At 34.6% G+C, this 288,358-nt stretch overlaps 2 protein-coding genes, 1 long non-coding RNA gene and 2 other non-coding genes across 5 annotated transcripts in view; 2 read left to right on the forward strand and 3 right to left on the reverse strand.

Moving 5' to 3' along the window:
- Nucleotides 1-60,779: 60,779 nt before the first annotated feature.
- On the forward strand, nt 60,780-211,345 carry LOC129943471 (mucin-5AC). The gene is made up of 8 exons (XM_056052953.1): nt 60,780-61,942; nt 179,320-179,552; nt 197,913-198,125; nt 206,400-209,591; nt 209,653-209,983; nt 210,045-210,175; nt 210,236-210,403; nt 210,469-211,345. The coding sequence occupies exons 1-8, from the start codon at nt 61,870-61,872 to the stop codon at nt 210,682-210,684; spliced, it is 4,557 nt and encodes a 1,518-aa protein (XP_055908928.1). The 5' UTR covers nt 60,780-61,869; the 3' UTR covers nt 210,685-211,345.
- Trnaf-gaa (transfer RNA phenylalanine (anticodon GAA)) lies at nt 157,847-157,919 on the reverse strand. The gene has a single exon. It is a non-coding gene; the product is annotated as a tRNA-Phe (tRNA).
- Nucleotides 211,346-226,332: 14,987 nt separating the features above from the next.
- On the forward strand, nt 226,333-226,726 carry LOC129943518 (uncharacterized). The gene is made up of 3 exons (XR_008781261.1): nt 226,333-226,402; nt 226,486-226,573; nt 226,678-226,726. It is a non-coding gene; the product is annotated as an uncharacterized LOC129943518 (long non-coding RNA).
- Nucleotides 226,727-240,630: 13,904 nt separating this feature from the next.
- Trnaf-gaa (transfer RNA phenylalanine (anticodon GAA)) lies at nt 240,631-240,703 on the reverse strand. Its single transcript has one exon. It is a non-coding gene; the product is annotated as a tRNA-Phe (tRNA).
- Nucleotides 240,704-259,760: 19,057 nt separating this feature from the next.
- LOC129954264 (trace amine-associated receptor 1) overlaps nt 259,761-288,358 on the reverse strand; it is a 58,400-nt gene continuing 29,802 nt past the window's right edge. Inside the window, 6 exon segments of the mRNA XM_056068071.1 lie at nt 259,761-260,950; nt 269,093-269,218; nt 269,431-269,549; nt 275,994-276,013; nt 285,990-286,197; nt 286,351-286,423. Of these exon segments, the coding sequence (XP_055924046.1) occupies nt 260,276-260,950; nt 269,093-269,218; nt 269,431-269,549; nt 275,994-276,013; nt 285,990-286,197; nt 286,351-286,423 (1,221 nt within the window). The 3' untranslated portion in view covers nt 259,761-260,275.

Below are 288,358 nucleotides of genomic sequence, written 5' to 3' on the forward strand. Positions count from 1 at the left end.
ATTTCTTGCACAAGCCCTGGAAGAATCAACTTAATTTCACAGGAGACGCAAACAATAATGACAAAATATGAACTCTTCAAATAGAAACTTCAAAGTGGCATTTAATTAAATGACGTAAATTTATTGATTCCTATAAACGCTCATCAGTAAAACATTTCAAGTTCCTGCTGCTTTAAATTTTACTGATACCTATAAACCGCGCCTTAAACTTCAACTAAGCATTGTTTTTTAAAAACTAAAGGGTTTTTCATTAACATAATTATTTTTTTATTTGAAAGGCGCATTTATGCCGTTAAGTGTAGAATATGACATTATTCAAATTTCGGCCTCTGAGTGGTGATCCGAGTGGTCCAATTTTCAATCACTCTTCCACATCGATCCGGCAGGATTTGAGCGATGGTATATGTGTTATGTTCACTTTTAGGGCATCGGTCGATTGTGGACCGGATACTTTAAGAAACCCCATAGGAAACAGTTTAGCAGGGTCAAATCGCATGACCTTGGTGGCTTTCGATCGTGTAACTTGCCATCTTGATTTGGCGTAAACAATCTAAAACTAAGCAAATGATTTGACAGATATCACCAAAACAACATGGCCGCCACCGTTCGCCAAAATCTACCAGCGCCAGTTGAAAAACTCTTTCGATTTGTTAATTTACTAATGAAATAAAAAGGGAGAAAGGCGGAGTGCATCATCTCACCTTTTAAAAGTAACCTGTAATAAAACTAACAAAATTTGCCTCTTTACGAAATAAAATTGTGCCTACCAACATTCCAAAGCTACAAAAAAGGTGTGCATACATAATGCATCTTATTAACAATTTTGTAATATGATTCAGTTTGAAATAATTCATGTAACAAACTACAGAAATATATTTTCAAACTAAATCGATTAAAAGGCAATTTATTTCTATTCATGTTACTTTTTCCCTACACCGTTTGCATAATTCTTTAAAAAAAGAAAACACAAAACAAAATAATTTCAATAAAAAATGGTCTAATTTCCTTTTACCGCTATATCGACATAATAAATCAATTAATATATCCAATAGCAACACCTCCACGCATTCTCTTATTACTAATAGCAACCTACATAGGTCTACGATCTACATACGCATTTCTTAATTAAAAACTTTTAAATCTAAGTTAGATATAAGTTTTTGTATTTTATGGAAGCCCAAGGTAAGGCTTGATATGCTTTACTTTACCTTTCTTATTTTTTTGAAAAACTGTTACTTTTTGCTTTTTTGGTGCGAAGTTAGCTGATGGAGCTGCCTACTTTGCATTTAATTTGCGTTTCCTTATGGGTTCTCGTTGCAGTGAGTAAGCGCAGAGCTCTTATCTTAACTCCTATAAAAATGTGTACATTCGAGTTGAGTATAGCCCGAAGAAGAGCAATTCAGTCTTTTTTAGATTTCAGGCGATGAATGTAATTTATTAAGAAGTCAAGATGTGCTGCGCAAGCAAAACAACCAAGCACGCACATTCTGTGTACCTAAGTGTAGCTGCTTATGTGCAAAAAGCAAAAGGAACTTATCATCAAAATCAGCATCTTTTGCAAACGGTTGTAGTTATTCCAGATACAGTTGTGGCCAAACTAATAGGAACAAAACATAATTTTTTCGACTTATGCCTTTAGTTATGGTGTAAGGCAGTGTTTTTCAACCTTTTACATGAAACGGACCCTTAAGCACGAAGAAATATTTCGCGACCTCTCAATCCATTGCTTTTTTTCCGTACCGAACTTCGATAACTTGTTTAATTAAAATAATGTGGCAACAGTCTTAATTCTTGTCTTTCATACATTTTAACTTTAACATCTCGAGCTTTTTTGCTTGCATATCTTGATGAAAATGTCATCAAAGCTAAAGACAAAATCCATGACTTTACAAACAAAATTGGTCATCGACTCTTAGTCAAAATCACTTAGATTCATTTTCTTCGACACAATCTTTTGTTGAAGAAGTCAGATGTGAGATAAATATTAAGAAATTTATACCTGGTATGAAAATGGTGTTAGAAAAGTTGAAAAAGAAATGTGTTGCAGTAAATAATGGTGACAAAATGGTTTTAATAAAAGCATATAGTTGCGACAGTTCGAAGGAAGTTTAAACAATCTCTTGAGAAAAAATCTAACCCCAAACTTGAGCAGCGTAAAACATGACTTATTTAGAAGTCGCATCAAAAAGTTTTTACTTTGCACTTAAACTGAGTGTATTCGAATTAATGCAGGATTTCCATATAGAGTTCAGTGCTGTTTTAGCTATCTGAAACTTGTTGGCAAGATGACTTTTCAGAGATAAATTTGATGATACTTTCATGCCAAGATATTCGTACTCCTTGACGATTTCAATATCTTCAACAGCAAATTTCCACTTTTCATTTTTGGCATACCGTCCACGGCCTTTCGAAATATCATTATTTTTGACTTACTCAGATTCCATTTTGCGCAGTATTCTTTAAGGTCCAAAATCATGCGACTAAGTCCTTGAGTCGTGTCCGATAAGAGAACAATATCATATTTGATAATGCAGTTCCAATCCTTTATTCCATTTAATCTATTATAGTGTTAATATCCAGCGAACCACTTCCTAATGTCTCTAGGCGAATTAAAATTGGGCAAGTTCCCACAAAATGTGCCAAAAAAAAACAAATAAACATCCCCCCATTGCTCGTCCCTTTCTATGAATTTTCACAGCTGGTATGCTTTTCAATACATAATTGCTTAACCACTTATATAATAGTATACATAATTATCTACCTCAACTCATGTTTCGAAAAAAAAAAAATAACTCAAACATATCTTTATGCTTAAAAAAATCATTAGGTAAATATAATTTTATTTGTAAATCCATGAATATTAACACTCAGAAGCTTTACATGTATTTTGTGGACATTAAAGCTGCATTCGATACGGTTAATACGCAGGCATTGATTTATAAGTTGGCATTGATCGGAGTTTTAAGAAAGTTTTTAGTGTTGTACATGATATTTCTTCCGTCATAAAGTGCAGCTTTATGGTTAAGAAATTGTCAGAATGGTTTGATACGTGTGCAGATGTACCACAGGGATGTAATTTGAACCTTTTCTGTTCACCTTGTACATTGATGATGTGGAGCTCATAATTAATAGGAGTGCGGCAAGTTTGCAGATGACTGGGTGCTGTTATTAGATAATTTTATTCGTTGCTTCAAATTCAAATAAATCGATAACAAAAGTACTGCAATACATCGAATCTTTAGGTTAACATATTCATACCAAAAATCATGATCTTCGAAAATCGGCGGAGACTAAGACTACTGAAAGAAACTTGGCGACTCAATGATAAGTGAATAGATGTGGTGGTGACGGAATTTGAGAACCTCCATGTATTGTTATTATTAGAATTGTACTTTGATTAACATACAACGGAAAAACGCAATTGATGTGGTCAACATTTTAGGTAAATCCAAATATTGATCTTGCCAGTAGGTATCAAGTCTTTAACACTACTGTCAAAATGTGCACGTGTTATAGAATGCAGGCGTTTGGGGTCAGTCCTATTGAAGAATGTAATGCTTGTTCAAAGATAGCGACTATTACTACTCTCTACTCCAACCTTTGCCATACATGTAGAATCTTGTTTAACTTAAATTTATCTGCAAAACCTGAAAGCGTAATTAGATGAAAAAGGTGATAAGCACTATTTTTAAAGCCACTGTCGAGTTTTAAGTCGGAATTTTATATATTATATTTTTTGACTCGTGACAAGAAAGTGAAATTAGTTCAGTCTTAAAATTTCTTTTTACACTGAAATTGAATGTTTAAAACCTCTGCTCAATGATAACGTCAAAATTCTGAGTAAGTTTTAGAGAATAAGGCACTAAACTAGCAAAATAAAACAACTGCATCAAAGCCTAAACTCTAACCTCAACAAATGAACAAGAGGGAACTGTCAGACACTTCTCCAGAAAAAATAGTAACAGAAAAACGAGGATCGAGCTATTACCACAACATGGCTAATGACAATATTGTTTTTAATAGGTATTTACTAAAAGAAATCCTCCGTGAAAATAACGTTGAGCTTGTCAGGGAACTTCCCGCCAAAAACGACTTCCAGCATCTTTTCACAGAAATAACAGCAATGAAAACAAAACATGCAGAAATATCAGCTAAAATTTCGCAACTTGAAGATAGAAACAAAAAATTAGAATCCTAAATTGATAAGCTCATGCAAAAAAACGTACGTCTACCTGTTGAGAACAATGTTGACATGACAAGAAAAGCTAAATCTGTTTGCTCGAGTCTAATTAACCTTAACACAAACAGCGAAGTTGAAAGTGCCTTCAAAATACAAGGTTTAAACCTAGGAAAATCAAAATAATTGTAAAAATGAAGACCCGTGAAGTAGCTTCTAGTATACTGCGTATCTCTGGCAAACTTAAGTCTACAGGTATCACAATAAGTAAAAACCTTTCATGTAACGTGCGCCAAAGAAGGTCAAAATTGTATGCCCTGTTGAAACCACTGCGAATGAAAAATCCGGAGAAAAAGATTGTCTTGAGGGACTATAGGCTGCATGTTCAGGATAAAATATTCACATGGGATACGTCAGAAGGTTTTAAATGTGGAAATCTAGACGGAACAAAACTTTTGCAACAAACATTAGAGAAATTATTAATAGGTGTGAAAAATGTAATAATTGAATTAATGAATGGCGACGTAAACAATGTGCAACCACAAGAATTGTCACTGTCAGGTTCGGGACAGGCTTCAATTTCAGAGTTGACAGGAGGCAAATTTGCAAAAACCAAAACACCCGCTGTACCCAGTATCCACTACGCAGAACCCCAAATTATCGATGAGTATCTAGATGTACCATTTGAACTAGCTGAAGTAATTCAAGTCATCAAGAACGCGAAATATAATAAAGCACCAGGAGAAGATGGAGTGCCTTTCAAATGTTATAAAAATCGTTGTACTGAATTCGCCCAAGCCCTTACAAATGAGTTTAACCGACTTTTCGAGAGTGCAGACACAGAGATTTAAAAAAACTATCATATACCCGCTTCATAAAAAATGAGATTTTACAAAATCCAGCTAATTATTATAGGGGGATATCCTTCCTTAACTCTGTATCCAAATTGTTTACCGCTCTAATCTTCAGCAGAATTCCAAGCTGGCTTTAGAAAGCATCATTACACAGTGGATCAAATTTTCACGCTGCTTAACATTGCCCAAAAATATATATAAGCAAAAACATAAGAAACTTTATGGTTTGTTCGTAGATTTCAAATCAGCTTTTGATTCTATTCCACGGGAGGGACTCTTTTTTAAACTCTACAGGATGGGGGTAAGCAGCAGATTGGTTAATATAATAAGAGCTCTGTACGAGAACAATGAAGCAGCGTTATGGGATGGGTTCTTCTTGTCTGATGAATTTCCAACGTCGATGGGTGTGAAACAAAGTTGTATTTTAAGCACGCTACTTTTGATACTGTTCATCAACGATATAACGGATAAAATTGGGGGTGGAGTGGAAGTTAGCACTATAACAATACCAGGCCTTATGTATGCTGACGATATTGTCTTTCTAGCCGATACAGTTAATAGTATGCAACTGAAGATCAACAAACTTGAAAAGTACTTCAAAGCCTGGAATCTAATGATAAGTTTAGAAAAAAACTAAATTGTAGTGTTTAGAAACGGTTGAGGGCGATTATCGAGAAACGAAACCTGGGCTTCACAAGGGGACCCTTTAGAAGTTGGTAGAGAGTACAAGTATCTCGGTATTTTAATAACATCCAATCTAAATATGGAAAAACATCTAAAAAAACAAATTATCGGAAGTAAAAAAAGTATGTATTCCACAGCTCAAAGCAAAAAATCATACAATCAACTGCCCAGTCCATACTTTTGTATGCCGCGCAAGTTTGGGGATATGCCAACTTTGACCAAGTCGAAAAGTCCAATGTTACTGTATAAAGCGTATATTTAGACTTCCCATTAAAACGCCAAATTATATGATCCATATAGAAACAGGATGTTCACCCCCTATTTTGGTAACGCTAAAGCTGCACTTTGACTATATAGTAAAAGTTATGGAAATGGAAGAAAGGCGTTTACCAAAAATTGTAATGAAGCATCTGCTAGCAAACAACGCAAACTGTGTCAAGGAATGGCATGAACTTCCAAATTGTTACGGATACGACCTCAATTTGTATGCTGAAGGAGCAATTACTCTGAGGAGAAAATTCCAGAGCATTATGGAAAAATCTGGCCCGTACCTATACAACAGATACGTTAATGAAGCTCAGTCTTTATTACACAGGCTTCACTACGGCAGCTTTAAATATAATTTACAAGGAAACACATACTTTTTAGATAGGAATAATAACGATATGATAAGAACTATATTTATGGTAAGAGGTGAACTTATAAATCTTAACTACATGCCACACCGTCCTGAGCTGCCTATATTGTGCGATCTATGCAACCGTGAGGAGAGGAAGGACGTTTACCATTTTATTGATGTTTGCTCAGTTTTAAATGAAATTCGTATATCGTACTTTGGAGAAAGGACGCTTGAATGGCGACCGTGGTTGGGATGTTCTATACAGATACACAAAAAGTGCAGTAGGTTATAGAAGGAAAATTAGACGGTCAGGTAGACGGCTTATAGCCAAAACTAAAAGCTTAAGAAAAAAAAAACAAAATATTGTATTTTTGCATTTATCTCTGAATCAAAAGTCATTAAAAGTAACTAACTATCTATGGAACAGAAAAAAAAACCTGCAAAAATATTTTTCATTTTATGGCAGATTGTCTTATTTTACAAGAAATCCAAAGGTTATGACGTTAAATATTCTCTACGATAGATTGAATGGCTATCGGGGCTGGTTCACTGTGTAAAATAGTTTGTAATCACGTAATAAATTCTAAGTTAGCAGGTATTATTCGGTAATTTAAAATTGATAGCCTTTAAATCATCTAAATTGCAAGATTTTATTCTATTATTTATAAGATTACCTAAATCATCTTTCAAGCTTAGGAAATTTGGCTTTAAATCTTTTAAAATTTTGCACTGTCATAACTTCTTATCAAAGTTGGTCTGTCTTTAAAAGTTATTTTATCCAATACTTCTGGTTCTTTTGAAATTGTTTACATTTTTATGTCATTAATTTAAATTCTTGCTAAACTTAAGTCTGCTCTTGCAAATCTCTTCTATGGATATGTCTTTACTATGCAGTGATAAAATGACTTCGAGGTATTTTCAAGTGCAGTGATTCACTGCACCTATATTGCTAGTTAGCATATTTAAGGGCAACTTAGACATACTGTCAAAATCAATCCTAGATTACAAATTATACCGAAAAATTCGATTTTTTATTAAGTGTTCCTATAGCAATGGCCATAGCTGTATAAGAAACAGAAAAAGGACCACCTATAGCCTATGCTCTAACCTTGGGAAATAAATGTGACATTATAAATAATGTTGCAGCAGTTGGCTTTCCATATTTTGTCATTAATCAGATAAAGATGGCGCGCAAGTAGAGAATGATTTATTTTAAAATTATCAAGCCATTTTTATGGCCATAGACAAGATCTTAAAGAAAATAAGATGGAAATTTGAACCTTGTCTCATTATCACAATATTCACACTTTTTATACAAAACGAGTTGTTACTCAATTTTTTTTTTAATTTAGTCGTAACTAAAAATTTCATACGAAATTTGCCATCATAGCAATTCTTTAAATTTCTATTGGAAAAAGGGATATGTTTAAAATTGTTCGATAGTGACGCTTTCACTTAATCTTCATGTTTATTACGACTCTTTAAAACGTTCCTTGAATGCATTTTTGAAAAAAAAAACTTGGAGTAACCTCTGAAAGCGTCTTATCAACCTTAATTACCACATAACCTTTACCAAAAAGTTTGGGAGCATTTTAACTTATCGCAACTTCAATTCAGTTTTTAAGAATATAATTGTAGCACTTTTATTTCGAAGTGTGAGTCGCTTAAGGGAAACAACATAAATTATATGTAGTTTTTCTGTGATATTTTAAATTTACTTAGAACCAATAAATTAAATCTCTAAATGTCTTTTTATCGGGGATAACTTTTCACAAACTTTTCGCAAACAAATCAATGTACCTACTAAAATACGTTCAGTGAAATATATTTAAGTAAAATTTAGTGTTTTTTCATCATAAGTAAGTAACGAATATAAGGAATTTGACTTAAAATTTGTATGTAAAATGTTAATTATTTGGGTTTTGGGCTTGTTTTTGAAATTGGAAACCGTTGGAACAATATTCGCTAATATGCCAGCAAATATGAATGACTGCTTAAATGACTGGGTGCGACATAATTTTCAATGGCATATGCACAAAACTGTTGGTTGTTTAAAATAAAATTAATATTCCTTGTTTAATCAAAAGTAGTTTATTAAAATCGATCAAAGATGCAGTGCCTATCTGCATCCCACCCGCAGCGCACGCGTCGTGAGAGTCTTGTCCCTATTGTACCTAGTTATCTACCTTTGTTCATATTTGTTTGTCCAAAGCCATACAACAAAAAAATCAAAACCTAAAATAGTGTTATAATAAAAATTCATAAGCAATTAACGAAATGGCAAAAATTATAATGATAACACAGTGCAATGGGTAATCCCTTCTCTCCCTTCCCTCCATCCCTCACAGTCATATTATCTCAATCGATGTAGACATTGCGTACGGTTCTTTTATAGCTACGGTGTATACATCGATTGAGTTGATGTGTTTTCGGATAGATACGTATATGTGATATCTAGTTAACCAGGGGCGGATCAGTATGCAGATTTTCACTTAGGCATAACACTAGTGGAAATCTGTAACTGAAAAGTTCAAATTGGATTTAAAATAAAACATATACTATAGGTAATTGTCCGAATTGTGTTTAATTAGTTTTGAACATTAGAATGTTGGGTGAATTCAGGGTGGATTTTAGGAACATTCGTGGTCTAAGAAAGAACTTCTATGTCACATATGTCCACACTGCATCAAACAGGCCAGCTGTTTTGGCATTGTGTGAAACTCAAATTCCGATCATTCGGAATTTAATCTAAATGGGTATAACAGTGTCATTATTTTTTCCTCATCATGGATGAGCCGTGTATATAAGAAATGATGTTGCGTATCAACTCCAGCCACAATATGGTTTGTGCTCTAACACAAACTTCAATTTCATGTGGTTAAAATTTACGGTAAATAAGCTCATCATCCACGCATTTTTTTTATATCGAAGTCCAAATCTGGACATAAATTCAACTTTTAACGAATTTGATGCTCTGTCTGACTCCATTCAAAGAATTGTATCCCATTATCCTCACACTGAAATCGTCATTGCGGGCGATTTCAATGTACACAATTCTTCTTGGTTCTGTTATTCTGTCCAGTCAACACCGGAAGAAAGGTATGTTGAGATCTTTGGTGAGGTAAATCAATTTACTCAGCTTGTTGATGAGCCAACTCGAATCCCTGAGGTTGCAGGTCTATCAGCCAACACCCAGACTTGTTTCTTACATCTGACCCTGATAAATACACAATCAGTGTATTACAACCTCTAGGCACATCAGACCATTGTATCGTATCTGCAAAATTATCTCGATAAAAACCCAGTTAAAGAAAAAACTCCTATGAGAACCGTTTGGCAATATGAGAAAACCAACTGGGACGGTCTCAATAAATTCTTCAGGAACTTTAACTTTTCACTATGCTTCCTCGATAGTGACGTGTATTCCAGCACAGAAATGGTTACAAATTTAATTCTTTGTGGAATGAGAAATTTTATCCCGAATAGGGTGAAATCTATCAAACCCAAAGAGAACTCATGGTTTGATTCGAGCTGTAAAGAGGTTATTAGGTTCAGAGATGTAAGTTTCCGTTGTTATAAAGTCAACCCGACTGAGGAAAACCGGAATAAGTTTAAACAAGCTAGAAAGACCTGTAATGGTCATATTCGACGAACCAAATTTTTGCGTGATCAGAAATTAAGGCAAAAAATACTACAATGTCACAAAGGTAGTCAAAATGTCTGGTAATCTGTAAAAAACGTACGAAACACCACGTCATCCTCGGTTCCAACGCTCGTCCACAATGACACCCCCTATGTAAGCTCGATTGATAAATCCAATTTGCTTGCAGCACAGTTTGCTGTTAGTTCGACGCTACCGAAAAGTGTCATGAGTCCTCTTGTTCTTGAGAGCGTAAATGATTCTATGGGACGAATTTTCTTTTGCACTCGTGCAGTCGAAAGAGTACTGAAAGACCTTGATATACACAAATCCGCTGGCCCAGATAGTATTTCCCCTATTGTTCTGAAGATTTGTTCTTCAACGCTGGCAAAACCACTGAGTAAGCTTTTCCATCTGTCTTTTTCTACAGGTCTCTTCCCGAGTGGATGGAAAACTGCATTTGTCCAGCCTGTCCCTAAAAAAGGCGAATCATCCTCCCCTTCTAACTATCGTCCAATAGCACTTACTTCCCTTTTTTCTAAGGTCATGGAAACGCTGATTAATTATCAGCTTAAGAAATATCTTGAGGAACCGAATCTTCTTAATGACCGGCAATAGGACAATAGCAATAGGTCCACTGGTGATCTCATGGTTTATCTCACCAAACAGTGGAACAAATCTTTACATCGTTTTGGAGAAAGTAAGATTATTGCACTTGATATTTCAAAAGCATTTGATAGAGTTTGGCACCAAGTTTTCTTATCGAAAATGAGTGTTTTGGTCTAGAAGAATCCCTTCTTCGTTGGGTTAGAAATTACCTTTCGAACCGTTCAATTCAAGTAGTGTTGGACGGGTTCAAATCTGATATTCACAAAATAAACGCTGGTGTGCCCCAGGGCTCCGTTTTGTCTCCGACACTCTTCCTTATTTTTATAAATGATCTTTTGTCTGAAACTTCTAACCCACTAAATTGTTTCGCTGATGACAGTACCCTCAGCTTTTCATATTCGTTTTTAGATTCTCGTCCTTGTCCTTCGGATGTGGAACTTCAGCGGCAGCGTATGATAAGCTCATTTAATTCTGATCTCGACAGCATTGTACAATGGGGAAATGCAAAGCCGTGTAGAATTTAATGCTTCGAAAACTAAATGCTGTCCGATGCCGCTATCCATGAGCGACACTTGCATCCAGGAAACTAATCAACTTTCAGTACTCGGTATGAATATCACAGATCACCTTTTATGGAATGATCACATATTCAATATCGCCAAAAATGCTGCCAGGTGCTTAGGATTTCTCCGACGATGCAAGAAATTTGTCACCCCTTCTGATCTGACTATAATCTACAAAGCTTTTATCCGTCCAAAGCTTGAATATAATTCGCATATCTGGGCAGGTGCCCCCAAAACAAGTTTAAATCTCTTGGATAGAATTCAAAAAAGGGCTTTAAAAATGATAGGCGACAGAACTATGATCGAAACATTTACATCGCTAGAACACCGTCACAATGTTTCATGCCTTTCGTTTTAATAGATATTTTTACAAACAATGTTCTGTCGAATTAGCCAGTTGCATTCCACCCCTTAAACAATTCAGCCGTAATACTCGCACTTTTAGGAATGCTCATCAGTTTACCCTTGAGCTCAATTTCGGGCGTACTGTCAAGTACAGAGATTCTTTCTTAAATCGCACATCGAGAATGTGGAATGCTTTGGCCAACTCTGTTTTTCCCCTTTCATTTTTATGTTCAGAACTTTAAGACCAATGTGCACCGGTATCTCCTTTTAAATCCTTCCCTATTTTCCTAACGCTCGCACTGTGTTTAAATATAAAGCTTACACCTTTATCATATATAAGTACATAGCGTATTTACTATAAAGAAAGAAGATAGTATGTATATAATTAGAAAATGTAAAACAGTACATAGTGTGTATATACTGTACTGTTACACTTTCTTACATATCTCTCTCATAAAAAATAAACATATTTTTAAATATATCCACATGTAATATATTTTTAATAATCTAAGCTAATGCATATAATTCATTCAGTAACAAATAATAGATATTAATTCGGATGTTTACTAACATATGTATTTACAGATACTTAAAGGTCTACTTACACATTTATGTACATAATACCTGCATATAACTTAATTAATTCATACAATATCCCTTAAACGTGAATCTGTGGTTGATGGGCTTCAACAATAAAAACTAAATAACTCATATTATTTATTTCTTTATTCTCTGATTTTCTGTTTCTAAGATAAGACAAGATAATATTTAGTTTTAACATCATCTAATTAAACCACATCATCGGGAGAGTCAATATTTGAAAGTTCTAAACAATTAATCGAATTATTTACTGAAGACTCAGTAATGTTATTTGTGGTTATATTGTCTAAATAATTTTTTAGAAAAAATGTTTTGCAAGTGCGTTTCCTTTTTCAAAATTGGACAAAGCAATTGTATATCCTATTTTCATAGCAGGAACATATACATTTTTCTTTTTTATTATTAAATTCCCATAGGAATTTATTGTAATGGGTCCCTAGAGTCGAAATAAAAGATTTTTAGAAAGATGTATGTGCGTGCGTGTGTACGTACGTTCGTACGTCCGTGCGTCCGTACGTCCGTGCGTCCGTACGTTCGCGACGTTTTTTTCGTCGTCCATAGCTCGAGAACCAGAAGAGATATCGATTTCAAATAAATTTTGTTATACAGATACATATACAAGAAATCTCAAGAAAATTGCGTGGGTGGTTTTTTTTACCATAACATTTTGGGTGGTTTTTTTACCAGAACATTTTGGTTAACCCTAAATATCTTACGAACCAAAAACGCTAGAGACTTGAATTAGATTTTATATAATATATTGTAACGTGATACCAAAGAAATATATTTTTTTGAAAAAAATCCATTTAACGTTTTTTTTTATAAATCAAAAAAAACTGAAAAAAAAACTTGTCACCTCTAAAATTTTAAGACTTAAATATGATTTCATCCCCAAAACAATTTCATGCAACGAAGAATAATGTTTTTGACATCTGATAAAATTTTGAGAAAAATCGAATTGACAGTTTTTTTTATAAAAAATAAAAATCCAAAAAAAAACATTACTCAAAGTTGGTAAAAATTTAATATCGATTCGAATATCTTATTTTATCTTATAAGAAATATTGTTTTCAACATTCTGAAAAATTTTGAGAAAAATCGAATTGACAGTTTTTTTACAAAAAATAAAAACCTAAAAAAAAATTAATAAAAGTTGGTAAAAATTGATTTTCGACTCAAATATCTTTTCAAAACTTTGAGATATTGGCTTCAATTTACTTTTATCTTTCAAAAAATATTATTGTCAACATTCAGTAACTTTTTTGAAAAAAATCGAATTGACAGAATTTTTACAAAAAATTAAAAACCGGAAATAAATTAACAAAAGTTGGTAAAAAATGATTTTCGACTCAAATATCTTTTCAAAAACTTGAGATAAAAGCTTCTTATTAATTTTTACTTATAAGAAATATTGTTTTCAACATTAGAACTAAGTTTGAGAAAAATCAAATGGACAGTTTCTTACCAAAAATAAAAACCTAAAAAAGAAATGTATAAAAGTTGGTAAAAATTGATTTTCGACTCAAATATCTTTTCAAAAATTAAAAATATTGGCTTCAAACTTATTTTATTTCACAGAAAGTATTGTTTTCGATATTCAGTAATTTTTATATAAAAATCCAACAGTGCGTTTTTTCATAAAAAATAAAATCTAGAAAAAAAAGTACGCAAATTTGGTATAAATTGTTACGAGTACATATAGACAACATTTTAAGCAAGACAAATCAACAGACGGAATGGGAAGTTATCAGTGTGGGTCGCATCCCAGCCTCTTTTTTTTTATAAAGTTCCAAAATGGCTTACTTCCAGTTTTTAAACTTTGAAGTTTTTTATTCCAAGTTTTGTTTCCGAAAGCGAGGATCTTTTATCAAAGTGTTGAGAAACTTAACTTGCGAGATAAAATACGGATCTCTAGTTCTCATCCATTTTCTACGATATATGTAAGTTGCGAATCTTGATAATTTCGATAATGTTTAAATAAAGGTTATTACCCGTTATCACAGCGTACTTGTTTTTTGGGAATTCTTTATCGGTGCTTTCGAGAATAGCAATTGTAAAGTTTGAAGCATTTATATCTATCTGTTGAACATTAAGCTCATCCACATGAATGTTATTCATACTTCTTATATTTGATCACATTTCTCTTTTATATATAGACCAATTTGCATTTTGTAGGTCTAAATAATAATTTCTTTGTTGTAAGGATGAAACCAGAGTACTGATTAGAACTGGTAAATGGTTTGAGCATAATTATTTTATAACGATGGGTTGAGTAAATAGACTTGGAATGTTTGTTAGGAAAATATCCAAAGGCTTGCTCTACTGTTACTAGGATAATATGTTGGTCCAGGAGGATAAAGTACATTGAAAGAATACCTTGAGTTTATATTTTCAAGTATATTACCCCACGCATTGGCTCTCGTACAGCCTCATTTCTGATTTGTGCAGTTGAAATCACCACCAACTTAAAATAAATCATTTAAGCTAATAACCTTTTTTAGATCATTGTTAAAATTGAAACTTTTTCGACTAGAAATTGCACCACCCGATAAACAGAAATTATATGTAAGGCTGAACTATTTGAAAAAGGTATTTTTATACCAATATTTTCATCAACATTATAGTATTTAAAATAGGAATAACTCCATTACGAATTGTTTTGTTGACAAACGCGGCAAGATCGCCTTTCATACGCTCTTCTCTATCTAAACGATAAAAAATATATTCCTGATTACCTAATCCCTCATTAGGAAGCATCCAAGTTTCGGAAACTAGGCCTACATAGACGAGTACATTATGCCTTCTTTGCCACTGTTTTGATAAACTGTTCTGTTTCACATAACGTGAAACGAAAAAAAATTTGACAGACCTGTATCCATTGGCCACCAACTTTCAGAAAAAATGTGTTCACATACGTCCTAGTCCGCAAATGCGTTTTCGTATTATCAGCCCATTATAGTTGCCTAGCTTCCAATACTGTTCAAATATATTTCTTTGAACTTCTGGTGAAATATTTTCATTTCACTTCATGCGACAATTCTTTAATTTCTTAACTTCTTTCTTTACTATAAATTTACCTGAATTATGGAAGTATCCTTGTCCAGTATTTCGTTTTGATTTTTTTATCCCTCGATTGACATTTTGATCCCTTAGATTTTCTTCAAAAAATTGTACTGCACGTTCTGTTTCTTCGCTCGATTCACTATCACTATTCAAATGAAAGTAGGGATCACCTAAGGCATCGTAAGAACCAAAATCATTTCCTTGATCGGCCTCACTCTCGATGGAGTCAACATTTAATAGATTCTTCAATTTATTTTGAAATTCTCTGCTTGTACCTGGTAGACTGTTGGCATTATCAAAATCAGATTCCTAGATTTCAACCAAGGAGTTCGCATCAAAAAAACTATTTGGATCATCTAGAAACAATAAAATGAAATTACATACATATATTGAATAAATACAATATGTTATTAATAAAAGAAGTCATTTATTTCTTATTAGAGCAATAATGTTACATCAAACTAACCTTTTTCAGCAGAACTCGATCCAAAAATCCTTTTTTTTCAGGGCCCATGCGCTCATCACAACTTTCATTACATTTTTCCATGGCCGTTTTATCTCATTTTTTTTATTTTGTGATGTTAAAGCTAGCATCAAAATATGATATGCGCGTTTCATAAGAAAATTAGTTTCACTCATCAATTTTTTAATTAGATTGATCACTTCTTCAATTTATAATTATTATTACTTTTAGCTTTCTTTCACTTTTAAAATTCTGTTAGGAACCAAACTTTGCAATTTATCATAAGTATTTAAGCACTAACGTTCCAATATGAACTTCACTTTCTCACTGTAAAACACTTTATGTCTACCTAAGGCCGTTACTTTGGCACCTACGATTCAGTAAAATCGCTTAAGTTCCATAAGCTGTTTATGATTTGCAAAATTAGTTCGCTATTTGAATACAAAATTTGGTAAAACAACCTAAGTCGACCTAAGAACTACAAAATCGTCATTTTTATGGAGGTAAAGAATCTTACGTGCACGAAGGATTTTTTGCTCTAACGTCAATCAGCGAATTAACGTAGACATAAGATGTTTTACCGTAATATTTTCTACAAGATTTTCAAAAATAAAATAAATAAAAGAACTTAAGTCCCAATAATTTGGCACATAAGCTTCAAAATCATCTACCGCTATTAGTAAATGTGCTATCACAACATAGACATGTTCACACCAAGTATTTTGAAGATATCTTTTTGGTTTTGATTTGAACGGGGTGGCTACGAAATCCCGCATAACGAAATCCCGCAAAACGAGATCCCGCAAAACGAAATCCTGCAGAACAGAATCCCGCATAACAAAATCCCGCGTAATGAAATCCCGCCGATTCGCTCCCTTTTTAAATTATTTCGACACCGCTGTTTTCATATGAAAGGAGACACTCTTCGATTATGGCTGAAACACAAACACGCTTCAGCTTCGGCTTCGCCTGACGTTTACGAGTTCAGCCATAGGAATTCAATGCATGCTATCACAATGGAGCTTCGACCTCACGTTTCGTTTGACAATCGTAAGGAAAAGAACGTAATGCAACGTAATGTGACTCCAAACGGAAGCTCTAGTTCAATCATCTGAACATTTGCTTTGTCTGACAGCTCATCAGCTGTAAAAAAATGTCAACAAACAAAATATTTGCTCTTTGGAGGGATGAAATAATAGACATGTCATTCAAAGCAACTTCGAAGCAGGCCTAACGTAACGCAGACGAAGCCGAAGCTGAAGCGTGTATGTGTTTCAGCCATTAGAATCATGGATACTTTTTAGATTGTTTGAAAAACAGCACTGTATTGGTTTTGGTGTATCAAATCGTGAGAATCTGTGGAACGAAGGAAAACAATGTGTCGTTTCAAAATTGTACTTAAGCAAGAATATTTTTGTAAATTCTTCAGTAGAAGGCGGAATTCAGGCAAAGGTGGTTGGAAATGAATGATCCTGAACAGGTAGGTATGGAGTGAAGGGTTTATGGTAAGTAAAGCATTGCTGGAATGTTCTTAGCATTCAGGAATAGCAAGATTCCTTGGATGCGTAAAGGACATTGTTAGCATGCTTAGGGGATGGGTCAAGGACGCTTAAAATGGTGTTTTAGAGTTTCGTGGGATGGACTTCTCTTTTTCGCTTCGATATCATTTTAATCGTTTTGAAAACGCTTAAAATTTCGTTTAAGCTTTTCAGAAATGGAGTTAGAATATACAAATTTTTTGTTGCAAAAGCGTTATTTTAATTAATATAAAACTGAATTATTCACAAAATTTCACAAATATACAAATTGTCTAGTTTTTATCTTTAACTTTTAAAAAAACTTTTGTTAAAGTCATTATTTTCTTTTATTTTTAGGTTGTGCACTCCAATAAAGGAGGGAGAAAGATTGAAAAAGATGGTTACATCTTCCACTTGGAGAGAAAAAAACTTCTGTTACTGTGCTGAAAGAAAGTCTTTGCGATGCACTGCAAGACTTCACACAGTAGATGTTGGTGACGTGGTGGTGGTTTCCAACAAGGTGAACGACCATACCCACGCTCCTAGGGCTTTCCTTAGGGAAGTCCATAAAGCCAACCACCAAATTAAGCCAAAGAGGCACTGCCCCAAGCATTATAATTAGCGATACGATGACAATGGTCGAGCCTGCTTGTAGACCAAGCCATCTACAACCAAAGCCATGAAGAGGAATGAGAAGCTCCAGCGGGTTCTAAGCAGGAGAACATCTGGTGAAAAAGTGCAGTTTCTAAAAAATGTTGCACACAACCTGATCCTCGCTTAGAAGGTACGCTGGCCTTCAAAAATGACGATACCCAATCCGTCCTTTTCAGGACGACCGAATAGTAATGAAGAGATAAATTAACATTGAAATTTTCTGCACTAGCATTATTAAACAAAAAAAACTTTTTTAATCCAGCTTAAAGTGTGTAACAGGTTTTATTGAACCAAAGCATATGTGGGTGGCTCGCTTCGCGAGATCTCAGGATTTAAACTCCACTTTTCGGGGTTCACACCCGCTCACACAACTCCGTTGCTCCGCTTAGGGTATGTTAAGTCGCCAGGCAGGCGCCTATGTCAACAACTTTTTTAGACAAAAGTAATTGACTGTAATCCTGTATGATTGCTTTCGCAAAATTTCCTACCTCACTCTCAATTATGAGAATCAACAAGTACGAAGGAGGCGTATCCAAATCCAATTGAAAAAACTGCCATGCATCCTTTGAAAAGAGTATAAAAGTAGTGCTCATTTCGCATTATTTTCAGTTCTTCTTAGAACTCCGTGAGGTGAACACCTCACACAGAGATATGAACTTGTAGTTCAACCAATCGAAAAAGCATTTTAATCGTGTTGAGTTCGCATTTAAAGGCGATTTTAAGCGTTTTAAAACGTTCATTCTGGGAATGTTCTTAAGCGCTTAAAAATTGATTAGCTTAAAACGCTGTTTAAGTTTAATACCCTGAAGAGACTAACTTAGCCGGAATAAGTTTCGAAATCAAATTTTACATACGAATATAGCCTAACAATCCATCAAAATAAATTTTCAAAGAAAATAACAAGCGATAAGCCGTAAAAATATTTTTTTCAGACAAAATATTTTTCACTACTTTTCCAGAAAATATTTTTTCCAGAGTACTTTTTTATGCCGTACTAAAAATCCTGCCAAAAAAGAGTAGAAAAATCCCGCAGTGATCGGCGGGATTTCGTTACTCCGACCATTTGCTGTGCGTGTGTCACACAAAAAACATCAAATTTAATAAGCGGGATTTCGTTAGGCGGGATTTTGTTTTGCGGAATTTCGTTACGATCCCTTTTGGACCATTAGAAATAAAACGGGCTAATTGGGTTTGTGTTGATAAAATCGAATTGTAAATTCCCCAATTGTTTGCTCTGTGGCAACCCCAACAATTTTGCATACCGTCAAAGTCACCTCCAATTAGGAATTTTGAATCATATACCGTTTACTTATTATGTACGTATGTATGTAAATGTCATTTTTCTTAAAAAATAATCTTTAAGTTAAAAAAATATCACACAACAATTTAAAGTGAATATTTTAATACTGTTTCCAACTGAATTGTAAAGGAATTGATTTAGTTTTCACTGATAGACCAATACTTCCTTATGGTGTGATTTTGTTTCTTGTTTTGTTTTCAAGTACCTTTTACTAAAAGGTCCAATTTAAACATATCTGGGACCTAAAAAAGTATAAAAAAGCTGGAGGCAAAGTTTAAGCAAGACAACTTTGAAGTACATACTCATGTAATATCACTCGAAGTTCGATTTCAAGAAGTCATTATACAAGTATTACGCTACACACTATATTCCCATGTACCTGCGAGCTATACAGCACACTCAGCCAAACCGCCACACCCTGCGCTGCGAGTTGCGAGACTTCTTAAGAAACAAAACAAAAAATCTCATTACGTATCTTGAGTTTATAATCGAATGTGCGAATATAGCTCGTTAAAAGCATTCAAAAGAATGTGCAGTGCAGATTGAAAAAAAAAAATTATAAACAATTTATTAAACTTTATGTTATATAAAACTTGATTTACCAATTAGTCCACATATATGTACGTTTCGATATTGAATTTGTTGTTTCTTTATTTTTCGATTAATCTAAAGGTACGCAACGAAAGAACTTAAGACTCAAAATGGGTTCGACGACTTATGTTATGATGATGGAGTTGTTTTGCTGAAAATGTTTCTAAAGGCCTTGTTTAGAAGATAAAATAATTAGAATTTGATGGATTGCAAAATGTGTTGATGTGAAGTTTGAATTAAAGTAACAAAAACAGAAGCTGTCAATTCTTAATCTATACGCTACTGTTTTATATGAACCAAGCCAACAACATCGTTTACAGCTTTTTTATGCCTTTGGCTAAGGCTCGATTAACATTGGGCGTAATAAGATTAGTGCTGGTAAATTTGTTGTTTAATAAATTTTATGTTTTAAGAACAAAATTTTGCTATGTGAGTTGTTAATCGCCATTGACACACCCCATTCTGGCTTTTAGCCGAACTTTTAAATTGGTTCTTAAGTTTGTTCAATATAAAACAGTGCCTACCCACAAACTAAATTGAAGTGTCAAAATTTAGGTATAAAATATTAAACTAGAGATTTTGATCAAATGTGATGAATACTTCGTAAAAAGCACTCATACAAAATAAGTATTGTGTGAGCCTGGATTCGAAGACTTTCTGGGCTATACGTGACCCAGGCGTCTCAATCGCTGGACTTTTACCCTTCTGGCTAAGTCCGCCTCTCTTTACAGCTCGTCGTTCCATCTTTTCTTCCGCTCACCTTCTATGCGCACGGGATCGTAGATAGCGTGAAGAACTTTTCTCTCGAAACGATCCAAAGGGCTTTCATCAGGTTTTGCACAGTATAGCAGGACGTGGATGATGAGGTTCTTAAATAGTGACATGTGGTTGCTCGAGAGAAGGCTTTCCTACTCAATTGCCTTCTTAGCCCAAAGAAAAAGTGGTTAACAAGAGTTTCTATAGCGTTCATAGCGTTGTTTACAGTGGAGCCTAGCGAGACAAAGTCTTTAACTACGTCAAAGAGACGTAGTCGGTGTTGTAGATCTTCTTGATCTTTGTTTTGCCGCCATTAACTGCTTAACCCATTTTGCCCCCTCTGCCTCAATACTCAATACTCACAAAAGCCCCATGGACATTACGCAGAGTACTTACGATTACGTCAATGTCATCGGCATATGCCAGTAATTGGACATACTTTTGAAAGATGGTGTTGAAGAGGGAGCTCTGGAATATTCTTTCAAGGACGATGTTAAAAAAATCACATGACGGCGGATCACCTAGTCTAAGGCCTTTTTTGACATTGAAGGGATCTGTTAAGTTGTTTCCAACCTAAATGGAGCAGTCAGATGCTTTTAAGCCATTGGCTCGGATTTGTTAGACCTTAGCTTGGATATTGCACTCTTTACTTTCTCTAAGTCGGGAAGACGGGATTGTTGGCTTTCGTCTTCTATATTAAATGGATCGTTCTTACAGCGTACATCGGTTCGTCGTTGTCGTTATACATTCTGCAGAATAGAGCCTTCCATATCCTCCATTAATGATGTTTCAAGTTTCGTCTTTGTAGCTCTCTGTTCGAGGTTTATGTACCTACTTGTGATTTTCGTTTCACCTGTTCATAAAACTTTCGAACTTCATTCCTGCTTTAAAACCCCTCAACATCTTCGACCGATCGCTTCTCGTGCTCTCTCTTTTTCCTTCTGAAAAGTCAATGCTCCTCTCTCCTCTTCTAGAGGTTACTTGTGACTTGGTCGGAGAAGGATGTAGTGATTTTTTGCGATTGTAGCCGTTGGACGTTATATCTTTTCCTAGCATCTGCCTGCTTTGCCCTTGGCCTCGAAACCCAAAGTGCTACCTTGACTACAACGAGGTAGTCGTCCGAGTCGTTGTTAGATCCTCGGAAATTTCGGATGCTGGAAGCGTGTCTAACGTCGATCACAATATTATTGATCTGATTGAAAGTAGATTGATCTAGAGATCTCCAAGTTCCTTTGTGTATGTTAAAAAGTGGAAAACGCAAGCTGGCTACCATGACGTTTAATCCTTGAAATTTGAATCAATTGTCTTAAAGGCATTTAAACCTACTTTTTTGTGTAATAACATTGCCAGAAACTTTATTGTCCACCAGTGTCCTCTCACAAGATTCGTTGTTTTAAACATCTGAAAATTCCTTAAATTCGTTTGAAAAATAATCAGAAAATCATCTTACTTACTTACATAAGGTGGCGCTTCAGTCCGGGGCGGACCTAAGCCTCAACCAACAAGCGTCTCCCGCCAGCTCGGTCCCTAGCTAGCTGTCTCCAGTTTCGCACGCCAAGTTGGTTGAGGTCCTCTCCCACCTGCGTGCGCCACCTGAGTCGAGGTCTTCCTCTACTGCGCCGTCCCTCGGGATTGGATTCGAAGACCATCCGGGCTGGAGCGTTGATGTCCATCCGCTCTACATGACCTAGCCATCTAAGCCGTTGGACTTTAATTCTGCTAACTAGGTCAGTGTCGCTGTACAGCCCGTACAGTTCGTCGTTATATCTTCTCCTCCATTCTCCATCTATGCGTACGGGACCAAAAATCACCCGAAGAATTTTTCTCTCGAAGCATCCTAAGACGCTCTCATCTTTCTTTGACAGGGTCCAGGCCTCAGCGCCATAAATGAGAACCGGGATGATGAGTGTCTTATAGATGGTGATTTTACATGCTCGAGAGAGGACTTTACTTCTCAATTGCCTTCTAAGTCCAAAGAAGCAGCGATTTGCAAGAGTTATTCTTCGTTTGATTTCAGCGCTGATGTCGTTGTCTGCATTAATAGCGGTGCCTAGGTAGACAAAGTCCTTAACTACCTCAAAGTTATAGCTGTCCATGGTGACGTTTTGTCCAATACGTCGTCGTTCAGTGTCCTTTTTTGATGACAGCATATACTTGGTCTTGCCCTCATTGACCACTAAACCCATCTTCTTCGCTTCCGTCGCAATGCTCAAAAAGGCTCCACTGACATCACGCTTTGATCTTCCAATTATGTCAATATCATCTGCGTATCCGAGTAATTGGATGGATTTTTGAAAGATTGTGCTTCTGGTGTTGACGGTTGAGTTTTGCACAATTCTTTCCAGAACGATGTTGAAGAAGTCGCATGACAGTGCATCGCCTTGTCTAAAACCTTTTTTGACATCAAATGCATCGGTAAGATCTTTTCCGACCTTGATAGAGCAGCGTGCATTCTCCATCGTCATTCTGCACAAACGGATAAGTTTGACAGGGATGTCAAAACTAGACATTGCTCGGTAGAGCTCTTCCCTATAGATGCTGTCATACGCGGCTTTAAAATCGATAAAGAGATGGTGGGTATCGATTTGAAGCTCCTGGGTTTTTTCCAAGATCTGCCGTAGTGTGAATATTTGGTCGATAGTGGACTTTCCTGGTCTGAAGCCACACTGATAAGGACCAATCAGGTTGTTGACGAATGGCTTCAGACGTTCACATAATACGGCAGAGAGGATCTTATACGCAATGTTAAGGAGACTGATGCCTCTGTAGTTGGCGCAGTTTAGAGGGTCTCCTTTCTTATGTATCGGGCAAACTATGCTGAGATTCCACTCATCGGGCATGCTTTCTTCCGACCATATTTTGCAAGTCAGTTGGTGCATGTTCCCTACCAAGTCATCGCCTGCTGTTTTGAATAGTTCGGCAGCGATGCCGTCGGCTCCAGCAGCTTTGTTTGACTTAAGATAAGATATAGCTATCTTCACTTCGTCATGGTCGGGTAGGCGGAATTGTTGATCTGCGTCGCCGAGGTTGAGTGGTTCTATCTCCCTTACAACGGAATTCGGTTCTTCATCGCCGTTATATAATTTGGAGAAGTGATCTTTCCATATTCTCAGCATTGACTGTGGTTCTACTACGATGTTCCCTTGATCGTCTTTACAGGCTTCGGTTCGTGGCTGGTACCCTTGGGAGGTTTTTTTACCTTTTGGTAAAATTTACGAACCTCATTCCTGTTGTGGCATCCCTCTATCTCCTCGATCGCGCGCTTCTCATGCTCTCTTTTTTTCCGTCTAAGAAGCCGGTGTTCCTCTCACTCTTCTGCTCGTAGAGCTCGCGAGCAGCTCTAGTCCTTTTGTGCAGCGCCGTTTTGTATGCCTCTTGTTTCGCTGCGTGTGCTTGCCGGCATTCGTCGTCAAACCAGGGGTTTCGCTGTGGTGGCCGTGTAAAACCTAGCACTTCAGAGGCGGCATCTCTGATGGCTGCAAGGCAATGTTGCCACTGGTTTTCAATGCTTAATGCAGGAAGCATAGGACTCCTTTAGAGGTTATTAGAGACTCGATCGGAAAAGGACATGGCAGTCTCTTGCGATTGTAATCGTCTAACGTCGAATCTTCTCACAGTACTTCCTTGTTTTGGCTTGGATCGGGATATCTGCAGCCGTACCTTGGCTACAACGAGTTAGTGGTCCGAGTCAATGTTGGCCTCTCGGAATGTTCGGATATCCTGGATACTGGAGAAGTGTCGTGCGTCGATCGCAATGTGGTCAATCTGGTTGACGGTTGATTGATCAGGAGATTTACATGTCCCCTTGTGGATATTGAGATGCGTGAACTGCGTACTAGCTACCAGAACGTCTCGCCCCGCAGCGAAATCGACCAGCCTGAATCCGTTGTCGAAGGTAGTGTCGTGCAGGCTGTATCTCCCGATTATCCCACCAAAGATGTCTTCTCTTCCTAGCTTGGCATTCAAATCTCCTAAGACAATTTTAATGTCATAGCCAGGGCACTGCTCATATTCCTTAACTTAACGACACATAAAATAACTTCATATCTATTTTTTATAAATTTTACTTTCAAGTCAGTTAAATATTAGAAAGAGACAAAGAAAAACTGATAAGACGTCAACATAACTTTCATCAAAAATCAAAAGTATTCAGTGTGAACAAGGTATAATGTACATCTTAACTAGACAACATCTAAAATTGTGATGATTTGACGTTTTATCTGAGCGAACTAATGATTACATGTGTGGAATTTGTAGTGCTTTTTGACAGATCAAACCTGTATTTCTTCAATAAAAAACAAAAAAAAAACATTACATTGACCAAGCCTTTTATTTTATGAAATTTTATGTTTGATTGCGTATTGTGCTTCCATTAAAGCCTTCTTCCGTGTTCGACATGACTTTTTGAGCTCTCTGTCTTGTGTTGTCATAGCTGTCACATAAAACAAACAGTGCTAAAATGATGTTTAGCTTGCAACTATTGCAGCGACGTCGCTCGGCGGTGACTAGTTGTATTATTGTTGAACTGTCATTATTTGTTCTGCAATGGTGTTAAATTTCTGTTAAGTCAGTAAATATGTACTAGCCATTTTTCTTTTAATTTAAAATGACATATCCGGATATGGAATTGTCCTCGAGTTATGCTTTTGCGATGCAACTCATTTTTATAGTTATGTGCAGTAATTAAACAATTCATCATCATCCAGCAAAACCTCTTCTATATTATACTCATTGTACTTTACGTGCATAGAAATATAAGACAAGGTACGCGTTTTAAGCCGGTTATGGATAATGAACAGTGAAAGGCCAGTTACCTCTTAAATTATTGCAAATTCAATTGCAGCATCCACATACCACATACTTCGTATATACATTTATGATGTGGATCTTTGTTTACAAACACTGCACCACCAGAATAACCTTCTAACAAATAAAAACCACCATAAAAATGAAAGTGAATCTTCTTTAATTTTATGTCAGTCAAAGCCTCAGTAACGGGAGATAAATCTTTGATGAAAAAAGAAGACACAAAAACAAACATCACGATCGTCAAGTCAAGTATAGTAGGTAAGGTACCTTATGTTATACGCGTTCTACGTGAATGAATGTCAAAACGGAACGGAATGATTTTAAATGCTTTTTGCGGTTTTAATGAGGTCAAAATATGCCAAAAGAAGAACGAAAGATGATGTAGAGATGATTTGCAGCTTATGATTAGAAAATCATAAATTTGGAATTCTAATTGAAGAGTGAATTCAATAGAGTTGTTAAGTTTTTCAATTAAAACTTATAATGTAAGCTGACAGCTTAACAGCCGGATGATTGGTACACTTTTGATGGAAATGAAGATTTAATTTTGTGGTGTGCCAGTAATAAATGAAAATAAAGCCAAACCATAGGCGTTTAGTCTTATTTGCATTGCAAGAGCAATTTAGAAAAAGAGTTGGTAAGTACAAATCCAAATAAATAAGTTAACGTTTTAGGAACTTTAAAGAAGGGATGTTTAAAATTTTAGGGTTTTGCAATAAAATGTTTTATTTTGACATTAATAATAAACCCTATCTTTCACTCAATGGTCAATCGTGAACTTTTGCGAAATAACACGCCCAGGAAAATTTTGTTGTTTTCCTTTTTTTAAGTAATTTTTTACTAGTCAATAATCAAAGATGCCAGCTTTAAAATGCCAGCTAAAAATTGACATTTGCCCAAAACGCATACATTCATCAGATGTTTCCTTTTTTAGTTCACAATGGAGCCTGAACTGTCAAACAAAAAGTTGTGTTTCTTTTTACCTCTGAACGTTCAGACCTTCAAAAGTGTGTTTCTTTTTTCGTTCTAAACGTGAGTTTAGAAAAATATAACTGAGCAGAAGAAGTTGAAAAGCATTTGAAAATGACAAGTAAATTGACAATTATCAAAAAATGGCAGCTGGTGTGTTTAAAAGCTCTGAACACACTTCATTCGGAGCATGCTCAATATGCTCGGAATCTGTTTATAACTCTTCTTAGCCCTAAAAAAGAAAAGCGACTTATATTGTGTATATTTTTGAAAGGCACACAAATGACGTATGCCGCTTGGTGTCATGCCTGAGATTATATATCATATTGACGCTTCCACTCTTTGTATTCTGTTCGACTTTTAAAATCCTGCATAATCTGAATTCAAATCGGTTTAAGCTAGGTTGGTTTCTATTTTTAATTTAATTAAATATTTTAGTACGAAAGGATTATAAATCCAAGCCAGTTTAAAAATGATTTGACTCGGCTTAATCAAAATCACGAAACCTAGGTGATGGAAGAACTGTCAATGAAATTATACATGATGTCACAAATGTCATTTCAACTTGACTTCAATTCGAACTTTCAACTAAAATATCGAACAACTTAATGAATGTAAGGCCATAGTCAAATCGATACCTAAAAACCTGTCACTTGAAAAATTTGATAGTCATTTGCCTTCAAATATGTCGTTTCTGAATAAATAGTCTTTTCACACCAAACTCAAAACCGAGTTTTGGGCAAAAAGTTTTCGAAAACCCGAAAATCGTTCACACAAAACATTTATGTACATGTTTTCATTTGCCATTTAAATTTGTTAAATACCGACTGTCAAATCTTGTATTGAACAAATTTTTAAGTTTTATTCTTCTCAAATTATTTGTAAAAATAAAATGAATTCTAACCAATTCAAATTGATCTTAATGCATAAAAAGAAAGTGGAACAAAATATGAAGATTTTGTTAACCTTTATTTTTATTATCTCAAGTCTCTATCATTTCGATATACTCTGCAATGTACTAAAGTATCTGGAAATGCAAGACTTTAGCCTTGTGTACTCGTAGGTACTTATGAAGTTGATTTTCAGGAAGACAAAGATCTATACGAGCTCCAAAAGAACGAATGGAATCCAGTCGTTAATGGCTGAATCATAAACACACTTCAGATTCGGCTTCACCTGACGTTTATGAGTTCAGCCATAGGAATTCAATGCATGCTATCACAATGGAGCTTCGACCTCACGTTTCGTGTATGTGTTTCAGCCATCAATTATCTGAACATTTGCTTTGTCTGACAGTTAAAAAAATGTCAACAAACAAAATATTTGCTCTTTGGAGGGATGAAATAATAGAAATGTCATTCAAACCAACCTCGAAGCAGGCCTACCGTAACGCAGACGAAGCTGAAGCGTGTTTGTGATTCAGCCATGAGTGGTTTAACAAACGTACATACAAAACACTCCCAGTATATCAACACCCGCCGGCCTTCTCAGATTTGTCTTTGCCGTCGACACCATTAAGTCCATAGTCCTTTCCTGTGCTGTGATAGAGCATCATATCAGCGCAGAAGATGCCGTAACACTAGCTCGTCTCGAAGAAGAGTTTTAACTGAAGTTCTGGGGACGGGTTGAATGGGCTCACGATATGAACCTACAAGAACTACAACTTTGCTTGGCTGCAGCAATCCTCTTTGTTCACTTTAACCGGTCCAAACAATTCACTAAGCTAATTGTCTGAAAAAAAGGAGACCCTCTAAACTGCACCAACTATAGAGGAATCAGTCTACTTAACATCGCCTATAAAATCTTCTCTGCCGCAATATGTGAACGTCTAAAGCCCTTCGTCAACAACCTGATAGGTCCTTATCAGTGTGGTTTTAGACCAGGAAAGTCCACAGTTGATCAAATATTCACATTACGGCAGATCCTGGAAAAAACCCAAGAACACCAAATCGACACCAACCATCTTTTCATCGATTTCAAGGACGCCAGGATGAGCTGTATAGAGCCATGTCTAGTTTTGGCATCCCTGCCAAACTAGTCCGTTTGTGCAGGATGACCATGGAGAATTCACGCTGCTTCATAATGGTTGGAAACAACTTAACAAAACTTTTCGCTATCATGTGATTTTTTTAACATCGTGCAGAGCTCACACGTCAACACTAAAGGCACTATCTTCCAAAAGTCTGTCCAATTACTGGCATTATGCTGATGACATTGACATAATTGGAAGAACTCAGCGTGATGTCAATGGGGCTTTTGTGAATATTGAGCAGAGGCGGCAAATATGGGTTCAACGGTTAATGAGGTCAAAACAAAGTACATGCTGTCTTCAAGAAAAGACATTTAGCTCCGACATCTTGGTCAAAATGTCACCATCGACAGACGTAACTTTGAGGTAGTCAAGGACTTCGTCTACCTAGGCTCCGCTGTAAACGCAGAAAACAACACCAGCCTTGAGATGAAATAGCAGAATAACTCTTGCTAACCGCTGTTTCTTTGAACTAAGAAAGCAATTGAGTGGTAAAGTCCTCTCTCGAAGGACCAAAGTGTTATGTAAGACCCTTATCATTCCCGGCCTGCTATACGGTGCAGAAGCATGGACTATGACAAAGCGGATGAGAGCACCTTGGGTCGGTTCGAGAGAAAAGTTCTTTGTGTGTTCCCGTAAGCATCGAAGGGGAGTGGAGGAGAAGATGGAACGAAGAGCTCTACGGGCTGTACAGTGACGTAGACTTAGCCAGAAGGGTAAAAGTCCAACGACTAAGATGGTTGGGTCACGTAGAGCGCATGGAAATTAATGTTCCGGCCCGGAAGGTCTTCGAATCCACACCCACCGGGCAGCGCAGTAGAGCAATACCGCGGATCAGGTGGCGTGCACAAGTGCAAAGTGACCTCACCCAACTTGGAGTGCGAAACTGGAGACATCTAGCTAGGGACCGAGCTAGATGTAGAAGTTTGTTGGTTGAAGCCCTAGTTCACACACAACTGTAGCGCTACCTTAAGTAAGTAAGCAAGTTTTACACTGCACGCAGATGGGTTTTTTCCATACGGACGATTTAAATCAGCCGTCTCAATGACTGAAATACATATACGGCGACCGTGCCGTCCCCGTCTTATCATAGGCTTACGTGACTACGCGAACGCATTCACAAAAGACGATTTTTATTCGTCTGCCGTTTGTTTTTGTAGCCACTTGTACTATAGAATTTTAATATCTAAATATCTAAAATATAACCAAACGTAGACGATTCACGGGGAAAAAACGTTATGTGTGAAAACAAAGTCCGTACGAATTTTAACCGTACGGAGAAACAGTCTTGTGTGAAAGAGGCCATAGGCGGGGTTGAGAAGATTCTGAACGATTTCGTGTAGGTCCTTATGGCCGGGCAGAAAAGGTCAATTCCAAGCTCCAGATTCGTACCAAAATCACACTCATCCAGAGCGATCACTGAAGCTTTTATGATGGGCTGCAATTTCTCCATGACTATCTCTTTGGCTTCTTCCTTTGAGGACTCGCCTGACTTGTCCTGTCCTAAGCACTGAGGATCTTCTTGATGTTGGCATTGCTATCCATTTTTTCTGTCATACTTATTCTCCTCCACAAATGAACTTGTCGCCTTTCTCGTATCTCCCAAACCCTCGTGATTGAACGGAGTTACCGAAAAGTCTTTCTCTAGGTAGTAAGCGAAAGCGTCGAACATGTTGCGCTGAGTTCGAAGACGCATCCCTTGAAAACTCGTCCTTGGGGTCGTCACGCCAGTAGCCATAGTGAATTCCGGTCCCTCGCTTAACAAACATAGTTTGAAACTCTGGAGCATTATAAACGAACCGCCATTGCCGCAAATAGTCACTGGGGCTTTTATTTTCGACGTTGGCAAGTTTAAGCGCAATTTTTTCTGCTGCCACGAAGCTCACCCAAAGTTTTCTTATTTTGTTAGGAATTTGAATAAATAATATAACTTACCACGACCAAATTTATTTCAAAATAAAATATTTGTTTTGACAGCAGCCATCAGCTGTTTTGATAACATTAATTTGAGCGCTGAATATTTCTAAAGGTTTGTTTGTTTAGTTCAACTTTAAATTGCTACTAGTTTTCGAGAACTTGAGTTTTTGATGTAGGTTTTTGGCCGAAACCGATAATTTCGCGAAAACCGCGGTTTGAACTTGGTGTGAACAGCTTTAAAATATGTCTTTAAATAAAACTGATGAAGTCGAACTTGCCGTAGATATTCTTTTCAGACCCGTTCTTCAATCATAAATTCCTTAAATGACAAAACCCCATAAAGTGTAAAATAAAGTATCTATTATGACCTACGTAGAGCCAGAACAACAAAAAACCCTGTATCAAGTTCTAAGACAAGAAAATGTAATTTAGAACTAATTCCATCCCACTTACCCTGGGCTGTCAAGTAGGTTTACTGATGGCAGAAGTACATAAACCTACTCTAACTAGTTTTCTAAACAAAGAAAACTAAACCATAACTTTTATACGTTTTTTTTTTTAATTGTATACTCTATACTGCATCCCATGGGATCTACTTAAGTTCCAAAAGGCAGAGATAGAATTGAACTTACTCACAATGATTATGGTCATTGAAAACTATTTGTGGCTATGATCATTTGTAATAGTCTTCTTACAAGAAGGAGGCGAATAGTATATCTGATGATGTAGCCAAGGAAAGTGATGTCAGAAGATGTAGGTTGTATCTTCACTTGACTTCGCATGGTCCGCAAGTCCGCATAGTCCGTATAGTAGAAGGTAAGTTTTTTAATCCTAAAATGGTTTCATGCTCTGGTATATTATATCCGTTGAGATGGACTTTTTGTACCCCTTAATGTGTAGGCCATGTTCCATGCGTACACATCATTTGTAAATGTCATTATGGGTTTTTTTGTTATTTCTTTAATCTTTGTGGCATAAGAAGTTGGATTTTAAATATTGTACGCACATCAAGTGCGTATACGCATTACACGCATTATTGTTATACTTGTTTTGCGTTGAAAGCATAATGCTGTTTCTCAATATTGTTGATTTTTGAAATTCATTTGTAAGTTGTCTTTGTGTGTAGGAAGCTAAAAAAGTCCTTTTAAAACATCGCTTAGTCAAAATAGGATTATAACCTTTGTGATTGCTCTAGACCTCTAGATATGGTGTTAAACAAATTTACTCCAAAGAGTGTTTCAACAAAAGTTTTTAGTAAAATAACGATTATTTTTTTAATTGTTGTGCTTTCTCATAAAAATGTCTGGAAAACAGTTATTTTGGTGTAGGTACCTTGCCTCAAGATTTTGAATTGCGTATTTCATTTTGCTTTCAAAAACAAACAAGTGAAATCATGGTACTTTATTCCAGCACAACTGGCCATGTTTTTATCTAAATGTTTATTTTTGTATTTATTTAAATATCATAATAAAACCAACCGGATCAGCAAAAGACAAACAAAAATCGACTTCTCTTAACCAGGTTTATAAAAATATCAGAAACTGGTTGGTGGCATTGCTGTATACACATAATTTTACTTTGCTTTATAATAATAAAATGATAATTAATGACATTTGGCATTATTCATGGCTTTAACTGTCAAAACTGTCGACTATGGGCTTGACCGTCATTGTGTCGCTTTGGTCGTTTGGAAGAATATGATCAAAATGTGACTCATTTTTGAATTCATTGAAACAAAATATAACTGCGATGCAATAATTGGCATCAGAAATTCAAAATATTCCAACGGTATTTTATACAGGAAAAGAATACTTCATAGTTCATTTTCAAACCTTGACTGGAAAAAATAAATTAAGCATGAGTTTGTTTTGAATAAAGTCATAAATAAATTTCGAAGCTTGCATATTATATAAAACATTTTTGGTTCATTTTTCGAAATTGGCTTTTGTTAGGAAGCAAAGTGCTATTATGATTTCGCCACTGTTTCGCTTTCACACGAGGAACCAAAATTCAAAATATATTCTTTTATGATTGAAAGTGAAAGCAGTTTATTTTAAAAATTTATAATTCTATTTAAAAATTATTTTTTCGTAGCGAACATTACACAATTAAGAATTTGTTTCTTTTATCTTTGTTTTTGTTTGATGCCCTTCTGAACAGGAATTAAACTAAAAACTCGAAATAGAGTTTCGTAAATTTGATTTTTAACGGTGTTCACATAGAATCATTCGAAGGCGAATCTTTTTGACGTCACATACATAATTGCAGACTTGTAAACTTTCAAGCACTGGTAACAGTAGAAGTACGGAGTCCTGGTACTTAAAAAATTCAAGTAACTGGTACTTGGTACCACCAATACCAATATATTTTTAAGTACTTGCTTCAAGTGGATACTGCAATACTTTTAAGTACTTGTCAAGTATTTTACTGGGCACTTTGATACTGTCAAGTACATATTCAATGTTTTCCCAAGTACCAAGTAGTTGATTTATTGAAATTTCTAGAACTTTTAAGTTTCCTAAACACATAATTATTGCTTCTTGCCGTCTGTTGATTTGTCTTGCTTAAAAGTTTGTCCATATGTATATGTAGTATGTACTTACTTACTTACTTACTTAAGGTGGCGCTACAGTCCGGGGCGGACCTGGGCCTCAACCAACAAGCGTTTCCAGCCTGCTCGGTCCCTAGCTAGCTGTCTCCAGTTTCGCACGCCAAGTTGGTTGAGGTCCTCTGCCACCTGAGTGCGCCACCTGAGTCGCGGTCTTCCTCTACTGCGCCGTCCCTCGGGATTGGATTCGAAAACCTTCCGGGCTGGAGCGTTGATGTCCATCCGCTCTACATGACCTAGCCATCTAAGTCGTTGGACTTTAATTCTGCTAACCAGGTCAGTGTCGCTGTACAGGCCGTACAGTTCGTCGTTATATCTTCTCCTCCATTCTCCATCTATGCGTACGGGACCAAAAATCACCCGAAGAATTTTTCTCTCGAAGCATCCTAAGACGCTCTCATCTTTCTTTGCAAGCGTCAAGGCCTCAGCGCCATAAATGAGAACCGGGATGATGATTGTCTTATAGATGGTGATTTTACATGCTCGAGAGAGGACTTTACTTCTCAATTGTCTTCTAAGTCCAAAGAACAGCGATTTGCAAGAGTTATTCTTCGTTTGATTTCAGCGCTGGTGTCGTTGTCTGCATTAATAGCGGTGCCTAGGTAGACAAAGTCCTTAACTACCTCAAAGTTATAGCTGTCCATGGTGACGTTTTGTCCAAGGCGTCGTCGTTCAGTGTCCTTTTTTGATGACAGCATATACTTGGTCTTGCCCTCATTGACCACTAAACCCATCTTCTTCGCTTCCGTCGCAATGCCCCAAAAGGCTCCATTGACATCACGCTTTGATCTTCCAATTATGTCAATATCATCTGCGTATCCAAGTAAATATAATTGGATGGACCTTTGCAAGATTGTTCCTCTAGTGTTGACGGTTGACTTTCCAGAACGATGTTGAAGAAGTCGCATGACAGTGCATTGACTTGTCTAAAACCTTTTTTGACATCAAATGAATCGGTAAGATATTTTCCAACCTTGTTAGAGCAGCGTGCATTCTCCATCGTCATTCTGCACAAACGGACAAGTTTGACAGGGATGCCAAAACTAGACATTGCTCGGTAGAGCTCTTCCCTATAGATGCTGTCATACGCGGCTTTAAAATCGATAAAGAGATGGTGGGTATCGATTTGAAGCTCCTGGGTTTTTTCCAAGATCTGCCGTAGTGTGAATATTTGGGCGATAGTGGACTTTCCTGGTCTGAAGCCACACTGATAACCTGACCTATCAGGTTGTTGATGAACGGCTTCAGACGTTCACATAATACGGCAGAGAGGATCTTATAAGCAATGTTAAGGAGGCTGATGCCCTTTGTAGTTGGCGCAGTTTAGAGGGTCTCCTTTCTTATGTATCGGGCACACTATGCTGAGATTCCACTCATCGGGCATGCTTTCTTCCGACCATATTTTGCAGATGAGTTGGTGCATGCTCCCTACAAAGCCATCGCCTGCTGCTTTGAATAGTTCGGCAGCGATGCCGTCAGCTCCAGCAGCTTTGTTTGACTTAAGTTTAGATATAGCTATCTTCACTTCGTCAAGGTTGGGTAGGCGGAATTGTTGATCTGCGTCGCCAAGGTTGAGTGGTTATGTCTCCCTACAGCGGAATTCGGTTCGTCATCGCCGTTATATAATTTGGAGAAGTGATCCTTCCATATTCTCAGCATCGACTGCGGTTCTACTACGATGTTCCCCTGATCGTCTTTACAGGCTTCGGTTCGTTTCTGGTAACCTTGGGAGGTTTTTTTTACCTTTTGGTAAAATTTACGAACCTCATTCCTGTTAAGACATCCCTCTATCTCCTCGATTGCGCGCTTCTCATGCTCTCTTTTTTTCCATCTAAGAAGCCGGTGTTCCTCTCTCCTCTTCTGCTCGTAGACCTCGCGAGCAGCTCTTGTCCTTTTGTGCAGCGCCGTTTTGTATGCCTCTTGTTTCGCTGCGTGAGCTTGCCGGCATTCGTCGTCAAGCCAGGGGTTTCGCTGTGGTGGCCGTGTGAAACCTAGCACTTCAGAGGCGGCATCTTTGATGGCTGCAAGACAATGTTGCCACTGGTTTTCAAAGCTTAATGCAGGAAGCATAGGACTCCTTAGGAGGTTATTAGAGACTCGATCGGAAAAGGACATGGCAGTCTCTTGCGATTGTAGCCGTCTAACGTCGAATCTTCTCACAGTACTTCCTTGTTTTGGCTTGGATCGGAATATCCGTAGCCGTACCTTGGCTACAACGAGGTAGTGGTCCGAGTCAATGTTGGCCTCTCGGAATGTTCGGATATCCTGGATACTGGAGAAGTGTCGTGCGTTGATCGCAATGTGGTCAATCTGGTTGACGGTTGATTGATCAGGAGATTTCCATGTCCCCTTGTGGATGTTGAGATGCGTGAACTGCGTACTAGATACCAGAACGTCTCGCCCTGCAGCGAAATCGACCAGCCTGAGGTTGTCCGAGGTAGTGTCGTGTATCTCCCGATTATCCCACCAAAGATGTCTTCTCTTCCTTGCTTGGCATTAAGACAATTTTAATGTCATAGCCAGGGCACTGCTCATATGTCTTGTCCAAGAGCTCGAAGAATATGTCTTTGGTGTCTTCATCTTTCTCCTCTGTTGGGGCATGCGCGCATATTAGGCTTATGTTGGCGAATTTAGCCTTGATGCGGATTGTCGTGATGCGCTCACTCACACTGTTGAAACTCAAGACTTTTTGCCTGAGCCTAGTTCTAAAATTAAATACACACCCAAATGGACGCTGTCTTTGTTCTCGGTAGCAGTCGCCGTAGTATACATCACAGTCTTTTAGTTTGCGTTTGCCCGGTCCATCCCATCGCACTTCTTGGATGGCTGTAATATCTACTTTGCAGCAGTTTAGGGCTTCCGCTAATTGTTCGGCTGCACGTGATCTGTTAAGGACCATTCCACGTACATATCCGAAGTTCGTTGTCCTTATTTCGTTTGCGTGGGTTGTCAACAGTGAATCCGTCCGTATCCGAGGCTTGTTGGTGTTTCGAAACTATGATGTTTTTGCGTGGCCAGGAAGTCACCCCGACGGCACTACCCCCAACTTGGAGGGCCAGATCCTTAGTATAACTCCAAGGAAGGGGAACCGGATAAACCGCTCTTTACAGGCCTGGGCTCCGAATATGTCGAAGAAGCCCTATAAGGTGTTCACTAAGTAGTTCAACCTTACTGGAACTGTAGACGCCATCGTTGTGTCCATCTCGAGGATTCGTCCGCTGCCGCCTGGATAAGGAGAGGTGCCTAAGTGGAAACATCTCTTCCCCCCTCTCTCGTTTGCTGCCCCCAACAACTTTCCACTGGGGTTGGAACCCAATCTCCAGTTGAGGTACTAGGCACCCGATGTTCATGTAGTATGTACTCGTATCAATTTTTACCAAATTTGTGTACTATTTTTTGTAGATTTTATTTTTTATGAAAAAGCGGACTGTTGGATCTTTATATAAAAATTACTGAATATCGAAAACAATATTTTTTGTAAAATAAAATAAGTTTCAAGCCAATATTTTTAATTTTTGAAAAGATATTAGAGTCGAAAATCTTTTTTTACCAACTTTTGTTAATTTTTTTCGGTTTTTAATTTTTTGTACAAATACTGCCAATTCATTTTTTCAAAATGTTACTGAATGTTGACAACAATATTTTTTAAAAGATAAAAATAAATTAAAGCTAATATCTCAAAGGTTTGAAAAGATATTTAAGTCGAAAATCAATTTTTACCAACTTTTATTAATTTTTTTTAGGTTTTTATTTTTTTCAAGAAAACTGTCAATACGATTTTTCAGAATGCTGAAAACAATATTTCTTATAAGATAAAATAAGTTTGGAACCTAAATTTAATTTTTTTGAAAAGATATTTGAATCGATATTAAATTTTTACCAACTTTGAGTAATGTTTTTTTTAGATTTTTATTTTTTATAAAAAAAACTGTCAATTCGATTTTTCTCAAAATTTTATCAGATGTCAAAAACATTAGTCTTCGTTGCACAAAATTGTTATGGAGATGAAATCATATTTTAGTCGTAAAATTTTGGAGGTGACAAATTTGTTTTTCAGTTTTTTTGATTTATAGAAAAAGCCGTTAAAAACATTATAATATATTATATAAAATTTAATTCAAGTCTCTAGCGTTTTTGGTTCGTAAGATATTAAGGGTTAACCAAAATGTTCACCTTTTTTTCAAACTAATGTGGAAAAAAAACACCCACGGAATTTTCTTGAGAGCCGTTTCTGCATCTTTCTGCCTTATTATCTGTATAACAAAATTTATTGGAAGTCGATATCTCTTCTGGTTCTTGAGCTGTGGACGACGGAAAAAACGTTGCGAACGTACGGACGTACAAACGTACGTACACACCCACTCACAGACATCTTTCTAAAAATATTTTTTTTTCGACTCTAGGGACCTTGAAACGTCGAGAAATGTCAAAATTTTCAATTTGACAAATCGGACCCATTACAATAACTTCATATGGGAAGTTTATAATGTAATTGAACCATCTGACTTTAGGCCAATAAGTTTACTTCCATTTGTCAGCAAAATTGCAGAAAAAATATTGGCTGACCAAACCATAACTTTCTTAGAACTTCATAACCCTTTCACTAAATGGCACTCAGGCTTTCGTGCTAAACATAGCTGAGAATCTGCTGTTTTGAAGGTCACAACAGATTTTCATGAATTTCTGGATCGTGGACAAATTGGTATAATGGTTCTGGTTGACTTTTCAAATGCGTTTGATAGCATAGACCACTATATAACTTTGTCCAAGTTAAGCGATAAATTCAATTTTTCAAGGACGGCCATTCAATTCTTTTAGAGCTATTTATAAAGAAGAAATCAATAAAAAAAAAACTGACATCGGAACCAGTCCCTATAATATGAACAGCGGAGTTCCTCAGGGTTCAGTTCTTGGACCTCTGTTGTTCTCTCTGTTCATCAATGACTTCTTTTGTACAGATGTATGCAGATGATGTTATTATCTACAATTTTTGTGACCAGATCAACTTGAATTGCTGTATTAAACAACTTAGCTAATATTCAGAAATGGGCCGTTGGAAATAAATTGCTTCTTAATACTTCAAAAACAGTGACCACGCCTTGTTCTCGAAGACAAATTAATAATGAAAATCTACCTATGACATTTTTAAATAAACAAAGTGTTGAGTATGTGACTATAGTAAAGTACTTGGGCTGTCAAATAAATAATCGTTTAACATGTTGTGATGCAATCTCAGATGCCATACGAAAAATATATGGCACACTTAGATCCTTAAGACCATCATCTCACTTCCTTGATTCAGAAATAAAAAACATTTAGTTAAGACTTCAATACTACCATTTTTCACTTAACTCGTCTGTTTATCATTTGTATTTAGATTCTCAATGTAAGCAAAAATTAAACGTTTTTTTCAATGATTGCATTCGTTTCATTTCTGGCATATCGTCGTCAGTGTTTCTCATCTTCAAACTTATCTTTGAGGTTTAAGCCTGTAAAACTATTTTTTACATAAGTACGTGATACAATTTTAAAAGATAATTCATACAAAATGTCCGAGTTACTTGGAAGAATCACTTCGGTTTGCCCACTCACAGAGAGGGTTGTGAATAATATCGAGCCCTTCCTGCAAATTTATCGTAAATAAATTTTATCGTAAACGACAAATCGAAAGCTTACTGCTCTGTTGGTCCTTGAAACAACTTGAACCCATTGTCGGTATGGGAAATTATTAATTATGCTTAAGTTAAGACACGACAATAGACTTCAAGGCTCTATGTGTTATTAGCAAATTTTAATAATTAAGTTTTCTTTTTTATGGAAAATGTCGCTTTCGATAAAATGGCGGGAAGGGCTCGATATTGCCGCGCTTCTCACATACTATTGCAGAAAGATCATTCTTCCTGTCTATAGTTCGTTTGTAAAATACTTTACCATTTGAGAATAACCTCATCAATTTTGTTGAGAGAAAGGATACCTTTGTTTTTCTCAGCTTCTAACTTTATGTTTGTATAAAAATTTAATTTTTGTGTATGATTCAAACATGTAAACCTGGTAACTATAAATTTGCATGTATCTAAAAGATTCATTATCTTGTTGCATTTAGTAAATTTAATAAATAAATACAAATAAAAATACAAATACAAAAATACAAATTAAACAACATACAATTGCTACAAGCAGACAATGTTGGAACTGTGAATTAATACCACAGCTAATAACTTGATTTTAACTAATGCCAGTTTTTAAAACAAGAACCAAGATTACAATAAAAAAAAATTGTAAGTGCAAACGGTTTTAAGACATTTCGACATTTGTAAATCTAAAAATCTGAAAACATTTTGTTAGTATCAAGATCATGATATTGAAATTACGCCATTTATCGTGGTTTCATATATTTGTTAACATTTTTCTCAATTTTTTGTTTTGACAATTTAAAAAAAAAATAAATTAGGTGGCTCAACAGTCCGTGAAGAACCAGGGCCTCGTGACTTACAACTCTCAACCATTTCTGTGAGCGAGTAATGTTGTCAGAGATAGAAGGGACCTACAGTTTATATGCCGAATCCGAACTGCTAATTTGAGAAAGCACTTTTTCACTACATGATCTCTTGGAGGTTAGGTTAAAGTTAGGTGCCACAGGCAGGGATTGAGCCCAAGACCCCCTGCATGATAGTCCAACGCACTAACCATCACGCTACGGGTACTACGTTTTGACAATTTGAAATATATTTTAATTGATAAGCTTTAATGGAAGCAAACCCGATCTTTCAACTTAAATCTGCAAAGGTTTCTTATCAAAGCCCTTATGTTACAGTATTCAGCACTTCTCTATATCGAAGCGGGCAAACTTTACAACTAAAGTGATTAAAGCAATTTTCATTCCTGTATCTATCCAATCCATGCCATGTTTATAGTCACACAAAAGTCCTTTTAAAATCCTCCATGGACTATGGCTTTATATTTGCGATGGCAATCATTATAGAATGCTTAAATTTATTGACACCTATGACGCTTTCCAGGTATAACTATAAAGCCCTAGACAACTAAGTTCTGCAGTGCACTGTATAAATTGAAGAAGACACGAGAACGTAGTGTCATAAACAATTCGTTACACTTTGTCGAAACAAAAACACAGAAGGTGTATCTTTATGTACATTTTTACCACTGGCCAAGAGGATATTGCAACATCTACTGAGCAACTAAAGGAGTTAAGGCTAAACTTACTCCGGCTCCTTTGCTTGTGGAAGCTGCAAGGTCATTTTATTTTCTGGTGGTGTCTTCTGCTGCAAACCCTTGTTTTTTTCCTTTTGCTATTCGAATAGATTCTCGTTCCTTGACATTGTAGATAAAATGGATGGGTACATGTCTCGCAGTTGGGTGTCGAATTGAGTGAGTTTGACACGGGACATCGTACTACCGAGCGACGACGACGACGGACAGTCACCGCTTCAAGCCACCACTAAAGAGGGTGTGCAGTGCACCGTACAATTGTGCATTGTCGGCGCGGCTCTGCTCGGCGGCAGCGTTTAAATTGAGTGGTTCTGTTGGCAGTCAACATCACTTGATATTTGAAATCGAAACAATGACAGGGAGTACTTGTCAACTTGTACAGGTAGTGCAAATAAAATAATACCATGGAGTCAAGAGTTCGACTTAAGGTCTAAAAAGAATCTCCGTGCGTTTATTAAATTGTTTTATAGACACCGCTCTTTACAAAGGCGGGGGCTAGAAGTGAGCCTGTACTGATGGTCTGCTTTTGTCAAATGTACTTCTCACTTCAGTCCTCACACTTCCACTAAATGGACACAGAATAGAGAACGCACGGAGCTTGGATCTCGGACGTAATTCGTGGTGCATTTTAATTCCACACACAAATTCAGAATAACAAATGCGGTGATTTTATTTTACACACGCTGAAGCTTTGCACTCGAGTGCCCTGAGAGTGAAGTGGGGCTAAAGTGGGCAAAAGAGTTCTACCTAGCTATGTTCATTTTTGTATAGATAGGTAAGGTACGCACTTATAAGATACGTGTTAAGTTTAAGATTTATGGGCGAGTGGTTGGGATTGGGACACGTTGTCAAGGCAAACAATTGGCAGACAATGCGTAAATCAAAAGTTTTGTGTTTTTGCCATTTCGATTGTAACAAGTCATGATATTACAACAGGAGTGAAGTGGCAGAGGGCAGTATGAGGCAGAATGGACTGGACATTGCGGAAAGTCAATAGCTTACAAGTTGAATAGGCGTGTGAATTTATTATTTATTGTTTTGAAGATATTTTACATTTGCATCTTATTGTTAGTTGCACTTGTCACCGGGAGGGCTGCGTGGGGGCACGAAATATGCAATAAAATGCGGAAAGGATTCTAACATACGACTACGCCATGAAAATAAATAGATAATAAAATAGTTGAGGAAAACATTAGGCAAGCGAAAGGTCTAATGGGAAAACAAGACTAATGGTTTGTAGGTTATAGTAGTACATCATCAAATGTCGGTAACCTTTAAACCTAAGTGCATACAAAGAAGTTTTTGGTTAAAAGTTGAATTTAAAAGCGCAAAAGTTTAGAGTGTTCGAGGTTAAATTAAATTAAATGAAAATTAGTTGAACACACATTTTTAAGCTTTTAAAAATATATTTATTGGGGTAAAAGGACGAACATAATTGGTAATTGGGAAGAGTAACATATTGATCATTAAACTCCGAGCAATTGACAACAAAATTATTGTAATATGTAAATTCTAAGGTAGAACAGAAATGAACAATTAAATCTTTAAAATTGAGGACGCGAGACGAGTTGATTTGTCTTGCTTAAAAGTTTGTAGTTTTTCTTGTTGGGTTAAAAAAGTTGTAAGTTTAATTATTCTTCAAAATTTAAAATTACCAACAAAATTTTTTGTATAAAGAAATAGTTTAGTTTGAAAATATAGTTTTGTTTGTCGAAAACTAATTTTTACTAATTTAGTAGTATTTCTTAAATTTTTCCAAATTGGATGAATATAATTAATTTGAGAGATATCAAGAACCGATCATCAATTTGTACCAAATTTGCTTTCTATTTTTTGTAGATGTTATTTTTTTATGAAAAAACTGACTGTTGGATTTTTGTAAATTGGTTAAAATTTGTTTCGACTAAAAATCTATTTGACAAAACTAGATTTTCAAAGCAAACTAAAGTTAGAAGAAGTTTTCCATAGCTCCTAGAGTCATTTGTACTGTAATGGCTGACACTTCCCGAGTGATTGCCTCCTTAAGTGCTTCCAAAGATGTTGCGCGATGAGCTTAGACTTGGGCCTTTAAATGTCTCCAAAGAAAAAAATCACATTGTGATAAATCGGAAGACCTTGGTGGACAGGTAATGTCTCCTCGTAAAGAAAGAAGATGCCCTGGAAACATCTCTCTCAAAATGGTTACTGAACGCCCTGAAGTGTATGCTGTGGCTCCATTTAGTTGGAACCAGACTTCTTTGTTTTTTCTAGTAAACTGATTTGAGTTTGGTTGGAGGAAGGTCTCAATCATGTGACAAATTTACAGTTAATGTGGATCGCTACCCACATTAACTGTAACTTTTTCCCATTTTCTTCGAAAAAATACGGACCTAACACACCAAATTAGGAAACAGCACACCAAAACTGTCACATAAGGGCTGTGAAGTGGTCGTTGATGAATTTCTCGTGGGTTTTCTGTTGCCCAGTATCGGAAATGTTGGGCCTCGTCAGAAGGAATTAAAGCAGCAACAACGGGAATGTTTTGAAGAATGTCTTCACAAACAGCTCTGCGAGTTTCAAGATCTCTCTCACTTAATTCTTGTGCGATCATTATTTTGTAGGGATACCAATGAAGATGTGTATGCAAAATTCGTCTTACACTCCTATCAGACGATCCAAGGGCAACTGCATGTTTAAGTGCTGAACGCCTCGGAGATTGCTGGATAGACGCACTTACACGCGCCACATTATCCGGCGTTGTTGCGGTTAAAGGTCAGCCAGACGATTTTCTCTTTAGTGCAGAACCCGTTACTCTAAAGTTTGATAACCAAACTTGAATTGTCTTTCTATCCGGAACAGGATCATGACAACCAAGTTAAAATCGAATGCGAAATGTTCGCTGTGTAGAAATGGCAGAACCACCATTACGGATATATTCCTCTACGACAAATGCTCACCGTACCATGCCATTGATTACTAAAAACGGCACGTAAACCTCTATATATCTATACCCGGAATACCATTCAATCCATAAATAGCTTTAAATATAAACGTCTAAAAATATGGGAGGTTTTTTTGCCGGATCCTGTATTTCTTCATATGAAAAATATTGTTGGTAATTTTAAAATTTGTAAGAATACTTCAACTAACAACTTTTTTAACTCAACCAAGCAAGACAAGACGGAATGAGAAGTTATCAGTGTGGGTCACATCCCAGTCTCTTTTTTTTTTAAATAAAATTTCTTTAAAATTTATCTTACTGCATTTATCTTTTGTTAAAAATAAAGCTTATACAACGGACCTAAATAACTATTTATCCTTTCTTAACGCTGGTAGGAAGATATTAACAGAAGTGTTATTGGAACGACTCACTAATTGTATAGTTGAAAATAATCTACTCATTGAATACCAAGCCTGATTCCGTAAGTGCTACTCCATAGTAGACAATATCTTCATTCTAACAACTATTGTCCGATCCCATCTAGAAAACGAAAAAAAACTATATGCCTTCTTTGTTGACTTCAAAGCAACTATCGAATCTAGGCATGCCTATGAAGATGCTCCAAATACTGCAACAACTTAACCACGAAAATAGCTGAGCTGTATGTACAGGAGTAAAACAAGGCTGCCTCCTTAGTCCATACCTTTTCTCTTTCTTTTTAGATGCTCTCAGTATTCACCTTTACCGAAAGTATATCTTATGCGGAAACTAAAGTCAAAATTCTAATCTACGCTTGTGACTTATGGAACTTAAAGCTAAGCTAAGTGCTAAATACAGAATATTTGAAGCTGTGGTTCGTGCAATTATATGTCATATCCAAAGATATTTTATTAAACAAATGTTCAGGCTTCCAAATAACATGCCAAACGTTAATCACACCGGATTACCACCAAAAAAGGCAGTACTTCGGCTTATATTTAAAATTGCTTCGCATCTAAAAAACTGCAACAAACAATGTTTCAATGGATGGGTTTGGTTCTGCAGGGGCTACAATGTTAGTGAACTAAGTAATGGCAATGGCCAACACATGAACTCCTTAAAAAGTTAAGTCCACTCAATTTCCAAGCTTTCGAGAACAAATCCAAGATATAGGACAACATGACCTGATTATTAAAAATAAAAATTATGATCTAAGTGTTGATATGATATCGAAAATTTGTAATACCACAGACGAACTCTTGTCTTGAAACTACAAACCAGACGAAACAAAATCAGAATCAACATACACACTATGGAACCTCAAGCAGATAGAAGACACGCAACATTCCGGACATATCCGGATACTAAACGGAGAAAACTGGAACCTTCTCTACCATTATTTCAAAAATGCACTCCAGTACAGAGAACAAATTATAAAAGAAGTCTTTTAATACCAAACATAACGTAAAATAATTAAAATTGAATACTCACTTTTTCTCCTGACGGTATAACTCCAATTGTATCTTTGTGATATAAAGTTTAAATTCTACTACTACTAAAGCCTTAACGTTGTTCAAGCAAATATTTTACTGATAGCTATAGCCGGCCCTTAGTAAACCTACCGAACAAAAGATCGGTAACTACAACTGTAGCTTTTGAAGTCGGAAAGAATAATTGTTGAAAAGATTCTTCAACTTCAACGTGTCACTATTTGGAACCGTACTTAGGCTGGATGGCGGGCGTGACTAAACCTTGATTATATGAAAATTTGGACCACCTTTATTTTCAAAAAGACGGTAAGCAAGAAAACAGTTGCAATTATACGTAATAAGTTTTCTAACATTGATATTTCTCAAAGAAGTGATCACAACCACCGAAATTTTGGATTAAACACCTTAAAGCTTTTTTTTTGGGGCCACATAAGGGATAAGGTCTATGTCTATGTAGCAACTAATTGGAAACCCCTGTATAATAAAAAGAAGTTTTGATGAAATGTGCCAATTAATTGCCTTATAAGAACCAGAGGCTGCTATTTTAAACTGTTTTCTGTTGAGATGTTCGAGGCATCTAATTAGATACATTTTTCAGGGAATACAAAACAAGGAAGTTTTTATCCCTTTTTGATGTACAGTGCAATGTCAATTTTCCTATACCAATTCAAGATATATAAAAAAACATTCATCAAGATCCCCAAAAAATCCACAACTTCCTCTTTTACAAAATGAAATCTAATTTTTATTCAATCAAAACACGAATTTTCATATTCGCTAAACAAAAAACTCAAAAGACTGCAAATACTCACGTTGACATGTTATGCTTCCTTTTGTTCATATTTACGAGTATATGTACTTATTCCATCGAATCTGTTTTGTAGTAAGTTGCAGTTGCAGTTGCAGCACATCCACATTATGTTGCGCAAGTGATATCAATAACAATCACATTTCCTCCCCACAAACATCAGACTCAGTACTCATTGCTTCAAAAAGATATGTTGTAACATTGCAAATAATATAATAAAAAGGAAAGCATCAATGATGCCTCAGCCACAGTCAACTTTAGCATATCTATATACGAGTGAAGTGCATATTTACTACGACTATTTTTTGCATTAAAGATGCACCACTCCGATAGAAGTTCTTCTTTTTTCAGTCGGCGCAGCGCGCGGGACTCGCGGTGGTTCAACAGCGCATCTTATATGACGAACATTGAATACCAGATCAATTTTCTGGTGGATGTACATAGTAGTATATGCGGTATCTTATCGATGCCTTAAATCAAAGTCAGGACAGAAGGTGGCATCTTTTCGACTCCTTCAGCTTCTTTACACTGAAATAAAAAGTCATAACAAATCGTACCAGTGAAATAACTCGTCACTAAAACAAAATTCAAAAAAGAGGCTGGGATGCGACCCACACTGATAACTTCCCATCCCGTCTGTCGATTTGTCTTGCTTAAAAGTTTGTCTATATGTACTCGTATCAATTTTTACCAAATTTGCGTACTATTTTTTGTAGATTTTATTTTTTATGAAAAATCGGACTGTTGATTTTTATATAAAAATTGCTGAATATCGAAAACAATATTTTCTGTGAAATAAAATAAGTTTCAAGCCAATATTTTTAATTTTTGAAAAGATATTTGAGTCGAAAATCAATTTTTACCAACTTTTATACATTTTTTTGTAGGTTTTTATTTTTTGTAAAAAAAACTGTCAATTCGATTTTTTTTAAAACTTTAACTGAATGTTGAAAACAAGATTTTTTTAAAGATAAAAGTAAATCAAAGCCAATATCTCAAAGTTATGAAAAGATATTCGAGTCGAAAGTCAATTTTTACCAACTTTTATAATTTTTTTTAGGTTTTTATTTTTTTGTAAACAAAACTGTCAATTCGATTTTTCTCAAAATTTTATCAGATGTCAAAAACATTATTCTTCGTTGCACAAAATTGTTTTAGCGATGAAATCATATTTCAGTCGTAAAATTTTTAGGGTGACAATTTTTTTTTCAGTTTTATTGATTTAAAAAAAAAACCGTTATATTAATTTTTTTCAAAAAATATACCTGTTTGGTATCATGTTACAATATATTATATAAAATTTAATTCATGTCTCTAGGGTTTTTGGTTCGTAAGACATTTAGGGTTAACCAAAATTTTCACCTTTTTTTCAAACTGCAGTGGTAAAAAAACCACCTACGCAATTTTCAAAAAACGTCGCGAACGTACGGACGTACGCAGGACGGACGTACCGACGTACAAACGTACGTACACACGCACGCACAGACATCTTTCTAAAAATCTTTTATTTCGACTCTAGGGACCTTGAAACGTCGAGAAATGTCAAAATTTTCAATTTGACAAATCGGACCCATTCAACCTTGGCGAAGCAGAACAACAATTCTGCCTTCCCGACCTCGATGAAGGAAAGATAGCTATCGAAAGTGAAGTCCAACAAAGCTGCTGGAGCTGTTGGCATCTCTGACGAATTATTCAAAGCAGCTGGCGATGACTTGGTAGATAGCATGTACCACCATGGAGATAGTCCTCAATTCGAAGAGACGCATTTTCGATAAGAGAGTCTGATATCAAACTCTATCAAATGCTTTTTAAAACATTAAGTGCAATAATCCTACAATATCCAAAATGATGTACAGATTTATTCCACTATTCGGTGAGATAAATAATCTGATCACCAGTTGACCTATTTTTTCAATTATGGCTGTTTAGCCTAATTTGGACTAACAAACATCATAAAAACATGTCATAACTTAAGGGAGTTAATTCGGGGAGCTGAAAAACTTGAAAAACTAAAAATTCATACGGAGTGAGTAAAAGTAAAGCACATGATTCCCCAAAAAAAGATGTAATTTTTTAACGGCTTACTATTTTGACAAGTTTTGATTTTGATAATCAGCCTTATTGTGAGTTTTGCCCGGAATATCATTCACCGAAATATTTGTGTTCGCTCGGAATTTTAGAACCTATTGCGAGTTTCACCCGAATAGAATTTCATTTCGAATCAGAACTGACAGTTCGTATAATTGTCGTGTTCAGCAGACTGAGGTCGCAATAAATTTCCCCGTCTCTAATTAAAACAGAGAATGAAATCTGAACCTAAAATTCTTGTTGATCATAAAAACGCAATGAAATGTATGTAGTGCCACAATTTCCTGTTAAACTTATGAACTCTGCATACAACAAGACACTTTTAAAACCACCCCAATCAATTTATCACCATTAAAAAAATGTATTTGCGGAAGTGGATATAATTTTTTGACACCCTCAACGATTTGATAATTTACAATAAAAAGAAAATATAAAAGGAAATAAATAATGATAAGAGATCATTCAAATCCCTTAGAGTTGCGAGAACCATTGTGAGACTGAAGTAAATACTTTTCTAATTTGGTGTGTGTTAAAGGTGCATTATTTCAAAAGGCTCAACCAACCAGCTTTCAGGTTTCTGCTAAATGTCCTTAAAAATGTCTTGTCTCCAACGAAACAAAACTATACTATACATTCCATTATTAGGCTTGCCGCTTGTTTGTAATTTTTTGAGGAAGGTGGAAGGTGGCTATCAAAAAGGACTAGGAAATGGAGTTATCGCAAGTCACTTTTAGTCTGGTATTCTGATAGTACCTCGACATATTTGAAGAGACGCTTTGCCCTCGGTGGATTACTTGGCCAACTCCAGATGAAGATCGTGAAATTGCTCAAACATTTTATGAAAATCACAACCTACCAGGTGTTATCGGATGTATTGATGGGAACCATGTTAACATCATTTCACCGGCAGGCAATAGACATCTTACAACAGGAAGGGATCATTTAGTTTAAATGTTTTGCTCCTAAGTCTTATTTATGTAATGATGTTCTTAAATAATAATTTAAAAAAAATGTATATATAGGTATGTGCCAATACTCTCAGAATACGTTTCGTTGATGATACCCACCCAGGTTGAGTTAATAAATAAATTAAAAGTATTAAAAAAACACGTACATAATTCATAAAGACACAACAAAAACTTAAAGTTATCAATTTTTTCTTTCTTGTCCCATCATTTCAATTTTTAACTCTTCCACCTCAATCCTCTCAAACCTCTAAAAAATAAGTGGAAATTTAAGCGTTAAATGACATTTCATTCAAGCAAGTGAAGGAGAACTATTACCATACCGTAAAAACCTTGGAGGAGTAAAATTGGAATTTGAAGAAAAGAACGATTCATATATTGTAAAACTAGTAATAAAAATGCAAACTTTTTATATAATGCCTATCTTTCTCAACTGCAACTACTGGCAAAGTGACTTTGATACACTTATCGACCTTCTAAATAATATTTATTCCACCAACTTGATGCTTATTGGTGACTTCAACGGCCGAATAGGGATTTCTCAGAATAATTTTGTGTCGGGTATGAATACAGAGCTTTTAAATCCTCAACGCCAGTCGAAAGATGAATTGTGCGACAGTAAAGGAATTAAAATACTGGAATTAACAGATTCTTTCGATTGCTCAGTTCTAAATGGAAGTTGTTATGGAGATCTTAGAGGCGAATATACTTCTTTGAGATGGACATCATGTTCAGTTATAGACTACTGCTTCGTCGCTGGAAACTGGCAAGACATTATTTCCGACTTTCGAATAGGGCAGCAGACGTTCTCGGACCATATGCCGTTCGAAGTTCAATTTGAAGTGGGATTTAATGAAAATTCAAATAATTATAATGAGCTTAGTCTAATACCGAAACTTTTCTGGAACCAAAAAATGGCAAATTCTTACCGCACCAATTTAAACATTGAGCTTCATAATCTTTACCGAACCGAAGCTTCCCCGAATATCGATCAACTTTCAGATGTCATCAAGAAATCTTCACAAAACTTATACTGCACAAACAAACAAGAAACGAAGAAACAAAAGTGGTTCGATAAAGATTGCATGATGGCAAGACGAACCACAAAATATCTCAAAGATAAACAATTGCAGATCTTCAATCGACTTTTGGAAAGCAGCCAAACTTCTGAATGGAAGAAAAAACAGTATCGCAACTGGTCTTCAAGCACAAGAGCTAAAACACACACTTTTAAACACTGCTCAGACGTCACTTGATATTCAGTATGCAGAGCCTCAAATAATTGATGTGTTTCTAGATGAACCCTTCGAACAATCAGAAATATTTCAAGTATTGTACAATGCCAAGAACAAAAAAGCCCCATGACAAGAGTATAATCGACTTTTCGAAAGCACGGACTTCCCACAAAGCTTTAAAAAATCAATAATATTCCCGCTCCATAAAAAAGGAAACCATACAAATCCGGCCAACTACAGAGGAATTTCATTTCTCAATACAACCTGCAAACTATTTACCGCTCTAATTTACAAGAGACTTAAAGACTGGATCAGAAATAATAACATTTTACACGAGTTCCAAGCTGGATTTAGAGAAGATTACTCTACAGTTGATCAAGTTTTGACTTTGATAAATATTGCTCAAATGTACAAACAAAAACAAACAAAAACATAAGAAACTTTATGCCATATTTGTGGACTTCAAATCAGCTTTTGACTCTGTCCCACGCGAGGCACTCTTTTACAAGCTATATAAGATTGGTATAAGTAGCAAAATTGTGAACATCATAAGAGCTTTATACGCAAATAATAAAGTTGCGCTATGGGATGGAGAAGGTTTATCTGATGATTTTGAAACTACGATGGGTGTGAAGAAAGGCTGCATCTTAAGCGCACTTATTCATTTCATATTGTTTATAAATGATATAACAGATGATATTGGTGGTGGAGTTGAGGTTAACGGCACTATGATTCCAGGACTTATGTATGCTGACGATATTTTTTTTCTTGCTAGTTCAGTTACAAGTTTGCAACTCATGATCAACAGACTTGAAAAGTATTGTATGGCCTGGAATTTATCTGTGAATCTTGAAAAGACAAAAATTCTCGTATTTAGAAACGGTGGAGGCAGATTCTCGAGAAACGAATCATGGACCTTCCAAGGGCAATCTATCGAAGTTATAAGAGAATATAAGTATCTTGGAGTTCTGATAGCAGCTAACCTGAATATGGAAAAACACCTTAAAGTTAAATTATTAGAAGCTAAACGGGCTACTAGTTCAGTCTGGCGTCCCTGCATCCAAAACAAATTTGTATCCCTTAGCTCTAAGCAAAAAGTCATTCAATCAGCATCAAAAGAATCAGTCGATTCTTTTGTATGCTGCACAAATTTGGGGACATAGCTATTTTGAGCCAGTAGAAAAATTCCAACGTTACTGCATTAAACGAATTTTTGGATTACCTAATAGCACCCCTAACTAAATGATTCATCTAGAGACAGGTTGCCCACCCCTTATCTTAGTAACGTTGAGGTTACACTTCAAATATGTACTTAAAGTGATGGAAATGGAAGAGCACCGCTTACCAAAGATCATTCTAAATGACATGATAACAAATAACTCACACTGCATTCAGGAGTGGCAAGAACTTGCTGATTGCTATGGATGTGACATAATTTTTGACCGTTGTGAGGGAGCTTCTTCACTGAGGGTGAAATTTGAACACATTTTGGAAAAAACTGGAAAATATCTATACAACAAATACAAGAATGAGGCACAGTCTTCCCAACACAGAATGTACTACAGTAATGTGAAATATGATCTTCAAGAAAACACTTACTTTCTGGATAAGAATAAAACTGAGATGGTAAGAACAATCTCTATGTTAAGAGGTGAACTAATCCCACTAAATTACGTACCACATCGACCCGAACTACCAATCTTATGTGATATCTGCAACCGCGCTGAGAGAGCGGATATTTTTCATTTCATTTCTGTGTGTCCGATGCTTAATGAAATTCGAAGGATCTATTTCGGAGTAAATACTATACCGATATAATGAGTATTTTGAATGGTGAGAGAGGATGGGAACCAGTTTATAGATATACTAGAAGTGCTTTGGAATATAGAAATCGAATAAGAGAAGGAGATTTTTAGTTATAAAATAAATGTTAACTTAAAGTTTATTTTTATTGCATTAATTTTGATTCAAATTACTTATTTGTTTAATTAATAATGTTTATGTTTACTGTCATAACCTTAAGACTTTCTGCTAAAAAACATAATAATATTATATTACATTGTATTAATCAAGTTAAATAAAAAGTTATGTAAACTGAACTGACATTTCATTCCGCCCAAAATTAAGTGCTCCCAATAAGGGAAACCTTTCGAACATTGAAAATGAAATGGGGTGGCGCAACAGTCCGTTGTGAACCAGGGCCTAGTGACTTACAACTCTCAACCATTCCTGTGTGCGAGTACTGTTGTCAGGAATGGAAGGGACCTACAATTTAAGGCCGAATCCGAACGGCTAATTTGAGAAAGCACTTTTTCATGACAAGAATTACTCTTGAAGGAATTGTCAATTCGTCGCAAGAGGCAGTACCCGCGAAAATTATTTTTTTTTTTTTTTAATTAAGGTGGCACATTCAGGGATTGAACCCAGACCCCTTGCATGACAGTCCAACGCACTAACCATCATGCCACGGGTACTACCCTTTCGAACATTAGGCGAATTAAAAAAAGAGATTTTTTCGGTTCGAATTTTGTTCACGTGGAACTCACAATAGGGCTCTCTTTTCAAGATTTTAAAGTTGATATTCGTGAAGTTATTCAGGATATAATTTTTATATCGTGATAAGGATTTGGCTGATCTTGTTTTTCAATTTTATTTACTTAACATCCATTGATTTTCCATTAAAAACACTGAATTCAATTCTAAATATTAAAATAGAACTTCTGATTGAAAAACTTTATACTCAACAATTTTTAAGAATAGTATTCTGTTTCGGTGAGTATTTTTGTATCAGTGTATTTGAATAGTTATTTGTTTATTAAAATTTATCGAGGGAAAGTAAAGGTTGCCTCATCTTCGGTACACCGCACTTTTTAGCTCAAGACCTAGTCTCAAACCCAACAAAATAAAACAACTTATTGTTGTATATTTAAGAAGCTATAACAATATTGTACGATGAACGCGAAGAGCGACAATGATGACGACAACGTAGTCTATATGCGGTATCTTATCGGGTAGATCACTTAGAGAGTGAAGTGATGGTGTCGTCAGAATCGTGTCGGGACAAATTCATGTCAACACTACACTAACCATCACTAGCTTGAGCTACAGCTCCAGCTTCACTTCCACCAGCTTATTGGTATCTTTTGTTTTGGCTTATAGTTCACAAAGATGTAGGAACTCGCGTATCTAACCTCCCTCTGTTTGTTTCAATATTATCTATACTGTTATATGTATATATTTGTTTCATAAACATGAACTAAACAAACTGTGCCACTAGAGAGCGCTTTATTCATGTTTATTTATTTAACATCGTGCAAATTTGTTTTGTTTATTTGCTACTTTAAGAAAATATTTAAAGTGTGATTTAGTAACTGTACAAATTTATAAATACCTGTGAGCTTGTGTCTTTGAGAAGTTTGTGACGTCCTTAACTATGTCAGTGCATATTTTTGTGTGTCATATTTTTGTGCTTAGTTAGTTCCACATTAATTTAATTTTTTAGTCCATTTTGAAAAAGATATTTTGATTAATGATACATATAAAATAATGTAAAAAGTTATGACTAACTTCCTAGCCAAAGGTGACATTTTCTGTGCATTCGTTGAGAAGCAATTATATTAATTTATTTTACAATTTTATTTTATAAAATTATTTCAATACGAACAAAAATTAAGTAACTTTAGACCATTTCACATTTAAGAAGATAAAAAAACAACTCTTTTATGAAAAGTAGGAGTATCCAACTGAAATTGAAAGTAAAACATTTTGTATTCCAAAAAACATAACTACTATTCATCAATGGAATAAAAGATATCCGTAATACAGTTGCTGTAATTTGATTGTTCGGTACTTGCAAAATAATGTTAGACATTCATAATTGAAAATGTATGCCCCTTAAGCTAAATAAAAACTAGATCGTTATTTTGTTTTTTTTTTTTTATAAAAAATATACTATGGCAGGTTAATGTTTTTTTGTTTTTGTATGAAAGGTAAGCCAAAATTTAATGATTTTAAGAAAAATATGTAAATTATTTTTAACCTACTTTATAAAATGTCTAGAGCTAGAATAGGCGTTCTTATGAAAATGAAATGAATTTTGTGTAGGCTTATTCAATTTTGTAAAAATTACTTTTATACTCGTGAAAGTAAGCAATAATATGTTTTGAAAATAAGAGCTTAGAAAGGTAAACTAATTATTTATTTAAAAAAAGGCTCTCCATATGTATTAAATGATAATACAAAATTAATTCCAGCTTTATTTTTATATCGCAGTAATAGGAACAATTAGTTTATACAAATAAGACCAAATTTCAATTCGAATGACCAGCTTAGCTTCCAAGTACTGAAAAGGAGTTGAACCTAATAAAGTATAACTCTCACCAATAGAAGTAGTAGTTGTAGTAAGTAGTAAAATGTTTTTTTATTTCCAACTTAATATCTAGAAGTAAACATTTTCAAATAAGATTTTAAGTTTCTTTTGAAGTTAAAAATGCAATACTTACGACATTGACAAATGTCGTTTGTGGGGTAGTTAAATGTACGTACATATTATTACAGTTATTAGTTTCAAATTTGTACCGGTTATATTCTCTCACTAGCTCATTTCGGTATGGTAAGGTTACAGTGATAAAATTCGTAAGTCCTTCAAAACTGGTGCTGTTTTCTCCATTGAGCACCTGGATTATTTTCGCTTCTGTTAACAAAACTTTCCCAAAGAAGGCCACCCTTAATTCCTTTAAACCTTGTCATCTGCCCAAGAAGTGCATGATGCATGTTTTCTTTCTCCCTTAAGTTGCACACAGTACATAATGATGATTCGTTCTGGCCGAATCCGTTTCCATTAAGCTTGAATAAATCACATCTTGCCATAAAATTCCAGGTTATCTTGTTTAGTTCGAAACCATCGTTAATGTAAATCTGTCCTCTCAAACGATCCATATTTTTGTAGATGCGCGCACTGGTCTCAGATGCCCTTCGTTGTTTTTCTTGTTGACGCTCTGATTTCAACAGCCGCAATAGATTCTTCGTTTTTGGATCCAATCAATTTGAGGATCTTTCAGAACAGAACAATTTTTCCCTCAAAAGTATGCTGATGCGGTAGTCTTGTTGCACTATAATCGAAGATTGTTTTTGATATATATCTGAGGTGAAGATCAAGAGTATAGTAATGTCCGTCCTCTGCCCCAGTTTTCATTGTCAACGATAAGTTTGGAGTAAATGTAGGCAATTTTAAAATTCTTCTTCGAACATTTCAAAGCCCCAGATCTGAGCACCGTATGATTGAACAGCTCTACAACCCACCTAAAATAGTTTCCATTCGGTTTTTAAGTTGATATTTCTTTTTGCTAGAAAACATTGCCACGTCGAGTTTATAGTGTTCTTGGCTGCAGTGTTTCTCTTTGTTAAAGTGTTTTTCTTTGTTAAAAGTAAAACTTCTAAGTAAGTATAGTTGGAGACAATTGAATTATTTCTTCATTTAATGTCCAATTTTCTTGACTAGATAACCTTCCACCATTTCTGAACATAGAGATTTAGATATAGATTTACTTCTAGTATCCATGATTATTCAAATTTCGTTAACATCTGCTGCAAGACCGTGACATCATCCGCTAGTATAAAAAGTCCTCCTCCTAAAGATTCATGCAAATCGTTTATATACAGTGCGAAAGGCAATGGTGATAGCAAGCATCCCTATTTGACTCTAAAAAGTGTCTCAAAATATTCGGAGAGCTCTCCTCCCGTCCAAACAGCTGATTGTGTGTTGGAGTATATGGCTTCTATCAAGTTTACAAATTTTTTCCAAACTCCTATTGCTTGTAGTTTGTAGATAAGCAATTTTCTTGAGATTTTATCAAATGCAGCTTTCAGATAGACAAAAACTCCCTATATTTTTTCCCAAAAGCCCTCCTGAAATTTCTGTTAGTATGTCATTTGCCTCCACCCATGAGAACAGCCTCTCGTTGAGAATTCAAATCATAATCTTGGCCACACAATTCATAAATAAGATTCCCCTGTAAATACTCGGCTGATTAGTATTCCCTTTTTTAAATATGGGAAAGATAATTGTTTTCACAAAGGTTTCTTCTACTTTGAAGTCGTTCAACATCCTATTAAATCCTGCTGCCAGTTGCTCCAAGAAGTCATCTGTTGCACTTATGAAGAATTCATAGGTAATCCTGTCCTCTCCTGGTGTTTTGTTTAGTTTAACTTTTTTAAGAATACTTATAATTTCATCTACAGTTATAGGCATATCCAAACCCTGATCCTGAATTAAGTTAGGTGCATACAAAATCTGATTTGCCGTTTGATTTGGGTTAAGAAGTGAACTATAATATGTTCTTAACTCAGGAGCAGAAGTTTGAGGGAAAATTTGACTTCCACCACTCTTTACTGTCTTTTACACTGCTTATTTTAAGGTCAAGCTGATTGTTGTATGTGGATTTACTCCTTTTGTAAATAGTCTTATATTCTTTTTGAGCTCGTAAATAGTTCTCTTTCGCTTCGTGGTTTTCCGTTTTCCGAAAATATTGAGCAATTTATAGCAATTTCCTGGCTGTTTCGCACTCATAATTGTACCATTTATTCTTCGGCTTAAATTTTGAGCTTCTGCTCCGATCTCACCAATAATGAAATTTATTTCTTATGAACCTACTATTTCATCACTATCCAATAGCTCAGTCCTTTAACCAAAACGAATTAACAACTTACAGAGTTTCTTATGAATGAACTCAGAATGGGGCTTTCTAATAAGAAGTCTTACTTCAAAAAGACCACCATTGAGACAGCTCTATTTAAACTTACATTTGACAAGCCACTTATTTAAAATGGAAATATACAAGCTTCAGAAAGCATTGAAATGGTGCAAAATAGTCAAAGTTTTCAAAACTAAATCTTGCGAAAAGAGACGGGACCAAAAATCATCTTTCTTTGACATGTCTAGGCCTCATCGACACAATTAAAAACTGGGATGATGAGTGTCTTATAGATGGTGATTTTAGATGCCCGAGAGAGGACTTAATTACTCAATTGCCTTCTTAGTCGAAAGAAGCAGCGATTTCCAACAATTATTCTTCGTTTGATTTCAGCGCTGGTGTCGTTGTCTGCATTAATAGCGGTGCCTAGGTAGACAAAGTCCTTAACTACCTCAAAGTTATAGCTGTCCATGGTGACGTTTTGTCCAAGACGTCGTTGTTCAGTGTCGTTTTTTGATGACAGCAGATACTTAGTCTTGCCCTCATTGACCACTTAAACCATCTTCTCCGCTTCAGTTGAATTGCTCAAAATCGCTACACTGACATCACGCTTTAACTTTCCAATGTCAATATCATCGGCGTATCCGTGGGTGGACCCTCGGAAGATCGTGACTTTAGTATTGACGGTTGAGTTGTGTACTTCCAAAACGATTTTGAAGAAGTCCCATGACAGTGCATTTTTGACATCAAATTTATCGGTGAGATTTTTTTCGATCTTGATAGAGCAGCGTGCTGTCATACGAGTCCTTAAAATTGATAAAGAGATGGTGGGTATCGATTTGAAGTTCTTGAGTTTTTTTCCAAGATCTGTAGTAATGTGAATATTTGGGCAATGGCGGACTTTCATGGTTTGATGACACACTGATAAGGACCTATGAGGTTATTATGACGAACGGCTTCAGACGTTTACATAATACGATATTGATGCTTCTGTAGTTAGCGCAATTTGGAGGGTATCCTTTCTTAAATATTGGGCAATCTATGCCGAGATTCCACTTCTTGGTCATGCTTGTTTTCGTCCATATTTTGTGGATGAGTTTGAACATACTGCTGCTTTGAATAATTCCTTTTAGTAAAATATACGAACATGATTCCTGTTGTGACATCGCTCTATCTCCTTAATAACGCGTTTTCTCATTGTGTTCTAATGGTAAAATGGGAATCCAAGAGCACACAAGCGTCCATAGTTTTTCTCAAAATCCACCTCCGTCTATCACCTCCTACTCTCACCTACTTGCGGTATACATTGGGTGCCCAGTACCTCAACCAAAGGTTGCGTTCTCACCCCATTGGAAAGTTGTTAGGGTTAGTAAACGAGAAAGAAACTGGGGGGAGAGTAGTGTTTCCACTAAGTCATTTCTCCTTATCCAGATGAAAGATGAGGAATTCCCGAGATTGAAACAACGGCGGTTTATCCAGCTTCCCGTAATTGGAGTTATACTAAGGGTCTGGCCCTCGTGGTTGAGGGTTGCGCCACTTTTATACCACGAAGCACCAACAAGCCTCGGATACTCACGGATATACTGATGAAGAACCAAGCAAACATTTAGTGCTTAGCTTAGTAAATATTAATAATTATAGTTATTATTCATATTTAATTTGTTTTCATGTTTTCTATTTTGTAAGTTGAAGCTGCATGAAATACGAACAAACATTTATTTATTATTGAATTTTACAATGAGACGCTCGGAGAAGTCAAAGATCGATTTTATACTAAGAAACGTTGAAAACCAGAATGAGAAGTATAATTTCAATATTCTTCTTTTTTGCATTCTTGTCGAACAATTTTTTAAGTAATATTTTGAAAGGTAGTCGAATAAAGTTGACACAAAATTTTGTAGGACTATACAAAACTTAAAAACAATCACTTACGAAAAGATCAAATAAAAGTCTAGCCGTCAATTTATGGGAAAGTGCACAAGTAATTAAATTAGAAAACATAAGTTTGAAATAAATTAAAAAGAAGTTTTTTCAAATTATCAGAGTTCATCTTAGTTATTAAAATGACGAGTCTCAAAAAGATATCAAAGATAACAATATCTAACTATTAAACAAATATCTAAATATTAAAATTGATTTCAATACTGTATAAAAATCAATTCTCTATCCACAACAAGATTTTACTTTACTTTTCATATTAGAAAAACACTACTATAGTTTCAAAAATTTAGTTAAATTTTTTAGAAAATCGATAAGTAAACAACTTAAACTTAAAGTTTTGATTAAATACTTCTTGAAGTCTTTAAAATAATAATCTCTAAATTATGTGCATACATAGTTTTACATTTAACTAGAGTTTATTAGTAAGTTTGTCTAACTGTCAAAAATGTCATTTATCACTCCACAAACGTCAAATTTTGTTCAGTTTATTAATTTCGTAGATTATCTTAAAAAAAACGCAGTAGGTACATTAAAACCATCAAATTGTAAAATAAACATTTCTTTTAGAAGAAAAATAGATTTAAGTTTACTCTTTCCTATTTGTATCTTAAATTAAGAGTATCTTTCAATTTTTAAGAGAACACACACTTCACATCAATTTATTATGGCTTACATTACGTTACGTTAACATTCTGATTGCATATGAATATACCGCAAAAATTAAAGAAATATTCCAAGGCAAGTCAGATAGATATACTCGTACTCGCACTCGTACTCGAACCCAAATACTTGTTTGACTTGCAACAGGTCTGCGTCTCTCTGCATTAAAATGGTAAGCACCAAACCAACCACCAGCTCAAGCACCAGCCAGCAGTTGTAGAAGAGCTAAAGCAGAACAGCAGCAGCGGTGGTTTTAGCACCTGAACTGAGTCTGAGCACTGGCCTAGCTACAAAGCAGCTACAACCATGGTTGCCACTCGATAATATATTTTTTTTTTCAAAATTGATATCTTCAAAAGTGACAGCTGAATTTGTATCGTTCTTTATAAACATGTCCACTTATTTTTTTGATATCATTTTTTTGACCTATCTATTTTGTATGTTTTGTTTTCAAAGAAACAGCAGCATCGAGGTATACGTTCGACATTATTTAAAAACACAATTTTTAGATCTTTTAGCCATTTGGCTAGAGATAAGCAAAGTTTTGTTTTTGAAAATCAAATTGCACATTTTCTGATGAGCTTAAATGACCTTTATTTAAATCCGATACCAAAATTACACTATCACGTCAGATTTTTGAGATATCACTTTTTTAAATTGGACAAAAATAAATATTCGAATGAAAGTCTTCAATCTTGTAATACTTTGTTCGGAGTTGGTATTTTTGACAGCTGTCATTTAATTTATGCTCAGATTTGTTTGTCACTTTCTATTAAAAACATTTGCGATCGTACAAATTTATTACCAAAATAGTGATCCGGTAAGCGTGACGTAATGAAACAATGAATTTATTGAAAGAAACTTTTGATGAGTGCATTATCGTGCTTCGAGGGTCTGTGGGCGTGACATCCAAAATCATGCAAAAACTGCTGGACTTTTTTTTGTGGGGTTATCTGAAATCGTTTGTCTACGCAGAGAAGCCATCCTTGGAAGAGAATATTCGGCGCGTTGTTGCTACAAAAAGTGATTGGAAATGGAGATTCTAGGCTCGGATTTATTTGAGCCAGATGCGGCGGCCACGTGCCTCATCAAATAATCATTTTAAACAAAATGGCATACCTTAAACTTTAAAATGAAGCTAAATTCTTGTCCAAACATTACACGTGCGTCTTCTTGAAAATCAACCTTTATAATCAGTGGAAATATGAATAGTATTTCATTAAATGTTCGAAAAGTTTTCATAAATTGTTAGATTTCAACACATTACACGTGCGTCTTCTTGAAAATCAACCTTTATAATCAGTGGAAATATGAATAGTATTTCATTAAATGTTCGAAAAGTTTTCATAAATTGTTTGATTTCAACAAATATAAAAATTCATATGTATATTCTAAAGATGGCTTTAACGCCACATTTTTAAATACATTGCAAAAGTGTTGAAAACGGTTGACAACGCGTATTTTTAAAGTTTGAGCGCTTAGTTACAATCGAAGTTCGGATTCGAAATCAGCATTGTAAATTATTTCCGAACCGTATATTTTTTCTCAGAACAACATCAAACGTCAAATCAAAACTCATAACTAATGAATTTTCCAGAAACTAAGTAAGACTTAAAATGTATCTTGAAGCCAATGATTTTTATTTTGCAAAATCTTCACGCTAATTTCTTAATATAACCTTCTGGCTGTCTTAAATATTTTAAAGAGGCCTGATGTGATAGCAAAACTATAAGGCGAGGTTCAAATTCAGGATAAGTCAATCCTTTAAATAACATCATTTTTCCGAACAGTCTTATCATAGAAGAAGTCGACTTGATTGATCCTGTGTGTCAATTAAGTAAACTCAATCATCGTCTGAAAGCTGCGATCGAAATACTGTTTTCAGAATTCTATATAAAGTGGCAACCAGGGCTTCAACAGCTTGGAACACTATAAGCTATAATATCTTCGGCTGGTTTCGTTGGCTCATTGAAACTTAAGCCATGGTACCTTGATTCAGTTTGGTTCCAACCGCGATTATGGCCAGAGATACTTTCTCAATTATTCGAATGTGTTTCTTCGTTGTTTGAAGTGAAAGAAAAAATAAGAAAAATTATTTAATTTTGATTTTGTTTTTGTTTCGCGAGACGTACAACTTTAAAAAGTATCTACATACGATAGCTCCTTATAGTGAGCCCGGCAAGTTCTGTTATCTTGTTTATTGGTCTTTTGCATGACCCCCATTGCATTATAGCCTCTTCTTTGGCTTTTATCGTCGTCGTCGTTGTCGGCTTTGACGTCGCGTTTGGTCGTCGTTACCTTCTGTCTTCGTGGGTTTTATAATAATTTATTTCATTTTGTCATAACGTTGGAAGGTTTGCGTGATTAAAATATTCAATTCGATTTAAAAACTACATATACGATTGGAGTAGATACTATTAACTTCCACAGACGCAGAGAAATCATAAAATATCAATTCAAACCCCCTGAATCCCCAACCCAATCTAACCCATAGTAATCTCGTCTCTAACGAAAAACGAGAACAAACAAAAAGATTGAATAACGAAGAGCGACTTAAGCACACTTCTTCGCTTTTGGCATCGCATTCAAGTGACCTTTTCGAAAATAGCTCAAAGTGGCTCGGCCCCATCATAACATTTACCGCCGCTGCCGCGCCGATACCACCACCGCTACGCCATCAATACCGCCCGCATTCTTGTTTGTTTGCCCTTCCTGTCGTGCCCGACCCCTCTCCGCAAGCGTGACGTCTTCGGCTTCATCTCAATCTGTGAATTTTTGTATTTATTCAAACTCAAGGTGCATGATTGTACCTCGGTGATTTGTTTGATATAAAGTTTTTGACGAATATTGAAATTTTTGTTTATGAATTGTTTTTGCTTATTGTGAATTGACAAAATCTTAAGAATTCACAATTCTATAATTTTTTATTTTTTTTAAATTCTGTGTTTTTGCATAAATCAAATGCAAGACAATTATTTAATAATAATTTGTCACTGCGTTATTATGAAGTGATATCGAAAACTTCGCTCAAAAACTTCTTTTTTTTTTGGATTATAAGTATTCAAAAATACGACGGCGTGCAATTTGGAACATTATGGGATTACCGGCGATGATTGTCTCGAGGAGTATTATACTCTGGATTTTATTGGGATTTATTAAATGTCAAGGTAAGCTTAAGTTTTATTTCATCTGAAAATTGTTTTTGGAGGTATTTTTTCTTCTTGTGGTTGATGATGAATAACTATTTTTTTGCTGGATCTTTCTAAATTGTTTGTAGAGTCACCTTTTGAATTCTTCGGATTTGTTGCGGTTTATTTGGATATGACTCAAGGTTTTATATGTGTCAGACGAAAAATATTTCGCAGAAAAGGTCAATCAACTTCATAATGGGAATAAACTAAAGGTTATGCTAAAAGTTTCGGAAAATTACCGATAAGCGATTATTTATTCGATTTTGAGAAATATTTTGTAAAATGTGGATTTAAGGGCACGTAGAGCTTGTGTTGGACAACAAAATAGACTGATTGATCCAAGCGGCCCCAAAAAGAAAATGTTGGTGTTTTATTTGAGATTAAAGTTTTTTTTTCAATTTTTAATCTAATTTTTAATTTAAAATATTCAATTAATAATTCATATTAGTGTTTACATGTTTGTCTACATCAAAAATATTTAAAACCCAAAGTGGTTTAGGTATTTATTTGTTGTGGTAGACCACCCCTTCGTTTATTAGCTTGGTTGATTTTCAAATAATACCGTGTTCTTAACCTAGTGGAGTCTAGACAAATTTTAACTACGGGGATTTGAAAATGTCATTAAGTTAGGATTTTGTGCTTATTTATATCTTTGAGTTACCTGATTATTTGTTTTTTTGTTCAGTTTTTAGATTTTTCTTAACAAATTTTGTATTGTATCAGGATTTTAATTGTCCATCACAAATTCATAGACAAAACAGGGAGTTTTTACAAACCTATAGAGTTTTCTTTTAAGTGTGTTTTACTGTGTAATCGAATGCTAAATTGTCAAAAGTTAGAAATAGACAAAAATTTGTTGGCAAATGATAATTTTTGATTTTAATGCTTCATTATTTTTAACGACAAGACTTAATACCGACTTAGAAGCAAAATTTTAAAATATATTTAAAAATAAATGATTTATGGTGTCTGTCGAAAACCATTTCTTATCAGTTTTTTGTTGTTTTGGTAGGTTTTCGAGTTTTGTAAGAAAAATTGTTCATTGAATTTTTGTAAGAAATTAACTAAAAGTAAGCAATAATATTTTGCATATAATAAAATAAGTTTGATTTAAATATCTGTTCTCTGTCACCACACTTTTAGTAGAGAACATTTTTTGAAAGATTTTATTTCATATAATACAAATGTCGACTGGATTTTTCTAAGTACATTATTTTATTATTAATTTATGCATAGAATGAAATAACTTTTAAGTCAATAACTTCATTTATTCTCGAGATATTTGAATCGAAAATCAGTTTTTAAAAAATTGGCTCAATATTTTTTGTAGAGTCTTGTTTTGTATTAAAAGAAAGATGTTAAAAACAATATTTTTTATTAACATAAAATTAGTTTGAAGAAAAAATCTGTAATTGTTACAAAAGATATTATAATAGAAAATCAATTTTCAAATTTTAACAGATGCTAAAAACGTTATTTTTTGATGCATTTAATTTTTGGATGCAATGTCATTTGACAAAGATTTTGTTTCAGTCATGTTGATTTATGATTATTGGTTTCCGAATTTTCACTATGCATAATATAAAATTTAATCAAAGTCACTAGCTTTGTAGAGATATTTGCGGCAACCAAACGGATTTCTTTAAGAGCCCCTTCAACGCGCCTTGATATTATTAACTGTAAGAAAAAATTGTATTTTATGTCGATGTCATCACGAGTTTTTTTAAAAAGAAAAGAAAGGAATTCCAATCGTAAGAACGTACAAACATACAGACTTGTGAACAGACGAACATACAACAAACAAACAAATATCTCTCTAAAAACCTTTGGTAGACAAGGTGTTCTCTCTGGTAATGAAATCACACTTTTCTAATTGGTTTTGGTGGCCGTCTTAATTCAAATCTGACATTAAAATTAATGGTTTTTGGAATATTACTTTTTTAAATTCAAAAAAATCATATATAAAGCTTTTTGAGGGTAGCTATCAGTAGCTATTATCCCTTTCTTCAATATTCCATTGAAGTATTCATATATTTCATACAATATTCGAAAAATCTCCATAAGCTGAAGAAACGCTTAACCGTTTATCCTTGAACGGTTTTCAACAGAAAAAGGCAAATTGGTTTGAAAGTAAGTTTTGTTCTTGTTACAAATCTGCTGCATAACAATTCTATTTTATCAAGTTTTTGAAAGATATTGAAAAATTAAAAAAGAAGTTGGGATGCGACCCACACTGATAACTTCCTATCCCGTCTGTCTATTTGTCTTTCTTAAAAGTTTTTAGGTTTTCATGTTGGATCATGTCAGTTGAATTATTCTTAAAATTATAAATTACCAACAATATTTTTCCTATAAAGAAATAGTTAAATTTTTAAAATGAAGTTTTGTTAAAAAGATTTTTAGCCGAAAACAAATGTTTACCTATTTTAGTAGCATTTCCTAAATTTTTACAAATTGGATGAATGAAATTAATTTGAGAGATATCAAGAACCGAACATCAATTTTTACAAAATTTTGTGTACTATTTTTTCTAGATTTATTAAAAAACGGACTGTTGGATTTTTATAAAATAAAATACTGAATATCAAAAAAAAAAGTGTCGATTAGATTTTCTTCAAAATTTTACTGAGTGTTGAAGACAATATTTCTTATAAGTAAAAATTAGTTGGAAGCCATAATATCAAATTTTTGAAAAGATATTTGAATCGGAAATCAATTTTTACCAACATTTATTAATTTTTTTGTTTAGGTTTTTATTAACATTATTTTTTTAAGATAAAATTAGTTGGAAGCCATAATCTCAAATATTTGAGTCGAAATTCAATTTTTACCAACTTTGTGTAATGTTTTTTCAGGTTCTTATTTTTTATAAAAAAAACGTCAGTTCGTTTTTCTCAAAATTTTACCAGATGTTCAAGGCGTTATTTTTCGTAAAATTTTTGAGGTGAACATTTTTTTTTCAGTTTTATTGATTTATAAAAAAAAAGTGGATTGGATTTTTTTCAAAAAATATGCTCGTTTTTAATTCAAGTCTCTAGCGTCTTTGTTCCGTAAGATATTTACGGTTAACCAAAATGTTCACCTTTTTTTCAAACTGCTAAGGTAAAAAAAACCGCCCACGCAATTTTCCTCAGAGCCCTTTCTGCCTTTTTATCTGTATAACAAAATGTATTTCGAGTCGATATCTCTTCTGTTTCTTAAGCTACGGGCAAGGAAAAAAACGTCGCGAACGTACACACGCACGCCCAGACAGCTTTCTAAAAATCCGACTCTAGGGACCTTGAAACGTCGAGAAATGTCAAAATTTTCAATTTGACAAATCAGACCCATTACAATAAATTCCTATTTGAAGTTAAAAATAATATTGAAAAAAGGCACTTTAAAGTTTTAAGCAAATAGTTAAGTTTAAATTTTGAATTCAAAATCATTAATAGAAATTTTTCAAAATTATGAAAGAATTAAATTGAAGGTTTGCTTCTTGATTAGAAGTCAAGTAAGGACTCATATCTGTTCCAGAATTTCTATAAGCTAAGCAGGATGCTAAAATCATTTAAATTATATCGAGACGAAAAAGACTTGTACTTTACAAAATCATCATCAATATTGTTGAGAGATTTTCTGAATTATAACTTGTGCTTTTTAAACTGGCATATTTTAAGAACCAGATGTGATAAAAAATTAAATGCGAGATTCGAATTAAGAGAATTTTAATCCTTAATAAAAGTATTTTTTTGTAAACGTAATTTTGTCAATCAGTAGATTTGTCAAAATTTTCAATTCGACAAATCTGACCGATTAAAATAACTTTTCATCCATTTTCAAATCATTTATAATTATATTCATATTTTCTATTTTCTTTCCAATGTTAAAAATTTGTATGAAGATCAAAATTATGTAAAGTAATTTCTTGTAGTTTTATTGATTTTTGAAAATATTATACGTTACAAAATACGATTTTGTACTAGGCCCGAAAAGATTACAATCGAATTTAGAAATTTTAATGATTCAAAAATGTAGGTCTCTGTTTGTGCTATTTCAGTGCTCAAATTCCGAATTGGTTCAAAAAAAACCTTTTCCCCCTAAACTTTTAGTGATGAGCCTGGTTTTTCCAGCACTTAATGCAGAAATTATTTAAAAAATAAAAAATGGCTATTTGTGGCTGCTTAGTTAGCGTTACTCTTAAAAAAAGTCATACAGTAAATTACTCGAGACTTTTCAAGTTGAACAACATTTGCAAAAACTAATGCTGGTTAATTAAGGGCGATTTTGGAGTTAATAGTTTCGAGGAACTCCAAATCGGTATCCTGAAAATTAGTTGCAAACCTCAAAAACTTTAAGATTTGTTTTGAATCTCCTCATTATTGATTTTTAACAAATTTGTGTAGATTAGAAAGTTTCCAAAGATTCCAGGTTTACGAATTAATTTTGAGAGAAAAAAGGAAACCAAAAATAGCCCTAAATTTCTTGACAGAGAAATATATTACAAAAATGATTATTTTGTTTATTTTGATCTTCACGTCTCAATGATGATATTCTTTGGGATATAGATTATACCTTTATTTTCTCTTAACTTCAATACTTTCAAGTCATAATAATTAGGGAGTAGAACAATAAAAGATTTTTATTTGGCTTTGAACGCTGTTTTCTTAATTTCTGAGATAATTTTATCCTCATTTCTCTGAGTTTGCCAAGTTCCAGGTCAAGAAGTACAGGATCTCCCATGTTGAATTTTTGTGGGAATGTAATAAATCTTTGAACACGTAAAAGTTTGAAATGTGATACATGTAGGTCCATATTTCAAAATGTTAAAAAAGCTTAAAAACGCCACTTGAATAAATACTTTATCATATGCTTCATATTATATGTTCGCTTATGTACAAATGTTATTTTTAGTCATAATTTTAAAGTTTTCGATAGTTCACCACCGACCGCCTCCACATCTTACTACATAATGATATATGTACATGCACATGTATAGTTACAAATTAAGATTGATAGTCATCAATCTTTATTATTTTTGCGTGTAGAAAAAAAATTTAATATTTGTATGTAAATATAAACAAACATCAATTAACCTTAAGTTAAAAAATCTATGCGTTTATATGACATCAGGTTTACCACCTACTAATTTTTCAAAACTAAACTATGACTAACATGAGTCAAAAATCATTAATTCAGATTTTAAACTTTGTTGTCCAATTACGTAATCCATATACAAGAGTTTTATAATTTTATTTTTAGAGAAGTGGTGTTATAATCTTTTGAGTGTTTTTATTTTTTAAACCATCTCATCAGGGTGGAGCATCTCAGTTTTGACGACTTTGAAACTTTTTATAAAACAAAAAACATCATATGTTTGCTTGGCGTTTATTTAAGGCCCACAAAAAAAAAGGCTTTTAAATAAAATTAATTGATTTATTATTTTAAAGACGATCTCAGTCCTGTCATCAGACCTGACGACGACGCGCCGTGATGGCGAAATCCTTAAGGAGTTTGCCAAAATATTAAAATCAATTTATCACAATTTGACAAATTTAAAGTTTGTACCATATTCATTCATGATTAATTTATTGTTTTTCTATTGCTTTGGTACAATCTGCTTATGATATTTTTATTCATTTTTAATTGATTGCTTGGAGGTGTCAAGTTTCGCGATCCAATGGTAATCTTGCGATCCAACGGTAATCGCATAAAAATTGGCATTTTATACTCTGAACTGAACATTACTATATTTAGTATAATCAACATAATGTATTATTTAACAATAATTTTCTGGCAAATGTCAAAAAGATTCGAACCGACCTAACGATGCGGAACGATGACACCCACGACGACGACAACGACAACGACGACGGACTTGGATTTGATTTTCTTTGGTTTTTGAGATGGATGCAAGAAAGAAATTATTTATCAACCTCACTCTCTGCAATGTTCGGAATTCGTGATCAATAAATTTTATTTAAAATAGGGAAAATAAATTATTTTATTTTATTTTTCACTTCCGCATATTGAAATAAGATGCGATGATGAAATTATTATTTTTCCACCAAATAAAAAATGGCAGTCACATAAATCATCTTTCTTGTCGTTTTGGACATAACAATATCAAAATATATTACTTTTGGGAACGTTTTGATTGAAGTTTTGTCGTCGTTTGTGAAATTAATTTTTGGCAATACATTTTATAAATTTTAAGAATTATAATTTATTGTAGCATTTACATAATTTTCTTCCTTAAGACCAAATTCAGAGATATTACGACAGGAGATAAAGTTGGTTATTTGGGATTGAACAACACAGAAACAGTTACAAGTTTATTTAGTATTTTCAAATATGAGCCAAATTTCCCCCGGTTTTTCATCTTATTTCAAGTTTTTTTTTGAAAAATACTAAACCATGTAGTCTTAGACTTCAGGTTGTCCTGGACATTACAAATTTGTTTAATCTTTTTTTCGCAATGTAAAAAAGTTATGAACAAAATTAGAAATATTTTAGTCCACCGTTTTTAGAACTTCTCAATATCTGTATTTTTTAAATGTCTTGTATTTTATTATTGTTATTTGAAATCTTACTTACTTGCTTTACTTTAGTTAGCGCTACAGCGCATTGTGCTCATGGGCCTCAAGTAATTACTTTCTCAAACTTACTCGATCTCTAGCTTGCTGCCTCCAGTTTCGAATACCATGTTGACGTGTGTCGGCCTCAACTTGATCTACCCCGGAGATGAGGCTTGCCTCTGCTTGTTCCCTTAGGCTTGGCGTTGAATACCTTATAGCCCATAAGCTTCGATGTTCATTCGCTCGACATGCCCTATCCATCTTAAACGTTGTACACCCAATTTTTTGACCAGTGGCAAGCCACTGTACAGCTCGTATAACTCCTGATTAAATCTTCTCCGCCAGATATTAGTTTGCCTGTTAACACAAACTGGACCATAGATCGTACGCAAAACCTTCCTCCCGAAGATACTAAAAGATCCTTCATTCGCTTGGGTACTTCGCAATAATGCCTTATTCCTCAACTGCTTAGTTAGGCCAAAGAAACAGCTATTAGCAAGGATAGTTCTGAGTTTGATCTACGCGCTGATGTCATTTGCAGAATTAACAGCAGTGCCCAGACAAACAAATTCCTTTACCACCCCGAAGTTGTTCCTGTCTATTGTCACATTTTGACTAAGTCTACGGTGTGAATCGACTCTATTTGACGACAGTAAATACTTCGGTTTGTCCTCGTTAATGTCACGTGCCATTTTCTTCGCCTCAGACTCGATATTAGAGAAGGCACCCGTCACTGCTCGTTTGGTTCTTTCCATAATGCCGATGTCATCTGCATATCCAAGATATTGTGTGAATTTTTGAAAGATGGTGCCACTTGTATTGGTGTTGGTGTTGCGCACCACTTTTTCAAGAACAATATTGAAGCAAAGCAGCTACATGACAGCGCATCTCCTTGTCGAAGTCCTCTGGTGGTTTCGAAGGTTTCGGGCGAGTCTCTTCCAATTTTGACGCAGCAAATAGCACTTTCCAGCGTTATCCTGATAAGTCGTGTCAGTTTGGTAGGGATATCAAAATTTAACATGGCACGTGGCTGCTCTCTGGCGGAATCGTTGACTTCATCACCATTGAGCAGCTGGTTGAAATGACCTCTTCATATTTTTAGTATTGACTGCGTCTCGACTACGGCTTATCTTTGCGGGCTCCAGGGTGGGTAGTGAATCCCGTTGTTTTCTTTTTGACTCATCTATAAAAGATCAGAACCTGCTTCCTGTTAAAACATACCTGGATCGCCTCGACTTCACGCTGCTCATGGGCTTTTTTCTTTCTTCTGAGGAAGCGGTTCTCATCTCTTCGATTGTCGACGTAGAGCTGGCAGGAAAATCGTATCCTTCTTAGCTGCCACAATCTGTTTGCCTCCGTTTTGGCTTTGTTTCCCTGAGCACATTCACAGTCAAACCAGGGGTTCCTTGGTGGCGGCTGTGAGAAACCTAGCCCCTCTTCTGCAGCATTCCTGATGGATTGTTTGTAAAGCTACCAGTGGGTTTCTGGGCACATCTTGTCCGTTGTAGGGTTTCTCTCAAGCTCTAGGGATACTCAGTCGGCAAAGTCATTGGTGGTATCCTCCTGCTGCAGTCTTCCAACGTTGAATCTTGTCCTCGAGGTTGTTGTTCGCCTAAGAGCTTCCATGAATATTCTCACACAGAGTTTAGCACCACCTAGGTAGTGGTCTGCATCTATGTTAGCTGATCTGTACGTACTAACGCCAAGTATGGTAGAGGAGTGTCTTCCGTCAATAGCAACTTGATCGATGTTGTTACATGTTCCAAGTACCTTTTTGGATATCCGAGCGAGGAAATTTGGTGCTACTCAACACCATGTCTCTCTCGGCTAAAAAGGCGATAACCCTGAGTTCGTTTCCAGATGTGATGTCGTGTAGGCTATGTCTTCCGATTGACCTACCAAAGATGACTGCTTTACCAATTTTGGCGTTAAAATCTCCCAGGAGAATTTTAACATCGTTTTTGGGACAGTGCTCATATGTTTTAAAGAGGAGCTTATAGAATTATTCTTTGGTATTGTCATCCTTCTCTTCCGTCGGGGCATGCGCGCTGATAAGGCTCAGGTGGTGAAATTTGGCCTTAATGCGGATTGTCGTCACTTTTTCGCTTACTTCCCGAAAGCTTAAAACTCTTTGCCTTAGTTTCCATTTGACAGCAAAACCACATCCAAATAAGCGCTTCCTCCCATCGAGTCGACACTTCCCATAGTAGAAATCACAGCCTTCAATCTTCCTACTGCCTGGCCCATTCCATCGCATCTCCTGGAGGGCTGTCACATCAGATTTGATTTCGGCGAGGGCATCGGCATCGGGGTGGCTTGTGAGACCTACGCATGACCGAGATCGTTAAAACTAGTTCTTCAACTCAGGTGACACAGCTCTGAAATCATAGTCGTTAAATAAAACCATTTAAGTAAAACAAATGAGGAGTATATCTCTTTTAGGTGGTAATCGGTCATGAAAAAAAAAATATCTTTGAGAACTCTTTTCAAAATATGTAAAAAAAAAAACAACCTCAACCAACTTCTCTTTACTTACTTACTTAAGTTGGTGATACAGTCCAGGACGGACCTTGGCCTCTACCAACATGCGTCTCCAGGCAGCTCTTTCCTTTGCTAGTAGAGGTCCTCTCCTACTTGCGTGCGCCACCTGAGTCGCGATCTTAATACATTGCACCCTTCCTCAGGACTGGATTCGAAGACCTTCCGGGCTGGAAAGTTGATGTTTATTCGCTCTTTACGATCCGAGCTTCTAAGTGGTAGAACTTTTATTCTTTTAACCAGGTCGTTGTATCTTTTCCTAAACTTTCCATCTTTGCAGACGCGACCTTAAATCGCTCGAAGCATCCTAAGACGCTCTCATCTTTCTTTGACAGGTTACACGTCTCAGAACCATATATGACAACCTGGATGTTGAGTTTCTTATAGATGGTGATTTAAGATGCTCGAGAGAGGACTTTAGTACTCAATTTGATTTCAGCGCTGCTGTCGTTGTCTGAATTTGTAGCGGTGCCTAGGTAACCAAAGTCCTTACCTACTTTAAAGTTTAAGCTATCTATGGTGATGTTTTTCCCAAGACGCCGTCGGTTAATGTCCTTTTTGGATGACAACAATTTCTTGGTCTTGCATTCATTGATACAACGAAGTAGTAGTCCTAGTCAATGTTGGCCCCTCGGAATGTTCGGACATTCTGTATACTGGAGAAGTGTTGTGCGTCGATCGCAATGGTGTCAATTTGGTTGAGAGTTGCTTGATCAGGAGATTTCCATGTTCCCTTGTAGATATCAAGATGTGTGAACTGCGTTCTAACTACCATAAAGTGTCGCCCCGCAGCGAAATTGATCAGCCTGAATCCGAAGATGTGTTCTCTTATGTCTTGTACAGAGCTCAAAGAATAAGACTTTGGTGTCAAGATTTTTTCCTCTGCTGAGGTATGCGCGCATATGCGACTCATGTTGGAAAATTTGGCCTTAATGCGGATTGTCTTGACGTGCTCGCTCACACTGTTGAAATTCAAGACTTCTTACTTGAGTCTAGTTACATTCCCAAATAGTTTAACAAAATTTGTAGCTGTATTAATTTAAGCATTGAAGACAAAAAAAGACCAACATCTTTTTCAATAAATGCATTTCACGACCTTAAGGCTTCTAAAAAAAGTATAAAAAGTGAGAATTTTGAAAAAGTTGTTTCGAAATGTTTTTAGTTTTGCCAGTATTTTTGGAAATTTGGATCAAAGAATTCAAAAAATTTGAATTTGAAGTCTTAAATCTCTATTTTTGGGTATTGAAAAAAAAAAAAAACAAGAAACAAACTGGGACAACTTTCAAAAATAGGAAATAAAACTCATTTTTCTTTGAAAGTAAAGGAACATAAACAGTTACTAACAAACAAATACCAACATAACTAATTAATCCATTTAAAACCAATAGCCAGAAGCCAGATTAAGTTTACCTTTGCAAATATGACTTTTTGAAAGGCAGACCAAATTTGCATTTACAAGAAAGTTTAAGAAAAAGCTTCAAATGGCATTAAGATTGAAATGTTAACTGCTCCGTTATTTTTGTCTTTTGTTATTTTGTATAAATTTCATAGCGATAGAATTGTCTTGATATTAAATATCCAAGACCCAACATCAGAAAAACGAACAACGATGACAAAAGATATTACAATACTCAACTCAGTTTTATATGAGTTTTATATATGTACATAATATTTATATCATAATTTTTGAATGCCTGGATGATTTTGAACTGAAAAATGTACGTCTTTTGTTATCAAAACAATTAAATCTTATATTCGTTCCTATAAAAAAGGGATTTGAATTTTTGCATAAATAATAGCCGCATTGCCGCGCCGAGTCGCGTCGCATAACTATAAGGTTACCTGCCGCGTACTGCCCTACCACTGCCACTGCTACTGCCACTGTGTCTTACGGTATGTAGTGTGTATGGCATTCAACTTTGCAGATCTCTCACATTATCATTGTTTTGGTTTTGGTTTTTATTTTCTTCTTTTTGCTTCTTTTTAATTTTTGCCAGTGAAATGCTTAAAAGAAAATATCAAAATCGAAAGTAGATGAAAGCATTGTAAAGACGTGTATCTTAACATTTTGTATAATATATCTTCCTTGGAAGTTTGGAAGTGCGGACTTATACTAGAAGCCAGTATAATAAAGGCAACAAGTCGAATTATATATATACATATATTTATCTGCCAACAGTCTTTGTTGGAGAAATCTATCAGCTAGCTACAAGCTATAGGCTATAACCAAGGTGAAAAATACATCTTTTACCGACTCCAATTATCGCATTTTATTTTTTTTGTTGTTGGCTGATGGATGATGATTTTCATTGTAATGTTGAAATGAAGATACAGGTTGCATTTTATAAATGATGACTATGATGAGGATGATTAGCGGTTGCGGCCGGTTGAGTACAAGTTCAAAATCTCTCGATTAGCAAGAGCTTTGATATGTACAATGAGTGTTTACAAAAGTGCTTACAGGTACAAAATATAATATTTTATACAAAATATAAAATGACGAATGAAATTTAGCTTCCAATTGGTACAAACCAATGGCTTCAACTTGTTTTATAAGCTATTTAAAAAATGTAAGATTTATCCTCTATGTTTACGGTCTAATTGAAATACATTGAATTTCCTATCAGAAGATATTAAAATTTTAACATTATTCGAAGTTTCAAGGTCTCTAGAACCTTGATATTAGTTTTTACTGAGACTGTGGTTGTTCTCAAAATATCTAGTGAACGAAAAATGCTTTCGACATACATTTTAATTTATTCTGCACATTATACTATTATTAAGAATTTTTGTTGCATTTAAAGCAATTTGAATTAATGTACCTATACAAAATATAAAAAAAATAAATGTAAACAAATATTTCTCGAGAATTTTTAAGACGAAAAATAATGTTACCTTCAAAATAATTTCTTACTTGACGATATTTAGGTTGCTATTTTTCCTAGAAAAATTAAATTGACAGCTGTCCTTAATTTTTTGGTTTCGAGGTGATAGTGTTGGTATCGGACACCTATCATATTAAGATGTCATTTGACTGCCCTAAAAGTCAAAAAATCGTCAAAATCGATTGACTTAAAAACAATGAGTAAAATTTGGAAGTATTTTGAAGAAAGATGGCAAGAGGCTTGTTTCTTTGTAATACACGTTTAGTCGAAAAAATGTCAGCTGAAACTGCAAGTGTCACTTATAGAGTACTTCCGAAGAAACTTTGTTTTCAAAAATTTAAACGCCATTTGATTTCTCAAAATTAATTTAATTTATCAAAATTTGCATTTGAAAATCGTTAGAGCAGAGTTTTTCGAAATGAATTTTCTATGTGTACAACTTTTCTACTTTAGTTTAAAAATATTTGTATTTCAAGTTAAAGCTTATTAATACAAATTTGGAAAAAAATGTTTGATATTTTTTTAAAACCACTAATGATATCTTTGATCGTTTTATATTGTTACACATTAATGTGCCAACTTGTTTAAATGGGACTGAACACAACCTTTGCCGATATGTCAAGAACATGATGACAGATGGAAAATGACATGCATTATTTCGGGAAACGTAATTACAAAATGTGTGAACGATTTAACCTCGAATAGACAATTAATACAAAATTAAAATATATCAAAAAAATATTTTATTTAAAATCGATTTACATTACTGGCGAAGAGATAAAAAAATAAAATGAACGATAGCACAATGGAAAACGTTAATGCAGAATTTAGGAACACCGGTTTTTGGCAAATTGAAACAATTAGAACCCTCTATGTCTTGGAACAATTATAAAGAGAGGAAGGAGTTCTATTGGAGGCAAATGGACTATAAATCAAAAAGCAATATTTCTAGCTTGTGTAATAATTCGCTGATTGCTCACATCACTGGGCCCTAAAGATGTCACATTTCAAGAAATTCTGGATAAATTGGATGGGCTCTTCTATCCAAAGCCTAACGAAATAGTCCAAAGATTTGCGTTTCACAAAGAATGCCAAAAACCAGCAGAATCAATACCCGACTTCGTCAAAGATTTAAGCAAATTATCCGAACATTGCAATTTTGTAGAGTTGAATAATATGTTGCGTGATCAAATCGTATGTGGAGTAACAGATGAGGCCTTGCAAACCAAAATGTCACACAATTTAGTAAATGTTTTCGATGTGAGGGACATCATCAACAAGAGACCTGTTTTTTTTAAGACAATACCTGTGATTTTTGCCATAGAAAAGTTTATTCGAGCAGGGCTTGCTTTAAGAAAAAAGAACACGGGCTACGAAGTTCACGTATTACCAGAAGAGGCAGCTGAGCCATATAATTCACAAAACGATGGCTATTTCTACGAGATAAACAATGTCGACGAAGCACAAACGCACAAGTTTATCACCAAATTAATTATAAATGGAGCTAGCGAAGAGTTTGAAGTTGACTCTGTAGCATTTTATATAATTATATCAGATGTCACTTGGAACCGTATTTTAAAACACCAATTCAAGAAGAAACAAATCCCTGGTCAATTCTACATCTGGATTTTGCAGAACCTTATAAAGGCCACACTTTTTTAATTGTCGTTGATGCGATGTCCAAATGGCTTGAGGTAAACATAGTTGGAAATCAGTCAAGTGTAGAAGTTATGAGGAAGGTGCGAGAAATGTTTGCAATCCACGGGCTTCCCAAGAAAGTCATAACGTATAACGGTTCTGCATTTGTCTCTGAAGCGTTGAAAGCGTTTTATACAAACAATGGAATAAAAATCAATACAACATCCCCTTATCACCCTTCGAGTAATGGCAATCACTTGCAACCTTATCAGAAGGAGGCATTCATCTTTTTTGTTCAAACAGCATATTACCCCGCACACAACAATGGGAGAAAATTAAGAACAATGTTGGATATGTTACATCCAGACAACATCAATTTAAAGAACGAGACAAGAGTGTTTCGTAAAAGAAAAAGGACGAACTTTTTACATAGGAGATGCAGTATTTTTCAGAAATTATTTTGGAAATTAAAGGACCAGTGTCATATATTGTAAGATCTTTGGATGATCGGATAGCCAGGTGGCATGTAGATAAAATTCGACAAAGAGTCGAATCTCGAACTGAAAGTGAACTACCAATATTAGTTGAAAATTAACTTCCAGTCACTGATTAAACCCAGGGTACCAATCATCCCGAACCTATTTCATCTGTTACACCTGAAGCAACAACAAGATTACCACACATACCATGAAGACTCACAAATTCCAACCAATTTCACTAACGACTCAACATCAGAAGCATCTTCGAAACCACCTTCCCCAACCCACTCGGAATCCTCACAATCTGTTTCCAGTAATCGACGAGCAACGAAATATGGTAGAGTTATAAGTATGGGGACTTTTGTTATTTTTATTCTTAAAATACGAAAAATAGGATTAACACGAAACGGCTAAAAACTTTATTTACAAATTTAAAATCAATCGACCTAATGCCTTAATGTAGTGTTTGATAAAAAATTCGAGTTCGAAATTTTTTAAGGATGCAAAACGTTCCTTTCTATCACAAGTAAAAATGTTTCTAAATTGATTCAACATCTCGCAAACCTCGACAGAACATTGTTTAGACTTGATTTACACAGCGAACGTTAAGTTAATAGTTGTATATTACTTTTGAAGTTACCTATCAATGGTTGTAGCTGCGACTGTGTAGATCATTTAATTGTTTAATGGGTAATGGAAAAAGAACATTGTTTCGCTGATAATTGTACCATGAGCTTTTCATATTCGTTTTAAGATTCTCATAAGCTCATTAAATTCCGATCTTGACAGCATTGTCCGTCCAATGGGGAATCAAAAACTGTGTAGAATTTATTGCTTGGAATACTTAAACCTCCCCTTATCCCACTATCAATGGGTGGTACTTGCATCGAGAAGGCTGAAAAGCTTTCATTTCTAGATATGTCCTATGTTCATCACAAACCACTTGTTGTGAAGTAATCACATAGTCGACATCGCCAAAAATGCTGCTAAGTGTTAAGATTTTCTCCCTAGATTCAAGTAGTGTTTTGCCCCTTCTCGAGTGTGATTCGCATATTTAGGCTAATGCCTCAATAACGTACTTGAGTTTTTTCGATATTATTCAAAAACGACCTTTGAAAATTATAGGCTATCGTTATAATTGAGACTTATTCTTTTAAACATTCCAGCAATGTTTAATGTTTATAATTATTTTACCCGTTATATTCCTCCCCTCTAACAATTTAACCGTAATATCCATACTTCTAGGAATATACATTAATTTAACCTTGAACTCAACTTAGGACGTATTGCTTAATATAGGGATTCTTTCTTTAGCTGCACAACACGAATGTGGAACGCTTTACAAGGCTAAATATTTCCCACCAACTTTAATGTGCAGACATTCAAAAGTAATGCGCATCGGCATACAAACTTAAAATTGTCTACGTGCGAAAGGTTCGTAATTTCCAGGAAATGGTCTACACTTTCAAAGCTACAGCCTCCATTAGGTAACTAAAAAGTAATCTGTTTTCTTATTTTTGTAGCACAGTGTTCATCATTGATTACATACTTTTAAAGGTTTCTAAAATTATAATTTGATTCATTTAACAATTAATATATATCTTCATGTTAATTAACGATAAGGCCAGTTAATTTGTTTTTCCAAATAAGGACTTTTTAACAGCCTGAGTCAAAAATGGATTGTTTTGATAGCTTCCCAAAATTAGTTATTTTCCGAACAAAAGTGAAACAATAAAACGGATGATTAGTTTCTTAGAACAAAAAAAAAGTCGATTGCATTTTGGGAATATTTTATTAAAGTCAGCACAAAATAAAATAAGTTCTTTAACTGACTCAAAATTTAGATCTTATGGCACTGTGAGAATTCTTCCTCTCGATCTTTTTTATTCGTAAGATATTTTATTGAGATTAGAAAAACAAAATACAGGCTTTGAATTTCAATCGGTTAGGCATCAAGGCAGTCTCAAAAAAGGCCAACTGGTGATTGCATCATAATGATATAGAGCTCAATTCAGTAACCTAGGTATATACTTACTACACCTCTATTTCTTATACTTTCTGCTCTTAATGTATCTGAATCTGGGTGTTATGTTTGAATTGTTACAGTTTCCATGAGTATCTGTCTTTTGCACTGTGTCTGTGCGAGAGCCTTCAACAAGTCGCTCCCTATAATGTTGCTGCTGTTGCTGGTGGATTCAGTGACGAAAGAGTGACAAACTTTTATTTTGCAGCAATAGATGTAAATAAAAATAAATAGGTATAAAACTGGGTGTAGGCTGCCAGCCATCACTCCGCTTTCGGTTTCATTTTTACACACCATAATTTTCTTCTTTTTTTGAAAAGTCGAATAACCGGTGTGCAGATTTGATTTCAAAATGCATACAAAATTCCCACCTTATAAAGCGAAATTGGCCAGGCGCAGCGCAAGCTATATTACTACTAGGCCACTCCACTATGATAGTGATTCTGGTGGTAGAGGATCGGGCCGGGCAGTGACGCGCACGTTGCACGCGCGTTCTCTGCCAACGTTTTATAGATGAATTTTACGACTTAACCGCGCCAAGCTACAGTGCAACAGTTCGTCATAGCCTGCTGCAACCACAGCGCCAGCGCAGCACCACCACTATCACCAGGAGCACCACAAGTTACAGTTTAAAGTGATCTTATTTTTAACTGTTTAAATGTAAGCTGCAGGGGCTCAGCGGTGGTGCTATGACTTGAGTAGCTATAAAAGTGCAATTTTTGTTCAGCCATATTTGTTTGTTAGTTTGTTGTTGTTGTTGTGTCATTTTTATTTTCTCGTAGTGTGATTATGAAACGGTTTGGTGTTTACTTTTTGTTTGTTGTTTTTCTGAAAATGTATTAAGTTCTATGACATAAGTCGAACAACCATTAGGGAGTTGGACTCGATTCAGCTCATTATTATTATTTTTCATTATTTGAAAAGCTATGAGTAAAAGTAAAAGTTAATATGAGTAGGTTTACATTTTAAAGCGCAGTTCTATGAATTTAAGATCACTTTTATGGCAAATTGAATCAAAACTGTCAGCTGCCACTTTTTGACAGGATTTTATTTTCTGTGAGCTTTTCCAATTGGCATGTTTATATTTTTAAGATTTCTGAGAATTTTTGTCAGACGAATTGGCAGATCAATCAAATTAGCTGACCATTTCATTCTTTCGAAAGCGATACTGAATTATTGAGAAGCTAAATCCAAAAAAATCGGATCTCAAATTTCTGACAGTTAAAGTGAGAAATTTGAGTGAGACATGTCTGTCCAATAAGAGGTTTCATTTTGAATATCCCCCTTTTTTGGCAACTGCTACTTTTGTAGCTGTCACCTTTCAATATTTGACAAGCTCAACGGAAATTTTAAACACTTTTCTTAATAAAATTTTCCTTTTTAAGCGAAAAGAAGTACAGGGATACTATTTTGCGGTTTCAAAAGTAAACGCAAATAAAATACATATAGAATATTTTTGTTCGTGACATTTCTTTCTTATTATAATGTTTGAACGTTGTTTATATGTGAAACATTCCATTATTATTGAAATGACCACCAGGTAATCTTCAACAACTTTTTGATTGATATTGGGCGGTATCTCAGCCATAACTTGACGAATGTTGGTTTTAAGTGCTCAAAAGTTAAAGGTTTATCTGCATAGGCACGGTCTTTTGCGAAGCCTCACAAACAAAAGTCCAGCGGTGTCAAATCGCATGATCTTGGTGGCCAGGAAATGTGTCTTGCAATAAAGCTATATTCACTCGAGTCGTGTGGCATCTGGCTTCGTCTTGTTGAAACTTCATATTCTAATTACTGAAAACGACGAGCTATACTTACAGCAGCGATATTTTCAGTGATACAAGCAAAACAATAATGCACCGATCCTACAATATTTGTAACCAGTCTCTTCAAATTTCTTCACAACTTTCTCTATTGCTTGCGTAGTTGGACGATTATGTAAACCATAATCTCCTCTTAAAGCACGATATGTGGTTTTGGTAGAATCATCATTTTTGTATTAGGATTTAGCAATTTGTATGCGTTTTGCGATCCATTTTCATAAATGTAGGACTTTTAACTGAACTACAAAAAATTGGTTTAAGAACTTAGTTTAACAATTGTCGAATTCCAGTCTTATACTTTTGAAACCACAAATAGGATAATTGGTTATTTTTTAGAGAATTTATTTTGCTACACGGTTTTCGAGCCTATAACATCGTTCTTCTCTAATATTTGGGAGTAAGTATTTTGTCTTTACGTATTTGTACTTAAAATGATTGGAGAGCTGCTTTGGCCGAGTAATATTTTTGGAAAGTTTTTCCGTTTCCGATTTGAAAAAAATCATTTTTGTACAGAATTTCTGCGAAAAACTCGCACAATTCTTGTTTATTTGGTTGCTTCCATATATTTTTTAAAATTATGTTTTAAAATTGAAATGAATGTGATGAATGAAAGAATATTAGACATCGGTTTAGATAGTTTTGAATTTTTTCCTAAAAAAAATTCAAAATCAAACCATATTATTTTTGCGAAAAGAAATTATTTGAACATTAAACATCGATATATTGTGCGTACCGCAAAAACCAGTTACGAAAAAAAAAAACAATATTTTGCAACTAATTGAAAACACCAACATAAGTGAAACTCTTCCTATATTAATTAATTTCCCATAAAAATTAAATAACACATAATACCTATGTCGGAAATTAAATATAAATCGAAAAACACTAATAAAATAAACGAAACGAAAGAGCTGATAAGCAAACTTGCAAATTGAATTCAAATTGAAATAAAAATAAAATTAAATTAAAAGCGAAAGTCTTTCTTTCTTCCTTTTACCATGCGTCTTCTTCTTGTACCTATGTGTTCCATCACGCATACATATAGATGTGGGTCATGCAATATGGTATTCACATAACATACATATAACAGAAAACCAGTCTTGGATCAATTTTATCACCTGTTCGATTGATCAAGTTACTTTGTTTGGTTCACTATACACCATACGTCGACTATTTCAAATTTTAATCTATTTCTAAATTTCAATGGAACAGCTTCCTGGCAAATATAGTGTGTTGCCCTAAGTTACACTAAAGTTTTCGTGATTTTTATTTCCGGTTTGTATTAAATTTTTTGTTTCTATATCAACATCTGTTTTGGTTTGAAAGATATGTGTACAATGCAAAACCATCAACATCAACATCGTGGCAACTACCATCAACATCAATTCACCTGTTGCTGTTTATGCTGCTGCTGCTGATGTTATGTTTATTGCATCGTTAAACTAGAGTTTGTCAAAGTAAATGCACCAGCCTACTAAACTGCATTTCGTATGGCATGTCTTTTCCGCATTTCCCTGATTTCTTATATTTTTGCACTAAAAACGTTTCTCGTAGTACGTTTGAGAGAAAATAAAAAATAGAGCATTCCTTTGGTGAATTCCTCATTTACTTCAGTTTTATAGTATAACTGTTTGTGTTGCCTTTGCTGTGGTCTTGTGTTTTTTTATTTCAAAAAAAAATTATAAACGAATCAAACAATATATAAGTTAATTAGAGACAATTCTAAACTCTAAACAAATATTTTGTGTTCTTAAGATGCATTTTAAATTTACCTCATAAACTGCTGGACAGATTATATTTAATTATAATTTTTACAAACATTGTAAATCTAACCTGCACGAACGAAAATATTAAAAATAAAATGAATACGAATAAAACTCCTGAGTAAGGAAGCAAAACAATAACCTTAAAGAAACGAAAAAATGATGATCTTGACAAAGTAAATTCTTATATAATGCCATTTACCAAAGAAAGCTGCAACTTCCATGTTAAAGGACTTAACACTATCCTGTCCAATTGACAATTTTGTGTCAAACAACAATTTACCAGCTTCGTTATTTATGTTGTCATTATCATTACCACTGATTTCAGCACCTAATGTTGTTAATCTGTGACAATCTCCTCCAATAACCCAACTGAATGTGGATTCTTCCACTTCTGCTTTGAGAATAATTCACTTACAACTCCAATTGCATCCCGGTTAAAGGCTATTGAAAGACAAAATATATTGTTTTTGCCTAAAGTTGCACCGTCTACGAATGGACTTGACATAAAAACCACTTGTCCGAAAAGCCGGATTCCCCATTTATGTTTAACGTTGACAACATTTTACATCGAAACCATACCAAGTATTCGTCCTTTATAATACGTGCCCCTGACTCAGTTTTCCTTGTTTTAAACTCATCATCATTTTGGCATAAGGGAGTTATAATTCATGAGTTTATGAATAAGTCGAACAACCATTTTCGTCAGTATCGGACCATGCTAAACCACCTTCAAAGCAGCTTTAAAAGGTTTTAATCTTTTACCAAAACTTAAATGGACTTTGAACAATGACCAACATAGTTTACAAAAATATTAAAAATCTTCCTTACGATGTCATAATATCGACGGAAACATGGAACAACAACTTTATTCCGGACTCGGAGGTTTTTGACCCCTCTTATCAAATCTTCCGCTGATCGTCGAAACTTAGACGATTTAAACGCCACCGTTGGTTGGTGGCAGAATTCTTGTCGCTATCAGCAATACTTTCACTTGTAACCCGATAAAGGACTTTCGATCAACGGACATTGAAATACTTTGCTTGAAAATTAAAATGGAAATATTACATCTATTTATTGTATCAGTAAATAAACCTCCAAGCTACAAGAACGAGGTTTACGAAAAAAAAAACAACTGCATAGAAAGTATTTATATCCTTTTGTAACCTGAAGACGAAGTATTGGTTGTTGGTGACTTTAATTTACCCATCATCATTAACTGATGAGGGTTATAGGACTTTTATTATAATAAAACAACTTTTCACTGACTACTCTAACATCTTTTGTTATGACTACATTCTAAAAATTGAATTAAACCTTAAATCTGAACCTATGACGTGTATGGCGCCATTCAGAAAACATTTTTGCGTTTCTGTGTACGATTCCTTCCGTGGTTTAATGATATTCATATATTATCGCCGTATTCACAAAGAATTTATCTCATAAACCTTTCTTCATAGGAAGTACTTGCTATTCTGTTTTATTGTTGGAATAATAAATGGACAAATTTCATCATCATCAGTTCTTTGGAGTTTAAACTTAGGTTTTAATCGTTCGTATAAGACTGCAGAAACCATTGAATACTAAGGTGTACTGTACATAGCCCGTTAAATCAATTAATTGAAATCCATACTTCCATACTAATATTATAAATGCAAAAGTAACTATGTCTGTCTGTTACTCAATCACACCTAAACTACTGAACCAAATTGCATGAAATTTGGTATGGAGATATTTTGATACCCAAGAAAGGACAAAGGCTACTTTTTACCCCGGGAAAATGACACAATCCCACGGGAAAATTCAGGTGGGCCGATCGCTTTTACGCCTAAATTTCCAAAGATTTGAACAATATTTGGATAAAATTGGTATAACGGGAAAACAACGACAATGTTTCACTTTATATTCAGAATAAAAAATAGTTTTCGACACAGTTATACACCAAATTCCCAGCGGAGGAGGTGGTTTGCCATTTTTAGATGCTTCAAATTTTTTCTTTTAAATCTATTGTTAGCTCGAATTCGGAAAACCAATGGAGTTGCTTTAACAGTAGCTTCCTCAGGAATAATAGGTACGCTGCTAAGTGATGAACTTAGCTCATGAGGAAACGCCAGTATGTAATATCAGCGAAAGTAGTGAGCGTGGAAGAATGTTGCAGCAGTGTAAATTGTTGGTTTGGGATCAATGTACGATATCCCACAAAAAAGCATTTGAAGTACTAGATCGTACACTGAAAGAACAACTGGGCCATCATCGGAAGGATGGTGGTTCTCTTAGCTGACGACTTTAGGCGGACCTTGCCGGTAATTACTAGAACGCATGTTTGCAAGCATTTGTGTTATGGTTACATGTAAAATATTTTTGTCTGACTACGAATATGCGAGTTCAGCTACACAATGATTCTCAAGCAGGACAATATGCCTCTACTCTTCTTAAAATCGGAGAAGATTGTATGCCAACAGACTGTAACGGCTCGATTACGTTGAGTCATGAATTCTGTCAAATCGTCTGTAGCATCACAGATGAATTAAAAGTAATGTCTATCCAAACTTGCATACAAATATGGGCAGTCGGGAGTAGTTGTGTGAGAGGGCAATTTCAGCTCCAACTAATGAGATAGTTAGCCAGATAAACGAACAAATTATGTCGGACGTGGAGAGAGATATCATCGAGTACCTCTCAATAGACAATGCTATGGACACGGAGCAAGTAACATCATACCCAATAGAGTTTCTTAATTCTTTGCAATTATCAGGGGTGTCTGCTCATAAGTTTAGATTAAAGGTTGGTGTTCCAGTCCTGTTAATGAGAAATCTTGACGCACCAAAGTTGTGTAATGTTACACGACAAGTGTACACATTATTCACCTAGGGTGAAATAATTTAAAGCTTTAATCATGACTGGAACAGCAAAACGAACAAATGTTTTAACTCCCCGCATTCTGATAATTCCAACTGATTTGCCGTTTAAATTTAAAAGAGTGCATTTTCCTCTGAAATCAGCATTTGCATCAACAATAAATAAAGCTCAGGGGCAAACGCTGAAAGTTGCAGGTGTACATTTGGAAAAAAAATGTTTTTCGATTAACAATTATGTGTAGCGTGCTCACGAGTCTCAAACCTACAAAATCTTTACGTCGTATATAAAAATGCAATGCAGTAACCTATCTTCTTCTTAAAATGTATTAACTTAACCTAACCTATGACAATCACATTTAGTATGGCCTCGTCCCATCTAGACACAATTCAAACATACATACAAAAAACAGGTTTTTTTATACTACTATTCAAAAAAAAAAACTATCTAATCCGGACTAAGTCGCGGGTTAAGGCTAGTGTATAATAAATTTGACTCTTGAATTAATTCACAAAATGATAATATAAAAACTATAAGATCCAAATCGATGTTTTTCAACCAGCCTTGTTTAAGTTTTAGATTTTAAGTAAACATTGTAATTATAAGAATTTTTAACATTGGTAATTACTTACTTACTTACTTACTTAAGGTGGCGCTACAGTCCGGGGCGGACCTGGGCCTCAACCAACAAGCGTCTCCAGCCAGCTCGGTCCCTAGCTAGTTGTCTCCAGTTTCGCACGCCAAGTTGGTTGAGGTCCTCTCCCACCTGGGTGCGCCACCTGAGTCGCGGTCTTCCTCTACTGCGCCGTCCCTCGGGATTGGATTCGAAGACCTTCCGGGCTGGAGCGTTGATGTCCATCCGCTCTACATGACCTAGCCATTTAAGCCGTTGGACTTTGATTCTGCTAACTAGGTCAGTGTCGCTGTACAGCCCGTACAGCTCGTCGTTATATCTTCTCCTCCATTCTCCATCTATACGTACGGGACCAAAAATCGCCCGAAGAATTTTTCTCTCGAAGCATCCTAAGACGCTCTCATCTTTCTTTGACAGGGTCCAGGCCTCAGCGCCATAAATGAGAACCGGGATGATGAGTGTCTTATAGATGGTGATTTTACATGCTCGAGAGAGGACTTTACTTCTCAATTGCCTTCTAAGTCCAAAGAAGTAGCGATTTGCAAGAGTTATTCTTCGTTTGATTTCAGCGCTGGTGTCGTTGTCTGTGTTTATAGCGGTGCCTAGGTAGACAAAGTCCTTAACTACCTCAAAGTTATAGCTGTCCATGGTGACGTTTTGTCCAAGACGTCGTCGTTCAGTGTCCTTTTTTGATGACAGCATATACTTGGTCTTGCCCTCATTGACCACTAAACCCATCTTCTTCGCTTCGGTCGCAATGCTCAAAAACGCTCCACTGACATCACGCTTTGATCTTCCAATTATGTCAATATCATCTGCGTATCCGAGTAATTGGATGGATCTTTGGAAGATTGTGCCTCTAGTGTTGACGGTTGAGTTTTGCACAATTCTTTCCAGAACGATGTTGAAGAAGTCGCATGACAGTGCATCGCCTTGTCTAAAACCTTTTTTGACATCAAATGCATCGGTAAGATCTTTTCCGACCTTGATAGAGCAGCGTGCATTCTCCATCGTCATTCTGCACAAACGGATAAGTTTGACAGGGATGCCAAAACTAGACATTGCTAGGTAGAGCTCTTCCCTATAGATGCTGTCATACGCGGCTTTAAAATCGATAAAGAGATGGTGGGTATCGATTTGAAGCTCCTGGGTTTTTTCCAAGATCTGCCGTAGTGTGAATATTTGGTCGATAGTGGACTTTCCTGGTCTGAAGCCACACTGATAAGGACCAATCAGGTTATTGACGAATGGCTTCAGACGTTCACATAATACGGCAGAGAGGATCTTATACGCAATGTTAAGGAGACTGATGCCTCTGTAGTTGGCGCAGTTTAGAGGGTCTCCTTTCTTATGTATCGGGCACACTATGCTGAGATTCCACTCATCGGGCATGCTTTCTTCCGACCAAATTTTGCAGATGAGTTGGTGCATGCTCCCTACCAAGTCATCGCCTGCTGCTTTGAATAGTTCGGCGGTGATGCCGTCAGCTCCAGCAGCTTTGTTTGACTTAAGTTTAGATATAGCTATCTTCACTTCGTCAAGGTCGGGTGGGCGGAATTGTTGATCTGCGTCGCCGAGGTTGAGTGGTTCTATCTCCCTTACAGCGGAATTCGGTTCGTCATCGCCGTTATATAATTTGGAGAAGTGATCTTTCCATATTCTCAGCATCGACTGTGGTTCTACTACGATGTTCCCTTGATCGTCTTTACAGGCTTCGGTTCGTGGCTGGTACCCTTGGGAGGTTTTTTTTACCTTTTGGTAAAATTTACGAACCTCATTTCTGTTGTGACATCCCTCTATCTCCTCGATCGCGCGCTTCTCATGCTCTCTTTTTTTCCGTCTAAGAAGCCGGTGTTCCTCTCTCCTCTTCTGCTCGTAGAGCTCGCGAGCAGCTCTCGTCCTTTTGTGCAGCGCCGTTTTGTATGCCTCTTGTTTCGCTGCGTGAGCTTGCCGGCATTCGTCGTCAAACCAGGGGTTTCGCTGTGGTGGCCGTGTGAAACCTAGCACTTCAGAGGCGGCATCTCTGATGGCTGCAAGGCAATGTTGCCACTGGTTTTCAATGCTTAATGCAGGAAGCATAGGACTCCTTAGGAGGTTATTAGAGACTCGATCGGAAAAGGACATGGCAGTCTCTTGCGATTGTAGCCGTCTAACGTCGAATCTTCTCACAGTACTTCCTTGTTTTGGCTTGGATCGGGATATCCGTAGCCGTACCTTGGCTACAACGAGGTAGTGGTCCGAGTCAATGTTGGCCTCTCGGAATGTTCGGATATCCTGGATACTGGAGAAGTGTCGTGCGTCGATCGCAATGTGGTCAATCTGGTTGACGGTTGATTGATCAGGAGATTTTCATGTCCCCTTGTGGATATTAAGATGCGTGAACTGCGTACTAACTACCAGAACGTCTCGCCCCGCAGCGAAATCGACCAGCCTGAATCCGTTGTCGGAGGTGGTGTCGTGTAGGCTGTATCTCCCGATTATCCCACCAAAGATGTCTTCTCTTCCTAGCTTGGCATTAAAATCTCCTAAGACAATTTTAATGTCATAGCCAGGGCACTGCTCATATGTCTTGTCCAAGAGCTCGAAGAACATATCTTTGGTGTCTTCATCTTTCTCCTCTGTTGGGGCATGCGCGCATATTAGGCTTATGTTGGCGAATTTAGCCTTGATGCGGATTGTCGTGATGCGCTCGCTCACACTGTTGAAACTCAAGACTTTTTGCCTGAGCCTAGTTCCAACAACAAATCCACACCCAAATAGACGCTGTCTTTGTTCTCGGTAGCAGTCGCCGTAGTAGATATCGCAGTCTTTTAGTTTGCGTTTGCCCGGTCCATCCCATCGCACTTCTTGGATGGCTGTAATATCTGCCTTGCAGCAGTTTAGGGCTTCCGCTAATTGTTCGGCTGCACGTGGTCTGTTAAGGGACCTAACATTCCACGTACATATCCGAAGTTCGTTGTCCTTATTTCGTTTGCGTGGGTTGTCAACAGTGAATCCGTCCGTATCCGAGGCTTGTTGTTGCTTCGAAACTATGATGTTTTTACGTGGCCAGGAAGTCACCCCGACGGCACAACCGCCAACCTGGAGGGCCAGATCCTTAGTATAACTCCAAGGAAGGGGAGCCGGATGAACCGCTCCTTATAGGCCTGGGCTCCGAATATGTCGAAGAAGCCCTATAAGGTGTTCACTAAGTAGTTCGACCTTACTGGAACTGTAGACGCCACCGTTGATTCTATCTCGAGAATTCGTCCGCTGCCACCTGGATAAGGAGAGGTGCCTTAGTGGAAACACCTCTCCCCCCCTCTCTCGTTTGCTGCCCCCAACAACTTTCCACTGGGGTTTTAACCCAATCTCCAGTTGAGGTACTATAGGCACCCGATGTTCACCGCGGGGAGGTGAGAGTAGGAGTTGATAGACAGAGGTGGGTTTTGAGAAAAACCTGTGGACGCTTGTGTCCTCTTGAATGCACATGTCTACCATTTGAACATTGGTAATTAACGAATTAACGAATTATAATCCAGTTCAATTAAAAGATCATTAGTTTCAAAAATGTATGCAAATTTTAAAGTTAACTAACTCAAGACTAATTAAACTATGGGACACCACAAGAAAGTGCCCTAGGACCAGATATCTTTATTCATTATTTATGTTAGTTGTCCAAGATAAACGTACATCAACGTTTTATTATTTTTTTTAAATATTTTGTTCTTTGTTATTTGAATTTGTACCTCCAAGACTATACGAGTATTACCTCGCTCATCTCATTCGAATGAATTTCACTTTTTTCCACGTTTCGCTGATACAGTTGATTACCTCATAGTCAGGTAGCAATCACATCGAATTTCCCATATGTTTAGTTTTTATGCGTTTTCTTTTCTTTTTTTCTCTTATTTATATTAAGTTTTAATATTTATTTAAATCTATAACGCAAAATTAGAAATTCTACTTTAATTTAGCTTTCCAAAAAGAAATTTCATAAGAAAAACAAAATAATTGTTTATTTAAGTCTTTAATCAAAATGTTAATCTGTGGTTTTTGTTTTGTTTATTTTTTAACAGTTTGACAAATAAATTTTGTTCGGGATTAAATTTTTGTTTCCATAAATAATTTAATCATATTTCCAGATTAAAAGTAAGAGTTGATTTAATACCGTTATATTATGATTTCTTTTACATCTGTAGATCGAACTATTTCAATAGGTTAAAACAACTCCAGTTCGATACCTGCTTTCTTAATACATCAAAATTCATCTATTCATATTATTTTTCTTCAACATTAAAGATATCATAATAATATTATTAAAACAAAAAAATAAAAATATTCCCATCATAAAATTTGCCATAAACTACTCAATCATTTCTCAAAGGCAAAATTATTGCATTTTAACTCATTAGTTTGCAATCGAAGTCATCAACTGGCTTGCAGACATTTCTATAAGAAGCATTTAAACCAAACGATGCAAAATTACAAAATCCCTTAATGGCTTTTAAATGTTGTGAATAATCCCAAAGGGCATCTATTGATGGCGCGACTTATTGAAAGTTGGAAAAGTTAAGAAATTTTACTTTAGTGCAAAAGTGTGTTAAAATGTATATTTAAACCAATAACTATAAAGAAAAAAAAACATAAACAACATTAAGTTTAAGATTAATTTGTTAAGTGGGTGGATTAACTTAAATAATAATGATTCCGTGGGTAAGCCAAGTTAATTTTATGATCACAAACAAGGTCATGTGGTACCAACCAACAGCAGCAGCAGCTACTAAATAATAAATGAATTAAGCTTTAATCAGATAGATGTGTTTTTATTTTTTAATAAATTGACCTTGTTGATGCTGTGGACTTATGTATAGATGTGAATGTGAACAAGAAAAATGTAAGTTAGATTGCAATTATTTTAAATAACTTATTCAAGGTCTTAAAAAATTAATATACTCGTTTGAGATGGTACAAAGAGGAAAAAAGAGCTCATGAAAACTGAGAAACTAAGAGGTATAATTTTTGTTAATAAAGTATTTACAATAAAATGCTTATTTAATTATCTAGAATTATGTGAAAGACATAACTTAACAACTATGCTAAGTTTGATATTATTACTATTTTTGTTTTACTTTAACTTGAGTACAAGTACGAGTGTTATCCAATTTTAATTTGATTTGTCAAGAACGCAAATCGGAACTACACTTGGTTATTTAATTAAATTTGGATTTGACTGCTTTGACCTGTCACTGTGAACATACCCTTAAATAAATTTCCAAAATATCAATGTCACAATATGTTCTGAAGTGTTTGACTCTAAGAATTTAATAGCAAGAGCGTAGTTAGAGAAGGTAGGCAGGGGGTGAACATTGATAGTTATATACTTACCAAGTGAAAGATATTTCAACCATATGGAATATGATTCTACGTAATTTTTATAGGAACAAGATGTGTTAGGTTAGGTCAACAAGATGTGTTGATTTATAAAAATTCTTTTTGTGCATTTTTCTGATAGCCGATGAAAAATATACAGATTTTGCTTGGTCTCAAATATTGTATCATGCTCTCAACTTATAAAATGAAATCTTATTCTATACCAAGGTATGTAATTGACAAAAAAGTCGCCTAATCTACGATTTCAGAAGCGTTTTAAAGACCCACATAATGGCTTTCGTAGCAATTAGTACATTGATGATCTCATGGTTTATTTCACCAAACAGTGGAATAAATCTTTACATCGTTTTATCGTTTTGGAGAGAGTAAGATTATTGCACTTGATACTTCAAAGGCATTTGATAGATTTTTGCACCATGCTCTCTTACAGAAAATGCATGCTTTTGGTATTGATGAATCTCTTCTTCCTTGTATTAGACACTACCTTTAATACCGTCCAATACAAGTTGTATTGGATGGTTTTAAATCTGAAATTCATAATAAATCTGGTGTCCCCCAGAGCTCCGTATTGTCTTCAACTCTCTTCCTTGTATTCATAAACAATCTCTTCCAATTCTAATCCATTAAACTGTCTCGGTGACGACAGTACTCTCAGCTTTTCATATTTGTTTCTAGATTCACAACCTTGTCCTTCGGATGTGGAACACCAACGACAGCCTATGAAAAGCTCATTAAATTCTGATCAGCAATGGGAAATCAATGCTGTCGCTTGTCGCACAGACACTCGATGCTGCTATCTATTAGTGGCACTTGGATCCAGCTAACTAATCAACTTTCAGTACTCTGTATGTGTATAACAGATAACCCCGTATGGAATGATCACATATTCGATATTGCAAAAAATGCAATGAAGTGCTTAGGATTTCTATGACCTTGAAGGACATTTTTCACCTCTTCACCCGTCCAAACTGAAACATTTACATTGCTACAACACAGCAGCAATGTCTGATGCCTTTTATTGTTTTATCGATATTTTTACTAACAATGTTCTATCGAATTAGAAAGTTGCATTCAACGCCTTAAACGATTCAGCCGTAATACTCGCACTTCCAGGAATGCTCATCAGTTAACCCTTAAGCTCAATTTCGGGAGTACTGTCAAGTATAGAGATTCTTTCCTAAATCGCACATCGAGAATGTGCTCACTTTGTAACAAAGCTCGAAAAAGTCTTCAGTGATTGCAATTGAACTCAAAAGAGAATTTTTATCTCAAGGCCAGTAATTTGACTGGATTGTCCAGTACAATGCCAAGAATATATAGAATAACCTGTACGTTGCTGATAGACCATCGTTTCCAAGGAGCGGTGCCTATCTGGATACTTTTGTTAAAGAACTCAAGACTGACAATAACTGACACTGTGGGTCAAGGACCAAGAAACTGTTTACGGACAATCGAACACGATAGTGATCAATACGGACTCGCCGCCGTAATATAGCTTTCAAATGAGTTTCTAAAGTTGGAGGAGAATGTGCCGGTGAATACTTACAATTATAGTAAGACGCTCGGGTCAATCTTTACCAATACCTTTGGTTGAAGATAATTATAGATTAATTTGTATTGGGACACACAAATTCGGGCCGTTAATTCAAGCGACCCGAGTGTGTTTCCGCTGATTAATAAGATCTTAAGGAGGAATGATCAGAACGGCCTTCCTTGTCTAGGGCTTCAGAGGATGACAGAGAAATATATCTGACAGCTGGAATAGATCCAGAAGACGGTGAAATCTTGGGCGATGAAATCTTTGTTGTTGAAAATCTGCAGGAGAAGGTAAAGGCAGTGGGGGCCCAATCACGACCTGGATAATAGAGCCTGCCTGCACTACTTCTAAAGACATACCGATATGACGATAGCTTGGCAAAAGCTATAATCACCGAGCAAATGTGAAAAATTTTCTGTTGGTAGCCTCTTGCACTCGATTCACTAAAGAAAAAGAATTCAGCAGGTGTCGATGGTATAACCAACATTGTATTACACATATTTACCTTAGGATGCAGTGGATATTAAATGCCGCTTTGTTTACCAACGCGCTGAATAATGCATATTAATTGGTGAGTTGGAAGACAACTTTGGTACATCCTCTCCCGAAAAAGGGAAAGGATTCGACGAATCTCCGGTCGATAAGTCTTCTCACGAGTATTAGTACGTTATTCCAAAGATGTATAAATAGATCTCTGTCCAAATAGGCTGAAGACAACAAAATCATCCCAAATAATCAGTTCGGTTATGAGGCGGGACATGACACTATTTATGCCGCGTCTAAGCTTGTTTCTGATATCAATTGGAACAAATCGAAAAGGAAATGTACGGATTCTTGTCTGGTTAAGTTGGAGAAAGCATTCGAACCGTATGGTAGAAGGCCCGCTGACCAGACTTGACATAAGTAAACCACTGTTACATATGTTTTATGACATGCTTAATGGGAGGTGATTTGTTGTCAAAAGTGAAATTGTAACTTCAACCAAAATCTTTGATATTAAAAATGTTCTTCAACAGAGAGTGGCTAACTCGCTGGTCTTCTTCAGCATTTAAACCAACGATCTGATAATTTGTCTAACTCAGGCAATTGCGTACGCTACGACCTAACTGCGTACAGAATGGCCCAAAAATTGAGATTATCAGAACACTTTTACAGCGTTACTTCGACAAGATTTAGCAAAATTGCGATGACTGGAAGTTGAATATTATTTTAAAAAAAAATCAAAACTATTCTCTTCAGGACTCCGTTGTATGGAGCCCAAGGGATATGAGAAAAAATCTCTTGGTAGCGAGATTAAATCGACAGCCACTTGCGAATAAGAGTGTAGTAAATTACTTTGTAGTACCCGTGAAATGATGCTCAGTGCATTGAACTGTCATGCCATAGGTCTTGGGTTCAATTTCTGCCTGACCCATCTAAAGTTTTTTCACCGGTACTGCCTCTTGCGAGGAATTGATAAATTCTCCAAGCTTAATTCTTGTCAAGAAAAGTGCTTTCTAAAATTAGCCGTTCGGGTTCGGTATAAGACTGTAGATTCGCTCCATTCCTCAAAACATTACTAGCACCCAGAAATGGTTGAGAGTTGTAAGTCAAAAGACGCAGTTCTGAACGGACTAACGCGCCACCTAATCTATTTATTTATAAATTACTTTGGCATCTGGTTGGATCTGAATTTGTATTACGACAGACAAATGACAGCTGCTCTGGCTAGGACTAGGGGAGCGTTCACCCTAACAAAAAAGCTTTTTTAGCAGCTGTCTTAACAGCGTGGTTTAGATGATTTGCAACATGGCCCCTATTGGCCGATAATTGCCTATGAGTGCCCGGTAAGATTCAAATTTGCCATCTCTCAAATTGTGGTGTTTGAGCAGCGATGCCTTCGACGGCTGATACAATCGACAATCGAGGGTTAATACAGGATAGAGAGGCGATTCCGCTAATCTACCACGTGAGCCCTAAAGCTGTAGATTCAGTAGGACTGTGTCTGATAGGGACTAGAGATATAATGTGAAGCGGGAGAACCAGTTTTGGTGGCGGCAAAATGAAAACGTTAATTAAAGTTGTATGAGGATTAGTATCTTGGCCGACTAACATAGGTGTTAGATTTAATTTATGGACAGCCAGGGTGGCGAATTTTTAATAATTATTGAAGTTATTGAAGTGGATCGCATTTCTTAAGAAATTACCATCTTTTTATTTTTAATTAGACTAATTTATGAGATTTTTGAGTTTGGACTTAAAGAATATATATAATACGTCTTTGAGCCCGATTTTGTTTTCTTGATCCCTATGCAAAACGTCTTTCTTTCACAATGGTGCAAAGTGCTAACAAAACACGTATCACTTTGAAAACATAGACAATTGAAAGAAAAATCAGATTGACTGCATGTTGATATTGTACGTAAAATCTATGCCACCAAATTGTGTTTTTAATTTCTATAATTCCTACGTGTTTCGTGTTAATATTATAATAACCCATTAATTTCACTTCCTCACATTAATTTCATCCATAAACGAATGAAAATACCATATAACCGAACCTGACCTTAACTAACTTTAAGCTATAAACAAATTCTTGCGTGTACATACGTTCCACAAACCTAAAACAGTTTCCGTTCTTTTAACGTGTATACGGCAAAGGCAATCGAGTACATAACATAAAGTGAAAACAATTATTGTAAACTATGAACACCTCTTCACGTTTTCAACCATAACTCACGTGTTCGAAATATAGGCAACAGATATATAAAAACCTTCAACACACGATACAGAACTCTAAAGTCTATTAGCAACACAGATAAGTGGCAGAACCTTACAGAAGTACTTATGGTGCTGGATATGGTCAAGCTTTGTGCGCCGTGCCGCGCACCGACACCACCGCCGCCGCACCTCCACCTGAAATAAATAAACACACGATTAAAAAACAAATTAATAAATTTAATTTTTCGGAAGACCTCTTTTCGTCCGGTTTTGGTTTTAAGTATGCGCTAAAAACAATGCTTCTCTTTAGGTCGAACAACGGTGTTGATGGCTCTTGAAAATATTTTTGTTGAAATGTCGTGGGTTGAATTATGCACAAAGTTTGAATTAAGTCACCCAAAACGGAACTTTGGATTTTTGCCAAAGTCACGCAAATGAACTTAACATGTCATTGATACAATGCCAATTATTATGACACACAAATAGTGCCTATATAAAACGCGTCAAGTGCGTCATCCATAACCTAGCCTAGATTTCAATATTCTTTGTTATATAATCAGTGTTAAAAAGAAACTAGTTCATGGTACATTTCCATAAAATTAATGTAAAAGCCTTTTATAGCTACAAAATGGCTGCTTTGTTTGGCTAAAATTTCCGGATCCGATTAAAAGGCAAAAATAATTACACACTGAGTATCGACTTCTGCATTTACCGTCAAAGTCTTAACATAAAAGTGAAAGGTTTGCTGCTGTCATATTTGGTCAGTTTGTAAGTACGATACCGCACCCTGAAATATGTGTACAAAGTAGAATTTCAATGCCATATTCTTTGGGTATGGTTTGTGGAGCGTTGTAGATACATGAAATACTTGAAGTAGGTGGTTCCTGCTGTATAACTAAGCTCTGAGTCTGTATACCAACGGCATTGGGTGCAAGAATCCAAATCGCTCCAATTATAACTATGCCCGTATATTCATCGACTTGAAAACAGATAGGAAAAATATCAGGTATCGACAAATCTGAATAGAAAGAATCCACCTCCAAAGGCGTGTCTTGTGCCATTTGCTTCTATTCAGCAAGAGCTCGTGCTCCAACACCAGCTGCACTTGTTGACCTTCGTTCCACTAAGTGACCAATATATCTATTTACATTTTATTTATTATTTTGTTCTTATAGTTTGATTGGCGTTAGTTTGGAGTATGATTTTATACTTTTCAAACGAGTCCAATTGACATGACGTGAGTCGTAACACCGCGACGGCCGTCCACTTCGTCGTCACTCGTCTGGTTGGAGAAAAAGAATATAACGAAATTGGTGCTGCGTACTTTGTTCAGAACTTGTTATAATTTATTTAACATAAACTTTATGTTGAATAGCTTTAATACTTGGATATAGGTACAAAGTAGAAGAAACAAAAATCAAGTTGTTTTTCTTGTTAAGTGTAGGCTTGACCGTATATATTTAGCAAGCCGTCATTTTATATAAGTACGGTACAAAAAATAAATTTCGAAATTATTCTAAAATGAATTTAAGATTTTGATCAGTCAATGAAACCAAAAATCCATAATTTACATGAATAATTTACTGAAATTCGACAAAAACTTCCACATTTCTATACCTTCAACATCTTTCTGGGAAGATAGGCCATTCCTGGAATACGATTCAATTCACTTTTAAGCAAATAGATAAAAAACAAATGAAGGGGTTTGTGGAGTTGTGTACTCTGAACCACTGAAATTAAGTATCTCATTCTACCTTTCCAATCATTGTAGTGTGTTCCATGGGGAGCTTTTGGTGCTAAAAAAAAGTCTTGTCCAGGATTAAGGAATTTGTGACAACAACATCTGATATCCGATTTTTTCAGATAGTCAGGCCGCTTCAAATCTCTGGACTCTATCTCTACAAACTGTGTATCAGTCCATAACTGTCAATCATCTCTAATGGACAACAGTTAATATTCATTTTTGCTGGGACCTCCAGGAAATTGTAACGCAGGTCACGGAAAACATCTGCGGCCTACACTAGATTTAAAGCGGGTTATGTCTAATAAAAAAGCACGCCACGTGGCTAGGCGTATTCTCAAATGACTTTTGCAGAAGCTGTGTAGATGAAGAAGATAAGGAAACAGTTATTCACCCCTTCTTTACATGCCCTGTTCTAGCTAAAAAACGCAAATAGTCATTCTTTTCTAAAAATCTACACGTACAAATGTTGCCCCAAAACTTACCTTAGGAAACTCTTCTTATCAAAACGATCTTAATCATATTACATAATCAGTCTTTCACGTTTAGAATCAGTCTTTCCTACTGCATCAAAATAGCCATTTAAACCTAATCTAATACAACCTATATCCTCTATAGCTTCATGAATTCCATTTTTTAGGTCTGAGTGAACTAAGCATGACAGTGACTTCAAAAGTTAAAAATCTTAGGGTTTCTAGTTACAAAATAAAGATGATCCATTGTGAAAACCTCTTCGAGTAAACTCTTAATGAAAAATTGCGAGTTATGACTGAAAAATTTCAATATGGAATTCTCTCATATGTAGAAAGCCGTTCAAATTAAATAGTTAGGTACTTTTTTGATGAAAAACAGTGTTCTTAAATAATCTAATAACTAAAACAGTTCTTTAAGCCCTTGCAAAATATATTAACGTAAAGTTATTATATTCATTATTATATTTAAAACTTCTATTATAAAACATTTAAAGTCGTGTCCAAAACCTCGTCTTTATGTGAAGGGTATGACCCCTCCCCCCACAGATTCATCCTTGTGATGCACAGGTGTCTGGAGGTTCAAGTGTTGTTTTCTTTTCTTTTATCTTAGGATTTCATAATTTCATTTTTAAATATTTTGTTGTTAAAGAAAATTCACGCTTATTTTTCTTTTGAGCCTACCTATACCCCCCCCCCTCCCCGTTAGTTTCTTATAGAGTTAATCGAACGTCTATGATCTGATGTATGCTTTGAAAATGATTAAAAACAAATAAACGAATTAAATATAATTTTCTTTAATAGTCATTCTTTTCTAAAAATCTACACGTACAACTGTTGCCCCAAAGAAATTAATTTTAATACTGCCTTTAATTAAAAGAAATCATTAACCTTTAGTTTGTCTTAGAAACCTATCTAATGAACACATAATACGTAAACTCGAATAGTTCATCACTGAGTGAACAAAAATAGGGAAATTAAATTTTAAAGTTCGTGTGTCAACTCTTTCGTTTACCTATGTGAAAATAATATGCAAATCTATACAAAACAAAATTACAAGCATCTTGTCTCAAATAGGGTTATGAATATTTTAATGAATGTTGAATACTTGTTTCACATGATTTCAATTACTTTAAATTCATTACATTCTCCGTTATTTTGCTGAAAGGAGAAGAAGAAGAGAACGTTAAAAGTCAAAAGTCAATCACGACTCATCGATGAGTGATTGAAAAAAACGCATGAAATAAACGTGTATCATTATATCTTTCACAACAACAAAACACAACTCCTTTTAAAATGATTTGAACCAAGTACAAAATTGAAATTAATCTATACGCAAAGGTTCATATTTCGTTAGCTATTTAAACCAATTTCATTGAAGTCTTTATCTTTAACCACAAAATTATGCCCAAAACACTTAAATGCATTTAATTCTGACATATTATTCCATCAGAGTTAACAATAAGGCACGATGTTATAATTTTCAACTTCCCATACAAAAATCCATAAATCATACCTATTTTTTCATTTTGTTGCAACTATTAGAGGCAAACAAATTCATTTTCTTATTGTTTGAGTTACGTTTTTAAGTTGCAGCTGAAAGGGAAAAGCGTTAAAAATGCATATTAATTCGTATTCGATGGACACAATCCAATGTGCTGTGTTGGTGCAGTGCTGCAGGTGCAATTTTATTATACCAATAATTTGTTAGTTGAGTTCTTAATTGTGTGTTCGAATTACTGTATAAGCGTATAGTGGTGTTATTGTACAGCTAAGCTATGCGCGAAGACTTTTACGCGTTATGGTGAAATAATTGCAAATCTTCTTCATATCATAGTTAATAAGTACCTAATGTAGCTGAATGATTATGGAGAAGGGAAAGGAGCTTGTGGGGGAATAAGTGGTATAAACAACACTTTAGCCAAGTAGATTTTATATGAAACAAAAAACCAGTCGAATGTGAAATCAATATTAAGACTAATTTATTGCAAATTTATCTAAGTAACTTAACGCAATTGTGATGGCGGTGGCGTTAAGACTGCATACCTATTTGTTGAATATATGGTTGGTTGGTTAGCTGCAATTGGTGCATTTTAAAATTCTTTTCTTTTTCTTTTTTTTAACTTGAGGTAGATTAATTGTGTTAATGCCACTAATAAAAGCAAAATACTATTTTTAATGATTTTTTAAACAAAATAAAATTGATTACTTAATAAGTGGCATAAATTTAGTATTAAAACTGACGCTAAATTTGTAAATAAATATATATTCTCTTTGTTATTTTATTTGACCTCAAAACACATAAAATTGAATAATTTAGAAAACATTTGAGAAAAAAAGTATATTAATTTACAATTTAAAACGCAAGACTCGATGTCATAAAAATTGATATTGATGATTAGGATTAGTTTAAGTAATTCTCTTTTATGTAAAATTATATAAAGAATATTTGAGGGTATTACCACAATAATTAGAGAAAAACTTGCCAAGGACCTAGTCATTATTTTTGTCAGCCTTAAGGAGACATTTGGAACTATAGCTAAGCTGACAATTAGCAAAATACAGGGTGTGACAAAAGTGAGTTTGGAGATTATTTAGGCTAAGGATGGAATATATTGTCACTCAAGTGAGCACCAACTCCATATTCTCAGAGACAGGGTCCTTCTTGGATATCTGGGCTTAGTGTTTGTTTTCAGAGCAATGTTCTCCTTAGGCTCTACGTACTTGTACACTTTACCCTTAAAATTACCCCACAGAAAAAAAATAAATTAACGTAAGGTCCAAATAACGTATAGGCCAATGAAATGCTGAATTTTTAAAAATTGTTCGGTTGCCGAAAATTCTCCAAAGTAGCACGATTGTACTATTCCTGCTGAAAACATATATCGCTGGCCTCTAAAAATATTTTATCATAGTCTTTGACCTTCCAAAATTAAAGTTTACAGTATTGGATAGTCCTTAAAGAAGAGTGACCACCCTATAATTCTTTTTGAAGTTACAGCACAACAGACAGATAAACGGATGGAAATTGACAAATTCTGCAAAATTAATTCTTGTCATGAAAAGTGCCTTCTTAAATTAGCCGTTCGGATTCAGCTTAAATTGTAGGTCCGCTCCATTTCTGACAACATCACATATTCACAGATAGTCAGTCAAAGCGTTAGGATGTGTTCACGGATTAACTTACCGCCATATAAAATTAACGAAATTTGTTCCTTAAAAAAAAAAATACGCAACTACCAGGAGATTAGCAGATTAGCGACGGACTCACTGCGCCTACCTGCTATCCAAGGAAAAAAAGGGTGATTTCCAGGAAACAGATCGTTATTGCCCTATTGTTTGGAACTTAAAAGGATAACGCATCCAACGAAATTCCATCCAGCTTAGATGAAACGGAATCATCTAAGCATAGACTAAAGCGGCCTAGAAAGACAAAAAAGACTAGAGGAGCAAAAAAAGTCGCTGCACCAACAGAGATGTCCTACCGAAAGCCAGCCAACCACTAAGCCCTACATTTACACCAATTCTACCTCTACCACAAACTAAAACATTGACAACGGGGCAAACAGCTCCAGCACCAACAACCACCAAACAACAACAACCGAAGCCAACAATAGCGATCAAAATTGCCAAGCTTGCTATTTTTTTTGCTATTCTGCAAATGTAGCTGAAATCAGCAGATTTTGCAAAAGCAAAAACTTTTTTTTTTTTTACACTTCAGAATTTCAAGCGTCAAACTACGATCAGAGGCTCATCATAAGTGCATGTGTTAGTTGTTAGTAAAAAATAATACAAATATAGCCTAACACACGCACAAAATACAAAACAAAATTAGCATTTAACTATTACAGAACAAAAAATTACGATAGTGGAGCACTGGTTCTAAACAATGATTTTAATCCCACCTTATTTAAATTTAAATCTATCGATGAACAGTTTAAGTTATATAAAATGCTCATTCGACTTAAAGCTTCATTCTTTCCATAGTTAGTTCTATGGAAGTCAATATGTATAAAATCAAACGTGCGCAGGTAATGAGTTCCGCCCCGGTAATTCAAATGTGCACAAGATAGCAAGCTTGGAAACAAGGACATCATTCAACATATTTATGAAAAACAACAAACTGGACAACCTCATCAATGAAACCAGCGTAGCCCGCAGAAACAATATCGATGTCGTCGGATACAAGACCTTCCGACAGGATAAATCCCAGTGTCATAGAGGAACAGCCATCTTCGTGAGGGACAATATATCTGATAGAACCAGTGAAGTTATCATCCCAGGGCTTAATACCAGCGGAGCCACTGCAGTGAGAATAGAGTTGGGACAAGGTGAGTCCCTCACAATTATAAGCATTTATTTCAAATGCGGCTCCACCAACGAAAACATCCTAAACGACTTGGGAATCCTTAACAATGTTTTGAAGCGGACTACTTACAGACTCATTGGAGGCGACTTCAACGTACGTCACCATCAATGGCAGGATACAACCATCAGTATCGAAGGGAAAGCTATAGTGGACTGGTTGGACGATCACGTTGAGGAACATTGTTTGGTTGTAGTGTCGCAGCCAAAGCCAACATTCCTTAGAACTCCATCTACTCTTGATTTCTTTCTTTCAACTTCAAATTGTGTTTTTGTTATTCCAGAGATCTGCAATTTTACATGTTTAACTGTCCCAAGCGATTCACACCACGAAGCAGTAGTCCTGTCCATAAAGCTCAGCCAACCAGCCATTTTAGCAGCGAGACCTCAAGCGGACTTTAACACCTACAAGAGACTAAACTTCGAGTGATTGCAGTTGGACATGATGAGGCTGTCGAGTCCATGGAACCACCCATTTCAATCGTTCTTGATGGCTAAAAAATTCACAGCACAACGAAGGACAAATACCAACACCTCCCAGAATATGTTCAAAATGTATACTCTCACCGACAAAGGCTGACGAAACACCTTCAGATTATCCATCAGAGGGAACTCACCAGGGTAAATCCCGAATACCGGGCTATAAAGAGTGAACTAAAATGTGTGAATATCATGTTCCGAAATTCCATCAGACAACACAACGACATCTCCTTCAAAAAGATATGGAGGGAGATAAAACCTGGACCAAATGCCTTCAAGGAAATCAGCTGCCTCATCGCTGGGAGAAAACTACTGCCAGAAGTCATGATGAGCAACAATACAGAGCTAACATCAATGAATATCAAACCATCAATCATTGCTCAAGCAGCAGGGAAAATAATCACCAAAGTCACCAGCCACCCTAACCAATTAATGAGAAGGATGATCAATAAAGAACGACACCCGGACCGAGACACCCATATTGTATGGATATCTTGGACAAACTCCCCACTGCCGACAACGATGACGTCTCCTTCTATGCTGACCTGGAGTCAGCATACTGCCACGGCTGAACGCCGAAACGCCCAACCAATATCCAACCCGAGATGATCCTCGCCAATGTTTTTCTACCGCCTCCTCTGACGTTTTCAACGATTCTTCAGCTCACAAAAGTCTGTTTGATTTAAAGTACAAGAATTACTTTTTCAAACTTTAATCTACTTAAAATGTGGTTCAAAAATTGTGTCTTTAAGTTCCTCGAACATTCGAAATTCGAATTCTTAAATTCGATAAACTCTCATTATTTCCTATGAAAAATTCTAATCCGAAACTGTTTTGCTGTCTTTCAAAATTATGTCAATGAAAAATTTAACCAATTGGTGAAATCAGGGTTACTAGGTTATATCTAAGCTCTTTGAATCCATTATTTTTGTACCTATATATCGAATTCTTCAATCGACAAATCATATATCAAAAAACCTATTGTACATTTTGAAACCAAATATCAACTTTCCGCTACAACAATACAATAAATGAATAAATGATATATCATAATCTTAAACAAAGAGTGCTTAATCAAAACTTACAAGCCAAAGCTACCATCATATATTATTTTACAGTTTGAAATTATATTGTGTCAGCTCTCTGATGTCATTGTTTTCAACTTTAACTTTAAGACCAGTTTTGTGTTTTTATGATGGAAGAGACCTTTTTTCTATATATCTTCAATTAAATTGCCAGAGGTTAAACTTTCTGAAATGCGAATAAATGATCCCTAAACCCCATATTACTTTTAAGTCTCTTGAATCAGCAACGTGTCGTGTCGCTTAGCTTTGTGTTGTTAGCGCGCACCCTCAGAGTTATCAATGTTTGTTATTAAATTAAGATACTTCATCACGAGTTGTGTGCTTTTGCAGTATCATCATCGTTCAATCATCCAAAAGATTACTGCAGCACAACAATACCCAGCGATGATTGGAAGAAATAAGCTTTGGCTTAAGGTTGATTTTAGGAAAAATTGAAAGCCCATAATTCTCGACTTTTGACATCTCTCTCCTTTCGATAGCACTGTTCGTTCAGGCGATCACACCATGATTAGGTTTTTCGAAATTAAGCTATTTAAAAGGTATTTCTGTTGCTAGCGCGTGCCAACAACCAACAAGCTTAAAACTTAAGAAAATCATTTAATCTTTGAGAAAGACGTAACTAAAATTTTGCTCACCATAAGAAAATCGGTTGTGCATTAGGCAGATGTCTGAAAGATGTTGTTTAAGATAGATACTTGCATTCAGTTGAGAAGTGATAGCTTATAATATTTGCCTAAGCCTCGTCATGATAAGTTTGTTGCGTGATCTAAGCGAGATATTAGGCAAGAAAATATAAAAAGATAATAAATGAGGAATGCGTTTTTATGCGCAATGCAAATAATAATTTCTTAATTTTTGTTGAGCAATATTTGGTTGAAAAAAACAAAGCACACACATTCCATATAACTGCAAAATATTAAACTGATAATATCAATATTTGTTGTCATAAAGTTTAACTTCATCGAATGCTAATGGGGCCGAAGGTTTCTTAGAAAATATAAAATATTTTTGTTGGTTTTGCAAATGACTTTTTGACACTTCTTAAAACAATATGTTCACCTGTTCTGTTAAATGCATATAATAAAAGAATATAAAAACTAAAGTAAGTCATTTCCTGAAATTTTCATTATGTGGCCATTGAACTCACTTAAGATTTTAACACTGTGATGTCTTGATGGTTGGTTATTTTGTATGGGTAGTAAAAATAAGCGATGCAGTGTCATTTGGTTGAATCTTGTTGAGCTTGAAAAATACAAATATTTATAAGATTTTGTTTGAAGTAAACACTTTAACGAAAAAAATTTAATCCATTTTAAGAATGGTTAAGCTAATTTCGTGATTAAATCAAATGCTATGTATCCTAAACAGATGTTTTTACAATTTTAGTTGAAGAAGAAGTTTTCGAATTTTTAAAGAATCGGATTTGTATAGAAACGTGCGAGTAAATCCTTTCAAAGAGCTGGACGGTGCAGAATATTATTTTATTCACTTGAAGGTTTGACATGAGGACAGATTGTTTCTAAGTTAAAAACCTTAGCATCTTAGACCGCACTTTTTCTTATAATGAGCGCGTACTAAAGGGGTTATGAATACCCTTTATATACTTTTAGAACAGAGCGAGCAGTTAGGAAGGGAGGACGGGATTAGACAGGAGATGTTGTAACATTGGTATTGAATGTCTGCACATTATAATGAGTTGTAAATATTGGGCCTGATAAAGCATTTCACATTCGTGTAGTGCTTTTAAAGAAAGATTACCTATGTACTTAACAGTACGTTTGCAATTCAGCTGAAGGGTAAGCTGATGAGCATTCCTTGAAGTACGGGTATTAAGGTTGAATTGTTTGAAATGGAGAATACAAATTGTTATTTGCCTAAAGTATTGTCATCTATTATTTTCAAAGCTATTTTTTCAATTCTATCCAAAAAACCAAAATGTAAAATAATACTCGAGTTTTGGTTGAATAAAAACTTTGTAAATCATAGTCAGATCAGAAGGGGTAAAAACTTCTTGCACCGACGGTGAAAACTTAACACTTAGCAGAATTTTGGGCGATATCCGATATGTGATTCTTGCAAAACAAGAGGTTTGTGATGCACTTACCTAGAACTGTTTAGTCTCCTAGTGCAAATACCACCGATGGATAGTGGTATTGGGAGAGGGTTACGCTTTTAAGACAGTAGTCAGCATTTTTTGTACACGGTTTTTGATTTCCCATTGGAAAATGCTGTCAAGTTTTAAATTTAATAAGCTTGTCATACGCTACCGCTGGTAGTCCATATCCGAAGAACAACGATGAGAATTTAAAAATGATTATGAAAAGCCGAGGGTACTGTCATCAGCGAAACAATTAAGTGGGTTAGAAGTTTCAGACAAAAGATCATTCATACAAATTAGGAAGAGTTTCGGAGACAAAACAGAGCCCTGGGGCACACCAGTGTCTATTTTGTGGATATCAGATTTGAAAACGTCAAATACTACTTGCATCGAAATACCAAAAGCACCCATTTTCAGTAAGAGACCTTGATGCCAAACTCTATTGAGTGCCTTCAAAATATAAAGTTCAACAATCTTACTTTCTCCAAAACGATGTAGAGATTTGCTCCACTGTTCGGTGAGATAAACCATGGACCGATTCCAACCAAAACCATACTGCCAGTCATTTAGAAGCTTTCGCTCTTCAAGATATTTCTTTAGCTAAAAATTGATTAGCGTTTCCATGACCTTGGAAAGAAGGGACGTAAGAGCAATTGGACAACAGTTAAAGGGTAAGGCAATTTTTACCAGCTGTCTTTACCTGGTATATGTTCCCTCGGCATGGAGAGAAGTTAAAGTTGTTTTTATACCCAAAGCAGGTAAATGCTCGCAAGTCAATCCTAAAAATCTACGACCTTTACGTCTATCATCATTCTATATTAAGACCTAGACAAGATTGATTGATATCCACGACCCCATCTGCGACACTGGACACCTTACTCTACCTAGCTCCTCTTGACTTTTTTAGCAAACAAATAGCTGCAAGCCATGCTATTCGCTTCAAAGCTTCGTCGCAGTGGACTAACAACAACATTGGTCACTCCATAATTCTTAGGTATTTAGAATCAATTCCAAATCACACAGACTACACTATCCCCCTACTGCAATTCGACAGAAATTCCCAGATTTCTATACCTCCCATATCTTTTTGAGAGGATAGGACATTCCAGGAAGATGAGTGAACTTATTTCTATACAGATGGGTCAAAAATAAAAGAAAGAAAAAGGGACAGAAGTGGTTTCACTCGTTCTTTAAATTAACAACAAACTATGCTGTCAGCGAATAAGCTTTATCAATCGATCTTACAAAAACAGTGTCATTAGAAACCAGCGTAGGAACTAACGATAAAGTAGTAGTTGAAGTTTGTATTACCTTTAAGACACTTTAGTAGTTTTGGCCGAAATTCCGGGTCATGCAAACATTTAATGCACTAATATGTCCGTAACAATTTTTTCTAACTTGTTTCAACTTAATACGGGGATTAATATTTTCTGCTAGCTCCTGATCAACAGACAGTTCCAAATATAACTGGACGGCAAGTTTTTGTTGCTGAGAACCAAATCGCACTTTACCCGATAAGATTTGATGGACTTTATTCAAATCCGACTCCAAAATAACTCCTTTACATCATGTTTTCGATATATGACTTTTTAAATTTCGGAAGAACACCAATATATATACAAGACTTTTTGAAGCTATTTAAATTGAAATCAAAATTTCTGATTGTTTTTAAATTTATAATTCTTATCTTCAATATTCTGTTGATATACGAGTATTTATAATATTTCATAAAAATTTCGAACTCTATTCATAAGTTGTTATATCTCACCTATCAAACATAAATTTTAAAGAAATGCTGAACAATTTATGCTAAAACGGAACTTAAAGGAAAAAGTCAAAAGGGTTTGAAATATTTTTTTTCTTTTTGCAACGAATTCGTTCTTTAAATCAGTTTTCAAAATATATTTTGAAAACATAAATATTATTTCAAAAATGTGATTAGACAGTTAAAAAATGACGTTCGGACTCGAAACCAGCATTTAGAGTCAAATGAAGCGTAATAAGTAATAACTAATGAGAACTCACATAAACTAAGTAAAATACAAAAATGGTGTTAAATTTTGTACTTAGCAAAATCATCATACAATTTATTGTACCTATAGGTATATAGTAACTCTAAGCCACCGTTTAATTATAAACATTTTTAAAGGGACATTTATTAGAAACATGATGTGAAGTTTTAAGGCGACTTTTTTGTTTATTTGCATGAATTGTCACTGATATGCCAAAACCTTTCTTTAAAGATCTTAAATTGATAGTTCAAAGTTTTTATTGTTTTAATTAATCATTTTAAATTATAATCAAATTGCTTGTACGTGAATTCAAAAATAGCTTTGCAAGTTCATCTCAAAGCTTATCTATGTATTGATAGAGTAAAATTGGGGTTCAAATTTGTCATATTTAAGTTACGCTCTGTGTGATTAATTATACAATTATTGGTTATTTCAATTAGGTCAGCAAATTACGTATACCACCAGCTTTCAAAAGCAGTTATTTGTATTGATATACCTTCTTCTCATAACCTTTTTGGATACACATAGTTCCTAAATAAATTATAATATAAAACAAAAGTATTTAACATCTTTTAATAATTCAAATATATTTTTTTTTTTATTTTCAGGTAAGACAACTTTGAAGAGTGGATTTCGAAACAGTATTTAAAGACGGTTGATGCTAGAACGGCTATTCCAGGAAGTACACTTTCAAAATTAAGAATACTATTTAATTCAACAAAATCAAGCAAGATGTTTATTGTACAAGAAAATATGATCGAATAAGAAATGGACTAAAAAATATCGAACTTCAATTTTGTTAGATACTAAAACTATAAATATTAATATCACAAGTGTTTTTATAGTAAAGAATATCTGTATGTATACACAAGAAGTTAATTATATATATACTAACACCCCTTTTAAATAAACATTTTTTAAGTAAAGTCTTCATCGTTCTTAGTTAGACCAACCAGGGGTCTGAATCTTGATTGTTTAATATTTTGTAATAGTTTCGTAAGAATGTCTGCAACCATTTCTTCACTTCTTTAGCTTCTTTAACGTCACGAAGAAAGTAGTACTTAACATCTATATGTTTAGTTCGAGGATTTATCTTCTCTGAATCCAGTAGTTTTAAACATTTTGGATTGTCTTCGAATATTGTAACATCTTCTAAATCAAATTGTAATATTCTCAGCCAAATAAGTTCTTATGTTGCGACAAGCTCTGCTTCAGTTGATGATAGTGCAATCAATCCTAGCTTTTTACTTATATTACTGATTGTAGCTTCTCCAAATTTAAATAAATATCCGCTTGTCAATATACGCCGTCTTACGTCTGTAGCCAAATCTTTATCAGTATATCTAACATGTTTTGAATTTGGATTACATCCAACACAAAGGTGTAGCTGTTGAGTTAATTTGAAGTACCTTAAGATGAGTTTTACTTCATTCTAATCACGCAGGATAGTTTTCTGCTGAGAATTGAAACAAATGCTGCTATGTCCTATATTTCCTGATAAGTAAAGAAGTGAGCCAATAGCTTATCGATAAATTTCGTTGTCGGGTCTTTGAAATATCCAGTATCTAAAGATATTTTGGATGTCTTCGCATCTGACACATTGAAGGTACCAAGTATTTTCTCCATGAATTTTTGATTCCAAGATATAACTTTAAATTTCTCATGTCAATAATTTCAAAATGTTTTTTAATTTCTGTTATTGTCTCTTAAATTAAGTTCTGTTCTTTTGAAATAACCAAGATATCATCAACATAAACAAGTATAGCTGCATGTAAGCTCATGCTAAAGCAAGATACCATAGAGAAAACAAACTTCAGGTGGAATAACACCACCACCTATTTAGCGACTAAACTAATTTGGCCTAATCTTAGCGCCAGGCGCTCAAAACAAATAATCTCTCTGAGTAGATTGCACATTAGCTACGTTATTGGTGTCCTGACTGTGCACTACTTGATAGGAAGGCATGCTATTCGACTATTCGACTTGGAGCCCCTGCAAGTAATTTTTGTAGGAGTTGCATGGACGAGGAGGAGACAATCTCTCATCATCTGTGCCCATGTCCTGCCTTACCACAAAGACGTAGAATCCATCGTAGAGACTACTACTTCAACGATACCAGCGATCATAAAAACTCTGACATTATTTGTCTCCTACGCTTTATTCGGAGCTCCAATTGGTTCGACGAATTAAACTGATCAACAGATCCATGTGGCATCAGAACGGACCATACTTTGGTCTTAGTGTGTTGGACTTCCCAACCTTGGGGGTCGTTTCAAATAAATTTCATTTTCTAGGTTACCATTCAAAAATGCAGTTTAACATCTATGTGTTTTACTGTCATGTCATTTATTGGTGCAATCGCTAAAAGGATTCAAAGAGTCGTCTGCTTCACCCCTGGGGCAAACACTTGGTCGTAGTCCTGACCATATTTCTGCGAGAAACCTTTCGCCACAAGTCTTGCCTTGTACCCTTTTGATTCATCAGCTAATGTTTTAATTTTGAATATCCATTTACAATTTATAGCCTTTCTACCTTTCGGTGGCTCCACCTATTCTCAAGCTTGTTGTGGGTTCATCCGGGTAAGCTGCTTTATAGCCATCTCTTTTAGGAGGTACGCCTTTGTTGGTTCTTGTTGATTTTCTAACATTATCTCCAGAATCAATGCCATCTTCTTCAGAATTTTAAATTCTTCGTTCTTCTGATAACTATTTTTACATCTCAACATTGTTTTCATTTCAACAATTTTTTCATTTTCAATCTTATTAGATGTTAAGTCGTTTCCTTGGTTCTTACTGTTAAAAAGATCAATTTCAAGAGCAGTATCATCTTCAAATCACAAATTGTATATTATATATATTTATATACGTCAGAACTATAAAGGAACATAAACTACATGCTGATTGTCACGATTCAAACCACCTGATCTAAGGTCAAATTAGTAGTTTTATAACTTTTTAATTGTATTTTATCAACAAATTTAAGTTCAATAATAAAATATACGTAATTTTCACAATTTATCGTGCATTGGGTTTTCAAACTACCTACACAAAATACTCTAACGAGAAGACCTTGACGTAGGTGGATAACACCACATTATATGCCCAAAGGTATAAATTCAAGTCTTCTATACCTAACCATAGGTTTAAATTTCATGTGCAATTTACCCGCCTAGCCCACATAATTGTCGTCCGGTCACATACCAAGCGTCATCATCATCATCGCACTTAAACACTATATAACCATATAGTAAGCACCTTCACCAATTAGAGGTCTTGACTTGAAGACGAAGAAGAAGAAGAAGAAGAAACCTGTACCATGTTGTTCAATTGATTTCCATTTTCTTTTTGTCATTGTCTAGCGATTTTGTTGGTCTTCTAACTTAAGAAAACAAAAAAAAACAATACGAGACCAAAATCACAAATGAATCCAAACTTGCATTTAACTATTGGATTAATTTATTCTTCTGAACCTCGAGTAGGTAAGGAACAAATATATAGATGCATATATCTTATTGGATCTATGAAATTCAACTTCAATGCGCACTGTGTCGAAGCAAACTATAATGTTGTCCATTGTCGACTTTGTCGTCGTCTTTTCCAACTTGACTATCTCTGAATAAGTTTGAAACTGACCACCACCATCACCAACGTGCTAAGACCTGGTAGGTAACACAACAAAGGTAACTGAGTTCGTTACCTACTAACCAACCGAACCGTCCAATGTCCAAGATTCAACAAACACTCAAGACATAAGACACAAGACACTCTTTTCTCACTTCTTGTCCAAAACAAGAAATCAACAAGAAAGTTAATTGGAAATTGGTTTTATGGTTTGTTTGTTTTTCATTTCTTTTCTTTTTCGTTTGCTTGCCGGTATTTTGGTTTAAACTCAAGACTTAAGCGAAGCCATATGCTCAACTTTTATTAGTATATACTGTTGGATGAAACGTGTTAGCATTTACTTTATTTTTTTTTTCAGCGTTATTAATTTAGTTTTGATTTTTATTTTGAAAAAATACTGTTGTTAAAAATAACTAAGTTTTCGAATCACGTCTTATAATAAATATAAATTTTGGTTCCAACTGAAAAAAAAAAAAGAAATTCGAGATGGTTACGAGTGGGAGAGTATGGCAGTTAAAAATAGCAAACTTAAAAGTGACTAAGATTTGGTTTAGTGGCCAATATTTTATTTACATATATTTGAGTTAACTGTTGATGGCGACTTTGGGTTTCAGAAAGTTCAGAAGCGTGTTTAGATTTCATAATAATTGTTTTAGTTTTTAGAATACGTTTATAGAAAATGTTCTTGCTGTACCTTACGAAAATGAGTAATTCTTCTAGTTTAGTTTTGACTCTTGAATGTTAAACATTTTTGGTTCTAATGTAAATATATTCTATTTTTTCTTTAATATTCAAATTTTGTTTAATTGGTTTTGGTTATAAGTTAATATTCAAACAAGCTGTAGCTTTTGTTTGCAAGTGATAGAATAAAACTATTCGTCTCAGCTTTTTTCGGTTGTTGGCAGTGGTATAAGTATAGCAGTATAAAGCTCAGGATCTGGCAAGATCTGTCTTGCCGATTGGTTTTTATAAGACAACTATTGGGTCGATTGAGTTCAAACTTGAAAATTGGTTTTAGCATAGAATTGGTCAAAAATTGAAAACTTCAATTTTCTCAAAAATAAATCAATTGATTTGTATTAAATTTTATCCAACATTTTTTTTCTTAACTTGGTTTCTTTCAATGAAAAAATAGAGACAGGGATGCGATAACTTTTAATCCCGTCTGACGATTTTTCTAGCTTAAAAGTTTGTAGGTTTTTGTGTTGGGTTAAAAAGTTATCAGTTGAATTATTCTTAAAAAATTTTAAATTACTAACAATATTTTTCACATTAAAAAAGAATTTTAGTTTGAAAATCTAGTTTTGTAAATAGACTAATAGTTGAAAACCAATTTTTACCAATTTTAGTACATTTTTTTTTTAATTTTTACAAATTGGATGAATGAAATTAATTTAAGAGATATCAAGAACCGAACATCAATTTTTACCAAATTTGCGAACTATTTTTTGAAGACTTTATTTTCTTATAAAAATACAAAAAATAGAGATGTTGGATTTTTATAAAAAAAAAACTACTGAATATCGAAAACAATATTTTTCGTAAAATAAAAAGTTTGAAGACAATATTTTAAATTTTTGAAAAGTTATTTGAGTTGAAAGTAAATTTTTACCAAGTTTTAGTTTTTTTGTTAGGTTTTTATTTTTTGTAAAAAAATTGTCAATTTGATTTTTCTCAAAATGTTACTAATTATTGACAACAATATTTTTGAAAGATAAATGTAGTTCAAAGCCAATATCTCAAATTTTTGAAGAGATATTTGAGTCGCAAATCAATTTTTATCAACTTTTATTAATTTTTTTGTTTATGTTTCTATTTTTTGTAAGAAAACTGTCAATTCAATTTTTCTTAAATGTTTCCGAATATTTAAAACAATATTTTTTATGAGTTAAAATTAATTGGAAGCCTTAATCTCATGTTTTTGAAAAGATATTTGAGTCGAAATTCAGTTTTTACCAATTTTGAGTAATGTTTTTTTTTAGGTTTTTATTTGTTTGTGAAAAAACTGTCTATTAGATTTTTATTAAAATTTTACTAAATTTTGACAACAATATTTTTTAGTTTTTTTGTAAAAAAACTGTCAATTTGATTCTTCTCAAAATTTTACCAGATGTTAAAAACGTAATTTTTCTTTATACAAAATTGTTTTGGAGATGAATCATTTTGTATCCTTTGAGGCCGATTATGGCTCTTGGAAATAAAAACTATTAATTCTGTTGGGAATGAAAATTCTTATATTGTACTTCGTTATTAAGGACGTATTAGTTGTAACTACTGCTCAAGTGTAATTGTCGAGGAAGAAATCAATCCCATAAAGCAGACCATCTACGTATTTTACAAGCCGTGTTGTGCTTTATAAGTTGACTTTTTTAGACCAACTCAAAAGAGTTTTCGATGATCTTATGTGTATCATTGCAATGTATTGATTTAATGGTACATATTTGGAAATCTTTTAGTAACTAATATTCCAGTTATATACTCAACTTAAAAACCTCGTTTTGACTTAAGCTTTTTCAATAATGTATTATTTTTTTTCTGGGAATGAAATTGCACAATGGGTTTTAGTGGCCTTAATTTAAATCCAACATCAAAATTAATGTATCGCTTCAGGGTTTTGAGATATAACATATATTTAACTCGAAAAACAGGTATTTAAGGCTTTTTGAAGTCACCTAAATATATAAAATACTTATTTTTTTCAATACAATTCTTTAATATTTGGTTGAAATATTTATATTACTTCATTAAATATTTGGAAAATCTTTATTAGTTGCTAGATCTAAACCATTTATGCTGAAATAGGCAAACCAGTTTTAAAGTTAGTTTTGATGTTGTCTTAACAATTCTATTATAAAACATTTTCAAAATATATTAAGAAAATATTAAAAAATGTTGAAAACGAGTATTTTTAAAACTTTTCAATGTGATTGAAACGATGATCAATTTTCAGCTCAAGAAATATCTTGAATAACGAAAGCTATTTTATGACCGCAAGTATGGTTTTCGTTGCAATAGGTCCACTAGTGATCTCATGGTTTATCGCACCGAACAGTGATACAAATTTGTACATCGTTTTGGAGAAAGTAAGATTATTGCTCTTGATATTTTATTTGATAGAGTTTGCGCACCATGCTATTAATGAATTTCTTCTTCATTGTGAAAGAAATTACATTTCAGACCGTTCAATACAAGTAATATTCAAATTTGATATGAACAAATTAAACACTGGTGTACCTCAGGGCTCCGTATTGTCTCCGATAGGGTGGTTATGTTTATGTTTGATCTTTCAACTAAAACATTTTACCCTCTAAATTGATTTGCTGGTACCTTTTTAAATTTCCACCCTTGATCTTTGGATGTGGGCTATTAACGACAGGGCGTAAAATTCTCAATAAATTCAGATCTTGACAACATTGTCTAATGGGGAATCAAAAATCGTGTAGTTATCTTCGTCGATGTAAGATGTTTTTTACCAACATTTTTTGTAAAATTTCCAAATCTGGGCAGGTGCTCCAATAAGTCACTTGAATCTTTCGGACGCAATTCAAAAGAGAGCTCTAAAATTGATAGGTGACCGTTGTTTAACTGAAACTTTTCTATCCCTGAGCACCTTCGGTCGTCGTAAGGTTTCATGCCTGTCATTATGTTACCGCAATTTTCATAAAAAATGCTCTAGTGAAATAGCCAATTGCATTTCTCAAACAATTCAACCACAATACCCATTCTTCTAAAAATTCCCATCAGTTTACCCCTGAGAACAATTTCAGACGTCCTGTTAAGTACAGGGATTCTTTCTTTAGCCGCACTACACGAATGTTGAATGCTTTACCACATTCAATATGTGTCATTTATTACAATGTGTAGACAATCAAAACTGATGTGGGTTAGTCTCTCTTTCCTATTCTATCCTCCATTCTTAATTCCTAGCACTACGTTTAATCATTATAAGGATATTCACATCCCTTTGAGATCAAGCACAATATAAACAAAAATGTTCTGGAGCTAAATTCGAGGTTTCCTCAAAACTTCATATGGATTCAAATAAATACTCGTAAATAATGAGAATTTTTGTTAGTTGTTAAGAGATATTTTAAGTTTTGACTTAGCCTTAAAAATTGTTAATTCATGTTTTTTAACAATCGCATGCCATTAGCTCAATTGTTATTAAATATTTGTTTGAAATGTTTTGAATTCTTTTTTAAAGTGTGATCTTACACTTATGAGGAGCTACGCTTTAATGTGTAAAATTAAGCAATTTTAATTTTCATTCACGTTAATGAAAGCTTATTAATCGTTTATTGCCAAAAACCTGAATTGACACACGAAAACATAGATGGCTTTTTTTTAAACAGTTAATGAAAGTTATGAATCGATTAAGAAATAATAGGTTATATTTAATTCTTATTTATCATACTCAAAAATATAGTTTACTAAAATTCTTTTAAATTAAGTTATATCGAAAAACACCTTTCGGGAATATCAGCCATAAAATCTCATGAATAATTCAAATAATTTTATTTAAAAAAATAAAATAATTCAGAACAAAAATTATATAAACTTCGCGCTAAATAAGAAAATGCCAATGGCCATAAACATATTATTTCACAAAAAAGTAAATTCTGTTAAAAATACTCGTATAGAATTTGGTATAAACAAATATATTTAAACTTATAAAACAGGTTAAAACCTTAACTAATTTGAATATGTACATAAAAAAAGACATATCATTTTTAACTTAACTTAACTATATCTAATATCGTATAAAAACATGTCTAAAAATTAATGTTGGTGTTCTTATAATAAGATCTTGAATTTATTAGGTTTTTTTTGGAAATCATATACCCATTTAGAGGAACAGAACAAATAAGCACATTTTTCGTTACAAAGTTAGTCATCCCGGATTAAAATAAACAGATCCAAAGGCTATCAATTTCTTTAACACTTTATTTTGTACATTCTTCTTTTATTTTTTAATAATTGTTTGTTGTTGTTATTGGCAAATTTAAAGGTTTTGAGAAAGAAGATTGATGAATATTTAATCCCAAACATGTACCTTACTAGAAAAAGATTGATTTCTTTTTTAGTTTGCAATTTAACTTGTCTTCTTAAAATAGAAAGCATAACATTTATTGAACATACGAAATCTTCCTAAAATAGGTACAAAACTATAAAAGAGGAACAATTTTTAACATCAACAATTCTAAGACAATATTGCGTGGAAGAGACGATAATAATTGGCCTAAGACATGACATGGAAGTAGGTAATTCATAGATGTATCTTAATCGAAGAGGAGTTGCAGCAGTTAAACCGGATAGTTAGCCAACCTTGAAAACTGGAAAACAAAATAACTATACTTTCAACTTAAAAACAATAAAGTCTTCAAGTGGTCTATTAATTGTTTTTATTTCGTTTTTCTATTTACCCGATGGAACATAAAATAAAACTTCTTCTTGGTTTGGTTTCAATTTCCACTTGAAATGATTTCAAGTACAATTTGGAAAATCTTAACAATCAAATTGTCGAAAGAGAACTCAATTATAGCTTAGAAAAGAAACAGGCTGAGGATCATGCTTGGCTCGTAAATAAACATCATTATAGCCTTCGAATAGGTTACTTTCTCTGTGCATTTTATTGCATGTAATGTACAACCAACCAAAAAGTTCCGGCCTGGGTATTGTTGATGGAAGCGAAAGCCTTCATATGTGTAACCATCATATGCAATCATGTTTACCTTTATTAAATTTAATAACTCATTCCTTCAATTTGTTACGAAATCAATTTTCATTTTTTTGTGGTTTTATCTCTTTGTGGAAAAGCTTACTTTTCAATTTAACTCTGGGCTAGATTTTGAGTTTGAGATTAAGGTTAAACCTAAATTAACTCACAAAAATATGAACAATTGATGTTTGATGTATCGAAAGAGTTTTGAAAATCCTTTCACTTGCTTATCTAATGTCTTTTTAAATTATCTGACCATTCATTTATTTCAGAAATAAAATAACGAGTACTTTATAATATTTTGAAATTGTTGTGAATGAAATAGAATAGATGCATTAATACTTATTTAAATGGGCTTTATGATAACAATAAGTAAACCTAGAGTTTATAGTATTCTAAATCAAATTTAATTCCATCAAACATTAAACTGGAGTCTTGAACTATTAAAAAGGTTAAAGTCGATAGTTTCTTGAAAGAAAGGTCCACTGGAGTAAAATTTGTTGTTTAAATTATAGAATATTTTTGTCAGTGAACCATAGTTTCATCAAACATCACCAGCAAATTTTCTTAACTTATTTTTCTTAAACTTTGGACATAGAACTTTGGAATTTGTTAATTCTTTATCAATGTGTCGCTGTTTGAGAAAACGAATCGTAAAAATATGAACTTTAGAAATTATTTGAATATTTTTTTGTTATGTAAAAACATGAGTTTAGTCTAGTATTATATTCATTACAACATTTTTCGACAAAGGTGAACTTTAGTGGACAGCTTCATTTATACGTCCTTTAAAAATAGTTCATTAAATTTGAGAGGGTGGGTGGGGGGTGTTGGTTGGAATGTGAGATGTTACAAAGCAATTTTTAAAAAAATTAATCGAAAATAATTGAATAATAACGCACACAAAAGATGATTCAAATTCTGATACAATTGGTAACAACAGTCGAAAACAGTGAGTTAGGCTTTTTCTTTATCAATGACGCTAATTTATCGAAGTCTTAATTTGTAATAAATGTCGATATAAAAATTTTGAATAGCTGGTATTTTTTTGTGGATTTAATGTGACCGACTGTGAATTGACTGATTTTGAGTCAGTAAAAATCTAATAAATTTAAATGTTCTATTTTAAAGATCCATTTTGAAAAACAAATAATGTTTTTATTAAATTTTATAACTCTCTATCCTTCTTTCAAAAGTCTTGTTTCGTGAATGTCGAACAAAGTAAAGGAGTGAAAGCTGTGTTCATACCTAAACCTCAAGCAGGAAAATGCTCGGAAGCCAACCCTAAAGATCTACAATATATAAGTCTATAATCATTCCTTCTTAAGACCTTAGAAAGATTGATTGGTATCCATTTAAGGGAAAGTATTGATACCAATCTTCTGTCTATGTTTTAAACCGGCGGATGTTAAAAACAGCGTAACATACATTAGTACTCGCCATCAAATACTCTCTCCATCATAGAGTGTTCACTAAGGATGCTTTTCTTGACATCGAAAGTGCTTTTAACAAAGTGGAAAATTCTGCACCATCGTCTTTGAACGTAAATGGTTCGCTTGGGAAGTTAATTTTTGTAATGCTGACTGTCAGAATAATTACCTTAAAACTGCGCAACTTTCCTGTTAGAAGATTCGTATGTAGATTGACACCACAAGGTCGTGTTTTATCCACTCTCCGCTGTTAAATGAAATACTTAATGGTGTGGATGCGGAGGGTCTTAGAGTGATTGCATATGCGGATGACATTTCTATAGTCATAGAAGGAAAGCATCTTAGCACCCTAAAAGAACCATTACAAAACCTATTAGACAAACTAATACATACTTTGGGTTGTCGGTGTGGACTGGGTGTTGTCAACCCACACAAAACGAATTTAGACCTATTTTCGAGAAAATATTAATTTTCATATGTTAACCCTCATATGAAATTAAAGTTCTGAGACGAGGTCTTAATTCAGACAAAAAACTAAATTGAAAACTTAATATACAAGAAAGAATAAAAAAAGCTACTGTAATAAGTGGGGCTTAATACCTCGAACTATGCATTGGTTATACACATTTGTAAACAGACCGATTTTAATGTACGGTTTGGCAGTATGTTGGATTGCTTTGGTAAAGGCTGTGAGACGCGAAAAACTAAATAAATTCCAACGTTCTGCTTTCCTACGTCTTGATATATACTTAGCAAACATGTAGCTACAAGGTTTGCTATTCGCCACAAAGCTTCATAGCAGTGGGTTAACAACAAAATTGGCCACTCCATAATTCTTAAGTATTTGGAATCAATTTCAAAGCACAGAGACTACACCATCCTCCAACTGCAATTCGACAGAAACTTAAAGTTTTCGATACCTTCCAGATCGATATGAGAGGATAGGGCATTCCTGGAAAACGAGTTAGTCCACTCGGATCAAAAACAAAACGAATCAAAAAGAAATAGACGAGGGGTTGGTGGAGATGTGCATTCTGAACGGCTGAAACTTTTGGCAATAAAAGAAAACTTAATATCCACATCTGATATCCGTATTTTCTCAGATAAACAAGCCATAATCACATCTCTGGACTTTACAGCAGTTTAATATTCATTTCTTTTGAGTGCCGGGCCATATGGGTATTCCAGACAGATGAATTCGCCAGAGTTGGCACAGTGCAACCTATTGTACTACGTTTGGCTAATGCTGGCATATCAATCGTTTCATGGTAAACTATTGCTAATGCAAGACGTTATAAATAAGGGAAATATCAATATATATTTCATAATTAATAAAATGAGGCTGGGATGCGACCCACACTGATAACTTCGATTTGTCTTGTTAGTTGAATTATTCTTAAAAATTTTTAAATTAATAACAATATTTTTCATATAAAGGAATAGTTTAGGTTGGAAATCTTGTTTTGTTGAACAGATTTTTTATTTGAAAACAAATTTTTACAAATTGGATGAATGAAATTAATTTGAGTGATATCAAGAACCGAGCAACAATTTTTACCAAATTTGCATAGTATTACATGTAGATTTTATTTTTTTATAAAATTTTCATAAGAAACTACTTGATCGAAAACAATATTTTCTGTGAAATAAAAAAGTTTAAAGACAGTATTTTTAATTTGTGTAAATTTTTACCAAGTTTTAATATTGTTTTTTGTTAGGTTTTTATTTTTTTGTGAGAAAACTAACAATTCGATTTTTCTCAAAATTTGACTGAATGTTGAAAACAATATTTCTTATTAGATAAAATAAGTTCAAAGCCAATATCTCAAATTTTTGAAAAGATATTTGAGTTGAAATTCAATTCTTACCAACTTTGAGTAATGTTTTTCTTTTTTTTTTTTAAAAGAGTGTTGATTCGATTCGAGGTGACAAACAAATTTGTGTCCGTTTTTTTATATTATTTATATATATATTTTTTATTTAAAAAAAACCGTTAATTGTTTTTTTTTTTTCCAAAAATGTATTTGTTTAGTATCACGTAATAATTCATAATATACAATTTACTTCAAGTCTCAAGCGTAATTTGTTCGTGAGATAGTGAAGGATAACGAAAATGTTCACCTTTTTTTTAACTGCTATGCATGGTTAAAAGAACCACCCACGCAATTTTCTTGAGAGCCCTTACTGCATCTTTCTGTACTATCATCCGTAAAACAAAATTTATTTGAAATGGAGTCGATATCTCTACTGGTTCTTGAGCTATGGACGACGAAAATAAGTCGAGAACGTATGTACACCCGCACGCACAGACATCTTTCTAAAAAATATTTTATTTAGACTCTAGGGATCTTGAAACGTCGAGAAATGTCAATAGTTTCAAATCGACAAATCGGACCATTACAATAACTTCCTATGGGAAGTTGAAAATTCTAACAAAGAGAAGGGATTTCACTGGGCAAGAATTTTCAACAAAAAGTTTTTTAATTATTTTACTACCATGCCCTTATAGTTATTTCCACTTTTTGGTATGCAAACTGACAACCATAAGTATCCTAAAAAGTCTACACTTAACATATACATATGTGTAACAAGCACTTAAATATGAAAATAACTAAACGAGGCATAAAATTAATGACTTTTTTCTGATTGACGTTTATGTTTAAATAAATAGAACAAAATTGAAGCAACTTTAAAACCATTACAAGACATAATAAAATTAATAAATCTTATCTTCCCAAAACTGTATAAAATATAATAGTATCCAATTTCACACTTAAAATACGGATGAAAACAAAAGTAACTCTAATAATTTCCTTCTCCTACTTCGGTGGAATCAGAGATGCGTGGTAATTAACTGCTGTCTAACTCGGAATAGAAAGTGAAACGAGTGGCCCCTAACATTGAACCTTGCTGGATGCAATGGTACAACTCATCATAGCATCATCTTTTGGATTGGTGGTAGTATCTTCAAGACATAGTACAATATCTATCATATGCATTTATGCAGATGTTAGGTACATAATTTTATTCAGAATGTGAAGTCATATGTGAAATCGAAATTACTAGACTTTTCTTTCTTCTTATTTTAATGGGAATGTCTGTTGGTGGGTTAAGAAATGTTAATTTTTCTGTTAAATTTTTATTTCAAATTAATTCCACAACAAACAAATATTTCTTGGCGATAAGAAATTTAAAGATGGGTATTTTAAGTTAATTCTAAAATCACTTTTACTTTCTTTGTTATATAATTTTATGAGCTTTTTTGTTTTGAGAATCTCTTAAGTGTGAAAGGCACACAAAAAGAAGAAAACCTGCCTTGATGAAGGTAAAAGTCATAAAATTTTATGACTACTCAGTTATAATGTTTAACACTTTCATCACAACATATTTATAGAGATATAGAAGAAGACATTTAATTATAGAGACACTAAACGACATAAAATAGTTTCAAATTTGTTTTCGAAGCTGTATATGGGCTTGACTTTTTAATCAAAGTTAGCGGCATTTAAGACATCTGCATATTTGCATCTCTAAGATGCATAGAGATGTGAGAAGATAGAGAAATCGTTTACACACCTCAAGTTATGTTGGGTAGGTTATGTAAACATGTTAAAAGATTAGAAAATTCCCTACCAGAAATGGGCTTTGCCATCGAATTCCATTTAACTATGATTGCCCTGATGTTAAGCCAACAAGCCTTATTTTTGCTGCCTCCTACTCTCATAGGTGTACATGATATTTTCCTCCAACGCAAGCCTGTTGTACAAAGTGCCAGGAAGGAAAAGGAAATGCAATATGTTTAAAAATTTTATATAATCAACGGAACATTTAATTCAATTATGCTCACATGTGTGCATTAGGTAAGGTACATTGTTATAAAGTTGCAATTGGGTCATGTCTAATGAGTTATATGCAGACCCGATTAGGGTTTTTATGTTAAAAATACCAATTTGCGGCTTTTTTCTTAAACCACAAACACGCGAACAAATGATGCCGACAACACAAAAGACTGATGTTTAGGTAGGATATAGTAAGCGGCCAAAAGCAACATTATATTCAATCAGATTTTATCGTAGTTTGTGGTTTAAGGCAGGCAAAGACGTCGTTAAGATTAAAGGGGCAAAATGGTTGATGCGTGGGATTGTCACGTTGCGCCACCGGCTAAGGATCAAACTTTAGTCTTTTTAACTGAAAAAGAATCAAGAAAACGGTTTTTATGAATTGGCCCTTTTGATCTAGGTTAAGTTGAGTGGCTGTTAGGAATAGAATTAGACACATTTACGTTAATTGTCGGCTCATTTTGATTTGAACGTTTTTGAAGACAACTCATTTCTATTATTTTTAAAAAATTGGATTTTAAGAGATATTCGTAAATAATCTATCCTTAATTAAAAATTGATCTTTTCAAGCCTTTGTAGATTCTTTTATCAACATAAAGATTTTTCTAAGTAAATTTACGAAGTTCATAGTTAGAGCTTTTCTCCAAAAATGGCGTTAGGCCTTTTTGCCCAAAACCATATCGCCCAAATCAAAAATGTCATAGCGCCAAAAACAATGATAGTAACATTTTGTTACTGTACACTTTGGGCAATAATACCAGTGTTTTTTTTGGCATTCTATTAATATTTTAGTAGAAAATTCCAAAGAAAACGCATCGGCATTAGCCAGACTTTTATATTTAAAAATTGGTACAACTGAAAGACGACTTGTCCAAAATAATAACAAAAAACACAAAACAGAACAAAATTTTGTGAGAATCAAAAAGAAATTGAGATTTTATAAGAAAAAGTTCATTTAACAATTGCTTCAAGGAGGGGGTTTGTTCGTAGCTTACTTCGAGCTTGAAGCTAGCCTCAATTCTTTATATACCTGAATCGAGTTGAAATGAGCTTGAATCGCCTCGATTTTGGTCAGGGATCAAACTATCCCACTTGCACTTCACACATCAAAAGCATTGAAACACCATTTGCATTTTAGAAAGTGCTGTCAAACTCAATCATTTTTAAATCTTTCTGTCCGGTGGAAACACCAAAAAGTTTATTTAATCTAAACTAAACCTTTGGTGGAAACATAGGAAAACTTAATTAGTTTTTGGTTTCTCTTGAAAAATAAACCCAGTTAGTCCATTTACATTAACAAAACTAAATAATATCAACAGTAACAGATTGATTTGTTTCCCAATAGAAAACACATAATTCCAAATGCAACACTACTCAACGAACACGGCCATCGAGATACAAATGCAATATCAATCGTACCAACATTTAAGAACGAAGTGACATAAGATCCATTCGAGACTCGTATAAATGTCAAAAGGCCATCCGTGGTAAGATTCTACTTTAACTTTTATCGCTAAATAAATATCAGATATCAGAAATTTCATATCGCCCAAAAACTAGGAACGTCAAGAAAGCGGAAAAAATATGTTTGGCTTTATTTCATATTAAGAAAGGGAACTAAGGCAATTTTTCAAAGTGAAAATGGTTTGGGTTTTGTGACGTATTCTTAATGATATTTTTACGACGTTACTATGTGTGAAAAGACATGGGAAAACATGTCTTAAAACCCCAATTCAGTATTCTTTTGGTTCAAAATGAAAGCGGTAACAATTTGGGCGTTATTTTATTTAGAAATTATTTGGGAGTTACGACATTCGGGCTTTTGTGATCAATTTTGGCCTTTGACTTTTTAGGACTTAGATTTTCTGTTTAAATATATCTTAAGTTATTACGGTTCCATGATCGTTATTTTTCATCAAAATAAGTGTCGAATGAGTTCTTTTTACTTTTCTGAGGTATCTCAAAAACCCTTTTTTGTTTGATTTAATTTCGAAAACTTCTTCTGTATTTTAAAAATTACCCCCGGATCATAAATATCGGAAAAAAGTACCACACCATTCCAAATTTCCCAAAAAATAAAGCGATACTATTCCGATGTTCATGATAAAGGTGATTAAAAAATATACAAACTAAATTCTTCTTGAAAATTCTTCATTAAATTAATTTTTATTTGTTTCTGTATAAGGTAATATTCAAATTAAAATAAAGAATTTAAATCAAATTAAAAAAAAAAACAATTTATTTTTAGTTACAGTATTCAGCTTGCTTTATTCTTTTAAAACCCTTTTAATAGCAGGTCCTTACTAAAATTCAATAAGTTTTGCACTCGCAAATGTCATTATCCCAGAATTAGACAGGCATAGGCCTGATCTTATTATATGGTTGAAAAAAATTAAGAATTATAGAATTTTTGAAAAACACCCTTGGCTTATCGAAAAAAAAATGTTTAATGAAGAGACCTTCCCCAACTGTTTTCGACTGGCAAGGATAACTGCTAATTTTTAAAAAGGTAGTCCAAATCAGCCAGAAAACTATAAAGATATTTCTATTTTAAGTTCTCTGAGAAAACTTTTCACTCAGATACCACTCTATACTACAGGATGTCGCATTGGACACAGTGAAATAATATTATAGGTTGTTTTTAAGCAGGTTTCCAGCCAAACCTTTCGACGGTGGATCAAAATTTTGCCCCAAATAAAGTGCCAACATGTTTTGTAGACAAAACAATCCATTATTTGCATTTTTCATTGATTTTAAGGCGTCATTTGACATAATAAACTGAAGATCTTTATAATATAAACTCGCAGTAATCGGGATGTCAACAAAGTTTATTGGGGTATATAACCCTATTGAATATGTCTGCAGTGCTATGTGAAGGAAAAAATGAGTCAAATTCATTTTGCTGTGGAGATCTGGTGTCCCACAGGGATGTGCTTTAAGTCCCTTAATGTTCGCCTTATTTATAAACGATTTAGAGAATCATATATAATAGGGTGAGTTTCTTTAAATAAGCTATGGGATCGTTTAATTCTGCCAAAACTAAAATAATTATATTTAGGCATAAAACTCGGTCGGACTGAAACTCAAAGACCTGAACATTAGATGGCACGAGCATTGAAGTTTTAAATTAATTTAATTACATAGGTTTCGTTATTTCAAGTCATTTGACTATCAGTGTTCAAATGGCTGTAGCCAAGTCAGCAATTTATTCAATGTGGATACGATTTTTGTCAAAGTCTTTTGTGGACGAAACTTTCAAATTCAAAGTATTCAACGCCACAATTAACACCTGTTTCTTCTATGGTAACGAAGTTTGCGGCTATAAATGATTGGAGGGTATTGAAAAAAAGCAAACAAATTTTTTAAAAAGAATATTCAAACTACTTTCGAATACTCTCAAAATTGTTCTATCTACGTTGAGTCCGCGGCTTGAAGAATAATGCTGACTTTTTAACCAAAGTTATAAAAAGAACTGATAAAAACTTACACAAAAGAATTCTCCTTGTTTCTCTTCGATGCGGTGATATTCCTTTTAAGAATTAACAAGAACTTGTTTTGGAACATTTCAATTAAAGTAAAATTAATGTAGCAGAACGGCAAAATATTTGGTTTAATAGTTCTCCTCTTAATCGGATTATTAATTCCATCGAATGTTCTTCTAGAAAATAACTTATTTCATTTAAGTAGTGATTCAAGTTGCTAAAGTACAATCTGTACTGCGAATTTAAAGCTTCCTTAATGAAGTTTTGGGACATTCTGTTTCCCGTTTTCTTGAGCAATTCTTCCAGTTTTGGTTTTAGGGATTCCACTTGCTCTTCAGCTGTTACCACGGAGTTAACTCCACATTCCAATGCTAGTTTCTTCCATTCTTTAACACATTCTCATTCATTCGACATTAAGTGCATACATACTATTTTAAGTTTCTCTACTCATTCATTGCTAAAACGCGCGATATGTAGTTGATATAAAATTTAAGAGTATCCAAAAGAGTATCCATAGTTGGGCAAACTAGGGAGTATTCTAAAAAACCTCCTAATAAAGTATCGTAAGACCTTCTCTACTGTTTTTTAAGGTCGAAATCCTCAAGCGCGTGCCCCATAAAGATGAATGGAAGTTTCAGTTGAACAAAATATTGTTTGTTTTGAAGTATGTGAAATACTCTTCTATACAACTGTCCCAACCCGAACAAATAGCTCGCTTAGCATCTGCTAGTTTGACTTGAAGATGTTTTTTCATTTTGTCAACACATTTAGATATTTGTACACCCTTACAATTTGTATTTCCTCTATTTGAAACACCCATTTCTCGATTAGTGAGTGTTGACAGATGAGTTCCAACTCTTACAATAGCTTTCTAAGTGTCCGACGGAGCTCAATTCCAACTCTAACAGCATCTGCATTATCATTTGTAAACAGTGTAAATAGTAGTGTACTAAGAACACAACCTTGCCTTACTCCATATGACGAATTTGTTAGTATCCTTAATAGAGAGAATTGATGGAAGTTGCTGGTTCTATTAATTTCTCAAGCGAATAGTTGCATTTTTATTTTAAGAACCGTTTAAGCATAAATACTTCATTGGTCTTTTAAAGTTTATTTAGGGCCGTTGAAGACTTGCAGTTGTATTATTCAAGAACGTAAAGTAAGTAAAAAAAATAAACTTAACGAAAGAATTGAAATGTTTTCAATAGCCTTTGAGGTAGTTTGTTTTTATTTCCACTTTCAGAGCTGTCATAAAGTGGGTTGGAAGCTATTTGTCCTATTTTAAAATACAGAGATAACCAAATTTAGTTATGATAATAATAAAAAAAAAATCTCGATCATAAATCATTTTAAATTATAAGCTGCAATTCAAACAACCAAAACGAATGCTCATAAATTCGTTTCATTTAAATCTTTATACCAAATACAAGTCATACAACAGACTTCATAATTCAAGACAGTGTTGTTTGCAACAAAACTGAAACTGGTCTATAACACAAAGCCCGAAACAAACAATCATCCAATTAAAAGTCAATTGAATGAAAGACCTATGAAAGTTCCAAGGACAACAATTCACCAACTTTATCATAATACCAATACAAAAATCGACCAAGCAACAACTAAGCTGTATCTGCCTTATGTGTATTAATCCGCTCATTGTGCGAATATGAGCTTTGAATTTACCACCGCCCGCGCATACAAAAAGCCATTTTACTTTATTTACAAAAGTATAGCCCTAAAGCCCTGAATTACTGAAGCCATAAGATCTCGCATGCGCTCAATCAACTTCAATTGAATGTTCTGCTGCTGCTGCCATAGCATCGGATGGATGAAAACATTTCCTTATTTCTGCATTCCAGAGTTGTTGTTGTGTTTGTTGTCATTCCTCCCGCCGCCGGTCGCAGTCAATCTAGTTTCTTTCTATAACTCAATCAGGTTAAAAGATACATGGTCGCATTTTTTCAAACAAAGCCTCACCGTATATACGAGTAGGAGTCACCGACAAGAAATTTCCTTCTTAGGAAGGGAGCGGGCATTGTAGAAATGACCAGCGGCCAATGGCGGTATCTCTTGTACTTATAGTTGAAGACCTCCACTAGTCCAAGTTATAGGACAACATTTTTGTATGTTGTGAAATTATTCAAAATACTAATTTACATATATTTACCTACCTTTATAAACTTATGCCACTCACTTAATATAATGTAAGGCTTTTTTTGTTTTGCTGTCTTACTTGGCTTTAATTAGCAACCAAGTTAGTAAAACCGGCTTGAGATTAATTCGCTATACTCTAAGTTCCTTACATATAATCTTAATAACAACGCGGAAATCAAAAATCTATGAATTAAGAAAATTAAAAAGAAACCTTATTTCCATATAATGAAGGTGTCTTAATTAGCACTTAGGTGCGTAAAAAAATAAAGCTTAAGTATAAAGAGAGTGACACCGGCACGGCCGCCGGCACGAGTGCGGAATGATTGAAGCATGACATCGTATCTTTGAGTACTATAAAGACTGAAAAATATGCATGATCTTTAATAATTTCAGTTGTTTTTTTTTAAATGAGAAAGTTATTTAAACAAAAACTTGTTGCATACTCGCAGAACTTGATTTAATCTAAAGATAAAGTCGACTGCTGTGAAAGACTGGAACATTCCACAATTTAGTTTTATGGAGATATATGCGAGCTGGAACTTGAATTTAAACAAAAGATTATTTGTCAAATTGTAGAATAATTATAAGACCATTTATAATGCATTTAAATTTGTATCAAATAATTAAGAAAAGATACAAATCTAGATACATTTTTTCCCTAGAAGAAAATAACGAACTTGAAATTTATTGGTTTCAGTTTTAAGCGAAATGATAACAAAATGTCAACGAAAAAATAAAACTTTATAGACAAAACAAACTGTTGCCTTACCCAACAAACTTCTCAATTTAGCTCGGCCTGTTACTAGATGTTTCCAGTTGCCCACCCCAAGAGGGTTGAGGACACTTCACACTTGTGCAATCCACCTGATCCGTGGTCTTCCTTTAACGCGCTGTCTTGTGGAAGTGGATTCGAAGGCCTTACTACTCAATTGCTTTCTTAGCCCAGACAAACCTCATCGCTGGTGTTGTTTTCTGGGTTCATAACGGAGTCTTGGTAGACGAAGTCCTCAATGAGCTCAAAGTTACGTCTGTCAATGGTTACGTTTTTGATGATGTCGGTGTTGTAGGTCCTTTTTTGATGATAGAATGTCCTTTGTTTTGCTTCATTAACCTCTAAGTCCATTTTTCCTCATAATAACCCCATTGACATCACGCTGAGTTCTTCCGATTATGTCAATGTTATCAGCATATGCTAGTAATTGGACAGATTTTTGAAGGATAGTACCTCCAGTGTTGACGTGTGAGCTCTGCACTATTCTTTCAAGCACAATGTTAAGAAAATCGCATGACAGCGCATCACGTTATCTAAGAACTTTTTTACATCGAATTGTTCTTTTGTGTTTAACCTTTTTGGAGCAGCGTGAATTCTCCATGGTCATCCTGCACAAACGGTCGAGTTTGCCAGGGATTCCAGAACTAGACAAAAAAATGGTTCTATATAGTTCGTCCCTGTAGATGCTTTCATGTGCAGCCTTCAAATCGTCGCAGAAATGATGGGTGTCGATTTGATGATCTTGTTACCAGGATCTGGCGTAATGAGAAAATTCGATTGACTGTGGACATTACAAATCTAAAAACACACTGATAAGTACCTATCATGTTGTTGACGATAGGCTTAATACGTTCACATATTACGACCGAGAAGATTTTTTAAGCGATGTTTAGTAGACCGATTCCTCTATAGTTGTTGCAGTTTAGAGGATCTCCTTTTTTCAGTATCGAGCTGACAATACTGAGGATATTAATGTAGAGTTACTAGCAAACCATTTCAAGAAACTTCTTAACGCCTCAACAAACTCACAACTATTTCAATATGCTTCACCCTCAATCACTATCTCAGACCTAGACGACCCTATTACAATAAATGAATTGCAAGCAACCCTTAAAAACATGAAAAACAACAAGGCAGCCGGGCTAGATGGAATTCCAGCTGAATTTTATAAAAACTCATCCCCGTCTTTCATAAATCTTCTTCTTGATTTTTTTAATAAGCTTCTAGAAAAAGAAGAAATACCTCAGTCATTTTTAATGTCACAAATTTGTCCAATTTTTAAAAAAGGAGATCCTAGCTCACCAGCAAACTGTAGGGGCATTTCGATTCTTCCTTGTTTGAGAAAAATATTTACCCAAATTCTATACTACAGGCTTATGAGGTGGGTAGAAGAAAACAAATTGCTCAGCGCTTTCCAAGCTGGTTTCCGCTCTGGTCTTTCAACTGTGGATCAAATCTTCGCACTCTCCAATATAGCAAAACGTTTCATCGATAGCAAACAAAAACTTTATGTCTTTTTCATTGATTTTAGGGCAGCATTTGATACTATCAACCGGAATTCACTAATTTATAAATTATCAAATTTTGGTATATCGATGAAATTTTTAAGACTCTATAAACTTCTCCTCACAAATACTTGCGCTACTGTGTCAAATGGGAGTTCCATATCCAGCTTCTTTAACACTGATTACGGTGTGCCCCAAGGTTGCCCCTTAAGCCCGATTATGTTCGCCCTTTTCATTGACGATGTCTCCCGTGATTTTCCTGGGGGTGTTAGGTTTGGAAATATACTTATTAAGGTACTACTTTATGCGGACGACCTTGTTCTTTTGTCGGACAACCCCACCACATTACAGTTACAAATTAATAGACTTAAAAACTTTTGTGATAAATGGGACCTGAATATAAACACCTCAAAATCAAAAATTATGATTTTTGAAAGCACCCGTCGAAGGAGAAACCCGCTAGAAGCATGGTCATTGGATCGTAAACCTATAGAGGTCGTTAACCAATTTAAGTATTTAGGTGTTCTATTTTGTAGCAATCTAGATTTCAGGCCCCATGTTAAGGAAAAATGCTTATCGGCAAAAACTGCAATAAACCTTATATGGAACAAAATCTTCTGCAATAAGTACATAGACATCTCAGCAAAATTTAGAGTTTTTGAAGCTACTATAAACTCATGCTTATGCTATGCCAGTCAAGTTTTTGGTTACCAAGATCTTGATGAATTTGAGATAGTGCAACGCTTCTTTTTTAAACGAATATTTAAACTTCCAAACTATACACCAACTTACGCTATACATGTGGAATCAGGGATCCCTCCGATTTTTCTAAAAAATCTTAAATTTAATGCCGATTATATAATAAAAGTAATGCAAAGGTCAAATGAAAATCTTCATAAACAAATGATGGATTTCGCATTCCGAAGGAATTTATCGCCGTTTAAAGAATGGTATGAAATAGCAAATGCGCACGGATTTAATCTAAACCTTGGTACAACTTCTCTTGACAATTGGAAAGGTAGGTTTTATGAATGTATTGCGTTGGTTGATGATTTATTGTATCTCAAGTTCTTGAATAGGGCTCGAACCTCTCCAAGCAGATTGGTCTATAAGCAACTCAATCACACTTTGTTTGTAAACAATTATTTTAATAGTAATCTTTCTGCAAATCAAATAGGTACTTTGTTTAAAGCAAGAACTGAGATGCTAAATCTGAACTACAAACCTCACAGAAATGATAATCCCAGGTGTAACCTCTGCAATCGAAATGAAATCGAAGATGTCAACCACTTTTTAGCCGTTTGTCTAATTCTACAAGAACTCCGAAGACTTTATTTTTCAAAAAGCTTTCTCAATCACCAGGAAGCGAAACAAATTTTAAACGGAGAGTGGGGTTGGAAGGACCTTTACAATTTTATTGATCATGCCTTAGATTACCGAAACAGTTTTTTAGAGTAATTTTAAATTTTTAAATATATGTATATTTATGTACCATTATCTAAGATGTACCGAGGAAATATATATTATAAACTTGGATATTATGCTTATTTAAATTCAATTTATTTATTCAACTGTCTACATAATCTATTTATAAACTTACTATAATCTTAAACTTTCTATTTTGTTAATTCTCGATAAATGTCAATTTTCAGGCAGACGGCAAATATATTTTTTGCCATGCTAATGTTCTTATTTAATTTTTCAAATGTATTTCGAGTTTTGTTTAAATAAAGAATTTATAATAATAATAATAATACTGAGGTTTAATTCATCGGGCATGCTTTCTTCCCACCATATTTTACAGATAAGTTGGTGAATGCTCCTAACTAAATTACCTACAACTGCTTTGCAGAGTTCGGCATTCAAGCCATCTGCTTCAGTGGCTTTGTTAGACTTCATCTTAGGTATTGTTGGCTTTATTCGTCTGTGTTAAATGGATCATACTGCCTGACATCGAAATTCGGTTCGTTGCTCAATAATACAGTCCGTAAGAGTGGTCCTTCCATATCCTCAGCATTGACTGAGGTTTCACTATGATTTTTCCACTTTCGTCTTCGCAGTTTTCGGTTCGAAGTTTATGTATTTGGGAATTTCGTTTCACCTATGCTCATAAAACTTTCGAACTTCTCAACATCTTTGACCGCATGCTTCTCATGCTCTCTCTCTCTTTTTCCTTCTGAGAAACCGGTGGTGTTCACTCCTCTACAACGAGGTAGTGTTCTGAGTCGATGTTAGCTCCTCAGAAAGGAAGCTGGAAGCTTGTCTTGCGTCGATTGCAATATGGCCAATCTGGTTGGATTAATTGATCTGGAGAACTCCAAGTTCCTTTGTGAGTGTTGAGGTGCGGAAAACGCTTGCTTGTTACCTTTCGTCCGCAGCAAAATTTATGAGCAATAATCCGTTATAAAAAGATTTGTCGTGCATGCTTTTTTCCCGATCATTCCACAAAAGATCTCTTGCCTAACTTGGCGTTAATATCACCCAGGACAATTTTAATATCAAAGCAAGGACATTGCTCATATGCCAAAAAGTTGAAGAACATATTCTGGGTGTTGTCATCCTTTTCTTCTGACGCACGATCTTCAACCTGAAGGAGCCTTAATTATCGCTCCTTACTGGCCTGAGCTTCGTTTATGTCGTAGTAGTCCTAAGTAGTTCAACCTAGCTTGAACTGTAGACGACATCGTTGATTCCATCTTAGGAATTCTACCGCTGCCGTCTGGATGAAAAGAGGGGTTTTTAAGTAAAAACATCTCTCTTCCTTTTCTCGTTTGCTACCCCCAATAACTTTCTACTAGGGTACTGGCACCCGATGTTCACCGAGGGCAGGTGAGAGTAGGAGTTTGTAGACAGAGGTGGATTTTTGGAAAAAAAACATGTGGACGCTTGTGTCCTCCTGAATGCAAATGTCTACCATTTGAACGAAACTGTTACAATAATATTAAGATGAAGTCGCACCTCAAAGGTGGCATACCGAAGGTCCAAGAAGCTCTAACCGTGGTGCTAAACGGGCTAACTTCGGAGAACTACCAAGGGCGCTTCCAATCATGGGAGAAACGTTGTGTAGAGTTAAAGGGAGATTATTGTGACGGTCGATAGTAAAATTTTTCCTAAAACTTCATTTTCTTGTTATTTATTGAAAAATTCCCGGAACTTAATTGCCACACCTCGTATTGTTGATAGGTTCTTTTTCATTGCTTAGGCAATTTATTTGCTTTTTTGTATGTTAATATTATTTCCAACAGAAAAATTATTGTTATTTCGAATAAATTTCTAATTGGCATTAGCCAACAATAAATGTATCAAAACAGGAGTCACACTCTTAACCATTCAATCAACCATAAAAGCAAAATTGCGCGGTTAAGCTGTTTCTTTGTGCCTGTACCTTGAGAGTTTTCTCACAATACCTTTAATCTTGTAAGACAAACATGTATTGACCTTAAGACCTTGTAAATGTTCCTTATACTTGAATATTTCTTGTTGTTGCAAAAATCTTCCACTTACTGCGCTTAAACAAAAACTAAAAACAACAACAACAAAAACCTCTCAGAAAGTCCAACCAGAATATCTTGTTTCAATTTTGAGTATATTCATCACCCATCATTATAACTGGATGGCCCTCTTTTATTTAAACACCCTCAAACCCTCTCATCAACTTTAACATTATTATTTTTGTTTTGTTAACTATATAAAATAAAATTACATTATTCTGTCGCCAACAGCGCATCAGTTTTTTCATCGGAGTGTCTCAAAACTGAAATGCTATTATAATAATACCCTAAGAAAATTAAAACCAGGTAGTTCTTCCACAGCTCACAAGCAGCACTTAAGAACCTTGAAAAGATTAACATTACCAGGTTTATAGAAAAAAGACAAAAAAGAGTGATGGTGGAAAGAATCTTGAAAGATTCTTCACTCGGACAAATGACACTGTGTAGGCTCCAGAAGAGAATGGATTTAAGTTCTTTTGACAGAAGAAGAACCCAGAATCAGATCTTATGATGATGTTTTTGTTAAAGCTTTTGTTATGTTTCTTCTCGAAATATGTGACAGCGATGAAGATCTGTCATATTGTTCTTTTTTTTACAAAAAGAAGATACAATTTTTTGGCCTTGTCAGTGGCAGAGTTATTACTCGGATCATTTTGAGCTTAGTTTTGTTTGTATTTATTCCAAAAACAGAAATAGTTATTTTCTGTTGACGATGAGAAATAAAAAGTGTTTTCAAATTTCAATCTTGATTATGATGCGGTAAGACCGAAATAAAATTAACCTATTCTTGTCAGGTAGCAGTATATTTTTTATTTTTTTAACTTGTTAAAGTTGATGTGTCCTTGACAGGTGTATTGTTATTTTTTCTTCTTGATTTTGATATTCTAAATTTGATCTGATAAATATTTATGTGTAAATTATAATAAGTGGGGTTATGGGTGAATACACTTTAGACTTTTGGCAGCTGCCCAAAAGACAATGATGTCATTTCCACTTAATGTTTTTTTGCAAAGTCAAATGAAATAATCAAAAGAAAAATAACCTTTGCTGATTTTTAATGATCCGAAAAATAAAGAATATGGGAATGGAAACTGCTACACCTTGGTTCTTTTTTCTGGTTTCTTCATTGTTATATCTTTTTGTATGGTAACATATTTTAAATGAGTCGCGGCTTGAGCTCAGGTATTTCCGGGTGCTCTTGAGATTCCCTATAACCGGTCATCCTTATATTTTCTTGTATTTCTTTTCGATGCAGCAGGTTATAATTGTTGAATGGAAAATAAAAAAAAGCCGGTTGATATTTTAAACAACCGGATTGAAATTTAAACATTGGAACGTTGTCCTTGCGGTTTTTTGTTTTTGTTCAAGAATAAAGATATATTTTATATACACATTTGTATATTTTTTGTGGAGTAAAATTTGTACCCTACGCATAAAATTTTCCACTCAAAAATTTGTAGGAGATGGTGAAGTAATTTATGTGTGTTGCTAACTTGTTGTTTTGCAACTTGACGAATGTTGGTATTTAAGTGCTCAAGAAGTTTAAAATTTAACTGTGTAAACACAGTCTTTGGCGTAGCCCCACAAAAAAGTCCAGCGGTGTCAAATAGCATAATCTTGGTTGGCAGTTCATATCACCACGATGAGAAATTACGCGGCCAGGAAATGCCTCTTGCAATGAACTCATATTCGCTCGAGTTTTGTCGCATGTGGCACCTTCTCCAAGTCGTATTCTTCAAAAGAAGGCAAAAAAGTTGGTTATCATATGACCATAATGCTCCGACAGTGACAGTCCTTCCATCGTCGTTTTCGAAGAAGTAAGGTCCAATCAAACCTCCGGACCAAAGATCGTACCAAAAAGTGACTTTTTGTGGATGTAATGGCCTCTCCTCAAATACTTGATGATTTTCAGAACTCCAAATATGAAAATTTTGTATCTCTACATACGAGTACTTACTGAGTGAGAAATGTGATTCGTCGCTGAAGAAATTTTTTTTCGAAAAATCGCCGTGCACCGCCTGTCGCCTGTTCTTCAAGCACCCATTCGATGTATCTACCATGTTGTGAATAGTCAGCTGGCTTCAGTTGTTTTGTGAGTTGGACTTTATATTAATGTTTGTTTGGATCCAAATACAAAAAACCCCATAATGTTCCGTAAGACAGTGCTAATTTCTGAGAACGACGAAGAATCGAAACATTCAGGTCTTCAGCCATATTTTCATTGGTACGAGCGAAACGATGATGCACATTATCTGTAACCAATTTAGTCTCTTCAAATTTCTTAACAGTTTGCCAATTGCTTGCGAAGTTGGACGATTATGTAATAATTTCGTGTTGAAGGTACGATATGTGGCTGTGGCAGAATCACCATTTTTGTAGTAGGTTTTAAAAATTTGTATGAGTTGTGCAATGACTATCAACTGAAAAACAAAACAAAATTCGTATAACAACTTAGTTTGACAGTTGTCGAATTTAAGCCCTATACGTTTAAAACCGAAATAAATACAACTGTTATTACTCTTGAATTGATTCATAAAAAGGTTAGCTACAACAATGTTGATCAGCTTATATTTATCATTCAAAAACCTTCTTAAATCCCGAAAATATCACATTATTCTCCAAGAACAGATTTTTTGCACTTTTACTATTCTGCAAATTTTATTTTTCCCTCTAAATTAAGAATTTATTTATTTCAAAGGGATGAATGTTGGTACTTTTTGAAAAATTAAGTAAACATTTCTTGGATTGAACTTATAAGGTTTTTTGAAATTTATTTTAATTTAAAATTGGCAAATTAAACACTTCGATATTTTTCGACGTTTCATAGTGGCTAGAATCTAGATCCATTGATTTTAGAAAATGTCCTCTATGCGTGCTTCTGGCCATATCTCAAGGAACAGCAGAGATATTGAATTCAAATAAATGTATATTACATATTGTGAAACAATAACAAAGATATAATACCTAGTATATTTGAACTTCCCATAGGAAGTTATTGTAATGGGTCCGATTTGTCAAATTGAAAATTTTGACATTTCTAGACGTTTCAAGGTCCCTAGAGTCGTGCGTACGTACATACGTTCCCGGCGTTTTTTTCGTCGTCCATACCTCATGGACTAAATAGATATAGACTTCAAATACATTTTCTTTAACAGATAATAGTGCAGAAAGATGCAGAAAGGGCTCCAAAGAAAATTGCGTTAGTGGTTTTTTTTACCAAAGCAGTTTAAAAAAAGGTAAACATTTTTAACCCTAAATATCCCACGAACCAATTTCGCTAGAGACTTGTATTAAATTTTATATTATATATTAAAACGTGATACCAAACCAACATATAAAAACAATTTTGTGCATCGAAAAGAAACGTTGTTAAAATCTGGTAAAATTTTGGGAAAAGCCGAATTCACAGTTTTTTTTATAAAAAATAAAAATCTAAAAAAAAAACATTACTCAATGTTGGTAAAATTTAAATTTCGATTTAAATATATTTTCAAAACTTTGAGATATTGGCTATAAACTACCTTTATCTTTTAAAAAATATTGCTGTTAACACTCAGTAAAATTTTGAGGAAAATCTATTTTCTTACAAAAAATAAAAACCTAACAAAAAAGCAATACTAAAACTTGGTAAAAATTTACTTACGACTCAAAAAGATTTTAAAAAATTTTATTTCACAGAAAAGATTGTTTTCAATATTCAGTAGTTTTTTTTAACCCAACAGACCGTTTTTTTAATAAAAAAAATCTTAAAATTGATGTTCGGTTCTGTCAAATTAATTTCATTCATCCAATTTGTAAAAATTTAAGAAATGCTTCAACAATTTGTAAAAATTTATGTTCGAATAAAAATCTTTTTAAAAAACTATATTTTCAAACTAAACTATTTCCTTATATGAAAAATATTGTTGATAATTTTAAAATTTTTAAAAATAATTAAACTCACAACTTTTTTAACCCAACACGAAAACCTACAAACTTTTAAGCAAGACAAATCGACAGACGGGAAGGGAAGCTATCACATCCCAGCCTCTTTTTACATTTTTTTAACGTCAAAATATATATTATAAAATTGTATTCAAGTCGCTAGGGTTATTGGTTCGTGAGATATTTTAGGTTAACCAAAATTTAATTTTGTTTCCTTAGAGTCTTTTTTGTTTTATTATCTGTATATATATCAACATTAATTTGAAGTCTATATCTTTACTAATTATTAAGACATGTACTACGAAAAAAGCTTCCCCAACGTACTTTTTTTTAGATTCTAGGGACATCGGAATGTTAAGAAATGTTAAAATTTTCAATTTGACAAATCGGCCAGATTACAATAACTTTCTATGGGAAGTTAATAAAACGTTGTTAAATTTAAATAGACCTAGAAAAAGTTATGGTATTTGAACGTTATGGTGGTAGAACTGATTTTGGGTACTATTATGATTCAAGCTTTTTATTTTTTTTTTGTTTTCCGTTAAGATTTAGAATTCTCAAAGTTTTTAAATAAATAATTTTTACTTTTTTAAAAATAAGATTTTTGAAACAGTATTTATAATTAAACATACATTTCTTGCATTGAATTCTTAAAGGCTTGTAGGCAATATTTTGTTTTTTGTTCTTCCCATTGGGAACTTTTCCAAAAATTTGTTTGTCAAAATATGCGAATAGCAATAACAAAATTAGTGTTAAATGGTTTGTCTTCATACATCGCTGAGTTCGTAATCGTAAAACAAGCGGCATGAGCTCTGCTTAACAGTTGTGTTGATAAAAGTTCAATTTGGCATATATTTTTATTAAGTTGCTGAATTGTTCAGGAAAATGGCAGAGGATTAAACATGGCATTTTTTAATTAAATTTATTGATAATCGTTATATTATTTTGTTTTTTAAATAAATTTCTTTTAAACTGAATCGAAACTATTTTATACCAAAAGGGACTTACTTAATATGTAGTCCTTGCCATCTGAAAATTGTTTGAAAATCCATTTGAGGGAATTTTAGAAAATGTTTAGTTTTTGGAAAATGTCTTATTTTTAATATTCAGCCCTATCATGAATTCCGGAATCGGAAATTTTTACGAATCCCGAAAAACTGTATCATGTTCGTAATGCAAAATTGTATGGGATTTTTCACTACGAACGGATTTCATGTGCAGTTTTTCGACATTCGTAAAAATTTCCGATTACGATGGAATTCATGATAGGGCTGATTGTCCTTAAGGTTTTTGTGTTAAAAAACATTATCCTTCTTTATCGGATTTTTAAATTTTCTCATATCTGCCAATTTTTGTCCCATGTTTTTTGTTTTTGATGTGGGTTTTTATTCGAAGCCTATTTTTAAAAACTTTTCATACAAAAAAAGACAAGACTGAAATTGGGCAATACGCATACTAGGTACATTCGTACATATTCACTCGATGGCAAAATTTTGAAATGCAAACAAAATGTATCTAAACAAAGTTTGCCAACCTATAGATAGATTTTATATGACCATATTCAGTGTCTTGTTTTTAACAAAAAACCATCACCAATACCTCTTGTATGTCAATTCTTTTTTTTTTGTACATTGTCCATAACGGTATTTTCTGTGTTCTATAATTTGCTGTGCTTGTAGTAAGTAGGTATACGGCTTATATGCTTATGGTTTGTATCTGTTCATGAGACCATAGTCTCTATGCTTCAGCTTCCCTCAAGACTCACGCTGTTGTAAAAAAGTTGTTGTTTCACATAGTAAAGTTTTGGGGTGGCGATGGAGGTGTGTTAAAAAAGCCACAACTTCTATATTTAAGGGAAACTGGGTTAGATTGTACTCAATTTGTTTTGTTTTAATGACACGTTTACAATAAAAAATGTTTTAAGTTATCAAGTCTCTTTTTTTAAGTCGAATGTAATTTAATTTAAAAAAACGTTTGGCAATTTTCAACAAACTTTCAAAAATCAATTAATACAATTAATTTTATAAATTTTCTTTACATTAATCAAATTTGGCATTTAGCAATAGAAAATAAAATTAAAATTTAGTTAAATTTAATTGTTTTTAATACATTTTATAAAAATTGGTTAAAATTTATTTTGTAACACTTTTATTTAAGTAATTGTCAGGTTTTTAGTTGCTTTTATTTAAATATGTCCATTTATTCAAAGGTGTCCCAGTTTCCCCTATTATGTCTCTAAAAGGAAGGCGTGTGCACCAAACCACAAAACTATTTTATTATTTGTATTTTGCCTTTTTCGGTGTCTTTTTTTTCTGATGTAATTCTGTCGTGAGTTGTTATTGTTTCCTTTTTATTTTTGTTGCTGAACCTTGTAGAGTCCGCTTTTGTGACTGTGCCATGAAACGTTTTGTAGAAACGGGATAAACCGACATGGGTAAGCGAAGAAGAAGAAGAAAAAACAAAAAAAAAGGATATACATATTTATCTGATCAATGTACATAAGTTCAAAATGCATGACACACTACAATTCACCACTGATGGTCTGGACACATATTTTCTATAAAAAGAATTGGATTTGGTTAACATATGGGAATCCACTGCTGGTACAGAATTTTGATCATTTTGAGGTCGAAAAAAATTAAATTGAGTTGTGCTATGAAGCACAAAGCTTTGTAAATATATTTGTTCCTATGTTAAGAGAGGTCTTTGTCCCCTAAGAAGGGAGCCAGACACTATTGTATTGAGTCACACTTCGTGACACATGAAAAATATTAACCTTTTGACGTAATGATTGTGGGTTACATAGGAATAGGGACAAAAATGATCAGCTTTGGAATTATTAACTTAAAAACTGAAATCCAAGATAAGGTCTAGTTTTCAAGTAACTCAATGTATTAAAAATGATGGTAACTGTAATTTGCATTGCTCATAGTGACACCAGTTTTCTTCAAGAAAATCGAAGGTTTTTAAATTAAATTATTGATTCCGGTAAAGAATTGTCAAAAGAATTTCCTTAAAGGAAGTGTTGTCCATTTGTCAACTCAGACCACTACCTTGTTGTTGTCAAGGCAGTGATTCGAGTTTTTCTAGACACAAAGCAAAATAGGGAGATGCTGTCGAAAATTTTTAAATGTGCAAATGGTCTACAACAGATTAAATATTCAGATTACGGCAGTTCTTGGGAAAAACCCAAAAACATAAAATCGGCACCGACCATCTCTTAATCGATTTCGAGGCCACATATGACAGCGTCAACAGCGATGAGCTGTATGAAGTTATGTCTAATTTTGGCATCAGTGCCGAATTCGTTCGTTTGTGCTGCATATATATAGAAAACCTCCATAAAGGTTAGAAACAACTTAATCGAACCTTTCGTTGCCAAAAACGGCTTTACAAAGGGTGATGCGCTGTTATGTGATTTCTTTAATATTTTCTTTGTTCTCCCGTAAACAAGAGGTACTATCTCTCAAAATTCTGTCCAATTACTGGCAACAAGGCTCTTGTAAGCATTGAGCAGAGGTGGAAAAATAGGTATAACGGTTAATGAGAGCAAAACAAAGTACAAGCTGTCAATAAGAAAGGACCAACAACACCGACGTCTTTGTCACAAAGTTACCATTGAAAGACGCTACTTTGACGTAGTTAGGAATTTTGTCTAGTAAGGGTCCGCTATTAACACAGAGAACAATACCAGCGTTGAGATCAAACGAAGAATTATTCTTGCCAACCGCTGTCTCTTTAGGCTAAAAAAGCAAGGGTTGAATAGCAAAGCTAGATAACCCTCATTACCCTCCTCCTTCTATTCGGTGCAAAAGCATGGACTATGACAAATGCAGATGAAAGTCTCTTGGATCGTTGGGAGAGAAAAGTTTTCCGCGTTGTCCTGTATGTATAGAAATGACCAAGCTAGACGGAGAAGTTTGTTGGGTGCGGTCCTAATTCACACAGGACTTAAGTAAGTAAGTGAGTTATAAATTTGTCAAGTCATGAACTGATTACCAAGATGGATTGAAAACTTACTTTAGACAATACAGATTGATTCCCCTGAATAATGGTAAGGAATTGAACGCTTTACGAGAGAAATGGGAAACCAAGGTCGGGATAAGTCTTAATATACGAGCTGGCAAGACTCCACTTAAATTTTTATATTCCACTTAACTTTTCATTTCCTCTTAAAAATGTGGTTGGTTGCCTGAAAATTTTAAACAGCTTATGGAAATAATCGAATCACAAAATGTTGTGTTCTTAAATTGTTAAAGTATTCTAAACATTTGAAACACCTCAGTTTTAGTATAACTTCACAGTCTAAACCAAATCTTACCCCGTCATGTGACAACCTTTAAGAAATAATTATAAATCTACATCAACAAACAACAATCAATTTATTATAAACAATACAGTTTGTTTTTTTTCGCAACTAAAACAAGTTTACAAATAAAATAAAACCATAAACAAAAGAACTGAGCGACGAACTCGAATATCCAGATAATTTCACATAACATCTTCGTAAAAGTGTTTTTGTTTTTTGTTTTTGTTTCTGTCTTAACTTGCGAATTTTGTAAATGTTTTTAGTTTTTTTTTTAATAAAAATATCGCAGCAAGCAACATTTTAATGGCAAAACTATTGCGATTGCATCTAAAAACTCAGTTCAAATGTCAAATGCTTTGAAAGAGCTTTAAATGCCGTATAAAGAAAAACAGATTCTTTGACAATATCACTATAAGCATTCTATATTTATAGATATATTTATATATACATCGTACAACTTACAACTCTGTTGCTGCACCCAAAATATAGCAAAAAAAAGATTTACTATTGTATTCTTTTGATGCCATATTCATTCAATGCAAATAATATATCTAACGTATATCATCGAGGCGACTACATGATGACTTTGAAGTTGAACCAAAAGACAAAACACAACCATCTATTAAAAAATAACAATAAATAGATAGCTGTGGACCTTTAGACTGTCATCGCGATCTATTGCGATCGTATATAATTTATGTGAAACAATGACTTTTCTTTCGGTCTTATAGCTACAACAAGTTTACCAACAATAGAATATTTTGAACAATTACTCAGGACAAAGTCAATACAATAATTCAAAAAAAGAGAAACACAATATTTTATAGGTACAAGTCCATAAAATTGACCTTCGGAAAAATAATAACTGTGGCCAGTACGCTTGCGGAGAGTGTTTGGCTTGATTCACGTATTCCACTTGGTCAGGGCCGTTCAACTTTTTAAATGAATAAAAATACTTCAAACTGTGCTCTGACTCGATGCTGACTCGATCAGCGCATGTGTCATCTATTTAATGGACTGTGAGATGATTTGGCATGATCCGGTGTTTAATTAAAAACATACAAATAATAATACGAGAGTGTTGTTGATATGTAAAAAGGCAAGAATTTAATCACCTCAAACCCTGAGAGATGATAATGGTGATGGTGGGGTAATGGTAAGCAAAGGCGGGGGCGATGATGGCAAATGCAGCATCACAACATTTCTATAAAATGCCACTTGCAGTCTTAAATCAGTTTGTCAGAGCTGGCTGTTTTGTATGACTTCAGATGCCACAACCTGTGTAAGATACAAGTTGAAGCTGGCATTTGACATTTGAATTTTTAAAATACCAAATTGATGGCAGGTTGATAGCATGATGTTGGTTGCAGGTAGCGCGCAAATGAGGCAAACTCTGCACGGTACAAAAATGAAGATATGCATGACTGATGAATTATTTAAAAAAAAAAATAGAACTTCAACAAGAAAATTATAATCAAACATGCTCAAGTTGAAAGTACATACATACATACTTATTCGTATATAAAAGTAAACCTCTGTAATTACTAAAGTAACGGTTTCCTAAAAAACAGAACATAATTTTGCAACTATATATGTAACTCATTAAAAGCAGCAATATACAAGTATGCCCGACTTATGTAAGTTCAAATTCGACGAAACTTTAAAAACAAAAGCTTAGCAACAATAACAACAACAACAACAAAAACTCCCAATTGTATAGTGCGAGTATACGAGTTGAAACCCTATAATTACGATTCAGTGTTGCATCTTGTAACGTAAGCAATGTAGTTCACTCACAGTATTGTACAAAAATTGGTAATATAAATGGAATCAAGGCAAGACTCCAACACCTGGTTATACGAGTATGTTATTATTTTTGTATGTTGATTGTTTAAAAATCTTGAATATAACTCATAAGATTGGTTTGGTTGGTATCTCGAGTACAAGTCTTAAGTGTTAGATAGATAGGTTAGGTGTATGGTTTTGGACGGATTCAAACATGTGCGTGTATTTCGAAATATTTGTAACTGATGTGTGCAACATTTTTGACATCAACTCAAGCGGAAATTAAAGAAACACAAATCTTAACACGCTATGACTATAATTGATACAAAATACAATTTGATACAGAAAAAAGAAGACAAATAATGAAAAATAAAGACGTTATGTGCATCTGATTAGTTATATTTTGCTGAAATAAAAAGCATACGAGAGCAGCAACACTTAAAATGTCATTGAAACGAAGCCAATGAACGACCTTCGCGTACAAGCTAGCAAATAAAAAACAATGATTCATTTGGAAAGTAAAAAAATTAAAAAGAAACAACTTGTTTTTGATTAAATTAGACTGTCTTATAAAATTACTATGAAAAATGTGACAAATAGTTGTTCAAAACCATATTGTTGAAGCAAGTTTTGTTTTGGAAAACATTTGGATACTTGTTGACAAAGGAAACAACAGCTTACATAATTAATTATAGGTACATATTTTAATTTTATATTTGAAAACATAAACCAGCTTTCACATCGTTTCCATAAAACCTTTGATTTGTGAAGATTACTTGCATCTTAAGTAACAATTCAAGTGCCTCATGACCATCCGCATCAAGGCTGAATTCAGAAACTAAAGCCTAATATGCGCACACGAACACACAGAAGAGAATTAAAACAACACCAAGCTGTGTCCTAGGTAGCTAATTAAAATTATCTTGGGTGATTTTAATGTCAAGCTGAGAAGGGAAGACATTTTCGGTGAAATAGTCGTTTTCACCTGCACGATAACATTTCTGTAATCTCATCGATTTTGCTACGGGTAAAAACGTCATGGTAGCTAGTGCGCCTTTTTCCAGACCTTAACATCAACAAAGCAACTTAAAGTTCTTCAGATCAATCTACCATCAACCAGATTACCATATTGCGTTCGATGTTAAACACGCTTTCAGTATCATGGATGCCCAATAACCACAGTCACTGCTAAGGATATGGAAGGACTTCTGCAGACTGTGTAACGGTGATGACAAACTAAATTTCGCATGATGATCCATTCAATGTAGACGCTGAAAGCCAACAATCCCGTTTTCCCGACAAAGTTTGTGCAGGACGGATATGGAAAATTGTAACCTTTCTATGTCTAAAAAGGCTTTAGACAAAGTGATATGCTGTCATGCGATTTCTTTAAAATCGTCCTTGAAAGAATAGTGCAGAGCTTCAGGAACTTAAACTGGTGACTAGTGACGTCGATTCCAGCGCAGATATGGTTACAAACTTAATTCCGTGTGAAATGACAAATTTTATCCCTAGAAGGGTTGAATCTATCAAACCCGAAGAAAAGTCATGGTTCAATTCGAGCTGTAAAGAGGTTATTAGGATCAAAGATGTAAGTTTCCGGACTAAAAAACCCAATCCTACTCACTCTCTACTTACGTCACTTCTTTTCAATGTCTTGGATACGCTGATTAGTTTTCTGCTAAATAAATATTTTGAAGAACGAAAGATTTTTAATGTATGGCTTAGGTTCACTAGTAATCTCATGGTTTATTTCGCCGAACAGTGGAACAAATCCTTACATCGTTTTGGAGGAAGTAAGATTATTGCACTTGGTATTTCAAGAGCAATTTTTAAATGATCTTTTTTCTTTGAAACTTCTAACCCACTAAATTGTTTCGTCTTATAACAATACCCTCAGCTTTTCATATTCGTTCTTAGATTCTCAGACTTGTTCTTCGGATGTAGAATACCAACTGCAGCGATACCAACTGATAAAATTGCGATCATGAGAACATTGTCCAATGGGGAATCTAAAACCGTGTAAAATTTAATGCTTAGAAAACTCAATGATGTCTAGTGTCGCAAAAGCGTAACCCCAAATACCATTACCCTTTGGTAATTGTATCAAGGAGACTGAACAGCTTTCAGTTCTAGGTATTTCAATAATACAAAAATGCTGCTTGGTGTTTAGGTGCTCTCCGACGATGAAAGAAGTTTTTCAGAAGTTTTTCCCACTCATTAAAATTTGCAGCCATTTAAAAACAATGTGTATCGGCTTCTCCTTTCTAATCCTATTATCCCTTTCTAATTTCACGCAGTGTGTTTAATCATTATAAGGGTATTCATAATCCCTTTCGTGCGTGGCTCAATATATTGAAAAAAAAACTTTTGGGAAATTAACAAAGGTTGAAACAAAATTTCGAATTGATATTATTTTGTTTAGTAAAAACATGTTTTTGTTAGAAGAAAGGTATATTCTATTTCATGGACAATTACATGCGCTTTCTTGTTAAAAATAAACGTCATCTACATAAATATCTTCTAAAATCGTCCATAAAAATTGGTATTAAGCAACTTTTTTACCAGTTATTAAGTGAACTTTTATGTTTATAATTTTTTAGTCTAAAAGTTGTTGTGAGAAGGACTTGTCGACATCCATAACTGTATTTTGTAACAATTTTTTATTATTGCACATTAAATCAAATCAATGATTTCGAATATAATAAAACTTTTTTACCTGATCATTAAATCGTTCAAAGAATTAAAAAAAACATTGCTTAGCCGAATTCCAATATCCTAAACCAGCGGTCAGAAACAGGCGGACTGTGGTCCGGACACAGACGGAAAGGTCAAACAAAATTAAAAAAGAGACTGGGATGCGACCCACACTGATAACTTCAGATCCCGTCCGTCGATTTGCCTTGCGTAAAAGTTTGTCTATATGTACTCGTATCAATTTTTACCAAATTTGAGTAACATTTTTTGTACATTTTATTTTTTATGAAAAAAACAGACTGTTGGATTTTTATATAAAAATAACTGAATATCGAAAACAATATTTTCTGTGAAAAAAATGAGTTTGAAGCCAATATTTTTAATTTTTGAAAACTTATTTGAGTCGAATTTTAATTTTTTGTAAAAAAAAAAACTTTCAATTCGATTTTTTTCAAAATTTTACTGAACCTTGACAACAATATTAAAAGATAAAAGTAAATTAAAGCCAATATCTCAAATTTTTGAAAAGATATTTGAGTCGAAAATCATTTTTTACCAACTTTTGTTAATTTTTGTTTGGTTTTTATTTTTTGTAAAAAAAAACTGTCAATTATTCTTCGTTACACAAAATTGTTTTAGAGATAAAATAATTTTGTATTCTAAAATTAGATTAGATGGATTTTTTCAAAAAATATACTTCTTTAATATCACGTTACAATATATAATATAAAATTTAATTTAAGTCTCTAGCGTTTTTGGTTCGTAAGATATTTAGGGTTAACCAATATTTTCATTTTTTTTTTAAACTGCTATGGTAAAAAACCACACACGCAATTTTCTTGAGAGCCCTTTCTGCATCTTTCTGCCTTATTATCTGTATAACAATATTTATTTGAAGTCGATATATCTTTTGGTTCTTGAGCTATGGACAACGAAAAAAACGTTGCGAACGTTCAAACACACGCACTCACAGACATCTTTCTTAAAATCTTTTATTTCGACTCTAGGGACCTTGAAACGTCGAGAAATGTCAAAATTTGTAATTCGACAAATCGGACCCATTACAATAACTTCCTATGGGAAGATAAATATATCTCACTAACACATAAGCATGTGCGTTTGCAACTCCTTTACGCAATTTTAAATATGAGAGGCATGGAGGTAAGCAATCGCTTTTTTTGTAAGTAAAATTCCCTGCAGTCGAATAGGTTGTCAGTCTTATTGTGAGATCTAATTACGGAGCTTTTGTTCGGTTTCGATTGTTTTATAATTTTTCGTGTTTAAAAAATTCGTACCAATAATATATATCCTAAAAAGCGAAAAGTGAACAGCGAAAATAAGGGTTCTGACCGAGTGGACTGAACAATACTGTTTTACGCTGCCTGATAAGCCTCGAGCGGTTCCAATAAGTCTCATAAGCAATAAAACTGTTGCTATTGTTAAAAGTGTCAATTTATAGCGACATTACCAAACAGCTCATCGGTAATTCCAAAAAAACAGTTTCTTTGTGAATGTGAAACGTCGTATTCGGACTTACTGCAACACAACAATATTTTTTGGCTAGGTAAAGGTGGAGGATGATTAAAGAGCAAGTTATCTCCTTATTACAAAACTTCGATGCGACAAAAGCAAGGAAGTACTTGGTGTTGATGACAATAGAGCGCAGTGTGCCAGCTTTGGCTTTTCTCAAAGATGTTCTGAAGTATTTAAATGAGCTTAACATCCAGTTACAAGGAAATGGAAAACTTATATGTGATTCAATACAAAGCGTGTCAGTTTTTCGTCCTAAGCTGGATGTTTTCGAAAAAAAATTGGCTACAAAAGAATTTATTTATTTGCCAATATTTCTCGATTATAAAAAGAAGAAGATATTGCAGTGTTTTCAGACTTTCTATCCGATATTGAAAGCGAATTTTCTGTAAGATTCCAAGATTTTGCAGAGATTGGGAAGTTATCTCAATTCCTTAAATTGCCTTATGAAGTCACTGCAGTAGCAGAATGGACTGAAGTGGCTGCGAAGTTATTCGATCTTTCAAAAGCTTTATTACAATAGGAATTAATTAATCTTCAAGAATATATTTCCTGCATTCACTAAAGAAATTTTGGGTTAGCATATTCCACAAAAATATCAAAATTGCAAAAAAAAAACTAGCTACCAACTTGACTTCTATGTTTGGCTCGACATATACATATATGCGAATCGTCTTTCTCAAAAATGAATTTTTTGAAGAACAAATATCGTTCGAGATTATAAGACACCTACCTTGATGACACTCTTCGCATTTGCTGCTCACCTCGTGCACCAAACTATAAAAAACTGGCTCAAGACCATCCTTATAATTTTTCTCCTTAATTTCATTACTATTACAGTAACTTAAATGAATCAAAATAAAAACTACAACGCTTTTTTTTTTGGACCTCGATTAATATGTTTTCAACCGTATCTGGACCCCAATTTAAACTACTTGCTGACCCCTGTCCTAGACCCTCAAATTTGGGAGTCTTATAAATCGAAGTTTTGTCTCAGACTAATATCGAAATCAGAATTCTAACGCTCGAGAACTTTATAAAGAAATTAGTTAGAACTCAACGCATTTCCAACTATTCAATGAACCGAATTTAAGAGACTAGAAATTTCTAAAGAAATTGGCTCTAAGTTTCTTTTCTACTAGTTTAACGGCATTGAAATCTAAATAAATATTTTAAAAACAATTTGTTTTGCCGTTAAGAATTGAAAATAACATATCAATGACTCGCTACCTGGCCTTCACACCAGTTTTTGAAATATTGTTTTTAAAAAGTGATGATGACCAAAAATCTGTGTTTTAAACTGTATGATAATTTTGAAAAGTGGAACCAGAAATCTGTTTATATTAATTCTTCTATGACATTTCTTTCATTTATACGCCTTATGACGTTGACACCTGAACTTGTTGCACGGAATCAAATTTAACCTGCGCATATACGAACTTAGTTCCCTCAGTTGGCCTTTGACTTTATTCAAATTCAATTTCAATTAAAATCATCACCATCATTCTCATGATCATTATAATATGCAATAAGGATTGCCTAATACGAGACCACAAAAACAGTTTAGTTTCTATAGTTAAGCTACTTGAGGTTTTTCGGATTAAAAGCCACCGCGATTTGTGTTTTTTTATTATAATAAAAATAAAATAAAGTAGCGCACCCTTGCCCTAAGGGCCATGCACGATTTTCTTCATTTGATTTGAGTTTGAATTCAAAAATTGAAATTAAATCGATTCACGGCAAAACAATGATCGAGTAAAGGTATAAATAGAAATATTATAATCGTGCCAAGTCAGCCACCACTCTCAATAAGCCTATACTTGGCGTCTGCTTCATAATTCGCCTTTAATTGTGGCTCGGAGCAGAGTTGAAGATATAAATAAGTCCCGATACCTTTAACAATTTATTCCGTGTTTAATGATACAAACTGGTTGGACCTGTTTTTATTGTATAGATAAATTAGAGTATAAAACTGTGTCAACATAAGGTTCCCACACTCGCAACATTAAGGGTACATCCTTCTTTAACTCCCTTGTGGGCTTTAACTCGATCTTATGCAAGTGGAAGATGATATTTTAATTTACCTACAAGACGAAGAGCTCTGCGGTTGCCGATGACAACGATAGAAGCAAAGACTGTTAAACGTTTTCACTTACTGTTCGTTGTAGGTTTACTTACCACTGCAATGCACGGTGATGCCACACACTGTACCGCCACATTTATGGCTAGCGCGGTGGCGGTTTACCGCCGGCCGACAACCAAATCATCGGTGGCAGCAGTTAACATTTTTAATTTAACTGCAAGAAATCGTCTCTGTATAAGACTTTTATTACTTACTTTACTCATCTCTAGTTGCATAGTGGACTTGGAGACTCGGAGGCTTCCACTGCTGTTGGTCCAAACGAACAAAGATGGCGATGATGATGGTAAAGATGATGATGATGATGGTGATGGAGAAGAAGAAAAAGAAAGAAGAAGTTATGCTGAATGGCGTGTAAAAAGTGTGCCTTTAAGTTAAACGGTCACGTTTAAGTATTGTGGCTATAAAGTCGAGACGGGACAAGATTTTCGCCTTATTTTTACGTTTTTTTTAAAGCTCTTCTTCTTCGTCTGAATTTCATTCGTTCGCTGTGTGTTGTTGCAGTGACCTTTACGAGTATATTATGATGTAATGGACCTTGATTTGTGGTCGGGATGTATAATATATAAAAATGTAATCAGAATTGGCTGGGAAAAACCTATTTCTGGAAATTGCATAACCAGTCAGGTTTTTGTGTGTGTGATGCTGCTGCTGCTGGACCAACTAGCAGAGAGCCCACAGATAAAAGTTATTTGGGTCATGGAGTTGCATTGAAAATGAGAATTTTAATATATAGGGGCTTATATTTTGATATGGGCTTTATTAACCGGATGTCTTTATGATGATGATGATCACATTTTTGTCACAACTTTTTAAATTGAATGGATACATTTTTATGAATGAGTCAAAAGTATGTGTTGTTGATTCACGCTTTTTTGGAAGAATCGTTTTTATAAAGTTTTTAAAAAATAAAATAATTTGACAATAACTAACTTTAGCTGCCTGTTAGGTTAAAAAAGGCTTGATAAATTTAGACATCGTGAACTTACGTTACATACGAGTGTTTAAAAAAAATCATTCACTATTTGATATCGATATTGTAAGACACATTTTAAAAATTGGTATACATTACAATAGTTTTGACCATTTAAGCAATCTAGGAACAAGGTTCTCGCTAAATGATATGGCTTTCGAGAATTTGCTTCCTGTATTCCGTGAATTTGGGACAAACTTTAACAAAGTGATATGTTTTCTCGGTCGGTCACGCGTCCAAGTTACACATCGACATAAACCAATGGTGCAATTTTTAAAGGCATTTGAATATTCAAATTGAGCAACCCACTGCGTGCTTAAAGAATGAGGCTTATCTCTTGTGGATTTGATTTGGGAAACTGAGACTGCTTAGCGTTGCTTATGAATATACTCCAATGTTTTTCTCTAAACATTCTTAGCAGGACCTTTTGTGAGTTACTTCTCTGTAACATATTAAGACTGAAAAGGTGTTCTATTGGAATTTCTGAAAAAAACACACTCCATTCGATTTCCCAGTAGTTGTTCTTACGAATAATAAGAAAAGACTTTGTTAAGTCCATTATTAGGTAACTCCATGCCTCTGGATATAAATGAAAAATATATTTTAATGGTTGCCAGGAACGATGTTGGAAATCACGTTTGTAAGTGTAGTACATACTTTTGTGTGTTATTATACGAAGAATGAAACATATTTTTAGAAAGAAACGTTTTGCCTTCTCTACATACTCCTCGTATCTTCACGCTTGTGCACAGTCAGGGATTTCGTATTTAGCTGAGTGTCGGATATTTTTATTTCTTATAAACTGAGACTAGAATTTATAACACTTTTCGAAATACCTAATCTATTATTTATGATTTTCGTCGAAGACATGTTATACTTAAAAATAATGGCAAGATATTTATAAAGGTTTTTAACAGCTATCTTCATACCACCGAAAAACCATTTTTCTTGGGTTGCTTTCTGGCTTCCATTTTTATATTGGTTTATTGCTATATTTTGACTTTGAAATTGACTTTGAAACTCCATTTAGCGCAGTTAAAAAACTACTTATAAGAATTTGCAGTTTGTTGCAGAACCTTAATTCTGAGATTTTCCGCAATCAATCCTGTTGGAAGCTAGGTGTGTAAATCGTTCAAAAATAGGATAAGACCTTTATTTGTTGAAAAAAAGTCAGATCTATTTTTCCCATCCCAAAAAATGGCTATAGCCACTTTAGATATGAGCTTTAGAATATTTATCGTTTTTGCTGAGATACCAAGTTTAGTCAACTTGTAAGAAAGGGCGTCTCTATTAACACTGTCAAATGCAGCTTTTAAGGCGAAAAAAAGCGAACAGTTTCTTCTATTGAATCAATTTGAACTGGATAAGACAAGTTAAATTGTAGATCTGAGTAGTTGCTACGATACTTAGCTTGATTTTCGTTCAGAATGTTAGGTTTCTCTAACCCATTTGATAGGGTTTGACATAAAGCCCACTTAATGAAAATGCGTGCTTTTGATTTAAATGAATTCCTCTTTCCGTGGCTTTCAAATAACCTTTCGCACTGTTCAATATAAATAGAAGTTGTATTGTATGGTTTCAAGTCAGAAAGCTACAAATTAAAAGCTGATGTGCCCCAGGGCTCTGTTTTGATGCTCTTTCTTATTTTCATCCCTCACATCCATCCCTCTTCTTGGGATGAAGAACGAGTCGCTGAATAACCTGTAAATTTCAATAATCAATGCTGGACTGGCATTCTTATAGAATTCGTACGGTAGAGAAGAGGTGATGGCTAAAATAATCTTCTTCCCTTCCTCTATGTTATGATCCATTTGGTATACCCTAATTGCAAGCATATCAGAGTTACGATGGAATTGACTCTACTGGTTTCGATAGAAGTAGTTAAAAATGAAATTTAAACTTTTCCGCAGTTAACAGGATTGTTAAATTTCATTTGCATCCACAAAACGCTTTTGATAATCTTAACCATTTTTTTTGAAGAGTTTACAGTTTGTATTTGAGTGATAATGTTCTTTTCGATTTTAATATCTTTAGATCATTGAATATATCGGCTTTAAACTAACATCGTAATGAAATGCTGTTATTTCGAATTAATAAAATTATTGAAAGAATCCATTTGACCTTTTTTTCAAAAGAAACCCAAAAGTATTGGTCAGTTTTTCTTTTTCCTTGATTTCCGAAACAAACTATTCCTTTTCATAACATCAATACATAATGACTTAATTGTTACAAACTTAGCTTGTATTACAATTTTTCAAAACAAAGTACCCTTTTTTCTTAAATGTGTCTTCCAAATACTAACATCAACAAAAGAATCTTCAACAACCAAATTCCTCTCATTTGCTTCAACATCAACAAAAGAATCTTTAAGAACAAACATTCCTTTCATTTGCCTTCGGTATGCATTTTCTTATAGTTTTAAAATTGACTCATGACTTTACACTCTAATCATCATTAAACTATCGAATACACTTTTTTCAAACAATATTGACGAACGGTCGTGTGACTGTGATGTTCTATTGACTTTTAATTCCAAAATACCACAAAGTTGTTGCTCTTCAGTTTATATGGAAACAAAATCATAAAAACCTTAATTTTCTCATCGAAAAAAATGGTTTTACAAAATTTCAATCACGTATAGGTAAATTACCAACGGGTCTATTGTATTCCATTAAAACCAAAGTACAAATAAGCATAACATGGAAACAAGTCTTCGACTTCATGTATGTACTTCCCCTGTCTTTAGGAATTGACTTAAGAAGGTATTTTTATGTTTTAACTATAAGCCCCCGCTTATTTTGTGGTAAGCCAATTGTCCATATAAAGGCAGGTATATCATGCATCTAGCTATACATGTATGACCATTTATGAAAGAGGCGGACAATTATTCCGTTCGAAGTCTTCAAGACATCATATACCGGTTTTTGTACGGTAAACGATTGGCGACAATTTAAGTGGTGCGGTGTATTAAGTTTTAAGTTGAGGTCAACAATCATACCTTCATTCCTTGAGAGAATTAGTACCTATAGCAGCTATAAAATATTTTTGATCATATACGATACAAAAAATAGCTAACTGTAAGTTGCTTTTCTGAACAATATAGATCTCTGGGTTAAGCCATTATTGGGTGGTGTTTGGAGTCCAATTTGTAAGACAAAGAGTTGATACAATAGGTAAATAAATTCTTATATAAATACATACATATGTACGAGTATATACATTATTTATATATAATGTATACCGTATGTAGCAAACAAACATTTGGACAGAAAATGAAAAAGTTGTAATTTTAGGTGAAATTAAATTCGAATTTATTATTTCAATACGCATAGAATGAAGATACACAATATCTAATAAATGTCCCCTTTTTTAATAATGATTTTAAATTTAATGTAAAGCTTAAAATTATTTTGAGAACTATTTATGTATGTTGAGTTTCATGGCTCTTGACATTTGGAAACGTAAATTTTGGGCTGAAATATGATTATCTCTTATAGATGAAAGTGTGTAAAATGCAATTTTAATTAAAGAAAAAAACGAAAATTTCATCCCTTAAAAATTTAATTTTTTAAACCATGTTTCATTTAAAAATTCAAAAAGCATGCAATCAAAATTCGAAATTTAAGCTGTTTTCTGAACAGATATTCGATACTCATTATCATAATTTGTTGTTCTCAAGATATAGGAATCGAAAAATCAAGTTTTAGTATTTTTGTTTGAATTAGTTCAGTAACATTTTTTAAAATTTACATGCCAGTTCTTTATGACGTTATACTGCGTATTATTAAATTCCAAGTCGATAATATAATTGCTTCGTGAGATATTTGGGATTAAATAAATTTTTAACTTTTTTGTTAAAAATAATTTATCTTACAGAACATTTGAGCTAGTTTTTACATCGTTTGAAGAAAGTTAGATTACTGCGCCACTTGATATTTCAAAAGCAACGGATATGGTTTGATATCATGCCAGACGAATACCTCCTTCCTTGGATAAGAAATTAAAAGAAGTATTAGAACGGTTCAAGTCAGAAAACCACAACATAAATGCTAGTGTGCCCAGGGCTCTGTTTTGTCTCCCACACTCTTTATTGTTTCGCTGACGATAGCACTCTAAGATTTTCATATTCCTTTGCAGACTCACATTCCCTCTTCTTCGGATGTAGAACTGCAATGACAAAATTTGATAAGTTCATTAAATTCCGAACCTAAGCAGCATTGTACAATGGGAAATAAAAAACCGAGACTAAATATCTCTGACTATAACAATAACATATCAGATGTCGCCAAAAATGCTGCAAGATGTTTGATTTTCTAAGGTCATGCAAGAAGTTTTTCTCTATCTCTGATCTCACTGTTATCTAAATACTTGTATCGTCTTTATTTTGATTTTATTACTTAATGACTTTTACCTCCAGGCAGACGATGTTATGTACGTCTAAAGCTTGAGTATAACTTCCAACTATGGGTTGGAGCTCCTGCAACTTACTTAAGTTAAGTCTCTTTGACAGTATTGAACGTAGAACATTTAATTTGATAGGTCATCATGTTCCATTTACTTTGTTTGAATATCGTCGATAAAGTATCTTGTCTCAACCTTTTTAACCGGTGTATGCTCTAGAGATTTAGGCAGCTGCATTCTCTCCTTAAACAGTACATCGCGTAATACTTGCGATTTTTTGGAATGCTCATCTGTATGCCCTCGAGCTTAACTTCAGTCGTACTGTCAAGTACAGAGATTTGTTCTTTAGCCGTACTATGCGAATGTGGAATTCTTTCCCAGTCATTGCAATATTCAGTATCTTAAAACCAACATGCACCGACACATCCTTTCAAACCCTCTCTCCCTTTTATAATGCGTATATTTTGTTTCTTCCCTTTGAGTGTAGACTTATCGATAGACCTTTGACTGTCGATTATACGATGAAAAAAATGTTTGCTTCATGCAATAATTCAATTATTGTTTCTCCATATTTTGGTCATATCCATATTTTGTCATTATCACTATAAAGACCACCATTCATTTTGCAGCCGTATTTTTCCAAGATGAAGCTTTAAATGATGCCCAAAACACATTTCAAGAAGTCATACGTTATAAGATAGATGAATTTGTTTCTCAAAAATTTCTCGAAAGTTTTCTTGAACCCAAATTTGACAAATTCGACAATTAACGAAACTATTAGCTTCATTATTAAAGAAAAATCAGAATTTATTTGTTTTTGTTTCAAAATGCATTCAACGAACTGTGTTTAGACTTCACAAGTCCTTTAGGTAATTATAACTTTGTGACCATGGATTCTTTGGTGAGATTTTGCTGTATAGGGCGCTGGAAATGACTTCGGTGCGAAACTCACGTTTCTTGTAAGCTAAACTCTCATAAATTTCTTCGATGTTTTCTATGGAATGAATTGTGACTAGAAGCCCAGAGCGTTCAAGATCACTGAATATTCGAGTCTCCCTGAATTTTTCAATTATTGTCTTCACAGTTGATAATTTTAATCACTATAAATGGCTTTAATTCGTATGAAACTTCAAGACTGCACATCTCTTGTTCAGTGCTCCATTTTTGGCAACCCCTAAATTTCTTCAGCTGTCGCATTGTAATTTTCTTCCGTTCGAAATATTGTTTTAAAATTGCCCCTCGAAATTCCTTTTGTAAATGATTTCCAAATATAAAACTTTTCTAGATTCTTACTGTTTTTACCAAAGTTTGCGACACAGTGTGAAAAATCCCAAAGGAATTTTAACTCCCAATAACATTCATTTTCAAGGTATTCGGTGTGATTGTACGACTGAAATACTAAAATATAATGTAGGGGTCATCCTTGAAAATTTATTTTATTAGTTTAGTTGTCACAATTTGTTTTTGTAATTCTTAACACAAAAATCCATAAATAACTTCTATTTTTTAAATTATTGTTATTGGCACAATGTATCAGCATTAAACATGGATGTCATAAAGAATAAGTTACAATTATTATATTCTATAGTCATAAAAGTGTTTGGTTGGTCAAAAGAACCAAATCTAAAGGTTTATTGTATCTCCATCTCTTGACATTATACATGTCGTCGTTATGAAGACGCGTTGTAACTTTTTGCCTCTATCTTAAGCGCCTTGCCATCGTCTTCGTGCGTCGTCTTCACCGTCGTGTCATGCATGCATGCGTTTTCGTTTTCATATTTAAATTTTTTTCTGTTAAAAGGTGCCATGGTCAAAATTATTGTATTTTGTATATTATAGCGTAGCAAGGCAAAACTAGCGCCACGTCACGATGACTACGATACTAGTACACTATATAGGCGACAAGAGACGACGCGACGCGCCACCACACGGTTCGAAGGTGCATCTGAAGGCATATCTAGTAACGTGTGTTCAGTTAAGCAAATCGTGTAAACAAATAATAGCAGTGATTCTTTTTTCTCAAGCCCGACTACGCATTTTAATATTTTTCAGGCTTTTTAGCTTGATGCAATTTATTATTGCGTGTTGTGTTAATGTTTGATTATTTATACTTTGATTTGTGGTTACTACTTGTTAAATGGCTTTTATGATTATTATGAGATACACGTGGATAATTTATTAAGATGTAAAAAATGTTGTCCTCTTAGGTGGTAAAGTCACTTAACCCAATAGGATGCATTTTATGATTAATATAATTTAGTACAATGTGCTTAATAGTTTTTGAACTTATAGTTTCTTAAATTTATGTTTGGAAATAGTAAATTTAAATCAACTGACTTTGAATAAGATTAAACTCTGGGAAATAAAACAACAAATTGAAAACCTTTTTAATAATTTATTGGAATACCGTGTTTAAAAATAGAAATTGCTTTAATTCAGTTTTAATTATGTTTTGTGTCAATATCGATGTAATAAATTCCGTTTCACTTAATTACAATTGCTAATCTAGATCATAGGGAAGACAATATAGTGATTCACTTAATTATTGCTAAGAAATGTGATATATTGTAGCTGCAGTAATTACTACAATTAATGTATATTAATTTTAGTCAAGAACATACAAATGTTTGTAACTCAGAAAAATGACAATTGCACTGATTTGTCACTCATTGAAATTCTTAATTTATTGCTTAAAGATTTATATTCTCTTGAGTCTTGAGGTGTGTCCATACCGATCTACAACAAAATAAACATTTCAATAATTATTGTTTAAAAAGGATTTATGAAATATTTCTTATTTGTTAAAAAAAAAAATTCAGAAACATTTCAGCGATGTTTCTATTAAGTTTTTTTTTTATTATGGAGGCTTTGAAAAGCATTTTGACATAAATCTGTTTTTCATTTGATAAAGTTATCATTCTTCCATATACATAAAACCTTCTAACTAAATTTTATGTTTTTATAAAAGTTATTTATAATTGTATATTATACTAACAAAAATAAAATATGTATGTATATACCTTGAAATAATAAATGTTCATAAAATAATTAATGCCGAAACCCGGGATCGAACCGGGGACCTTTAGATCTTCAGTCTAACGCTCTCCCAACTGAGCTATTTCGGCATATAAAAATAATTTTGGGAATAATTTGATTCCTGAACCATTCTTTTATATGTTTATACTATTTTTCATTTGATAAATGTATTTTAATACAAAACTTCAATACAGAAAAGGTACAATTTTTGATTTTTTACTTTTCCTTAAAAGTTTTCCACTTTTCAGTCTTGAATTTAAACGAAATAAGTGCACGATAACTGTTCCAATATATTGAAAATATTTGCTACAAAAACATACTTGTGCAATCCATTTTGTCTTAAATTTTGACATTTTCGATTTTGACAGCCTTTGCAATATTGAGTTTAAAACTGCATCTATACTTTTGTTTCCCCTTTACATTGTACCTACTTCATTTTGACCTTAATGGCTGAAATACAAACACTATTCAGCTTCGGCGTTACGATACGATATGCCTACTCCAAGGTTGCTTTGAATGACATTTCTTATATGACATTTCTTAAATGAAACTTCTGCCATTAGCAGCTGTTATTTTTTCTCAAAAGTTTGTTTTGATTATTCGTGCAGTAAAAGATATGAATTTTGAGATCGAAAAAATGTAATTTATCGCGGAAGTACCTTACACAGCCTATCAAGGGTATGTTCAGCTCATGGAGCAAGAAGATGACGCAGACTGAGAGACGTTGGTGGGTCCGGGAGCTCAATCTACGGAGTTCTTCAATCTATTAGAAGTTCTTCGAAACCCATTTTCTGTTCTACAAAAATAAAACATTTTTGAGACAAAATTGTTTGCATAGTTAATAGTTATTCTATGCATATTTCAATAACTTACCTTTTAACTTTTTGTAATATCCAATGGTTACCCCTCCAAAAGCAAATGTATTTTGTTTGTTGACTTTCTTTCAGGTGTTAAGCTGTCAGACAAAGCATTTCGTTTGGGGTCACATTACAAAACATTACGGTCTTTTCCTTGCGTTTTCGCGATTGTCAAGCGTAACGTGAGGTCAAAGCTTCATTGTGATAGCACACATTGAATTCCTATGGCTGAACTCGTAACCGTCAGGCGAAGCCGAAGTTGAAGCGTGTTTGTGTTTCAGCCATAATATACAATCAAATACTGTGAATAAAGAAACTATTATTTTTGGAGTTGTTTCAACTTTACATGTACATATACATTTTTAACACCATTTCAGCGTCCGATTTAAAAAAAATATTGAAACTCTCAATCAAAAATATTTGTTTGTGATTTAGACTTCGTAATTTTCATCAATAGCAGTTAAATAGAAATAAAACAAAAGTAACACAATAAAATGTATACTTTTCAATTGATCTAAAAGAGGATATTGCAGCTATGACTGCGTAGATCATTTTTACAGTACTTAAAAACTTTGATAGCCCTTCGAGACTTCACGTTATTCACAAAAAAAAAAATAATATTTTACGTTCACGATTTCAATGTTTGTGTTTTCTGAAAAATTTAGTACAAGTCTATAGGCGATAACGTGCTTTGGAAAAAAAACTATGTCATAAGGGAACAAAATAAAAAACAATTTACCAAAAGTGAAGTGTTAGTTTGAAATATAGTTTTGGATTGGTCTGTTCAAAGTGGAGGCATTAAACGAGTGCTTTATTTAGGGCAAACTTCAAAATGAATATGAGCTTTTAAAAAACTTTGAGGAAGCACGAAAAAACATTACCATGAAAAGATGTCAGTACCTGACTTTGTAGCCAGGTTTCCAAGATGTTGTGTAACACTGGTTAAAATAAAGATTATCTGACCACTCGTTTTTAACAAGTCCCATTAAAAATATTACCTTTTTTTTTAAATTTAAAAATGCATGTACAAAAAAGTTTGTTTTCAAAGACTTAAAACACTTAATTTCTCAAAAAAACCTTCATTTTTAAAAATTTTGGTGTGTAAATCGTTGGAGCCGTGTTTTCTAAATTAATTTTGAATAAAAAAAATTGTGTAGGTTAAGTTTAAAAATAAATAAGTATGCAGTTATAAAGAGCTCAAGAACTTCAATTTCGTCAGAGAATAACTACACATTTTCGAGATATCGAATTTCGTAAAAAAAATTTGTTTAACATATCTGAAAAAATTAAAAAGAATGGCATTCTTGATCATCAAATATTATTGAGACAAAGGTAACCCTTGCCCAGAAAAACAAATTATTGAAATCTCTTATAAATTCTTGAGAACAATTAAAGTACCCTTTAGGAGCAATACAAAATATTTTTCTTTTTGAGAAAATTCGAATTTTTGACCAAAAAATTTGTATTTGGACTACCGTTATTTTTGATCTTAAAAATATAAAAGAGGCTGGGGTGCGACCCACACTGACAATTTCCCATTCCGTTTGTCGATTTTTTCTCGCTTAAGACTTTAACAAAATATTCCTTATAAGTCAATATCTTTCTTTGGTTTGATAGGTTATTGTGTTTTGTTTAAAAAAGTTGTAAGTACGAAACATTTTGAGTTGATTTTAAATTTTATAAAAGAACTGGATGTGGGATTTCTATAAACATTTTACTAACATCGAAAACAATAATTACAGCGAGATAAAACTAGTTTAAATCAATATCTTTAATTTTTGAGAAGTATTTGAGCCGAAATAAATTTTTACTAAGTCTTAGTAACGTTTTTATTTTTGGAAAAAAAGTTGTCTGAATGGTTGTTTTCAAAATTTTACCAGATGTCAAAAACGCTGTTCTTAGTTTTATAAAAATATATATATTTCTATTTCCCGAACGTGAGAACGTACACACGCACACACAGTAATCTCTCTAAAAGTCTTTTATTTAGATTCTAGAGACCTTGAAACATCGAGAAATGTAAAAATTTTCAATTCGACAATTCGAACCGATTACAATAACTTCGTATTTGAAGTTTAAAACGCATTAAGTGAACAGGCTTAAAACTTTAAATTCCAAGTTTCAACACAATCGACCTAAAGGTTTGGGCTGTAGGGTCGATGATTGACAAATATACGGTGCAATCGGGGATCCTTATTATTTGAGTTTTGTATCATCGTAATGTAATTTTCTTACGAATGCAATACTTGCCATTTAATTCATACAGTGATGGACAAAATAATAGAAACACGCATCGTGTTCATTAACACATAAAAAGGTTTTTGTAAAAAAAAAGAAAAATAAAAACTACACAGATAGATTTTTTAAATAATTTATTGATTAAATTAAATAAAAACAAAAATTAAAAAAAAATAATGACAAGAAGGAATCTTGTGATTATTATGTTCTTTCATCTTGGAAAAAAAAATATTAGAAACTAAATATGAATGGTACTCTCTTAGTAGCGAGAAAGTAACTTAACTTTAAAAGTATTTCAAATTCTATGAGAAGTTCGTAGTGGCACCCTTATTATGAATAACTGTTGTAGCTGTTCGCCTCATGGAATTCACCAATTTGGCAAATGTCTCTACAGGTTCCTTTTAATTTTAGATCACAACTCGTCTTTCTTTTTGGTCTAATAATCTCAGATCCTTCGCTTTAGGATGTCCCATAAATGATCAGTTGGGTTAAGGTTCGGGGGAATGATGGCCATTCCATAACATTGATTTTGTTTTGTTTTAAGTATTTGTTAGACAATTTCGAGGGGTGCTTTGGGTCTTTATTCTGTATGAAATGTTAGCATAACCGAATTTAAGATGTGGACATAATAAACATAGCACATCTTATCTTTGATCCATTATATTGGACCAACACTAAATGCTGAAAAGTGCCCTCAAATGGTTATATTCCCAACACCTTGTTTCACTGTCTTATTTGTGTATTTTGAATTTAATTCCTTGTCTTTTGGCCTTCTCACATACATTTTTTAATCGGAAGTAAAAAAATTGATCTTCGTTTCATCCGACCATAAAAAGTTATTCCAATAAGAATGGTGTTAGTATTTGTTTGCGAAGGGAAGTCTTTGTAAAATGTATTGGTTAAAAAATGGCACTTTTCGCGGACTTCTACCAGGAAGATTGGCTTTTATAAGTTTTTTTTCTTATTGTTCTAGCTGTTACTGAACCGTTTAATTAATTTCTGAGTTCTCATAGTTAAAGAAATGGTTTTTTCTTAAAAATTCTTACCAATAGTATCTCAAAACGGTAAGAAGTTTATTTTTTTTTTCATCATGTTTAATTTGAAGCGTGAATGTATTTTTTTTTCCGAACAGTTTAAAGTTTTTGCAATTTCAAGCACCGTTTTTCCAGCTTGTCTTAGTTTTTCCATCACTTCGCGTTCAAAAGGAGTAAAATGTAATCCACTACTCATATTATTTAAAATTATAGATAACTTTTAAAAATTTTGTTTAGTGTCGAATTTAAAACATCTGACAAAATTATAAACAAGCTCTAAACTCCTATTTACATACAAAAAAATTGGTCCTCACGTTAGAATAACTTTTAAAGTAGGTTGTTTGTATTGTTTTTTCCAGGCGAAATCATCATTGGCCTTAAATTTTTTACCGTTAAGTGAAAACAAAAAGTTGTTTCCACAAAACAGATTTTCCATTTCAGAGCCGATGAAAATATAGAAAGACTAACGACAAAAGACTTGATTGCTAAAAAATATAGTGTTTCGAAAATGATTATGGCATTTGGTTCTATTATTTTTTCCAACACTGAATATGTCACAAGTAAAATACAAACGTTTTAAATTGACCCTGTTAATTTGCTTTATGCTAAATACAGTGACGCAAAAACTAAAACGATTTTGTAAAATGTAAACCCATTTTAGCAACTGAACAAGCTTAAAAGTTGATTAATCTAATTTTAATCGATTTTAAAATCTTACTATCTCTTAACAATCTCCTAAAGTTAAAACACCGAATGACTACTTTAACTTTTAGCAATTTGCTAAATCTATTTGACATCTGTACAATTATTCTGGATGGTATCGTCCATTCAACAGTTGGAAATTCCAATTAATGGGTCCGTTTAAGCGTATTTTACTTGTTTATTTTCACGAACTGTCACTTTTTAGACATGTTTGGATTCTCGTATTTAATAAAACGAAAAAACAATATTTAACATTTTGGAGTTCCTTAGTAAATTGCTAAATATCTAGCATTTTCCTAACTAGTAAATTGTTAAACCCATAACAATAGTTTATTTAAAATTTCGCGCCATGCATCGTTTCTAGTCAATTTTTCACTACTGTAGGAGAATGTCCATAAAACCACTCTAGACGCCTCATTCATTAAATTTCAATTTCCTTTTTTCAAACAAAACAAAAAATTTTAATTTTCTTATTTTATAAACAAAACACAATAAATTATGACACAATTTACTTATCAACAATAAATTCCACTATCTACGAACAATCCAAAAATAGATTCCAAGTTCCAAGCATAAGTCACAATTTCACATATGCCAAGACGTCACAGCAGCTCTTCAACTCATATTCCCTAAGAGAATTTTTTAAAAATACTTGTCTCTCTTTTAATCATTTATTTCCACGAAGCTAACAACGCCACTTTGGTGGAGTTTGTCTGTGCGTTTGACTTGAGGTTTCTCTGGTGCCCAGGTTCGAATCCCAGCGTTGGTCTTGATTTATAAAAGTTTTATAGTTTTTCTGACGTTAATAAAACGTGCCTTCTAGCATTCGGCAAGAGTTTTCTGATTTCAATATGATTGAAAATTCTAATCAAAGAAGGTAGAGCGAATCGTTCTCTCTCACGCCGTACCTGTGGCTGCCCATTCCTATGGTTTTCTCAGGTCCCGTACTTTACGAGAGTGAATACATTTTTATTTAGTATTTGTTGATATCAGTTTTTGTTTCTAAAAATATATTGTTTTGAAGAAATTTACAACACTAACAAAAACCTTTGCTAATAAAACAAGGTTTTAAAAAGTTGTAATTTAAATGATGACAATGAAAAACAAGATGCACTTAAAAGTGTTAGAGTTTGTACTAAGAGTTGTTTCTTCTATTGTTTGGACGTCAGCCCGAAATAATGCCTAATAAGATATGACAGTCTGATTGATTGAAGTTATTAAAACAACACTTTATTGTTTGTTTAAACAGGCCGTTTTATGTTTTGTATTTTTAATGCCTTTTAGGCCTGCTCATTTATAAATAGGGGGAAAGTTGGGTAGGTATAATATCTATAATTTTGTAAACCTTTTGATTTGGAGCTTGGTTATTATGCTCTATTCAACAAGATTTGATCATTATTATGATGACGATGTGAGAACAAAAGCTGCCGCTTATCGATCTAGCAAGGCAATCAATTAAAACAAACGCGATGTAGTAGGCCTAACCGTCCCTAAGTACAGTGTGTCTGTCTATCAATAAAACAGAAGTGTTTCGACAAATTTGTGGGTTCATTTTTCTTACAGCCAAAGCTTTAGTTGGGCTGTATTTGAAGACTTAATAGAGGTCAGTAATATGGTGGTGTTTTTTATTTTAAATATAATGTAGTATTTTTGAAATATTATAGTTAAACACGAAAATTGCGTCTTTGATGGGCGAAAACATTTGTGGTTTTGGATGGTGTTTTTATTAGGTAATTTAGACACTTTTGAAGAAGGTTTTGATGGTTGTTTCTGGAAAAATAAAGTTAACTTACTAATAGCTTGGTTTGTGAGATTGATGACTGTGTGATTCGTGCGTGTTTAATTAAAGTGCAAGAGGTAACGTTTTGTTTAAGTAAATGATACTATTTAGGGTTTTCTCTATAAAAGTGAAGAAAATAAAATGAAATGATTTTTGTCAGTAACTGGCTTACCTATTCATATACACGAATAAAGGTTCAATTAATGTAAAATTGTAAGTTATACTTTATTGAAGGTCTTGCGTCCTCAACTTTAATTGCAAGTACATATTGCAATAAATATATTGATCTGCAACCTACCTATTATTTAATGTACAGTTATGGAAAAAATTATAGAAACGATAAAAAACTATCAAACTTTTGTAGCTATCTCTGTGTATTTGGGATCGAATTTAGAGTTTCTTGGTCGTCTGTTTAAAAATATACAATTGCAAAATTGTTCCGATAAGATGGAACAAATCTTTTCAGACGATCAAGGAACTTAAAGTTCGATCCCAAATACACTAAGAATTTTGGTGGAGCACTATGAGACTTTGCTATTTTAGTTTACCCTCTGAAGCTAGGCTAAGAATTTGAATTAATTGAAAAACATGTGCTGTGGTCTAAATTACCGAAGCGGATATGCCAATTAATGAGGGTTTCTAGCAAAATAACAAACCGAAGCACTCATAAGATTTGTGTAATAAAATATACTTAATGAAAGTTTCATAAAAATGATTTGATTTTAAAATAATGGAATAAATCTGCGGTGAACTTAAAACAAACTGCAGGGCCAAAGCCAAGAAGATCATAAGGTTAAAAATAAAACAAATTGATGGTATTCCACACTTTTTAAGACATGTGTCAAGGTGGTTAGTTCTATACTAAAAGATGCGATTATGCTTAATAAATAAATATGCAAGGACCATTTCTTTAAGGATTAGCAACAATTTTACCCATTAAATAATTATATTACAAAAATTCATTACCATTCTTAATTCTTTTCTCATATTTTTTCCAGGGCAAATTGTTGTAAAAGATTTAAGAGATTTTGTATAATTATTTCCTTTTGTTTAAACCTAACAATTTGATATGATATTTTCTCTTAATTCTTAATATGAATGGAAAGTTGATAAATATTTTTTAAATTTGTTTATGACCTTTCCAAAACAATTTTTAACTGCAATATATTTTGCAAGCTAAGATAGTTTCTTTAATTTTTTCCATCACTGTATTATACGAGTATTATTTATCAATTGAAAAAATTTTCAAATTTTTGGTGGTGTTTTTTCTTAAAAAAATATGGTTTTATAGAATGTTAAAGAAAAGTCAATAATATTAAGCAAATACTTGATATAATTTTTGTCAATAGTTTTGTATTTACACAAATGGTTATAGATAATTAAATGTAAAATACAAATTTAAATATTTATTTAATTCTTTTTTATTGTGTTTTGTAATTAGGTTTTTGTTTTATTTTGTTTCATTAAGTTTTATTTTTAATTTGTTTATTCATTTTAAAAGTGATATTCCTTGCCAGGAGAGCAAACGTAAAAAGATTTTCATATAATTATAATATTTTGAATTAAATATTTTACAAACCAAAAACACTAAAATAAATAAATTACAAAACAAGGCATTTTTAACTTCCCATAGGAAGTTATCGTAATAGGTCCGATTTGTCAAATCGAACATTTTGACTTTTTTCGACGTTTCAAGGTCCCTAGAATCGAAATAAAAGATTTTTAGAAAGATGGCTATGCGTGCGTTTGTACGTTCGTTCGTACGTCCGTACGTTATATATTAAGTATATTTTATGAAAAAAAAAACAATTAAAGGTTTTTTATAAATCAAAATAAACTGAAAACAAAAGTGTCACCTCAAAAATTTTACGAATACAAAACGATTTTATCTCCAAAACAATATTGTGCCACGAAAAATAAAGTTTTTAACATCTGGTAAAATTTTGAGAAAAATCGAATTGACATAAAAATAAAAACTTAAAAAAAACATTACTCAAAATTCGTAAAAATTGATTTTCGACTTAAACATATTTTCAAAACTTTGAGATACTGTCAGTAAACTTAGTTTATCTTATAAGAAATATTGTTTTTAACATTCAATACAATTTTGAGAAAAATCTGATTAACAGTTTGTTTACAAAAAATAAAAACCTTAAACAAAAAATACTAAAACTTTTCAAAAATTAGAAATATTAATATTTTTTTATTTCACAGAAAATATTGTTTTCGATATTAAATAGTTTTTTGTATAATAATCCAACAGTCCGTTTTTCATAAAAAAATTAAATCTACAAAAAATAGTACGCAAATTTGGTAAAAAATTGATATTCGGTTCTTGATATCTCTCAAATTAATTTCATTCAATTTATAAAAATTTAAGAAAATTGGTAAACATTTGTTTTCGACTAAAAATCTATTTAACAAAACTAGATTTACAAACTAAACTATTTCTTTATGTGAAAAATATTGTTGGTAATTTTAAAATTCTTAAGAATAATTCAACGGGCAACTTTTTTAACCCAACACGAAAACCTTTAAACTTTTAAGCAAGACAAATCGACAGACGGGATTTGAAGTTATCAGTGTGAGTCGCATCCTAGCCTCTTTTTAAATTTTAAATTCAATGTCTAATTTGGCATGAACTGCATTTGATTCATAATTCTTAAATCTATAGATTTTATACAATTATTTCCATCGTTACACTTTCAAATATCCTTGTTTTATGCCTGGTTTCAAGTTAGCACTACATTCTTTTATGATTAAATCAAAGGAAAAAGCATTTTTGGATTTTTATCTTGCCACACCTAATTTACTACCAATAATTATCAAATAACGTACTTAGTTTTAACAAAATCATAAAGTGTAGCTAACTTGATATCAACCTAGCACTACATACCCCTTTTTTTTAAATCGTCGAGCTTAATATTTTCTTTCCACAACTTATTTACAACAAAAAAGCTACAATTATCTGCATACTCAGTTTTTTTTCAATTTCGAAAAATGTCGTGCAATTGACAGGCGTAAAAATTTGGACTTCAAATTACTTATCTAACACAAAATATTGTTGTGAATATTATGAATATTTTGTTAAAATTTTAAGAAATTTTTTTAACATGGACAACGTAAGTTATCACTGTGGATCGCATTCCAGACTTTTCTTTGAAATTTTATCTTATTTTATAGATCATAATCTTATTTTTAAGTATTAAATTTTATACGTTATATTTCTTAATATTTTTATTTAAGATATTTTATTGTTTCATTGACCAATATAACTAAAAAATTGTATTCCTAATACGAACTAATCAATTCAATTTTACTTAACACCTTATGACTTCAAAAATATTAAGAGTTAAAAAAAAATATAAACAAAAAAAATGAAGAAAAATTGAAGTTAGTCAAGAAACGCATTTAAACAATTGCTGGTGAAGTCATATTTTACAAAACAAAAATCCTATTTTATATCACGAAAAAGTACCTTCTTTCAATATTTTATTAAATATTACAGTTATTTTATATGAAATACAAATCTACGAAAAAAGTTAAACATTGATTTTATACTCGAATAACTTCTTAGAGATATTGAAGCAAAATTTTAAACAACTAACAAGTACGCAATTTGCTAAATATTTAGAAATTTACTAAGAGACTCTAAAATTTAAAATTTTGTTTTCGTTTTGCTATTTAGTTAATTTCTAATTGCCTTTTATTAAAAAACAAGCATCTGAACATGTCTAAAAAGTGACTGACGCTTAAGCGGACCATTCTAAATAGTTGTCATATGGATTAAGGAAATAGCTAAAAGTTAAAGCAGCCATTCCGTGATTTTAATTTTAACATATTGCTAGAAATAGTACGCTTAAAATTAAGACCATAATCTTTTTAGCTCAGTTAATTGCTAAAAATGTAGTACCCGTGGCATGATGGTTAGTGCGTTGGACTCACAGTCGTTATTTGACCTCCAACGAGTGTAGAAGTGTTTTTATTCATATTTAGTTTAAAGTTAATAAACAGTGCAAGTTAAGTTGTAAGTAAAGTTGGCAGTTTGCCACCAGAAAATCAACAATTTGATAGCCCAGTGGAAGTGGCGTCCGGAAGCAGATCCAAGGGTCGTGGGTTCGATTCCCAGCCGGAGGCAACGAAAAATTTAATTGCTTTTTTTCACAACAGAGAAATTGTCGATTTTATCTGTTGGGAAGAAAAGGAGATGGAGAAGGAGAAAAGAGCAGGGGTATCGAAAGATACCTCTGCCAACACATCGTTCGATGCTGCGGTGGTGCCAGCAGCGGTACCGCAAGTAACTGCAACAACATCAGGTCAGGCATCTGACCAATGGATGAAAGTAACAACAACCAAAAAAAGAAAAATCAAGAAGCATAGCCCAAATAAAGTGGAGAGGGCCAACTCCGCTAAACGGCGGGATATGAGGAAAGAGATGGAGGGTGGTAAAGGAGGAATTACCACCGAAAGTGAGTTCTCAGACTACGCCGAGTCTGAGAAAACAGAGTATGTTTCCGAAGGTGGAGAGGGGTTCTTCAGGTCTCCGAATATGCATTTAATCATATCGGAGCCAGAGCCAGTCCCGCCGACAACGAAGGCTTTGGAGGTAGAGGCGGACCTCCAAGAGGAGACAACGCTTGTAAAGGCCCTGCAAGCCAAACAAGCAAAAATAAGCCAATTTGAGGAAAACCTCAAAAAGCTCAAGGAGGAAATGGAGCCCCTCCTCAGCCAGTTAAAATTAAAACAAGAGGCGCGCCGTCAACAAGAGGCAGCTCAACGGCAACAAAAACAACTGCAGAAAAAACAACTACAGCAAAAACAACAGCAACAACAACCACAGCAGCAAAACCAACCACAAACCAAGCCCGCTACCAAAAACACAGGAGCGGAGCAAAAGAAAAAACCGCCATCAGCAGTGACAGGCCCAAATGTTGAGGGCCCATCGACCTCAACTAAAGCATTGGAGCAGCAACAACAGCAGCAGAAACAGCAGCAGCAGAAACAGCAGCAGCAGAAACAACAGCAGCAGCAGCAGCAGCAGCAGCAGCAACAGCAGCAGAAACAGCAGCAGCAACAACAGAAACAACCACAGCCCAAGAAAGAAAAAATACCACCGATAAGAACTCATAGAGTTGACCTGGACGACATAAAACAGGTATGTAAGTCGGCCACTAAGGGCAAATTTTTAATTAAACTCTTAAGCGAAAAAGAAAAGAATTATTCGGTCCAGTGCTTCTCACTGGCCGAATACAAGCTTGTGAAAGAATTGTTAAAAGAGGCCACAGCTGAGTTCTTCAGCTACACGCCAAAAAGTGAAAAGTTTAAGACGGTCCTTCTGAAGGGCATAAGTTCCTGCACGGAACCGGAGGAGCTCTTAGCTGAGCTCCGCCAAAAAGCCAGTGACGATCTCGATTTTATCGGGGTCAAGCCTTTCACTACGGTGAAGTCAAGACGAGGGGGTTATAGGCTGCCAATGTTCCTCGTAACATTATCGCCCCAAAGTAGTTTGAATAGTGTCGAGAGAATCACAACTCTCGACAATCAAGCTGTACGCTGGGAGACATTAAAAAGGCACGACGACATTCTACAATGTACGAAGTGCCAGAGGTTTGGCCATGCCAATGCCAACTGCAATATGCAGTTGCGTTGTGTGAGGTGCGGAGAAACCCACAAAGAAGGAGAGTGCAAGCTGGGGAATGAGCGGGTTGAGGATTTGACCCTGCTCAAGTGTGTCCTTTGTGGAAACCAAGGGCACCCGGCTAACTATAGGGGTTGCCCTAAGGTCCAACAAATGAAACAGAAACAGGCCAGTCAAAAAGCTGAAAAAAGTCGAACAGTTAGTCGACAGGCTCCAACACAAAAATTCGTAGATCCCAAATTTTCCTACGCCCAAATGGTGTCAGGGAATGGGAACACGAGACAGGCTCCACCAACGGTTGCCCCAAAGGCCCCTGTGCCTAAGGCACCAGAGGTGCAGCCTGACATTGTAGCCTTGTTGTTGAGCATTCAAGGTCAACTAACAGGACTGCAAAGTCAGATAAAGGAGCAAGGCAAAAGGGTAGATCATCTCTACTCTTTGTTGCCTGGCCTGGCGCAATTTAGATCATAATGGGCGCGCTGCCGGAGACGCGCCTTAAAGTCCTAGCTGTGAATGTAAATTCACTGATTAGGATTGAACGAAGAGCTAATATGTTCCAATTGTTGACAGACTACAGTCCCGATGTGTTTATGGCTAGCGAAACTAAGCTAAACTACAAACACAAATTGACTCATAAAAATTACAATATCGTAAGAAGAGACCGGCCCGACTCCACTCAAGGGGGTGGTGTCGCTCTCTTTATACAAAAAGGCATTAATTATAAAGTCATATACAACAATGAATTGCGAAAGCTCAAGACGCTAGAAGTTTGCGTTGTATGCATCTCTCTCACTCAAGGGAAGCGGATGTATATGATTGCGGCTTATGCGGCTGGAGCTCCGCAGGTTACTTACTTTGCTTCAGAACTCGAGATTCTTTTTAGGGAACTTAAACTGAGCTTGGAAGAAAACTATTTCATCTTGGCCGGTGATTTGAACGCAAAACATGAAGATTGGGGAAATCAACATAGTAATCCCAGAGGTAATCATCTTTTTAATTTGATGAATCTTTACAGCGTTGAGTATGGCGTCGACCTGCTGGCTACTGAAAGGCCATCGTATCCAAGAAGCGGCTCCTTTCTGGACCTTTTGCTGTACGACACCAGACTGACAGTTACAGACAAAGTGGGTAATCACCCGCGAAACTGCTTACAGACAGTCGAGTACGACAGTGATCACTGCGGACTGGCTGCTGTAATGCAGATTCCGAACGAACGCGTGGAGTTGGAGGAATACGTTCCAACGCATTCTTACAATTACAGTAAGATGCGGTGGCCTCGTTTCACCAATGCCCTAGCGAGAGAACTTCGTTCGAGTGACATAGCCCCACCAAACAACAGAAACCTGACAAATACAGAAATTGACCAACATTTACAACAGATGGACGAAACAATAAAACGAACGATGGAACGGACAATCCCAAAGTACAAAGCACGGGACCAAATGGACGCCTACAGAAACGCGACAATTGACGCACTGCGAAAGCACAAGAGTGGCTTACTGACAAGACTCAAAAACTTGTACAGACGACTTACAGACCCACACGACTTGGAGGTTAGGACACTGAAGTCGTCAATAAAAAATGTCAATCTGTTGATTAAGGAGAACTACAGGCTATCAATTAACAAGTACTGGGACCGCAAGATCCGGTCAGTTAATTCGAGCGACCCTAGTATGTTCCCTAAAATCAACAAGATATTCAGAAAAAAGAACGACAATGACCTTCCGAGTCTGAAACTCCAAAGAACCGAAGAAAACAGAGACGTACTCATGACAGCGCAAATAGATCCAGAAGAAGCCATCTTTGACGATGACTTTTATATAATTGAAGATCCGAAGGAAAAAGTGGAGGCGGTGGGAGCTGCTTTCCAGCAAGTGTACAAGGTGAATGTTAGCATTCGCCCCAACCACGACCTGGAAAACAGAGCCCTACTTAATCACTTTTACCTCCGTAATGATATCACACACTGGCGATCTGAGAACCGCGGTTTCATGCGGTTCAATGACGATTCCTTGGCAAATGCCATAATCGCCGAGCAAACGGGACCAAGTCCCTTGTTAGTGACGAAGGTTGAGCTTCAGCTCATCTTCAACTCAATAAAAAACAAAAAGTCAGCAGGTCAGTTGTCAGTGAACCTTTGTTGGGGAAGGTTGCCCCTGTGTTGTGCGTCTCCGTTCTGTCTGTGCTCGTTCTTTTTTATTTTTATTGTTCGTAAACGTGTCGTGGAGTGGTTTTTTTTTTGTCATCAAATAAATTTAATAACAATTAAACATATACACAAACAGTTTAAACAAACAAAAATAACAATAATTCACCATAACAAAAAAATAAATATAAATTAATATTAGTGGTTCCAAAAAAAACAACAACAAAAAAAAAACAATAGTGCAACCCCATAATAAAATATCATAGAAATCACGCCACTCAAAAAACAACAAAAACACACCAAAAACAAAAAAATGATAAGCCACTCAGCACAGCACTTCACAGTGAGTACCATCCCATCCTTACTTTCCCCTTCTTCCACAGTTGCACAGCCTAGTTTATGTATCAATTACAATTGGAATTGGTACATTTGCTAATCTGTGTTTCAGCAGATTATTTGAATTGAATTTACTGTTTTGCATCACAGGGTCGGATCGGTTCTCGTCACTGTTAAGGCATAACACTAGCAGTGAAGGGTATTGATAATTATTCTGTGTTGCAATTCAGTGAATTTTATTTTTCATCTCTATCTGTATTGGTTTTAGACATTTTTTTTATTTTGCAATGACTGGACAATTCAGAGTAGATTATTGTAATATTCGTGGGCTAAGGGCAAATTTTTTGTTAGCATACCGCCATACTGTTTCATACAGGCCAGCTGTTTTGGCACTAAGTGAAACCCAAGTAAGTGAGGATTCCGATCCTGCTGAATTTTTTATTCATGGGTATAGCTTGGTGCCTTTATTCTTTTCCCACCATGGCCTCGCCATATACATTAGGAATGATGTTGCTTATCAGCTCTTACCACAATATGGTCTTTGCACCAATTCCTTTTTTAATTATATGTGGTTTAAATTCTCCGTGAATAAGCAAATCATTCACTACTGCTTCCTTTATCGAAGCCCAAATTTAGACAGAGTATCAACTTCTCGTGAATTTGATGCTTTGTCTGATTCCATCCAAAGAATTGTTTCGTCCTATCCTCGCACTGAAATCGTTGTTACGGGCGATTTCAATGTACACAATTCTTCATGGCTTCAACATTCAGGCCAGACAACACCCGATGGAGTGTGTGCAGAAATCTTCGCTGAGTTGAACCACCTAACTCAGCTTGTCAACGAGCCAACCCGAATATCGGACGTTGAAGGTCGAGCAGAAAACACTCTTGACTTGTTTCTTACCTCTGACCCTGATAAGTACACTGTTAGTGTTCTATCTCCTCTAGGCACATCTGACCATTGTGTTATATCAGCAAATTTCTCGTGCAAAAATCCAGTTAAAGAAAGAGCTCCTAAGAGAACCGTTTGGCAATACGAGAAAGCCAACTGGGACGGTCTCAATAATTACTTCAGGATCTTTAACTGGTCACTATGCTTCCTCGATAGTGACGTTGACGCCAGCGCTGATATGATCACAAGTTTGATTCTCCTGGGAATGAGAACTTTTATCCCGAATAGGGTTAAAAGCATCAGACCCAAGGGAAACGCTTGGTTTGATGCGAGCTGTAAAGAGGTTATTAGGGTCAAAGAGGTTAGTTTCCGTTGCTATAAAGCCAACCGTACTGAGGAAAGCCGTAAAAAGTTCAAACAAGCCAGGAAGGCCTGCAACGCCCATATTCGTCGGACCAAATTTTTACATGACCAAAATTTACGGCAAAAAATACTGCAATGTCCCAAAGGCAGTAAAAATTTTTGGTCATTTGTAAAAAACATGAGGAATTCTTCCTCTTCTTCGGTTCCTACGCTCGTTGATAATGACACTCCTTTTGTTAGCTCTTTAGAGAAAGCTAATCTCTTTGCTAGGCAGTTCGCCGCCAATTCTACGCTGCCAGTGAGTGTTATGACTCCGCCTGTACTTGAGCGAGTTAGTGATTCTATGGGACCAATCTTTTTTCGCACTCGTACTGTGGCAAGAGTCCTAAGAGATCTAAACACACATAAATCCGCTGGTCCGGATGGTATCCCCGCTATTGTTCTGAAGAGGTGTTCTTCAACGCTGGCAAAACCACTGCGTAAGCTTTTTCATCTGTCCTACTCCTCAGGTCTCGTTCCGAGCGGATGGAAAACGGCATTTGTCCAGCCTATTCCCAAAAAAGGCGAATCTTCCTCACCCTCTAACTACCGACCGATTGCACTTACGTCCCTTCTTTCCAAGGTCATGGAAACGCTGATTAATTATCAGCTCAAGAAATATCTTGAAGATCGAAAGCTTCTTAATGACCGGCAATACGGCTTTCGTAGCAATAGGTCCACTGGTGATCTCATGGTTCATCTCACCGAACAGTGGAGCAAATCTTTACATCGTTTTGGAGAAAGTAAGATTATTGCACTTGATATTTCAAAAGCATTTGATAGGGTTTGGCATCAGGCTCTCTTATCGAAAATGCGTGCATTCGGTTTTCATGAATCCCTGCTTCATTGGATTAGTAATTACCTTTCGGATCGTTCAATACAAGTAGATTCAAGTCTGAAAACCATAAAATAAATGCTGGTGTGCCCCAGGGCTCTGTTTTATCCCCAACACTCTTTCTCATTTTTATTAATGATCTTCTGTCTGTAACATCTAATCCAATACATTGTTTTGCTGACGATAGTACTCTTAGCTTTTCATATTCGTTTTCAGACTCACATCCCTCTTCTTCGGATGTGGAACTGCAACGACAAAATATGATAAGCTCATTAAATTCCGATCTAAACAGCATTGTTCAATGGGGATTAAAAAACCGCGTGGAATTTAATGCTTCGAAAACCCAATGCTGTCTTGTATCGTTAAAGCGAGATATACCCCCATTGCCATTATCCATGAATGGCACTTGCATCAATGAGACTGAACACCTCGATATTCTCGGTATGTGTGTCACCAACCACCTCTTATGGAATGATCACATACGCGATGTCGCCAAAAATGCCGCAAGGTGTTTGGGTTTTCTTAGGCGATGCAAGAAATATTTCACACCTTCTGATCTGGCTGTTATCTACAAGACTTACATACGTCCAAAGCTTGAGTATAACTCCCATCTCTGGGCTGGTGCTCCTGCAACTTACTTAAGCCTCTTGGATAGTATTGAACGTAGAGCATTTAAATTGATAGGTGATAATATCATCATAAGTTCATTTACTTCGCTTGAACATCGTCGCAAGGTCTCTTGTCTGACCCTTTTTTACCGTTATTTTAACGGCTTATGCTCTAGTGAAATAGCCAGTTGCATTCCTCCCCTTAAACAGTTCAACCGTAATACTCGCGCTTCTAGGAATGCTCATCAGTATACCCTCGAGCCCAACTTCGGTCGTACTGTCAAATACAGAGATTCGTTCTTTAGCCGTACTACGCGAATGTGGAATGCCTTACCACACTCTGTCTTTCCTAGTCATTGCAATATTCAGGAATTCAAAACCAATGTGCACCGACATCTCCTTTTAAACCCTCTCTCCTCTTCCTAGTGCTCACACTGTGCATCTGCATAATAAGGGTAGTAATATCCCCTTGAGTGTGTGTTTATTATAAAAAAAAAAAAAAAAAAAAAGGTGTCGATGGTATATCCAACGTTGTACTAAGACATTTACCGATGGAAGCAATTGACATTTACACCACACTCTTCAACAATGCACTGAATAATGCATATTATCCAGTGCATTGGAAGACTGCTGTGGTTCATCCTCTCCCGAAAAAGGGAAAGGACAACTCCAACCCGTCAAATCTTCGGTCGATAAGTCTTCTTCCGAGCATCAGCAAAGTTTTCGAAAAAATCATTAATAGGGCTCTGACTAAGTGGGCTGCGGACAACAAAATAATTCCGGATAAACAGTTCGGGTTCAAGGCGGGTCATGACACAATTCATGCTGCGTCTAAACTCGTTTCTGATATCCAATGGAATAAATCAAAACAACAATGCACAGGTGCCGTTCTGGTTGATTTGGAAAAGGCCTTTGACACCGTATGGTTAGAGGGTCTTTACCTAAAACTGAGCAGGCTTGGCATAAGCAAGCCATTATTGTATATACTTTATGATATGCTTAACGGTAGAAAGTTTGTTGTCAAAAGTGGCAATGTAACTTCTACCACAACATTCTCAATTAAAAATGGTCTTCAACAGGGAGCGGTGAATTCGCCGATTCTCTTCAGCATTTACACCAGCGATCTGATAGGTAGTCTTACAAAGGCAATTGCGTACGCCGACGATCTAATTGCGTACAGAACGGCCCGAAAGGTTGAGGTTATTAGAATTCTCTTGCAGCGTGATTTCGACAAGATTCAGCGATATTGCGACGACTGGAAACTGAAAATAAATGTCCAGAAGTCAGAGACAATTCTGTTCCGGACTCCGTTGGCTAGGGCCACGAGGGATACTTGTAAGAATTGGCGCAAGATGGTCATCGTTGATCTTCACGGGCAGCCATTAGCGAGCAAAAGTGTAGTGAAGTACCTCGGTATCTGGTTAGATCAGTATTTATATTTTGACAGACATATAAATGCTGCTCTGACCAGGGCCAGAGGAGCCTTCGCTCTGACGAAACGACTGTTTTTTAGCAGTCGGCTTGACCCCAGAGTGAAGGTTATTTGCTACATGGCCCTCATACGGCCAATGATCGTTTATGGTTGTCCTGTGTGGTTCAACGTTGCCCCTTCCCAGATGGAGAAGTTTCGGGTGTTCGAGCGGCAGTGTTTACGACGCTGTACCGGCTTATATCGAACAGCCGAATCTTCTTATGTGCATTACTATTCAAACGAGGTCCTATACAACGGGGCTCGAATCAACAGAATTGACAATTTCGTGATAAAACTCGTTCGAGGTCACATTGCAAGAGCTATGTCTTCGACCAACAATTTAATTTTCGGGGCGTTCTATCCGAACGATGAGTATTTAGAGAGTGCACGCTTGAGCGGCTTCATTCCACCAGAGGCATTCCTCTTTTTAGACAAATGCGGTCTGATACAGGATAGATTGGCAGTCCCGTTAATCTACCACGTCAGACGAAGAACCGTGGATAGGCGACTCCTGTACAATCGGGACGTCATGGCACAAGGCGGAGCAGAGCTCCTTCGGTTCAGTAGGGCTGTGTCCGAACGGGACCGAACTGATAGGGTGAAGCAGGAGAACCAGTTTTGGTGGCTTCAATCGGCACTTGATATTGGGTAGTCGGGATGGGGTTTTAAGCCTTGGCCGGCTTACATACTTGTTTTATGTTTAGGGTTTAGTTTTAAGTAGAATAGGCATGGTGGCACGAAAAAAAAAAAAATTAAAAAAAAAAAAAAAAAACAAAAAATTAAAAAAAAAAAAAAAACATTAAAAAACATAAAAAAAAAAAAAAAAAAAAAATAATAAAAATAAAAAAAAAGACAACAAAATATGAAAAACAAAATGTTAGATAGTTAGATTTGCTGCTGTGGTTGTTCTAGTTTTAAGTAGTTTATAGGTAGAATAGGTAGTTTAAGTTAGTTTTTAAGTTTTATTTAAGGACCTTATTTTAAGTAGTTTGTAAGTAAAAATAAATAAAAAAAGGTTATTGATATTAGTTTTTTCAAAATTTTCTAATAAAAACAAAACAAATAAAATTTAAATTGAAGTAAAATAGATCTTAAGGCCGAAAGGCATTAGTAATTAGTGTTATAGTTTAGCTTAGAGTGTCCGTATGGGACCATTAAGTTAGTTGTAAGTTATGGATAATTAGGCTAGTTTTATGAATTTTTGTCTAGCTTTAAGATAGGTTTAAGATAGAATAAATAAAAATGAATTTATAAAAAAAAAAAAGTGCGTTGGACTGTCATGCAAGGGGTCTTGGGTTCAATCCCTGCCTGTGCCAGCTTAATTTAAAAAAATTATTTCGCGGGTACTGCCTCTTGCGAGGAATTGACAAATCCTTCAAGAGTAATTCTTGTCATGAAAAAGTGCTTTCTCAAACTAGCCGTTCGGATTCGGCCTTAAATTGTAGGTCCCTTCCATTCCTGACAACAGTACTCGCACACAGGAATGGTTGAGAGTTGTAAGTCACTAGGCCCTGGTTCACAACGGACTGTTGCGCCACCCCATTTGATTTGAATTGCTAAAAATGGCTTTAAAATTTTACTAAATCATATCAACATCCGTAGCATGATGGTTAGTGCGTTGGACTGTCATGCAAGAGGTCTTGGGTTCAATCCCTGCCTGTGCCACCATAATTTAAAAAAATAATTTTCGCGGGTACTGCCTCTTGCGAGGAATTGACAATTCCTTCAAGAGTAATTCTTGTCATGAAAAAGTGCTTTCTCAAACTAGCCGTTCGGATTCGGCCTTAAATTGTAGGTCCCTTCCATTCCTGACAACAGTACTCGCACACAGGAATGGTTGAGAGTTGTAAGTCACTAGGCCCTGGTTCACAATGGACTGTTGCGCCACCCCATTTGATTTTTGATATCAACATTGACTTAATATTTTGTTCATGTTATACAAAATATTTTTGGTCAATCTTAGAAGTATTCCATCGATAGCATTTTTTACATAAACTCAAAGTCCATCAATCTTCATTTGAATTTTGAATGCATAGTTTTCGAAACTGTAATGTTTACAATTTAACTTATTACAAATAATCATTTTGAAGAGCATCGTGTGGATCACATCCCATCCCCTTTTTATGATTTTATTTCGTTTCATTGTAATTTATTTCTTATTTCTTTGTTTTCATTTATTTATTTTTGTAGTTAGAAAGTAAACATTCATATTTCTTGTGAAAAATTATAATTTGCATTTAATATTCATGTTTCATCAATTCTTTCAAATGTAAATTTTAATATTCTAATTTTTAAAGTAATTATAAGCTTCTGTAAAACAGCATTGCATGACCTTGTGATGTTAATGATTTAGGCCCTGGTTCTCAACGGACGGTTGTGCCACTTAATTTTGTAGATACACAATATAAACTATCTTCCAAAAAAAAATGTATAATTTCCTTTTTTTGTTTCATTAAATTTTTTAATTGCTTAAATTTCCTCGATTTTTAAAATGATTATTTAAAGAAGCAGTATTTTTATTTAAAACATTATTCTTCATTTTTATTTCAGATCCTCAAAATTATTTCTTTACGCCATCGAATCAAGGTCAAAATCGCTTTGTGCCATCTTATCAAAACACCCGAACTCCAGCCTTCCTCAGTGGTACACGAAACTCCCTCACAAGTGCCTCATCATCATATCCCGGTGACGAACTTTTATTCCTCAGCAACGATGAACAACAATCAATACCGCAACAATCACAACTGACGACCGGATTTTCACCGTTTGCACAACATCTTCCGGTAAGTCTTAAAAAGTTTTCTCTTTGACCAAATTTAGTACAGAGTGAAAATTTATACCCATGTATACTTTTCAACTCTTATGGGATCCCCGGGAGCGTGCAGAAAGAAATTTATGACTAAATTAATAATTATCACTATCGGAGCGTGACAAGAATTTCCAATGAAGTTAAAATATCCGTCGTCATAAACGTGGAGAAAAAAAGAAATTGAAAAAGTTCAAACCCCGTACCACTTTTACGTGCGATACGACTCAACTATTGATCCCAACTCGCATATTGTTTGTAAAAAGTCAAAGAAACGAAAAAAGATAGAAAATTAATATGCATTTTGCTTACACGTTAAGAAAAGCATTATATTTTTCTTATTTTGTTGTTGTTGTTGTTTTTGTAAAAGCAGCGGCATAAAACATTGTTAAGTCAAAGGAAACCGATATCAATTATTGTCGGTTGTCAGTCACTCTAAAAAATATTGCATTCAAAACCGATAGCTATAACCTAACCTATGCCTATAGCTACATACTCCACTCGGCATAAGTCCCATTGACCAGTCAACTGATGTAAGAAGACTTTAATGACGTACTAAGCCTCCGGAGACATGATATTGCACAGAGATACAATAGAGATACATAACCAGATAGGCTTAGACGTTTTCAAGCTCCCCGTGGTCACGTTGTAAATTATTTTTTTCGTTAGCTAGTAGAAACCTGCATATGTTTTGAAAATTAATTCATTTTGGTTTTTGTCTTTTTTATAAAACAAACATAATCCGCAATCAACGAACGGTATCCATACGATAAATTAAATTTCATGACGAGAGGTCAACATCTTGAAGCCCACCTTTGTATAATGCAGCGGGATGATGATGGTACGAGTAACAACAATGTACCGATCGATCGATGGTAGGAAGGTAGGTCAATGAGGTGTACATTGTCTTCCGGGGGCTAACCGTTTAGCATGAATGAATAGATGTTGAGTGTTTGATCATTTGATCCGAAGACGCCAAGACTCAATATCTAATTCTTTTTTGAACATTTTCAATGCGATCTATCGATTAATTCATGTCAAGTAATAGCTGTTCGTTAGTTTAGTCTTTAGTCGGATAAATGGGTCGCACACTGTTATATCGACTTACAGCAGTGTTAAGAATTTCTGACACATGGACATATGAAGCAGATATTGATGTCTGTCCGTAATGTTATTAGTGGCATTTTCGAAAAAAAAAGTTAGAAGGTGTAGGGCTTTGTATTCTTTTCTTTCAAATGACATGTTCTAAAGATATTTAGGTTATATATTTGGGGATTAAAGTAAGCTATGAAAAACTTTTACCTACTGCACTTAATTTCTGAAAGTTAAATAAAAATACAAAATGTGTTGTTTTATTTAATTTTCGAAGAGGTTAAACAAATATCTGATCATATAACATCTCGAAACTGTAAGCAAAACCTGGCATTTAAGGATACCTAATTAATTAAGTTATGTTATAATGTTTCTTACTTGTAGGAGATTTTAACATTAATAATGAAAAAGTAGTACCCGTGGCGTGATGGTGATTAAGACTGCAGTCTTGGTCTTGGATTCAATTCATGCCTTTCCCATCTAAAGGGGGTACTATCATTTGCGAGGAATTGACAAATCTTCTAAGAGTAATTCTTGACATGAAAAGTGCCTTCTCAAATTAAACTTTCGGATTCGACTTGAAACTGTAGGTGCCTTCCATTCCTGACAATATTAAAAGCAGAAAGGAATGGTTGAGAGTTGTAAGTCACTAGGCCCTAGTTCTCAACGGACTGTTGAGCCAACTAATTTATTTATTTTTTATATCCCAAAACTGGAAGAAAAAACTGGTATCTTAGGATATCTAATAAATTAAGTTATTCTTAAGAAAGTAGACCCCGTGGCGTGATTGTGCGTAAGACTGTCTTGGGTTCAATCCCTGACTAAAGCGGGAGTATAGCTTGCGAGGAATTGATAAATCCCCAACTGCGTTTTCTCAACATGACACAAGAAACGTATACAACAAATTTCCAATGAGGCTACAAACAAAAAGTCTACGACAATCAGCCCATTTGTATTGTTGTTGGCTTTAAAAAGAAAATGTTGTGTTTGTTTCTTAATTAATTCATTTTTAGGGTAGTTATTGTAGAACTGTCGTAAAACGAAATGAAAACTTTTATTTGCGGCTCTTAATACTTGAAACCCTACAATAAAACATATTTGACAATTAAAGTTAACACATTTGAAAAATGGAATACTTGACAACAACGTAGAGAATTGTTCTAAGATTTAGAAAAGCTCAACAATTATTTTGAGTTTTAAAACTGTAACCGAAAAAATTATATAATTTTTAAGTTTTGCATATACGTAGATTTTGTGCCTCCTATTTGTCTTAAGCTAAGTCAAAACCTTTGGTAGATATCTTTTAGTAAAAAACATGGTTTAAATTTCCTACAGCCGTCTATGAGAATCATTTATAAGAACTGCTAATTGTGTTGTGTTTTCAGCTTTATGTTAGACGCCATTTTTATATATGTGCATATGTGATTCCATTTATTTCGTTTTTTTCAATATTCTTGAAAATCAACCGTTTTAAGAATTATTCTGAACTTGAGTGAGTAAAGGATTTTATGGGACAAATCTTTTTTCGGATAGTATCAACTCTATCGTTCCGAATGGGGGGTGTTCTTCAACGTTGACAAAACTACTGCGTAAGCTTTTTTTCCAAGGTCATCAAAACGCTGAATAATTATCGGCTTAAGAAATAACTTGAAGAGCGGCGGTATGGCTTTCGTAGCAATATTTCCACTATCTCGCCGAACAGTGGAATAAATCTTTACATCGTTTTGGAGAAAGTAAGATTATTGTACTTGATATTTCAAAAGCATTTGACATCAAACTCTCTTATCGAAAATACGTGTTTTTGGTATTGATGAATCTCTTCTTCCTTGGATTAGAAACAAGCTTTCAAACCGTTCAATACAAAATGTGTTCGATAGTTTAAAGACTGAAATTTATAATATAAATTCTTGTGTTCCCCAGGATTCCGTGTCCCTGACTTTCTTCCTGATATTCATTAAATATGTTTTGTTTCCCACGTCTAATCTATTAAATTGTTTCGTTAACGACAGTACCCTCAGCTTTTTATATTTGTTTCTAGTCTAGATTCACATCATTGTCCTTCGGATGTGGAAATTAAACGGCAGCGTATGTTAAGCTCATCAAACTCTGATCCCGACAGCATTGTCCAATAGGGAACTATGAACCATGTAGAATGTTATGCTTCAAAAACTCAGTCTCCTGTCATTAAAGCATAACCCACAACATTTACATCGCTAGAACACCAGGAATGGAATCCAGGAATGCTCATCAGTTTACTCTTGGACGTACTGTAAATTATAGATGTTTTTTTATAAACCGCACCCTGAGAATGTGGAATGCTTTTTACCAACCCTGTCTCTCCCTCCCATATTGATATTCAGAACTTGAAGACCATTTTCCAGAAATGGACCTGTATCTTTTCAAAAATCCCTTCCTTTTTCATTACGCTCGCAAATTTTTAAAAATGCAATTAAAATTGTCAAAAAATGGTTTTGACTAAAAACTCGAGAACAGTACCTAACCATGATTGTCCGACCTGCAGCGCTTAATTTCTCCATGGTCTTCATTAAAAAAAAATTGTAGTATGTTCGATGAGTCCCAACGCACAACTTATGCATAACTAAGCATCATTAGCGAACAAACGAATAGTGTAGTGTTCTCAATAAAAGGAAGTTCACTGACGTAAATTGAAAATAGTAGGGGACCGAGCATTGATCCCGGTGGTACTCCATTTATTTTTCATACAAATTCCGAGAGAGTTTTATTGAGCTCGACAGCTTATAGTCTACTGGTTAGGTAGGAAACTGCACTAAGTAGAACTAGTTTAAGAGTTTTTCACAAACTAAAGAATGGTTTCCCATATCAAATGCCTTTGAAAAGCACTAAAAATATTATATTCTGAAGATCGACGGAATTTCAAATATCTTCTGTGACACTTATTAACACTGTAATAAAAATACGGAAGCATGATTAAGAAATTTTAGTATTTGAGCTTGGATGATATTGGCCCAAAACCGTCACACCAGGATTACTTAGACACTGGTATAATTGTTGCCTTTTTCCATTGAATTGGAAACTTATATGTCAAAACAATTGAATTAAATATTTGAGTTATTATGGGTGAAACATTGGCAATACAAGTTTATGAAAGGAGGGATGCATTTGATAAAGACATAATGTATTTAAATTGATAGAGAGGATACTTTCAACCACAACTGTAGATCAAACAGAAGTAAATTTAGACCATTGTCAACTTAAAGTTTCCCTGTTATAAGTACTGCTGTGGTATTGAAAGTTCTGTTTGAGATAGAGTTGGAAACGAATTTTGGGTTCAAGTTGTTAATATCCAACTATTCAATCTAATTATTTTGGGACTTACAGACTCCAGTTTGCTTAAGTATTGGCTAAATTTGTTTGCTGATTTGGCAATTATTAAAACGACGAAATTTCTGCTGTACGTATTGTAAAGACAGCTTTCTTTCGAAGTGAACGATTTTGTTGATACAACAATTCAACACGAAACCTTTTCGATGGCTTGTTTGCCAAATCGCGCTATTTTATTAATGATTTGATCTCATCTGTAAATCCAGGTTTCCTGCATAGAAGGGAGGTTTAATTTTGTAAAGGAAAACGCATATTGAAAAGTGTTAACATATTACTGTTGAAATATTCTACTTCTTGGCCAGCTGACGACTATGAAATAAAGGGTAGTTTATGTTTTTGAAATCCGATGCAAAGTTGATCATGAAGTAAAACTTTTGTCAGTAAGGATAAATAGATCCAAATATTTAGGTTCGATATTAGACAAATGAGGTTTATTTATTTATTAACTTCCCATAGGAAGTTATTGTAATGGGTGCGATTTGTCAAATTGAAAATTTTGACATTTCTCGACGTTTCAAGGTCCCTAGAGTCGAAATAAAAGATTTTTAGAAAGATGTCTGTGCGTGCGTGTGTACGTACGTTTGTACGTCCGTACGTCCGTACGTTCGCGACGTTTTTTTCGTCGTCCATAGCTCAAGAACCAGAAGAGATATTGACTTCAAATAAATTTTGTTGTACAGATAATAAGGCAGAAAAATGCAGAAAGGGCTCTCAGGAAAATTGCGTGGGTGGTTTTTTCACCATAGCAGTTTGAAAAAAAGGTGAAAATTTTGGTTAACCTTAAATATCTTACGAACCAAAAACGCTAGAGACTTGAATTAAATTTTATATAATATATTGTAACGTGATACCAAACAGGTATATTTTTTGAAAAAAATCAATATAACGGATTTTTTATAAATCAATAAAACTGAAAAAAAAAAATTTGTCACCTCCAAAATTTTACGACTGAAAAATGATTTCATCTCTAAAACTATTTTGTGCAACGAAAAATAATGTTTATGACATCTGATAAAATTTTGAGAAAAATCTAATTGACAGTTTTTTTTACAAAAAAAAAAACCTAAAACAAAATTATAAAAGTTGGTAAAAATTGAAAATAATTGAAATTTGATGACTCAAATATCTTTTCAAAACTTTGAGATATTGGCTTTAATTTATTTTTATCTTTCAAAACATCTTGTTTTCAACATTCAGTTAAAGTTTGAAAAAAATCGATTTGACAGTTTTTGTACAAAAAATTAAAAACCGAAAAAAAAAATTAACAAAAGTTCGTAAAAAATGATTTTCGACTCAAATATCTTTTAAAAACTTTGAGATAATAGGTTCTAACTAATTTTTTCTTATAAGAATTATTGTTTTCAACATTAGGACAAATTTTGAGAAAAATCGAATTGACAGTTTTCTTACAAAAAATAAAAACCTGAAAAAAAATGTATAAAAGTTGGTAAAAATTGATTTTCGACTCAAATATCTCTTCAAAAATTTTAAGTATTGGCTTCAAACTAATTTTATCTTATAAGAAATATTGTTTTCAACATTTGGTAAAATTTTGAGAAAATTCGAATTGGCTGTTTTTGTACAAAAAATAAAACTCTAAAAAATACAATATTAAAACTTGGTAAAAATTTACTTTCGGCTCAAATAGCTTTTCAAAAATTAAAAGTATTGTCTTCAAACTTATTTTATTTCATAGAAAATATTGTTTTCGATATTCAGTGATTTTTATATAAAAATCCAGTAGTCCGTTTTTTCATAAAAAATAAAACCTACAAAAAATAGTACGCAAATTTGGTAAAAATAGATACGAGTACATATAGACAAACTTTTAAGCAAGACAAATCGACAGACGGAATGGGAAATTATCAGTGTGGGTCGCATCCCAGCCTCTTTTTTCTTTATTGAATTCGTTAAACAAACTAACGTTAGAACTTAAGACTAATATTACATTTATTCTTAGATTAATAGATTTACAGCAATTTGAAAAAAAGCTAAAATGAAGTGTTTAAAATTATCGCTTACAGAATGTACTAAAAAGTAAGACTTCTTGTGAACTGAAATCAATTGGTTAAGGCACTGTTTTTACCATAGTTCGATCTGCTTCATGTAGGGCGTAAAGGAACTTGTCTTCTAATACTTGAACATCTATAAATAAAGTTTACGAGTAATTGTTCCAAAATTGATGGTGATATGACTGGCCATTGATTAATTTTATAATAAAGCATAGCTGAATATACTCTCTGTGTTTAGAAAGCGATGGAAGATTTATGACCGTAAGCCTATGATTGTAGGGTGGAAGTTCGAGCCTATTGGACCATGGCAAGAAACGGAGGCAGAAGCGCATGAATCTTCTTTCTACTCCTTCTATGCTGTTTATATGGACTGAATAAAAAGGAGCCCATATTATGCAGCCATATTCCAATACTGGTCTTACAAATGATATAAAAAGAAGTTTAAGAATATATGGGTCCCGAAAATCATGTGAAAACCGTTTTATAAACCCGATTAGTGATTTGTAAAAGTTAATTTTAAGTCAAGAATAATACCTAGGTCAGAGAAAGTAGAGAGGTTATTCAAAAAAAGAAGAGTATAATTGATAATTGAAAGTCAAAACATTTTGTTTGCGTGTAAATACATTGATTTACATTTGTCTATGTTTAGTAAAAGCTTATTTATAAAACACCATTCGCGAAAACTATTTAGATCATCTTGTAGGAGTAAAAAGTCGTCACATGAGTCAATATGTTTGAAAATTGTTATATCATCAGCCTTAACGTACAAAATAAACAGTAAAGTTCCTAAGTAGCTACCTTTTGGTACGCCAGAGATAGTATAAAAATATGATGACCGCTTATTCTTAAAAACTACGCTGTATGACCTGTTATAAAGGGTGTCCCAAAATTAACGCAAGATTTGAATTTGCCGCCATTTGTGCAGTGAAGTGTTGGCAACAATTCTATTATTATTAGGGCTATTAAAAATGGAGCGTTACACGATAGAACAACGTGTCTTCCTTATTAAAGAATATTTCCAAAATAGTGAAAGCTTGGCGGCTGCAGTTCGAAAATTTCATACAAAATATGGTTGGAATAGTGTTTTAACTTCGTCAACTGTGAAGAGATTAATTGAAAAATTCATGGAGACTGGATTAGTTGGAGACGCCAAACACACTGGTCGTCCAAAAACAAGCCGTTCAAATGTGAATGTCGAAGCAGTGCGTAAGAGTGTTGCTGAATATCCAGGAACCTCAATTCGACGTCGTGAACAAGAATTGCAAATTTAAAGAACCTCTCTACAGGGTATACTCACCAAAGATCTGTGTCTTCATGCTTACAAAATTCAATTAACACAACAATTGAAGCCTAATGACCATGGACAGAGAAGAGAGTTCGTTGAATGGATTATTGAACATCAACAAATGGACCCTGATTTTTCGAGCAAAATCATCCTAAGCGATGAAGCACATTTTCATCTTGATGGCTTTGTCAATCGCCAAAATTGCCGCATTTGGGGTTCGGAGAACCCACATGTGATTGTCGAAAAACAAATGCATCCACAACGCGTGACTGTATGGTGTGGATTTTTGGCTGGGGCATAATTGGGCCATATTTTTTTGAAAAGGATGCTGGTCAAGCAGTGACTGTTACTGGTGCTCGATATCGCGACATGATTACACAGTTCTTTCTGCCCAAATTGGATGATATTGATGTGTCCAATATGTGGTTTCAACAAGACGGTGCCACATGTCATACAGCCCGTGAAACAATTCAATTACTGCATGAGACATTTGTATTTCATTTTTACTACGCTTTTTATGTATCGGTGTTATAAACGAAGTTTTCCAAATTTCAGGAAAAATTGAAGATTTTAGTGATTCATTAAAAATAATATGAAGAGGATAGATAGGATAAATACGAAGCATTTTTTCAAAAGATTAGAAGGTACATGATTTGGAATATGTTTGTTCACTTGAATAAAAATTAAGTGAGCTAAGTTCCTCAACAAATGTATTTTCGCCCAGAAGGTTGCAATTGATTATGTTTGGATATGACCCTAATATTTCTTCTAACTTACAAAAAAGTAGAACAAAAAACAAACATTCCTGTAAGGTTTGTAGATTGTTCCTATAATTGATTTTGTTCAATACTCTTGAAAATTTAGAATTATTTTGTACTATCGGTATTATTTTTAACTTAACAAATGAAAATGTTAAAATTTCTTTAGATAGATAGCTAAAGCTTTTTTCTTGGACTATATCTTAAAAACCAATGGAGGTATGGTTAAATTTGCTAAAAGATAATTTGCTAAAAGATAATAACACCCAAAGATGAAAAAAGGGCTTTTGAAAAAATTGTGTGGATGTCGAAAAAGTTAACTAAAAGTTTTTTTTTAAATAGAACAAAGTTCGTACAAATTGATTTTAAACTGGAGTATCTCGAGAATAAATAAAAGAATTGCTTTAAAATTATTTTATTCGATGTAAAATTTTAGTGTTAACTAACGATAATATTCCAATGAGTATTTTTGTCAAGGAAATCAAATTTTAAACAATTGAGTAAAATTGAAAGCCATTTTTTACAATTTACTAATCGCGAAATGGCTACTTTAATGTCCATGTGACATCTGTACAATTATCCTCATAAGACCAGTAAATAAAGTGGCCCAGTCCAATGTTAAGCTTAAATTGTGAGTTGATTTCTTAGTTTTATTCAGGATTAGATTACATTTGATGCCAATTTTATTTAAGTGCCCGCTGGGCCCGAGATCCATTTAAAATTGAATTCATTTGCTTAAAGGAGTCTAAAAATCTGAATTTTTGCAAAATATTTCGTTTTTGCTTCTTAAAAACTATCCTTATTTTATAGTTTAAAATAAAAAATATAGGGAGGGAAAGGGGGCTATAATTCAGTTGCGTTCACAGTTCAAATTTAAAAAAGGGTTTTTTTAAATTGCATATAACTTAGGAAGTTGTTTTTGACTTTTACTTACATACGTTTGTTTTTGATATTAAATAATTTATTTGAATCTTGACTCGTATTTCTTTATATTTCTCAATAGCCTATGATTTAATATCATCGTCACACTTCTTACGTCAAAGTGTAGGCTGAAAATTTCATAAGCTAATAAAAATCATCTTCCAATGCCTACATATCGTTTTGAAAGATCTTCTTTTGTCATCGATATCAAGTAACTTTACCAAATAAAGGCCTAAGAATAGAACACGCACCAAAAGTGATCAAACTCAAGACATCAGCCTACAATGGTTCTTAGTTCTATTACTCAACAGTATAAATATTGTTTCGTGGCGTATTGTGTATTATAAAACTTTTAAAATTGTAAAAAATAAAACAATAATATTTTATTTTCAAGTTCTAGATGGGCGTTATTATTTTATATGAATATAAAACAAGCTTTTAAAGACTTTAAGCATGAGTCAATTCAATAAACTTGAACATATTGATATTTTAAATCAACATCTTGCAAAATCTTAAAACTTACTTTAAATATTGAGCACCTATTAGTGGCAAGACATTTAAATGTTATTAAAAGTATAACTTTCATTTACTTAAAAATCATAACAATAATGTTGACCAAAAAACGTTCAAAATTCTTTTATTTGCGTGATATAATTTGTGTGAGAAAGTACCTAACTTAATTTCAAAAACAAACATTGATAATTTGACCTAGACCTCATTAACATTGAAACCATCATCATCCAACTCGCAGCATTAAGATAAATGAACGTACATTGAAAACGAAAGTTGGTATTTTCAAAGCTTAGGTAAACAATACAAGGAAAAAAAAAAAACAAAACATTGTTTGAATTGAATTTAACATTTTGAAGGTAATTATTGTTATTTTTTTAATTTGTTGTTGTTAATTTTGTTTTATTACTTTTCCTCTGCCTTTTGGCATTGCCTAATAAAAAATATGTTCAAAATTCTACAAAATTCATAACGAAATCAAAATTCTCAGTCAATATGCGGATACACTTGGTTAGAAGTGTGGCATTTATTTGATTATGCCTCAATATTTTAACCTCTTTTGTAAATACATCGCTAAGACTTTTTAAACGGTTTACGAGAATACCTTTTTTGTCTATAGTGTGTGATTGCCTAAACTTGAAGTAATTTGTTAATTAGACCGAAACGCGACAGAGCGTTATAAATAAAAGTAAGAATGAAAAAATTATAAATCATGTAACCAAGAAATTGAAGAAATTGTAAGCCTTTCACATTTTTTCGCACATACCAAATTTAATCAAGGAAAAATAATAAGATCTGAGGTGAATACCAAATAACAGTGGCGGTAAAAATTAAGTATCAAAATGAGCATTATTTTTGTCTATAATTTGTTTTCTAAAGATAGCTCCAAAAACATGACCATTGGTTTACTTAAATGTTGGCGACCATACAAATGATATGACAGATTAAAGTTATAGGCGATTGTCAGATCTTATCAAGTTTGTCAGTAAAACGGATTCTCAAATTTCCCAAAATTGCCAGAAATGTCATTGTCAGGAAGCATCTGTCAATTTAATTGCAGATAAATTTGCAAAATCTATTGATCAAAAATTCTGACAATGAAGTAGTGTGACTTTGAGGCAAATTCTGACAGTCGTGTGATCAGATAATAATTCATTGAACAATCTTTGGCTATTGTCAGTTCATTGAAAACTATTGGGTAGGATCATTCTTGGAACGTAAATTTTGACGAAGGCAGCTAGGTAGTTTTTCAAGTGTCATAAATTTCAAAATTGGAACTTTACTTTACTAACCTCTACCTTCAGTTGTCTACAAAACACTATTCAGGCAAGTTACAAGTGACTTCAATTTTGTATTGTGAAGAAATTTTAGTTATTTCATTACCAATTTTACGAGGATCCCTTTTACATAAAATGTTAAATGGAATTGTGCAGAATATAAATACATCATAGAGGAAAAAAGTCCAGCTTTCAGTTTTCAGTTGAATGAAAAAATATGATCAATTATCATTTTGACATAAGTTTACTTGATTTAATAGTTAAGGAGATTTGTCAACTAACTTTTCTAGTCAACTTTCTAATAAAACTGTCTTAATTGGAAAGCAAATTTTTTGGCAGCTTGCCAATGAGATACTAGAAACCTGCCTTACTTTCAAGTCCCTTATGTAGCCTGAACCTGCTTATTGTCAGCCTACAGTGAGATTTTAAAATTTTGTAAAACCTGTCAATCGTCTAAGAACTCTCTTCCAGTTAAAATGGAGATTTCTGCTAGATTTCTAGTTATCATTCAAAACTTAAGTTCGACGCTCAAAGTATGATTGATATCTCGCTTCTGTCAGTTGTCCTATTAACCATTTGAAAAAATTGACTACTAGATAGTCAATAGAACACTTTTTAAACGTCAAGTATGGGTCGTCCGTATGACAACAAAAGTAATTGAGAGAACAACTTTGGTAGTCTACATGACAATTAAGTTGTCATATTGACTACTAAAATTGGCTATCAAAAATCGCGTAGTCAAATTATATTTCTGTTTTCCAAAACATTGTCATATTGACTACTGCAGTTGTCATATTTACTACCGCAGTTGTCATATTGACTACCGCAGTTGTCACATTGACGTCCGCAGTTGTCACATTGACTACCAAAGTGGTCATATTGATTAGCGCAGTTGTCTTATTGACTACCGCAGTTGTCACATTAAATACCGAAGTTGTCATATTGACTACCGCTCTTAACATATTGACTACCGAAGTTGTCATATTGACTACCGCAGTTGTCTTGTTGACTACCGCAGTTATCACATTAAATACCAAAGTTGTCATATTGACTACCGCACTTATCATATTGACTACCGAAGTTGTAATATTGACTGCCGCAGTTTTCTTAGTGACTACCGCAGTTGTCATATTGACTACCGAAGTTGTCATATTGACTACCGCAGTTGTCTTATTGACTACCGCAGTTGTCACACTAAACACCAAAGTTGTTATATTGACTACCGCACTTATCATATTGACTACCGAAGTTGTAATATTGACTACCGCAGTTTTCTTAGTGACTACCGCAGTTGTTATATTGACTACCGAAGTGGCAATATTGACTACCGCAGTTTTCTTAGTGACTACCGCAGTTGTCATATTGACTACCGAAGTTGTTATATTGACTACCGCAGTTGTCTTATTGACTACCGCAGTTGTCACATTAAATACCAAAGGTGTCATATTGACTACCGCACTTATCATATTGACTACCGAAGTTGTAATATTGACTACCGCAGTTTTCTTAGTGACTACCGCAGTTGTCATATTGATTACCGCAGTTGTCACATTCACTGCCGCAGTTGTTACACTGACTACCGAAGTTGTCATATTGACTACGGCAGTTGTCACATTGACTACAGAAGTTGTCACATTGACTACCGCTGTTGACTTATTGACTACCGCAGTTTTCTTAGTGACTACCGCAGTTGTCATATTGACTACGGAAGTTGTCATATTGACTACCGCCGTTGTCTTGTTGACTACTGCAGTTGTCACATTAAATACCAAAGTTGTCATATTGACTACCGCACTTATCATATTGACTACCGAAGTTGTAATATTGACTACCGCAGTTTTCTTAGTGACTACCGCAGTAGTCATATTGATTACCGCAGTTGTCACATTCACTATCGCAGTTGTTACACTGACTACCGAAGACTACGGCAGTTGTCACATTGACTACAGAAGTTGTCACATTGACTACCGCAGTTTGCTTAGTGACTATCGCAGTTGTCATATTGACTACCGAAGTTGTCATATTCGTTTTGTCTGCCTTGTAAAAGTTATGTGTCTCTCAAACTGGAAGAAACAAACAATTTTGAATACAATGCTTTATTGTGCAATGCTCTCCTAATGGACAGCTGTCACGTTGACTTTATTTTCAAATTTATAAGTTCTCAAGTCTTACTTCGACGATTTAGGCAGATCCTAAGTTTATTGTGGAACATTCCGTAATTATTTGGTCAATTTGAAACACGGCAAAAAAGAAGTATTATTAAATTCCAAAAATTAAAAATGAAAAATTTAGAAAAACAGTTGCTTTTCGTCGTCACTGTTTGAAGCCATTAGCCGCAGACACAAGTTGAAATATTGATCTCGATACGCACACGCTTATACCTACTCCGTGCAAGGAGGCTTATAGCTTATCCAAGCTTAGTTGTTTTGTTTTGATTTTTATTTTTATTGTAGTTGTGTTTTTTTTTTTCAATTAGTTCGATTTCGATTTCAATTTCAGTTTCTTTATTTTCATTTTTCGGTCCAATTGCATTTTTATTTCTTATGTGCAACTTTTAACCACAACAGGCTACCACAGATATCCACCCGACCAAGAAGTAGGTATCCGAGTCAAGTTATAATTTGTTTATATAGTCACCTGAGATACGCAGATACATTCTATACTTTGCACTCGTACTCAAAAGATAGAATATCTTTTGCTAAATACATATGAAAAGGAAATCTGTACTTGAATCCGTGAACACTAAGTGTGGGAGTTGGGAGTATAATATTTTATTGGGTTTTTGTGGTAATTAAAAAGGCCTTCTAATGTAGAGCAGCTGATAGCATCTTCATGATACAAGTATAGAAGCTGTTGATATCAACACGACTTTGCATCTGCAACAAGAATCTCACATCCATATATCTGCCTTGAGATAGGTGAGGCTTAAAGGTAAGGCGTTTTAATTTACGTCCATTCATCGTAGTCGTCGTCGTCTATGTTCGTTCGTCGTCAGTGCGGTGTTTTTTGAACGACTAGGTACGTTTGCAAGCGTACTCGTACTCGTAGTCGAATCTGAAAGATAACATCTCAAAGATGTTAATGGCAAGACAATGAAATGCGGTAACTCGGCAATCTGTGCATACCTTTTGGAGAGGAGGTTGGGTAAAATGTGATGACGTCGTTGTATGGAAGAGCGGGACATGTTGTGGGGAGGAACACTTTTAGTTTTTGCACTAATTCCATTTTTGTTTAACTATTATTCATTAAAATGTTGTTTTTGTTGTTGTTGTTGTTGTTATTGTTGATTTTGTAAGATTAATGCTGTTACAGCTGTCAAGTTAGTCTCTTAAGAAAGACACAGACTCCATGGGTCCCATACAACTGAGAGCTTGTGTATTTTATGTATGATGTATTGAACGCAAACTTCAAGATTTATAGTTCACCTGTTCTAAAAGCCTGATGTCTGACAACACTGAGGACTGAGTTAAGCGAGGAGAGATGACAATCATTTTCCCATCAAGTTGAAATAAAAGTAAAAACTAGGTCGAAAGTTTTTGTTTTCATTTTAGGTTGAATTGTTTTTGTTGTTGTTTGTTTTGTTGTTGAGAAGTCGGTGTGGCAGGCGTTGCGGTAGGGTATGGTATGGCATGAAACTCCCTAATGATAGTGGTTTTGAAGGTAAGGTCGGAGAGACGGCAGAGTTTAGTCTAGAAGTTGGTACTCTATATTACCTAATTCGTTAACTTTGATTTCTTGTTTTGCTCGTGAAACTTTATGTACCTACTTAAGCAAGCTCTACATAGGTGTTTCGAAAAATTGTAGTACCTAATTTGTGTGAGAAACTTGAAGGTATGTGCAACATTTTTATAAATAGGGTTGTGACTTTGAAGCTTGTTTTTCATCAAGTAGGTATATTTACTTAAAATAAGTTATGTATTATTGAATGACAAACTTAATTTATTAAAGGATTTTGAGAATAAGTTAGATATGCATCAGGTATTGATAATCTTGAAAATAGAGGTTGTTGAACAGATTGACAATCTCAGAGCTTCTTAGCCTACATAGAAATGTAAGAACCCCAGAATTTTATATCGAATCTTGACGTAATTCATCTTTAAGGTCTTAAATTGATGGCTAATCACTATAAACCTAATCTTTTACGTGGTCATAAAATGATAACTTACAAGTCAGGAAACTTTTGTAGCAGAATTGTGATTGTTTCGTTACTTATTACTTACCTTTCAATTCCAGCTATACAATATCATTAATCATAGATCGGCTCAATCCATTCAGCGTAACAGTTGCATCAGCCTCATTTTTAAAAACGTAAAGTCCAATCACATATTAGAGAGGGTTTTAAATAATCTTTCTTTCATTTTCACAACTGCTTATTAAAGTTGTCCCCGAGATGAAAATAGGTCACGGTGATTGTTTTTTAATAAAAATCCGAAATATTTGTATGCATTTCAAGGTTTTAGTTTCTTGAGAACTTTAAAAGCCTTAAAGCTTTAGTCCTTATGCAAAGTATTGTGTAGTGGAATTTGTGGAATGTATGACTCTAAAAAACGTCAAGGAATCGACAAATCTGTGCTTCGTCAACAGTGTACGGTCAGAGATTTCGAGAGGTTCAAAAGCAGAAACGAATTTTGAAAGTTTATGCAGAGGATATTTAAAGACTACTTTTAGAAACTGTATAACAGTGACGGTGAACCGAAGTCAATATAGACGACGAAAGTCAATAATCCCATCTCCACGACTAAGACGAAGTAAAAATTGCCATATCATAGCTGAAGTCAAACAATGCAACTGGAACAGATGACTTAAATGCCGAGCTCTTCAAAGCAGCTGGAGATAATTTGGTTAGGAGCATGCACCAACTTTTCAATAAGATATGGTCGGAAGAAATGCTCCATAAATGGAACCTCAGTATTATTTGCCCGACACTGAAAAAAGGAGTCCCGCTTAGCTGCACGAACTTAAGAGGAATCAGTGTACTTAATACAGCTTACAAAATCTTTTTTTGCTGTAATATGTAAAAGACTACAGCGCATCGACAACAACCTGAAGGTCCTTATCAGTCTGGTTTTAGACCAGGAAAGTCTACAATCGATCAAATATTCACATTACGGAAGACCGTGGAAAAAAACGAAGCACTTCAAATCGAAAACCACAATCTTTCGTTAATTTTATGGCCGCATATGATAGCATCTACAGGGGCGAACTGTGTAGAGACAAGTCTGGATTTGACACTCCTACCAGAATTCACGCTGCTCAATAAAAGTGGGAAAACAACTTAAGACTTTAGACAAATTGATGCGCTGTCATACAGTTTCTTTGACATCGTCCTTGAATATTGGAAAGATCCCATGTCTACACTAGAGACACTATATTTAAAAAGTCTGTCCAACTACTGGCATATGTTGATACAATTGGAAGAACTCAGTGTCATGTCAATGGGGCTTTTGTAAGTATTGAGATAGAAGCGGCAAAAATGAATTTAGCGGTTAATGGGGGTAAAACAGAGTTCATGCTGTCATCAAGAATGGACCTACGTCACTGACGTCTCGGTCAAAACGTCACCATTGGCAGACGTAACTTTGAGGTAGTTTAGTAATCTACCAAGGCACCGTTAAGAACACAGAAAACAATACCAGCGCTGAGATCAACCGAACAATTACTCTTGCTAACCGCTGTTTCTTTGGGCTAAGAAAGAAAATGAGTAGTAGAAGTTTGTTAAGTGAGGCCCTAGTTCCCACAGGACTGTAACGTCAGTGACAATTAGTTTCTGTATTGAAGTCTATAAATTTTTAAAGAGTGTTTAAATTGTTAGAGCTTAAAAAGTCTGGGACTTCTGATAATTAAACCCTACATCTCCTGGGCTGTTTTAAATAAGGGCTATAAATGAAACAACTCAAGAAATGATAAGTTCAAGTAGGTCATAAGTCATATAATCATTTACACTAACTTCCTATCTTGGCTTTTTTACTTAAGTATCGTTCGGAAGCACAATGAGTGTCATGAACAACCTTTAACATTTGTCTATTGTATGCAAGACCATTCATAACTAATTAGCCACAAATTGCACATAAGACTCATTTTTTTAATTGCAATTATTTACAATGTTTTGCAATAACACACCTCACCACGTATCTTATAGTATACAAATGTTGCAATTTTCACGTAGTTATAAATGTATAGAATGCAAAACAAGTCAGTCCTTCCTCAAAGATACCTGACTTGGTCATTTCTTATACAATCATTCTCCTTCTCCATCTCCATCACTTTTGCCATCATCAATTACTAATTAATTGCATTTTAAATATTAACATTTTACCATCACTAATGTTTGCCTAGATGTTAGTTTTACGATAAGCAGAAAAGTTATGTAAAGGTACTAATTATATGGAATTAAAAGGCAAGTTAGATGAAAAGAAATCCAAATTCAAACAATGGTCGAGGTAATTGAAAATCGATTAGTCAAAGCCTTGTTTATTGTTGTTATATCTTTCCTTTTTTTTTAGTTTTTAGAATAAATATCTTACATATTGACCAATAAACATAAATAAATACCTTTCATTTTTAAAAAGTATAATAGTTGAAATTTGACGGACTATATTTGGTTGAGTTGGTAATTAACTTGTTATGACAGAAGGAACTTAGGGATTAGCAAACTTTAAATACTGACCCTCATGGTCATCAATATCTACAAAAGAGTGCCAACATTTAATTTGGAAGAAACAGTAAGACCCAGAAACGAACAACGTTTGAAAAATTGACGAATTTTGAATGCAATTATCATAAGAACTAGCTGACCCGTTCAGGAAGTCTTACTTAAGTGTAAGTCTTAATTTCGTATGAAGTTAACAAATATAAATCTCAAATTCAAAAACTTTTACAAGTGCGTATATTGGAAAATCTTAAAAACCAAGTGACAGCAAATGTCATTTTAAAAGTTTCATACAAATAATCCACGTAGGTGATTATAGGTACACAATTGACAAAAGTTTAAAGGGGTTTTCTCACTTCTTTCCCATTAAGTTGCACCTGTGCTGCAAACATTTAAAATTACGTGAATCTTAGATAATTTGTCTTCCTATAATATACTTACATAATTTGTTTTTTTTTTTCTACTTTTAGTTACAACAAACGACAAGAAATCCAGACTATTATGACATATCACCACGTCCATTTGGTTCACCGCAAATCTCACAAGGTTTTAGTAGGCCAAAATCACTTCGATCGAGTGCTACTGGTACTTCAGGTTTTATACCATTAAATGGGCATCCAACACGCACAAATGTACCACATCAGCAGACACATTTTTTGTCACATTTTAATGAACAACAACAGGTGAGTTTAATTATATCATAATTATTAAAAATAATAATAATTGTTTAGTTATTTTTTAAATGGGCAGGAATTTAATTTGCAAAAATATAAATGACTTTAACAAAATGACATTGGTGCACATATTTTCTTTTATATTTCATGTTGAGAGGGTTTTGATAAACTAGTTTGGACTTTTAATCATATTATCATGTTTGGTTTTTCAGAGCACTGGATTTAATAGAAGAAGATAAACTTCTGTGAAAAATGCTCAAAAAAAAAATGAAAGAAATAAAACCTCTGATAAAATAAATAAAATTATTCCTCAACGTAATCCTCTTGTTACAGAAAAAGTCTATGTATTGAAAAATAAAAAAGAAATTATAACGACGGATTTGTATTGACAAAATTAGAAATCCTAGAGCCATTTTGTCGCGTTCAGAAAGGAAATCAGGTCTTTGATGTTCGTATCGGAAAATTCATCAAGTTCTTTAACGAATGCCCTTCCAAAGCTTAACATTCTAGAACTGGCCAGGGCAGCACATTTACAGCGAAAGTGAATCACAGTTTCCCTTGCATGTTGGGCTCCGCACCAACGTCAATAAGTATGGTAAGGGATACCCAGCTTTGCTGCAAGCTCTCCTATCGGCCAATGTCCGGTACATATTGCAGTGACTCTAGCTATCTTATGTCTAGGTTTGCATAAGAGTTCGGTAGAATAGTTTTTGCTATAGGTATGCTATAGCTTCCTGAATATGGTACAGTCCGTTAGACTATTCCACTTGAGGTTGGATTCTGTCACGAAAATTGAGAAAAATTTGTTCTCCATAGGTATACTTACCCTTTAAAGTGAGCTATTAAGGGCCGATGTTTGCCTGGCCAACTTATCAGTCTTTTTATTTCTATCAATGTCATTAAGAGGTTGATGTTGAGGCTGGTTAGTTTATCCTAACATTTTTGGACCAGTATAAAGGCTGTTTTTGTTTTTTAAGAGTTTTTTGCATGCTTCTGCAATTGCTCGTGCTTTCGCTTGTAATAAACTTGCTTAATCAGGTAGCCGAAAAGACTAGGAGAGATATAGGGACTCAGAGAAAATTCCACATTCCATATTTGACCCATCAATAAAAATAGTGGTATCGAAGTCTTTTGTATCTATGCCATCCTCCCAATCCTTTCTTGCAGGAAAGATGACTTTAAATGTTTTCTGAGTTTCAAGGCAGGGGTGCAGTAGTCCGTGTACAACGCAAACATATCTACTGGAATCAACTCGTTATGCTCGTTTCACACTACACGGTTTGCATATATCGTGTTTTACCATACGGTTAAAACTATATACTGTGTAATTTGCATCGATCCTGTTTATGCCGTCTTGTTTTTTGGCGTTCGGTCAAACCGTGTAGTGTAAAACGAGCCTTAGGATTGCCATGGCCGCAGTGCCGTGAAATAAGACCAAATTTCAAAACTTGCACTTTAAATAAGTCTCCAATTTTTGGAAGTTGTTTTTATATTACACTCGGGCAAAGTGAAATAAAACCAAACCATTTTGAGAAATAAGACCAATATATTATATAGATATGTTAGGGGAGGCATGCCAGCCTCCTCCTACACCCCTGCTTGGACACACTATAGGATTTTAGGGTAGGTGCGAGGTTGAGTTGACAAACCATTCTATTGGAAGTCAAATCAAATGTGGCTTTATTTTACTTTGTTTAAGTGTAATAAACGGTTGGAAATTGGCTTTATTACACTTTGCATAAGTGTAATAAATAAGGCCAATTCTTGAAATTTGGAATTATTTCACATGGCTTTATTTCACGGTATCTCTTAAGCCTTAACGCGCTGTACGCTACTAAATATTTAATGTTAAGGTCTACTATAGTAAGAGGTGCAGAATAACAAAAATTCACTGTAGCATGAAATAAACCCAAATGAAATAAGACCAACTTTGAAGGGTTGGCCTTATTTCAATTTTATAAAGTGCAGTAAGGCCAATTTTTGAAAATTGTTCTTATTTCGCTTGGCTTTATTCCACGGCACCTAAATTCACGAAGTAGTTTGTTATCAATAATATTGGTGACATTCCTTTTCGTTTCGGTTCTTTGAGTCTAAGCCTATGGTTCCATATGAGTGTACGTCCCTACAAATTCAAGGTTTGGGATAACTTTTTTCGTCGGCCATATCTCAAGAACTAGGGGAAACATTGAAATTTAAAAAAATGTAACGCACAGTTTATTTTAATAACCCGTAAGAGTTAGTTGTAATCAGTCCGATTTATCGAAATGAAAATTTTGACATTTCTCGAGGTTCTTAGCTAACCTACAACCTAAACCTTTTTTCGCCGCCGGATCTCAAGAACTGTCAAAGATATTGACATCAAATTAGTTTTGTTTTATAAAATAAATAAAATGAATAAAATGATGCCGCCTTCAAAATAATTGTGTACATCAAAGAATCACGTCTTTGACATCCGGTAAAAATTTCAGAAAAATCGAACTGACAATTTTTGTAAAAAAAGTTAATTAAAACTGATTTTCGACTAAAATATTGTACGACCTATTTGCCTTTTCTTGGTCCTGGCTGGCAATTTATTGAAACCTTAGTTTAGTGGTGGGTGTGGTTCTTGGACCCTTCTATGTCCCTACAAAAAAATCTATTGCCAGACTCTGCATCCTGGTGTTGTCACTTCGTTTATACAAAATACTGTTTTCTACATAAATTAAAGTACCACCAACAATGTATTTAACGTCTCGAATATCTGTCCAAAAACAGGTCAGGATTTAGAGGTCCAGAGGCCTCAGGGCAATAAAGGGGTGGAGGCCCCCTCCCCACAAATTATTTTCAAGATAAAGTAAACCATATTTTTTACTTGAGTTTTTAAATAAATAATTTCTTGTAAAACCAAGTAGATTTCTTTAGTATTAAACAAACACATATAAATACAACCGGAAAAAATAATTATCTCCAATTAGGTATTAGGGTTAACGAACGGAACCTTTCGACCTATTTTTCCACGAAAAATCGCGGATGATTTCGTTGAAATCCAGTTCTCGGAGTAAATCGCTTTCAATGCTCAGGAGAAAGAGCTTCGATAGACTGTTTTTTTCCATCCTGACTATTTTTTATAATTTTCATTTTTGAAAATGAGCCCACTCCAGTGCAATTTGTTACCATCAAAACCAAATACATTCCTAATGCGATTTCGAGGTTGGGGAATATAGCTCTGAAATTTTGATTTTCGAGAATTTGGTAGAAAAATTGTTCCGGCGATTAATCTGTCCTTTTCCTTTTTGTATGAGTCAGTCAAAGACACAAATTGAATCAACTCATTACCAAGACTAGGCTGTAAATCATCCTTTCACCAATGGCGTGCAAATTTTCAGCATCCATCTCCTCGATGTGATTCAGGAATCCAAATATCGAACGTACAGCTTCATAGGCATGCAATCTTTCAGTAAGAGAAACGGATAGCTGGTCAAACACTGGGATAGAGGCGGATACTTTGTATTTTTAATTCTGTGACAGATTTGCGTCTTGTGCTTTCCCGTAATCGAGGGGGTTCAACCTCACATTTCTCGTTCTGGTACGGGTGCGTGATTGTACATATTCATCAGTATTGTATATTTTTTTTGATGCTTCCTCGTATTTACCAAAATCATTTCTTTTGGATTCCACGAATGATTTCAATGATTCTAGTGCACGCATTGCCCATTCAAGTATTATTTTCGGGCCCTGCAACATCTTGTTTGTAGCGTTGAATCACTCCAAGATATCCTTCCAAAATGTTGTAAGCAAAGCGGTTTCGAGACCACTCATCTTCTGTAGGTGGTGAGTTGCTTGATTCCTCACAATGTCTTTTTGCTCTCTATTTTAAGATATGCTAGTTAGAGCTTCTTTGATTTCCGAACAGCCGTTGACTAGGTCTTTCGTAGCTTCAGCTCGACAAGGTCAACGACTGTCGCTGAGCATTTAAGACTACAAACTGGCCGTTCTTCTGTTCCCTGAAAATTGCTCAATCAGAATTCGGTGCCGCTCTGTACTGGCTGCGAAAAACTTGTACAAATTCTGCACGAAATCAAAGAATTGAACAGCCGATGGACAAAAGTTAGCAGCTGCATTTCCCACTAAATTTTGAGAATGACCAAAACAAGGTACGAACGCCGATAAATGATTTTTCTCTAAAATAAGGGCCTGCATCCCCTTGTGTTTGCCACTCATGTTTGCAGCATTGTCATATGATTTTGATATTTCACTGATTGCCTGATTGGAGTGAACAAATAAAGGTCAATGATTTCCGGCCCGGTTGCCCTCCCCTCAATTCGGTTCATAAACTTCAATCTAAGGTTGCATACTTTTTGAAGTTCTTCAAATGACAATAGTTTTTAATAATTATTAATTGGGAATTTTTTAGGACACAAGTGGACATTATTTTTGTCAAAATATTTTTTTTACTTGAGATATTTTCTTGAAATATGACTTCTTAAATCAGATTCTTTGAACAAAAAATTTAAGACTTTTGAAATGCAGAAAATTATTTATTTTATGCAAGAAAGACTACAAAAAATAAATGGCTACAACTATGAAACTTTTACAACCTTTAACACAATTTTGTGTCCAACTTTATCTTCTCGTTTAAGCTTCATTTTATGGGTTAGACTATGCCACGACAAATTGAGCACTTAAAGTTACTTTAAGACATTTTGGTTTTAAAAATCAGCAGTAGCAGCAAAGTTTCAGTAAATAACAAAATTTCAGTAAAAAATAAAATTAACTTCGCATTTGAATAAAACCTGTCGCATTGATTTATTCAAAGCGAATGTTGAAAACTTTTATTTGTTTAATAGTTTTTTAATTAACGTGGTTTAATTTTATTGCTTTTCATTTCATCATTTCTGTGTTTACAATTTAAACAAATGAATAAAACCACTGCCCGAGTAGAGTCCAGCATAGGCACAGTAGATAATATGAAAACCACATGTTAAGCTTACGTTACATTACCTACCAAGACAAACCATATTGTATGTTATATCAGTATGGTAAGATCGCGTGTCTTGATGTCTATGAGTTAAAGCCGCCTCTGAAATTGCATGTCAAATTGATTTCGAATGCATCGCGCACCAAACTGGACAACCAATTTCACTATGGACACATTTTATTTGACTTATAACGATGACGACACACGATGGAACCGCGAGCGAAGTTGATTCCCATTCGCACCACTTGGTGTCGTTAGCGCTTAAGACCTTTGTTTTTAGTATACAAATTATTAAGCTGGACTTACACTCGAGTTGTGTGATGTCAAGAGTTTTATTGTCATTTATTTTTATAGTTCTGTTGAAATAAAGGATGTTGTGGTAAGATTTCATCAAACCAACAATAAAGACACATGTCGATATTATCAAAAAGGAAGTCATTCGAGTATATGGACATTTTGAAATATGTAAACAAAAAATAAAAGGGTATTAAATTGAGGAAGTCATGCTATAAGTTGGCTTTGATGATTTTACGAATGTAACTATGATAACATTGTCAGTGGGTTTAGCTATTAAGTTGGTTGTAAAAGCTTATTAAGAAAATTTGGTTATTTAACGACTTAACGCATTTTATGTTAAAATAAATTTTAATTCATTTAAGTCAAGTTGTCATTTAAAGAACTTCGAAAAGTATAGGTAAAATAAGTATTTGAAATTTAAGCTGTTTTCTGTCACTTTATTACTCACTTACTTACTTAGATCTCGCTATAGTCTTGTGTAAACGAGGGCCTCATCCGAAAAATTCCTTCTTCATCTAGATCGGTCCCTAGCTAGTTGCCATTGGTTTCCGTGCGCACTATGTTGCCCAGCTATATTATTCATTGGACTTTTATCCTTCTGACTATGTCTAAGTCACCCGTACAGCTTGTCGATCTATCTTCTTCTACACTCACCTTACTTGCATTCGAGACCGTAGATCACGAGAAGAACGACTATCGCAAGCAACCCAAGTTGCTTTCATTCGCTTTTGTCATAGTCCACGCTTCTCTACCGTATAACAAGACAGGGATGATGATGGTCTTATATAGCGATACTTTGAACACTACTACTTTTACTACTCAATTGGTTTCTAAGCCCAAAGAAACAGCCAGCGGTAAGCAAGAGTAATTCTTAGGTTGATAGTGTTGTTTTCTGTGTTCACAGCGGACCCGTTTTTGTCAATATCATCCGCATATGCCAGTAATTGAATAGACGTCCTGCACTATTCTTTTAAGGACGATGTTATAGAAATCGCATGACAGCACATCATCTGTCTAAAGCCTTTTTTGACATCGAAAGGTCTTTTAAGTTGTTTCTAACCTTATAATGGATCAGCGTAAATTCTCCAGGGGCATGTGAGTTTGTCAGGAATGTTAAAAAATTAACATTTCTCTATAAAACTAGTCAATGTAGATGCTGTCATATGCGGCCTTGAAATCGATGAAGAATGGTGGGTGTCAATTTGATGTTTTTGGGGTTTTTACAATATCTGCAGTAATGAAAATATTGACTGTCGACTTTCCTGGTCTAAAACCACAGAAGTAGGGTACTATCATGTTGTTGACGATGAGCTTTAAGCATTCACATGTTACTGAAGACAACATTTTGCAAGCGATGTTAAGAAGACTGATTCCTCTATTTAGTTGGTGCAGTTCCATTCATCGAGCATGCTTCCTTCCGACCATATCTTATAGATAAGTTGGCGCATGCTCCTAACCAAATTATCTCGACATGCTTTGAAGAGGTCGGCATTCAAGCCATCTGCTCCAGTGGCTTTTTCAGACTACAGCTTAGACATGGCAATATTTACTTCGTCTAAGTAGGGAAGACTATGTTGAATGGACCATCCTGCCTAATGCTGGAATTCGGTTCGTCGTCGCCATTATACAGTCTGCAGAAGTGGTTCTTACATATTTTCAGCATTGACTGCGGTTTCACTATGATGTTTCCAATTTAGTCTTTGCAGCCTTCAGTTTGAGGTTTATGTGCTTGTGAATTTCGTTTCTCCTTCTCATAAAACTTTCGAATGTATTCCAGGTTTGAACCTCTCAACATCTTCTACCGCACGTTTCTCATGCTCTCTCGTTTTTCCTTCAGAGAAGAAGGTGTTCATATCTCCTCTTTTGCTCATAAAGCTCGTGACGCTTTGTGTGCCTCTTGTTTGGCTACATACGTTTGTCCGACATTCCTCAGCAAACCGGGGGTTTCTTGTTAGTGGCTGCTTGAAACCCAGCACGTCAGAAGCACGCCCATTGGAAGTAGTGGTCCAAGTCGATGCAAGGTCCTCTGAAAGTACGGACATCCATGTTGCTGGAAGCGCGTCTAGCATTGATTACAATATCGTCAATCTGGTTGAAGTTAGATTGATCTGGATTGTTTGATAAATATTGGAATTCATATGGCTCCAAAAAAAGTATTATGTTTACTATCACAAGATCTCAGTTGCCAATTGGCGAAACTGCAAAATGTTCCCAATGAATCTCCAGAATTCCAATGTGTACCCTAATAGTTTTTAATGATCAAGTGCCAAAATATGACAACAAGTTACTTCTCAAATATTGGAACTTTCAAAATGAAATCTCTTATTCGAATTCTGTTTTAGCCTATTAAGTATATGCATACCTCTAAAAGAAGTCTCTACGTGGCGCTTATACATTGACAAATCTTCTAAAACTCTTGGAAAAACAGAAACATTCTGTCACTTTAGCAAGCAATAAAAAGCAAAAGTTTTTTTTAAGTTAACAAGATGATGTAACAATAACAACTTTGAACATATCTTTAGGCCTATTAAAACGCCTCAGCCTCGAGTTTTATGACTCTTCTTAAGTTATTTGTTTCAACAAGCTAGATAATCAATTCTTCTTCATTCTTCGTTTTTATAGCTTTGTCGTTATGATCTTGCTAACAAACGACCTTTAGTTTTTAAAATGTTCGCTGCGCAGCACAGCAAAACGCTTATCACCCGCATTGTCATCAATTCAATTACCATAAACAATTCTGCGTGTTCTTCTTAATTGAAGCATCGCTTCGTCTAGGCCAACTTCTTCTTTGCGTGTTCTGTTTTGGTTTTTATTCTTTGGTATTTTCAACCTCGCGACTTTTTTTTAAACAAAAAGAAGTGTCGTCGTCTGTCCACTTTAATTGCCATTAACAACTGTTTTACCATAAACAAATCACTTGAATAGTTGATAGTGGTGATACCCTCTTTGGGAAGCCTTCACATAACCCAGCCAATCTTGATTACTCCACTTTTATTCATGCTTCTTTTTTCGTCTTTTTTTCTTTATAGAATAACCCGATTAGTGCTCCAGCAGCTGCCACATCGAGTTTCCAATCGAATCGCATCAACGGCGGAGGTCGACCATTTGGCAGTGGGAGCAACAGTGGTAGCAGTGGATTCACTAGAACTCGTCCATTCGGCGGTACTCAATTCAATCGCCAATTACAACAGCAAAATAAGCAGACGACAAGTTTTGATGATGAATTGGTCACTCCACCGCACCAGCAATTACCATTCCGAAATACACGCACTCGTTTCCAGCCAAGTTCAGCTAAGACAGCGGCTACAACGACAACGTCGTCTAGCACGACATCGAAACCATCACGATATAATCGGTTTGGAGGTGCAAGGTCACCATCGTCGTCGCTGTCGTCTTCGTCTGGGTCTGGGTCGTCATCAGAATTCCGTCAAACTGTTGGATCATCGTTGCAGACATCGCCGTCGAGAGGTCGACTTCCTGCGACTTCAGTCAATAAGACACTTTTCCAGCCGCGTCGGCCAGTGATCATAAGTCGTGAAAGCAATCGACCCGTTGGGGCTGGTGGTGGTGGGCGTATTTCAGTCAATCACAATGGCAGTGACAAAGGTTCACCCAACAATACGAACAGCATCGAAGATGATGACCTTGATGAGTCTGGAGAAGATGATTCAGTGCCAGAGGAGATTCGTGAGCAGAATCATGTAAGTTCGGGGCCAAAGGAGGAGATCTTTGAAAAGTTGAGTCTGCACGAAGCTGGAGCTTCGGTGCCATCTTCATCGATAGAAAAACATTCATCAGACGAAAAGCATCAACACGATCAGCCTGTTATTCTCACCTCAAATTTCTATCTCCCTGGCTCCGATGATGAAGAGGAGGGAGTTGCAGAAGAGGATGCAGCCAGTCATAATCACAGCGGCGAGGAAGAAGTAGAGAATATCAAAGAGGGTTCAGCTAGTAGGGAACATCAAATTGAGGAAACCACTCATCCTGAATATGACTATGAATATGAAGATGATAAAACAACTTCCACAGAATCTGCGGAGACCGAACACACAGAACCCGCAACCGAGATGGACCAAAATACTCAGGCCAAGGAGGAAGAAAAGCCAGAGCCGCCAAAGACAGAAGTGCCCACTGAAACTGCAGCAACAATTGAAGAAGTCACAACTATGTCCACTCCAGAGTCGACCGTATTTTATGATGAAGAAGAATACGAGGAAGGCTTTGGATCGGGAATAGATGGGTCTGGAGTGGACGGATCTGGAGCCGACGCTTCTATAGCAGATGGGTCTGGAGCCGATGGATCTGGCGAACACAAATCAATAGAACATGATGAAGAAATCCCAGAAAAGCTCCCAATTAACGATGTTGTAGGTCGTGAGGTAGTTTCGGTAGTCACCACCAAGAGCGTCATTAATGGTTCGACAGCTTTACCACATCCAGTCACTCCCAGCACCACAACCATTCGGGAAGAACAAATATACACTGAAAATAAGCTTACTCCAGCCAAGGAGACAACTGAAGATCTCGAAGAAAGTGTTGTGGAAGAAGCCGAGTCTGCCGAGGAACAAAATGTACAGAACACCACTGAGAGTTACGTTGTCATTGCATCGATTCAAACAAGTCGCAGTATTAATGGAGCACGGTTCTTACCGTTCCCGGCTATAGAACAGGAAGAAACTAAGCAAACCCTTTCGGAGCTAGAACGGAAGATACATGGTAAGAACTCACGAAAGAAGACGCAATTCTCTGCAAATGACAGCAATGAAACGGGATCGAGTGGTGAAATGGATGAAAGCTCTTCAACCAATACAACAATTTCAAGCACTTCAGAGAATCCAGTGGAAGAAGAAGAAAATGTCTCCATAGAAACAACAACTCAGGCAACAACTACAACAACTACTTCTAGGTTCGCTCCGAACATACGCAAATTCATGCCAAAGAGTTCGTCAAAACCCAAGATAAGCATTGAAGAATTGCCAATGGATGATTTGACAGGTCTTCTTCCACCAGGCTTCAAGCCACGGCCTTCGTTCAAGAACAAGAAACCTAACAAACCAAGTACGACGACGACTACACCAGAGACGTCACATTCTTCGTCTGAAGAGCATCTTTATCGTAAACCTTTTAGAAACTCAACAACAGGAAGGTCCTTTAAGAACTCCCCGAATGCAGCACAGGACGTGTCCTTGGCTGGACATCTTCCAAAGGGTTATAGAACTACCCACGCTCCAACTTCTGTAACAGAACCACCTACAAAGAAGATTGAAGATCTGCTAAGCAAAATCAAATTCGAGGACAATCTAGAAAAGTTGGTCCCTAATGACTACAAAGTGAAGGCCACTACGCCAAAGGCTCCTGTGACATTTGTCGATGATATTTCAAAGTTCCTGCCACCAGGATTTAAGCTGCCAGCAACAACAACAACGAAGCCAGTTATCAAGATTGCCGATGCAAAATTACTGCCACCAGGCTTCAAACCTACAGCTCCGGAAGAAAAGCCCGAACTTAAGGTTCCTGTTGCCGATGATTTAAGCAAATTCCTACCACCAGGCTTTAAGTTGGAGAATGCCCCAGAAGCAATTGATATTTCTAAGCTTCTACCAAAGGATTTCAAGCCAGCTGCATCAAAGGAACCAGTTGCAGTAAAGAAGGTTGAAGCTAAGGATGCCTCTGAGCCAAAGGAGACCACCACAGAGAAGACTGTTCCAAAAGTCAGTCCAGTCCCCACGACAACAGCAGCACCAGCAGGTGGCCTTAAAGTTGTCTTCCCGAAAGGTTTCAATAATAGACGTCCAGGACAAAGACTAACCACGCCTCACTCGAACTCCGCTGAGGGTGCTGGTGGTGGTGGTGGACCAACTTCACCCTCAATCATCATCAAGAAGGGTCCACCTATTCGAGTAACCACCGAGTTTACAGGTTGGCCAACTCCATCTACAACCCCAATTTCCATCGAGAAACTTCTGGAGCAGGCTCGAACAGCAACAATCGATATCTCCGAACTACTTCCTCAGACTTCGACAAGCTCCACAACAACCACAAGTTCCACTACAACAACGACACCAGAGCCACCTAGGCCTACTAAGCCCGGTCATTGTAAGTCTGATTGTGATCTTGCTGGAACTATTAAGATTATCGATGGAGTTTCGTGGAAGCCAGAACTGCTCGATCACAATACTGCAGAATGGAAGAATCTAGCGAGGGAGGTTGAAGCTCAGGTAATTTGTTCACGAAATCTTGATTTTAGTTTCTTGAGTTTTGTAAGTTTTTCTCTTTTAGCTTAATGAAGTGTATACCAACGCCCCACACCTGAGTCAGTGGTATAAAAAAGTTAGGATTGACAGCTTCAGCAAGGGTAGTGTTTTAGTGGACTATTTTGTTGAGCTGGCGAACATCACACAAGATGTCAATACTTTGGAAATTAAAAAGCTTTTCCATGAAGCTCTAACACAACCACCATTGCCAGTGGTGCCATTGAAGCCAGAAGTCGTGGACGAACAAGATGATGACAGCCAAAAGGCTTCACAAGAGAGTAAGGGCGAAAAACTAGTCAAGGAAACTTATTTGATGGGTAGGTTTGTAGTTGATCCGTCATCAACAGATTTCATTGGTAAGTCAGAAAAATAACTTCAGAAATTCTTGGAAAATCTTAAACTGTTGTATTTTCTTAGTTATACCAAAATCATTTGCACCAAACGTCGAGTATGCTGAAGATGAAGCCCTAATACCACATTGGGCTATTGTTCTGATTGTCATTGGAATCGGTTCACTGTGTTTTGTTGTGATATTTGGAGTCACTGTGGTAAGAGATTTGAGTTTTTTAAACGATTTGGAGATTCAAACAAGCCTTCTTCTCTTCTAGTTGATTAACCGGCAGAAAAATTCCAAAAAGACTCCGATGCCCTTAACAGCGGACATGATGAACGATTTAAAGGTCAACCATATGGGAGGAACTGATAACTATGGAGTAGATGACTTCTATAATATTGATGATGCTTGGAACGACACCAAGCAGCCAATAAAACCAAAGGTAAATTAGACTTGTTCGAAACCGCTTACAACATTTTTTGATGGATTCCTTTCTCTCTGTAACAGCGCTTCACAAATTCAGTGCACGGAAGTAGTGCGTCGAATATCTATGATAGTTGGCGCTCAACCAGGCACGGGGACTACTATTACGATCCACACAATTACACCCCCCATTCAAAGGCTGAACAATATCCTCCAGACGCATTCGCAGACGTACACCAAATGTACACGTACAATAATCCTAGATCAAGATATCAAAGGGATTATGATCCTGATTTCTAGTTCTTTTTTCTTATTTTAATTTAAATATTCAAAAAACCAATCTGTTGTTTTTAAGGATCTAGTTTTATTATTATTTTATTATTTTTTAATTAAATTTTTATTTAAACAAAAACAAAATATGATGTGTTCATTTGACAAAAAATAATATAAATTTAAGTATTTTTTGAATGTTTCAAACAAAAACAAAATATGAACACATGTAAAATACTCGTTAACAATAATCTTTAGGTAGTAAATAACTTAAATTAAAATGTATGTATTTTTTGGTTAATAATAATTCGTATAGTTAATAAAATAAAAAACACATAATTATCAAACGAGAGTGTGGTAAATTTAAATATCTACCTACTCATTTACTAGTGCCTTGAATAATACTCCTATGTTAGCAACAATGAAGATTTGTATCAATCCTCAAAACATATGCAAGGTTTGTCTTTTTCTAATAAAATTTTTAACAATTGCATATAAACATAATATACAAATTTAATGTAAAAATTTATATAAATATAATATATTAATAATAAATACACAATAATAAATACCTTATTATAAAATGGTTCAAGTAACTCATATACATAAATAAATAAATTATATATTATAATTATTTTTTATTTATAAATATACAAAATGTTTTGTGTTAAACTGTTTTGTATTATTTTATATACAACATTTTATTTTTTTGTTTTACTAAAATATAATGGAAGTAATTATTATTATTTCATATTTCAAATTGTGAATACTCACTGATAAATTATTAAGTAAATAAATAATACAAATAATTTAAATAAAATATAATATTTAAAAAATTGTAGAGCAATTGTTGTTATTCTTAAAACTTCGAAAAAATGTCATCGTCCTAAATTTATGGAAAGTATGGCTTCAATTATATGGGTCATTGAAAATTAATAATTTTTATTGTAACTGGTAAAAAGTTTTGTAGGCTTTGAAATGTAATAAAGTCGAATCCCTCTTCACCTCCAACTATCGTTTAATAGCTCTCATTTCTCTTCTTTAAAAGTTCATCTCCAGCTTAAGAAACATCTCGAAGAACGGAAGCTTCTTAATGACCAGCAGTAGCCACGTAAATATAACTCGAGAGTCTCTTCCAATCAGCCCTGCAATTTCCCTTAAGGACAGCAATAATTTCAGCTTCATTCAGAGTTGCCCGTTCAAAATATCTTATCCTGAATTCTTTTAGTACGGGACACCTGCCTAGGAAATGTTGTATATCTTCTTCTTCTCTCATGTTGCACAGGCTACATAATGTTGATGCGTTGCCTCCACACCTATTTCCGTTGAGTGAGATAAGAACGCATCTAGCTTTGAAAATTAATGATATTTTGTTAGGCTCCAAATCATTTGTTATGTCTTGCGGTCCTATTGAATAATCCAACATCTTAAAAATTCGTGTGCTGCTTCCTCTCGCTTTCTGCTCTGCTTCTTGATTTTTTTAAACTTTTTTTAAGCACTCAAGGGATTTTTAGTACCCTTTGTATGTTTATATTTAAACACAGTGCGAGCGTTAGGAAAATAGGGAAGGAGCTAAAATGAGATACCGGTGCACATTGGTCTTAAAGTTCTGAACATCAAAATGGGAGGGAAAAACAGAGTTGGCCAAAGCATTCCACATTCTCGATGTGCGAACGGCAGGAGACAGAATTGAGTTTTCAAAGCATTACATTCTACACGGTTTTCGATTCCCCATTGGACAATGCTGTCAAGATCAGAATTTAATGAGCTTATCATACGCTGCCGTTGAAATTCCACATCCGAAGGACACGGATGTGAATCTAGAAACGAATATGAAAAGCTGAGGGTACTGTCGTCGGCGAAACAATTTAATGGATTAGAAGTGACAGACAAAATATCGTTTATGAATATTAGGAAGAGAGCCGGGAACAAAACGGAGCCCTGGGGGACACCAGCATATATTTTATGAATTTCAGACTTGAAACCATCCAATACAACTTGTATTGAACGGTTAGAAAGGTAATTTCTAATCCAACGAAGAAGAGATTTATCAATACCAAAGGCACGCATTTTCGATAAGAGAGCTTGGTGCCAAACTCTATCAAAGGCTTTTGAAATATCAAGTGCAATAATCTTACTTTCTCCAAAACGATGTAAAGATTTGTTCCACTATTCGGTGAGATGAACCATGAGCTACGAAAGCCATACTGTCGGTCATTAAGAAGCTTCCGTTCTTCAAGATATTTTTTAGTTGAAAATTAATCAGCGTTTCCATGACCTTAGAAAGAAGGGACGTAAGTGCAATTGGTCGATAGTTTGAGGGAGAGGAGGATTCGCCTTTTTTAGAGACAGGCTGGACAAATGCAGTTTTTCATCCACTCGGGAAGAGACCTGTAGAATAGGACAGATGGAAAAGCTTACGCAGTGGTTTTACCAGCGTTGAAGGAAAAATCTTCAGGGAATACTATTTGGGCCAGCGGATTTGTGTATGTCAAGATCTTTCAGTACTCTTTCGACCGCACGAGTGCGAAAGAAGATTCGTCCCATAGAATTATTTACGCTCTCAAGAACAAGAGGACTCATGACACTTTTCGGTAGCGTCGAACCAACAGCAAACTGTGCTGCAAGCAAATTGGATTTATCAATCGAGCTTACATAGGGGGTGTCATTGTGGACGAGCGTTGGAACCGAGGATGACGTGGTGTTTCGTACGTTTTTTTACAGATTACCAGACATTTTGACTACCTTTGGGACATTGTAGTATTTTTTGCCTTAATTTCTGATAATGCAAAAATTTGGTTCGTCGAATATGACCATTACAGGTATTTCTAGTTTGTTTAAACTTATTCCGGTTTTCCTCAGTCGGGTTGGGTTTATAACAACGGAAACTTACATCTCTGACCCTAATAACCTCTTTACAGCTCGAATCAAACCATGAGTTCGGGATAAAATTTCTCATTCAACAAAGAATTTAATTTTTTACCATTTCTGTGCTGGAATCCACGTCACTATCGAGGAAGCATAGTGACCAGTTAAAGTTCCTGAAAAATTTATTGAGATCGTCCCAGTTGGTTTTCTCATATTGCCAAACGGTTCTCATAGGAGTTTTTTCTTTAACTGTTTTTTTTTTAGATAATTTTGCAGATACGTTACAATGGTCTTATGTGCCTAGAGGCGGTAATACACTGATTGTGTATTTAGTAGGGTCAGAGGTAAGAAACAAGTCTAGGGTGTTGGCTGATAGACCTGCAACTTCAGGGATTCGAGTTGGCTCATCAACAAGCCGAGTTAATATATTTACCTCATCAAAGATATCAACATACCTTCCTTCCGGTGTTGACTGGCCAGAATAACGAAGCCAAGAAGAATTGTGTACATTGAAATCGCCCGCAATGACGATTTCAGTGTAAGGATAATGGGCAACAATTCTTTGAATGGAGTCAGACAGTGCATCAAATTCGTTAAAAGTTGAATTTATGTCCACATTTGGACTTCGATATAAAAAACATGCGTGGATGATGCGCTTATTTACCGTAAATTTTAACCACATGAAATTGAAGTTTGTGTTAGAGCACAAACCATATTGTGGCTGGAGTTGGTACGCAACATCATTTCTTATATACGCGGCTAATCCGTGATGAGGAAAAAATATGGCACTAAGTTATGCCCATTTAGATTAAATTCCGAATGATCGGAATCTTCACCTATTTGAGTTTCACACAATGCCAAAACGGCTGGCCTGTTTGATGCAGTGTGGACATATGTGGCATAGAAGTTCTTTCTTAGACCAGGAATGTTGCTAAAATCCACCCTGAATTCACACAACATTCTAATGTTCAAAACTAATTAAACACAATTCTGACAATTACCTATAGTATATGTTTTATCTAGAATCCAATTTGAACTTTTCAGTTACAGATTTCCACTACTGTTATGCCTAAGTGAAAATCTGCATACTGATCCGCGCCTTGTATTCGATTTCAGTTGATCAAGATTTTTTGAGTTATCGACAATCCAATTTCTTTCATTTGTCATATTCTCATCCCAGTGCAAGCCGTACCTGTTTCCGATCATATTAATCTCAAATCAAATCAAATGGGGTGGCGCAACAGTCCGTTGTGAACCAGGGCCTAGTGACTTACTATTTTCAACCATTCCTGTGTGCGAGTACTGTTGTCAGGAATGGAAGGGACCTACAATTTAAGGCCGAATCCCAACGGCTAGTTTGAGAAAGCACTTTTTCATGGCAAGAATTACTCTTGAAGGATTTGTCAATTCCTCGCAACAGGCAGTACCAATGTGGAATTATAACCCGTGTGGGATTAAATGCTTCAAGAACTCAATGCTGTTTCTTGTCGTTAACCCACCCTCGATGCCGCTATACATAAGTTGCACTTCTATTAAGGAAACTAATCAACTTTCAGTACTCGATATGTGCATTAAAGATCACCTCTTATAAAATGATAACAAAACGGTGCAAAAAATTACGCACCCCTTCTGATCTGGCTGTAATTTTTAAAAGCCTAAATTCGTCTAAAGCTTGAATGTAACTCGTATTATTCGGCAGATGCCCCAAAAAAAAAATTTAAAGATCTTGGATAGAATTCAAAATAGGGCTTTGAAAATGGCAGGCCATAGAACTATAACCGAAAAATGTACATCCCTCCAACACTGCCGCAATGTTGCAATGTCAAATTAGCCAGTTGTGTTCTCTCCTCCATCCCTGCAATTACTCACGCACAGGAATGGTTGAGAGTTGTAAGTAACTAGGCCCTGGTTTTCTACGGACTGTTGCACCACCTAATTTATTTATTTATTCTCTACTAAAACAATTTAGCCGCAATACTCGCACTTCCAGAAATGCTCATCAATTTACGCTTGAGCTCAATTTCGAACGTACTGCCAAGTATATAAATGATTTCTTAAACCGCACATCATGAATGTGGAATGTTTTGAACAACTTTGTTTTTCCCTACCATTTTAATGTTCAAAATTTAAAGACGGATGTGCACCGGTAGCTATATCATTTTAAATCCTTCCCTATATTTTCCTCACGCACTGTGTTTAAACGTAAGTATGTTAACCCCTTGAGTGCTAGTAAACTATAAAAAAAAGCATAACATAAAAAGTGCACAAGTTATAGTCTCAGGGCTGATTGCTGATTTTTGGAAACAATTTAGAAAACCGAGGGCTTTTAAATGCGACCAATATTAATCGGTTTACCAAAAGTAAAAAGAAGCGTTTTTTCGGCGACATCTGTCAAAATAATGTGGTAATTTTGACTTCTATCATGTACTGGAACATATTTGTTATAGGAGTCGGTTGATATCATTTTCAAGTGGTTTTCCAAGTCTAAAAACGTCAAAAGTTACGCGTTTTCAATAATCTCTGCACCTCTCATGAGGTTGCCTACAAGTCTGTCGAAATTATATTTGTAATCAGTGAGTCCTAGGCAATGGGGGATCAATGGGAGAGTCGTATAAGGATATTTTTTAATTTTTGAATAAATTCATATAAATTCAAAAATTATCATTTTGCGATAATGGATTATTTTGAATTATTTATTTTTTATATATGAAAATAAAATATGTTTTACTGCTTTAAACTTTGTTGCTAAAAATAATAACAATATTCACCAAAAATCGGTTTGCTGTCAAAAACAAATTCGAAAAACTTAAGTTATGTTTTAAATTATTTTTATAAGACCTTTTCTGAGAGAAAAAGCAAATATTCGGGTTCTTAAGAAGATACCTTGAATAAGATATCGCCAATTTGATATTAAGCTGACTTTAAGTTCTTGGAACTCATATTCAATTTCATCTTAGTTTGTATCATACTGAACGTTTGATATCTATCAAATTCATATAAAAGCTTTGAATCTCTCGAGAAGTGAATTGAAAAGAGATACTGCAACGTGTAATTCGTGAGTGCCACACTTAAGTTTTTTGACAACTTATATGTTTACTTCAATTTGTTTTTATTCAATTTTTAGAATTTAGAATAAAATGTATGCAACTACATATATTCTTAAATTCAAGAAGAAAGAATTGTTTACTTTAGAAAGTGTAGGTTTTCTCGTCTCTAAGACCAAAATGTCCATCCAAAAAAGCAATTTTTTAGAATTTGTCTTCGAGCTGAAGCTGAAGCAAGCAGAGTCAAAAGGATAACAATAATATACTCCCGGAAATTACATCAGAAGAAAATACGTCAAAACAAGCCAGAACATTTTTCTGTTTATTTTCCTACGAAAAAAGATCACATTTTTCTATCAAACTTTCTCATTTTCTGGGTTTTTGTATTTATATTTTTTTGGCGTATTTCGGATCTATGGAAATGTCAACAAGATAGATAGATAGATTGTATTTCGCAAAAAAATAATTTAAAAGTGGTGTAACCGCACATTTTACAATTCAGAGATTTGATTAAACTTATCTTACATCTGAAACATTATCTTGTTTTTATTTGAAAAATTCATTTGGGTAATAGTTTATTTGAAGGAAAATGCTTATAAGAAAAACCTTCAATTTAAGTTCAAGAAAAAAATAATAATAATAATAATAATAATAATAATAATAATAAATAAAATGACTAGATTGCAATGAGTTAAGAAAACAACATTTCAACAGTAGTTGATATAATTAAATGAAAATAAATATGTAATAAATACAAACTAAATAAAATAATAAATAAATTAATAAATTAACAAATTAATATATAAATAAATGAATAATCAAATAAATATAATAAATAAATAAATAAATAAATAAATAAATAAATAAATAAATAAATAAATAAATAAATAAATAAATAAATAAATTAATAAATAAATAAATACATATGTATGTATAAAGAAATAAATAAGTAAATCAATAAATAAGAAAATAAATAAGTAATTTGGTACAAATAGGTACAAAACAAGTAAATTAATAAATAAATAACTGTTTGCTGGAACAATTAAATTTAATAACAAATAAATAACAAATCAGTTAATAAATTAACAAGTAAATAGATGGATATGTAAAATGTAGAACAAGAAGAACAAATATTTATCACAGTTGGTTAATGAGTGGGTTTTCAGATATATCACAGCTATAATCAAATTTATTGGCGAGCTTCTGAATTCGTTCAGAAATCCACTCAACATTCGCTCTTTGGTGGAGATCTATAGTTGAATGACGCCAGGGTAGATTCAGCATCATTTTTAACAATTTATTTTGTGATACCTGGAGTTTTTTTATGTGACAGGAAGCTGCCTTTCCCCATACAGGACTTCCAAAATGTCAACAAGAATAGAATATATTAGTTTTGGAAAAACGCTACGTTTCAACACAGTTTCCAACATTTCTGCGTGAAATAAAACAAAAAACCTTCAAAACAATTATATTTTAGCTTTTGAATATGGCAAGTTTCGAAAACTGTTGGAATCTTTTAATGATTTCATATGTAGGAAGTCGTCCACTTTTAATAGGTAGACCACATATTGCTGGAGAACAGTTTTCTAAAATAATCTAATAACTAAAGTTGTCACTTTTGCTCTTGAAATATGTACATTTAAGGTTAAGGTACAGATATTAAAATTTTGTCAGCCTCCTTAAAGATTAGTATTAAATAACATTTTTATGCGGTTTTCAAAAACTTGTGTCTATACGCCATTCATCCTACTTGTCAAGATGCAATGTATTTGAAGTGATTTCCATAATTATTTCATTTTTGGGAAAAGTTGTTCTTTTGAAGCGGAAACGACGAACGTTTCTGTTATTAGTTTATCACCGTAACTAAGACTACCTGCATCTTTATCATATCATTAACTGGTTTAATTTTACGACACCAATTAGCTCTAAGATTTCGGTCTATTAAAATATACCTATTTGGTTTTCTCAAAATGTTCAGAAAGGTGATAAAGGTACTTCTTGCTGTATCGCCTTAGAACTATATATAACAATCAACATATTAATATGTTTACATTACACTAAAAAGTTCAAAACCAAAAAAAAAAAAAAGAATTGTAGTGTGGGAGGAATCTAAAAAAAAACACTTAAATATTTGTACACTTTATAAACAAAAAAAAATATCAAGCAGGGAATTCTATTTGACGGAACTTATTTTACTATACGTTAAATCTTTCAAGAGCTTTATACGTAACGTAATCAACGTAATGTTAAAGAAAAGCTAAACCACCAAATGGTTCTTGCCTTTAGTATTTAGAGTATTGAAACGGTTTAGCAAAGACATAACCCAGAACGAGAAAAACGGCTTACTTTTTTTTTTTTTTTAAATATACATCCGTTAAATAAAACACGTTATATTATGGCCTTTTTAAAATTAAGTATTGCATTTACAAGGATTCCTGATTGTAGAAATAAGGGTATAGTAATAGAAGAGTTCGAACTTCCTTAGTTTTGTTTAAAGCGTTATTCTTGGTTCTAAAAAGTTATTTACTTCCCACATACATACGTTAAATACGTTAAGGAAGCTTTTTTCGTCGTCCATATCTCAAGAACCAGTTGATATATTGACTTCAAATAGATTTTGTTATACAAATAATGATGCACATTGATACAGAAAGGACTCTCAACAAATATTGAGTGAGTGGTCTTCTTTCTGTAGCAATTTAAAAAAACAGACGCTGGAATTTGGCACATTGATAATTTCCCTTCTTGTCTGTCGATTTGTCTTGCTTAAAAGTTCGTTGGTTTTCGTGTTTTGTTAGAAAAGTTGTCAGTTAAATTATTCTAAAAAACAATAAAAATTAACAAAAATGTTTTGCATATAATGAAATAGTTGATTTCAAAATCCATTTTTGTTAAGGAGATTTTTAGTGGAAAACCAATTTTTACCAATTTTAGTAGCATTCCCTTAAAGTTTTTATATAAACAAACACAAATTGGATGAAATTTGAAGTCAATTTCTTCTTTTATTCACGATATATCGAAAACAGAACACCAATTTTTACCAACATTTGCCTACTATTTTTTGTAGATTTAATTTATTTAATGAAAAAACGGACTGTATCGAAGAAAATATTTTCTGTGAGATAAAATAAGTTTAAAGCCAATATTTTTAATTTTTGAAAAGCTATTTGAGTCGAAAATAAATTTTTACCAACTCTTTTGAATTTTTTGTAGGTTTTTAATTTTTGTACAAAAAACTGTTAATTCTATTTTTTTCAAAATTTTACTAATTTGGAGCCAATATCTTAGAATCTTGTAATGTTTTTTAAATCGGAAATCAATTTTTACCAAGTGAATAATGTTCTTTAAGGTTTTTATTTTTTATAAACAAAACTGTTTATTCGATTTTTTTTTCAAAATTTTACTAGATGCCAAAAACGTTATTCTTTGTTGCACAAAATTATTTTGGAAATAAAATCATTTTTAAGAATTTAATTTTTACAGTTTTTATAATTTATTTAAAAACCCGTTAACTGGATTTTTTTCCAAAAATATATTTGTTTGCGTTATACCTAAATAACAATATATTATAAAGGGTGATTTTTTAGCTATTAACTTTTTCGCAAAACATGTTTATACAGCTGACGCACGATTCGTGTTTTGTTTCAATATCAAACACCTTCAGTTTGATCTGTTACTCAACAACGTGGAAGGATTTTTTAATATAGCAATTTGAAAAATAGGTGACAATTTTGTCAAAAAATGATTTTAGCTCCAAAATAATTTAGTGCAACAAATAATAACGTTTTTGACATTTGGTAATATCGAGAAAAACCGAAGTAACCATTTAAAAAAATAGGAACTAAAAAACATTACCTACTAAAATTTTTTTAAAATTGATTTTCAGCTCTAATGTCTTTTCAAAAATTAAAGATACAGGTTTCAAAATGATTCCATCTTTAAAGTATTGTTTCAAACATTAAGTAAATTCTACTTATAGAAATTGATAATATTGATGTTCGATTCTCGATACCAATTAAATATATGAAGTTAAAAATTTTGTTTTTTTGGAATTCTATAAATAGTATAGTAGAAAATTCCCAAGAAAACCCATTAGCAGTAGTTAGATTTTTGTATTTAAAACAAATTAATTTAACTGAAAGAAAACCTGTCAGAATAGTAATGAAAACACAAATAGAAAAAAGTCTTTTGAAAATCAAAAGTTAAAATTAATTTTAGCAAAAAAAACTTAATAACACTTTAAGATTCTATAAAAAAGTTCAAACAATTTGACATACAATAAAAACATCAAGAAGAGGTTTGTTCGTAGACTACTACATTAGCATGTGATGTTGGAGCTAGCTTGAAGCTCGTAGGCGGCATATTCTTATATAGTGCTGAACTATTCAGTTCTTCATTGTTTAACACGAATCAAGCTATCTCACTTAGACTTTCCAAGAAACATCGAAACACCATTTGCATTTTAAAAAGTGCTGTCAAACTTAATCATTCTTCTTGTGCGGTGGAAACACCAAAAAGATTTATTTAATCTAAACTGATATTCACCTTTGGTGGAAACATAGCAAAACTATGATCTTTTCTATTGTTTTCTCTTGCAAAATAAGCCCAGTTAGTCCGTTTTCATTAACACAACTAAATATTATCAACAGTAACAGATTGATTTTTTTCCCCAATGGAAAACAAATGATTTCAAATCCACAACTACTCAACGAAAACAGCCATCGAAAAATGCAACACCAATCGTACCAACATTTGAGAACGAAGTGACATAAGATCCATTCGAGACTCGAATAAATGTCAAAAACCCATCCGTAGTAATATTCCACTTTAACTTTTATTGATAGTATTTATACTGCGGATATTGTTTTTGTTATTCGTGTAAATTCCAACAAAACACGGATATTGACCTCGAAATGATTGCATTCTGTGCTACATTTTGTTGTTTTCGTTAGATAATGGTCTGCGAAAAATGCAATCTGTATTATAAGAAATAATTATTTAAAAAAACATACTACTTAAATTGATTAAGATTGATTTTTGACTAAAAAGCTTGGGAAAAAAACTTATTTTATCGTATGCAAACATTTTTTTGCTAATATTTAGATACTTTAAGAAAAATTCAATTTAAAACAACACGAAACCCATCAAAAATAACATACAACTTATAAGAAACGGTTTTAGACTAAAGTATTAGGACAAAAATGATGCAGTAAGATTTAGATAATCAAAACGTTAATTTAGTAGATTTGCTGGTGAGTACAAAATGTTAACAACAATATTTTGTATGTATATTTATTTCTTATTTACCAAAAATTAATTTTTATTTCATACTTTCATACATAAGATGGCGTACAGTACAGTCCTGTGTGAGCTAGGGTCTGATCCAACAAACTTCTCAATATATCTGGATCCCTAGCTAGATGGCTCCAGTTGAAGACTCTTGTTGGGGTGAGGTCACTTTTGACTTGTTCTCGCCACCTGATTTTCGGTCTTTTTCTACTGCGCTTTCCTGTACCCGTGTATTCGAAGACTTAAAGGGACGGAGCATAATCGTTGGACTTTTATCTTTTTGGCTAAGTCAAAGTCACAACTCGTCGTTCACCTCCACTATCCTTCTATGTATACGGGAGCGTAAATCACAAGAAGAACTTTTTTTCTCTGGATCGACCCAAGGTGATTTCGTTCGCTTTTGTCATAGTCTCTACTACTATATAGCAAGACGGGCATGATTAGGGTCTTATAAAGCGACACTTCTTTGGTCATTTGAGAGAGGGCTTTACTACTCAATTGCTTTCTAGGCACAATTAAAACGGCGGTTAACAAGAGTAATTCTTCGTTTGATTTCAGCGCCGATGTTGTTTTCTGTGTTCATAGCGGAGCCTATAGGAAGAAAAAGTCATGTCGATGGTGACGCTTTGACCGAGACATGCGTAATTGCTGTGGGTTCTTTCTTGATGACAGTATTTAATTTGTTTTGGTCTCATTAACTGCTAAACCCTTTTTAACTGCATCTACCTCATGTCATATGCGGCCTTGAAATCGATGAAGAGATGGTGCGTGTCAATTTTGTCGATATTTGATCGACTGTGCATTTCATAAGTCTAAAGCCACACTTATAAGGACCTATAAGGTTTTTGACAATGGGCTTAAGACGGTCACGGCAGAGGAGATTTTGTAAGCGATGTTAAGAAGTCAGGTTCCTCTTTAATTTGTGCAGTTTATATGGTATTTTTTTTCAGTGTTGGGCAAACAATAATGAGGTTAATTTCATGCTTTCATGGTTCCTTCTTTTACAGAAAAGCTCGCCATTCAAGCCATCGGCTTTTTCGGCTTTGTAAGGTTTCATCTTAGATATGGCAAGCTTTGATTCTTCTAAGTGAGAAAAACAGGATTGTTGGATTTCGTCGTCTATATTGAATTATCCTGCTTCACAATGGAATTTGGGTCGTCGTCACGGTTATACAGTCTTTAGAAATGGTCCTCCCTCAGCATTCACTGAGGTTTGACTATGAAGTTTTCACTTTCGTCTTTACGTCCTTTGTATTAAAAAGAATTCTGAAACCATAATGAAAAAAATAAAATAAAAGTTAAAGGTTTTATCAAATTTGTACTTGATAAAAATAGTAAGGCTGAATAAAATATTTTCAAACTTTTCACTTTATTATAGCTACGCTAAGATGGCGTACAGATACAGTTCGAAGATCCAACGAAACAACACGAGCCCCCAAATTTAACATCGCCAGACTAAAGGATCCCACGACCCGTCAACAATTAAGGGACCACCTGTCTCACGAAATGGGAACAATCAGCAGCACAGCACATGACGCCAACAAACACCATTGGAAAGCTGTGAAAAATGTTTTCATTTCAGGTGCTGATAGAATACTCGGTCGGAAAAAAGGAAGCAACAACACTTGGCTTTCAGAAAAATCTTGGGCAAAGATCAACGAACACAAACAGTTAGGGGTTCGAATAACTGCTTCACAAGAGGAAGATGGAAAGGAGATAGAGTCCTCGTATCGCATGAAAAGAGAGGGGTTTACCGCAGTAACTACATCAACGCATTGGCGCAAGAAGCAGAAGATGCTGCAAACAGGTGCGACAGCAGGAACGTTTACAGAATAACTAAAGAGCTGACCGGTACACACAGCTCAAAGCAACACCTGGTTAAAGAAGTAGACGGTACTATGATAAGTTTGGTGGATGAGCAAGTCAGAAAGTGGAAGGAACGCTTTTCCTCGGTTTTAAACCGAGTGTTTGCAAACAACGTGCACCCGATACCTTCTGAAAACTAATCCCTGAATGCGCACCGCACCTCTAAGTAAAGATGAGATCGTTGCGTCAATAAAAGTACTGAAGAACAACAATGCGGTAGGACTTCATGGAATTCCCGCAAAGCTTTTACAAGCAGCACCAACGCCATGAAGCGAACAGCTTCATCAGCTAATAAAAGAAGCCTGGACCACCGAAAGCTTCCCTAATCAGTATCCAAGAAAAATCTAATTGCTATTATTAAAGCAGCATACGATGGATCCAAGTGTCACGTCCTGCAAGATGGTAGGTTGTAAGATAATTTTGAAATCCGTCGCGGAGTCACACAGGGCTGTATTCTGTCGCCAATATTGTGTTTGTTGGTGATAAGCGATGTACTGCGCTCAGCTCTGTCAGGTAGCAGAGAGATCTAATGGACATCCTATTTAAAGCCCTTGGATTACACGGACGATGTTTCCTTACTCTCTCATAGGATCATGGATCTCCATCAAATGACAACAAGTGTAGAGAGAAGCAGAAGTTGTGATCAGCCTCGAAACCCGACCATCCTCTCAAATAAAGGTTGAGAGCTTTCAATACCTCGGAAGTATCGTTTTCATCAAAGGCGGAACCGAACAAGACGCCATCTGCCGCATTGACAAAGCAAAAGCGGCGTTCGGTATGCTGTCAAAAATTTGGAGGAATAACTTTTTCAGCTTAAGAACAAAGCTACGAATGGGTGCAGCACTTGGAAGGCTATTTCAGCCATAACAAGAAAGCTCCAAACCTTCGTGAATAGATGTCTTCGAACCATCATAAGGGTTTTCTGGCTAAACCGTATATCAAAAATGAGGTCCTTTATAGACGGACAGGTCAGGGACCTATAGAATCTATAATACGAAGACGTAAGTGGCAATGGATTGGACATACGCTTCGAAAAAGTAACGACTGCATTGCAAGCCAAGCAATGCAGTGGAGTCCGTTCACACAAGAAGGAAGAAGAGCTGGACGACCTAGAAGCACATGGCGCAGAACAGTTGAGACGGAATCAGCGTTACTAGGCAAGAGTTGGAGAGAGCTGAAACACATCTCCGGAAACCGTACACGATGGCGCGTAGGCGTAGTAGATGCCCTATGCTCCCTAAGGGGTTCCCAATTGACTTAATAGGTCTGAGGACCTAAGTAAGTAAGTACGTTAGTAAAGAACTTTTAAACTTTTCTTGATAAGTAAACAAAACTTTAAACAAAATTAACTCGAAAACATAAACTACTTTACTGACTGAATATTTAAACTAGAGAGTTTTTTGATATCTGCTTAAATTTTTGGACAGGGTTTGGCCGATTTGTTTTCAAACAAATAAAAATTATACTTCTAAATTTTGTTTTACGCCTGGAATGTGTCATAAGACAATATCCTTAAATATCAAGAGCTAATCTTTAAGAGAAACAACATATGGAAGTTATCAAGATGGTTCACATCCAAAGACCTTTTTAAGTTTCATATATTTATTCAAAAGCTTTAACTTATTTTAAAAAATAACCAATTTTAACCCCCTTACCATCTCCAGCCTAAACCTTTCTAAATCTGTTTACATTTTTGAGTGCATTTATTTTAACCACGAAATTTTTCCAATTTCCCATGAATTTTATTTAATTTCCTATAAAACCACTTAACCATGAACTTGATATGTCCTGTCAACTAGGATTTTATGTTTTATTGTACCACCAGTGAATATACAAACCTAACTAGATTTGAAAAAGGCTTGAAATTAAACAAAACAAATAAGTACATAACATGACAATTGACAAGGATTTTCCATGCAAAAAGCTCAACAAGTTACACACAAGTTTGGTTTTTCCTCAAATTCGCACGATTCGTTAAATATTATTGTGCATATACTCGTAATTTACATTTTAAAATAAAACGATGTTACATATTACCAATGTAACATAACCCCCCCCCCCATTGCTCCTCTATTCATAAAATGAAAATATTAAATTTAATGATTCTCCATGATTTCAGTGTTAAGAACAGAACAAAAAACTAACCATCAACACCAAAACGAAAACCTCAAACAGCCAAAGCAGAAAAACATTATGTGTGTTTCAAAATATGACGAGCAAAGTACTCATATGTTTGAATACAAATTGAATTCAAGCTAAACCATTACAGCATGATGCGAAGCAGAGCGGATGATGGGATAAGACAGACTATAGTGGAAGGACATGTGCTGTAAATGCTCGTACTCGTATATCTCAGGAATCAAGACTAAAAGTAACCACAAGATAAGAGAGATATACGTAAACTTAATTACTGCCATGCAACATTTAACTTCACCGCATCCTACGTTTTTCTCTTTGATCCTGATGTAAGGCCCGTCCAGGCGGCGGCGACGGCGGTGGCCAGTCCCAGTTTAGCGAAAGCGAATGTGTCCAGTGTTCATCCTCGGTCTTATAGTTTTTGCTTTTGAGTCCTTCTCCTATATAAATAGCTTAAGAGCCTTTCAACGTTCACTATCAAACAGTTAGTCGTTCCTCGTAGACGTATAGTGAGTCCTCTGCAATCTCCACTGCAAGCATCAAAAGTAAAGTGTAAACAAAAGAAAAGATAGCATCATTGTTTGAAGTTAAGATTATAATTTTTTGTATATTTTTGAAATTTACTCAGCACTGAAAACAGAAAATACCAAAACACCATGAAGTTGACATATTGCATTTTAGTTTGTGCTTTTTTGAAGTTGGCAATGTGCTTGCAGGTAAAAAGTATAATAATTTTGATTGTCTTGAATTTTTGAAAAATCAATCACCAAAAAATATGAATTTTCTCACAACTTGACTCAATGTTCTTTTGTCCTCTCAGAGACCAGCCAACCAAGTGGATGAAGACAGTTTCTTTGATGTTCAAAGAGGTGAGTTGAGTCAAGCATATGGATAAATGTACAAAAGAATGCAGTGTCTTGAGTTTACATTTTGTTTTGCAAAAGTGAAAAGAACCAAGTGAACCACTAAAACTTAAGAAATGTTGCTTAAAAATTCTCTTAAATGTCTTCAATCTGTGTTGGGAATAACCTAAACTATGATTATTCTAACATAACTTAATTTAAAATTTAATTTAATTCATACTAAAAATCACTTTAAAATTCCAGCTCCTTCCAACTTCCAAATGACTGAAAAGAACTATCTCAGGTACAGAAATCAAAATTTACTTAAAACCTACAAATTAATTTGATAAAATGTTCATTCTCAAACAGATTTCTAGCCCTGGCCGAAAGGAATATTGTGCAATGTGTGTTTTGCAATTTTATGCTCCTCAACAAATATATGATTGGACGAAATCACTTTACCAAAGACCGACTCATTCAATGCTCCTACTATTCACCTGAAAGATGTCTTAATTATTTCGAAAGCTATTTGAATGAAACTGACAGTGACAAGACCAATAAACACAAGAGGCAATTTGATGAAATCGATAAAACCGATCCTGGATTCAGTACATTGAACCAAATTCATTAAATTTAAAATTACATATACATAACTTATGTGTAATAATATTAAATTGTGTAATTGACCAGCTATTCTACTACTAAGTATATATATAAAATGTGTGCTGCTTTCGACAGTTTTAATTTTTTTTGTAATTGTTTTATAAGAAGTTTATAAGAAGAATATAAGTTTAAAGTCCAATGATATGTGATTTGTTTTAATTTTGCCATAAACAAAATATTCGTAGATAAATTAAGGAGTTTTTGAAATTTGTACCTAGCGTTGATAACATTGAATTAATAAACTGCCGATATAGTCTTTGAAAAAATGTGTACATTTATTAGTGTTTGTGTAAAATATTATTCAATCTAGGGCTTTTGAATATTAAACGCGAATTCTAAAAAAGAATTTAATATTGCATCTGAAATTGATTAAGCTTCAAGACACTGAATATAAAATATAATTAACTAACTGTTATAGAAACATAAAATCAAAATATGCTTGGATGCGACCTACACTGAAAACATTCCATTCCGTCTGTTGATTGGTCTTGTTTAACATTTTAACAAAATATTCTTAACAATATTTTGTGTAAGATAAATAATTTGAAGTCAATATATTTCTTTGTTCTTCTAATTCTTGAGTCGAAAAGCATTGTTCATCAGTTTATTGTTGTTTTTGTAGGTTTTCGTGTTTTGTTAAAGAAGTTGTTAGGCTGGGATGCGACCCACACTGATAACTTCCCATCCCGATTTGTCTTGCTTAAAAGTTTGAAGGTTTTCGTGTTGGGTTAAAAAAATTGTCAGTCGAATTATTCTTAAAAATTTTTAAATTATGAACAATATTTTTCATATCAGAAACAGTTTAGTTTGGAAATATAGTTTTGTTAAATAGATTTTTAGCCAAAAACAAATTTTTACCAATTTTAATAGCATTTCTCCTTACTTCTTACATACATAAATAAATGTTGGGCGCGACACATGGGTCGGTCAACCCTGACAGTAGATGATGAAGCTGATAGCCAGTTAATCCCTTTCTTAATCCGCATCGTATGACTTAACATTGTTTCTTAACAAGAAAAACATTGCTTCTGACTAACTGAAATCGATTGAGTCAGTCGCTGTCGTCACCTTCTTAAATTAACATCACCTTTATTATTTGTACTTATTAACTAAAATTACTTAACATATTCTTTTCTATTAAAATATACTTTGAATTAAAGCTCATTATTATAAGTTATATAAATTCTGGGTTTTATTTCCAACATAAATACAAATTGGATTTTTAGAATAACATCTTACGTTAACAACTAAATTTACCACGGAATGAAATCATTTTGAAGACAATGCCTCCATTTTTTCACGAGATATCGAGTATCGAATATTTGCGATTTTTTAATATCAATGGTGCTAGCACCTTTTACCAAAGTATCAGTGCATTGAAAAAAAGTTCCAAAAATGTAAAAAACAAAAAAAAGGCAAAGAACCAGAATTATTGAGAAAAAAATTTACAATTTTTAATCCGCATTTTGAATAATTAGTTAAGGTAACAATCAAAAATGTGTATTGCTCCCCTTTGAAAAAATGTAAATTTTAGAATTTGAAATAAATTAGAAATAAAGGTTTGTTCACTCCAATACCTTCAGGTATTCGAATAAAAGTTGGGTAAAAGTTTAGAATCATATCAAATTTTACTTTCAGAAAATTGATGTTTTGACAAAAAATGCTACAAAAACAAATTTGTTAGTAAGACTTTCTAGATCATGAACTACTATAAAAAAGCTTTAGTTATTTTCTTACGAACCGAACGGTTTCAAAAAGTGTAAATATAGATTTTTTGAACCCAGTGTCTAAAAACGGTGCTTTACTCTAAACATATTTTGAATAGCCTGCTGTTTGGTCAGCCGACATATTAAAATGGAACTGATTAGTTTTAAATTCAGTACCAAAATCGTAAAAGTTTTTAATCTCAGTTTGCAGGTTCTATTGCACCAATCCTTGAGGCAATTTTTACCATCTGTCTATATCTGGTCCATATTCCCTCGGCATGGAAAGAAGTTAAAGTTATTTTTGTACCCAAAGCAGGTTAATGCGAGCAAGTCAATTCTAAAAATCTACGACCTTTAAGTCTATCATCATTCTTTCTTAAGACCTTAAAAATGTGGTGTCCTATTTTTGAGGAAATACAAAATTCGATTTGTTAACTCTCCCTATATTAAAGGAATCCAATTAAAGTTCTCAGACGAAGCTGAGTCCCTGGGTCTTACTTTAGACAAAAAACTTAATTGGAAACACAATGTTCGTACGAAAACGTGATATAAACATTTGATATCCGTATTTTCTTAGTTATTCACGACTCTGTCTCTACAAACTCTATAACAGACCATAACTGTCGATCATCTCCAATGGAGATGGCACTACAGCTAAATATTCACCTTTTCTGGGTGCCGCGCCGCGCCGGGCCATAGAGACATTCCAGGTAACTGTAAGGCAAATGAACTCGTCAGGAACGGTACAGTACAACCCATTCGACCACGTTTGGCAAACCAATCGCTACTTGCAGGACGCTATGAAGAAGGCAAACATCAGGTGGAATAACATTACCACGAGTCAGGCTTTAAAAAAATATCTAGCCTACACTAGATTTAAAGCGATTAAGGTGCTTGCTATCTCTGAATGGATCGCATTTAAGCTCGATAATAGGATTTCTAACCGTTCTTAAAGGAAAGCACGTCACGTGGGTAGGCGTATTCTAAATGACTTTTGCAGAAGCTGTATGGATGAGGAAACAGTTCTCTACCTTCTCTGTACATGACCTGCCCTAGCTCAACGATTCTATAACGATCTAAATCGTATTATAAAAATCGACCTCTCACGTTTCGTTAGGAACTCAAAGGCCTCAAGATTCATGTGTTATCACAATGGGCCATTATTATTCCATCACGAATAGCCACTATGACCTAACCTTACCAAATGTAACTCATTCAGAAACTTAAGAAGAAAACTGCTTCGCTTTAAATAATTTTGTTTTGGCATCTTTTGATTTGTATTCCAAAACAGTAAATAGCTTCAACTTAATCTCGGGTGTTAGATTCTTTGGATTCTTAGATGCATGGGTCGTAATTTTTTCCAGTCTTATTTAATGTTCTGTCAATTTTGATGTTCCATTGACGTCCAGCTTGTCGTAACTCATTTGAAACTTTTTTGAGCTTACTTACCTTGTTGCCATTTTCTTGAAGTTGATGCAGCATTTTGGTAGCTTTGTGTCCTTAATTTGTATCGTTTTCGCTAAGAGCTAAGTCTGGCTACAGGAGCGAACGTTTCATGAAAATCTATTCCATGCTTTTGTATTAAGCCTTTAGCTAGTAATCTTGCTTTAAGTCCCTCGAGCATTCAGTCTTCATTTGTAATTTGGCTTCGAATATCCGTGTAGATTGCGTCTTCCCAGTCCGATGTTGCAACTTCTGAGTACTTCAGAAGAGTTCATTGCAAATTTACCCTCTTGATCTGCCTTTTTTTCCAGCCTTATCAATGATATCTTCAAAATATCCTTGTTTTTTTATATTATCCACAAACTTGATATCCCTTGAAACTTGAACTTTTCTCCGAGATGGAACCCAAACTCTGTACCCACTTTGTGTAAAAGGTATATCTCTCTCCAAACTTTTCGTGATGCAGCGATTACGAAGATGATTGGCAGCGCAATATTCTAGATTCTTTTAGTATTTTGTCCATTCCAGAATTGTAATACTCAGACCCAGGACTGAAGGGCTCTGATTTTCTACCAGTTTATACTTCATGAATAAAATAGGTCCTCAGTGACGGCTGTAGTCATCTACAGAAATTACTTAAGAATGTATTTCTGTGTACAAAATTTGTTTGTGTTTTTGTGTTATTGTAATGGGTCCGATTTGTCGAATTGAAAATTTTGATATTTCTCGACGTTTGAAGGTCCCTAGAGTCGAAATAAAATATTTTTAGGAAGATGTCTGTGCGTTCGTGTGTACGTACATTCGTACTGCCGTACATCCGTACGTTCGCGACATTTTTTTCGTCGTCTATAGATCAACCCAGAAGAGATATCGACTTCAAATAAATTTTGTTATACAGATAATAAGGCAGAAAGGTGCAGAAAGGACTCTCAAGAAATTGCGTGTGTGGTTTTTTTTTTACAATAGCAGTTCAAAAAAAGGTGAAAATCTTGGTTAACCCTAAATATCTCACCAACCAAACACTTTAGAGACTTAAATAAAAATTTTACATTGTATATTGTAACGTGATACCAAACCAGAATATTTTTTGAAAAAAAAAAACAATAAACGGTTTTATTTATAAACCAAAAACACTGAAAAAAAATTTGTCACCTCAAAAATTTTACAAATAAAACTAAAAACCTCAACAAAAAAATAATAAAAGTTGGTAAAAATTGATTTTCGACTCCAATATCTTTGCAAGGCTTTGAGATTATTACTTCCAACTAATTTTAAGTTGTAAGAAATATTGTTTTAAAGATTCGGACAAATTTTGAGAAAAATAGAATTAACAGTTCTTCTTACAAAAAATAAAAACCTAAAAAAACAGCAATGCTGAAACTTTGTAAAAATTTACTTTCGACTCAAATAGCTTTTCAAAAATTTAAAAATATTGTCTTTAAACTTTTTTTATTTCAAAGAAAGCATTGTTTTCGATATTCAGTGGGTTTTTTTTTTATAAAAATCCAGCAGTCCGTTTTTTCATAAAATATAAAATCCACAAAAAAATTATGTTCGGTTCTTAATGTCTCTCAAATTGATTTCATTCAACCAATTTGAAATCTATGAAATTATACTAAAATTGGTAAAAATTTGTTTTCGACTAAAAATCTATTTAAAAAAACTATGTTTTCAAAGTAAACTATTTCTTGATATGAAAAATATTTTTAGTAATTTAAAATTTGTTAGGAATAATTCAACTAACAACTTTTTTAACCCAACACGAAATCCCTTCCAAGTTTTAAGCAATTTTAAGCAAGACGAATTGGCAGACGGGATGGAAAGTTGCCAGTGTGGGTCGCATCCCAGCCTCTTTTTTTTCAAATATTTAACCTCTATGTTAATAAAGAGTGCTACCAACTGTGCAATTTTTTAAAACTTACTTCTTCAATTTGTTCCGTACAAAATATTAATCCAAGACGGCTTTTGTCCACGATTTTCGCCTTTGGATTAGGATTACTTCAAATAGTCTCTTCAGTATAGCTAACAGATTTATTGAAAAGAAACAAAAGATGTACTCTTGCTTCGTTGATTTAAATACGGGTTTTTGACAAGGTGAACAGAAATGCCTTCAGTTACAAACTATGCTGTTTCGGTCTTGCCCGAATGTTGCTTTTAACTTACTAATATTTGTATGTAAAATTATTAAAAATCTGCGATGGAAACGAGTTTTCTGATCGGTTCAAAACCATATCAGGTGTTCCTCACAGATGTATCATTACTCCATAACTGTTTGCACTTTTTATTGACAAAATAAACATCCAAAAAACAAAAGTTCTTATTTTTAAAGCAAAACAAGGGAGAAGACTTCCTCAAGAAAATTGTGAAAAGTTTAAATATTTAGAAGTTTTGTTGGCACCCAATCTCAGCTTTGCTAAGCATGATGTAATTAAAACCGATCAAGCTAATCTATAGCACTGAATTGAATGTGCCCAAGGTTTTTTCCAACAATAATATTGACCTGGCGTCTGAATATATAGTGTTTTTAACGTTACCTACAAGAATTTTGCGTGAGAAAAGGTCGAAAATTCGAAAATATTCTTTTCATTGTCGTTTATTTTGTAGAAATAGTATCCATAGGCAAATTTTCAATTATTGGCATCTTTGCTATAAATTTTGTTTACGTTCGAGATTCCCTCGCCCAAAATTGTTCATTTTATATCAATACTATTTTCATACTTAATATTATCATAGTTTTATTGTTATTATTATTTATATAAATTAACAAAAAATTAAAAAATAAAGGCTATGCCTCTCACGGAATTTGAAAATATCAAGTTCTAAATAACAAATTACAAATTACAAATCAAGAAACTACATTCATGCTTTTCAGGATGGGTTGAAAAATATATATTTAAACTCCAAAGACTTATCAGCTTTTCTCTGCTCGTTGGTATTTTTCTCAAAGAAATAGTTCTTTATCTTCCAAACTTTCATTTCTTCACTTTTTCCCTTGAAAGCCAAACTCTTGATCATTTAATGAATCGAAAAAGGTCAAAACTTCTTGATAAATCAATTGCCATTGCAGTCCTATGCAACTGGGTCACAATAAAGGAAACTTATTTCTATTTATTGACATTCTTACCAACCCATTAAAAAGAAATTATTATTTAAATTTAACCTTGCATTGAAAGCAATTCCAATAAAGTATCCACCTACACTACTTAGTTCTGTGTCCATCGTTTTGAAAATAGACAAAAAACAAAAATAGTAAACAACCCCAACCAAAAAATAACGGTAGTCGAACTAATTTTTAAATGAACTGGAAATTAAGTCCCCCCAGAGAATAAATTTCGGATGCATCTGCGATTGATCGCTGTCTGGTGGTTTATTGAAAATTTTTCTCAACAGACAACCTCGGGAAAATAGTTTGCCTAAATAAAATGCCTTCAAAGGTTGAACAAAATAAATCTAAAAAACAAAATTATTATTCCAACCTTCCTCGCCCAATCACCCCCAGGACTATAAGGTAGGACTTTTTTGTTTTGTTATCATTCCCTTCGCTTGGATTTTGGACGCCTTCAGTACAGCCACCGCCATCGCAATCCATAAACATGTGAAGCTTCCATTATGTTTTCCAATCGATTGGACATTGGATGTAGGTATTCCTATATGCAGAGATGCATAAGCCCTCGCTCTCTGTTTCATATCCTTTTTTTTCAGATAAAAAGTTTAAAGTTCAAAGAAATAAAAATAAAAACAAATAAAACAAACAAACGTGGTGTATCTATAGGTTTGTAGGTGGGATTTGTAGATATTTTTTGTTGATCCTTTATCCTTCATCCCATTGCTTTGAAGTTCAAATTGATGAAATTCAGACGGAGGACTAAACCGGAAGCGAGAACGTAAACAAAATAACTAAACTTGAACTAAACTGCCATTTGATTGACATTGAGGAAAAGACCGAACGTGTTTGTCTATTTAAAAACCATTTGATACTAAATTGGATATGTGTATCTATGTATGTATTTGTATCTATGTACAAGCATACGAGTGTGTATGTAGGTATTTGATTTCAGCTTTGTTTTAATTTAAATAAAATTATCTTTCTATTTGGATTTTGTTTAGAATTTTAAGGATATATAGAAAAATAAATTGAAAACCTCCAGTTTGTTAAAATGATGACAATTGATTCAAAAAAGAAAAACAAAAGAAGAAATTTCGTCAAAATAGCTACACATACATAAGACAAATAGACAACTGAACTCTGTGCATAGAGAAATAATATAAAATTGATTGGTACCGGCTTAGTACTCAGGCTTTTGAGATTTAGGTCACATTTTTTTCAAATTAGACTCAAATTCAATTTGATATTATTTATTTGAAATAAGATGAGGAGATAAAATTAATTTAATTTAAAATTAATGCAAAGCACTGCACTTTAGTTTTCATAAAAATGGATTATTTTAATAGATCTGTGCTCCGGCATAACCTTATTTGGTTCTTAAAAACAAAATAAACAATTTGTATTTTATTCAAATTAATTCCGAAATAAAATGGCAATCCTTTAAGATTCAAATAAAATATACATTATTTTAATAAAAATAAACGCACGACTTGGTCGCTCGAACTTTCGCATGTTGTGAAAGAATATTTTTAAAAATATTTAAATTTTAAGAGTTTGTTTTCAACAACTTAAATTCCATTTGATTTTTCATAAAACCTTAATTTTTCGAATTTTTAATTTGGAAATTGTTATATAAATTTTTTTTAAATTAAGTTTAAAAATACTTGTGGTATGAAGTTCCTTAGAACCTACTTATATATATTTTATGTTTCCATTTAGAAAAATATTGACTTGGTTTTGAGATAACAAAAAATAAAACAAATGCATTTAATATTTTTTTTTTAAAAATCCAAAAAGAAAAATTGTATATTTTTGATCATCAAATGTTATTAAAAGAATAAAAGAGGAAATAAAAATTATTACAATTGGTTCTATGGGGGTAACCTTCTGGAGTACTACAAACATTTTTTTTCATCGAAAAAGTAAAGTTAAGAAAAAAAATGTTGAACAAAATTTAATAAAAATCTATCGGTTCGTTCTTGAGGAAATTTGAATTTTCGATTTTTGACCATAACACAATTGTGTGGAGACTACTGTTACTTTAAGTCTTAAAACAAATATTTACGCCAATCGACCAGAGCCCTAATTTATACATGGTTTGGGCTGTAGGCCAAGGACAGACGGTCGGAATTGAGGGACCTACCTTTTTCGACTCCTCTTCCATCGTAATATCATGTTTGATTAAAATCTCAAGTTCGAATTTTTTACGAATACAATACTTGCCATATACAAAGTTCTTATGTTTCGGAAGTTAAAATTAATTCCCGGAGAGGCCATTCTATATAACGGTTCCTATCTTCAAAAGCCACCTGAAAGATTTACTTTAACCAACTGCCATCAATCAGAAGAGATTGTGTCATCGGCATCGCTCTTACGAACCACGACTTTGCGCTTCGGGCGTGACGTTGTCGCTGAGAGTTGGACTTCTAATGGGATTGAGAGGAGTGCTGTTGTGCACACGAGGCTTCTTTGGTGTAGGTGTGGACCCCTACAGGGACCTTTCACATTTAAACGTAGAGTCCTTAAGGTTACTTGCTGCAGCAAGAATAGTTTTAGCCCGTTCAACGCGAGCGGTTTGCCTCGGTATTTCTAAAGCCTCTAATGACACACCAGATACCTTTAGAATTCTTGCAACCTTTGCTTATGTAGGCTTTTTGAGGGCCTCTCCCTTTCAATCATGGACCTTGGTGTATTTTCAGTAGTAGTGGTAGGCCCATTTTGCACAGCCCTGACACTACTGGAATAAGGTATTACTACCTTCCTTCACTTGCTGCTTCAAGCAACAGAAGAGGGTACATGGATAGCCACTGTTTCCATCTCTGTGTTGGCCGCAGAGGAAACTGCAACAGGCTTCGCGCCAAACTTCCGCCTTGTCTAGAGTACTTACCAGTCTCAACATTTTCTTCTTTTTTTATTTGTTTGTTTTGGTTCATTACGTATTGGTACCACGACTTGCGAAGAAAGGAAAGTCTGTCTGTACAGAGATTCGCATTACAGAGATAAGGCTAGTTAATCAGGAGGTGGCCCTGTATCCGGATACTAAATTAGAGATTGATATATTTTTTGAATTGGACCCCCAGACAGGCCGATCATCAGCACGAGTCGTTTAACACCTTTGATCCAGTAAGAAAAGGCAGTTGGAAGGACAGATAGGGTGAGAAGTCAGACGATGTTATGAACATAATGCTGATAATGTAGTGAAATAAAGTAAGGATCAGTAAACAGCAGTTAAGCTACATATGTACATATGTATGTTACCTATGGTGAGAGAGGAGCGCTTGATAGCTTTTTTGTCATTACAGCCTGAGTCTGAGTGGTAAGATGGAAATTGGTGATAAAGATTTGTACTTTTTAAAACTATCATACAATTTATTGTTAAGAGACTTTTCCTTAATAACCTCATTGTTAGTTTTAACACCCTGATATGATACAAACATTTCAGAGCGAGATTGAAACTCAAGATATCGTTATCCTTTAAAAAAAATATTGTTTTGTTTGTGCAGCAGAAAAGAACAGTAATTTTGTCGACCAGTGTTGATTTTAAAGCATAGGTTAGGTTAGGTTATAGTGGCTGTCCAAGATGGAAACGGACACACTTAGGCCAGTTTAATGGCCCATTGTGATACCACATGAATCTTGAGGCTTCCTCCTAAGCTCAATGGAACCAGTTAGAGTCCCTTACGAAACGTGAGAGGCTGATTATACCGATATGATTTAGATCGTTAAGATCGTTAAAGAAGAATTCTCCTAGGTAATTCTTGCGTTTTCGAGCTAGAGCAGGGCATGTGCAGAGAAGATGAAGAACCGTTTCTTCCTCTTCTTCGTCCATACAGCTTCTGCAAAAGTCATTTGAGAATACGCCTAGTCTCGTGGCATGCTTTCCTATTAGACAGTGTCCGGTTATGACACCTATTATCGAGCTTATATGCGATCTGCTTAGAGAGAGCAAGCACCTTGAACGTTTTAAATCCAGTGTTTTCCAGATGTTTTTTGTGGCTTGACACGTGGTGATGTTGGTCCACCTGGTGCCTGCCCTCCTCACAGCGTCTTGCATTAGTAGCAGTTTACAAGTAGCGATTGGTATGCCAGTACTTGCCAAACGTGGTAGGATGGGCTGTACTGTACCGTTCCTGGCGAGTTCATCTGCCTTACAGTTACCTGGAATGTCTCTATGGCCCGGCACCCAGCAAAGGTGAATATTAAACTGTTGCGCCATCTCCATTAGAGATGATCGACAGTTATGGACTGTTATAGAGTTTTTTAGAGACAGAGTCCAGAGATTTGATAGCGGCCTGGCTGTCAGAGAAAATACGGATATCAGATGTTGATATCACGTTTTCTTTGAGCCAAACAAGACTTCCTTAATCGCCAAAAGTTCCGCCTGGAACACGCTACAATGATTGGGAGGGCGGAATGAGAGACCTAATTTCAGTCGTTCAGAGTACACACCACCACCAACTCCTTCTTTGGTTTTTGAGCCTTCCGTGTAAAAGTGGATTGACTTATCCTCCAAGAATGTCCTATCCTCCCAAAAAGATCTGGTAGGTATAGAAATCTGGAAATTCCTGTCGTATTGTAGTTGGGTGATGGTGTAGTCTGTGTGCTTTGGAATTGATTTTAAGTACCTTAGAATTACGGAGTGGCCAATGTTGTTGTTAGTCCACTGCGGCGAAGCATTGAGGCGAATAGCAGAGCTTGCAGCTATTTGTTTACTAAATATGTCAAGAGGTGTAAGGTAGAGCAAGGTGTCCAGTGCCGCAGACGGGGTCATGCGAAGCGATCCGCTTATACATAGGCAGGCTGAACGTTGGACTTTATTTAACTTATCCCTGTTTATACCTTTCTCTAAAGCAGTCCACCATACTGCTACACCGTACGTTAAAATCGGTCTGATTACCGATGTGTATAGCCAATGCGTGATTCTGGGTTGTAAACCCCATTTATTACCAATAGCTTTTTTGCAAGAAAAGAGAGCTACAGTAGCTTTTTTGACTCTTTCCTGTACGTTGCGTTTCCAATTTAGTTTTTTGTCTAAGACAAGACCTAGGTATTTGGCCTCGTCTGAGAATTTGAATTGGATTCCTTTAATGTAAGGAGGGTTGACAAATGGAATTTTGTATCTCCTCGAAAATAAGACCAGATCGTTTTTGTGTGGGTTAACACCCAGTCCACACCAATCAGCCGAAAGTATTAGTCTGTCCAAGGCATTTTGTAAGAGTTCTTTTAGGATATTAAGATGATTTCCTGAAACTGCTATAGCAACGTCGTCCGCATAGGCTATCACTCTGAAACCCTCCGCATCCAGACTAGTTGGGATTTCATTCACCACTAGGTTCCAGAGGAGAGGGGATAGAACACCACCTTACGGTGTCCCTCTACTAACGAATCGTTTACTAGAAGAGTTGCCCAGTTTTAAGTTAATTATTCTGCTAGTAAGCATTAAATGAATTAACTCCCGAAGCGAACTCTCTATATTTAGAGATGTCAGTGCAGAAGTGATTGCAGATGTGAAAGGCACCTTCGATGTCAAGGAAAGCAACCATAGTGAACTCTTTATGATGGAGGGAATATTCGATGGTGCGTACTAAAGTGTGTAACGCTGTTTCCACCGATTTACCCTTACAGTAGCATGTTGAGACAGAAGTCTTGTATCGATACGTGCCCTTAAATGGATATCAATCAATCTTTCCAGGGACTTAAGAAGGAATGATGATAGACTTATAGGTCGGTAATCTTTATTATTGACTTGGGAGCATTTACCTGCTTTAGGTATAAAAACAACTTTAACTTCTCTCCATGCCGAGGGAACATGGACCAGGTAAAGACAGCTGGTAAAAATTGCCTCAAGGATTGGTGCAATTATATCAGAAGCTTTTTGTAATTCTGCTGGTATTATTCCATCTGGTCCTGCAGCTTTAAATCGTTTGAAGCTGTTGAGAGCCCATTGTAGCTTATCCATTGTGATCAAACCTTGTGGATATGTTGTATTTGAACTTGAACGTGTAAAACTGTTTCAAGTTTCGGTAAGAGAACTACCAGGAAAGTGAGTGTCCAATAGTAGGTTCAGCGATTCATTACTTGAATTAGTCCAGGAGCCGTCTGTATTTTTTAAGCAGCTTGGCATAGCTGGATTAGTTGATTAGTGCCTTCTTGTAGATTCTTAGGGATTCTTTGTAGGAGTCCCAATGAGAGGCTAGTCTTGCAGCTTTGGCCCGGTTGAAAAGATTCCTGCATTCTTTCCTGAGCGAGTCAAGCTCTGAGGCCCACCATTGTGGTTTCCTCTTTCCTCTTATGTGTATAAGTGGAGACAAGCAATTTCTAGCGATCTGTTCATAGCTGAGGTAAGGTCATTGACTTTGTTGTCAAGTTCGTTAGCGTTAGAGGAAGGACTTGATAGTCCAGGTTCTAGTAAACTCTGTAATGAGTTCCTGTATAAAGCCCAGTCAGTTTTCCGATAGTTTCGAAAAGTCAATGGACTCGGGTTATCATCCACATTTATATTGAACTGGATATATCTATGATCAGAGAACTAGTGTTCTTTGGATACTTTCCAGTCCAAGATCATATGGTGTATACTATCTGAGACAAGAGTTATGTCTAAGACTTCTTGTTGAGTTTTAGTTATGAAGGTTGGTTCATTACCAACATTACTTACTAAGAGGTTAGTACCAAGAATATAATCAAAAAGAGACTCACCTCTGTCGTTGATATTCGTACTGCCCCATACAGTATGAAAGCATAGTTCAAAGTAAAAAATAAAACACATTGTTTGGCTTATCACTTTTTGTGACTCTTTACAAAATTAATTAGAACAAAATAAATTACTTATTGACATAGGAAAAGATTAAACAAATTTCGTAAAACGATATTATTTGAAAAATCAAAAATTGTTCCAGTGACTGAAATAGACGGAAGAGCGTCTGTGATATAAACACTTTTTCAACGCAAAGTGGTTTTACATAAAAAAAGAAAATAATTTACTTTCAAATGCTAAATATTTATAAAATGATAATTGCCGAAACCCGGGATCGAACCGGGGACCTTTAGGTCTTCAGTGTAACGCTCTCCCAACTGAGCTACTTCGGCAGATGTGAATATTTAAAGGGGTTATCTGATTCGTAAAGCTCTATATCTCTTTAAAAAAACTAATGTTGCCATTCGAAATTAAATTTTTGACACCTAACTATTTTTAGAAAACCCACACTTCGTCAATTAATAAACATTTACGTCTTCAATCTTCAAGTCTACTGAGACGGCCCTGCATGAGGTAGTGTGTACCGTGCAGAAGATAATTCAATATACAAAATTTACCCTTGCTTCCTTCCTAAATGTAAAAAGTGCTTTTAATAACGTCCTTACTGAATTGATTTACGAATCACTTACCCAATTCAGAGTAGAAAGTTTTTTTTTCAAGAATGGATAATTTCTATGCTAAGTGATAGATTAGGTTACACAATCTCTTTTAAAACATGTGAGGAGCGGAACACCCCAGGGCGCTGTTCATTCCCCACTCTTATGGATTTTAGTCATGAATACAATCCTCATAATGTTAAAAAGCTGTGGTATTGAAGGCGGTTCTTGTGTCGGAAAAGTTTGTCACCGTCATTAGCATAATCACGCAGATGGCTTCGCAGAATGTTAGCAGCTGGGCCACGAGCAGTGTTAATCAGATCAAAACTGAACTGATGTACTTTACCATCAAAACTAAAATACTTGCCTTCATCCTACCCCGACTGAAAGGTCAAATCCTGTCTTTATCCTTCAGCGAAAAATATCAAACAATCATTCTAGATCCCAAACTAAACTGGAAAGTAAATGCCTGCTTAGCATTTTAAGTTTGGTAAATAAAGTTTTCGTAAAAAGTGAGGCCTTCAAACGAAGATGATTTTGTGGACGTACACAGTCGTTGTAATTCCTAATTTGTCTTATGGATCGATTGTGTGGGGGCCAGCGCTTAAAAAGAAATACATTATCAAAAATCTAAGGAAGAATCAAAAAACTAAGGCTTAAAAAATTAAACTGTCGGTTTGTCAGATACTATGGACAAGGCAACGCTAACGAACTGATTCCAACGGACATTTTTGAAACAGACAACGAGTACTGTCTTGAATCTCAGTAAACATTTTAAACTCATCTTTTCTCTGCCACAAAGGATTGGGAGGATAACATGGTTACGAAAGACTTCGATACAAACTATCTGAACTGACAAAGTGTGGAGTTGGGTTGGAAATCTTTTCCTTTCGGCTACCTAATTGTGCCAGTGTATTTCTAGCAGAATTACTATCACTCAGAAAAGCATAAAAAATACTCAAATCAAACTTAAACCAAAATAGAAACATGGTTATCTTCCCTGACAGCCAGGCGGCCACAACATCCTCTATACTGGACCAAGTCGGGATGAACTAACCAGCCTCAACATCAACCTCCGTGTCACTCGTATTTGGGTTTCAGGTAATTCCTAGTGAGTAGGCCCGGTAAGGATCGACTATGAAGGGCAAAATTTTCTCAATTTTTGTGACTAAATCCAAGCGCAGCTGAAACAGTCTAACGGAATGTACCAAATCCAGGAAGATATGACCTACTTACAACAAAAATCTTTCTATATAACCTTTAAGTTTGTTAAACATTCAGGAAAATACAAAAGATATAATTTATAAAGTTTACTTCCTAGGTTTAGGATCAATCTTAAAGCTTGAAAAAATATTCTTCCTTAATTTCCACTTCCTTTGAACAGAATTTTTTTTGTCAAAACGTGTTTAAATGAAATTTAAAGAAAAAAAAATTATTTATTTTCTATTTTATTGAAAATGTCTTTCACTAAAATATGTCTGGAAAGGGGTTGAAACTTCAGTACCATCTAATGCCATACTTTCAATTCATCCATCGTTGTATTTCCTCCTTTCCCATTAAACAGTGACAATTGAATGCAAAAACCAACAGAAAATATTTCTAATAAATCAACAAATCATAATTAAGATGAATATAAATTAAAAATAAAAGGTTACTCACTTTATTCAAAAAGCCATTTTAAACTTCATGAATTTCTCATTTCAACATTCTTTTTTTTCTCCTTTCCTCTTATTTTAATGCAAAACCCCAAAACTGACTTCAATATCCTGTCTAAACTTAACAAAGTCCGTGGAATAAGCGAAGGTAGGGGAAGACAAATTCTAAGGTATGAATATAATATTTCCTAAAGTACAATCAAACCCTAAAAGTTTTAGAAACTTTCAACAACTTTCTTACACAATTAAGAGACACCATCAACAAAAAAAAAGGCCAAAGCGCCTGTAGCTTAATACTTGTCTCCTGTGAACCTATATACATACATTCGTACCTTTATCTAAGTTAAAAAAGGTTTATTTTACCTTAATTTGGTCTTTGTTTTACATCAATTATAATTCAAGAACCCAAAAAAGCTTGCCGACAAGAAAAGGATCTATTTGAGGTTTGTTGGTTTTTTTTTTTGTTGTAAGTTTCTTATATAAAGTGATTAAGGGAAGGGATACTGTTAACGTCTTAATGACAGAAATGGTGTCATATACATACTTATTCACTGTTCAACCTTAATCTTTAGCAGTGAATTTTGTTAGAGTCTTTCAAGATAATTCATCAGGTAAGGATGTGAAGGGTGTCATTAACAAGCGTTTATATGGAATCTGAAAACGTGTCCTTTTTTTATTGTGTCCTTCTGTATATATAGTCTTTTGTAGACCACGTGTAGCCGAACAATTAGTAGAGGCAATAGACTGCTATAAAGGAAATGGGATGGGATGGCCCGGGCAGAAAGAGGATGAAAAATTGAGATATTTATGACTGCGACCTCGAAACCAACAACGCTTATTTGAATGCGGCTTTGTCATTGGATCCAGAATAAGACAACAATTCTTAAGCTAAAGATGCATTATAACGAGGGCTTCATGACCATCAACATCAAGGCTAAGTTTGACAAGATGAGAAGGGTGACAACATCAAGGATATGTTCTTCGAGCTTGGACAGTGGACAAAAAATGTAAGCAGTGTCCTACATATGATATTTTTTTTTGTTTTTGTAATTATTTTTTTTGTATGCCACTATAAAACATGTATGTAAGCCGGTTAAGGCTTAAAACCCCATCCTGACGTGGTAGATTAGCGGAACTGCCAATCTATCCTGTATCAGACCGAAAATTAAATTGTTCGAAGACATAGCCCGTGCAATGTAACCTCATTGTCTCATCACGAAACGAGACCTGTTGTATAGCACCTCGTTGGAATAGTAATGCACGTAAGAAGATTCGGCTGTTCGACATAATCCGGTACAGAAACATTACCACAGCAGCTTGTACCCCAAGTTTCTTCATCAGGAAAGGGGCTACGTTGAACCACACAAGATGGCCATATGAGGGTCACGTAGTGAATTACCTTCACTCTAGAGTCATCCGATTGCTGTAAAACAGTCGTTTCGTCAAAGCGAAGGCTCCTTAATCGTGGCCCGAGCCAATGGAGTCTGGAACAGAATTGTCTCCGACTTCTGGACATTTAATTTCAGTTTCCAGTGGTCGCAATATCGCTGCATTTTGTCGAAATCACTGTGCAAGAGAATTCTAATAACCTCAACTTTTCGGGCCATTCTGTACGCAATTAGATCGTCGGCGTACGCAATCGCCTTTGTAAGACTACCTATCAGATCGCTGGTATAAATGCTGAAGGGAATCGAAGAATTCACCGCTCCCTGATGAAGACCATTTTTAATAAGGATTGTTCTGATAGAAGTTACATTGCCATCTTTTGACAACAAACTTTCTACCGTTAAGCATATCATAAAGTATATGGCTTGCTTATGTCAAGCCTACTCAGTTTTAGGTAAAGACCCTCTAACCATACGGTGTCAAAGGCCTTTTCCAAATCAACCAGAACAGCACATGTGCATTGTTTTTTTGATTTATTCCATTGGATATCAAAAACGAGTTTAGACGCAGCATGAATTGCGTCATGACCCGCCTTGAACCCAAATTGTTTAGTCGGAATTGTTTTGTTGTCCGCAGCCCACTTAGTCAGAGGCTAATTGATGATCTTCTCGAAAACTTTGCTAATGCTCGGAAGAAGACTCATTATCGACCGAAGATTTGACGAGTTGGAGTTGTTCTTTCCCTTTTCGGGAGAGGATGAACTACAGCGGTGTTCCAATGCACTGGATAATATGCCTTATGCCGTTGGAGTCTGTCGAGCTGTTCGACTTCCTTCGGCTTTTTGCCTTACCTGTTTATGTTAAATTTCTTGTACCTTAAGGCAGCCCCTATAGCTAGCCGGTTGCCCTTAATTTCCAAACAGAACAGGACACACTTGAGCTGGGCTAAGTCCTTAACCCGCTGATTCTCCAGCTTACATTCGACCTTAATATATGTTTCATAGCACTTTACGCGGCGCAACTCCATATTGCAGTTATCTTCGGTATGCCCGAACCTCTGGCACTTCGTACATTGTAAAATTTCGTTCTGTCTTTTTAATGTCTCCCAGTGTATGGCTTGATAGTCGAGGCGTTTGATTTCCCTCAGACTCTCAATACTACTTTGGGGCGATAATGTTACGAGGAACATTGGCAGCCTGTAACACCCTCACCTGGACTTCACCGTAGTGATAGGTTTGACCCCGATGAAATCGAGATCGTCGATGGCTTTTTGACGGAGCTCAGCGAAGAGCGCCACCGGTTCTGTGCAAGAACTTATGCCTTTCAGTAGGACCATCTTCAATTTTTCACTTTTAGGCGTGAGGCTGAAGAACACAGCTGTGGCCTTTTTGAGCACTTCTTTAATTATATTGTATTCGGCCAATGAGAAACACTGCACCGAACACCGCTCTTCTTTTTCATTTAGTATTTATACAAAAATTGCCTTAGTGGCCGACTTAAATACCTGTTTAAAGTCCTGTAGGTCAACCCGGTAGGTCCTAATTGTTGGAACCTTCTCCTTCTTGGGATGTGGTTGTTTCTGGTATTGTTGCTGCTGCCGCTGGATTTGTCGTGTCTGTTGTTGTTGAAGCTGTTTTGATTTAGCTGAGATCAATAGGACCTCAGAACTTAGGTCTGTTACTGCTGATGGCATCTTTTTATTTTACTCCGTTGTGTTGTTGGGAGTTATTTGTGGATGAATAACATTAAAAAACAAAGCTACGAGTATTCAAATTGAAGTTGTCTCAAAATGTATTGTGTTGCCATTTGTGTTGTGGAATATTTTGATTTAACCTTAAAAACAGAAGAATCTGACAGCTGTTAGTTCTAGCTTAAATTCAAATTTCCCAGCAATTGTTTATTAAAACAAAATAAAAATATCTGAAATTTGACAGTTCAGTTAAAATGGAATGCAACTTATTTCCTCTTTTGAATATAATTTTACACTTAATACAAATCTTACTACCACATTACGACATCTTTAGTGTTAAGTGATAACTGACAAATTAATATCAAGGGTTATGTATTAAATTACAACTTGGCTTGAGGCCTTCGTCCTGTGTAATGGTGGCAAATTCAAATCTTGCATACATTTTGAAACATTCAAATTCTTAAGTAGGTTCGTACGTATGTATATTAACTCCTAAAATCTGCAATCAACTTTTAAAGAGGCTTTATTGCTGGCCAAGACAAAGTAGTCCTAATTATAGGTTTTGGTTCAAGGTTCTCGAGACAATTTAATATCAACAAAATATAAATTTGAAGTTTAAATTAATCGTCACTTCTCTCTGATACTTATTTGCAAACACTTGTATCATGCTTCGTTCAACTTCATCGAAGATCTACTTGGAAAGTTAAATAAAATTAAAATAAAAATCCATTGAAACTTTAACTTTTCCGTAAGAAGATGAGATGAACATAGCACGAAGAACAACCCGTAGAAAATATTCAATTTTCCAGGAAAACCTATAACAGAGTATAGGTATAAGAAAACTTATTTAACCAAGTTAATGTATTCGTTTCAAAAAAGAGAAAGTGATTCTTGCATAAAGTTCTGCTTCTCTCCTTTCTTCCTTTTTTCGCAAAGTCTTAAAAACACCAAATCACTTGACTATATAGGGCTTTGAAACCCATAATGCCCATTCCAAATACCCACATGGCCCGACCAAGGAGTTATGGGGTGTTTTGGATGATAAATTTGATTGAAGGATAGTTTTAAAGTAAGTCATAAAATTTATATGCTCTCTTGAAGACAAACATCCAAATCTAAGTATGACTCGCTCTTTCGTCGTCGTCGCGTATTAAATCAGAAGTATATCAAAACTACTATAATAATATTTTTATAGTCATAAAGTCTTATTTTATTTTTATGTCCTTCAAGACGTATTTTAGCATTTAACTTTGTAGGACATGGAAGAAGAAAAATATGTAAAAAAAACAAGAATGGAAATGAACTTTAAAATTTCCGGGTTAAGTTAAGGTTGCTTTTTTTTTGTTTATTTCTTTTTTGTTAAGCATAAATATCTGCTTTTGATTTTATATTTTCTGTCTTTCAACTCAAATGATCAAATAAACATTTATATCGTGTAGACAAATGTTAAGTTTGAGGTTTTTATTATTCATATTATTTTACCGTGAATCTGCTTATGTCTAGGGACCAAACGGAAGTCAAATTATTTTCATAATTTTTACAGAAAATGTTTTTGAGATCATTTGAATGAAAAAAATATAAATGTTCTTTTAAATAAAAATAAGTTTAAGAAATTGTGCGGGAAATTGAAAAAAACATTTTTGATTTTGAAACCTTGGATTATTTTGGGATGATTTTTTTTTTAGAATAATAGACTAGAAGAGCTTCAACAATTTTTGATTCTGTGCCAACTTACTGTGGCTAATTTCTTTCACTGACTAATCATTAACGAACACAGATACTCGTACAAAATATTCGTTATTAATTTATCGATCAGTTCTAAGTGACCAATTACAGTTAATAAATACTCAGCATATTTCGAACACGGTCATCTTGCAATTTTTATCGTTCTCGATAAAACCATGCAATTCCATTTCCCGCAAGACTTTCCAAGGATTTGAAACTGGTCGGAGGTAAATTTTATTCCATTGTCATTTACAAACTTCTCAGGAACAGTCTCTTTTGCAAGGATATTTTATAAAATCAAACATTTTGGAAATGCATCTAGAGTTACCAAGCTGTAACGACTACCTTTCTTATCCTTTCCATAAAAATGGACCAATGCAATCAATGTAAGTGGTGTGAAAATTGGAATTGGATGCAGCTGTTATTTTATAATATTTCTAGACATTCGTGGTATCGAAAAATGTTCTTTCATCTTCGCTAAAGTTTTTCCTTCCGTCTTATCAAAGCTAAACGAAAATTCTGTGGCATAAGTAGCTTCTTACTTTCGTTTTTAACTTTTCGGTAGAGCAACCCATATTCTTGATAACGTATATTGAAAAGTTGTATATTTATCTCCCTCCTTATTTTTTTCGATTATTTTACTGCAATCGCCGCCGTCAGAATGTTTATTGTTACTAAGCCAATTTTGTGGCAACATGTCTTTATTCTTTCCCAGCAACATTGAACCATGTCTACCTACTCTTAATTTTTAATAGGTCAAACATCACGTCAAATTATAACCTCATAGTTAAAATTTTGTTCGTCAAAAAAATTAATAAATGAACATTTATTTCGGTCTTAAGATTTTAAAATTCAACCAAGAGTTTGCATCTCTAGTTTGCGAGCGAAGCAAGAAATTTGCCATCACAATAAGACGCATATTCATAACTCTCAGAGTTAGACTCTTTTCTTAGTCGAGTTATGATATCTAAACTACTTAAAATGGTATCTGAAGTTGATGATCGTAAAACGGACCAAATGCGACAGCCATATTTGTCAAAGCTGAATTTATGAAGAAAACGGAGCTTCTACGTTTGTTTTATGGCCATGAAAAATGCTCTTAAAAAAAAGTTTTAACTAAAAGATAAGCTTATTTCGTTAGCCTAACTAGGAGTCTTGAATCTGTTTCTTCAGCCTGAGATTGGTGGAAGATTGCTAACCAAATAAGCTGACAGTCGATTAAAACCACAATTTCAGTTAAATTAATTGATTTAAAATGCATTTTGAAAGCTTATTTTTGAAATCAAATGATTCAGCTACTATCTTTTACGTTCTTCCTCAACAACATGTTTCAGAGTTAAATTACTCTATTGAGCTACACGAGATATACTCTGCCACATAAAGATTTGAAAACTCATGGTTTTTATGGAATACCGTATGAATTTTATAAAAATGCATGTCCATCTCTAATTGTAGAAATACTAAAGTTATTCACTGTGATTCTTGAAATTTCCACGCTACGATTATCTTTCAGAAAACCCATTACATACCAAAGTTCAAGAAAGGAGATACAAATGTTGTGTCAAACTATAGAGGACTTTCATTTCTTGATACGCTCTATAAAATGTTTACTACAGTTTTCTTGAACAGACTGTCAGCTTGGTTAAAAAAAACAACATCACCAATGAATTTCAAGCTGTTATGATCTATGTATAATTCAACTTCAACTCTACCAAAAGAAGAAACTCTTCGCTTTTTTCAACGATTTTAAGGTTGCTTTGTTTTTAATGTTCTTATTTAGAAGCTATCGACTCTGGCATATCTTAGAAGATACTGGCTACTATAAAGTCTTTTTATAAGAATACTATTGCAGCTGTTTGATATGGTTAGTGTGCTGCTGTCAGATAATTATCCTAATTTTTTACAGCGGTTACAAGACTTACAGCATTCAATGAAATCTTAATAAGCCGGAAATAGTAAAATTTCGCAATGGTGAAAGAAGAGCAGCGTGCGAAAAATGGTTTTACAACAATTCTGAAATTAAGGTGTCTAATCAATACAAATATCTTGGCGTAATGTTTAATTACAATATTTCTTGAAATGAGCATCTAGTAGGTAGGTAGAAATGGCGATCTGAAGGCAACCTATCCTGAGATCCAATTAGCGCTGTATTGCCCCGTTTTGATACCAAAAACTCGTTTGATAGATTGATAGAGAAACTTCATAGCGATTATGTTAGAGCCATTTTGTCGCATTGAGAAAAAATATTAGATCTCTAATCTTTGTCTCAGATAGCTCATCGAGTTCTTGAAAGAATGCTTTTCCAAAGCATTTCATTCTGGTGTTTGCCAAAGCAGGACATTTGCAGAGGAAATGGATTATCGTTTCACTTTTTCTTTGGTCACTACAGCTACGGCAAAAGTTGTTGTATAAGAGATACCCAACTTCTCGGCATGAACTCCTATAGGCCAATGTCCGGAACAAACCGCAACAATCCTGGCTATGTCTTGCCTTGGCCTTCATAGAAGATCGTTAGTACGGGTTTTGTTATAGGTGGGCCATATCTTCCTAGATATAATGCAGTTGGGTAAATTGCTCCACCTTCGGTTTGATTCAGTTTGGTAGATGGAAAAGATTTTACCTTTCATAGCATCAAGAGGAATGTTAACCATTTCCGCAAGTGAGCTATGAAGGGCCGATCCTTGCCTGGCTAGCTCATCAGCCCGTTCATTTCCCACGAAACCACTATGGCCCGGAACCCAGATCAGGGTGACACCGAGGTTAATATTCAGGCTCGCAAGCTCATCGCGACATTGCTGGACCAATTTAGATGAGGATATGGCCGAGCTAATGGCTTTGACAGCTGCCTGACTGTCTGTAAAGATAGCCGCATTTCGGTTTAAGTATCTTACATGCCTCCCTTATTGCCAGCAGTTCAGCCTGAAAAACACCAGCAAAGTCAGGAAGCCTAAAGGATTTGGCTACATTTAGGGACTCAAAAAAGATCCCAGAACCAACTCCGCACTCCATCTTTGAGCCGTCAGTAAAGATGGTTGTGTCGAAACCTATCGACACGATGTCATCCTCCCAATCTTCTCTGGATGGGAAAATAACCTTAAAACACTTACTAAGGTTCAAAGAAGGAGTGCAGTAGTCAGTGTCTACCGAGATAATATCTGAGGGAATCAATTTCGTAGTGTTGCTGTGACCATAAGGTTTTGACAAACAGCTATTTGATTCCTTCAGCCTAATAGCGCTGCAGGAAGCTATATATTTAATAAAAAGGTCGATTGGTAGAAGATCCAAAATAACGTTTAAGGCGTCCGTTGGGCAAGTACGCGTGGCCCCTGTGGTGCCCACGCAAGCTGTTCTCTGAACCTTCTTTAGCTTATTAATATTATAGGCTTTGCTAAGAGCAGGCCACCACACAATCGAATCATATGTTAAGATTTGACGTACTACGGCTGTGTACGTCCATAAAATCATCTTCGACAGAAGTCCCCACTTTTTACCGAAAGTTTTGCTGCAGGCCTTCTTAACCCGTACTTATTTAGTTTCCAGTTTAGTTTAGGGTCAAGTATAACTCCGAAATATTTTGCACTGGAAGATAATGATAGGATTTGACCTTTGAGTCGGGGTAGCGTGAAGGGCGGTACTTTAGTTTTGGTGGTAAAGGGCAACAGTTTAGGTTTACTTTGGTTAACTCCTAGTCCACAACTCGTGGCCCAGTTGCTAACTTTCTTCAAAGCTGAATTCGTGATTAATCACAGAGGTGTACTTTCCCCACATCAGTAGCACCAAATCACCCGTGTAGGCTACCGCCTTCACTCCACATCTCCTTGAAGTGTATTGCCTAGAGTGGTTCGATTCTTCCTACCATTGAGCATGGAAAAATCCATTCTCAAATGAAGTCTTTTACACCGAACTTAACGAGCGGTTCTTCTATGGATTCTGTAAGGACGTTGTTAAAAGCGCCTTCTATGTCTATGAAGGTGGCAAGAGTAACAGTGCTATGCTAACATCATTTTCATTTCCATAATTGTTTACTTCTTACCGAATATAATCAGTAATTAATTACCATGACTTAAAAAGGTTGCTCAGTAGTAAGTCCATTTATTATGAAATGGCAAATAAAACTTAGCACAAAGCAAGTGACAACTTTTAAAAACACCAACTCCGCAAAAAGTATTGCCTTTGAAAAAATAAAAGTTGTAACCTATTATATGTCTTCACCCAAAATATATTTTATTAATTTGAAACTTTGGAAAAAAGGTTTATAAGTTTGACTTAGAAATGTGTGTCTTTTGGTCTAGAACGGATCATTTATGGTATAGTTTTCTATGATAAATTAGCTCGAAAATAAAGCCCTTTGTCAATCCTTTTTGAAATATGTTTAAAGTTTTCCCTCCATGACTTAGCTCTTATGGTTTAAGGTTAGAATAGATGTTAAATGCCATCTTTCAAAGGTTAAAACCAACGACTGAAATGACCACGTTTCAACTGAATTTCAAGTGAATTCGATCTGCTAAGTTTTAAATCTTGTCATTTGTCTCCTATATTTACTAATTTTCTTCAAAATACCGAATAATTTTGAGTAAGCTCCGAATGCACGTTCGTCGTTACTATAATATTCTTGCAAGACTACGTGCTGAAATATTTCCATCAAAAATAAATATTATAAAAAATATTTGTCTAGTGAATTGTATCATCATTCTCAAGTGAGCAACGTTTTTATCTGTTAAATCTACTATAAATGCTATTAAAAGCGATAATGTCATTAACTATAGCAGATTTTTTTAATAATAACAAAAAAGTATAAAAAATAACAAATGATAACAGTCAAACCCTTTTAACTTAAGTCCTGTTCTTGTTTAATTTTACCAAACCCACTAAAAGTTTAATAATTTAAAGCACATGAAGAGAATTTAGCTTAGTTCCAAATGTCAATCTTCTTTTCTAGTGAGTTTTTCTGGTAAACAGTTCAATTTTGTAGATGCTCTTCAGATTCACCAGGACGAGAACGAGACTAGACCGGGAACTTCTTCGTCTTGTGGCTGAGTCTTATTTTGTGACCATAAGAATGGTAATAGAAATGTACGATCCTATTCTAAAAAGTTTAAGAAACCAATTGAGTATTGATATTTTAATACTAATTAAACCCGAATTGTAAACTCAGGAATGAATAAATAGATCCAACAATATTAAATTAAACTTCCTAGGAAATCACCGTATACGGGTCCGACCGTATTGAAATTAAAAATTAAAAAAAAAACATATTTTTTGATTGGTAATGAAAACTGTTGTACCATGTCCTGTCCATCCAAATCAAATACATGCAAATGCCTACATACGTCCTTTTTTCATGTGTCCATTCTTCATGCCTGAATTATGTTCACATTTTAAAAAATTTTCCACCTATAGGCTCTGGGTATTATTATTATTATAATAATTCAGTGAGTTGGATAAATCAGGTGTCATCCCTTGAGCATTGTGTCCTTTTTTTCGGCAGCATTCCAATGCGTCCTGGCAAAGGCATGACGTTAGCGTTGGCGTTGGCGTTGCCGTGGCATGAAATGGACTTTTGTTATACTCTGTTACATGTTATTTTAAGTCAAGCCGAAAACAATATTTCAATTATATGCAACCCCGCATATATTCATACAAACCGCACCTCCTACGAATAATGGAGAGTTCCTGTAGAAATTCCTTGAGGTGTAAAATAAACATATTTTTCGTAGGATTTTCATATTTTTATTTTTATTTTTTGTTTTAAATTTATTTATTTTAATTTATATACACACGTGAAATTTATTGTTTTAATATTTTGTTTTTCTTAAGTTTAATTAAAATTTATTCTGTACAATTTTGGTGCTAACTAACTACATATACATATATCTACGTATATATATGTACCTATGTATGAATTACAGACAAACTTTTTCACATTTTTCACATTGAACATACATTTATATTTTTATAAGTTTTTGTTTTTTTTAATATAAAACGTTTAAAATCTACTCTTCTATGTGTATATTAATTAGCAAAGGTATATTTTTTTGTTTATAATTATTGCATTTTTGTATTCTTTTCTTAATTATAGAAAAATGAGATCTTAAACTAATTTTATTTGTGGTGTTGTGGTTTTTCTTGTGAATTTTTAATGACAAAAAATAATGATGTTTCCTACTTTGAAATGTTTGCATATAATCTGCATCTACATCTGCACCTACAATGCAACGCAAACCGTCTATGGTTTTTGAAGAAGTTGAAAGTTAAGCTTTCTGCAAACAAACAAGTTCAATCTTTTTATCCTGCATGAGTTCTTCAATTCTCACAGAAATTCACGTTATTGTAGGTACTTTATAGTTACTTACTTTTCAGATTTTATATTATTACTTCTTGTTAGGAAAACTTTATTTTTGAAATTTTTCACTTGCAACTTTTTCTTATGCGGAGGGAAATGTACGTCGCTGTTCCATGTTGGAATAAATTTCATGCGGTTTATCATATTTTATGTGTTTTACCAAAAAAAAAACAAAAATATGAGAACTGATTCGTATTCAAGACGTTGGTCGTATGTAACGTATTATAGGGTCTTCCAAAAAGATCTTCCATTTTGATGTTGAAAATATGAGTATGAGAAATCAATGGATGTTTATTTTGAATTTGAATAGGAAGAAGAATATGGCCACCACCACGGATACAGTTTCAGAACCTTATCATTTTCAAGAAATTTTTGACCGATTCAATAACCTCCTGAGTCCTTTAACGTGTGATCTCCTCATTGATAAATGTCACGGTTGGGAAACTATTTTGTGACTATAAAATTTTTACCATTTTTATAATGAAGTCTTAAGTAAGGAAATACAGGGTATGTCAACACGAACGCTACAAAAGTAGAGCGTCAGGAACAGCAAACGACGCTTTATTTCTTGCCGCTCTTTTGATATTTTTCTTCAGTAAGGTTTGTCATTTTATGATGGAAAGATATACGGGCCAACAACGAGTCAAAATTATTAAAATCTACCACCAAAATTCGGAGTCAGTAACCTCAACGCTAAGAGCTCTACGTCCAATTTATGGTCGTCAAAATCGTCCTCTCAGGTCAATGAATATGCGTCTAGTGGAAAAATTGAATCCACAAGCACAGTAAAAAATGTTTCCGTGCCAGTGAGACAAAGAAGTCCCTGGTAGTGTTGAGAAAATTCAATGTGACTCTAACATGCTGTTCTAATGCGTTGGACATCTCCGTGACGTCGTTGTTTCGAATTTTGAGAAAGGATCCTGACCTTCGACCTTACAAGATAAAATTGGCGCAGGAACTGAAGCCGCTTGACCACCAGAAGCGTCGTATGTTCATCAATTTGGCTGAGCAACAACTTAAAAATGATTCGGATTTTTACCGAAACCAACGTTGGAGAACTTGTTATCTTACGAAATAGTCCAGTCGCTTGGTCGCCTCGGTCGTGCGATTTAAGGCCGTTAGCTTATTTCCTATAGGGCTACGTCAAGTTAATGAATTATACCAAAAAGCCAGCGACAATTAATAAACTTCGTACGAATATCGAACGTGAAATTGCAGAAGTATCCGCCGATTTATGCTTGAAAACTGTAGAATATTTTGTTCAGCGTCTGGACTTCTTCAAGCGTGCCCGTGGTGGCATGCAAAAGAAATCGAGTTTCATACATAATGACATCGATCGTACTTTCACAGGAATAAGGAATTTCGTTGATATACAAAAATCTTTTTGTTTCATTTAAAAAATAAAAAACTTTTGTAGCGCTCTTGTTGAAAAACCCGATAGTTTTCTTACTTATAAAATATCAAAAGATGACAACTGACTGTTTAAAATTAAACCATTTATTGGAAAACCCTTTAATATATGAGCGACTCTCTGCTTTATTTTCATATGATGGAAGAAGTATGATGACATTCTTATAAAACCATACAAACTATTTTATTTAAATTTGAAGAAACTTAAAAAGAAAGTTAACGAAAAAATAGAACAATCCTGTTGATAGTTTCGGTAAACTTAAAATTATTATTTGCATTATTTTACTCATAAAAGTTTATGTTATGTAAATTCTTAAGTATTTCAAATTTCCTGTTTGATGTGGTGAATTTGAAATGACGATGAGAAAAAGGAATACGCAATGATTTCCTTCAAGATTCCAATCATTCCAATTTTCGAAATAAACTTAGAAAGGTCATTTTGTACGTATTTTCAAATATATTCCACTTGTGATAAAGTATTTAACAGTAATTAGTTCTAATAAAACCACACCTTTTTGATTGACAATGAAACATTTTAATTAATACAATTTCTCGAGGGGTTTGTGTGGTTGGTGTTTTGTTGATGGGAAGTTATTTGACTTTAAATTGCAACGTATTAAAATTGTTTAAGTGAAGAGTCACTTTTGGGCTTCTTTTGAAATGTGGTCATCATCATTGTTGTGAAAAGACAATGGAAATTTGTGTTTTGTCCTTTTATAGAAATCTTAATTAATTTAATTTTAAGTAGCCACGTATGACAAAGGAAATGCAAAATTAGTTAAATGGTTAAGAAAAAAGGTTTTGTTGGTGTTTTTGAAAAGAAAATGAAGCAAACAAACTAATGACACGTGTCGAGTAATAAATAAAGTATAAGTTTTGGATTTTATCTGGAAACTTCAACGCTTAATCGACTCACAAAGTATAAGAAGAAACAGAGGATAATAAATTCAATATAGTAGAAAAAAGACAATAATCTCGTCTTTCCGACTTAGATGAAGTAAAGATTGCCATATCATTAGCTGAAGTCTAACAAAGCCGCTGGAGCAGATAGCTTGAATGCCAAGCTATTCAAAGCAGCAGGAGATAATTTACTTAGGAGCATAACCTAACTTATGTGTAAAATATGGTCGGAAGAAAGCATGTCCGATGAATGAAACCACAGTATTGACTGCCCGATTCTGAAAAAAAGGGATTCTCTAAACTGCAACAATTGTAGAGGAATAAGTGTAGGTTTAACATCGCTTTCAAAATCGTCTCTGCAGTAATATGTGAACGTCTAAAGCCCATCGTCAACAACCTGATAGGTCCTTATCAGTGTGGCTTTCAACCAGGAATGTCTTTAGTGGACATCAAATCAACACGCACCTTTTTTTCATCGACTTCAAGGCCGCACATGACAGCATCTACAGGGAAGATCTGTAAAGAGGCATGTCAAATTTTGGCATCTTGTCCGTTTGTGCAAGCTGACCATGTAGTTGGAAAGAACTTATCGGAACCTTCGGATAAGTTGATGCGCTGTCACTCGATTTCTCAAACATCGTCGTTGAAAGAATAGTGCAGATCTATCACGTTGACACGTCCAATTATTGGCATATGCTGATGACATTGACATAATCGAAAAAACTCAGCTTGATGTCAATGGGGATTTTGTAAAAATTGAGGCAGAGGCGTCAAAAATGGATTTGATTGTTAATGAGGGCGAAACAAGTACATGCTGTCATCAAGAAAGAACCTAAAACTCCAGCGTCTCGTTTCAAAACATCACAATCAAAAAACGCAGCTTTGAGATGGTTAAAGACTGTCTACTTAGACTCCGCTATGAACACAGAAAACAACACCAGCGCTGAGATCAAACGAAGAACTACTCTAGCTATAACCGCTGCTTCAAAGTCTTCTCTCGAGCAACCAAAGTGTCGCTATATTATAAGAGATTCATCATCCCCGGAGTGGGTTGCGTAGTGGAAAAAGATAGCGTATAAGATGGCACACATAAGTGGAAAGTGACCCAACTTGGAGTTTGCAACTGGACACATATAGCTAGTAACTGAAATAGACGGAGAAATTTGTAGGGTAAGCCACTATTGCACATAGGACTGTAGTGCCTTAAGTAAGTAAGTAAGTAACAATAAAGAAGAAAAATACTGGGCGTTTGCTTAAAGCCAACAGAGCTTACTCTACTCTTTTAAGTCTATTAAGATCCAGCAATATAACCATAACTTCTAAGCTGCTGTTGTAGGGGAAGATGATTCTGAAATTGCTTACACATGTATCGAAAGGAAAATCTTACGGAGAATGGTTGACCTTTTTTGTGAGTGAGGACGAGGACTACATAGAAGTGGATATCGGCACAAAAATTAAGCTCGGTGGACTTCGGTGGGCTGGACACCTAGCTAGCATGAGCAAAGAGAATCAAGCGTAGAAAGTCCTTTGTAGTACATTTAAGGCAAAGTGACAGCGTGACAAACCATGGTAACGCTGAAGAGATGGAATAGACCAGAACGCCCGTAGGCTTGGAGTACGCAACAGAATGGTGTCGCCTGACTAGTGATCGGGGTAGATGGAGATTATTCTTGAATGAGGATAGAAGAGGATTCCGGTTGTAGAGCCGAGGAAGACGATAAGTCTTTGTTTTATTTTTTGTTTAGCAAAATAACCGTGACTTCAATTTGGATCGATCGATTGGATCGAATATGATAACTTTTAATTCAAGCATGACTAAATCCCAATTTTTTTTTTAAATGAGCAAACACTTAAAGGTTTTGTATAGCTTTAATATGCAAAAGACACAGTGTGAATATTAGGAAAAGAGGAAAGGGTTGGATAGGAGGTTGGCGGTGTGCATTGATTCTGAATTCCTGAACATTGCAATGAATGGGAAAGAAAGATCGTGGCAAGGCATTCCACATTCGCATAGTACGGCTACAAAATTAATCTCTTTACTTTATAGTACGGACGAAGTTGGGCTCAAGCGTAAACTGATGAGCATTCCTAGAAGCGCGGGTATTACGATTAAATTGTACAGGAATAAAATACTTTTCTTTGAACACTTGGTCCAAGAGGCTTTAATAAGTTACTTGAGCACCAGCACAAAGGTTTTGCAGATTGTAGCCAGATTAGACGGAGGGAAAAATTTCTTGCATCTTCTCAAAAAACCTAGAAATCTTGCGGAATTTTTGACAACATCGCGTATGTGATGTGATGGCTCCACCTATGTTGATTGCTGATGCACATTCCGACGATGTCGAGATTTTCAGTTTCGTTGATGCAAGTGCCACTCATAGGTAGTGGCATAGAGGGTATATCTCGCTTTAACGATACAAGACGGCATTGGGGTTTTGAAGCATTAAAATTCCATTTTTGCCCCATTGCACAATATTGTGTGGGTCGGAATTAAATGAGCTAATAATATATTGCCAGTTCCACATCTGAAGAGAAGGGTTGTAAGTCCTGAAACGAATATGAAAAGCTAAGCGTGCTTTCGTCAGAGAAACAATATGTTGTATTAGAAGTAGCAAACAGGAGATCATTCATAAAATTGAAGAAAAGTGTCGGATGCAAAACGGAGCCCTGGGGCACACTAGCATTTATTTCATGGGTTTTAGCCTTGAATCCTTTTCCATGACTTTGGAAAGAAGGGACTTTAATGCTATCGGTCAACTATTTGCGGGAGAAGAAGGTTCGCCTTTTTTGGCTGAACAATTGCAGTTCTCCATCCACTCGGAACGAGCCTAATAGAATAGAATATATGGAAAAGCTTACTCAGTGGTCTTACTAGCGTGGAAGAATGTTGAGATCTTTAAGAACTCTCTCCACAGTTAGAGTACGAAAAAATATTGATCCCATAGAGTCATTTACGCGTTCAAGAACTGCTAGAGCCAAGACACCATTTGGTAAGGTGAAATTTTTGCGAACTGCCTTTCAAACAAGTTAACTTTATTAAAAGAGCTAACTAAGGGAGTGCCACTGACAACAAGCGTAGGAACCAAGAAAGACTTTTTCATATTTTTTACGAATGACCAAAAATTCGTACTGCCTTTGGGACATTGCAATATTATTAGCCGTAATTTTTGGTCCTGCAAAAATTTGGTCTGTCGAATATTGGGTTAGTTTATAGCTCGAATCCAACCATTTTAGTTTCTACGAAATTTCAGTTGCAAGGTTAATAAATACAAAGCCCTCTCCGACATTTGCTAGTGAGTCACATTTTTAATAAACAAAAGAAAACCAAACTATTAAAATTTGCTTAAGTAACATAATTTGAAGCCATGATAGCTATCGTCATGTCTTAGCTTAAGCATAAATAATCATTTTTAATCAACGATACAAAGCATAAGTGATTATTAAACCGAATAAAGTTTGTTTTTGTCGAAAAGAGCTCGATAAATAAAAAAACTCATCTATCATAATATGTTTATGCTAAAAAGATTGAAACTGTTTATTTGTGCGTCGTTTATGTTTTTGTAGATGTGAACTTTGTTTTTTCGTTACAAACGTTTAATTTCGATTATCGACTAAAAAATAAACTTAAATTTATCCTTAAACTTTAATGTTAACATGTTTAAGTCTCTATAATACACAATTATTATTTTTGTTGGCTTAATGCAATATCCTAGACCATTATATATTATTATATAATAATTCTACATCATTTTATATTACATATACATTGCACACAAAACTCAGAACTCAAAAAGTCATAAATCGTTTACCAGACAAGGATATATGCATCTACATACATACATATATATGATTACAAACACAAAATCACAGAGAACACACAACAAACAACGAAACGTACAACCAATCTATCCTTTTCCACGTCCTTATCCTCATCTTCATCCTCGTACTTGTGGCTCTAACTGTGTGCGCCTTCTTCATCTACATCACCCTATATTTGTAAACCTTCATAACGGGTATGAAAGTATGTTAGTGTACTGTACAATATAACATGAACTAAACATGCCTTCCATTCCAATTCGAACTATGCTCAAGCCCATTGTGCCGTAAGCCATTCCGATTTCACTATACATAACATATATATATATAACGGTACATTGGTCTTGGCTGAATTTGAAAGTCACAACTAAGAAGAACCCATATTCATTTCACATATTCCGCTCCATGCATCATTTGACTCTTGGCCAAAATGACATCCTCCGCGTACTATATATCGGGTATGCTCCTACCCGCCGGATGATGTGTGTTTTGACAACTGCCACTGCCATTTGTAATCGTTGACACTGTTGCCGCCGCCACCATGGCTGTTGCCTTATTTTTGGCACAACTTGCATCATGATGGTAGATGTGCTCACACAATTTCGGCTCGGAACTGGAAAATTTGTCCAGAAAGCTGGCACTGCTGCCCTCTTCATTGCCATTGCCATTCTCGCGAATCGTCAGATTCAAATCACTGTTCTTGCTGAACGATGTCGTTACGTGATGCGGTTGATGTGGTGACGAAAAGGATTTCTGCATGGCGTGTAAACTACCCGAACTGACAGTGCGTTCGAGTATTTCGCCCCAGTATTTCTCGGAGAGGCCTTCGATATCTGGCCTTTGCATGCCGTGTTGTGGGGCATAATGATGGTGATGGCTGCGCAGCGAGTACGTATGCAGGTGAGGGGTTATTCGGCCTCCGATGACGCTAGCAGCACCACTGTGAGGCGGTCGAGACGTTGGCGGCTCCGGTGGCATTGGTAGTGTTGTTATGTCACATTCAGAGTTCATATGGCAGCAGGGAGACTTGTGGTCTGGTGTGTCTTCGGCGGGACACCACTGCAAAGATACATAGAAATTGATTATGTTAATAAGATTGTATTATAACGTATATATGTTGTTGTGGGCGGTAAGGTAGGTGCATACATATATATTATCAAATCAATCAATTGCATTTTTCAATAAAGAGTGTTTTGAATATTAGTTCCAGAAATCAAAACCGTTTTCGACAGATGTGGTATTTGCATATGAGAATAATTTCAATTTTCAGATAAATTCTAAACCTTACCCATCAGCCATCAAAGAATCATGCTACAAACATTCACCCCAATTAACAGCATTTTCAAACATCTATGAATATCAAGAAAGTGGAAATTGATAAATTGCTTTTATGACAGGTCTTGAAAAGGATACCTTGGTTCCTTTTATAGTTATGTGTGGGATGTCCCTAATAAGCTAAAGAATTTTCTAGAAATGAGCAAAAAAAATAAAACAAACTCAATTTATTTTCGGGCTGATTCATTCATATTTTACATTTTTTTACTTGTTTCGAAGAAATTGAGTTTTTGAATATTTAAAAACAAAAACAATTTATCAAAGTTACAAGGAAAACGAATTCTATGATGTTTAAAAGTTGCCCTCCGATGAATGACTTTTTAAAACAAAAAAAACGAATAAAAACCAATTAGTGTCCATCTATTAACTTCAAAATGTTAAAATAGAATTAACATTTGGCGCTATTTCAAAAACTATAGCTTGGAGAATGTTTTTGAGTTAGCTACCCAATGTTGCCACTTTTCACCATTTTTTGAAGTTGGATTTTATTGCATTTTTAAGTACATCAACTTTAATAGACAAACTAAACGTTTTGTAATAAATTTTTTTTTAGTTTTGAGCAAACCGCTATTGGGACAGCTGTCACTTTTAAAGCTACCTTTTGTTGACATTTGACTATAGTAGAAACTACGATCTCCCAAAAATAGAAGGATACACTCTTCAAAACTGCATTGAAATAGTTAAATTTTTAATATAAAAATGCAAAAAATGCACAGTTTGCAAAACTGAAGCACTTGGGTTTCAAAATCCTCAAAGTTCAGTTAACACACAAGAACTCAAGAGGGATAAATCAACAATAACGCCTTCTTTATTCTAAATTATTAAGTTTATTTCCAACGATCCCAATTTTGAAAAGGAAAAGTTTCTTTATTGGTTTTCTAGATCTTTTCAAAATTTTAAGACTTTTTTGTTCGGGCCCACAAGATATTAATGATTTTAAAGATACATATCGAAGGCACCAAATTAGGTCCAAATATTTTTCAGTGGAAACCGCAATATCTTACTTGTAAGATCGCACTAGGAGTTGAAAGCATTTTCCCGAAGTAACAACAAGCAGTAACAGTAGCTGATGAAGCTTCTGCAGCTATTTTATCTACTTCTTTAACACTCGAGCCTTTTATTTATTCAAATGTTGTTAATTTTAAAATGTTGAAGCTATTTTTCGGTTGGAAGTCATGTTTTCGAATTTCAAACACAATCCGCATTGATCTTTCTTTGGGACATAAAAGCTTAAATTAAAGTGAAAGTTAATACATCACAATGTTGTCTTGATGTTGCTTTATAATCGTAATCTCTAATAATGTGAATCAACTAATAAAAAAGACTCGATGTGTTCCTTTACACATATTTTTGAGTTTTCTCTTAATTCATTTACTTGCCTTAAATGGTGTCCTCTTTTATCTAGATTTAAGATTAATTCGTTGCTAAATGCAATCTTGTCGAATACTGCCCGTATCGTTTCTACGCAGATTGAAAATATATTTAAGACCATTTTTTGGCAAACTTGGACTTTAATCTTGAGTCAAAATTAAATTATACTATCTAGTGCATGTCCTTTTTGAAGTTCCACCAACAAGAGTTCGTTTTTTATCAATATTTTCTACAACCATTGATAAGAAGTCCCAATGGCTTTTTCTGCATCAGAGTTTATAAAAGCTTTTAAAAGGACCACACATGGAATCTTTTCAAATTTTGCCTTTACAATTTCATCCAACCTTTTGGCATACGTTTTTCTTCTTTTAAAAAAACCGTTTGATGAAGATAAAGGTTTTCCTGAAATTTTTAAAACTTTTTGGCTTGATTCCGTTTACAAAGTTTCTGATTGAGTGGGCGCTTTATTTCAGAATAGATTTTCAGATTTTCGGGAGTATGTGATATAGTGGAAATTCTGGAATCAAACGAATATTTGTTGTCAAGGGTATATTCGCTTTCACTGTCTTAAAAGGGCTATATTTTTTATTTTCGATATTAAGTTATTGTAAGCAGTCCGTTTTGTCAAACTGATAATTTTGACATTTCTGGACGTTTCAAGGTCCCTAAGGTCGAAATATGAGATTTTTAGAGATATGTCTGTGCTTCCGTGTGTACTTACGTGCGTAGCGTACGTCCGTACGTTCGCGAAGTTTTTTTCGTAGTTCATAGCTCAAGAACCAATAAAGAAATCGGCTTCAAATTAATTTTGTTATACAGATGCAGAAATGACTCTCAAGAAAATTGAGTGTGTGGTTTTTTAACCATAGCAATTTAAAAAACAGGTGAAAATACCAAAATATCTCATGAATCAATAATTCGACTTGACTTGGATTTTGTATTATAAATTGTAACGTGATACCCAACTAGTAATTATTTGAAAAAAAAAATCCAATTAACGGTTTTTTTATTAATTAAAAAAACTGAAAAATTAAATATTTGCCACCTCGAATATTTTACGAAAAAAAAAAAACCAACGTTTTTGACATCTGGTAAAATTTTGAGTAAATCGAATTGACAGTTTTATAAAAAAAATAAAATCAAAAAAAAATAATACTGAAAGTTGGTAAAAATTGATTTCCGACTCAAATATATTTTCAAAAATTAAAAACATTATCTTCAAATTTTGTATAAAAATCCAACAGTCAGTTTTTTCATTTAAAATTAAAATCTACAAAAAATAGTACCCAAATGCTACTAAAAGTGATAAAAACTGGTTTATGACTAAAACTATTTTATCAATCAATTTTTTAGCAATATTTAACTAACTAACTTTTTAAACAAAACAGGAAAACCTAAAAACCTTTTCATTGACAGACAGGATGGAAAATTATCAGTGTGGTCGCATCCCACAATCTTTTAGTAATTAAATTTACTCCAAACGTTTGATGACTTTTATGTTAAAAGTTTTCGAGTTCAGTTTCAAAATTTCAATTTCAAAACTTGTCATTTTAAAAATTTAAGTAAATTAATTTTCCCCACTTAAAGTTTGTTACACACTGTTATAAGTTATACCAGAAGAAGAATTGTTATACCCGTGACATGAAGGTTAGTGCGTAAGACTGTCAAGAGGCTCCTTTATTAATCATTTGCTGTACGACACCAGATTGACAATTACAGACAAAGTGGGTAATCACCCTCGAAACTACTTACAAACAGTGAAGGACAAAAGTGATCACTGCTGACAGGCTGCTTTAGTGAAGATTTCGAACGAACGCATCGAGTTGTAGAAATACGTTGCAACGCACTTTTACAATGACATTAAGATGCGCTGGCCTCGATTTACCAACGCCCTTGCGAGAGAACTTCGTTCGAGTGACATAGCCCCACCAAACAATAGAAAACTGACATATACAGATATTGACTAACATTTACAACAGATGGACGAAACAATAAAACGAACGATGAACGGGCAATACCAAAGTACAAAGAACGGGACCAAATGGACGTCTGTTGACTCACAACGTAACGTAGGCACAAGAGTGGGTTACTGACAGGACTCAAACAACTCAGGACAACGCAAATAGATCCAGAAGAAGCCATCTTTGACGATGACTTTTACATAATTGAAGATCCGCAGGAAAAAGTAGAGGCGGTGGGAGCTGCTATCCACCAAGTGGACAAGGTGAATGTTACCATTTGCCCCAACCACGACCTGGAAAACAAAGCCCTACTTAATCACTTTTACCTCCGTAATGATATCACACATTGGCGATCTTAGAACAGCGGTTTCATGCGGTTCAATGACGATTCCTTGGCAAATGCCATAATCGCCGAGCAAACCAACCGGACCAAGTCCCTTGTTAGTGACGAAGGTTGAGCTTCAGCTCATCTTCAATTCAATAAAAAATAACAAGTCAGCAGGTGTCGATGGTATATCCAACGTTGTACTAAGACATTTACCAACGGAAGCAATTGACATTTACACCACACTCGTCAATAATGCACTGAACAATGCATATTATCCAGTGCATTGGAAGACCGCTGTGGTTCATCCTCTCCCGAAAAAGGGAAAGGACAACTCCAACCCGTCAAATCTTCGGTCTATAAGTCTTCTTCCGAGCATCAGCAAAGTTTTCGAAAAGATCATTAATAGGGCTCTGACTAAATGGGCTGCGGACAACAAAATAATTCCGGATAAACAGTTCGGGATCATGACACAATTCATGCTGCGTCTGGTCTAAGCTCGTTTCTGATATTCAATAGAATAAATCAAAACAACAATGCATAGGTGCTGGTCTGGTTGATTTGGAAAAGGCTTTTGACACCGAAGAGGGTCTTCACCTAAAACTGAGCAGGCTTTGCATAAGCAAGCCATTGTTGTATATTCTTTATGTTATGCTTAGCGGTAGAAAGTTTGTTGCCAACATTCTCAATTAAAAATGGTCCTCATACGGTCGATGATCGTTTATGGTTGTCCTGTGTGGTTCAACGTTGTTCCTTCTTATGTGGAGAGTGTTAACGACGCAACAGAATTAACAATTTCGTGATAAAATTCGTTGGAGGTCATATTGCACGAGCTATATCTTCGACCAACAATTACATTTCGGGCGTTCTATCTGAACTACGAGTATTTTGATAGTACACGCTTGAGCGGCTTGATTCCAACAGAGGAATTCCTCTTTTTAGATAAATGCGGTCTAATACAGCATAGATAGGCGGTTCTGCTAATCTACCATTCAGATGAATAACCGTGGATAGGCGACTCCTGTACAATCGGGACGTCATGACACAAGGCGTTTAGTAGTGCTGCGTTTGAACGGCGCCGAACTGGTAGGGTGAAGCAGCAGAACCAGTTTTGGTGACTTCTATAGGGCATTGATAGTGGGTAGTCGGGATGGGGTTTTAAGCCTTGGCCGGCTTACCTATACTTGGTTTTTAGTTCAGGTTTAGTGTGTGTGTGTCAACAACCACCTCTTGTGGAATGATCACATACGCGATGTCGCCAAAAATTCCGCAAGGTGTTTGGGTTTTCTTAGGCGATGCAAGAAATATTTCACCCCTTCTGATCGGGCTGTTATATACAAGACTTATACTCGTATATGTCCAAAGCTTGATTATAACTCCCATCTATAAACTGGTGCTCCTGCATCTTACTTAAGCCTCTGGGATAGTATTGACCGCAGAGCTTTTAAAATGATAGATGATAATATCATCATAAGTTCATTTACTTCGCTTGAACATCGTCGTATGGTCTCTTCCTGACCCTTTTTTATCGATATTTTAAAGGATTATGCTCTAGTGAAATAGCTAGTTGCATTTCTCCCCTTAAATAGATCAACCGTAATATTCAAGCTTCTAGGAATGTTCATCTGTATACCCTCGAGCCCAACTTCGGCCGTACTGTCAAATACAAGGATTCGTTCTTTAGCTGTACTACGCGCATGTGGAATGCCTTACCACACTCTGTCTTTCCTAGTCATTGCAATATTCTGTAATTCGAAACCAATGTGCACCGATATCTCCTTTTAAACCCTCTCTCCTCTTCCTAGTGCTCGCACTGTGCCTCTGCATAATAAGGGTAGTAATATCCCCTTGAGTGTGTGCTTATTATAAAAAAAAATAAGTCACAAGGCCGTAGTTTTCAAAGGACTGTTGTCCCACCTAATTCATTTATTTTAAACCACTTTGCACCACAACTAGAAGGATGCACGTTTCAAAACTGCATTGAAATGGTCAAATTTTCACTAAAAAAATTTAAACTATTTTGAAGTCACAGTTTGCAAAACTAAATTACTTGCCCCTCAAAGCCCTTAAAGCTAACACAGGTCGTGTCTTTGCTAGTTGGCCCTTGAACTGCCTCAAAATAATCAAGATTTTCATTGAAAATTCATTTTTAGTGATAAGCCATTTTTACGTTAACAAGTAGAATTGTCAAATTTGGGGAATGGTTGTTCAAAAACTGGACCATTCTCAACGTTTAGTCTTAGCGATTCGGTTTTTGGCTGGCGGTATACTTATTAAAAAATAAAGCAATTTTCACGGTAAATGGGAGAAATATGTTTATTTCAAAAATTCACAATTTTGAAAGAAAAGTTTCTTTATTGGCTTCTTATGAATACAAATTTTAAGACTTTTTTGTTTGTCCCCACAATCAGTTCAATGCTTTAAATATACGTCACATAATTCGTTAAGTATCGAGTTCGTTTGAATGAAGTTGTTATTGATTTCTAAACATCATATTCCAATCACTTATTGGAAACCCGAAAACATATTTAGATTTTTACCCCGTGAAGATAGAACCTTTAAATGATTAAAAGGCCAAAAGAGGGGACATTTTTAAATTTTCCATCCGTTTAAATATAATCTCATTATTTTGGGCAAATAATTTCCTTTTAAAGGTGAAATCCTCCCAAAGTACTATCAAAACAAAATATAATATAAAATCAAATCTAAATCAAATTTTATTTTAATGCATTTAAACCGTAAAGAAAAACAAAAAAGAAGTCAAATCCAATTACTTTTTGTTTAATACTTCTTTGTGACACCTACTACGTGGCCATGGCCATGTCATGGATAAGATTTTTATTTGGTAACAACAACAAAAAAGCAATTGCTTCAAAAGCAAACGAAAAAAAGGACCTAAAAGTCAAAAAATTGTGCGTATACATGTACCTATTCATCAGCTATGCTATAAAGCTATACAAAGATATATGGGTCCTTATTTTTCCTTAGGATTCTTTCGTTTTTTTCGTTTGGGTATATGGCACGAAAGTATGAATAAGATTTCCTTCAACTCTATGCATTTAATATGAAGGACCAGAGGATGAATTGTCACAAGGTTATGTGCTCGCATCAATGCCAAGGAGTGATGTGTTTCCTTCTTCCTTTTTTTTTTTGAGTTGCTTTTTGGTGAAGGACATGCTACATATGTTCATAGATATAGCTTGAGTCCTTTTTCTTGTTGTTTTGTTTGAGTTAGAATATATCTATGGAAATTATGTTGATTACTCGTTCGTTGTGTGAGAGGAGCTTGGGTTGAATTGGATATTTTCCAAAGGACTTTTTTATATTTTTGAAAAATCCTTTCCTTTTTATTTGAACACAATATTCCTTTGATCGGTAATGGTGGCCTTCTGTCATTTTGTGTTCAAAGGCTAAGTGAACAGAGGTGGTACTTCCTTATGGTAAAATATTTACAACTTACAGAGAATGAAATTTAGTTTTGTTTGTGATTGAAGACCCGAAAAAATCTTTTGTGTTGAAGATACTCTTTTTTTATGACAAGGGCCATTTCAATTAGCATTGAAGTTGTTTATAGCGGAAGTAACTCCTTATAGCCAGGGACACATTAAAGTTTTGTTAAAGGAGATTCATTCTTCAGTTTGTTGTAAATGAGGTCGAAGGGCAAGTTTAGTGGGCATAATGTGTTAGAATTGAATCTTCTTTTAACGTCTATCAATGAAAGGAATTTTAGCTTAGAACGTTTAGGTTTGAAATATTGGAAAAGCTTACTACGACTACAACAGTCAATCTTCTTTTTAATATTTTTTGTTATTCTCGATTCTAGGCCATCACACATTTTGAATGGAAATAAATTCTTTACTGCAAAAAATAAAATATTTATTCTTCTACATTCAACTCGGATGAAGATAATAAATTACAACGACAAATGAAATGAATAGAACCCATATTTACGAGCGTTTTGTGGAACTATATAAAATAAATTCCGGACCGGATATCCGTCAATATCATATCAAAATCGAGTATCAATAGCGAAATTCTACAGATGGCTGCATGGTGATTAAGAGTCGCTTGATGAATCACTTGAACGCAAATCATTTTTATCAATTAAAGTTCACTTCAATTAATCAATAAAAATTGAAAATATGCCACACATCATAAATTATAATTCCACATCACATTTATACATTTTATTATTGTTTGAAAGCTTACCCGATTCGGCAGTAAATGGCGACTGAGTCTCCGGAACTGCGAATTCAGCAGCCAATACAAAAATGGATTCCAAAAACTATTACTAAGCGCAGTCCATGTAACAATGAAGTCTAAAAACGGCGGAAGCTGCAAAGAAAAAGGGTGAAAACAATTAAAATTTCCATTTCATGGTGCGATGCACACTTTTTGGTTCATAGTTTCACATCACACAGAAGATAGAATAACGGTTTCTAGGTAAAAAGTTGTTAAATACATAGTTACCAACTATACCTGAGAAAATACATACATCCATACATACAAAACACTATGAAGCATGAAACAACCAAAATAAAAGTTACCTTGGACCCAGTACACGCAGTCACAATTTCCTGTATTGTCCAGGGCGTTACCATCACAATAAAGCCCAAGGACATGGCGGCCATTGATCGGGATGTTGACCCGTTGTTCAATTGCTTCTCTTGAATCGGAACAATCTATGAATATAAAAGAAGACAAAATGGAAAATATTGATGTGAATTTAACAAACTATGTAAAAGCTTCCACACCGGCCGCCGACAAACGACTACCACCACACCGGCCGGCCGGCTGGACAAGTTATTATTTTGATAGTCATTAATTGGAAAATATTCTTTACAATACAGGGTGATATAGAGGAACCTACAATAAAAAAAATTGTGGGTTTTTCAACACAATATTCACTTAATCAAAATTGATACAGAGGTTTTGTTTGTTTTTTAATTTCGTGTTTCAATAAAATGGCGCCCGACGGGGAACAAAAATAATTTTAAACTCAAAATAAATCAATCAATTTAGGAAAAGCTTTTTTTAAAATGTGGCTTAAATGGAACAAAGAATCTGTCAAAAATAGTAAAGGTTGATTTTTTGGCTGTAATTGTTTACATTTTTCTTCGTAAATTGAATTGATTTACTTTGAATCTAAAATGTTTTTTGATTTACGTTGCGCGCCGTCTTAGGAGAATAGAAATTCATCGAATATGAGAATGAAGTTAGGTAGAATATGAATAAAAAACGGTTATTCGAAAGATCTTTAAGAGTTTGCATACAATGATTCAAAGGATGGACTTATATCATGAAAATTTCACAGAAAAAAGCAAACGGAAATAAGATTTGTTGAAAATACTGTTTGAAGAGCTATGTATTTTTTATTTGTGGTTTTTAGTTCATAAATTTAAAACACTTTTAGAATTGAATTTATATTTTTACAAATTAATTTATATGTATTTATATTTTTCATCCCTGTTCCTGTTTTTCCTGTTTTCGAAGTAATGTTGTCCGGAAGGAAAGCACTTTTCATGGCAAGAATTACTCTTGGAAGATTTGTCAATTCCTTGCAAGAGGCAGTACAGATGAGGAAAACTGTAGATGGCACAGGTACTGATTGAACCCAAGACCTCTGGAATTACAGTTCTACGCACTTCGTTTTAAGTTATTATTTTATCAATAGCTTACCCGCGCAGGAGCTCTTCCAACAAAATATTGCTTACAAGTGAAGTATTTAAAATTAATCAATTATGTCTCAATCTCTCTGAAAATACTCGTAAGCTCAGTTTTTCCCTTTTTTAATTTTCGAATAAAAACGAATGTTTAGCATATAAAATATTTGCAGTGCTTGCCATTTTCAGGATTTGAAAACCAAACAAATTGCACTCTAGTAGTTTTCCCAAAAATCAGTTTTAACCCAAAACAAATCTCCCTTGAAAATTCTTGAGCTACTTTTATAAAACATATAAACATTATTTGAATCAACTCGAAAGCCAAAGGGAAAGATTAGAGCCAGAGACCATTAATCTTCGAAATAATTGGTTATGAGTGTTTCACTTTTCTTAGAATAAGTTTTTATTTTCGGTTTGAGGTGTTTCTAGGGGAGGCCGGAAGGATTGATAAAGACTGATTTGAGCTGCGTTTTGGAGGGTGATACGTACGAAGGATTTATATCTTTATATAGAGTGTTTTTGAGTAAAGCACTAAATTTCGAAGATAAAAAAATAAACAGGTAGAAATATCCATATTTGTAGCATTGAATTGCGGAACTGGGAAAGGTTTTAATAAGTTTTAACTTGTAAGCATTTAATTTCGGGAAATAAAATAAGAAAAAGGTATAATTTGGAAAAAGCAAAGTAAAGAAAAAGTATTAATTTATTATTTTTAAAATAGTTTCAAGCATTAAATTATTGAAAAAAAAGAGGTATGATTGGTATTCTATACATAGAAAGAATTTGCATTCAATTGCGTTGAGTATCCACTGAAAGGCATTTAATTGCGATTTTGGACGGTCATTTGGGAGTTATGACAACATCTGGAATCACTCCTTTCTTCTGTGAGGTGATAGAGAAGTCTCTCATAAGGTCGGGATGGCAGAAGTGGTTGAGAGCATTCAATCTTTATTTGGAATCAGAGGAAATAATCGACCCTAGAAAGAAAAGAAACAAACTACTACATCTGGGTGGACCTCAATTGCAAGACGTATTTTTCAATCTACCAGGAGCGCTCGTTGAAGAAGCAGAGTGGGATGGAAATAACATTGTTAAAGTGTTGATTGAAAAACTGAACAATTATTTTTCGCAAAAAAGAAATTCCATTTTTTACCGTCATTTGTTTCGTTCTTTAAAGCCAGACAGGGATAAAAATGTTTGGCAAGTTCGCATTAAAATTGAGAAATCATGCTTCCAAATGTGACTTCGGTAAAACATGTATAGAATACCAAAACAAAATTCGTCGTGTATAATAGGTTTAAGCGCATTGGTCTCAAGAAACAAAAAGGCACCGTATGGGATTTTCTAAGATTCGCTTTGTTGAGAAATTTAATGACGAAGTTATGGAAAATAATTCTGGGGATTTTGTAGAACACGGTTGCTTTAAGGCTTCAGAAAGCGTCCACATCGTGTCGGGCTCTGTAGGATCTTCAGATGAGTTGATTAAGTGTCGGATTGAGTGAACTTTTATCACGATCATTATAGACTCGATTCAACCTTTTGAGAGAGAAAGATTGGGAAACATTAAATGATGAAAATGCTATTATATGGAATGTTCGCAACAAGTCGGAAAATAAGTTTAGAGCGTACGCTGTGTTGCAATATATTTTGCCGAATATTAAAAAAAATGAAATTAAACGAAAATAAAATTAAACAAATTAACCGCGAAGAAAAACAAGAACCGAATTAAAAGGATTATATCGAGCTGTCAAACGACAGCGGCGAATAAGCGACGAGGCAAAAATTGCAACAGGCAGCAATTTAAGTGCTGCCACCACGACGAGCTCAGAAAGGGGTGGGTTCAGCAATTAACAATCAATCGATGAATCGATTGATAAAGTTGCGTATGGATATGATATCACGTTGATATCAAAATTATTGTTTGATTAAAAATTTGCCACAGGGGCGTTCTTACGTTAAGTAAGAAAAGGGGCGCCAGCAATTTTTTTCTCTGAAATAAAAAAAAAAGGAAATTGCAAACCTTTAAGAAGAAAAAAAAAAAAAAAACCAACACAATAATAAAACCACGATAGAAACAAAAGAAAGAACAAAATGGATACCTTTTAAGATATGTTTATTAACTTAAATATGCCTGAGAAACCTTGCAAAAAGCAGGATGAAAACTCAGGATCTTTTCAAACAATTAAACAAAAGATTTCATAAATTATGGACCGTTAAGGCCTAAATTCCCATCAATAAATTGGGGATTAAAAAAAGAATAAAAAAAATGAATTGTCAAAACGATTTTACACAGAACCAATACAATTTGTACTTATCTTTTTTTTTTGAAAATCCCAAACTAGCAACGAACTTCCTTTTCCTTCTTTATTTTTCCTCAGTCCCGACACTTTTTTTTTTGTAATTTTTCTCAATCTCTTTTTTTTCACACTCTTTGTTCGAATTTCTCAAAAAATTTTGTTATCTGCACTCCTTGAAAGTTTGACAAGAATTGACGGCCAGATCTCAAGATCTGTCCTATCTCTTCTTTACCTCTCCCGCCATTTTAGCTTTCAGCCAATATGGAGTGGCGGATTTCAATCACATCATCAACAGCCAATCGGAGATCGGCATGTTGATCTCAACTTGTGATGAAATTCTCGCGATCCCGCTTACTCGCTCTTCTCTCACAGCTAAATGCAAGTCATCCTGGAATTCGCCGCCCGCTGGATTCAGTTCCAGGTCACGACGATTCCAGGAGCTGCATTCAGCCAGCCCCACTTTCTACCTTGATATCGAACAATGACTATGAAATTTAAGATCGAGAAAAATCTGTACTTTAACTTTAAATTTAACTTTATCTTCAAAACAACCGCGCGAAAGAAAAAAAAAGATAATTACAAATTGGTATCTGTTAATTAAACCCCGAACTAAGTTTCCCGAAACTTAATCGTCCAAAAATTTATGAAATCTTTTTTTTTGTATTACAATTCTTCTTTCAATTTTTTTTTTTTATAACAACATGAACAAAATAATTAAATTAATTAATTAAATTAATAATTAAAGAATATAAATTTACAAAAAAAAGTTTTCTAAAGAGTTAAAGTTGGGCCGTAGGCCATTCTCCACTTGGAGTGACTTCTCATGAAACTTTACGTCTGGACCAGACCGTCCATCTGGTTTGGTTTCACTTCCATGGAAACCATCCTTATTTGAAACCTGAAACGAGACTTGGTATTTTTTTCCTCACGAAAATGACAGAGAGAACCATGGTCAGAAGGACTATGGCCGTCCCGCTCTCTCTCATCCTCGTGTAGAAGGAATATGACAGTTGTCAGATCGAAAATTGTAAACAAAAAAAAAGTGTGCAAGTGGATGCAAAATGCATCATTTTTTTTTACTTTAATTAAAATTAAATGTTTAAAGAAATTGTTGCGTTCATTTATAACGCAACAAATCCCACCCTTTCCTCCTTGAAAAGGTGTTTGTTCATAACACAAACAAGATTACTAAAAAAAAAGTTCTCTCGTTTAATAATCACGAGATAGAAACATTACTTAAAAAGGGACTTCCAATATTTATTAATTTTCCGATAACGACGTAAATGGCTTCAGATCTTTTATGTGCCAAGTGCCACGATCTTTGCCGTTGTCATCTACAAGAACATAAGTCCAAGGAGATAACCTTTTAGAGATTTTAAATGGGCCCACAAACTTTGGTGCCAATTTAGCTGCATAGTAATTAGCAGCATCGGATAAAACAAAATTCCTTCGCCATACGAGGTCGTTCGGGAGATATTGAGTATCTCTCCTCCTGAGATTGTATGTCTCGGCGGATTTCTTAACCGCTACTTTTAATTTTGCAGCTATCTCTATTCTCAACTTCCTGAACCGTTCTTCAATGGTTCCTCCTTCGACTCTCCTATTCCCTTCAATACTCTCACTCCTAATGCCTTCGTAATTCCCACTCGTTGACATCTCTTTCCCAAAGTTCGCATAGTACGGACTAACACCTAGAACTTCATGTTGGGAAGTGCGTATAGCACAAGCTACCTTAGCTAACTGAGAATCCCAGACTCGATGATTCTCTGAAACGTACGCTCTTAAGGTTGTTTTGATAATTTGGTTAATCCTTTCGGCAGGATTAGCCTGTGGATGGTAATGCGGAGTAAACCTAATTTTCGACGAATAACCTTCACAAAGTGTCCTCAACTCCCTACTCTTGAACTGCGGACCATTGTCACAAATGACAATTTTGGGAACTCCAAATAACAGAAAAACATTATCTTCTAACTCTTTACATACCGCCTTTGCGGTGGCTGTCCTGAGTGGAAACAATAAGGGAAATTTGGTAAGATAATCTACTACTGTTAAAATATACATAAATCCTCTGTTGGACTTAGGTAAGGGCCCTACTAAATCGACGCTAATCATCTCCCAAGGAGATGATGCTCCTACTCTCTCAGTCATAAGACCGGCTGGCTTGTCATTGATCGGTTTCACTTGTTGGCATGTACTACATTTCCTAACATATTTGGTGACGTCTACTCTCATCTTAGGCCAATAATATTTAGCTCCTACTCTCGCGAACGTTTTTCTAACCCCCATGTGTCCCGCTAGTGGACTATCGTGACACTCTTTCAACACTCCTAACCTATCTTTCTTTCCGACTACTAACTTCCACTCTTCGTTATTGTCGTGCACGATCACATGATTTGACTTTACAAATTTGTATAACCTGCCATTGTCTACTCTCCAATTCGGAAAAGCTAACGGATTAGACTCAACTGACGAAACCATCTTAGCCACCCAAGGGTCCTTATCCTCATCTGAAATCCCAGCTAACTCTGGAACTCCCCGAGATAACATGTCTGGTACTACATGTTCTTTCCCTTTCCTATGAATGATTTCAAAATCAAACTGTTGCAGCCGAACTGCCCAACGTGCAAGTCTACCTTGTGGATCTTTGAGATTGCTCAACCAAATTAAAGAATAGTGATCCGTTACGACCGTAAACCGAACTCCTTCGATATAAGGTCGTAACTTCTCGACCGCCCATAAAACTGCCAAACATTCCTTTTCCGTAGTGGAATAATTTCTTTCACTCCTATTGAGTGACCTACTTAAGTAACAAATTACTTTTTCCCCCTCTTCAAATGTTTGGGTGAGTACGGCCCCGATGCCGTAGTCGGATGCATCTGTCTGAACGACAAATGGAAGCTTGAAATCTGGACATGTCAAAATTGGAGCCGTGATTAAGCATTCCTTTGCTTGACGAAAACTATCTTCACATTCCTGTGACCAAACGAATTTCCTACTCTTTTTCAACAAATCTGTTAAAGGCCTAACTAGTGTAGCGAAATTCGGTACGAAGCGTCTGTACCATGAAACTGTCCCTATGAAACTCCTAACTTGTTTTACATTTTTAGGTGCTGGTATTTTGATCATACCATCAACTTTTTCCGGGTCTACGTGTAACCCGTTTTTGTCGACTACATAACCTAAGAATTTTAGAGAAGGTCTACAAAAATTACATTTGTCGCGGCCTACTTTCAACCCCGCCTCTCGTAATCTCCTAAGAACCTCACCTAAAATCTCTAAATGTTTTTCAAATGTATCTGTGACGATAATGATATCATCCAGATACACGAAAACGAATGGCTCCAACTCAGGCCCTAACACACTATCGATGAAACGCTGCCATGTTGCAGGCGCGTTGTGTAATCCAAAAGGCATTCTTTTGAATTGAAATAGACCCCTACCAGGTACCGTAAAAGCAGTGTATTTCCGCGATTCCATTGCCATTGGTATCTGCCAATAAGCGGACTTAATGTCCAACGATGTTAAAAATTTGGCATTCCTAAGTTTATCTAAAATAGCCGAAATTATCGGCAACGGATACGCATCCCTTTCTGTCACCTGGTTAACCTTCCTAAAGTCGACACAAAACCTAAAACTATCATCCTTTTTCCTAATGAGAACAATTGGGGAAGCCCATGGACTGTTTGATTTCTCAATGACGTCCTCTTCCAACATCTCCTGAAGTGATCTATCTATATGTTCCTGCATTGCCGGTGAAACCGGATAATACCTTTGTTTAATCGGCTCAGAAGAAGTTTTAATGACATGTTCTACCATTGTTGTTACCCCTAATCCCTCTGGCATATTCTTGAAAGCATTCTCGACTAAATGTTTAAGTTTCCCTTTCTGATCCTCGTCTAACTCAGACTCCTCTGTGATAGACGTAGTATCTATCGAAGCCACTATCTCCTGGTTCGAAAAACTCCACATGTTTGAACGTAAATCCGGGACTATACCCGATAATGCCCAAAAATCGGCACCCAAAATCAAAGCATGCGGTAGGTTGGGAATGACTAAGCATTCAATCAAAATTGACCTACTCTCTACAACAATGGGTATTCTAACTATTCCTAAAACTCCTATACCTGCACCATCTGCTAAATGAACTTCCCTAATATTTGAACTATCTAATTGTAATCCTAAATCTTTTAAAACATGCCATGCGTCCCTACAAATAATCGTTCGCGATGCTCCAGAATCTAGTAATCCTAAAAACCTAAAACCATAAATATTAACTCCTAAAAACGGACGTCTATCTGTACCGCTTGAATCTAACGTGAAACCTAACCTAACTTTGTAAGCCAACTGGTCGCCAGCAGGCAACCTTCCTAACTCTGACGCCGGCGCTCTTGTCCTGCTGGCCCAAGAGTCCGTTGCCCGTTTCCCGACGAGCAGCGTCTACAATTTTGTCTTGTGGTCCCTACAGTACCACAACCAAAGCAGCGCCTAGGAGCGGAACAGGAATTAGCGAAATGGCCTTCCCGGTTACACTTAAAACAACGATTGTTTCTATTCGGAGGGGGGTCAGGATTAACCGCAACTCGAGTATCCGATACCGAGGCGATATAAGCAACATCCGGCTCCAAAGCCGACCTGTTGCGATAAGAGGGTGGAGGAACGAACGACTCGACATTTGCCCCAATGGTTTCCAGCCTTCTGCCCAAGGCCACCAAATCATTGACTGACTTAATGTCAGCTAAACCTAGCTGTGTCTGGTAAAATGGAGCGATATTCTTCATGAGAATAGCCAACTTTCTATTCTCACTCAGAGGCTCCGAAAAACGTTTGAAGAGAGTCTGCATGAGCGCAACGTACATGCCTATTGACTCTTCCTTACCCTGGGTTCGACGCCTGACCTCATCCAACAAGAGATCATCATAGTTGGAGGGCAAAAACTCCAACTTCAATTCCCTAACCAACTCTTTCCATGTTGAAGCCGTGTCCCTAATCGCCCTAAACCAGAGGAGCGCCTTCCCAGTAAACAAATCCACCGCTGACCTGTAAATTGCTTCTTCCGAAACACCGCGAGCCTCCCTTAATTCTTCTATTCTTTCAATAAAAGAGTTCACTGATGAACCACACCGTTCACCAGAGAACTGCACGTTCCACTTATATGGTCGCTCGGGGTTCCGGTCACGGGGTGAATCACCCTGTATTTGGAACCCACTAGAGCTCGTTCGTTGGCCGACTGACGCAGCTGGCGCTTCCAAATCTGCTGTCGACATTGTTGATTGATTATTATCATTATTATTATTAACATTTTTAGGAGGTTCCATCACCTCCTCTACCTCGGACAATTTCGCCATCAAAAGCAAAATTTCCCCCCTTAAATCCGCTACCTCGTTAACCTCATCCGACGATTCGGCCTTAGCCCTAGAGATCCTACCCAACGACCACTCGATTTTTGTCAACACTTTCTGATAATCCGACGACTTCGGATTTTTCGACACATTCGGAAGCAAGTCCCTAATTTCTAAAACTTTCGCCCTAACCGCCTTTGAATCCTCTTCAAATGAATATGGATAGTGAGGACTATCCGAAGAAATTGAACCAGTTCGTTCCAGCATACGACTAGCCCTGAGAGTCATCCTCATCTCATCAACTTTAGACCCTTCCTTCAGGCCCCTAGCCCGCAACTCATAAACGAGTTCTTCTTTGGAAAGCCTATTAATATCCATCCTAACAAAAATATTTCCTAAAAGAAAACTACAACAAAATTGTATTTAAAAGCGTTGAAAAATAAAACCACCCTTTTAACTGAATCAACCAACGATGGCAACTATGTCCAATTAAAGTAAAACAAAATTTAAAACGATCAATACTAACAAAAAGAACACCTTAAAAAGAAACTCTAATTCTCAACCTCAACTATATCCAATATCAAAAAAAATTATCAAAAAAAAACAATATGGTAACACCAGAAAAGAGTAATATTGAAATTATTTTAAGGACTTAAAAAAAATCAATATGGTCACCCCAACAAAAGATCAAGTAAATTTTAAGAAATCCTAAGAGAAAATCAATACGATAACACTAGCGAAATTATTTTAAAATTAATTTAAAGAAAAACCAAAGAAATAAAAAAAAATTAATAAGGTAACCCAGTACGGAAAGAAAAGGAAATCAAATAAATTTAAAAAAAACTAAAAGAAAATCAAAATGATACCACCAGCTAAATTATTTAAAATAAATTTTGGGAAACCAAAAAAAAATTACTATGGTAACACTAATAAGACTCAACTAAATTTTAAGAAAACCTACAAAAACTATTAATAAGAAAAAATTTGTATCGCATTCAATTTTAAGAAAACACAAAAATAAATTACTCTGGTAACACCAATTAAAAATTATAAATTGAAATTATTACCGCCAAAAATAAGGATTTTGAATATATGTATTATTTATATATATATATATAGTTATATCAAAATGATCAAAAGGTCACCTTCAAGATCAACCCCAAATCTCCACTATCACTGGTCAATATAACTATATATGTATTTGTCTATATATTGTATGCTTAATCAAATTAATTCTTTTTTCAATTTTATCAAGAAAAAAAAAACAAAAAAGAAAAAGAAACACTCACTCAATTCAATACTGAAAACCTTCAACCAAATGGGGTTACTTTTTGAGGATTCCCACCGCTGTTTCAACTCCCCGGCACAAGATTTTTTCCTTTATTCCACTTCACAAATATCCTATAGGAAAACAAAAAAGAATTAGTAAAACTTTCAATGATAAAACACAAGAACAAAAGGTCACAAAACTTAGCTAAAGAAAAACCAGACACCAAGGCACAGCACACGATTCCCAAAAACAACAAGTAAATTTTTCCACACAAGATTTCCAGAAGAATGAAGTAATTTTTCTTTTACAAGCCCCACGTTGGGCGCCAATTTGTTGCAATATATTTTGCCGAATATTAAAAAAAATGAAATTAAACGAAAATAAAATTAAACAAATTAACCGCGAAGAAAAACAAGAACCGAATTAAAAGGATTATATCGAGCTGTCAAACGACAGCGGCGAATAAGCGACGAGGCAAAAATTGCAACAGGCAGCAATTTAAGTGCTGCCACCACGACGAGCTCAGAAAGGGGTGGGTTCAGCAATTAACAATCAATCGATGAATCGATTGATAAAGTTGCGTATGGATATGATATCACGTTGATATCAAAATTATTGTTTGATTAAAAATTTGCCACAGGGGCGTTCTTACGTTAAGTAAGAAAAGGGGCGCCAGCAATTTTTTTCTCTGAAATAAAAAAAAAAGGAAATTGCAAACCTTTAAGAAGAAAAAAAAAAAAAAAACCAACACAATAATAAAACCACGATAGAAACAAAAGAAAGAACAAAATGGATACCTTTTAAGATATGTTTATTAACTTAAATATGCCTGAGAAACCTTGCAAAAAGCAGGATGAAAACTCAGGATCTTTTCAAACAATTAAACAAAAGATTTCATAAATTATGGACCGTTAAGGCCTAAATTCCCATCAATAAATTGGGGATTAAAAAAAAGAATAAAAAAATGAATTGTCAAAACGATTTTACACAGAACCAATACAATTTGTACTTATCTTTTTTTTTTGAAAATCCCAAACTAGCAACGAACTTCCTTTTCCTTCTTTATTTTTCCTCAGTCCCGACACTTTTTTTTTTGTAATTTTTCTCAATCTCTTTTTTTTCACACTCTTTGTTCGAATTTCTCAAAAAATTTTGTTATCTGCACTCCTTGAAAGTTTGACAAGAATTGACGGCCAGATCTCAAGATCTGTCCTATCTCTTCTTTACCTCTCCCGCCATTTTAGCTTTCAGCCAATATGGAGTGGCGGATTTCAATCACATCATCAACAGCCAATCGGAGATCGGCATGTTGATCTCAACTTGTGATGAAATTCTCGCGATCCCGCTTACTCGCTCTTCTCTCACAGCTAAATGCAAGTCATCCTGGAATTCGCCGCCCGCTGGATTCAGTTCCAGGTCACGACGATTCCAGGAGCTGCATTCAGCCAGCCCCACTTTCTACCTTGATATCGAACAATGACTATGAAATTTAAGATCGAGAAAAATCTGTACTTTAACTTTAAATTTAACTTTATCTTCAAAACAACCGCGCGAAAGAAAAAAAAAGATAATTACAAATTGGTATCTGTTAATTAAACCCCGAACTAAGTTTCCCGAAACTTAATCGTCCAAAAATTTATGAAATCTTTTTTTTTGTATTACAATTCTTCTTTCAATTTTTTTTTTTATAACAACATGAACAAAATAATTAAATTAATTAATTAAATTAATAATTAAAGAATATAAATTTACAAAAAAAAGTTTTCTAAAGAGTTAAAGTTGGGCCGTAGGCCATTCTCCACTTGGAGTGACTTCTCATGAAACTTTACGTCTGGACCAGACCGTCCATCTGGTTTGGTTTCACTTCCATGGAAACCATCCTTATTTGAAACCTGAAACGAGACTTGGTATTTTTTTCCTCACGAAAATGACAGAGAGAACCATGGTCAGAAGGACTATGGCCGTCCCGCTCTCTCTCATCCTCGTGTAGAAGGAATATGACAGTTGTCAGATCGAAAATTGTAAACAAAAAAAAAGTGTGCAAGTGGATGCAAAATGCATCATTTTTTTTTACTTTAATTAAAATTAAATGTTTAAAGAAATTGTTGCGTTCATTTATAACGCAACAGCTGGTCAAGATTTACTCAAAATAAAGAGTATTTTCGAAGCCACAATATGATTAAGAGTTGATTTTGATGTGATTTCTTCGTTGAGAACGGAAGTCAATCACTTTTATGCAAAGATACGGCTATTAAGTTGCGTGTTTTAAAATTGGGACTAGAAGTCAACCAAATACAATCCGTTAAACCAAAACCTTTTTCAAAAATTAAAGGTGTGTCGATCTCCCTGTCCACAAATGAAGCTATTCCTTCTGTTCAGAAACCGATGAGTAGAATCCCGTCTGCTCTTGAAGAAAAGGTCAGGTGTAAGATTCAAGACATAATTGAACCAATTTTGGGTCCCAGTTCATTAATATCTACATGCAGCCCCGGAATATTTCAAAGAGAAATGGAAAAATTGTTAGCGCCGTTCAAGAACGTACTTATTTTCATAGATGATGTTGTCTTTGGATTGTCAGAGGAAGGACATGACGATTGTCTGAAGATGGTCCTTGAGATCTTTAAAGCCAATGATGTCCTATTAAACGACGATAAATGTCTCTGGAGAGCTAAGAAAATGAAGTTTTTGGGACATATTTTGACTCCCGAGGGTTTTTCGCCAGATCAAGATAAGATAGACACCGTCTTAGGTTTCAGAGCTCCGATAAACAAAGAAGAGACCAGGACTTTTTTGGGTCTGGTGCCTTACCTGGGGAAATTTATCCCAGAATTGAGTGATCTCTCTGAACCAAGCACCATGATGTGTTTCAAAAACTGAAAACACAAGTGGCGAAAATTATAACATTGGCGTATTTCAATCCTTAGAAGAGAATTCGACTCATAGCTGACGCAAGTTCGGTATCATTGGGAGCTGTTTTGTTGCAGTTCAAGGGGAATGAGCCTCAAGTTGTTTTCTTTGCGAGTAAGAGCCTGTCAGATGTAGAAAGACGATATACGCAAACGGAAAAGAAAAAGGAAAGTCTTGCGTTGGTGTGGGGAGTAGAGAGATTTTACTATTACGTAGCTAGTATTGAGTTCGAGCTTGTTACGGACCATGAGCCTCTTGAAACCTTCTTTAAGCCGTCATCTAAGCCCCCAGCTCATATCGAATGTTGAGTTTTGCGTTTACAGTCCTTCAAATTTCGAATCATATACCACTAAGGGAAATTCAACATTGCAGTTTCATTCTACAGACTATGTAACTTGGACCAGTGCCAATCCTTCGACGAGCGTTGTGAACAGAATATTTGTACCATCATTGAAGAAACAGCCCCAAAAACTTTAACAATTTCTGAAATTTCAGAAAATTCCAACTTGGATCCTGAGCTGGTGGAAACTATGAATAGTGTCAAAACAAGTAATTGAAATACAAATACCAACAACCGTTTTTTTCCATTTCGGTTGGGGCTAAGCACTGTAGGTAACATTCTTTTACGAGGAGTGAAGCTGGTTATCCCGTGTCGATTGAGATTCAAGGTTTTAGAACTCGCCCATGAAGGTCATCCATGCGAAACCGTAATGAAACGCAGAGTCCGTTCAAAAGTATCGTGGCCTCTTATTGATCGAGATGTTGAGAAGTGGGTGAAAGACCTTGGATTTGCCTTGCCATGGATTTTCTTCGACCACTACCAAACAATGATTTCGTTTTTCCCGTCATACATTACTATTCACGGTACCATGAGTTAAAGTTCATAAAGAAAATCACCTCAAGTGCTATTGAATACCCGGCATCTATAAGGGCCGACAATGGTTGCCAATTTGTGAGTCAGGAGTTTAAGAATTACTGTGAAAACAATAACATCAAACTCATATCCTCTCCACCCTATAGGCCCCAGGCAAATGGAGAAGTCGAAAACTTAAATCGCTCAATCTTAAAAAGACTACACATTGCTAATACGAAGGGTTTGGATTATAAAAAAAAATCCTTAAATCCATCCTTATGCACAACGTTTCACCTCATGGCAGAACGGGTTATAAGGCTCCATCAGAACTGTTCTTCAACAGAGTGATCCGAGATGAAATTCCATCTATACAAGACGGATCCAGACTCTATTAATAAATAAAAGGGTAAACAGAGAGCTGATATTGTTCGAGGTGCAAAATCTTGCGATATTCCTAACAAGGTAACTGACCAATTCGGACCAGAAATGTACGAGGTAATTAAGAAGAAGGGTAGTGACGTTGTTGTTTAGAGCAACGATCGTACATTTAGAAAATTCCATTATCGGATATAGAAGAAAGTTCAGTTCCTATAGTAGATGTTGATCCATCTGCTGCTGTAGTTGTTTCACCAGATTCCACAGCAGTGTTCTTCTTCGAAACAATTACAACATTCCTCAAACTTGAAGTTACGGCTTTAGAAAAAAGGAGGGATGTGAAGCCAACAATTGTTTTTATAAGATACAGTTAGTTGGAAGCCATAATCTCAAATTTTTGAAAACATATATGAGTGGAAAATCAATTTTTACCATCTTTGACTAATGTTTTTTTAGGTTTTTATTTTTTATAAAAAAACTGTCAATTCGATTTCTCTCAAAATTTTACTAGATGTTAAAAACGTTATTTTTCGTTGCACAAAAATATTTTGGGAATAAAATCATTTTTTATTCGTAAAATGTTCGAGGTGACAAACATTTTTTTTTCAGTTTTTTTGATGTATAAAAAAAACCGATTAATTGAAATCTATCTGTTTGGTGCCATGTTACAATATATAATATACAATTTAATTCAAGTCTCCAGAGTCATTGGTTCGTGAGATATTTACGGTTACCCAAAATGTCCACCTTTTTTTTGAACAGCTATGGTAAAAAAAACGCCCAATTTTCTTTGTCTGCATTATTATTGTTTGTATAACAAAATTTATTTAAAAACGATTTCTCTATTGGTTTTTGAACTATGGACGACAAAAAAAAACGTCGCGAACGTACGTACTCAGCGCGCAAAGACATCTTTCTAAAAATCTTTTATTTCGACTCTACGTACCTTGACGAAGAGAAATGTCAAAATGTTCAGTTCGAAAAATCGGAACCATTACAATAACTTCCTATGGAAAGTTAAAAAGAAAAAACATATTTGTCACCTCGAATATAATAAGAACAACAAATTATTTTATCTCCAAAGAATAACGTTTTCGACATCTCGTACAATTTTGAGTAAAATGGAATTGGCATTTTTTTTATAAAAAATAAACCCTAAAAAAGCATTACTTAAAGTTGGTAAAAATTGATTTTTGACCAAAATATTTTTTCAAAAATTTTGTCTTGTAGGAAATATTGTTTTCAACATTCAGTAAAATTTCAAGAAAAATCGAATTGAATTATTTACAAAAATAAAAACCTAAAAATATAACTAAATAACTAAAACTTGGTAAAAATTGGCTTTCGACTCAAATTTCTTTTTAAGTATTTAAAGTATTTGTTTCAAACAAATTTTATCTCACAGAAAATATTGTTTTCGACATTCAGTTAATTTGTTATAAAAATCCATAAAATGTATACAAAATAGTGAATAATAGAATAAATTGACTTCTTATTCGTTTAATTCATCCAATTTATAATTGTTTATATAAGAAATAAAAACTTTTAAGAAAAGCTACTAAAATTGTTAAAAATTGGTTTTCCAATAAAGTTATCAAAAAGAGATTTTGTAATCAAACTATTTCATTGTGTGCAAATTATTGTTGGAAAATTTTTAATTGTTTTTAGAAGAAATTAACTGACCACTTTTTTAACAAAACACGAAAACCTACAAACCTTTTAAGCGAGACAAATCGCCAGACGGGATGGGAAGTTATCAGTGTGGGTTGGACACCAGGCTCTTTTTTCTTTTGTCACGCACACAGTTTTGGTTCTTAACTTCACTTACTTTTCCCAACAACGAACTTTTTCCCTACTGTATGGTGAGAAGGTGCTTCACGCCGTTCAACAATTCTTTATTCTGTTAATGCCAATGGCATTCTTGTTGTGAATTAAACAACTTTCGTGAGTAGTAAAAGGTTTTAGCGTCCCATTTGAAATAATGGTGAAGTTAACTTGTCAAATTTCAAAATATGACAGCTTTAAAGGTGATATTAGTCATTATAGTGGACTTATCAAAATAGAACCTCTTATTGGAAGAATGTTTTGTTTAGTATGTACTTTTATCCCATGTCAATCTACGAAATGCATTTATTAAGGATTAACGACTCAAGTTCCTTTGACCCAGTCTTGACATTGTCATAATTTATTGTTTCATTTTTTAATGCCCTATAATCACCCTGTTCATAAAAATACCCCCTATAACCATTATTATAAACCCCTAAAGCCCTGCTTCTATGCATACCTATTCGTATATATGTAAGTTTTTAAAATTTATTACCTTTTTCGTTATTGTATTAGATGGTCCCATTCCCATGGCCATGCTTAAATTCATGACTGGCGTATTTGGGAGCGTTGTCGACGCCGTCAAAGGATGATGCGGATGATGTGCCATTGTCGGTAGTGTCGGATCGTTGAGCCTAAAACGACTCATATGAAAGCTCGAGCCATAGCAGTACATGAGTACCATTGTGGTGGGGAAATAAAGTGCACAAGTTGCTAAAATTCGATATGATGGCTTGCTATAAAATGGTTCGCATGCCATTAGTCCGGTGTTATTGAAGTAGTACCCTAAAAATGGTAAATAGGTTTTCATATTAGTATAGGTACAATACATACATGCATAAGGATACACAAAGTACACATACGTATACTCGTAGTTATAACAAAAAAGTTGATGGTGAGTTATTGTATCCGGGGAATTAATTTACAAAATGAACTTACCTTTTGGCAGGACCAGGAAACCAAAAACCGTTAAACTAATGATCCATGTAAGGCTAACGATTGCCACACAGCCCTGAAAAGAGAATGAGGTAAAAATTAAATGAAATGCATTTGCTATCAATCATTTCAAAAAGTTCCATTGTCTACGACCTAGAAATATAGGATGGAGATTGGATAGATAGGACAATTGTTTATTTGGGGCTTTTGGACAGACATCCAGGATAACCCAGTAATGTGTCATGTCAATGGAAATTTAAGGGTTGATAGTTTACAAGTTGACACGACAGGAAATATTTAGTATAGACACAATATCGGTGATGAATTTAAAATGGTTTCTATGTCTCTCTTTATCTAACATCTTTGAGTCATTGAAATGTCAGGTTTCGTTTAGGGTTTGATGATGATTATTTAGGGATCCATAACTTGACCCTAACATTTCTCATCAATGTGGAATTTCTGAAAATTAATATCTAGTTTTATCAAAGAAGCACTTGCAACCTCTAGAGAACAGGTCCTTTAATCTTGAATACTCTTAAAAAGTGTCGGTGGTAATATATAGTTTTCAGCTTTTGAAGGAAAATACTATAAAAATATTATTTGCATTTTTATTTGAACCGAAAAAAGAGCTTATTTTGGAAGTACTTCGCCCTCGTTTTAATCTCCGAAGAATAAATTATAGAAAATAATAATGTCGGTCTATAATGCACTTAATTAAGTCAATTAGATATTTTTTCCCGAAAAAGTTCTCTGTTAGGAGTTTTACTTACTTATGGCTACAGTTAAGTTATTCTTGTCTGCTATTATAATAATCTTCCCTTAAGAATTCATGAACTACCAACTCACGGCAGCTCCAGGTTTCTTAACCAAGCAAACTTGAATTCGAAAATTATATAGAAGTTTTCTAATAACTTCCTTGTGCAGTTTAGTGACTACTTTAGTAACATTAAAATGCACTTAATGATGAAGACGTGTCTGTCTGCCTTTATGGAAAGACGCACAGGATATACATTTTTGTAGTACGTGAACATCCCCAAGTTCAGTTAGAAGGATAAGGTAAGCAATTTAGGAAAAACACGTGACACGCTTAAAGGCATTCAATTTTCTACTTTCACGAACAATTTTCATGTGATGTCAACCATCATCGTTTACGTGTATTAGAAAATCTCGATGTACAATGTACGTTCGTAAAGCTGTCATCCTTTTTCTCTACGAATTGTCGAAACCTTTTTCCTCCCCCATTTAGCTATCAGTCAGCTTCTATTTATGTACGTCTAATATGTCAATGGTGTCAGATATTTTATTGTTTTTTTTTTTGACAAAACGGCAAAGAAATGAAGGGAAGGCGTTTGTGGTGTTTTTGAAGGATGTACCTATATATGTTGAAGACACGTCCTTTTTTATGTAAATATGTATGATTGTCTGCTGACGGTAATAAAACCACAAACCATACGCAAATCAGATTTTGTCACTCGCACAAGAATAAATATCACGTCTCAATTTAATTACAGGAAGCATACCTGAGTTTTATGGGGAAAGATGATAAGAGGGGGAACTTATATGGATCTTATATTTATTTGCATGAACTCGGAAAACATTTATGTTGGTACATTTATTTTCTTAAGAAGATTTTGCTTCTGTTTTTGTTTTGATAGCTTTCTAAGGATTCAAATACAGGGTGACTCATCTTTTAAATGTTGACAGAAAATCAGTATCATATCAACGTGAAATAAAATGTGTCACTTTAACTAGGCATTGACTCTCTTTCAAATGCTGAAATCATAAGTCTTCTACAGGAAATGGAAGTCACAAAGTTATATGCATATTGCAAAACAGCAGTTAAATATAGACATCAAATTTTAAATGAAGCGTTTTAATCTTAAACTTCTTATTTTTCTCAGTATCGGTGAGGAATGTAGGAGTCCTTCTCTTAGCCGGAACATGCACTAAATTTTTTGATGGTTTATTTGTCGGGGAAGTAGTTTTTTTCCCGGAGATCGTAATCTAGTCT

Source organism: Eupeodes corollae, chromosome 1, assembly GCF_945859685.1.
Source record: "Eupeodes corollae chromosome 1, idEupCoro1.1, whole genome shotgun sequence".
Taxonomy (NCBI): Eukaryota; Metazoa; Arthropoda; class Insecta; order Diptera; family Syrphidae; genus Eupeodes; species Eupeodes corollae.

What these genes read in the sequence shown, in the direction of transcription:
- LOC129943471 (XM_056052953.1), top strand. Translation starts at nt 61,870, where the DNA reads ATGGGATTACCGGCGATGATTGTCTCGAGGAGTATTATACTCTGGATT. An exon ending in ATTTTAATGAACAACAACAG is followed by an intron (nt 198,126 to 206,399) that starts GTGAGTTTAATT and finishes TTTTCTTTATAG; the next exon opens with AATAACCCGATTAGTGCTCC. An exon ending in GTCATCAACAGATTTCATTG is followed by an intron (nt 209,984 to 210,044) that starts GTAAGTCAGAAA and finishes GTATTTTCTTAG; the next exon opens with TTATACCAAAATCATTTGCA.